The sequence below is a fragment of the Dermacentor albipictus genome, chromosome 2 (genome assembly GCF_038994185.2).
Source record: "Dermacentor albipictus isolate Rhodes 1998 colony chromosome 2, USDA_Dalb.pri_finalv2, whole genome shotgun sequence".
In the NCBI taxonomy this organism is placed as follows: Eukaryota; Metazoa; Arthropoda; class Arachnida; order Ixodida; family Ixodidae; genus Dermacentor; species Dermacentor albipictus.
This window is the reverse complement of record NC_091822.1, coordinates 60,757,226-60,985,978: the sequence shown is the minus strand read 5'-3', so window position 1 is coordinate 60,985,978 and position 228,753 is coordinate 60,757,226. Positions and strand designations below refer to the sequence as shown.

Genomic DNA, 228,753 nt, shown 5'->3' with positions numbered 1-228,753 from the left:
GGAATGTGAAGAGCCATGCCCTTCGTGGGCACACCATAAGTGAGCGATACACACTAAACGCGCAAGTCATTGAGAGACTGCCAGATTGTGCTGGTCAATAGTACCTAAGTTAATTCCGTTCCAAGGAGATTACGAACTTAACTGAAGTGATGTGTAGCTCAAACGGGACACACTAAGCGACAGAGCAATTGTCCGTCTCTGTCGTCTTAGGTGTCCCGTTTGAGCTCGCATATACACGTTTACATCGCGTAGTGTCTAAGTTTAAAGCACCCTAAGAATACTTGGGCACATTTCTTTTCGCACTCGCTTATGGTTGCAGGTACACTCAACGTTACACTCTCCCCGCACAGCATACACAAAATGCCAAGTCGCTCTTACATTGCCGCACCTGCATGCCAATGCTTAACCTTTCTCAATTTCCTACGGTGTCAAGCGATCTGCCGAGCCCCGGACTTTCGCGATGCTCTCCTGTCAGTGCTAAATGCAACTGACATACTCGGCGCTGGACAATACCAGATGAGCCATTTGTGGTTGGTGACATGCGTTAATAGCATCGCGAAACAGAAACTTGTCGACAAAGGCGAGTTGTTGGTGAAGGGCCTCAAGTGCCTTGTCATTGACCCTGAATGCAAGAATATCAAGATGAAGCTTCTTTGGCTTCCCCCACACCTCGAACAGAGACGGATTGTTGAAGCGCTAGAGCCATATGGCACAGTGCAGTCCATCACGAGAGAAATGTGGCGGTGTGACGGCATGGAGGGCTGGCAAATGACTAACCGAGACGTGGCGTTCACATTGAAAGATGGCGTTTCTGCCAGTAATCTGCCACATCTGTTGAGCATATATGGCCACCAGTGCCTTATCTTGGTACCTGGCCGACCACCACTTTGCCTCCGGTGCAACAGAGTTGGGCATATCCGGCGACAATGTCGAACACCACGCTGCAGTAACTGTCACCGCTACGGTCACCCTGCAGATGCATGCGTCGGAACCTACGCTGACAAGCTTCGTAGAAATAGACCAGCTGAGGATGATACCATCACCGATCATCTCATGGACGTGACCGAAGTTGTGGATGCAACTGGAGAAACACTCCCTGAGACTCATCGACAAGAACAGATTAAGCCGTCATCGGCTGACATTAGCCTCAGCCAGAAGCCTGCGAGCGAGGATGAGACTAAGGTGCCTGACGACGAACCATCTGTGTCATGGGCAGAATCGCCACCAGTTCAAGATCGCCCACCGTCAGTGGAATCTGGATCGATGTGCGAGGCCGCTAAGAAGCGTCCAGCGCCATCTGACAATTCATCGCCCTCGGGAAAAGAGGCTCGCGTTCCCAAGGTGTCAAAGTTGACAAAACCGCTCCGGGGAACGCCTACTCCTGCAGATGTCCCTTGTGTTAACGTGCACCATAAGGCCCATTGTGCATCACCTCATCAAGAAGGGAGTGGTGCACCTCTGGAGCAGTGTTTAGACGCTGCACCTCCATAGGTAATCATGGCGGGCGCTCTTCCCTTCCATTTTGGCACTTTAAATGTCCGTGGCTTACGCAGTAAGCGACGGCAAGTACAGCTTCTTCATTTGTTACGCAATAGAAAATTAGACATTGCTGCTATCCAAGAAACAAAGATTGAATCCGATGAAAACACAGAAGCAGCTCTATCTCCATTCCTATCTGACTATAATGTTTGTGTCAGTCATGCAGTCGGCGTTTCCGCAGGCTGTATGTTATTTGTTAGAAAACATTTACCATGTGATTTGCTACATTTGTTTACAGATAGGGAAGGGCGCCTAATCTGTTGCGATATGGATATCAGTGGTATGAGCTTTAGATTTGTGTGTGTTTATGCTCCGAACAAGTTACGTGAACGTGAGTGCTTCTTCTTATCTCTAGAACATCATTTCTGTACTGATCGCGCATTGGTCCTCTTTGGAGACTTTAATTGTGTATGTAACGCGCAAGATCGTACGTCACTGAAGCTGAGACATGATCCAAGTAGTGATGCATTGCAACGCCTGATGTGTGATTATCAGCTTGTGGACATTGGGGAAAATGAAAAGGCAGGATGTCGATATACGCACTTCCAGGGCACCTCGCATGCAAGGCTTGATCGAATTTACGTTTCACTTAGCGCACTACCTCTTATATATGGTTACACTGTGCACCCTATATTCTTTAGTGACCATTGCCTAGTCTCAGCATCGTTTGGCAGCCGTCGGTATCAAAGTCGGCGTATGTGCTGGGAGCTGTGGAAGTTTAATAACCAATTACTTTCGCGTGAGTGTTTCTTAAATCGTGTTACTGAGCTTATAGCTCATGCATCATGCTGCAAGGACTTGCCGCTATTTGCTGTGTGGGAATTATTCAAACAGGAAGTTAAAATGATAGCTATCGAAGAATCATCAATATTGGCCTTTGAAAAAAAGAATAATTACAAAACATTGTATAAACTTCTGAGTGAACTGCATGAGCTTGAATGCCTACATCCGGGTCAATATATTGATGATATTTATAAGGTCAAGGCACAGTTACAAACTTTGAACGCAGAAAAATACAGAGGTGCACTAGTGCGCGCGCGAGAGCAACGTTTCCTGAAAGAACAGCCTTGCAGTAGGGCCCTTGGCGATGAACGCCGACACCGCTGTCGAAACAAATACTACATATAGAGTATGGTGGAATCATTGTTAATGACCCTACTCTAATAACTAAAGCGTTTTTCGAGCATTATCAAAAACTATTTCGAGACCACAAGCCATTGGATACAGATGCTGCCAAAAAAATTGTATCGTTGCTGCCCCAGTTAAATCAGGATGATTACAATTACACAAATGAAAACATTGATATCAATGAGGTAACTTCATGCATCGATTCGTTAGCGAAGGGCAAGACGCCCGGCCCCGATGGCCTTACTGCCGAATTTTATCACTGTTTTCGTTCCCTCTTATCACCATTATTACTTCAGGTGTACCGTGAGGCCTTGGAAGTAGGTTACCTAACCGCCACAATGTACGAAGGACACACCGTCCTTATAGCCAAAAGCGATGATGAGACTAAATTGCAAAAAGTTGACGGATATCGGCCTAACTCCTTATGCAATGTTGATTATAAAATTTTTGCTAAGGTATTAGCTAACCGTTTGCAAGTTGTAATAAGAACTGTGGTCGGTGATCATCAAACATGTGGCATCAGGGGCCGGTCCATTCAGACGAACATTCATGTTGCGAGATCGGTGCTCGAGTGTGTAGCTGAGGGGTTCGGACAGGTGGCAATGGTACAGCTAGATCTGGCTAAGGCGTTCGACAGGGTAAATCACTCATTCCTGTTTACTGTACTAGAGCATATAAATATCGGGTCCCTGCTCCTTAGAGGCGTCAGGATATGTTATGCTAATGGTTCAACGAGGCTGATAGTGAATGGCTCTCTCTCCGATTCGATTAGGCTTGCATCATCAGTACGACAAGGATGCCCTTTGTCACCGCTCCTGTTCTGCTTGCATTTAGAACCACTTTGTATGAGCATTGTTAAAGAACAAAATTTCCAAGGGTTTAAATTACTGACTAATGAGGTTCGGGTTCTTGCGTATGCAGACGATGTGGCCTTTTTTTGTACAGATAAAGAGAGTGTGATGACTGCTCTTGCAATTACAGAAGAATATTGTGCGGCTTCTGGTGCAAGCTTTAACTTTGAAAAAAGTTCAGGTTTTTGGTTTGGATTATGGGCCACAATGCCATCACATTACGCAGGCATTCAATGGAAAGAAGATCTGCGTTATTTAGGTGTGCCTCTCTCACAGTATAGAAATAGCAACGCTCATTGGTCGGGAGAAGTTGGCAAAATTCAACGTAAAGTGAATTCATGGCGAGGGCGGAATTTGTCAATGTTCTTTCGTGCTGAAGTGTGTAACGTTTTCTTAGCTTCCCGTCTTATGTATGTGCTGCAAGTACTGCACTGCTCACGGCTTCGCCTTCAGGCACTGCATCACGTATTTGCAACATTTATTTGGAGTTCCAGTTGTGAATCGATGCGGCGCGACAATCTGTCCCTCCCTCTTGAACGTGGTGGTCTAGGATTAGTCCACCTCTTCATCAGGCAAATTGTTTCACGCCTGTTTTTCTTTCGAGACAATGACCATCCATTTTTGCGTGAAATGTTGCAACTCCGTTTAGTTCATTATATTAGTAGTAGTAATATACTACTACTAATAAGTAATATTAGTAGTAGTAGTAATATATAATATACTATATATATTAGTAGTAATATAGTAGTGTCATCAAATGCCAAAGATGTCCCACAGGCCCCTTGGGGCTTTCTTAAGGAGGTTGTTGGCACATTTCTTTTCTCGAAAGTTAGATTCAGCCTGGAGTACGTATTCAGTGCGAGTCGAAAAGCAATTTCTGCGGCACTGGTGGACTCTATTTTCCCAGATCCTTTGTATCGTGCACCTTATTTAAACCGACCTTATCAGGATGTACTTAAGCGCGTCCGAAGAATGTGTGTACCTCCTGGAGTAAAAACATTTTTCTTTAAATTACATTCGGAAACACTCCCTGTTAAAACTTGGTTGAATTCGAGGGGTTGCTTTGTGCCGTGGTCAACAAACTGTCGGCTCTGTCCACGTGCCGAAACCATAGATCACTGCTTCATAGACTGTAGGGACGCTGTATTCTTTTGGGACATTCTCCAACGGACGCTCAAAAAGGACATTGACATGACTCCGTATACAATTAGGTTTCTACCGTTTAAGGTTACGGGTGGTCCTCCCTATGACATGTTCATAGTACTTGGTTTACATAGCCTATGGAAAAGTAGACTGTGTGACCGCCATGCCGAAAGCCCGCGATCTACAAAGTCCTTCTTTCGCGAAAGTGCTGCTTATGTAAGAAGTGTCTACGCTGCGCAGGAACCTCCGCCAGACTGGATGCACTTGTTGGATGCATGTGTGTCTTTGCCTGAGTTTTAAGTGTGTAGTGGTGTCCACTTTGTAATACACCTTCAGTTTTCTTTTCCATGTAATAAAGAAAAAAAAAAGATCTGCCGTGGTGCAGTGGTAAGAGTAGCTGACTTGTGGGCGCGAGGACGTGAGTTCGAATCCTCCTTCCGGCACCTTTTTTTTTCTTTTTTTTCAGCTCAGTAATATTTTTTATTAGTGTATAAATGCCTAATTTTATTAATTCCACCTTATCGGAGCATCGGAAATAATGACCGTTACTCCCTTGAGCAAATGTTAGTCCTCGGAGGAGTAACGGCATGGGGAGTAACAGTTCATCCCCTCACACTTACCCCCTAAAGGGAGGAATGGTTGTGGCAGATCAGTTGCTCCCCTAAAGGAGTAACCTCAATACCCCATTTCCTCCTTTACTTCTTAGAGTGTAGTGAATAAGTGTTTGTAAAATTACTCATCCCGTTTTGTGATGGCCGATATTCCCACGTGCGACTCCTGTAGGTCTGTATACCTGTATGCCTGTACAGCATACCTGCAGTGAATCTGTACGACGTCCAACGTCTCGCTCGGCAGAAAATTTTGAACCAGTTTGACTGGATAAACACTTTGGTAGTCTAAAATACTTAGGCCCTGGTCGCATTCGTCGCTAGGGCCAAGAGCTATTTAATCAGTACTGCATTCTTTAAGTGAATCGGCCTGATTGACCGTTGTTTATTCATCTTTTGCAGCACAGTGGCTCTCTCAACGCTTTCGCTTTTTTCTTACCACTTTTCCTCACTCCAATACAGAAGAAAACCGGATGCTCTTCTGGTTGACGTTTCTGTCTATGTTATCCTACCTTCTTTTCACTCTCTTTCTCTATGTCTGTCTCAAAAGAGGCCTTCTGGTGGACGATATTGTGTAGAAGCGAACAGCATGCTACCGTAACCAAGACAGCAATCTTCCAGAGAGCAGCCATATGGTCCGAGAAGTGAAGTAGATGTGGAGTCCCCCTGAATCGTTTCTAACTGACTCTGAGCTTCTCAGCAAATGAGGACGTTACAGCGTTATGCTTTCGGAGTGCAGTACTATGCGTCACACTTGGTACTAAGTAGTCAAAGCTTAATAAACATCTTGTAAGCAACAGTCAATTTTAAGTCACTCTCGATGTACTCGTCAAAGGTGTGGTGTTTGCAAGAGCTTGTGACAAACAAACAAAAATTAAGTGATGCCCACCACTGCAACATTTACTAGTACAAAGCCAAGCAGTTTATTTATGTGTCTTCCTTAGGTCATTGCCTATTTTCACAACCTCCGCAACAGCCGTGGCCGAACTTGGCAAAATATTTATTTCACCATTCAGATGCCGTATCTAGGGCTCATAAGTTCGTGAGCACTATACGTTCGCAAGGAAAGTGTTTCAGTCCGATACATTTACTATCGGAATGCACCTACGAACGCGCACTGCATCTCAGCTGCGCGAGATGCGTATCTGCGGTGGAAGCCCGAACACCGACGGATGAAAGAACCAAACAAAACTATTCGCTTGAGTAGTAAAAGTTTGTAACGATTGTGGAAAGCGGGATTTTTTACTCTTTTTTTTTACTTTGTACTCGTTGTCTGCCTCATCGTAGTAAGCCGACGTCCACCTCATCCAATGAGTTAGTTTACAGGTCACAACTGTGTTACCTTCCAAAAGCATTTCTTTTTTGCTTTGGTGCATCTAAAAAGAAAGCACCGTATATACGACAGCCCAAGAATCGGGTAAGAGGGCATCAGAAAGAAATGTCAAATACCGCTGCTCTTTCGCTGTTACTACGGAAAATGAACTGATACAAACCTGCAGAGACCCACTCTGACCTTTCAGGCAATTACCATGAACGTATGAGACATTTACGTCATCGGAGCCACGGCAGCCTGTCGGTAGATGGTAAACGATTTATTTTTCTTTTCTTTTTCCCCAGCGACGATGACGCTTAATAAACGCTGACGTCATTCCCGAAATGAAAGATGAATCGATCAGTTCCTTCGCATTTGGTGCTCTGACGAAGCACACCAAGAAAGAAAGAACTTTGCTGAATAACGTCGCAAGAGGGACGCCGAGTAAAAAAAAAAAAATCAAATGAGCGACGTTCCTTTCTTCAACAAATCGCGGCAGATGTCACGCCGCTGCCGCATTTTAACACTCTCAAAGGCGGCTGAAGAGAAGCAAACAGCACGATAGACTTGAGGCTGAAAATCCCAGAACCCATCAAGTCTCGTGAAGTCTCGAGAAGAGCAACGTAGGGAGCATCAGTGCTGCTCACATTTTGCCAGTGCCGTGCAACAGCATGTCATAAGGATGGAAATACGAATGGTGGGCGAAAAAGGAAAATGTCGCAGAAAAAGAATGGCGCTTTTTCTTTTGAGCTGCCAAAAGAAAGCTTAAAAAAAAGCTTAAACAAGATATGTTGCAGAAAGGGGACCGAAAAATGAAACTAAAACTGTGCAATTCAACCAAGAAGACCCCAAGCGAAAGCTTGGGGGCTTCTTGGTTGAGCCGACACAGAATAAGTAGTGCACTAGCTGTTTGTTTTAGATGTTTGTGTTTCTAACAGGTACGGTGTGTTTGTAGAAAATTTACGTCTTAATATCACGTTAATTGACTGCGGCAGATCCACTTAATTTTGAATTTCCAGTCAAGCGAATACAATATATTGGCAGTCTGTTCATGGTTTTCGCCTGCATGGCATAGAGCACTGCACGGACCTTGCATTACCCGGAAGCCCAAGACCGGCCCGGCCTGCGAGCTGGGCCGTGTAAAGGGATTTTTACAGCGAAGCTGTATACGTAAGCTACCCTCCTTAGGTGGTCGATGTCCGCCCTTCTACGCGTCGCGTCGACAGGGAAAAACTTACGCTTTCAGTTTCTAAATGTATAGAATGCTATGTATAGCTCTCGACGTAATGCAGGTAACTTGGGAAAAATCGTGCTGAAATTTGCCGCTAAGGCGACTCTATGATCACGCTGAGTTTCAAACATGTACGTGTCGTAATTCACAGTGAACTTGTAAATGTTACAGAATTCCCGTCTGCTGTCAATACATGCCGTCTACGGAGGGAGCATGGTTACAGAAAACAGCTCTAACGCTTGTTTTGTCGAAACTATCCCGAAAGAAATTATATGACAATTAGCCGCTAAGACGACTCCAAGATCACGCCAAGTTTCATCTACTTTTCGTGATTACGTAGTTCGCAGTGAAGTTGTCAATATTGTGGAATTCCTGTCTGCCATGCGGCGGTACTTGCATACTGCACTACGTAAAATTATAAGAAATCACTCCGCAGCCAAAAGATGTATGTGCCCTTCATTATTAATAATAACCCGCCGTGGTTGCTCAGTTGCTATGGTGTTAGGCTGCTAAGCACGAGGTCGCGGGATCGGATCTCGACCACGGTGGCTGCATTTCAATGAGGGCGAAATGCGGAAACACCCCTGTACTTAGATTTACGTGCACGTTGAAGAACCCCATATGATCGAGATTTCCGGAATCCTTCACTACGGCACGCCTCATAATCAGAAAGTGGTTTTGGCACGTAAAACTCCACATTTCAATTTTTAATAATAATAATAATAATAATAATAATAATAATAATAATAATAATAATAATAATAATAATAATAATAATAATACCTGTATATGCATAGATGCGTCCATTGAGGTAAAATATATCACAGCTTCACTGCTCGTCCTTCTTGACAGAGTGGAAAATTGGCTGATGGCATTTTTTTTTTCACTAGGTCGCACTCATAGGCATAGCTTTCTCGTGGCAACGGCAACAGGGTCTTTTAGATGACTGGTGCGTAGCGTGAGCACGTGCGTGTGAGAGAGCGCGCGCTCCTGCACCGTCTTCGGGATCGACCCACACTCCCCTGTCCTTTCCTCGTAGCAGCCAACACTGAGTGGGCCAGACACAATCTAACTATGGCGTTATTCGTGCCAAAACACCAATCGGATTATGGCGCACGCCGTAGTGAGGAATTCCCGGTTAGTTTTGGCCACCTGGAGTTCTTTAATGCGCACCTACATCTAAGTACAGGAGCGGTTTTGCATCTCGCCCCATCGAAGTGCGGCCGCAGGCGCTGGGATCCAGCCCGCGACTTCGGGCTGAGGAGCGCAACGCCATATCTAACGCCACAACTGCGAGGGTATGTTTGCCAGCAGTGACCTCCTTGGATTCACCCAGCAAATACGATGACAGCATAAATGACGAAGCATCCATATCCTGTCCTACAGGCTGAGGCTCTTTGAAGGAGAAAAATACAGCAATTGAAGAAGCATTTATTGAAAAGTTGCCTGCTAACTTACCTTTCTTGTGCTTCCTTAGATCAGAATTGGACATTGTTACTGTCGAGAAAATGTTAGTGTTCAATAGGCAGAGCTAGCAACGGTGCTTTGAACACTTTTTTTATCTCGGTAATTTTCACGCAATGAAAAGAAAGATCTCTTTTAAATAAGTCAAAGGCAGCACCAACGTTATTGTTGCATGGGGCGCGTTGGTTCCCATCGTTTCAGAGGTGTGTCTTGAGTACCGCCCGTGTAGACTGATCCAAGCTTTGCAACGTGCCACCCCTTTTGTCCTAAAGCAAAACATTCATGCCGGAAGCCTCCTGCAGTGCGAGAAAGGCCTGGTCAGTCTGTTTGCTTTCGGGTTGTCGAGCTGCGCTTTCTTGCTTCGTCATTGCTTACCCCGTGAGCCAGCCACCCCGAACTCAAGAGATAGGCGGGAGCGTCCGTCTGCGCACGGTGCGTCCGCCGTGACGAGCTCCTCGAGTGCCGATACCGCACCTGGTAGTTACGAAAGGCGTACCTTAAATAGTGAGTACAAGATACTCTGAAGAGTATTTAGTCTACAGCAAAAGATACCGAGTTGTCAAACTATTTATAAGTTAGCAAGTAACCCTGGAAAGCATTTAGCGTGCAGACACCAAATTCCTGGGTGACATTTTTTTGTCTTACTCTTTTACGGAGCATCTATAGAAGACCATAACAACGGACAAAAGATGTGCGTATGCACGATCGTGTCCTCGGTAATGAAATGTCGCTCGACTTCTAGCGCGCAGTTTCTCGTTCTCACATCTGCGTCAGCAGGTGCGATTGACCTTTGAATGACGCAAATGCCGAGTGCCCGACGCTACGGAGTTCGCGTGAACCATCAGAGCGTTGACGACAGCGAACTCGTGCGTCGTCTGCTCGATTTCACAGGTGCGCCACGTGGTGCGCCCAAGTTCGTCGACGCCCGGGCCAGGTCGAAGACGCGCACTTGCGTCTCCCGCCCATGTTGCGGCAAATGCACGTGCAGCCGCTCTGAAAATGCGTCGCCACCGGCGTCTTTAACGTCACGCTATTCCGCTCTCGACAACGACGTTTTCATGGTGGCTAAAGCGACGAGTCCGGAGAAGGGAGCCGCGTTTCATTTCTACACTTTAATATTCAAATAAGCGACCTTCTGGCGGTCAATCATACTTTGTGAAAGTGTTCTTCGTAAGCATGCAAAGTTTGATATAAACAATTCAGCCAAAAAATTTGTTGGCTACACTCATTTAACATGCAGTACTTTCAGTAGATTATTTAGGTTACGCACAAGCCTAGGCTGCTGTCGTAACGCACCAGGACGTAACTTTTCTTTAATCGGTGAGCTTCTTGTGGAGGAACTGCAGCGATATTGATATCAATGTTAGATTGTGAATCTCTTTCCGGCGACCGTTTTTCGCGAACTATGAGTAATGTCGGTAATGTTCTCCTTCAGCAGAAGACGTGCCTACAAGCATCGGAGCATTTTTTGATGTTGTCGCGGATCTTGTGTAGCAGCGCTAATCTTGTCGAACTGTGGTGCACGTACATTCCGAAACGCGCTCTAGCACAAGCAATCAGGCTGGAATGTTTATATCGTCACGTAGTAGTGGCGTTTAAGAAAGCAGCAAAACTGGGCATGACGAAACTAGCGTTTTATTGGGCGCGAACCTGGGTCCTCAAAGACAGGCTGTGCACTCGAAAACACGGCGATAGCGGCGTGCACAGTCGGCGACCGTCAAATATCCGATCTACCGGTCAAACACGTCGGCTTTTATGCATAAGCCATCCAAGGTTCCAGAGTAATCGCTGGTGCCGGTGTGTCTTCCAGAAAGTTCCACAGAATTCGCGTCGCACCTGCAATCAGATTACAGAAGCTTCGGGGACAACACAGAGCAGAAAGAACAATCGATAACATTCGAGAAATTTCCGATACATGCGGGCGCGTTTGTTAAACATTTGTTAAGCGATGGAAACCAGTCACCCGAAAAACATAAACAAGTACACGTGTCAATGCCCCCCTCCCAAAAAGCATCGTCCCGAGGGTACAAACATAACAGGAGAGCGAAAAAACAAAAAGACGCTTACTGAACAGTAACAAAACAAAAAACAAAGTACAGGGTAATACAGTCCAAAAAGAAAGAAAGTCCAAAGTTCAGCTATGCAAACTCCCGAAGTTTCTTAGCGCCGGTAGAACAGCTATTTTTTAAGTCTCACAGCATGGGCTATTTCAGGTCGTGAGCGACGCCGCTATGATAACGAGATCGCGTCTCGCACGACCTCATAGTCGAGTGCGTCAATCCGTCGGATGATCTTGTAGGGTCAGAAATAGCGGCACAGAAGCTTTTCACTAACACCTCGTCGGCGCATTGGGGCCAAACCCAGAGACGGTCGCCGGGCTGGTACTCCGCGTATCGTCGTCGGAGATTGTAGTGCCAGCCGTCGGTCCTCTGCTAATTCTTGATGCGCAGGCGGGCGAGTAGTCGCGCTTCTTCGACGTGCTGCAGATTGGTGGCGACGTCGATTCTCTTCGTCGGTGACTTGCGGCAGCATGGCGTCAAGAGTAGTCGCCGGATTCCTGCCGTAAACTATCTTGAACGGCGTGATTTGTGTTGTTTCTTGCACCGCCGTGTTGTAAGCGAAGGTTACGTACGGCAGGACACCATATCCCAGGTCTTGTGTTCTTCGTCGACGGACATTGCTAGCATGTCGGCGAGGGTCTTATTCAGCTGCTCCGCAAGACCATTCATCTGCGGGTGGTGGGCAGTTGTCCTCCTGTGGCTTGTCTGGATGTATTGCAGAATGGCTTGGGTGAGCTCTGCTGTAAAGGCCATTGCTCTGTCGGTGATGAGGATTTCTGGGGCGCCATGTCGCAGTAGGATGTTCTCGACGAAGAATTTCGCGGCTTCCGCTGCGCTACCTTTCGGGAGATCTTTCGTTTCAGCGAAGTGGGGGAGGTAGTCCGCCGACACGATGCTCCACTTGTTTCCCGACGCTGACACCGGAAAGAGTCCCAACAAATCCATCCCGATCTGCTTAAACAGTCGGTAAGGAGGCTTGGTCGGCTGTAGTAATACCGCTGGCCTTGTCGGCGGAGTCTTGCGTCGTTAACAGTCTCCGCATGTCTTGACGTAACGGGCGACATCGGCGGCTAGGTGATGCCAGCAATACCTTTCCTGTATACTCGATAGCGTCCGGGAGGATCCGCAATGCCCAGCGGTCTGATCGTTATGTAGGGCGTGCACTACTTCTAGACGCAGCACTGAGGGAACAACAAGAAGGTAGTTGGCGCGGAATGGTGAGAAGTTCTTTACGATTAGGTTGTTTTGAAGCGAGAACAAAAACAATCCTTGCCTAAATGCCCTGAGGAGGCAACGTCGGTGTTCTCTTCCAAATACTCCAGGCTTTCTAGCTCCGGATCGGCTGGTTGCTGTTTAGCGAAGTCTTCTGCGCTTATTATTGCAAGGAAGGCGTCGTCATCCTCGTCATCTCACGGCGGCGGGTGAAAGGGATCGCGTAACAGGCAATCGGCATTAGAGTGCTTTCGTCCGGTCTTTTAGATTACAGTGATGCCATATTCTAGCAGTCTGAGGCTCCACCGCGCCAGGCGTCCTGAAGGGTGCTTTAAATTTGCTAGCCAACGCAACGCGTGATGGTCGCTGACGACTTTGAGCAGCCTGCCATATAGATAAGGGCGGAATTTTGGTGTAGCCCAAATGATGGAGAGGCATTCCCTTTCGGTCGCAGAATAATTGCCTTCCGCTTTTGACAGCGACCGGCTAGCGTAAGTTATCCTTTCTTCTATACGACGGCGCCCAGGCCTAGGCTACTGGCGTCAATGTGGATTTCGGTGTCGGCGTCGTCGTCGAACTGCGCAAGTACGGGCGGCGACTGCACGCGTTGTTTGAGTTCTCGAAATGCGTCGGCCTGCAGCGTTTCCCACTTGAATTCGATATCACCTGTATTTAGATGTGGCAGCAGCACAGCCGTGCGTGAAAAGCCCTTGACAAAGCGTCTGCAATAGGCACACATGCCTAGTAATCTACGCGCTCCCTTGTTGTCGATGGGCTGCTGGAACTGTGTGTTGGCAGCTGTCTTCTGCGTGTCGAGGCGGACTCCAGATTTGCTGATGACGTGGCCCAGCAACAGAAGTTCATCGTAAGCGAAAGAACGCTTTTCCGCCTTCAGAGTGAGCCCTGATGACTTGATGGCCTCTAGTACTGTCGCTAGCCGGTCGTCGGAGTTTCCTGCGGTGACGACGACGTCATCCAAGTGAACAAGACACACCTGCCACTTCAATTCTGCTAACACCGTGTCCATAACGCGCTGCAACGGTGTAAGTACCAAGCATAGGCCGAAGGGCATGACCTTGAACTCATAGAGGCCGTCTGGCGTGATGAAGGTGTTTTTTTTTTTTTCTGGATCACTCTCGTCGACTTCTATTTGCCAGCAGCCAGTCTTGAGATCCATCGACGAGATGTATGTTGTGTTGCGGAGCCGATTAGTTGCGTCGCCTATCCATGGCAGAGGGCAAAATAATTTACACCCTTAAAGTGAAAAGGGTGTAAGTATATCTATAAAACACCATTACGGTGTCGGCAATATAAATCACATCCTACAGGTGCGAGTTATAGACACATTTACACCCTTTCTCACATTTAAGGGTGTAAATTATTTTACAGTGTATACGTTCTTCTTGATCTTGTTCAGTCGGTGATAATCGACGCAGAAACATAGGGTTCTGTCCTTTTGTCTTCACCAAGAACACAGGAGATGCCCACCGCCTTTTCGACAGCTGCGTGATGTCGTCGCGCAGCATTTCGTCGACTTCTTGCCTAATAGCTTCACGTTCTCGCGTCGAAACTCGGTAAGGGATCTAGCGGAGTGGTCGAGCGCGCTCTTCGGTCATTATGCGATGCTTTGTGACTGGTGTTTGTCGAATCCTTGATGATTGTAGAAAAGCAGTCTTTGTATCGTCGAAGCCGACTTCTGAGCTATTGCTGCTTACTCAGAGTGAGACTTGGATTTAAGTCGAAGTCTGGTTCGGAAACTATGGTCGTCGGGGTAGATGCGGCAGAATCGGAGAAGACAAACGCACTGCTGGTTTCCACAATTTCTTCGAGGTATGTGGTTGTCGTGCCCTTGTTGACGTGCTTGAACTCCTGGCTGAAATTGGTCAGCATCACTTTCGCTTTTCCTCCATGCAGCCGAGGGATCCCTCTTGCGACGCAGAATTCACGATCGAGCAGTAGGCGCTGATCGCCCTCGATGACGCCTTCTACGTCTTCGGTTGTTTCGGCGCCGACGGATATGGCAATGCTGGAGCGAGGCGGGATGCTCACTTGATCTTCCAGCACACTCAAGGCGTGGTGACTACGAAGGCTATCCGGCGTTATCGCTTGTTCTTCAGATAGCCTTATCGACTTTGACTTCAGGTCGATGATTGCGCCGTGTTGGTTCAGAAAGTCAATGCCGAGAATGACGCCTCGTGAACACTGATGAAGGATACGGAAGCTGGCCGGGTAAGTCCGGTCATGAACGGTAATTCTTGCCGTGCAGATTCCAGTAAACGTTGTTAGGTGTCCTCCAGCTGCCCGAATTTGAGGGCTCCCCCATGCAGCCTTAACTTTCTTCAACTGGGCGGCGATGGGTCCACTCATACCGGAGTAGTCAAGTCCTGTATCCACTAAAGCTGTGACTTCGTGTCCGTCGAGAAGCACGTCGAGGTCGGTGGCTCTTTGTCGCGCGTTGCAATTTGGTCTTGGCGTCGGATCACGGCTGCGTCGTGTTGACCTGTGGCTGGAACGTCGCGTCATTAGGTCTTTTGTCGGCGTATTCTTTGTTTCTATAGGCTTCGTCGGGAGGTCGGCACATCGCTTCTATGTCGTTGAGATAGTCTTTTCGGCGTTATCGTGGGCGGTGGAGGATCTTCTTCAGTTCGACGAACAGCAACGACACCTCCATCGGTTGCCACTTTTAGTTTTCCCGATGAAGGCTCGCAGACCGGCCCCGTGCTGGGCCAGTGTATTGTAGCGAAGTGAAGCAGCCGTTAGATATCAGACGCATCAGCTCACCCGGGAGACGAAGATGAATGGGGATGAGCTCTGGCAGGGGCAAGTCCAAATCCGTAGGTACGACCACGAGAGGTAGCATTCCAACAACTTGCTTTATTCACTTGGTATTTCACCTTAAGTTTGCACTGTACAAAAATATATATAAACAAAACGATGTCATACCCGTCGTCGTCGGCCTGCCTGACCGGCCTGGTCTCCCGTGGTGAAGTTCCGCCGTCCGCTGCTGTCTACTTGCTCACCTCTCAAAAACTACTCGAACTATTCCTTAAATAAGTTTACACAGCATCCAAGGGACACATTTCTCCACCAATGGGCTATTTCGTTACTGCGACCAATCAGGCAAGCCGACATCATCCAATAAGCGTCAGAGTTTGGGGCCAAGAAATGGTTGCGTCAACACTTTGCGCACAAAAGCACTATAACTAATCGGCTTTTGACAGCCGAGCGTGGGAAGAGGACGCGTCATGTGCACGTGTGACGTCAGGCGCAGCGGCGGCGGCAGCACGTGCCCGCGGCACCGTCGCGGTTATTTGTGTACAAAGGTTTCCCCCCGCGTCGGAGAGCCCACAAAAATTCCCGGAAAGAAAGCAGAGGCCCGCGGTATAGTCTTTTCGCGACAGTATGATCGTCATTGCGGCTACAGGTAGCGGCCTGGTGACGGTGAACGGGACGGTCTTCGAGAATTCCACTGAGTGGCGGCGAGGTAGTCGGCAATGTCACGAAATCACTTCCCAAGCTGTGGACGCGCGCGTTGACGGTGAACCCTCGCAGTCTCAAGTCGCTGTATGGGCTTCGGCGGCACGCATGGCCGGCTTCCCTGCAATGGTAGCAGAGTGGGCGGTGGTCGAGGACGAGTCAAATATCACTCTTCGTCGCGTAGCTGCTCTGGGCGACGGGTGGGTGCACTGGCGGGCGGCGGCGGTAGACGACGGAATCGCGGCGTTACAGCGCCCTGGCGCGGTCGCGGAGGGGGACCTTGACGGCGGGCGACGGCGGCGTAGGTCATCGCTTCCGGCTGGGGCGGCGGTGATTTAGGTTGCACCTCAAGAACTCCAAGCGATGGCTGAACCTCGCTCTTCTTTGAAGATGTCGGCGATTGATACCACTTAGGCTGCGACCTTGGTAAGAGCTTCTGCAGTTCCTCGCGAACGACCGCTCTGATAGTTTCTCGCACGTTGTCACTGCCGAGTGTCCGAACATCGGTGTAGTTTCGTCTGTTATACTGCCTTGTCCGCTTATCGAGCGTCTTCTCAATGGTTGTGGCTTCAGAAACAAATTTAGCAACGGTCCTGGGCGGGTAGCGTATCAATCCGGCGAGGAGCTCTTGCTTTATCCCACGCATGAGGACCCGAATTTTCTTCTCCTCAGGCATACCCGGGTCGGCGGGGCGGAACAGGCGAGCCATCTCCTGAGTGAAGGTCGCTATATGTTCTCGTTGGGTAGTTGTACTCGGGTAGCATAGCTGCGGTCCTTTGCTTGCGTACGACGTTCGTAAGGGTCCGTAGGAAGCCGCTATGGAACAGGTCCCATGTTGTCAGGGTCGACTTCCGCTTCTGAAACCACGTTCAGGAGGCGTCTTCTAAGGCGAAGTATACATGCTGCAGCTTGTCGTCGAAGGCCCCAGTCGAGATTTGTTCATAGGTCTCAGGCCAGGTTTCTGGGTCTTCAGACGATGATCCACGGAACGTTAATGGGTCCCGAGGTTACTGCAGCAGAATGGGGGACGCCGGGGCAGCCATAGGGGTTGCTGACTTGGGCTTGCTCCCTCTGGTCTTCTCGGAAAGAGGTCCGTATTCCGGTAGCAGTCCATGCTGCCTACGGCTAACTCGCTGGTCCTTCGCAACGTTGGTGTTGTACTCGGTTTTCGGGCTTGGATCGCGGCTTTGCTGGGGCGTTCGGTACAAGAACGCACTAGCATTTCCACCAGATGTCACGTAGTAGTGAGAGTGAAGGAAGCAGCAAAACTGGGAATGACGAAACTAGCGTTTTATTGGGCGAACCTGTGACTTCAATAAACAGGCTACACTGAAAGAAAGGCGAATGCGGCAAACACAGTCGGTCATCATAGAAAATTTGATCTGCCGGTCAAGCGCCTCGGCTTTTATACATGAGCCATCGAAGGTTCCAGAGTAATCGTTAGTGCCCTAGTGTCTTCCAGAAAGTTCTACAGAATTTGCGTCGCACATGCAATGATTACACAAGCTTCGGTGACAACAAACAGCAGAAAGAACCATCGATAACATTCCAGAAACTTCCGATACATACGGGCGCGTCCCGTGCTGAGCGATAACATTAGTGTTTTTTTTTTACTTCGAGAGCATGCCCTTAGGCATAATACAAAAGATGATAAAAAATACACAAACAGATTCGACTCGTGCAAAAAAATCTAGGAGTGAAAGATGATGGGGTCCATGCATCCAACGTTCAAGGTCGGGTGGGCGGCCAGGCCGAAGGCCTGGCCGCCCACCCCAGATGGCGGAGATGGCGGAGACGGCTTAGATAATGTCCTGGGCATGTCCACAGTAGGTGTGTCACTGTCACATTTTGGATTTCTGTGTTGCAAAATGGGCACGATGAGCCGTAAGGATTATGGTACTGTTATGGCCAGCGAGCGGTCACAGACAGGGTGAGCGCGACCCCGACACGTAGCCTCCTTAACGTAACCTTTTCTCGGCGGGTTAACCCACCAGGGAGGTCTGACCCACACGGAGGTATGAGAGCTCGTGTGGTACGTCGGAGGTTTTCCTTTTCCCGGATCAGTCGTCCACAGGCGTCTTCAGGAAAAATGTAGAGGTGGGTATGTTGTAATCTGTGGGTGGGTTGCCATATCTGCTTCAAGGAGACCCGGCAGGGCTGCTCGAGGCACCCACTGGACGCGTATGAAGATATTCGTAGTGGCAGCAAGACAGTGAATGCTATCTGAGAATAGAGTGGACCGAGATACCCTAGGTATGTCGTGGATGGCTTGAGTCGAGTCTGTGCGAATGATGAATAGAGTATCGAGCATCTTGAACAGTAGGTAGCAACGCGGCCAAGCCGTCTCGTATGGCAGCAAGCTCGGCAAGGTAGGCCAGTCCATGGTGCAGGATCGGCAACATACGAGCACGTTTGGCCTGCCTCTGGTATCAATGGACACTCGAGAGCTGCGTGAATCATGGTGCCATTAACACTGGCATCAGTGTATGTTACAAGAGCCGCATCGTCTTGATTGTCATCGGCGCGATGAGATCACATTTGTTAGACGGTGAAAAGTGGTCAACCGAAACATAAAAACAAATGCACGAGTCAATATGCCCTATGTGGCCCGATTTCGACGGCCAGCGACTGTGCTTGTCGCTGTTGTGCTTTGAGTGTTCCTTGTTTTTCTGGGCACGAGTTCGCCCAATAAAAAGTTCATGGCTCACTGTCTTGATACCGTGTGATTTTTCTTCATCACAACAACGGCACAATGTGTTTTTAAACTAGCCTCATGTGCAGGTGCACCGCAGAGCGAACGTAGCAGTCGTCGGATGTTTAATGGATCAACTTTTTGATGTGGTTCTCAAAGATGATGATGCAGAATATAGTGCATACATTTATACTCGCATTAAAAAAAAAGCTTGAAAGCCTTGCTGCCGGCAATCGTTGCACTTTCACTGATATTTGTTCGCATGTGTTTGCGAGTTGGCCTCACCGCACTGCAAATATGCAAAGTGCTAGCGCGATTTGCTTGAGTGATGGGTACCAAACTATCCTGGCTGCAGCTGCTGCTCGTACATTTCACAGTTACAAGTATGCCGAAACCTAAATTGCGATCTTCCGATCCACGCATTTACTGAAACGTGAACAAACCCGAAGGGGAAAAAGCCCAACTTTTCACCAAACAGCTGATCGATCATCGCCTTCAGTTTCTCCCAGAAACAGACGTAAAACTTTCATCGCTTGCTCTGTCACTTATACACAGTTCTCTCTAGACTCTTCTGCATGACAATGTGTCACAAACTTATGTCACTAAGCAAACCATTAATAAAAATTCATTATTTGTAGTGCGTGTATGTAATATGATGTGTGGAACGTCGTGCGTCTGCGCACACTTAAAGACATATTCGGCCGTTGTTCGTAGAAACCTATACTTTGTTGCTGCTTCGCCTGCTTAAAATGATGAATACTGTAGGCAGATTCCTGCCCGATCATGAAAGAATGTATAAGTAGTAGCTCGCTTCGATGACAATCGATTCCAGCGTGGCTGAATGCTCTATTTTCTGACGAAAGAGGCACTTACATGTGACTGTAAGTATGAAATACGTTATGAATAAATGGTCAGTGTTGAAGATGCCTAGAAGGTGCAAGGCTTGGCCGCAGTGTGGGCATTCAGTAGGAAGGTCAGGATTGATCCTGCTTAGTGTTGTTGGTGTGATGTATGTGCTAGTCTGTAACTGTCTGTAAGTGACGGCCTTTGCTTTTTTGAGCTTTGGGTGAGGAGGAGGAAAAATTCTTCGTGATAACCTATGATTTGAAGTGATTTCGTGGTATGATACGAGCGGGTCTTTGTTGTCTAGGTCCCTCCAGGCTGGGTTGAAGCGAGAGGGCGGACCGCAGACGCGAAATGTGAGCTCTCGCTCCAGTTGGTGTGCCCGCTCGTTCGGATTACAGTCAGGAGGTCCGGAAATGTTGCCCATGTGGGTCGGGAACCATGCAATGTGTGGGGACGTGAGGTTGTCTCCTCCTGTTTCTTTGAAGAAGATGGTGTTGATAACCGTAGCTGCTTTCCTAGAGACGAGTGCCGACGAGATGGTTCTAATAGGTGTTCTTGAGTCCGAGTAAATGACTGACGCTCCTATGCAGCTTCGAAGGGCCACCGCGATGGCCATTTCTTCTGCTTCGTGAGTGAAGTTGGTAACGACCGTGGCTGCGTTGACGAGTGAGCCATGGGCGTCCACCGCAGAGACCGCGCAGGCGCCTCGATTCCAATATCTGGCCGCGTCAACGAAGAGGACTTGCGTTTCGTTACGTTTGATGTTGTCAAGGATTGCCTTCGCTCTCGCTTTTCTCCGCCCTTCGTTGTGGGTGGGGTGTATGTTTCGTGTGATGGGATCAACGGTTATTGATCTCTTGGCGTTTGTGCATAGTTGTGACTTCTCTGGTGGCATGAAAAGGGGCTGTATGCCTGCTTCTAGTAAGATCTCGATGCCCGCCCTTGTGAGTGACAGCCGACTAATTTGGGAGTCTCGCTGTGCCTCAAAGAGTTCGGTTGCCGTGTTGTGTAGCCCCAATTGGAGGAGTCGCTCCGTGCTAGTGTTTCTAGGGAGGCTTAGGACCTTTTTCAATCCCGTTCTGATTAGCGTATCAATTTTATTCAGTTCCGTCTTCCAGTTGAGGAAGGGGGCGGCGTAGGTTACGTGGCTGATGAGGAAGGCGTGAAATGCTTTCATGAGGTTGTCCTCTTTCAGTCCGTCCCTTTTGCTGGCGACCAGTGATATGACCCTGGTGAAGTTGAGTGTGCTCTTTGTGATGCGTTTTAGTGCCTCCGCGTTGTCATTGCTATAAGCCCCAATTACCATGCCCAGGACCTTGATTGTGTTACACCTGGGGATGTTTCCTCCGTCCCTGGTGTGTAGGTGAACGGGGAGGGAGCTAAGGGGCTGTCTCAGCCTGGGGCCTTGTTTGCACAGAAGGAGCTCCGATTTGCTGGGGGGAGCTTCAGTCCCGTGTTTGCAAGAAAAGCTTCCGTGGTGTCCAGCACTAGCTGTAGGTTCTGCTACAAAGTACCTAGCGGGCCGCTCGTGGACCACTTGGTGATGTCGTCGGCGTAAATCGTGTGCCCTACCCCCGGGACTTTCGAGTTTGTTTGCGATATCATGCATTGCGATGTTGAAAAGAAGCGGCGAAAGCACTGACCCTTGCGGGGTACCGATGTTACCTAGCATGTGCTTTCTGCTTCTGATTTGTCCGACGTTTATGGTGGCCGTTCGGTTATCCAAAAAAAGATCTTATGAAATTGTGGAAATTTACTCCGAGATCTAAAGTGGAGATTTCGTTGAGGATGTGCTCGTGCGTGACCGTGTCGAAGGCCTTGGTTAGGTTGAGCGCCAGGATGCCTTTTACATGCCTGGATTTGTTGTCTATGACGGCGTTCCTGATTAGTAGCATGGCGTCTTGTGTGGATAGTGATTTTCTGAAGCCTATGAGATTGTGGCGGAATAGGCCATTTTCTTCAATGTGCTCTCCAATTCTATTGTGGATGGCACGTTCTGCGACCTTCCCGAGGCACGACGTAAGGGAGATGGGTCTCAGATTCTCTGCATGAAGCGGTTTGCCGGATTTGAGGATGAGGACTACATTGGCAGTTCGCCATTCTTCCGGCACCCGGCCTTGAGCCCATACCTCGTTAATTTTGCTCGTAATGATTTGTATGGCTTTGTCATCTAGATTTCTGAGTAGTTTGTTTGTTAGTCCATCTGGGCCGGCGGCCGAGAGTCTGTTTAGTTCATGAAGGGCGTGCACAATATCCGAAACTTCGAAAGGACGATCCAGCGATAGTTGAGGTGTCCCCTTATACTCGCGTGTCGGGTCGTCCCACGGGACAGAGTTGCGCTCTACCGGTAGGTAGAAGTCTGCCAGGACGTCAGCAAAATCCCGCGGACTCGTGCTTTCTTTCGTGTGAAGATGAATGAGCCTTTCGATCGTTAGTCGGGCATAACTCTTGGTCGGTTTGTTGTTGTCGGCGAATAGGTTCTTAAGAAAGCTCCACTTGCTGCCCACTTCGTCCACTTCGTCCCATTGCTGCTCATTCAACTTTCTGGAGTGTTCTTCGATCTCTTTGTTGATTTTCGTTAATTTGGACCTCAGCCTCCTGTTTAGCTTCTGCTGTTTCCATATGTCTCTTAGCGCGTTCTTGGCCTCCAGGAGGTGTGCGAGCCTGGAGTCCATGGCTGGCAACTCCAGATCCACGCTTATTTCTTTAGTGGCAATGGCCACCGTAATTTTCAGATTTTCCAGGAGCTCTTCGAAGGTTTCTCCTTGTTTGTCCGCATTACCCCTCATTCTTCTGAAGAGGTCCCAGTCGATGTAGGTGTAATTCTTGGGAGAAGTGGGTATGATGCGGACGTTGATTTCTAGGATGTAATGATCACTGCCAAGGTCCTCTTGCAGGTTGTCCCACGACCCGTCAGCGTTTCTGAGGAACGTCAGGTCCGGGGTGGTGTCCCTCTAAACCGAGTTGCCTCTGCGCGACGGAAACCTTGAGTCCGTGATGAGTTGCATGCCTAGGGTGTCCGCACACTCGGCAAGGTTAATTCCTTTCCTGTCATTGGTGGCGTCATTGGTGTCAACGGCAGGCGGAGCTGTCACATGGTAATTTGCAACGTCGTTTTTGTCAGGAAGGATAAGCGCCGGCAGTCCAGTAAATAATGTTCAACTGTTTATAATGTGTTGCAGAATTGGTAAAGAGGTGAAATTGCCAGACCAGATGTGTGTGTGTGTAAATTTAGGAGTGGGACTCCGCATCGCAGCCTCGTTAATGTCACCTCTGTCTGTCTTGTTTTGCAAAATTTCCTGCTCTGAGGGAATCGTAAGTGGTGCAGTTTTGTGGATGGAGGACGTTAGATTTTATTTTGACGTCAAAAGAGTGTATCTTCGAAATCTGACTGACTCGTAAACGCGTCGTTGGAGGGAGGGTAAACACTGGGCCTGTAAATGAAGCCTTGGCCAAACTGTCTGATGCTTCATTCATAAATTGTGGGGTTTCCGGCTCTCGCAGTGGTTGTGTGGAGCCATTGCGTTGGGTTGCCGGGGGCCACGTGTCCCTCTCCTCCTTGCCTGGACGGGGTGGCAGCGGGTCATAAAACACTGTCACTCTGCTGTCATCCCGCCCACGCGAAGGTCAACAGGCTTTCGCCATTGGCTAAGATTTTGGCGGGATTCGGGCCCTGCTTGCGTGCGCTCCGGGTAAGCGCGCGCAAGACGGGACCCGGGGAGACCACATCGGGGCGTCGGAAGGTGCGTACGTGTTCCTCTCTGCCGGCGGCGGCCCCCTTTGTCCGCCGCCGGCCGATGGTTACTCCGGCTCGTCGGGGTCCCGGCCTCGGCGGGCGTGCGCGCACTGTTCCGTCGTCTCGATGTCCTGAGGCAGCGTCTGCCGATCGTGCCCCCGTCTGTTCGTCTGTCGTTTCTCTCTATTTCCCTTTTCTCCGCTGTGGGGCGCACGATGGCAGGCGCTGACCGAAGGATAGGCAAATTCTTACTGCTGGGGGTTCTTTGTTCTTTGTTCTCTCTCTGTCGCGGCGCGCCATTCTAGCGGCCACCGGCAACCATTCGGCTATGTTTTGTCTAATCAGATTCATATTCGGACGTGATGTTAAACGTGTGTTTGTCTTGACTCCCAGTGTAATAAATGTACTTTCTGTCTTCTCGAGAGCTTTGCCTAGGGTCTCCCTTGCTGCGCGCGCGCGGTCTCGCCTTCCCCTAAGCTGTGGGGCCGGCGGGGCGCGTACGCGCGCAGCTGCGCGTCGGCACACGGAGCGGGCCGGAGCAGGCGCGGGCGCGCGGTGCCCTGCACGCGTGGCTGTTCGGAGTGCTCGAACCCGCGGTGGTCGTCCGGCGCGCGCGGAATCGGAGCGTGCGCGCCGTGAGCGTTGCTAGTGAAGACTACAAAATACACGTATGTGTCCAGGTACCCATACTAACGTGAATTCCGCAAATGACTTGCAGCCAATGAGTGTAGAGTTTTGCATCGAAGCTGTATGGCTCTACCTCCCAATGGTTCTGTCGCGGCCGCAGGTGAAAACTCGGGAGGCAGGCTCCGCGTGCACCGCTGCGTTCCTTGCAACATCAACAGATGGCGCTCGCCTCCACGCATCCGCGGCCGTTCGAGGGAAATACAAAAAAGTAAGAACCAGTAGTATCGCCATCGTGCACAGCGTTCGCCACAAGCACTTCCCGGTAAAGATGTATTTGTCGGGAAGCGGCAATCTATATATAGAATACGAAGCAGGGAGTGACGTAACTACACTTTTGTATGTAAAAGAACAACCCGCCTAGCAAATGATTTGTGTTGTGGCAGTGCTATGGGAAGGCACGTGTTGCAAGGACTCCTCAAGAGCAGCGTGAAACTGTGGTCAAGTGCATTTCCCTTCCTTCTGGTGCACTCTTTGTAGGTGCACAAATTAAATAGCGGCCCAAGCCAAGTCGCAAGCCGTTGAAACGTCTTAGGCTAATAATTAGGTGAAGTGCATGTGAATGTCGCCATGTGAATAATTTCAAGCTACGTCGGAATGGGTAATCGTACTAGTTGTTTACAGCTTCGCCGTTCAACCAGCTTCTCAGCGTGGATTGGAAGCCTATTTTTTAATATGCGCAACCCACCGGGAGCGGTAAGTGAGATGCGCAACGATAAACAGCCGCCAGGAATATTGGAGCAAAGTGTGAGCCGAACAGAAAAAGTCCAATCTAATGGGGATAAAAAAATGCAAACTCCGGCCTTTTTCTCACACTGCGAAGCATCCGTTGCTTAATTTTTCTTTTATACCCCCTACGATACGCATTCCCCGGCGTTCACAAAGCTTACGGGTGCTCGGAATAGCGTATGCAAATAATTTATCGATGTACAGTTACAACTTTCCCAGATGGTACAGGACAATCAATGCGAATGTTCTGCGAATTAGCCTTCTGAAAATATATATTTACTTGGTTTATACAATTGTTTTAAACTATGGCAACCGTCTGGTGGCCCTCTCAAAGAATTCACAACTTTTGTACATACAGCTTTTGTACACAGCTTTTGTGCATACTTTTCTACGTACAGCATCATTTGCTGTTCTGGCTTGATGCAACGGCGAAATTTAAGCCACACTTTGCAGCTAGTTAGGAGAGGGAAGCTGAAAAGCGTCCGCAGAGACGAATTGCTCGTCCTCGCCGCCTTTGTCGCTGGGCGTCGTATTTCTGGTGAAGCACCACTCATCGCTGACCACCGATTGTGCCGTGAGCATCGAGAGCTCGCTCTCCGATGTTGGCTCCGGCTCCTCTTGTATCGTTCCAAGCGAAGTCTTGCGGCTGGCTTTCCCCATCAGGGCGAACCGACTCCTAAACCTCCTGATATGGTGACCGGAAGGAGCGAATCTCGGGTAGTACTCGTTAATCAGCTCAGAACTGGGGCTTCTCTTGGGAAGCCCCATCGCGTAGTCGCCAGTCGTGCCAAGCTGAGGCGGCGATCCGCGCGGAACCAGTGCCTCCTGGGATCGCGTGAAGACATTTGGCTTCGGCGTTATACCTCGGGGCAATCCGCATGCTTCAGTCGCGGTCGCCTGCTCGGTGGAAATCAAGGAGGAGCTGTCGTCGACACTTGGCGTCGACGAGCTTTTACCACCGCCGATGAATTCGACGCTTTCCTCTTGACATGTTCCGTCGCACCTCGATCTCCGAGATTTGCCTACTATGGGCAGGCAGCGGCTGCGTGGTCTTCGCGGACGGTGGTTCCGATTCTTCGGCTGCATCATAGCTGAAGAACCGTGTCGCCTAGACGAGAACCAGATGCTGCCGTCTTCGGCAAAAAGCTGCTCGCAGGATGACTCGCGCTGTTTGGAAGCGTTGGGACGCGTCTTCCCGCCGTCGCCCAGCGTGGTGTCGTGCTCGCGTGCACTGTGAAAGAACTGTGACATGACGATGACAAGCGGGAGAGCCGCCACCAGAAGGCCAATAGCTACAGCGAGGGCCAAAGCCATGCCGAGGTGATTTCGCAGAAACTCGTCGCAGAAGTGGTCCAAGGCTTTCGTCAGAGCATAGAAAAGAGGTCTGCAGTTACCGGCCGTTGGCTGGCGTCCTGCGCTCCAACTATTTACATCCGGCACTGACTTCCTCTGCGCACCATCGTCAGCCGACAGTGTTGCCTGCGACGCAATGGAAGTTGCCAAAATGTGCAGTGCAGCAATGGAAGCTCCATCACCGGCGCACTTCGTTAAGACGAGTTCTGGTGTGAGTGGTGTGAACAGCACGCCACGATCGGCCTCAGGCCATGCCATTCGGACCAACCTGTTGGGGCGCAAGAATATCGACTGCTTGTAAGGCGCGCACAGGTAGCACTCGCCCAGAGTTCCCGTCGAGGAGACGACCATCAAGACAGGCGTGGCGAGAGTGAGGAACAGCATTATAAGCGCCGCACTCGCCAACATTATTACCGTGGTGCGCCGATTTGGCCTGACGCGCTCCACCCGTAGAGTGACGCAGCTGCGAATACCGGAGGCAATGCCGAATCCGAGCAAGGCCACTGTGATGCAGAGCAAAACCATGACGACTGGAGTGGCGACCAAATCGACGATCGTTGCCCGGGACCAAAGTTTCGTGCGCTGCTCAAACGTTGTGATGCTGTCCTCCAACCGATCGATGCTTGCCAGAGTGCGATTGAGCTGGAGGTGCAAGTCGCCACGTATCAGGTCACCTACATCTGGAATCGCAGCTCCCGGCAAAAGCATCCTGGCGGGAACGTTCTTGCAGCGGCGCAGCATGGTCGCGATCGAATTGATGGCGGAGGCGGCAGCGAGGCAGTTGACGGCAGATATTCGGGCCACGGTGTCATTCGGCAGGACTTGGTAAAGGAGCTTCTTCACACTTTCCGAGACAGCGATATCGGCATCGGCGAGTTCTAGCAGCAAGTCACCGACGGTTTTGTTCGCATACCGGCGCAACTCATCCGTCGCTCTTTGGAACGCTGCCGGCAGCAGTCGCAGCGCTTCCGCCAGGGCTGTCTGCGAGGCCATCATGGCGGTCAGGTCGGCCAACGTGGAGAGGGCGATCAGGCCGAGCAGCACGCAGCAGGCGAGGCAGCAGCGCGGAGCGGTCGGTCTCCGCGGTAAGGGAACGCGGCCTCCCGTGACGCACGCGACGAGAGCGAGGGGAGCCGCGGCTCCCAACAGAGCCACGACGCCCAGAAGCATGCCGATGAGGAAGGCGCGCAGTCTCGGGTGCTGCTGGTACATGAGGTCGAGGAAACCGGCGAGCCCGCCGACGCGCGACGTGAGCTCGGTGAAGAAGATGTCGGTTGCCACGTCGTCGTCGCCTCCGGCGGGTTTGCCCAGGAAGCGAGCGGCGAGGCCGGCGATCGTGCCCCAGGCGGAGAGAACACTCGCCCAGGGACTCGGCTGCTCCAGAGCTGGAGCTGTTGAAAGAGTTGTCGCGCTCGTTGGGTCTGCATAATATTCTGTCCCGTCCGAAGGCTGCCAATAACCGAAGGGCGCAGAGTACATCGTGTAGTTTACTGTGGAAACCGCTTCTTCTTGCTTCTGCGCTTCTTCTTCTCTCAGTGGTAAGCACGAGATAATGAAGGCACGCGTGCATGCGTGCACGCCAGAGACGTTCCCGGCCGTTGTTTTAACACGCCGTATAGGTTTAGCAAATACAGGGTATCCTAACTATCGTGCACCAAGATTTAAGAGTACGCAAATGCCACGTATAGCTGGACAGAACCAAGGTAATGTTGTTGCCACCGCTTGGAGATACTCAGATTATTTTTTTGCTTTCCGCCGAAATACATAATTAGCCTAAATTAATCAATAAACTTCTCAAATATTATAATTAGATTAAAAGTGCCAATGAGAAAATTGTAGAGCAACATGAGAAACTCCCGATACAGCTTTTTGTTGCTCGATACGTGCTATATAAAAATGTCTTTCCGACAGTGAAAGAAGCTCGCGATTACACGCCACGCGCCTCGAGAGGCCAGTCACGCGACAATGGCCCTGTTCTGATTATTACACTGCCTTGCAACAAACAAACTCCTCGACCCGTATCAGTGTGGCTTTCAAGAAGGCCGATCCACATCGGATCATCTCGTAAGTATTGAGGTGCACATTCGCGAGGCTTTCGCTCACAGACAATTTTTCCTGTCCCTGTTTCCTTTAAATGGAAAAGGCATACGACACAACTTGGCGACAGAGAATTTTACGAGACCTCTCAAGAATTAATGGGTGTATACGTAGCAGTGTGCTTACGGATAGAACGTTACTTATCAAAGCGTACATTCCTGATAAGAGGTGTCAATGCCTTGTCCAGGTCATTTATCCAGGAAAATGGGGTATACCGCAGGGGGTAGTACTCAGTTTTGCCCTTTTTATCGTGAAGATGAAGTTTTTTCGTTGAATCATTCTTCAAAGTACCTTTTACTCTGTATATGTTGATGACTTACAGTTAGAGTGCAGATTATATAACCTCGCGATAGGTGAAACACAAGCGCAGCTTGGTCTCAACATGAGTTCAGCCGTCACCATGTATTATTACAGGCCGGAGCTACCTCTCTTTTATATTTCTCTTTTAGCTCCCAAATAATATATGTCACCATGTATTACAGCAGGCAGGGCGTAGTTTATTGTTTCAATTATAATATTTTATTTTAGTTATAATGCCCAACGCAATTTTTATGTCATGAAATGAATCACGGTCACTGACCAAGTCTGATGAATAATCTGACGTTTCGGAACCGCGTACGGGTTCCTTGTTCACTGAGTTGGACAGGAAATCGTCGTCACTTATATAGCCAGCACGTGACGTAATGAACGTGCGTAAACGGCAGGCATAGTCCTTGGTGTCCTGTTCATAGTAGCTGGCGTCGATTGAATGATTAGAGATTCTAGCAGCCGTCGGGATGACGCATTCTTTTCTTTGACAACAACAGTGGCATTGTCCCAGTCAATCTTGTGATTATGTTCCTGCGCATGCTCGGCAATGGCGTTCGTCGTGTGACTATTATGTCTTACGCCACGTTCATGTTCCTTGAGGCGTCTGGAGAACTTCCCTGTTTCACTAATATATACTTTGTGGCAATCAGCGCATGGTATCTTATACACAACTCCTGGGAATGATTCAACAGGTAACCTGTCTTTCACATTCATGAGCTGGTTCCGGAGGAGGAGGAGGAGGAGGAAAAACTTTATTTGCTCTAATTGGGTAGAAATTAGCGGTGGCAGATGTGGTCGGCCATCTTCACGGTCTTCTTCCCCATCTGCGCAGGGTCGACGCCCCTATTCCAGGGCACCACTGAGGGTGGCTACTCGGCGAGCGTGCCTTACTAGTCCATGCTGGACTTTCGGGTCGCTGCTGGAGAGCACCCTCTCCCACTGCTCCGCACTCGGGTCTTTTATTTGAAGGAATTGTTGATTCTGAACGCATTCCCATGTAATGTGATATAAGGTGGGCTTGGCGCCGCACCAGGGGCAAATGTCTCTATACTGGGTGGGAAACATCTTGCTTAGTGTGCTTAGGTTTGGATATGTTCCTGTTTGCAGCCTCCTCCAAGAGGTTGCTTCGTGCTGATTTAGGCTGTTGTGGGGTGGAGGGTATTTGATTCGGACCCCCTTATAGTAATTCAATATGTCTGAGTAGCTTGGGTTGACTGGTATGGGTTCCTCAGGGTCGGTGCTTGTGGCCGCTCGGTTTGTGTGCTCTCGAGCTGCCTTGTCCGCCCTTAGGTTCCCTTCTATTCCAGCGTGTCCCGGTACCCAGAAAAATTGGAGGACGTTTAAGCTTCGCCTTCAAGAGTGGAACGCGACAGCGTTCCCATCGACCCGCCAAGGGGTGTAAGACAATGCGCTACGGCGCAGGGATCACTTACGAGGCGCCCCGCATCGGACTTTGCGCCCACCTATCACACGGACAGCGTCGAGCAACGCAGCGTTCGGTGCGGCAACGAAACGTGCGCCTGAGCAAACGGAACGAACCAAAGAACTCGGTGTCTCGAAGGGGGAAAAGATCTACGCCAGCCAAACGTCGTGATCGTTAGAGACATAGATAGATAGTAATCTAAAGAAAGGAACGGTGCTTGATTCTGCAACCCGCGTGGGAGCACGGCGAAGCGTCGTCAGGGGAGAGGGTGTCGGGGGAGAGGGAACCGGACCGCGCACAGCCCCAATGCGCGTATGGCGCGCCACCTGTCGGGGCAGCGCCGTACATTGAGAGGAGGGTGTCTTCTGTGTTTGCCGCAAGATGGCTCTGCGTGTGCAGTAAGCGCAGAAGAAATGTAGCGGAAACGTACTTCGCTATCGTGTAAATGCGACTTCTGTAAGTTACAGGCTCATAATTACCGATATACACCGCAGTATAGCTTTCTACGGCACGTTTTTAAGGCAACGCCGCGTTCACTAGAGGCGCGTTTGTACCGCTTTCAAGCATCTAACTCGTGGCTGAGTGGTAGCGTCTCCGTCTCACACTCCGGAGACCCTAGTTCGATTCCCACCCAGCCCATCTTGGAAGTTGCTTTTTATTTATGAAGTGCCTGCCATGATTTATCGCTCACGGTCAACGCCGCGGACGCCAACAACACCGGCTTTTCTGCGACACGAGCTCCTTAACGCTATCGCGTTAAAATTGTATGCCTGACTTTGTTGTTAGCCCTGCAGGAGCGGAGGATGTGAAGCGCTCTGCGTCCTATTCTGCCGTTCATGTAATTCCGACACGTAGTTTGCGAGTCGGTGAGTATTGTTAAAGACCTTTCGGATCGGTAGCCCTCCACTGCCGCTAGAGCTACGGCTATTTCCTCAGCTTCCGTTACCGAGCAGTCCTTCATTGACGCGCTGCTGATCTCTTTGTAGTCCTGGCTTATTACTATCGCAGCTGTCTTTACTATGTACCTCTTTGCTTGGCGTATACTGCAGCATCTGTGTATACTGTTGTGTTTTTTTGTGGCCAGGTACTTTTCGACGTATTTCGCCCTTGCGTCCCTTCGCGCTGTGTGGAGGTTTGGGTCCATGTTTTTGGGTAGGGGGCTAACAGTGAACGTTTTCCGATATTCATCAGGAATCCCCTCCGTTCTTTGGGTTTCTTTGATTGATTCCGCGAAGCCTAGCCTTATTAGCAGTTCCCTTCCCGTTTTGGTCTGCTGGAGTCTCATGAGCTGTGCGATACATTGGGCTTCTTTTAGTTCTTCGAAGGTGTTGCTTAAACCAAGTGCCATTAGTTTCTCTGTCGATGTATTGTTCGGCAGGTGAAGTGCTGTTTTGTACGCTTTGCGTAAAATTGTGTCCGCTTCTTGTATTTCCTGTTTGGTGCAGCCACTTGCGTGGAAGAATACGTCGGGGAAAGAGGCCTTGAGTGCTCCACGGAGAAATCCGAGCTTCTGAGAATTACACGGGGCAAGAAAAGCAAAGAAAGCCTTAACATATGGCTAAAGGGGCAGCCGATACCGGAAAGCCAACAAATCAGGATCCTTGGAATGTGGGTGCAATCCAACCAGCGCTGCACCCACACGCTGAAAACACTCAAGCAGTCAACAACCCAAATAGCACGCATGATCACGCGGGTGTCACAAAAGAGATGTGGGATGAAAGAAGGAGACACACTTAAGCTGGTTGGCAACCTGGTGGTCAGCAGGGTCGCATACTCGCTGGTTCCGGAGCTTGCTGGCCGGGATCTGGGCAATGCGCAAGTCGTATTTTGAAAATACGCGCGACAGTGCCTCGCTGATTCCTTGGACGTAAGGGATGGCTGCACGTGCACAGATTGCCGTGTTGTTCTCCGAGCTTGGCTCTTATATCCGCTTCTCGGTCCTGCATATGAAACGACGAGGGTAGCCGTTGCGGGTTAGTGCACGGTGGATCGTCCGTAATTCATCTTTCAGTGCATTGTCGCCTGAGCAGACGCGTACGGCACGTGTTATCAGGGACGACACTACGGACGTCTTGTGGCTGACAGGATGACAAGAATTAAACTTGAGGTAACGACCTCAGTTTAATAAATGTCGCCCACGGCAATAGCCAAACAGGGAGGAAAATCGAAAATTGTTTGTGAAAATATTTATGGATCAACATTTCTCATTTAAAAAGGAAGTAGAGAAAATGGCGCCGGAAGTGAGAAACAATTCCGTGTGTTTTGAATGACGCTTCTACAGTTATCAGTCGAGCCGCCTGATGTATCCGCTTCTCTGCTGTGCTAATGAGGGTGTTTTAAAGCGAAAGCTTTAATGGCCGCGAACTTGTGATTTCGCCATGGCGGTGCTCCGAAGAGGCACATGACGTCACAACGCGAGCCTCGCCGCGGAATTTCTCTCTCTCTCTCTTCGCTCCCTTGTCACTACTGCGCATGCGCCACTAGTAGCACCGAGCCACAGGTGTTCTGCCGCTGCGCAGCGCCGCGCCTTTCCGGCGCCGCCGTTTGGTATGAAGTCAACCACGTTCCTCGTCGTTGCGCTCACCTCCGCTCGCTTCGCCAGCTGCGTCGTGTGCTTGATAACATGTCGGAGGATTGAAAAGGAGAGCTCGCGTGCACCTCAACCACAGTTGAGGCGGCAGTATGGACGGCGACAATTCTCATAAGCAGGAGGAGGCCTGGAATCGACATCGGAACGAGATAAAGAGGAAACTAATCGCCCAGGAAACAGACGAACAGCGCGCCGAGCGACTGGTTAAACGCCACAACATAGCTAGACAACCAGACTAACCTGGACTTGCAATCAAGCTAACCAAGGCTAACCATGCTAACCATGCTAAGGCTCACCAGCCTTAGCTTTCGCTACGTATATCCTGGCATAGCCGAGCTAAGCCACTGCCAATTTTGTCTAACCTTCTGCGGCGGGCGCAGTATGTCTAGAACCGCAGCGTCCTGCGCTCTACGCATTTGTACGGGGCTGATGACCGCGCATCGTGACGCAACTTCCCAAATAATACCGCGAGTCGGCTTTGCCACTTGGTAGAGCAGTAAACGAGGAATCCAAAAGAAGTGCAGTTGTTCCGCAAATATATATTTCTCTATAATTCTTCCAGTGCTAATTCAAAAAATGCTACTAGAAATCTCTATTTTGCACTTCCGCTTGTTAACTTGCTCTTAGTAAGGTTCTTCCTGCGCATCTTTCATGCGCGAGTCCATTTGATGTGGTTCTTTGTTTGCGAAGTAAAGTAGAGGTGTATCTCACAGGCATACCTGTGAGATACGCGTTATTTCAATCCTCTTTTGCGGGTTTACGCGTCTTCATGGCGAATGGTGCCCATTATTCACATTTGTACTAGTAGAAGTACCTCCTCCCTTTCCTCATTTGCCTAGGAAAGTTACCTTGGGTTGCCCCCCTCCCCCGAAAAAAAAATCCTGCGTACGTGCCTGGCGTGCTAGTCGGCTACCCAAAACGCCCTAAAAATGCTGGACCCTCTTCACTACCTAGGCATCCGGCTGGCCACAGGCGCCTACAGGAGAAGTCCTGTGGCAAACCCCTATGTAAAGGCGAACGAATGGCCACTCCATATGCAACGTTCATACTTAAACGTCACATATTTTCTGAAAGTGCATGCAACTCAGAAAATCCGTCTTATCCTACCGTAAACGACACGACCAGTGCCGCACTATATTTTAATCGGCCGGCAGCGAGAGAACACTTCTCACTGCGGATAAGAAAACTCAACATTGAAATGGGTGTTTCACTCCTTGAACGTAACCTGATGATACCAACAACGGGATTGCCGCCGTGGCAATGGCGTTGTTGGTGACACCCCGGTATGTGACTTAGAAGCGTCCATGTAAAACTCTGTGCACGAGCACTTGTACTGGAGTTCTAGGAAATGCCTTCTAACATACACATCTGGAGTGTGTTTTGTCACATCTGCAAGCGATGTGCTACATTCTATGAGTTGCCATTACCACGGCGGCAACGGCGTTGTTGGCGTCATCAGGTTGAATGCTGTTTAATGAGGGTAAGGGGCATCGAGGGTAATGTGCGAGCAGACCAAACGGCCTCATCAATGACATCGCAAGCTATTAATCATACCGCTGCTATCCCTGCCTCTGATCTCGAACGTTTTTGCTAAAGAAACTGCGAAACCACTGGTAACGTTCGTGGGACGCTGAAACAAATAATAACCTGAACTTGATTAAGCCACAGTAGTTTCTGGCCCTTCGCTACGAAAACACGACGAACTGTACTCACAATTTTCTGCTCATTGGTAACACACCTCCAACCTATGGTAGATGTGGTGAGAGGCTGGCCGTCCTCCACGTCTTCCTGGACTCTCGGGAAGCCGGAGCTGAGCGAACGGACCACTTTACCTCTAGCATATTCTGGTCGTATTTCTCGAATGATGTCGTATTACACGTTATTAGCCCAAAACTTCGTAGCGCGTACTCTCGTCATGGATGATGTTGCGGTAGTCGTATCCTACATAGCACATGCCTTTGGGCCTTGAGTTTCAAGGGCTCTAAGGCAGTAGTGCTTCTCGGTAATTTTCACTGCTGACATGTTCCAGCATATCATCAATCGTTTATGTACGTTTTAACACGATAGCGTTAAGGAGCTCGCGTCGCAGAAAAGCCGGTGTCGTCGGCGGCGTTGGCGGTGAGCGAAAGATGGCGGACGGCAATTCATAAATAAAAACAACTTGCAAGACCGGCTGGGTGGGACTCGAACCAGGGTCTCCGGTGTGTGAGACGGAGACGCTACCACTCAGCCATCAGTTCTTTTTTCTTTATTCGATGCTTCAAAAGGGGACGAAAGCGCCTCTAGTGAATGCGGTGTTGCCTTAGAAACGTGCCGTAGAAAGCTATACTGCAGTGTATATCGGTAATCATGAGCATGTAAATTACAGAAATCGCAGTTAAACGCGTAGCGAAGTACGTTTCCGCTACATTTCTTCTGCGCTTGGCGCGCACGCAGAGCCATCTTGCTGCAAACACAGAACACCCCCTCCTCGCAATATACGCGGCGCTGCCTTGACAGGTGGCGCGCCACTCGCCCGCGCGACGCGGCTCCTCTTTCAGTTCACAGCGCGATTCCTAGGTGCAGCGTCCGATACGGGACGCTTCTGACGTGATCGCTGCGCGGTAGCGCGTCTGGTGGGAAAGCGTCCCCTGCGATGTGTGCCGTGCTGCCTGCGATGAGTCATGCGTCTGCGTGGTGCTCCCAAGCGAGATAGAGGACGATCCCATCGAGGCGTCAGCCCCTTGATCCCGTCCGCCTTCATGGCGTGTCGAGGCCCGGCTGTCCGTGCCGATCACGACGTTTGGCTCGTGTAAATCGTTTCTCCCTCCGAGAATCCGAGTTATTTGGTTCGTTCCGCTTGCTCAGGCGCACGTTTCGTCTTCGTGACTCAAGAGCATGCCGAGCGAATGAGTGGGCGGTGCGAACGGGGTGCGAAACGCTATCGCGTTCCATTCTTGGAGGTGAAGCTTAAGCGTCCTCCAATTTTTCGTATTCGTAGCGCACTCCATTGGTCATTGCCGTAATTTTATAACACATGAATTTTACGCACTGTATAGCCACGTCCAGTGGAGTAGTCAGAAATTTATTTCGGGTGGGGGCCCTCTCCGCTGACAATTACCACTCCTCCCCGGCTTTCACCTCTCTCTCTCTCTCTCTCTCTCTCTCTCTATATATATATATATATATATATATATATATATATATATATATATATATATATATATATATATATATATATATTTCCCCAGTTAACTTTGGAACAAAACATTGTTTTACGCATTAAAGCACATAAGTAACTCGAACGCCAATGCATTTCTCTGTAAACTTCTGGAATTAAGAGTTTTAGAATAGGGCTTTGCGTTTGCGGATAGCTGGATGGATGTTATGAGCGTCCCCTTCGGAACGGGGCGGTGGGTTGCGCCACCAAGCTCTTGCTATTATACTGCCTAATGTCCTACCTAGGTTAAACAAGAAAAAACAAAAAAGCACTATGAACTCCCACAACCAAATTTTCTGATCCCCTATTGCGAACTTCGCTTTCGTACGTCTCCATTATTTGTCGTTTCCCTACTTTTTCCTACACCAATCCTCCAATCACCTCTTACTAATCTCTATTGCGAACATGTTTACGCTTCCACTGCTCCAGCTGAACCCAAGGGCTTCAAGGAGGCCAGCGGTGCCTAATTGACCGCAGGGTCGACGTCTTCACATTCTAATAAAACATGCTCCATAGTTTCCCTAGCTTTACCACAGCAAGCACATGCTTATTCTTCCTTCTTATATCTCGCTTTATAGGTGCGTGTTCCAAGGCATCCCGATCTCGCTTCGAAAAGTAACGAGCTTCCCTTTGAGTTATCATGAATTGTTTCTTTCCTCATTTCGTTTTTTCCTCTTTCCATTTCCTCTGATAGCGCCACTACGGCGTCAAAGAAAAGCTATAAGAAATAAATTGTATATACCATTTTATGATAACAATAGCAATTTAGACTTTCGTGTATTCACGTTTAATTACAAGTTAGAGGTTATCCTGCAAGCAGCAAACAATTAGTTGCTCTTAGTTTTAAGTAACCAACTTTACGTGCCTTCACCAGCCAAGCTATGCCATGTTAGGCCTAAGAGATATAAAATCCACAATCGAATTCGGTATCAGCGGCGTCTCATGAATCAATCTTCATAACACACGCTAGTTGAGAGAAAGTGATAACAGTTACTTCTCCTAGCTTGCAAACTTCATGTGTTATCACGAATCAAACCCAGTTTGGTGCTGGGTTAGAGCCGTCGCTTCGATGGGTGCCGCCATGTTTGCTGACGCAAAGCTTTTGGGGCCGTTATTTGGGCTCCCACTAAATCGGTGAAATAGCTTTCCCAACGCAAAAGCCAAACGCAGTATCCGTCTCGCACATGCGAGACGGATACTGCGTCATTGGGGCCCCAAAACGTTTGAGGACCCTATTCTAAAACTCTCCAATATATCGAAACTGGTGTCGTCCTGAGAATTCATTGCAAGTGGATCTACCTTACGAACTCCACGGCTAGAATTTGTAAATTACAATGCGGGCCATAATGTAATTAGCTCAAACATTAATTAGTGAGTTGTTTTGTTAATTAGTCAATTATACATTTCACTTTTTTCTGCAAGCAGTGTCCGCTGCTTCGAGTAGACCACCTGATGAACTAGAATTATGCTATCTGCCACAGGCAACCTTTAAGAATTTTTAGTGTTTGCTGAAGAAGCCCTGAATACCACCGTAAGCAATAAAAAAATGCAATGGCACAATGCAAAGGCCACAGTATTGTGCCACCTCTGGCTCGGGGTGGCATTTACGAAGGCCTACTCGTTCCGTATTGGAATGGGGGTACGTCCATGTGCGACTCTTGCGGAGCCACAGAAACGATTGAACATATCCTATGTATCTGTCCCCAGTACGACGTCGAGCGCGAAGTTCTCCGGGCAGCACTGAACCAGCTGGACTCTAGACCATTCTCGGTAATGAAGATACTTGGACCCTGACCGTACGCTTCGATGGCACAGAAAGCCACGAAAGCACTCTTGAAATACCTCAAGTCCACAGGTATTGGAAACCATGTGTAGACTTGGTGCGAACCTTCCACTGTGCTCTCTCTCTTCATCCCCATACACCCTTTCCCCAAGTGCAGGGTAGCAAACCGGACGTGCGTCTGGTTAACCTCCCTGCCTTTCCGGTCTTCTATTTCTCTCTCAGGAGACCAATTGCAATGCATGCTCACTGACCTGGAGAGGCAAAGCAGAAGAGTGGGTCTAAAAATTAATCTGCAGAAAACTAAAGTAATGCTTAACAGTCTCGGAAGAGAACAGCAGTTTACAATAGGCAGCGAGGCACTGGAAGTCGTAAGGGAATACATCTACTTAGGGCAGGTAGTGACTGTGGATCCGGATCATGAGACAGAAATAATCAGAAGAATAAGAATGGGCTGGGGTGCGTTTGGCAGGCATTCTCAGACCATGAACAGCAGGTTGCCATTATCCCTCAAAAGAAAAGTGTATAATAGCTGTGTCTTACCAGTACTCACCTACGGGGCAGAAACCTGGAGGCTTACGAAAAGGGTTCTACTCAAATTGAGGACGACGCAACGAGCTATGGAAAGAAGAATGATAGGTGTAACGTTAAGGGATAAGAAAAGAGCAGATTGGGTGAGGGAACAAACGCGAGTTAATGACATCTTAGTTGAAATCAAGAAAAAGAAATGGGCATGGGCAGGACATGTAATGAGGAGGGAAGATAACCAATGGTCATTAAAGGTTACGGACTGCATTCCAAGGGAAGGGAAGCGTAGCAGGGGACGGCATAAAGTTAGGTGGGCGGATGAGATTAAGAAATTTGCAGGGACGGCATGGCCACAATTAGTACATGACCGGAGTTGTTGGAGAAATATGGGAGAGGCCTTTGCCCTGCAGTGGGCGTAACCAGGCTGATGATGATGATGATTTCTCTCTCTCGCAATGGCACATACCCACGTAGCAGAGGCTACAAGTGCTTAGCAAAATGAAGCGAACAGTGCATATATTCATTGAAGTCACCCGTACAACACAGAGAACAGCGTACGTTTAAATAAAGAACAAGCTCAAAACAAGCATCCGAACCTCTAAAGCATTGCATACCCCCTACAGCAAATGTAGTGTTGGTTTCGCAACAGCTTCGCTAAATTAACCGTAATTCTCCTTAACACCAAAGATCGTGGGTTCCACTCCCACCAAAGGTCTAAGGTTCGAGTGCCTTAGCTATATCCTAATTAATTGTGGCTGATTAACTTCACCCCAAATAACATCAATGGTCGTGGGTTCGAGTGTCACAATGAACTCTATCTCAATTAAACCTGCCCTATCATGTTCGCTATCGAACAAGATAAGCGAACAACCTATGAGGATTGATAAGGGCTTATACTGGTCGAATCAAGTTCTGTAACATTGATAGAGACACCGGACTGCGTGGAGATGAGCAAATGGTACAATGCTTAAGCATACCTGGATAAGTACCAAAGAAGTTTCTGCGTGATTTTTTTTTTTCTGCAGTGTTTTTGTCACACACGGCATGCATGCCTTGCAGTCATGCCGCAACATCGACAAAACCACTGTTACGCGCCTCGTTGCCGAACAGGCTATGTTTACGCAAAGGAAGGGCCGAAGTTGTTTGGCGTCCCGAAGGATGAAAATAGGCGGGAAGAGCTATAGCACTACAGCCACAGAGGCCACACAAAATGTGGTACCCCAGAATATGGCACGGGCCCGTAGGCTTGAAACGACCACAACTAGCATGTACCTGCACTTTTTTAGCTCGGTCAAAAAGTATGCATGCACTGTTTTCTTATTAATTCACTGGTCAACTATAGGACATAACCTTGATACAAAAGCATTTTAGTCTAGGTCGACACATTAAACCGTTACTGTATATTTGGTCACCGACCCTTTAAATTCAACAAGATTAGTTTTTTTTTTTCATTAATTTTTATGACTACCCGATAATGCGGAAAATTTCAAGGTCCCTTCCGCATAAGCAAGATCCGTCATAGTACTTATTTGCATAAAAATTGTAGCGGTTAGGATAACCAGGAAATCGCCGAAGAATTGAAGGGTGCGTTTATATGCAGGGTAAATTTTCTTCTGAGAACTTTTTGAAACAGCAGAAATTGGCAATGCATCAGATAACTTACCTTTGCAGCAAAGTACACATATACTATTTGTAAACCTAACAGCATTTCTATGGCACTTCACTCTGCGTCAGAATGAGTAGACCTGTCGTCCTGGCCGCTGCCTGCTTCATCCACATCGTGGTTTCACAACAGCTTGTCCTCGCTGCCACTTCTGGCCACGTGCCGTTGTAGCAAGCATCACATTGCAGCACTGCTCTTCGGCACCTGTTGTTTCGACAAGCACGCTGTTTGCACCTCTTTTCTGACCGCCCTGCTTATTGACACGTCGAAGATAGCTCGAGAGTTTCACTTGCATGATTTTGGCATTTCTCATGTGGCATTAGGTATTTCCAACGGTGACAGGCATCAAGTGTGCTTGCTTTAAATAGACGTGTGATAGTAAAAGCTTCTAGTCTCTACGAAACACTACAGCATGGTATTTCTATCGCGGGACTGTACAGAAAAACGGCTGGGGGTGCAATTATGATGCGGGCGAAAACGAAAATCCTAATTTCCGAGAGCAAAGTTGGGGGTGCATGTATTATGCGAATATACACAGTATTTCTATCATACAAAAGCAACTAGATTATTCTTTGACATCACCAAGATCATAAGCACTGTAGCTAACTGCACAGAGTATTCAACGTAACTACTGAAAAATTGCAGGTTTTGGCAAAGAGCAGCAAAATGTGGCCTAATAAAGCAGAAGCTTGGGCGAATTGGTGATTCAATGTCAGCACGTCTGCAGAGCGCAAACGATGAGGACAGAAGATAGGACACAACACATGCAACGACTTCAACTAAGCTTTATTTGTGAAACCACCAGAACCATATGGCTAAAGTATATAGCTCTGGTGGTTTTACAAATAAAGCTTAGTCAGCTCCTGGGACGTGTCCTATTTTCTGTCCTCGTCTTTTGCGGTGTGCAGACATGTAGAAAATGTGGCCCCAAGTCTGATCAAAACAAAAGAGTAAGAAAATGTTTACGAAAGTGATAACAAAGACCTTTTATTCATTGTGCGCTTATGCCAATATCAAAAAGCACTTCCCATGCAACAGCATGCATAGGCCATGTTTGCCCGTTGCCACTTGGACAAATCAGATAAAGTGGCACTTGCAACAGCCATGTCAACAAAATAGAGTCAGACTTGTGTCAACGCCCTTTCTCATACATTTGGGTTGCACCACTTGTAACATGGTGTTATTGCTGAATGCATCTCTGTATTCAAGGCAAACACAACCCCACAAAGTACTCAGCCTTAATAACTTAAAATGCTTCACTTACAAATGTGCCATGAGATGTATATAGACCAACGACAAGCACAATAGTAACTGTCAATGTCTGTAGTCTGTACAACTGCTTGTGAAGTCAGTAACAAGTCCGAGCCTTCCGGTTCGATTTGAAAACTTAAGACCACTCGAAAGTCGTTCCAATACCTTATTTACTCTTATGTACAGTAATCACCACTTGTAGCGACATTTCAATGTACTGGAAACCAGAAAAATGGCCAGTCAATTGTTCTGCGTGTGTCCTATGCGCTTCCATGGGGTATTCTTCGTTGACAAACCGAACTTCTCCACTGCTCTCCAGTCTTTAGGCACTGCTGACAAAGTATGGCACCGTGAGGCATGTGTAAAAGCTGTGCGGTCACTGTTGCACCAACCGACTCGACATAATAGTCACAGACTCGCGTGATAACGAACCACTAGCGCAACTCAGTCCATGGCCTGGTGGTGGCGCCATGGCAGACGCTGCACCCCCCAAGACCACGTCGCTCGGAGCAGCAGGCCGACGCTGAAGCACTCCAGCACAATGAGGCAGACCGTGAAGGGGCTGTAGTCCCAAGTGTAGCCCAGGAAGAGCAGGATGCACAGGTAGCCGATGAACTGCTTGTGAGCTAGCGTCCGCAGGCAGAGCCGGGCAGGTAGCCTGTGTTGGCGGTAGTCGTGCGGCATACCGATCCCCCTCTTGACCACCTCCTTGTAGACAGTGGGTGGCTGCAGCAGCAGACGCGCCACGTGGCCCAGAAAGTCAGGGCTGTCGTACAGCGACTCCAGCTGGTGTCCATACTGCATCGAAATAAAAAATGCAGATCGAATGCAAAGCTAGAATATAAATGATATGAAGCTTGCTTGAGTTAGCAAGGTACAATTAAACCTCGATTAATTAAGTCGGTAAAATCGGCATTTCACTCCACTGAAACTTCGATATCGAAATTCGACGTTTTATGCAATAAGTACAGTAGCTGAAATATTTGTTACTTGGATTGGGGCGGTAAAAATTTCCAAATTACCAGAAAATTTTATAGAAAGCATTTGAAAAAAAAAAACAATTTTGTTAAATTTGAGCATCAGTGGCCAAAGATAGAGTTTCTTCACATCAGAGATACGAAGCGAAGCTTTCAATGCTTTCCCATCTACTTTAGTGCCATGGCTGATAGTGTTGCCTGCGGTGGGATGGTGCTATCAACGGATTGCTCTCCACAAAGTTAGACTAAAGAAGCATCAAAGCCAATCAGACGCGACAACAATATGAGAATCGGATGAAGGTGAGGTGACAGGTGACAACCTGTCGTTCATGGCGGCTATGTGTCAGACAAGATTCTGGGCAAGATCCAGTACAGCATCTCAAATTTTTTGTAGCCAATATGCACTTTTATTTATTTATTTATTTAGCAAATACTGCCGGCCTGTATTACAAGCCTTAGGCAGGAGTGGGGTACAGAAGTAACAGGAACAAAGAAATCGTACATTGCAACAAAAGAAGCAAACAACGAGACTCGGCTGGAGTGCAAAACACAGTAGAATCAAAAAAACAAAACACTCGATTCAAAACGAATTACATGTGTGCCCTATTGTTCACTCAGGGCTTGTAAAAACAAGTTAACCGTTTCGGAACTGACCACGTTTCCAGGCAGATCGTTCCATTGAACAATGGTGCGGGGAAAAAATGAGTATTTAAAAACATTTGTTTTGCACAAAATTGCGCCGACTTTTTTGGAATGATAGGAACGCGTAGGGCGGTGGGAAAAGGGCTAAACTAGAATGCCTTCCTCTAGTTTTATTGTATTATGACAATATAAGTAAAATAATTTTAGTCGTTCGCGGTGACGTCGGATGCCCAACTGTTCGAGTCCTGCGGTGTGCAGCAGGGCTGTTGGGCTTATACTCCAGCTGTAACAATTAAATATGAACCTGACTGCCTTGCGTTGGACTTTTTCTAGTTTCACTTCGTTACTTTCAGTCCAGGGATCCCATACTGCCGCAGCATATTCTAATAGCGGTCGTACATAGGTTTTATAGGCTAAGAGCTTTATTTCCTGAGTAGATTGAGCTAGTGTTCTCCTCAAGTAATGCAGTTGTCTTAGGGCTTTTTTTTCGATATACGAGATATGTGCATTCCATCGAAGATCAGAGGTTATGTGAATTCCTAAGTATTTAAAGGTATTTACGACTAAGAGAGGTTTGTTGGCTATGCGATATGTAAAACTTAAGGGATTCTTTTTCCGTGTGACAGTCATTGCTACGGTCTTTTTCAAATTCACAGTCATTTGCCACGTCGAGCACCAGTTTTCAATTGCAGATAGCGAATCGCTTAAAAGAAGTTGATCGTTAGGACTAGAAATTTCTTGATAAATTATACAATCATCAGCGAACAATCGCAGTTTAACATGTATGTTTTCAGCAATGTCGTTAATGAATACTAGAATGTTCTTAGTACACACCTCGTTATAACAAAATGGGATATAACTAAATAACAAATACAAAAGAAGTAAAGAAAATTCTCCTTGAAATCTTCATAGAGATCCATGTATATTTAAATCTTCATTTTAATGAAGCAAAATTGTCCTGCCAATAAACTGTGTGTGTATGTGTGTGGGCGCGCGCGCACACCGAGGCACCGGCCTGTGCCTGACCAATGCGCGGCCTGTGCCTGACCCACAAGATTGCACCGAGGCGCTGTGGGTCAGGCACAGGCCGCGCATTCATTTCCCCTACCCCTGCAGTGGGCCGCACGGGATGGCAGCTGGACGTCGCAGGTGAGATTGCATTGGCATTCGTGCAATCTCAGATGCCACACGCCATGTTGGCGCAATGAAGCCCGCTTGCCTCCTTGATCTTGGAGTGAAGCGCTGTGTTGTGTGCCATGTGCTGCTTAATCATGATGAGCCAAGTGGAAAGCGCATGCAAGAGACCATCACAATGTGACAGAAGGCAACTATCTAAAGGCTGTCACATCAGGCGATAAGAAGTCGTTTGTTACACACGCTGATGATTCTTTTGTTGTTTTATTCGAATTCAATCGCATGTGTGGCTGTGTAACAGTTTCGCAGGCCGCAATTGCCAGTATTTTACTTCCATGTTTACAACATTGCCCCCTATTGGGCACATATTGCAGTTAATGGTAATACTGAATATAACGAAGTAATTGATGTGACGAAGCAATTTCGGGTCACCCCTCAACTTTGCTATAGCTATGTTCAAGTGTATTCTAACAGTAAAAAAATTGCAGTTTTGTCAGAAAGGTGAAACTGATCTTGATAGCAACAACTACATAAAGGTTCATAGTTTCATTGGCCTCATAAATTGAAGTACACATTCCTTTACTATTTAAATAAACGAGAACAGTGTTACGTGAGCACAAGTAGTAAAAATGAACAGATCTCACTCCATGAGTGCCAACACTCGCTGCGACAATGCTGGCTTGGTGAAGAGCACAGGCTAAGGGGAGTGAACACTTTGTCTGCCTCTTGCTTAAACGATTCTGCACAACCTGAGATTACACGACGTCCAGCACAGAGTACATGGCATGACAGGGCACATGAAGCACAAGGGGCTCCATGGCGCGCGCAACATGTGTCACTGCGCGGGTCTCTATATCCAATATTTGAGAAATCAAACAGTAGATATTAGATTTGTGAATCTAATTATTCGAATGCTTGCTATTCAATTCGGTGATATTCGCACACCCCTAATTATAACAGATAGATTGTTACACATAGGATTGTTATAAATGGGCTCAACTGTGAGTCTGTGTGTGCGTATGCGCGCACACACACACACACGCACACACACACACACACACACACACACACACACACAGTTACAGTAAAATCTCGTTAATTCGGATTTCCTGGGATCAGAAAAAAGTGTGTGAATTAACCGAAAGTCAAATTATCAAGAGCATCAATAAAACAATAAATAAATGCTTAGTACACTAACGCACCATTATTTACAATATAAATCTGCACCACTTGCTTCTATTCAGCACAAAATCAGTGCAGAAGCCACAATTCTTATCATCTCTTGGGCGATTAGCACTTGCAGCAGCAAGGACATCACGACTTTTGCAGTGCGGCCTATTCGGCCATGACGCAACACTTGCGTATTCATTCGAGGAGACATACTTTGCACTACCGTGCACACATCCAGGTTTTTTTGTTTTTTTTGCCAATCAGATGGTCAGCAACAGGTTGTCTGCCCATCATGATATAGCTGTTGGGTATGATGTCAGCTTACAGGCCACACTAAAATTGCTTATCATCCCTGACAGCTTCCGCCATGTTCCTGACATTGGGCCTCTTCGATAATGCAGTCCCGGGCTGCCCACAAGCCGTCAGCGGCTTCCGGATTGCTTAGCCATGACAGAAGAGCATGTCACAGTCAGATGATCCAGCTGTCGGGGACTGTCCAAGACTTTATTCGAAAGCACTGTGACTGGAACTGACTTACCTGGCTGCCGTTGTATACTCTTGGCTACTCACAGATAGTCCATTACCCAGCTAATTCATTAGTGTGGCTTCCGAAATGGTGCATGAAGTCTCAGAGGCCACGTCACCAACACAACCATAAAGCTTGCATAGTGGAATATCAGCCAGTGCAGTTCATGTTGCATTCTCGCTCTTCATGTCCATAAACCGCTGTTTTTAAGCTATAGCTCATTACCTGCGAAATTTAAGCAGAATTCCCATGCCATCATGACTGGTGGCTATGCAGTTCTGAATGCATGTAGCCTACGTACACACTGAGTCAATATAAATCTACTGTTAGCTTCAACTGCTGCTGACAAAACCGTGGCCACTACTGACGCCATCCCGACTGGTAGCTACGCAGTTTTGAATGCACGTAGCTTACATATGCACTGAGTCAAAATAAACCTACTATTAGCTGCAACTGCTGCTGACAAAACAGTCGTGGTTATCTAGGCAATTATGGATGGTGACTACACAGTGCTGAAGGCATGCAGCCAATGCGGTGTCATGCACGGCTGTAAACACATAAAGAGACCAATAGGCATGAGGCATTGCGATGTTTTTGTCACTTCCGTATGGTTTTCGTTGATGATATGAGGAAGTGGACTCCGTCGCTTTGTTTCGGTCGGATGCTAGCACCATTTATGCTCATTTGCAGCGCTCCATGCTCGCTGAGCTGCAAGAGTTGTCAGAAGTAACCGACGTGTGGCCAAATACGTCGAAGTTAATGAGAGCTTCACTACAATTCTAGGACCAGAGAACACATCTGAATTATGCGACTTTACCAATTAATGAGGAGTGAATTAACAAAGTTTTATTGTGTCTGATATTCATTATAAACGTGCACACTAATATCGATGATAAAGAAATACAGGCTGCACCTATGTGAGAGAAGCGCAAGCGCGATACTGAGTGCCCTATGGTCTAACCATTAGGCCACAATGAAAACATGCCTCTTTCATGCCAAATTCATTCTTTGGAGCATCTGGCCAGTTTCTCACATTCTACAGGATTTGTATTAAAAAAAAGTGCGCAGCTTGCACTAGTGGTGCAAGGCTGGAGTCATCAGCAGAGCTTGTGACCACTTCGCTTTTACGTGGCTTGCCTAAGTCGTTTGTAGGTTTTGCGAGGTTACGCTAGGTTTCGCTAAGTTGTTGGTAGGCTTGGGTAAGTCATTTCTAGGTTTTGCAAGGTTATACTAGGGTTTGCTATGTTGTCTCGGCGGGCTTGACGCTGGACGTTTTCGAGCAGTCACAGGCCGGGATCGCTCTCTAGGCGACATCGAGCATTCAGGCAACGACTCTCGTGTTCCCCGGACAAACTCTGGATCCTTGACTCAGCGTTGCCTCTTCTCAGCCACAGCTTCGGCGCGATGTTCCGGATCAGCTCGGCGGCGACGCGTTGCTTCTTGCTCGACAGTACAGTGCTCTTCCGGTAAGCCACTTCTTCGGGCATCCAGACTTTCTTCGGTCTTCCCATGAAAGCAGCATGTACGCATGGAGTAGAGGAGGCGAGAGGTGTCACTGCGCCGGCTGTTGTGAGCTTTTACTCGCCTGTGATGTCACGACTCGGCCCTACGTGTGTGGGGTGCGAGGAGGTTACGTGGATCAGTGCTCTCGCAGGTGGTTGCTAGGCAATGCGAGGTGGCGCACAGCTGGGCTGAGTTTTCTGGTAACGCTCCACAGCAGAACTAAAAGCTTAAACAACTCCACTGTTAAAATTATCAGGAAGAACTGTTTCTCGACGTGACTTTATGTCGCAGCGCGCTCACACCGTGCATGTGCGGTGGTGGAGGATGTGGCCTTCAAGAAGCGCCAAGCACCAGTCACCTGCGAGCATCCGTTCATGCTAGATAGCGTCTTTACTGGACCTTTGTCGAGTGACTGGACACAATCGCAAAATGCAGCAAACGATTGAACAGCGGTACCCCACCAAATTTTGTGTTGGGCTGGGGAAATCACATACAAAGACGCGCAAGATTCAACAAGTGTTCAAAGATGAAAGCATGTCTCAAACTGCAACTTTTAAATGGCACAAGCTTTTCAAAAATGGCTGAGTGAGTGTAGAGAACGAGTCCCATGCTGGACGGCCGTCGACGTCAAGAACTGACGACAACATGAAATGTGTGCATGAAGTGCTGAATTTGGACTATTGTTTAAGTGTGCGAATGGCCACAGATGAAACTGGCATTGATAAGGCGACAGTGCAGAGCATTATCACTGAAAATTTGGCGATGCGCAAGATCTGCGCTAAACTCGTACCGAAGGTCTTGACGGATGAGCAAAAGCAGCGGCAAGTGTCTGCTTGCAAAGACCTTCTGCATAGCATTAGAGAAGACCCCGGCTTTTTGGACAATGTAATCACGGGAGATGAAACTCGGCTATTTGAATACGACCCGGAAAGAAAGCGGCAAAGTTTCGAATGGCATATTCCAGCATCACCTCGTCCAAAAAAAAAAAAGCCATGCTTGTTTTCTTCAACGCAAAAGGGGTGGTCCTCTACGAATTTGTATTGTACATTGTACGACATTGTATTTCACAACAACATTGCGACGATTCCTCAACCCCCTTAAAGGCACCTGCTTGGCACCTGCAGACTATTTCGTATTCCCAAAAGTTAAACGCGCCCTCAAAGGACACCACCCTAAGTGCCATCAAAGAAGCCTGCACGTGTGCCCTTAAAGACCTTTCAACATCCACTTACCGGTTGCCTTCGGAGTCATGGGAAAGCAGTTGCAAAAAGTGTTTCGGTGTTCAAGGGATGTACTTTCAAGACTTCTGAGACAATGTAGCAATATCTCTAATAAATCCATTTTTCCAAAACTTTTCCCAATTGTTTTTATACGAACCCTGCACCATGGTGACCATCAGCACTTCGAGATGCTTGGTTTGATTGCATTACCTTCAGGATTGGCCCACATTATTTGTTAGATACCTTGAGAGTAGGTGGAGTTTGCCTATTATGCTATTGCATAAAAAAATTTTGCACAATTCCCTAGTCAACTGTGCAGCACTGCTCACAAAAGCATTCGGTAGAACCAATCTCGCAATGACTGTTTATAGTAATGTGTTTAGCATTGAATATAGCGACACAACGTATTGCTAACGTCATCTAGCGGCGGCATGAAGCCTGCCCATGGTCTCCAAAATGCATGGCACGCAGGTGCGTGCGGACCCTAAGAAGCGAGTCATGTAGCAACCGGGCTCTGCCCTCGAGCTTCTACCTGGACATGCTATGCCATTGCGTGGTGCTGCTGAAAAGTCCGCATGTGGTCTCCAAGACGAGAAACATGGTATGTAGGTGCATGCAAATGCTGAGAATCGTTCCCTTGCTTGCCATACACTCAGTGGCAGCTCACAAAGCATTGGTGTGAAAGACATTCACTGAAAAGAGACACATACCCAGTGCATTTGAGGTGCAGCTTGCTGTCCTTGAGGAAACCGTGTGACGTGGGTTCAATACTGCTTAGCGTCGGACAAATTTTAAGGGGTCCTAAACTACACTTTGGGCTTGGTGAAAGAAACGGTCCGCGGATAGCATACGCTGCTCTGAACATGCCAGCCAAACGTTATCAGTCCAGTCAGCAACCAAGTCTGTGGTCATCCAACCTTTTTCATTTGCGTGCACAATCACGCCACTCGGAAATACGATTCCTTTCGGGAGCATCTTCCGTCTGAAGATAAGATACGGGAGCAGCTTGTGGCCATTCACAGTGCAACAAAGCATTGCGGTGACTTTAGTTTTTTCGTGGCCGGCAGACAAAATGCACACTTGCTTCAGCCCCTTGTTTTTGACGGTTGTGGTGGCAGGCATGTCACAGTAGACCGGCGTCTGATCGGCATTTTTAATCTGTCCAATGTGGTAGTCGTTTCTATGGCGCAACTTCAATATGTACCGCTGAAAACTGCAATTTCTCTTCATATTCTTTGGGCACTTCTTGGCATATCCCTCTCCGCCTTCGAAAAGAGAAGCCTTTTCTTTTCATAAAATTTTATAGCCAGCACCTGCTCGCTTTGAAGTCACTCCGCATCAGTCCTTTCTGTGAGGCTAACTGCATCGCCTGTACTTTGAGCAGATCGGTCGTCACAGGCCACTGTGCCGCTCGCTGCTCTTGCACGTATTCAGAGAGCAGCTCTTCTATTTCGGCGAAGTGGCCCTGCATCGGTCCACTGAAACCCTTGCTTGTCGCTTTGATGGCGAAAATATTCTCTTTCTCTTTGCGCCAGACACGCATGCAAGTTTCGGGAACTCCAAACACCCGTGATGAGGCCCGATTTCCGTATGTCTCCACGCAGGTGATAACTTTCCTATTAAATGTGACATCATGGTGGACTCTGCGTGTCTTCGCAGCCTGTGCTTCCATGCTGATTGAATAAAGGCAGAAAACAGGAAGACAGGCGGTAGACTAGGTTACACCAGTGCCTGGTTACGTGTACAACATGGAGGTATGCACATGGAGGAAGCTATGGCAGCTAGGCTAGAAGCGCGTACGAGGCGGCCATTTTTCAAATGCCAATGGCGATATGTTAACATGAATTTAGGGTCGTACCCGAATCTAATGCGCATGCAATTTTTGGACCCGTTTTACCGTAAAAAAAGGTGCGCGTTAGATTCGAGTAAATACGGTGACAGTGATGGGAAAGTCTCAGAAGTCCCAGTGTTTGAAGAGGGAAAGTCATCTGCATTGCATCTATCGTGCTAACAAAAAGGTGTGCATGACAACAGCCCTATTCAATGAGTTTATCTCGCTTCTTGAACACAGGATGGGAAGCAAAAATAGGAGAATCGTCTTCTTCCTTGATCAGTGTGCCGCACACCCGAAGCAAGTGACGCTTCAGAACATCAAGCTTGTATTTTTGCTCACCAACATGACCACGCACCTGCAACCTCTTCAGGCTGGAGTTAGTCATAAGGAATGCAGAGCATTATTTTAAAGGACTTGTCATGCGCCGCCTTCTCGCCAAAACTGATTGCAATGACGGTCACTTGTAAATAAGCGTTTATAGCCATAGCTTGGGACTGAGTCACGCCGGTTACGATAGCAAACTGCTTCAGCAAGTGCAGCTTCTTCAGGAGTCCCACAGAGGCGCTCCCAGAGACGGAAGACCCAGAAATAGAGGACTGGCACCAGCTTGATGCTGGGTGCTCCGTGCATGATTTTATCACTGCAGACGACAAACTTGCTATTTGACGTACTAGTTCTGCGGAAACCCGCAAGGTGGAGAGAAGTAATTAACCTTGCTACTTGTGGTGCACGCATGGTTGAGGGCATTCTCAATGAGGTCAGGTCCAAGGCTGCAAATTCCAGTGATGAAGGCGACAAAAATGGTGGGGGCAGGGATGAGCAGCCGCCAACTACAGCTGAAACGCTGCACTCCCTCGACATCCTGAGACATGCTGTTGCCGTGGGTGAGTTCAGCGACGATACAAGCGCGCATATTTATGGATTTGAAAAAAGTCTGCTAGGCAACCTGACGAAAAAAAAGAAACAGAAGGACATTAGGGATTTCTTCTGCCGAAAATAAAAGGTTTCTTCCTCAGTGTGCTTTTTGCTTCTCTATATAAGAAATTTGCGGGTGTGAATTTGGTTAATTTAGCTTACCAGTTTTCAAGGTATTTCGGGGTTATGAATGTCTGATAACATGTATATTTTTTGCGACGACGTGAGATTCTTACCAAGATTACACTGTACATACATACCTACACACATACATAGGCAGTTAACCCCCAGAAAAAATGTGAAGTACTCTAAGAATACTACCACATCAAAGGGACAATAAAGACGAATACTAAGTCGATGTGGACTGCTTAAATACCATTCTAAAAACCTTGCAATGCTTGTTTCGTGCGAAGACTTAGTTTACGACAAAATGGCGTATGAAGGGTCCGAACACATTTTCTTTGAGTTCAAATCTCCCGACACCTAACCGGGGGAGTGGCGATGCTGCATACACCCTCGCCACCCTTTGTGGCCGTCGGTAAGTAAAATGGTGAGTAGATGGTGGTACCAAACCAAGACAGAGTGGTGAATTGGCTGCTGCAGCTGCTTTTTCGTCAAGTGGCATAGACCGTTCGGGCATTCCGCGACATCACATGGAAGTTGAATTCTCTGCTACTTGCAGTTCGTGCGAGTTTCACAAGTCAGCAAAACCAGCGCAGCACTACGCGATCACGAAAGCGTTGAAACGCGAAAGCGCGGGCGACGCGGAGTCAAGCGAAAACGAAACCTTTTGACCAGCCACGTCGTCGTGAAAGGGTAATTTCAACAGGTTATTTTTATTAAAGATGAAATAAAATGACAAGTAGCACTTTACTTCATCTTATATTACAATACAAGAATGTTTTTTGCAACGAGTGGTTGAGTATTTTTGACAAAATTTAACTGAGGAGTGTTTTCGCCATCGGGCAAGTACTTGAATGTCCCGGGGGAGTCTCTAATGATGTGATGGATTTGCTTCAATATCTCTATCATTAACTCTTTGAGGGTCGATTTTTTTAATTGCACATTTAAATTCTTCAAAGGGAGCTATTTCGAAAAAAATTACTGTAATTTTTCTAGGGTGACCGTAAAGTGAGAAAAAAATGTTTGGCGTTGGCATATATGGACTGTTTATTCATGAAAAACAATAAAAAATAGCAAATAAAGTTATAAGAATTAACAAAAAATTGGTGCATTGTTATACACAATGCCCACACGAGAAAAATGGACAAGAAGAATGCGCACACAAAAATTTTTTGCAAGTCTCAAATGTTCCTCTTGCACTAATACTTCTTCAGCGTGCGGTAGTTCATGAAGCATGGCTCCACGCAGAGCGGTTTGTTGCACTCAGCGCACATGTACCTAGTGTGCAACGTTTTTGCTGCCGAGTGGTGTTGGCGCAGACGTGGCACCTCCTCTGGGTACTGCTTCCCTGAGCAGCCGTGAGAGGCAACTTCTGAATAAAGTGCCAAAAAAGGAAACGCATGCACGGCGGCATCCTTCGTATGCGGACCCCTGTGAGCAGCAAACGAGCGAGTAACAGGCGGTCACCCTTTCAGTGATAAGAATGAGGTAGCCATCAGTTTTGCGAGCGAAAGAAGCCAAAACCGCGTGCGGAACAAAACTGAAACTAACCGCCGCAAGCACGCCAATGCGCGAGCGGTAGCAGACGCGCCGGAGCAAAAAAAAAAAGCTATACAACGAAAACTGAAAGAGAGAGACGCGAGAAAAAAATTCCATGTATTCCCACGTAGTGGCAGCACATGCCAGGCAAGAAATAGTTAGGAAATTAGCGCACGTTTTAAACGTACAGACGGCGCCGTAAATATACGGCTTCGACCATTTCCGGACCTGTTCGCGGCGCCGTATATTTACGGCAGCGACCCTCAATGGGTTAAGGGGGGACGCAGCTTTCGCATCGCAAAATATTGCCAAAAAATACATTTTTTTGAAGATCACATTTTCAATTTTTATAACCCTTTTTCTATCTAATACCCAAATATCATCACTGTAATCACTTAGAAGTGCTCTAAAAAATTCGTTTTATCAGCCAAGGTGGCGAAAAATCTCGCGGAAATCAAGAAAGAACAGCGTTTTCCACGCCATAATATCTCCGGAACGGCGCAACCGAGCGCCACCATCTTGCTCTCGTTGGAAAGCGCATTTCTCTGCCTTCGAATCTGCCGCTTCAGCGATGTCCTCTATACAGAAAAAAGCGCACAAAAAGCAAATGATTGGAGGTCATGCCGCAGTCTGCGATTGGCCGCCCGCCACGTGACTCCATCGCGGTTCGCCATTGGTCCGGCGCTCGCGTCGTCTGCTCGGATCTTTGCAACTCGCGAGTCTGGACGCCTCCACTCGTCCTAGTCTCGATGTGTCAAAACGGGCGCTACGCGGACATTGCAGTAGCATGGCCGATCCCTACGCTAGTGGACGTTTCAGACTCACGGCTAAGCATTCCGAGCATCGGCGAAGCGGACTCCGCGACCAAGATTCACACGCGGAACCCTCGGACATGTGGCTAAGCCTTTCAGCACTCGGCGTTTCGGAATTCGTGACGAAGCACACCGCGCACGCAATCCTCGGACATGCGGCTAAACATTTCGTGCATAGGGAGTCTCCGACTCGGCGATCATGCACATCGCACGCGGACTTCTCGGACCCTCACCTAATCATTTTGTGCATCGGAGCCTCCGACGGCGCGAATAAGCGCATCGAGTGTCGACTCCTCGAACCCGCGGCGAGAAATTTCTCGCGTCGGCACGTCGGACTGCGTGAATGAGTGCATCGAGTGTCGACTCCTCGAGCCCGCGACTAGGCATTTCGCGCGTCGGCACCTCGGACTGCGCGAATAAGTGCATCGAGGGTCGACTCCTTGTATCTGCGGCTATACATCGCACATCGGCACTTCGGACTCGCAACCAAGCATATTGCGCGTTCACTCTGTTATCATATTGTCACGACAGCTCGTAACAATACGTATCTATCATACCACCCTTTCGTGAAGAGGACCTCATCATGAGCTCTGTTCACTAGGCCCCTTGGGCTGGCACCGACACCTGGCTGCAGAAGTGATCGAGGCATCATACGAAAGTAAAATTCTGGAAAGCACCTAGCAGCTGCATATCTATCACTGGCTCTCTGATGCTAAGTTCTACAGCCATTGTCAAGTAAAGAGGACTTGGGAGGCTCCTGACACTCAGAGCTTTCATTCAGCAAACTGGTCAATTCCACCAAAGAGTAAAAAGCCTCCCTGATTGTACTGGAGATAACTATCAATTGGGCAGCCTGCAGGTACAGGCTGCCTGAATGTACACTGGAACTATATTCATGCCCACACAAAGTTCTGCACCTCACTTGGTTTGAAACCTAGGCACCATGCTCTTTGTAGAGCACCAGCAGCAAAGAATGCCCTATAAAAAGAAAAAGGGGTGGGGGGGAGCACACCAGACCAGAGGCCACATGTACAAGAAGCCCCACATCACAAAACACCCCAAAGACTACAAATTTGGTGCCTTTTATAGAACTGACGAGAAGGTCAAACTTTGAGAGCCGTTTTCTCAAAACTGTTTTTCTGCCTTTCTGCTAAGTTTCTGGAGCTGATTTCTTCATTACCGTTCAACATATTTTGATTCCCTTTCTTTTGTCACATTCCTTGGGCTGCAGTGCAGGTCGTGACATTCTCGCTTTCTTATCTTGAACCTTTGTAAGTTTACAATATGGCTATTCGTCTACTCCACAAGTGTGCTTGATGCGAAGGTAACATAAAATATGGCACTTCAAAAAATTTGTGTTGCGAAAAAAAAATTGCAAGAATGTCACGACCTTCGGCATGCATTTAGCTATGCAGTCAATACTTAACAAGCCTTCTATCACGTTTTTTTAAGTTCCCCAGGCTCTCCAGAAAGTAAGAGGGAGAAAAATACTTCTCAATAAAATTCAATAAAATGTTCCCAAGATATCGCTCTGAAACTTTTACGGAAGCATTAGGGAGACATTCGAAATGTTTGTGCTAGTTTTTAACAAAATCCATGAAGGAATAAGGAAGTTGATTTTCAAAGCCACGTCCCCCCTTAAGGCTCTGTTCGCGATAATATTAATCCCTTAGAGATTGTCGAGCATCAATCTATCCCTTTAGCTCGACCTAACATTTTTCTTTAGTGTCCCTTTCACAACAGCAGCAGCCGCGTTACAGCGTGTGCAGGTAGCTTATTACACAGCCACTCGACAGTGAGGCATGCCCACCTTGTCATTGATGGCGGTGGACAGCAGGTGCAGCATGCGGACCAGAAAGACAACCTCGTAGCTACGAATGGGCTCCATGTCGGGGTTGCCCTGGTAAGTGTACGCTTTGGTGTCGTCGAGGCAATGCTCGAAGCCATTCTGCCGGAAGCCATTATGCCTCCTGACGGAGTCGGTCATATCGCGCGACGACGCAAACAACGACACCAGCTCACGGCCAGACTCTGGGGGCAAAGCAGACAGCTCTGCATCCTTGTTCAGCTGCAAGAAACAGGAGTAGTTGTGTTTATAACTTTTTTTTTTAAATTGAGAAGTTTGTACATGTCAAAACCACGATCTGATTTTAAGGTACAGCGCAGTGGAGAACTGCAGATTAATCTTGACCACCTGGCGTAATTGAACGTCCACGTAGTACACGAGTGTTCTTTGCATTTTACCCTCATTGAAATGTGGCCACTGCATCCTCAAGCTCAGCAGCACAACGCCATAGCCATCGGAACTACTTCAGCGGGTCAGCAGCCACATTTAAAACCATGTAGATCAATAGGCTTGAGCTCTTCAAACTACAGGTGTGCAAACATATCATACGAAGCCAACAAACACTGACCTCAAGGACGACATAGGGGAAATAACTTGTTCTTAATAAATGAAATAAAGAAACAATAAATTAGTGTGCAAACAGTTATTTTTGAGACCAAATCGAATACATGTTCAATATTGCCAGAAGCTAAACGAGTACCAAATAATTTTCAAATAAAAAGTAGCCGCTTCCATCATTACTGTAAAACGATGTTCACATCTTAGTATAAACAGAATGCAAGCAAACGTCTGTCATTATATTGCACACTATGAAGTGTTCTTTATTAAAGCTCAAATGGATCACTAGGAGCAAATAAGCATGAGCGTGCAAATACCAAATACAGTCAACGACCGATTTTTTGGACCCTCTAGGGGACGTAAAAACGTCCGAAAATTCAGGCAGTCCGAAAAAATGAATGCATGCAAAAAACTGCACCTTTTTTTCTTCTTTTCTCAAATTTAGAGGTAAAGGGCGAAGTGCCAATCTTCCGAAACCCTGCCAAAGCATCAATGAAGGTGCTATAAAAAGAGGCGTCCAAAAACTCTGTATGCAGCCAACTGCCACTTTATTATGTACATGTGCATCGTCAGGCAGCCAGTGTTATTGCTGCAGTGGCTTGAAGAACTTGTTGATTGTTGTTTGGACGGCATTCCGGTTGCATGCGATCCTATTTGCCTCAATCTGAGCAAGGGTCATGTCAGCACTGTACACCGATGAAAAAGTCAACAGTGCTCGCGTCAACTCGGCGCTTGTAGGCGGCGCAGGCATTGGCTCCTAATTTTCAAAACCGGAGTCTTCTGAATCCCCCCCCCAACCTGACGGACTATTCCCTCGTCAGTCAGTTCTGCGCAGAAGTTGAGCTTGTTGCCAGTGTCAACAAACTGTTCAAAAGTTATTTCCGTGGGTACGGTACTGCTTTCTGCGCTTCGATGCCATTGGCGAGGACGACGAAGACGGAGTCGGGGCCATCGAAGGCAAGCGAAATCCTTAAGTTGCGAACAGTGGAGTTCACTGACGAGCGTCGAAGCACCTAGGCCTAGCGTCACAGAGCACACTTGACACAACAGCACAACCACACACCACGCTAGCCAAAATGTGGCCTGCGCAAACCGTGGCGCAAACAAACGAAATAGCGCCACTCCGGAAACTCCGCCAGAAGTGGAAGAGCGGCCATTTGCGGCGATGAACATAGCCAGCGTGGCCAGACCAAATCGGTATGTGACGGCTAGATCCGGTTACTTGTGGTTCAAAGCAGTGATATGCTTCGGCTGCAAGTCCATTTCCTTCGCAAGGGCGCTGCGCGAGGAGCCAAAGGACCTTCTGTCGCATCAAAAAGTCCGGAAAATTGGACGGTGGGGGGTTCGAGCGTCTGAAACTTCAAATGTCCTTATACATTGATTCTATGGGGCTCGTGGCAGTGCCGCGAAGACGTCCGAAATATCAGGCATGTCCGAAAATTTGGGCGTCCGAAAATTCAGTCGTTGACTGTAGTAGATTTGGAATAGAATATCCAACCGAGTCAATAGAAGAAAGCCGAATATCGAATCAAATATCAAACATCAGGAAATTTAACACAGCCTTCTATGCTTCCAAATATTGTGAAAAAAATACAATGCTCCACATGCTCAGGAGACTAATTATGTTACTTCACAAGAGCCTTGCTAGCTACTTAGGTACGTATGAATTGAGATGCATAGTATTTTCTAGTCTTATTAAACGGAACACCAAATTAGTATGCTAGCCGATAACAATTCAGTTCGTATACGAAGATCTGGAAAATATTTTTCTATGGATGCAATGTCTGTCAAAGAGAATTATGCGCTTTTTTCCGTTTGAAGCTGAAGAAATAGCGGAGCTGTCCTAAATACTAATGGGGTTTTCAGTTTCATAGTGGGTCATAGAGTGGTTAATTAATGGCAATCTTCTATTGCTTAGAAAGTATTTCTTTCCAGTTTGTGGTTATTCCGTCTTTGTGGCAGGTGGTTTCTGTGGGTTACCGTCGGCTCGTTATGAAGCCAATCTGTGCGACAGACGAGAGCAGGGGAATGTGAATCACGTCACTCGGCACCGCTCCACGCGGTCAGTGGCGCCACATGCATTGACTGATCTCGGTGCTGATGGTAAGAGTCTTCAAATCGGGAGGGCTCACGGCAAGTTCACGCGACGTGGGCCCTCACCACTGGTTGGCCGAATTCGCTGCGGGCCAATGTGATAATGGGCCACAAACTGTCACGGAAAGCTTGTCGCTAATATTTTTCTAAGGGCGGCCCCTCAGTGCTCGGTCGCAAAATTGCGCTTACAGGTTAGATTGAAGTGGCGTTCGAGTCCACAGTAGACCAGCCAGCAACTACTATGTGCAAGCGTGTCAAGTTCATCTGTGTGCTCGTGTGTGGGTGTAGCAATCCAAACTGCGTGAATCTGTGGGTGTGAACACTGAACTTGCATATTCTATGCGATGAACGTGCCTTCCAGCGACAAATCAGGCCGATCTTTGCACATGCACTTGTGCTTTCCCTAAGTGCTGATGTTGCAATTCCCTCTGTCTGCATCACCTTAATCATCCTGATTGGTATCCTCAACCTGGATGAACCTTGTACTGATAGAGACTACGTGCCATAACACAGCTGCGTGCATCAAGGCACTGACCACAGCCAGGTCATTGATCGAAGGGACCCATATCCGAAAAATTGAATATTTCAGTATTCGCATTTTTACAAATAAGCAGTTTATTTGTTTATTCAGGGCTCTTAGGTGTGTGCAACTGATACCAATGAATGAGTGCTTTTGCCGAGCAGTTTCTTTAATAATACTTTATGGCACGCGCAAGCTGTAAGTATGATGAAGTTAAAGAAAAACGAGAAACAGTAACAACAGCCCATATTATATGTGTCTGGATCACAGTTGCCATTGTTTAAGTGGCTCGGCCGCTCATATTAAGGGAGGACGTGGCAATTGAAGTGGTCAAATTGTCCAAATTTTCGATTTTTTGATTAATTCCTTTTGCGATCCACGGACCTTCATTTACCTCGTGGTGAAATACCGTATTCACTCGCATAATGATCGCACTCGCGTAATGATCGCACCCCTGAATTTTGTCGTCAAAATTCGATTTTTTTTATTTCCCGTGTAATGATCGCACCCTGAACGTGCCGCAGCGATATGTCGTGTGCCAAGCCTAGCTAATAATGATCGCGCTTACCATCTGTCGAATGCTACGCGAACGACTCGTCTGCACGCACCAAACATGCTTAAGTAGATGCCTCATTTCATTACTTTCATCACTTTCCGCACTTCCATGGCAAAAAGAGGTACAACCAAACTTGCCTTTATTATGGGTAGGCTTTACAATGGTTGTAGTCAACAAAAACAAAAAAGGCACCTTTCGATTCTTTTAATCTGCACTCGTGAGCACGCAACAAATCGCGCGCGGCAATGATAGTAGCCACGTTTACACTGATACGTTAAAAGTGTACCCAATTCATACGCCAACGCTTGTAACACAGCTAAGATATTCGCCCACCCTTAGCGGAAACGTGCCGTGTTAGGATAGTAGTGAAAACAGATGCCGCAGTTTCCGCAGCACGCCGGCCATGGGTTTCTGTCACTGGCAGCTAAGCGCGCCCATCTGTTTCTGTCCCCTCTAAGTGCACATGGCTACGTTATTGCCGCAAACTTTGCCGATATGAACTATATTATTCATCACTGACACGGAAGAAACTCGTTCAATGCACGTAATGTACTCACGAGAAGGAAAAAAAAAAGATCGCGTTCGGCTTGCTCCGCCGGCCGCCATTTTTGTTTTGGTGTCCCGCACCCGCATCCCGCAGCAAACGCGGGACGAAAACAAAAATTTTTTTTCCGCGGGAAATTTAATTCGCGTAATGATCGCACCCCTGAATATGGGTCAATTTTTTCTGACAAAAAAGTGCGATCATTATGCGAGTAAATATGGTATAACAAAATACGCGGTAGGAACCGAAAGAACAGCACTTTCCTTGAGTGCTATCATCAAAAATTTTGAAAAAATCTGGCTTCGGAATGCCCAGTCGCACCATTGATCCTCCGGCTATCCAATGACGTAGTGACATCATTTTGGTATCACCGTAAAGAGGACAGATCGGAGCTAAAGATAGCCGGAGCGAGGCATTTCTCCACCGAAAAATAAACCAGCAAACACAAGCGAAAAAAGGCAAAAGCGGCATTGCGATTGGGTGGAGCAGTCACGTGGGGCACAGGGCGCACTCCTATCGGCTGTTGTAGATTTGGATTGCTGACGAACCTATCTCGTGCCGCTTTTAGTGTGGAGTTTGATGTTTATTTCAGATAACGGTTTCCAGCCTCTAGGTTTGGGACCTCTCCTGACTAGCCTGTAGAGGAGGAGCTCAGACTTGCTCGAGGAGCATCTAAGCCCTGTATTTTCCAGGTACATCTCTGTTTCATCTACAGCCTCCTGTAAGCCTAATTCAACAGCTCCTTCGCTTCCTCCGGTGCACCAGATTGTGATGTCATCAGCGTAGAGCGTATGATCGACTAAAAGCGGCTGTACCATCCCTAGAGTAGACACCATTCGGGTCCTTGGCATGTTCATCGAATCCAATGGCAGTAACAATACGACGCTCAACAAGCTCGCAGCCAAGACTGAGAACATGATGAGACTCATCAACAGAGCCTCGAATAGGCGTGGAGGCTTAAAGGAAGACAACCTCCTCAGGTTGTTCCACGCCTTCCTCATGAGTCATATAGTTTATGTGCCAGCCATGCACAACTGCTATAACTACGAGAAGAAACGATTAAACACGCTCATCAGAAAAAGTATTAAAAAAGTACTAGGCATTCCGCTATGGGCGAGCACGGACTTCCTTATGCAACTAGGAGTGCACAACATATTGGACGAGATAATCGAGGCCCAGGAGTCAGCCCTACTGGCCCGTCTATCCTCTACCCCGGCTGGAAAGAAGATACTGGCAGTTCTTGGGATCAACCCTATCCTCATGGAAGAGCGGAAACAAGAAATTTCAGAAAATCAAAGGAACAACATACGAGTTGCACCGTTTCCCCGTAATGCTCATCCTCAACACAACGTAGGCAGACACAGAGCAAGAGCCCTCGCCCTCCTCAAGCGTACCAAGGACGATCCCTACTCGGCATGTTTTGTCGACGCAGCCCAATATGGACAGTCGTCTAACTTCGCCATTGCCCTCGTTGATCACAACGGACAGATAGTGAATGCGGCTTCCCTGAAGTGCTCAACACCAACCAGAGCGGAGCAGGCCGCAGTTGCTATAGCACTCCTAGACAACAGCAGATCACAAATCTTCACTGATTCGAGATCGGCGGTCAGGGCTTTCGCTTCAGGATCCATCGCTGAGGAGGCTCACAAGATTCTCAAGAACACGAGAATCTCTCCGCACACCATCACGTGGTTTCCGGCTCACCTCGACCCCCAGCTTGACTCGTTTCCCAATCTGAATGACATCGCCCACTCCCAAGCGCGCGCACTAACCCACCGCGCGGGAGCAGGATCGAGTTCAGACTCCGGGGTTCTCGAGTTTCGGGACATTCTCACTACTTTCAGCGAAATTACTACGCACTATCACCTCGGTAGGAGGACTTATCCTCCCCCTCACATCAAACTGGCAACCTCTGGCGTCCACTTTACGCATGCTTCAGACGATGTGCTATCCAAACCTGGCCCTTTTTCACACGATCACTCCAGAGCCTTTCAGCTCTACTTGCCCCGACTGTAGGGCTGTTAGCAATCTCGCACACATGCTCTGGCGACGCCCCTCGTTACAGGGACCCAATCGCATCACAGAACAAGAATGGAGCTCTGCCATCCGGAGGTCAGAATATGCACGTCAAACTTGGGCTGTCCAGAGAGCCCACGATGCGGCGGTTAGGCTCGGCCTACCAGTCCCCACGTGGGAGCGGCCCGCAGCTCTGCCCTAGGGCAAAGCTTCTCAGGACCTTGTCATTAAAGTTCTTTGTCTGTCTGTCTGTCTGTCTGTCTATCTCGTGCGCATTTGCACAGCAGTGAGCTGCGCGTTCCGGTCAACGTGACTGACGATCGTGGCAGCTTGCACCCCTTTTCTGTGATAAGCCCCAAAGGAATCAAGTTCCGTATGGCCCACGTGTACGGAAGACCATGAAAGGCATGGAAAAGAGGGAGAATACTCCTCGTAGAAGCGTATGTCACTGAGCTTGTTGACGAGGCACGACCAAGGCACGTGGATGACTGGGAAAGCGCACCCGCACGCAGTGCTGACGGCATGACCACGGAACCACGAGCGATGGTGACAGTGCGTCCACATGTGGTCATGACGGTAACGCGACTCGGCGGAGCATAAGCTTTCACGTCAAATATTCAACTGCTGATTTCAGCTCTAACTCTCACTAATAAAGAGGTTGCACAACGAGAGACAAGAGCAGACATTTTGAATGCACTGCCATATACCTCTGCACAACGGACGGATGCATGACAATCAAAAAGTGAACTAAGGTGCATGAAACTGCGGCAAGAACGAAAAAAGAAAGAACGACATCAAAATGTAAAAAAATGTGTCCTCACAGGCAAAGGACTATATCCCAGGCGAGATTTAGGTGCTCAGAGTAAAGATTTAAATGTTTACAACAAATGAAACTTCGAACCCCATTTTCTCAGCTTTCACTTTTGGTAAAGTTGCTTTCAGTCATCCCAGCTCCATTTCACAACGAATGAAGACAAAATCATTCTGTCTTTTGAACTTAGATCCTGAAACATTGATGAGTGCAATAAAGCTGTCCATATTTAACTGCACCTTAAAAAAATTTATAATGTGTTTTTTGCACAAGTCGTTAGTAAGACAATATGCATAGGAAAGTTAAAACAACATTTTTATGCTCATTTCGGCATTTAAAAATTAAACCAATAGCTTTATAGCACAGAATGGGCCTTTGTGAACATGCGGATGTGAAAATCTGCGAACTTATGTGTAATTAATTAATTTGGGGATGACCATTAGAGGCTGTCAATTGTAACACGAAAATTATAATAGATAGCACAAAACTAATTTCAGTTATGATATCAACATAACAAATCACACCTGCATTGCAAATTTCACCAATGTAGTCCCATAAACAAAAACAAAAAATATGTTTTCGTTGCACCGTACCCCTTAACTCATCTCAGGGTGGAACAACGTGGCTCATATGCACAGATATGCAAGTTTTGCTATGTTTTGACATTATTTCATGCCAGCCAAGTGACATTTCAACAATATTTGAAACTACCAACGTAATCATCTGTGGCTGTAGATGCTGATGTAAAGAAATGCACTGCTTTGGCTAATCTGACGCGGAAGGCTGCGCTCGAAGTTTTCTTGAATACGAAAAATGTCCAAAGAATGCGTAAGTGGAGTACAGGAAGTTAGGTATAACTTCTCGATTTAATGAGCTTCAGTATAACGAAATTCTCGGTATGACCAAGTATTTAACTTCATTATTTTGTCCATAGAACTCCATGTAGTCGCCGACCGATTTTCCGGACTCCGAAAATTCGGACATGCCCGATTATTCGGTCAGCTTCGCGGCACCGCCATTCTCCCCATAGACCATAATGTATAACAACTGCCGAAAGTTCGGACACCTTGCAACCTCTCGTCTGATTTTTCGGACACTCCTTGAGCCAACTCGGTCGAGAGCACCATGCACCGGTTCTGACCGGTGCATGGTTCGACTTGCTGAACGCCATTTTTATTTTGAACGGAGCTTCCTTGCTGCCCCACGAAGTGGCGCTACTGGAAATCCCCGCTCATCATCATCGTTTCTGCCTTGTTACATAGAGTGGCTCTGCAGCAGTTCCGGTTTCAGCTTAGTAAGCCATGTCAAGACAATCCAGCAGCTGATTTGTTTCTTCGCGCAAGACGCTGCGAGCAGGCCGCGTGTTTCGTTTGTGCGACTTGTGTCGGCACAGTGGTGTTTGCTTTGTGTGCTGTGTCGAGGTTTCGGTGATGCAACGCGGCATACGTAAACATCGCGTCAAGGATCTAATGGCGCCGAGAGTGCCGGGAGGCCTAAGACTTGTCGCCTTCCGATGTGCTCCCTACTGACGCGGGAAATGTTCTGCCGAGACCTGCGCAGTGGTTGCCTTGCGATTCCGGACACCGTCTCATTTGACAGTTTCATAGGTGCTGACACTGCTGTATTGACATGCGCAGAACTTGACGACGGCAAGATCATTCGTCAGGTTTCTGCTGCACCGCCGGACGATGACGAGTCGGAAGATGACGCACCATGTGCTGCGCTGCCGTGGCATGCGGAGCGTGTACAAACAGGGACTGTGCTTTCAGCCGCTATTAGTGACCGTACGACCCTCTCCGAGATTCAGGCTTATCTGATAGCGCGTAAACGGAACAGCGTACAACGGCGCATTCACGATTTCTTCCAAGCCTACTGCTGAGCCCGAATAAGTGCGTGGAAATAAAGGATTTCATTTTTTTTTCTTAATCTGCTTTTTCGGACACCTGTTTATTCGGACATTTTCGCAGTCCCCGTGAGGTCCGAATAAACGGTCGGCGACTGTATTTAGAACCTCAATATAATGAATTATGCTTGTATGCAATTTCAATATAACAAAAAGAATGTCAAGAAAATAAATGTAAACATCTGTGGACGCAGATGGTCAAATGATTGAATTACAAGCGGCTGTTTGCAGATGCTCCTCTCAAATAGTGTGCCTTGCGACAAGAGCGACCACCGAAGTGGAGCCGCATCATGTACCATAGAAAGTCCAAGTGCGATAACACCCTAACGTGCCCCGCAAACTGTGTCCCTTAGGTACGAGTGAAAGTATGAAAGTATGCAAGAATGAGAGAAGAAAGATGGTGGCTTCACAATGCTGCCTTCGCACGTGAGGAAAGGGAAAGAGGGGGAGGGGAGCGAGCTGGGGGTAACGCAATCAAGCGCGCGAGGGTACAGGGGGGATGGAGTGGAGGTAAGTTGGCGCGTGCCTCGGCTATGGACGACTGCACGCCAAGTTTCATCCTAGACACCAGCGCTCGTTTCTCCCGTGGCGGAACGATTTCATCTCCAATGGGTGTAGGTTTCCGCCGCCACTTCCCTTCACGATCGCACCCGCGTTCAGTTTGCGCTGCGCGCGAAACACCTCTTGTTTGCGACGGTGCCTCTTCGGATGACCGGAAATTATTATTGTGTTGTTAACTGTCACGACAGCAATGTAAACACGAAAGGGTTCATGCCACCAGTGAAATTCTACCGATTCACAAGGAAATGGTACGAAAAAAGCAGATGACAGACATGGATTACTGCGGTGCGCCGAGCGAAGTAAACAACTGGCAAAAGAAGCGAGCTCGTTCATTGATCACCCCTGAGTGTATGACGGTTTTCATATGTAACCCACATGAATAGTTACTCGGTATATAAGCCTCTTATTCATATAAAATCTTTCAGTTGTTCGTCAAGCGCTTGTCCTGTCTTCTTTCTCGTGTTTCGTTTGTGTGTGCGCTGCCCGAGAATGGAAACCACTTCTGTTGTATGCGCTAGCAGTGGCCGAAGTTCACGCGTGCCGAGAAATTGAATATGTGCGCGATGTACTGAACATGACCGGAGTTCATTCCTGCATCACCAATGCACCGACCGATCGAGTTACTGGACGATACACGTCCGCGTCTTGGTCGCGCCGGCATCGCTAAAGCAGGAATGATTACTAATACTTTCAACTTCCGCCTCTTCAGCACTATTAAAAAATGGCCAAGCTGTCTACATTGATGCCTCTATTCCATATTGTAAGAGACGTACTAAATAAAGTTTTGTGCGCATGTCGTACTTGGGCTATGCAGCGATATATTTTTGTTTATTTCCGCACAGTGTCGATGGAAGTCCGTTGTCACCATCAGAGACAACACGGATTTGTAGCAAACATATTATGCGAAACTGCAAAAATGACTTTAGCTCGTATGTGCGGCATCGTATGTGCTGACGATTTTTCCGGTGGCACATACGATGTCGTTACCAATGACCCGCTCAGCGTCACTTCCATGGTTAAGCAGACGCTGCCCTTTCGCCACATTGCAGCCATAAAAACAATCGTCAAGCGTACCGATCATCTTAAAGGCAAATAGAAGCGTGTACAGTCTGTTTCACACTTAGGGGAAAACTCGGAACGTGTTGCATCGCGATGTGGCAAGCAATGGAGTCGTGCGGCGGCAGCAGCTCGAGCAGGCGCAGACGCTCGAGGAGCGAAGTCATGATTTGCGTCGTCTGCTAGGGCGGCGCGCGCTGGCCGCATTGTCGGGAAGCGTGCTACTGTCAGGGGCAGTGCACCGATTTCATCGGTACTGCGAGAACTGAGCTGATATTCTGAGCTGATATTCTTTACTAAACGTTGTGCGTCGCCAAACTCTGAGCCTTTATTGGCGATAATGGAGTTCCACAAACTTCTTTTGACAACATGCTTCGTTTGTTCTTTAAAAAGGTCAGGGTACTGAGTGCGTGCACGTATATTTTTTCACTGTGTGTGCTACCGTAATAAGCAGCGACAAGACGCACCAAGATGTGCGCGCAACGTGCTCAGTCTTTGTTTGACTCGAAAGGAAAACAAAGCACTCAACAATGATAACTATGGGGGTCGAACATGATGAAACAAACGGATACAAATAAAGGAATGTTTTAGGTTAAGACAATGAGCTGGAAGTGATTTTTCTCAACAATCATTCACTACACCAGACAGACCCTGCCAGCCGGCGGGGAATTGGACACGTCACGCTCGGAACTTCAGTTAGTATCTCGTCATGTCCCCAGCGGCAGCGATGACCGCGCTCATCCTGGAAGGCAGTGAAATGTAAAATGACTTGATCAGGGATGTGTTCATTCGCAGCACGCCTCAGTCGCTGACGATGGTGGATCGAAGCCTATCCTCGGGCGATTGATAGAGGGGATGGTGCGGCAGCGATACTTTCAACGAGCCCCAGACATTTTAAATGATGTTGGTGCCCGGTGAGTGAGGCGGCCACTCCAAGAGAGTGACTGTTATCTTTCAGCAGTTCTTGCACAACACGAGCAGTGTGGATCGGCGACCTATCCCGTGAGAATATATAGTCGCCTTCCAGAAACGGGCCGTCAAGAATGTATGGAATCAGTACGTCGTCTATGACTGCCCTGCAGCGATAAACTTACCTTCAAGGCGTACCAGTGGGCGTCGCACAACGCTTAGTAAAGAATACCGGCTTATTCCACGCAGTAACGATGAGATTGGCGCCCTGCAACTGACAGTAGAACGTTTCCCGACAATGTGGCCAGCGCGCGCCACCGTAGCAGACGACGCCGTTCAAGATCCCGCCCCTTGAGCACCTGCGCAAGCTGCTGCCGCCGCCTGACTCAAGCGCTCGCCGCATTGCGATGCAATGTGCTCCGAGTTTTGCCCTAAATGTGAAACAGACTGTACATCGCCTTTCGAATGAAATGCCCACGCGTGCACATGTAGGCACACACTGCGCGCGGAACGAAACGTGCCCAAATACGCACAGTGCAGGAGGCAATCAAGGCGGTGCGAACGAGTGGTGGGAGGGGGGTACCACCCGCTAATAGAATTTTGCTTCGCATGCGGCGCTCTCAACGCCGGCGCAGCAGCGCCGCTCTCGGTGCCGTTCTTGTCCATGGCTGCGCGTGACTGTAAGGGCGGCTGAATGCACACGCAGCCGCACACCCTAATTAAGAGGTAATCTGCCGCATGTGCAAAGAGTGGTCGTGCCAAGACGGCGTGTAAGCTGTCTTACCACACATTTAGTATTAGAGGTTGCATAATCTCGAGTTTCGGTGACCCGTTGGAGCAAGAGGCAGACAACGCATTCGCTCCCCGTTGTCGGTGCTTTTCCTGATAGTGTCGTCCCAGCGTAGGCGATACTATCAGCCGCGGGGGCAGAGGGCACGCGAAAGCATGGCTGGCTTTGCTTAATTCGTACCGCCGATGCGAAGATATTGTCGACGTGGCGTGACACCGTATCATTCGTCGCCGACCCCCAAATTTATCAATATGGATTGTTTTCTTATTGAAATTTGCTTTTTTTCGATTGCCCGATAATTCGCAAAATTCTGCGGCCCTTTTCCATGCAAGAAAAATCTATCGGCAACTGTACTTGCATGTATAAAAGGTCAAATTTCAATAGAATGGAATTTTGATATAAGGAAGCAAATTACCGATTTCACCGATTTCATTATATCGAGGTTTAACTGTATATTGTTTCTTGAATTGGCTTTATGAGTAAACGGATCTCAATTACACCCGAAAGGCGAAACATTGATAGTGATAGCAAAGTATAGAAAGCTACACGAAGGTTCCTAGCTTTATCAGCCGCGTAAATTGCAGTAGACATTTGCTTATGAATTAGATTAACAAGAATGGTCGCCCGTGCGCACAGGCAAACATGAATAGATCTTACTCAATAAGTATGAACCCTCGCTGTCACTATGCTGGCATGATGAAGAGCACAGGCAAAGAGGTGCAAACTCTTTTTTTTTGCTTCTCACTTCCACGAGCCTCTAAAAGTCGAGATTATGTGGCCTCCACCACAAAACGCACCTGAAGACAGCACACACAAAGCCACCAACCATCTCAGCTTGCCTGGGCTATGCCTCCACCATAGTGTGGTTGATCACGCTCACCATTTCCCCTTGCACTCGGGGTAAGATGGTGCACACCAAGCCACCATCCATCTCGGCTCACCCTCTCAGGATTTCCCTCGCACCCATAACACATGACAAGCAGCGTGCGAAAGGGTCTTATACCACTATACTTTATATGGAATATGATGGCGAGGGGTCCTGCGTTTAGCACTACTGCTACTCGTACTAATCGCTGCTGTTGCCGCACAAGCAGGGATAATTGGCCACAACAAAAACACCAAATCGGGCGCTTACCCAACAATGCAAACATGGAAAATGGCACAGCAGCTCACAGATTTTTCAGACTCCACAAACTCGGACTTGATGGATATTCCGGATTTCATAAATGCATTGTTAGGGTTCACATAGAGCTAATGGATTATCGTAACCAATTTTTCAGATGAACTTAGGGCCCAAAGTTAGATTTTCCAGACTATATTGCTCATTCTGAGCCATGCAACCTGATCTAGGATGCTGCCATGTTGAATCTTCCACTGGCTTAGCCAGGCTTGGCTTCTGGTGGCCCGCGCTATAGCCTACAAGGCACACACTGGGCTTTTTCAATTTTCCACTTCTGGTCACCCGTGGGCTGCCAGAGCCAGCCAGAGTGTCTTCGTTTTTCTTGGGTTGCTCCACCCACCACGTCGCACACTTCCGCCGGGCGTTCGTTTTGCTCGGGCTGGACGGCTCTGGCTACCCGCGGGCTGTTACATAAAAGTAACATTTCACGCACATTCCATTCAGTGTTCTTTCTCAATGCACCACTTTAGTGATGGTAGTGATGGCTTTTCCCGATGCCATTGCCCTTCGGCACTTTTTGTGTTTGTGAGTGGCCATGCGGGGCATCTCTTGACCACTCAAAAATGCAAAAAGCACCGAAAGGCTTTAGGATTGGGAAAAGGCATCGCAAAAAAATCGCACCCAAGGTCCTCCACAAGGCAAAAGGCAGAGCGCCCGGCTGCAGCTCGCCGTGCTCGCTCTGCAGCCGCTCGCTCTGCCATCTAGTGAATCGGCTGCCAGGCAAGAGCCAAAGCACATGCACAGGCTCAAAGACATTCACCACTGTCACCCGCTGCAAACAAACAGTGGCACAATGTGACAGTGGCGCACTGGTTAGGACACTCGACTATAGAGCAGTAGCAGTTGGGCAGAGGATCGAATCCTCACCATGGACACTTATTTTTTTTTTTTGGTTAGATGAAGATGACCTAATTTATGCACAGTTTTTCTGCCACGGCTTTCTCATGACAGCGGAGTGGCACAATGAGCCAAGTAATGCTCTCACATTAAGAATGGCCAGTCGTTTCTCATCTCTAGCTGGCTTCTGTTGTCGTGTCCTTGAGCTCCACATACTATGCCTGTGCTTAGTCAGTCAGCAGCAACACCTAGGCGTGTACCCACCTTGAAGGCACGGCAGAGCTCGTCAACGGAAACATGCAAGTAGTTTTGTGTCCGCTTCCACTCGGCCACTTCGTCGGGGGCCCCGGGTGAAAGGAGAGAGCTGAGGACCCGCCGGGCACCTCGCTTCAGCAGGCCCCACCACGAACTGCTGCCAGTGCTGCTGCTGGCTCTGCTGAGGTGGTCGTGCTGCTGAGTGCTGTCGCTGTCCTGGTGACCCATGGTGCCAAGTTTCTGCTCGAGCTGCCTGTTGATAGACCGGCACGCCTGGCCTGCCAGCTGCACCAGGCAGGTTACCTGCACAGCAGACAGCTTTCACCGTGAGTTTTGCTACGCCACCACTACCCCAAACAATGCCAATGCAACTGTGGCACCTTGTTACGATGAAGATGCATCTGACACAAAAATATCTTTGCTATATTTTATATTTTTTATAAGCGTACACAGCAATGCATAAACAAAGGGGGGGATCACAATCAGGTCTATGCAAAATAAACACACGCGTGATGCTTTCAGTGCGCCAGCGAAGATCTCCCACACATTCGTGCCATATTGAATTGCTCTTGCCAAGTATTTGACATTTCTGCTGCCAGAAAATATACTTCGAGCTACGAGCAAACACTGCAACTGATACTGTCTCAGGTCTTGCATTTCTGGCTTTCTTGGTTTTGTTATAGAAGTAGAATACCGTAGATACTCATGTAAGGGCTGCACTTCTTAAAAAAAATATTTGACGAGTGCAGCCCATACATGGGTAAGCCATTTGCAATCCAATTTTCAGTATACATACAGTCCATGTCTAATCCATCAACAAATTCGCATAAACATACTTTTGGATACAACAGACTATTCTTCTCATTTAGTCTGGTCTGCCAATATTATAAATGCAATCCACTCTGCTTTTAACAGACCTTGCTAAAATGGACTATTGGCTAAACAGACATATTCGGCAAATTTTGACTACATGGTCTACAGTTGCGTGCATACAAATGTGCGTTACATGCAACTATTTCCGGCTGCTTGTGAAATTTGCGACAATTTTTCTGAAGCAATAAATACACTAACGGCAAGCTTCCAGCAGTGACGTGCTACACAACGTCCCCCTGGCAGAGAGTTTTTGAGTCAACCACGCAAGCAGACCGCCGCCGCCTACTGCTGTCGGCTCAGTGCCGAGCAAGCACCGAGAGTGCCGGCGGGTTTAACCAGCTTCGAAGTGAAGCCATATTGTACGGCGCTTCAAGAACTGCCAACAATAGCTAGATGCACTGTTTTGAGGGCGCTTTATTTCTCATAGCACCAATTCGCACGAAGAAAATTATATGCTGCTATTCGGGCACCCAGAATGAGATGCGTACTGCAGTCAAGCCGTCTTGCATGCACTGGGGAGGCGGCCCGACATGGACTCGGAGTTGAACTTGCCTTGCACCGTGGCTCTCATTTGTGATACAGACTTGGACAGTGATCGTCGCTTGTTGTGAAAGGTAAAATTAACATATCAGTTGATACTATCAGCCACTCTTTTGTGTGAAGAACAAGCTGTAGCCGTCGTCTGTACCATCAGCGGCCGCGGCATGCTCGGGCTAAGTGGGCCAGCTCCCTACTGTCATGCCGGCCATTCATCTTGCCATTGTGCAAGTGTATATAAACTCTAGCACGACGAGGACAATGCCATTTGTCAGCAACCAGCATCCGGAAAACAGCGTACAGGAAGACGCCGTGCCATGCCATTGTACGATTATTGCATAAGCCTGTTTATTTAGTTATTTAATTTAGATGTTTTTGTTGTTTCTGAATTCACTTACGGGTTAGACTATGGTACATTAAAGGGTTTTGCCACACAAAATACCATGACCCTAATTTTGGACAGAATAGATTTAAGATAAAACAGACCTTTTTCGCTGGTTTATCAGTGTCGACTGTATGTAAACAAAAAAAAAGCAATTTCAGTCATAACGACATGTTATCTGGCACCTGACCACGATGGTGCTTCTTAGCAGTCTCGTTGCGGCCGGCTGCCATTTTCCCATACCCTTCGGTGCATGCAACAACTCCAAGCTTGAACGCAGCATTGTGCGCGGTTGGGTGTTTTTTTGTATCCCAGGCTGCGATGCCATAATTGCAGATAGTGCACAAGACAATGCAGATTGCGCTAAAAATGCGAGGCCCCTATTTTGATGCAGCAGCTACACTGATGGCAAATATCACGGCGCTGTTCCTGAAATGCAACTGTTTGTTTGTTAAGAGTGAAGCTGTTATTGCGACTAGAACTGCTCAAAAACATTACGGTATCTGCCAGCTTTCATGGTTTTATGAAAAAACTGACGCACTCATGAAATCTATGTTTTGAGGAAATATGGCAAATTTTGAAATGTCTGTGTCAATTAGGGGTAAAATGAAAATTGTTAAACACTTGTTTATGGCCCATACAGAACCGCTATAAGACACACCTAGAAAGTTTTCCCCTCTTCGTGGGTGAGCCATCACCAACAAAGAGCTCGTATTTTGAGGAAATAAGGGCCACTCTTCGTGCGATGTGCTCCAAACGTTTGAACTGTCTGGTATCTATGCCAGCAGCGGCTACATATGGTGGTACAAAGTGCGGCTGCACAGGCCCCATCTTGAAAGCAATCTGCGATGAGTTCAGAGTCTAGGTGCGCCGACGGCTGATAGCTTTGTGCCCACCGTGTTCTCATTACTTAGTTCACGTTGAAGCAAGACGGCATGAAGATCAATTGGCGCTGCTGCCACTCTTCTTCACGCCATTGTTTTGGGAGAAAGTGTCCGTGGTCATTGAATGTGTGTGGCACCATGCTTGTTAATTTAGCCAGTAAGCAAATGTTTACAAGCTTATACAGCCAGTAAAACTACTATCTTTACTTTGTATAGCTGTCTACTAATTTGCTATCGCAATCGATGCTTTGCCTTTTGGGCAAAACTGCGAATTTGTTTTTTGCATTTCCATGTGTTTTATTATACTTGCCTGGTGTTCTCAAACTACAGGAGGTAGCTCTTTTGTTCGGTGCTTCTGTTTATTGTGGCATTCGCTATGAATTACTTATGCAAGTGCTTTGGAGTGTTTTGAGTGCATTTCACAAGCGGCAAAAAATTTAGCACATGGCCCTGACATAACTAGAAACGCCACCAGGACCCCATAAGCAATGATGTAGAAAAAGACTGCCCAATTAGTGTACGAAGTGAAATTCCTGTGAAATAAATACAACCTTTTATGCAATATCTTTAAACATCTGCTTGAAAGTGTTGTGCGAACTTTTTTCCTGAGCTAACCCTATGCCACACAAAGTTTACATTTAGCGAAAATATGCGGCACGTTACGAGTAATGCGTATGCAAAGTTGACAGTTTCAGTTGATTACGACCTCTGCAATTAATTGTGTAATCAAGTGCTCCAGAGCATGTACCATTACCTTTTACAAGCAGTGAAGCATTCCACAAGCAGCCGTTGCATACCGCATTTTTCTGCGTATCACCTGCCACCACGCATAACCCACTACCCCCTCCCCCCCCCCCCCCCCAATTACAACAGCCCCGAAAAAAAAAATTTTTGTTTCAATCAGCACATGTTCCGCAGAAATAACTGCACCCAACAACGCACACATCTTTGCAAGAATAGTCTCCATTTGCAGATGCTCCACTCGTCCAAGTCGATCTTCAGTGAGTGGGTCAGCTCCCCCCTCTTTGGCGATGCTGATAATCTTCAGCTTCTGCTGCGTTGTAATGGACGGCCATTGAGTGCCGCAGCTCATCATGATCAGAGTTCTAGTTCACTAGTGCTGACTCCACTTCACTAACAACTAAATGCAAAATGGCGACCCGTAATGAGGAGGAGAATGAGCGACCATGAAGGGGAGAAGAGAGGTAAAGAAATGTTGAATGGCAAAGAACCTTACTTTGAGCCGAGGCATCACGGCAAAATTTGCGTATAACCCACACCCCGCCTTTACTGTTCAATTTCTTTTACTTTTTTGGCGTGCGTTATACGCACGATAATACTGTAACTACAAATGTCGCTAAGATCAACCTTAACAACAATAAGCAGACTACAATAAAAAATATGGGTGCAAAGTTAAATGCGTGTGAATCAAACGCAGCTTTTACAAAAAAATTTCTCAAGAAAGTGTTTCAAATTTCATGCTGTCATTATTTGCTTTGTTATTAGCTATGTTTCCCAATGCCTGGAAAGAACTATGTGTCACATGATTCTCACATATAGCATAAATGAGGGGCATCTTATTAGGTGCAATATATCTTGAAACTTCAATGTTATCGAGTTAATTAGGAGTGTTACAAAAATTCATGAACCCTCACTCCTACGGTATTTTCATGTTTGATACAATGTTTACCTGCTGTCCTGAGTGAACTAAAGAAGGTATTGTGTTTCCACTTGGTTAAAGTAAGGCCAAGACATATGTAATGTGTAAGCAAAGTTTAGAGTGGGTGGGTTTTTAGCGGCCTCTGCAATAAATTAATTCAAGCACTAACCGGAACACCGATGTATTTCGTCCAATACTTTGGGAAATATAATCTCAAAACAGATGTCTCTGGGAGATTCATCTCAGGCTACAATTTGTAAATTGCAATATGTCCTGTAAAGTAAATAATTAAGAAGCTGATCGGCAAATTTTTAAAATTTAGTCCTCTGTCCTGTGGGGATGCGAGACTCACGCGTCCCCTGATGTGTTGTTTTCCCGCGTGGCTCCTGTATCCTGCCGTCCGGCTTCACTGCGAGGCCTTCGTGATGCCCACGGCAGTTGGTCTGGTTAAGGCGCAGCACGTGAGATGGCACAAATGTTGCGCGTGATGACCAAGTAATGCCGCCTATCAGCGGGGTTACTTGGGCGTGGAAAGGAAGAGGCGCTTCCTCTTTGGCTTTGAGTCAGCGAGTGACGCGGACGCTCCGAGCGTGCACCTATCCATGCTTCTGTGAGACTGTCTCATGAGGCATTGTCAGAATGTCGCACCGTTCGCGTGACCGTACGCGCGAACGACCAGGTGTTGGTGTCCAGCATGGGGCGAACATATTCGCTTGCTATCCGGTCGCAGTGAGTCGGACTTCCTAGACTTGTCGCGCGCCCATCGGCATGTTTTGGGGATAGCAACTCGGCTAGCAGGCATTGATCTATGAAAGGTGCAATAAATGCCCTTGTAATTGTTTGCACTACTGTGTTGTCTTTCCTTTGTCCCAAGAGCACGGGTGTGAGAATCCCACAGTCCCTGTCTCAAGATTTCACTATTTCTCTGACCTCTTTTAGAGGTAATTTGCCCCATGTGTAAAGAGTGGCCATGCAGTGATGGTGGTGCATCGTATGCACTGCCTTTCTGCGCGTTTAGTATTGGATGTTGCATAAAATTGAGTCTTGGGGATGCGTTGAAGGGAGAGGCAAATGAAGCATTCGCTCCCCACTGCCAGTGCTGTTCATGATATCGTCGTCCCACTACGGGCAACATTATCAGCCGTGGGGGAGGAGTGGACACGAAAGCGTGACTTGTTTTACTTGCTACTGCCGATTTGAGGATATCGCTGGCACAGCATGAAGCTATCTTTCGACACCGACTCTCAAAATCAACAAAATATTTCTTTTTCTCATTCAGATTTTTTTTAACTGCCCGAGAATGCAGAACATTTTTTAGGCCCCTTCCGCGTAAGAAAAATCGAGCAGTGAGTGCACTTATTTGCATAAAAGGTGAAATTTCAATACAACAAAATTTCTATATAATGAAGCAAATTGCCAATTTTACTGACTTTACTATATCTAGGTTTAATTTTACTACTACAACTGAACTTTCCTGTGCGGTTGTTTCTGAACACAGCCACCAACAAGCAGAACGATTCTGCCAATTGTTTACTTCCTCTTCCTTTACCACCATGTTTAGTTATTTCTTCTTTCTTGAAGACACCACAGTGACAAACGAAGTCTACTATGATGAGAATTCCTTTCTTCCACTACAATGAAGATGCAGTAAAAGCCTAAGCCCATTTTCTCTCACATTTGTTTATTGAAAATACTCACAGACCTGTTTTCATGACAGATGTGCGCTTCATAATTTTGGTGGGGTCGGGCATTTCAATCTGCCATGTCTACACCTGCCAAAATAGACTATTCAAGCTTCACCCAAACATCACAGCGCTACATAGGAGAAATGCATAGCCCTTGAGGCTATACACATCTGTTTTCCGAGAGCACTTGTGATGCGGCGAAGCCGTGAATGAGTATGTGGGTGCAATGCATGCGAAAGAAAACATACCGTACTATGACAACATGCAAAACAATCACACGCTGGTTTTTTGTAGTCTACTAGGGTACATGGACTGCTTCTGATCATTTTACAGGCTGCCACAAAGAAACAGAAGCGGGCCACGATGCTCTCCTGCATGTGGACGGCGGCACCTACAGGTAGCGCTTTTTCCTCCTACACTTGTCACCCTTCAAATTTGACATTTTGTAAACGACACGTGATCAAGAACATACTTGTGATGATTTAGACATAAAGCGATCCGTTCTTTGCTTGTGCACATGAAAGGTTAAACAAGCACCTAGTAACTTACACTTGAGGGCGCAAGAGACAGGGACCAAACACGCACAACAGGGGTGCCAGCTGCCAACTAGCTCGAGTCAACACACTGCTTAAAAACAAACACAGTTCGCAACAAATTTCATCTAGTGCTTCTAACCTCTCACAACAGTGGCCCACTGTCCAGCCTTGGCGACCCACCTGCTTGCGCCTTTCGTCGCCGTTGAGTGGTCGGTACGTAAAGCCAGGTTCCTCGATGTCGGCCATGTGCTGCCTGACCAAAGTGGCCACTGGGGCACTCACCGCCTGGCGCTGCAGAGCGCTGCTTGCCGGCGAAGTTGGCCGACTAGCACTGCCCAGGCTTGCCTCCGCTGGAATAGCCGCATATGTGAGACACACGAGGGCCATCAATTTACCCACTAAACAGGACGCATAGCAAGCATCGGCACCTACTGTCCGTGTAACTGCACTGCACCACAGCGATCATTCGTGCAAAGTCAAACAAATCACTTGCCACAGATTGTCTGTTGCCTTTTCACTCGTACTGCGATCTATGACCGTCTGAAATATCCTACCATTGCACATTGCAACTGATTCTGACTGCACTAAATTTCAAGAACTGCTGTGCAGTCATGCCATGTAGCACTCAATTTAGGCTGCGTATTTAAAGTACATTTGGGAAAAGCAACTGAATCTCAAGAACTGAAACTTGAAGGGGCCCAAACATTTTTCGAATTCAATCGAGTTCTGAATAAATAAAGCCCACTGAAATGAGGACTTATGTGCAGCGCTGCATTACACAGTGCACATCCACTCAATTAACACACGTATGACGAGTTAGGGAACATTGCCGACCAAAGTTTTGGTTCTGGACGAGGCAGCAAAAATCTTAATTCGATGGCAAAATCAACTTAGTAGGTTTTTACAAGAGCAGTGCCACAAACTATCTGTTTACAGAATCTCGCTATGCGTTGTGCTTCATAAACGATACAGAAATGATGCCAGGCACAAAATTTCAAGATGGCCAAGGCAACATTTTGCATTTACAGTCGAAACCACTTATAACGATACCGGTTTTAACAATATATCAGTTATAACAATGAGAAGCTGCTGCACCGTCAACTTTTGTATGTTTTCCACGGTGAAATAACCCGCTTACTACAGTGCTCCGATGCCGCATTATCAGTTATAACGATGAAGTTTGGCTGCTGGTGTTCGAGCCGAAAGGTAGTGAAATGTGAAATCCTTGAAAACAACAACAACAAAAAAAGAATACGAGAAATTCGAGCTGCTGCACAATGGGCCACTACTCTAACAGCTGCCGCGCACTCATTTTCCAGCCATCTGCACACACCTCTCTCCGGTCGCCCTTCCAGCCCACCGAACATAAATGGGCAGCATGCAGAGCTCGGCTGCGTCCACAGCTCTACGCCACCTCACCCTCCGAAACACGAATGGGCCGTGCCAACTGCACTGTTCGAAGGTTGCTCACATGTTGCTCGCTGGCTCCTTATTCAGCACAGTTCTACAAATAGCGTAATCACTGGTGTTGGTCTTCGTTGTTTGCGTCGAAATCATTCCTGACCATGCAGTTTCTCGCCCCTGAAACGGATGATGGCTGATCCACCCGCGGATCATCGGCAATGCACGACACTGCCGTTGAAAAGAAAGCACACGGCTGTGGATTTGGAAACTAAGTGCTTCTAACCAATGAGGCGATCCTCACGACCGTGCTTGCATCAGACAGCGACGGCAGCGATGATGCGATAGGGCAGACTGCCTCAACGTTGTCCTCAGAGGAGGCCCGGCAGATGATTCTGTCCCTCCGGGGCTTCGTTTTCGCGAAAAACCTTCTGTTGCACTACATGGAGCACCTGGATGCCTTGGAGAAGGACGCCGGCAAGCTTTGTGTAAAACATGCAAGGCCAACGGACATAGTGTTTTCTCGTGCAAACCAGTGAGAAGCAGGTGACGGACGCTTGTGACGATCTCGCCTCAGCGTTTCTTCTAGATTTCTCAAGCTGACAGGTTGCCATGGCAGCCTTCTCGTAATTCTTAAACGGCCCCTTTTGGGGCCACCAAAGTGATGCCTCGGTGGTGCTTGCATATCACTTGCCACCAGTGAGCCCACTTTGCAGTTGTTACAGCAGTGCCATTCTTTAACAGCGACAGCCGTGGCTTGTTAAACGCGATCGGAGCGACCAGGAAGCAGTTAAACGAGTAAACACAATCAGCAGCCAGATGGAGGAAGGTGGTGGGGAGGGGCACTGGCCTCCCCGCCATTATAGTTTTCTCACATCTCTGTCATCCCCCTATTTTGATATTTTCATGCAACCCAGTTACGATTATCGGTTATAAGAATTGAATTTCTTTGGCACCTGAATATTGTTATAAGTGGGTTCGACTGCACTAGTCGCACATTGTCACAAAGTTAAGATATCACGAGTGCGACTGACCATGCAATGCTGCCAGTTTAAGGTGCGTTGCACAAATTCAGTGCGGAGCTTCATGCCTACCTCGTTACAATGAAACTGAAGGGGAAGCCAAAATTACTTTGTGTGTGCATCACATTGTTATATCGACCGTTGTCCTTTACTGAAGGATATGCCCAGTAGAGTGCACAATTTAATACATACAAAGAGGACTACAGCTCCATGGCCCACCGAACTGCTCTGTGGCAGCGTATATGATGCAACGTATATGCAACGTGCAGCGTATATGATGTATATGATAACGTTCAAGAAACTTCCAATACGTGTGGGCGCGTCCCGCCCTGAGCGATAACATTTGTTAGATGGTCACTCAAAAAAGATAAATAAGGACATGTGGCAATATAATGGTCTTTTCTTTCCACTTTCCCCTTGGCTCGCTTTTATAGTCATGAAACTGGCAAAAGAGTGACCCTGTCGTAAGGAACTGCAGCTATGCAAATGAAGTCTGTCGTGTTCAAGCAGCACACGACACACTACACGGTGCACCAACTCACCGCTAGGACACGTCTGGCCCATGAAAGTTAAGCTATCTAAACTGCCACTCCCTCAGGGCACTGCGGCTTGCCAAGGCTTCACTCGCTTGACTTGACCGACTCACAGCCTCCGAGACAACGGCAACACAATCTCAGTCACACCTAGCTGCGCCAGCCAGCGCAGGGAAGTGGGGGTACTGGTTTTTAGCACGCCACATGCAAGCATCATTATCGACCTGTGGCGCATGTGCAGTTGGGTGCCCTCCGAGACTGCAATCTCAGAGGGTGCGCCTGCGAGCCTAGCTTTGCCAGCTACACGCGTCAGCGAGAGAGGCGATAAAATAAAAGAGAAGTGCTGCTTGTGCGTGACCACTGTGCACATGGCTGTACGTGGCCACAGAGTTAGTATACTGACTAGTGGAAAAACTGATCGCGAAAAAATGACAATTGCAATGACGTCGCCACGTTGCTACGTCCCATTTTGGTCACAGTCAAAATATGATGCAACAACAAGCATCTACACATAGCATGTACGTGTGGACAATCCGTAAAGTTTATTCCGTATACAGTGCAGTCCACTGAGGAACTAAAAATCTGATCGTTATAACTGACTATCACTATAGGCCTCGTGCACGGCCTATAGAGGTGCCACTGATAGCCACCTAGCGGGCGCTTCCAACAATACGCGCGGGAGCAATAGCAGACGACAACGCTTTGCAGCAAGGGTGACTGAAGTTCGCGGCTGCGATTTGTCCTTTGTTCGGGCGCCAGACTGCTTCTTCTGCGGTGACAGCTGCAGGGAAGACGCAGACCTCTGTGGGAGCGGGTATGAACAAGATGTTACGGGTGTTTGGGGCAACATGGTCCAAATACGCGCTAGGTGCGTCCCGCAGACTAACGCCATGAAGACCATTTACATGAAGTGGAGCTCGTGTAAACTAGCCGACAAATTTTATTGACTAATGCAATGTCTCGACAGTGTTTTTTTTTATTATTTCTACCCTTGCCATAATGCTGCCTCTGTACCTCAATAATAAGCACCCGTTGTTAGTGCAGACTTAGATAACAAATCCGCACGGTGCGATGTCTGCATATGCAGTTGTGATTTTTCTGCCGATGAATACATGTGACGCCGCCAAATAAGTGTAGTGAAAGTCGCCTGAAGAAGAATAATTGCGAATTTATTGATAGAAACGCGTACACTATAATCAACTAAGCCACCAAACGCACAGGTTAATAAAAGCGCATGTTAGCGCTGTACCGCCGATGAACTGCCGTTCGCGCTGCAGTTTTTGCAATTTTAAATTCCCTAAGGGAGCTGCTTGGAAACGTACAAAGCTATAGTCTGACTAACTTTGCAGTACTTTTTTTAAATGTTACTAGAGAGAGGTGCCACATGATATATTTAAAGGCAGAGCAGCGCCAGTCAAATTAGATCCAGCGCTGGCGGCAAGGCCGGGTTTAGTCCTATGCGGCGTAAGCATCATAAGAAATAATTCAGTTGAGTACAAAATTCACTTGCAAGAAGCGACTACGTTGTGAAACAAACAATTCACTCGGCGTGTTAAGTCTGCTCAGACAGCATCAAGGTGTGAAGACTTACCAAACGTGACGCGAACTATTCAGTGAAAAATGGAACAAAATCAGGGTGTCTACCAAGTTGACATTTCCAAATTCCCTTAGTTTTCCAGGTTTTCCCTGAGCACCTTTGCGAAATTCCCTGAATGAGCCAGAACATTGTTTTATGTCAAGACAGGCTGACACCACGTTGCCCGATGCTGTCACTCTCTAGTAAGCATACTGAAACAAAAAAAAATGACTTAATCCAGTTTGAATAGTAAGGAGTAATATCTATTTTATTTAAAAAGAAAACAGAAGGAAGGTGATAGTAAAATGCACAGCGAAAGAAATGGTAAACCCCATTCCAAATTGAGTCAAACATTTTCAAATACGAATGAAAAGGAGATGCATACATTAGTAAATATTTTTAATATAAGCTATTTCTATCAACTGATAGCAAGCTCATCTGTATGAGGTCCTGAACTTTGTCACAACTAAGGTTCTCTCTCAGCAGCTGGGAAGTCAACCTCAACTGTCCTGACATACTCTCAGCTCGTACACATCCCAGTGTTGGGTTTCACTGCTTAAACAATTTATTTTGGTTTGGATGAGGGACACCTGTGTCTCAGCGTCAGTCAACACTTAGTTTTTTTAGCTCAAGCTCCTTCAAAAAGGTGGCGGCACCCTTCCTTTCCCGTTAATTCCTTAGTGCGTCGGTCCTTTCTGTTCTCATCCTCCTTCTACCACGCTTTCACCACATGGATCATCTGAAGCATCCTCTTGGTCAGTTGTAGAGTCAAGATTTGATTTTTCGGACTTCCGAGGGGCCGCAAAAAATTAAAAAAAAAAAGGGCAGTCTGAAAAAAATTAATGCATGTCTTTAACTGCCTTTAATGGCTAAAATTACCACAGGCACGACTGAAAAAGCTCTGAAGGCCTGCCAGTACGCTTATTAGGCATATCAGGGCTTGTACTGTGACAGGAGACGCGGTGCACGCATGTGTAATTAAGGAATACATACTGTGTCCGGTGACAATTGCCCCCTTCCCACGCTTGTTATGCTTCGCCGCCTAACACTAATGTACTGAGGCGAAGCTAAATTTCGGAGACTGGCATTACGCAACGCGCTGTGCTCTGCGAGCTTCAAAGCCAATTGCGAGGATTACAAAGGCGGAGTCGGTGCCATTGGTGATAGCGGCGAATTCTTTCAATGAAAAACACGGCACCGCACGGCAAGAAGCTTAATAGCGAACATAGAAGCAGCTAGGCCTAACGTTGCCTCGGTGGTGGTTACGGCTGCCAGCGGATCTGCCTGCGAGAGTGCCGGTTCGAGGCGGCGAGATAATCAAAATAGCGGCGGTGGCGGCTTTGATTAATGCCATTTCAGACCTGCAGTCAGGGCAATATACATTGACTATATGGAGTACGTGGTGGTGCCGCAAAACCATGCAAATTATCGGGCATGTCCGAAAATCGGGCGTCTAGAAAATCGGTCGTTAACTACTCTGGCAATACATCGTGCCGATGACACGGCGTCAATGACGATTCGTTGCGATTCTTTTGTTACTGAAGCCAGCATTAACACGACTTTCGTTCCCTTTCAATAAAGTTACAGCTAATTTTCCCTGATAGAAGCACAAATTCCCTGAGTTTTCCCTGAGTTTTTCCAGACTGTTCAAATTCCCTGAGAATTCCCGGTTTTCCCGGTTTTCCCGGTTGGTAGACACCCTGAAAATACCATATGCAGCAACTATTAGCAATTCTCGCCGTGAGCTACCTATTTTCTAAACACATTTCCCAAAAAGCCATAATATCTAAGATGCCCTCGAGAGAAATGAATAAAGCTGCTAAAGAAGCACTTGCTTGGTGTCATTCCGATAAGACACAGCGTGATTTATACCCTTTACAAACGAGGCAGGGTGAAAACCTCGCAGCTCAAAAGAATCAAGAGTTATGCATGAAGCAACTAGCAACAGTTAAACATGTGCGAAACCACACATAAAATAGATGTAAAAACATGAAGTGCGCGACAGCTTGTGCGAGGATTTCCCGGGCCACATAAAACTAACGATTTCAGTTCTTGCAAACTTCTGTAGCTTTAACATACAACACAATGCGCTCATGCAGTCGTGCTGCCTAGCTAGCCCAATGCGGTAAAGAAGCGTAAAACAATATAAGCGGCAAACGGCATTCCGAACTCTAGCGAAATGCCTTTAAACCGCATGTTGCACTGCAGACGAACTTCGTCGCTTACACGTCTAACTACAATCGAGTAAAAAAATAATAATAAAGAAAAAACACCGAAACGACAAAGGAAAGGATGAGAACAAGAAATTTCGCGCCGAAGCGACGATCCATTGCCACCGTTGCTCCTGCTGATGAGGCTTCGCGAGGAATAATTAGAACCGTATCGCCGGCACGTTTTCACCGGTATTTGAGCCCCCCACCCTGCAACAATTCTTCTTCGACATTCTTCGGAAGCTTTGGCCATCCCACACATGCGAAGGGTGTTGCCTATTTTGCGCTGAAAACACAAATAAGACAGAGAAGCACTATCAGCGACGCAACAAACTACGGCGTGCTACAGCGCACGGCTCGCTCTTCTCCTGTGCGTTCTGCGCAAGGCCGCCACCAGTGGCGCGGCCATCGGCGTGCACGCCGCGTATATATGGACTGCCATAAAGAAAGAAAAGCTGCCGTGAATACCTAAACCATGAAAGCCGTGAATACATAAAAACCGAAACTGCAGAAAGTAGGCTGTGAAAAACAAAACAGTCATTCATACCTCAAAACAGCACGTCAAGTGTTAGGTGTGCTGAAATAGTCAGAAATCTGCCCTTTCTTTAGCGTAAGTTTCAGGTTCACAAATGCGGTGTGCATCACATCCAGCTGCTGCGTGATCACTGCCGGCTATAATTTCATGAGCATTAAATAAATGAGCGACCCGATTGATGACAGTGCACAATGGGTCAACATTGGGGTTGGTGTCAAACACGAGCCATTGTCAATCTCACAGCAGCTGCCACTGCTGTTGTCGCATAATGCCGCCGTCTGTCGCGACATCACCCTGTCGGAGATCCTTTTGCAGAATGAGGCATCACTATCTGCACTCAGAAACTCCATAGAAGCACCACCTATTTCACTGTGAGTAGCAACAAGCTCCCAGAGTTCGGTAATGTCAGTGGCTTCCACCATGTTCGTTTCACCCATCGGGGATTTCGCCGTAGTCATGGCCCTGGTGCACAAAGCCCACCTTTTCCGTTGGTTGGCATGGCCGGTGATTCTAGCTTTCGTGATTGTGGTGCTCCCGGTTTTCAGAATCATCAATATCATTGACTGCATGAGCTCGTACTTCTTTGAGTCTTGCAAAATTTTTAGCTTCGTCTCAAGCGACACAGCTTAGTGCTTTGTCAGCGCACCACTGCTGCTTCCGTGGCATATTTCTGCACTCAATGAGAAAGAGAGGGATATTGTGAACAGCGCTCCCTTTCTACTTGTTTTTTCTTTAGAGCGTAGCTCTTAAACATCCATTCATGCTTGAGCATCAGTGTCCTCTCGGCATAACCAAGCGAACAAGCACAGTGAACGATGAAAGAGCGAACACAGAGTGTAGCAGGGGATGAAAGACAGCAATAGCGAAGAGAGCATGAGGAGGAGGGTGCAGCGTAACCATGAGGTGAAAAGCGGAGGAGGAGAGTATAGCGAAAGGGTGAGAAGAAAAACATGGTACAGCACAATACGTGTTCTATAGGGACCAACGCTATGAGATGGCGCCAGAGCAGCGGGCGTGGTTTGTTTACCGATTGCATAATCAACAAGGCATGCAGTGAGCGCGTCCACCGATACCACATATGGAAACTTAGTGCTGCATGAGTGGAGGTCTGTCTGCGGTGGCTACTGTGAATCGCACCCATGCGTCACTCATTGCTGCCTCTCACAATCTCCCAATCAGCGAGGCAGCCACGCCACACTTTGCTGCGTTTGCAACGTTCCACACAAGACAGCTTGTCCGCATCAGCCAATATCGCGAGATGAAAACGCGATGAAACAGATGAAATTTCGCATATGGAGTATTGTAACTTTTGTCTCTCTTCTCTGGACACTCGCATGATTGCTGGCGATGTGACACAGCTGGCGCGATATTCTGGCACTCTACTCCAGCTTACGATGCGCCTCTCCTTGGCATTCGCAATCACCGTGCAGATAGGACGTGCTGCACTGTAATTGCGGCAGATATCACCTCTCGTAGGCAAAGTTTTTACCCCCTCTCGGTTAAGGGGAACTTAGCAAAGCATATTTCCCGATTATTCTGCATAGAAGACGCCGCCCAACAGGAACAATCCCGATCATTATAACTGACATGCGGAGAATAACATATCAATACATATGGCATCTTTCCTCTTAGCCCTAATGCATAAGTTTATAACCTTAAGTCAACTCATCGTTATAGTTAAGGGTGTGAAAATATCAAAATTTTCTCATATGAAATGGATACAAATACTTTGCTTAAAATATTGCACTGAATATCATATGATGATATCCTCATACATTAATTAGCAAGTTGGGTTAACTTGTTATTTTGGAACATTGAAATTGCATTGTCAATGTTAAAAAACTAGACTAGTAACCCGTTACACTAAAACATAGTGTACAGTCGATTCCCGATAATTCGAAGCCGCTTAATTGGAATTTTCGGTTAATTAGAAGTGAAGTGCTGGTCCTGTCAGTTTTGCATGTAATCCTATAGAAGAAATCGCTCGATAATTCGAAGTCCTCATCCAGTAATATTGTTTAATTGGAACTTAATTTTCAGCCGAGATCCTCGAGGTGACCGTCATTCTTTGGTAGAATGTGCAATTTTTCAAGTGTTGCAACAGTTCCGTGCTCCACGTTGGTGTCATCGCCACCGCAGCCGCCCGCAACACCATCCTTCTTGGAGTGGCGCGATTATTCATTGCTACGGCTGGCGTGGCCTCCGCGATCAACTCCGGCGGGAGGCGAAGCGGCTCCCGCCAGAGGCCACGTGCGGCTGCCGCGCGTGGCCGGAGCTGATCACGGAGGCCACGCGGGTGCCATAGGTGCACGCAGCGCTGCATACTGGCAGTGGCGAGATTGTGCGAGATTAGTCTTGCAGTGTGCGCAGCATATGTCGAGGCGTGTGTTGGTCGAGCGCCTTTGTGCGGGTAGCTCGTAGGCTGGGTTGTTCCACTGGTGATTCGGAATTGACTGTACCTAGTCTCGCAGTTTATAGCCATGGCAAACCGTGGCTCTTATCGCATGCTCGACCTGGCAACAAAAGTCGAGGTTTTGAAGGAAGTTGAGAAGGGAGGTGCCGCCAAACAAGACATAGCGCGGAATTACGGGATCAAGCCGAACACGCTCTCAAACTACATCAAGAACAAGCGCACAATAATGGATGCATTTGAGAACGACAAGTTCAAGACTTCTCGGAAGCGAATGCGCACCGGCGCTTACCCAGAGTTGGAGAAGGCTCTGCTGGTTTGGATTAGGGAGGCCAGGAGCAACAAACTTCCTCTCAGCGGAGACATCGTTGCGATGAAAGCCCGAACGCTTGCAGCAATGTTGGGGATCGATGACTTCGTTTCGTCAGATGGATGGCTGACGCGCTTTAAAGATAGCCATGACCTGGTTTTCAAGAGCGTGTGTGGTGAAAAGGCGTCCGTTAACCAGGAAACATGCGCCACGTGGAAGGACGGAAAGCTGCGTGAATATCTCGCCGAATACAGACCAGAAGACATCTTCAATGCAGATGAGACTGCACTCTTCTATCGGCTTCTACCAGAGAAGACCCTGACATTCAAGGACGACGACTGTGCTGGGGGCAAACGCAGCAAGGAGAGAGTGTTGGTGCTGATAGCGGCAAACATGACTGGCACGGAACGATGTCAGTTACTTGTGATCGGGAAAGCCGCGAAGCCGAGATGTTTTAAAGGCGTGAAGACACTGCCTGTGGACTATGAGGCGAACAAAAAAGCGTGGATGACGGCCGAAATCTTCAAGAGCTGGATAAGCAAATTGGACCGCAAGTTTGCTGCTTCGAACCGCAAGGTGTTGTTCCTTGTCGAGCACTGCAGTACTCACGTGAATGTGCCAGCCTTGAGTGCAATACGCCTCGCATTTTTCCCTGCAAACACAACGGCTGTTTTGCAGCCAATGGACCAAGGCATCATCAAGAATGTTAAAGTCCTGTACAGGCGGCACCTCCTCGAGCGCATGATTTTGTGTGTGGATAGCTCCATAAAGTACGAGGTGAGCCTGCTTAGTGCCATCCACATGTTGGTGCGAGCATGGGATCGTGTGAAGCAAGAAACAATTGCAAACTGCTTCAGGGCTTGCATTTTTGTGGCAGCTTCTTCGGAGGATGCCTCTGAAATTTCAGCGGAGGAAGCGTCAACAAGCGAGCTTGACGGCACTGATTTTGGTGATGCTCTCGGGGACGTCAATTTTGAAGATTACGTCGCCGTAGACAAGGCATTCGAAACGTGCGGTGCGCTGACGGATAGCGAAATTGTAGAGATTATTCGGCCCCAGGAAGCGACCCAGGAAAGCGACGATGACGTTGAAGGCGAGCTGCAACCTAAGGCTGCCGATGTAGCTGCGGGCCTTGCTCTCGCGGAGCGCTTCTTTGCCGCTGAAGGTAACGCGGAAGAATCGTTCTGCCACATCTACGGCCTGCAGAACTTGCTTTCAGCAGCGCGATTCGGCAAGAAGAAGCAAAGCAAGATGACCGACTATTTTTCTTAGAGAAAATACTCGATTTCGCCACAAATAAAGTGCTGTTTTTTGTGTTTTGTGCTGAATTGGAAGTTCAATTAATTCTAAGTTTTTTGCGGTCCCCGTGAACTTTGTATTAAGGGGAGACGCGGGTCTTGAAATGTCAAAAAATCGCAAAAAAGTCGAGTTTTGAAAAAGTGCGTTTTCGCTATGTTTATACATTCAAGAATCCCTCCGCGAAATCTAGAACCTAAATTTAATCGGAAAATAATAAAAAAGAACATCTATACGGACCAGGGTGGCTGCGGAATTAGCAAAAAATCGCCAAAAATGTTCGAACTTCGCGCCGTCGCCATTTGCAAACGCGTTGGCCGGCGGGCGCCATTTTGAGCTTGTTTGGAAGCTGCTTTCTTTGTGCGTATTTTGCGCCGGTTCAATATGGCGTAGGTGAGGAGGAACCGACGCTATCGCGTCATTTCTGAAGGATGCGCCCGTGCCGCTGATTGGCCAAAGCGCGCACGCCCCCCGCGCGCCTCGCTCCTATTGGTCTGGCGCCGTTTGAGTGCCGATTCCCGCGTTCCCGACAGGCCGGTCGCTCTCGTGCGCGCTGCGTGTTTGTGTGGTTTCATCGCGCCGCTGTGAACGTTCGGCCGCTCGCTTCTCGACAACGTTCGATAAAGTGTCTTTTTCGGTGCCCGAATGGCTGGAGGACACCGTCGTATGAAGACTACTACGCGTCAAGCGTTCGGCAAGGCGCGAAGGCGGCCGTGGAATGCACGACAGTAGACGGATAAGCCTGTCGTGTACCCGGAGTTGCCGGCTGCTGGTCTGCCTGAAGATTCTGCCGGATCGAGTTCCGAGCTGCAACCCAGTACGTCTAGCATCAACACTTCGTCCACCCACGCCTCGCATGTTGGCGCAGACCGTGTAGATACCGTTTTCTTCACGACCGAAGAAAGAAGCAAGCGCGCAGCGATCGCCGATAAGGCGCCTGGCGTCGCAGTCTGCAACGGAGCGAAAGTTTGAGCTGCTGGGTGTTGACACGAAAGAGGACGTCAGCGACAGCGGAATGGAACTTGCCATCGTGTATTTATCCGTGGTGCAAGACTTTTTTGGACTTATGCCGTGTCCCGTGTGCGCCAAGAAAACGCTGATGCTTCGAAGGACCCCGGCAAGGAGTAGGGGCTCTGTGCCAAGCTTGTACTGGAGTGCTCCACGTGTGGCATGCGCGAAAGGATCGTCGGAGGCTTCACATGTCCAACAAGGATCACACAAACAGAAATGCTTTGATAAACAAGCTTGCAAAGAGGCACAAGCCACCAACAGACTCTGCCTACAGTCCTGAGCTTTTATAGGTATAGGTGTGACCTTTTGCTGAATGCACAATTGTGAGAGTGTGCAAGAGATAATTTTTTTTTTTAATTTGAGTTCTGGAATTTTACGTTCAAAAACCGTGATATGATCCTGGACCAATTTTGACCACTTGGGAAGCGCTACAACACAAGCACAGGAACTTTTTTGCATTTCAGCTCCATTGAAATATGGCGACCACCACTGGGATTTGATTCAAATTTTTTGTTGTAACCATAAACTTTGTGGAAAGGACATATTTTGTTGTGGCCATGAACTCTGCGCAGCCTTATTTGCATAGGGATGTCATTTGTGTGCCTTCTGTACAACAAGGAACTAAAATAGGAATGTGAAGCTCGTGGTGCTAGCTTTCTGGCATTGCTTTCAGTGACTATGCATGATTTTGCAACCAATATCTCAATGTTATTTTTGCAAAATGGCCATATATATGTCATGAACTTGTTGCTGAAAGACAGGGCTACATGGTGGTGCAATTTATATTGCCATATTGTTAGTCCATTAAAAGTTATAGTGAACTAAAAGTTCAAACTCGTTTTTCTCAGCTTCATTTTTTTAAACACCGCACACTGCCTTACGGGGTATCTTCATATGTTCTTTCTAAGTACCAGCAAAAAGTTTGGTATCAATATATTTGTGTCGAATCGATCTAGCCGGTGATGCTATTTATTTATTTCTAAAGTTGCCGGCTAAATTTTAATTGCCACTAAATACAAATGAAAATTAGCAAAGATATTGAAATTATGTTTACATCTGGTATTTTTGCATTTTAATTGCACTGAGAACAATAAAAATAGCATCACCGGCTAGAGCTACTCTCTGGCGTTCTGGCCATATACTTTGTTTTTCCTCTCGACAAAGTTAAGTTTTTGAAAAGTCCCGTAAGAAATTGATGAAATTTCTGTATTAAAAACTTTGTATCATTTGTTCTAATGAAGATATACAAAATCTAATTAGATATTTGCAATCAGCAGAAAAAGCCGAACAATACTGTTAAATATCATCCCGTTCACACTAAAATTAACAAAGTTGGTTTTAAGACCCACATCTCCCCTTAACGGGAGTCGACTGTATTTGCCTCGTGTTAACTTTGAAGATTTAGTAATTCACAATATAAGTCCTCGGCAGCCTATGCCTTACTATACTGCATCAAATCCTCTCGAAATCGGATGCATTTGACCCTGTACCAGCCGTCACTTATCGCACTTGCTGTCAAGCAATAAGCTCAGAATTGGGGGTGGGGCTGCAAAAAAAAAAATTACTGACGATTATGATCCTCCGTAATGCAAAATTACGTGTTTCCATTCCGCGATACATTGACTGGCATGGACAACCACCTGTCTCGTGCAGTATGTTGCAAACAGATTGAAGTAGGGCACGACTGCTTCGCTAATCTGGAGATTGCGAGAGGCAGCGCATGGGTGGCATGTGGGTGCAATTCACAGCTGCCGCCGTAGGCAGACCTCCCAGACGATGTGCCCTACTCTGGCGCCATCGTCACTACACCATGCTTTTCTTCTCACGCTTTCGCCACACCCTCTTCCTCCGTTTTCCTCCTCATGTCTTTCATCCCCCGCTGCGATGGAGAAAGGAAAAACACTATGAGCGAGCGTCACATGATTCCGCTAGCCTCGGCAAGCCAGCCCCCTCTGAAGCCCCCCCTCCTGCTCTCCGGGGCCTTGTGTACGGTGCCTTTTGAGCAGGGATAGGCCCACATTGTTGCCAGACCATTCATGTTTCTTCGATAAGTGGCAACGATTAGTGGCACTTGCTGCCAAAGGCATGGTGGCACGTAGGAAATATAATGCATGGGTTTCTGCTACCGTGGGAATCGTTCCTCACCTCAAATGCACTGCATTTAAATGTGCCATAACCATGATGACATAATTTTTAATGCCTCACTTGTGTTTACCATCGCAGCTAGTCAGTGCTCACCTCGGAACCCGTCCAGAGTATGCCAGTCCGAGCATAGTCTATTGTTTCGTCTAATCAGCTGTTGTGCACTGTAAACACTGGTGCGTATTTTCTTCCTAATTTTTCTTTTACATGTCGCATGTTTGCTCAATAAAACGTTCTGCTGTGCACCTTTTGTTGTGAAAGAAATAAATAGCATTACCCTGCACTCTAAACACCGATGTCACCGCATTTCCTTGATATTTACATGCACTCTTTTGTAAGATTGTGTGGTGCGATGTCGTTACACTGTTGAGACATGCCTATTGAGTTTTTGCTGGTCTGTTGAGAGGCAGAGGGCATTGGGCAGAAAGACAGCGCCGACTGGGACCTGTGGGGCAGAAGTTGCCCCACACGAACCGTTGGTGCGATCATCGTAGGTGCACAGGTGAGCGGCGAGCTTCATAGAACGCTTCCTTCCACCATACGCGTGTAGCGCCTTCAGTTTCTTTGGGTGCATCGTAGCCAACAGCACAACAATCGGCAGACTAAATGCAACCTTGAGGAGCGTTGCGCTTCACCCAATCTCAGCTTCGCGTCTCAGCCGCAGGAAATTTGAAAGCTGTCACGAGCCCTCCAATCATGAGTGATTTACACCTCTCCTGCGCTGCTGCCGCCGCTGGGGGCAGCGGGGGAAAAAAAATCACAAGAATACACAAACAAAACAACACCAAAATGGCGGCGCTCGGGGGAGTGGTGGAGAAATGGCGTTCGCGCCAAGTCGGGGTATTTTGAACACTTGCTCGCTGCTCGAGGGCTGCCGCGACTCGTTATAAACTTTATTTGAAATAGTTTCGCGATGAATGAGATGTTGATATTTACAGAAATGGTAGTTTACAAGACATACACCCGAATATGTGGTTTTCGAAAAATCGAATTTTCGCGATTTTTCTGTTTTCAAAGGCCGCACCTCCCTTAAAGGCGCATGAACCAGATGGTATCACTGTACCGAGGGAGGCCTGAGGTCGTGTTCATTGCACGTCACGTATGAATCGCATCTCGTCATTTGCCTCTGCGTGCCTGTACAGCGTAGCAACATGGCAGCGCCCTTGTGGTTACCAATTACAATGCATGGGTGCTATGAAGAGCTTTTCCTCTAGAGTTGAATATACATTTCAACTCTACATGTGCGGCAGTGAGGAAGACCAGCATTGCTCGACGGCGCATTCGACATGGGAATTTTAACTGGTGCGTCAAAGGAGTGCCGAACCTGGCGAAAAGCAATATGTTCGGTGCTCAACGGTCGGTATTTTGGTTTTTGAGACTAATCTAGTTTGTGCTATCTACTGGCAGAACAATTTGATGTTGTTAAAGCAAGGTTTTAAATACACAGATACCTATAGCGATTTCAAGGGCAATTGCATTTACTGCATTACATACATTGTTTTGTTATATCCAGTTTCGCTTCAGTGAGGCTCAACTGTAGTTGTATGAGTTGTGTAAAAATAGCTGGCACACTTTACCTATAAGCAGATTTTGGCAACTAACAGTTCGCCGATATTGCGCTTGCTTGTTTTTCCTTGGTACAAGTACGATAATTTTAGCTAGCATTTCTGGCTGTTCCATTCTTCACCACTGCTACAACTTGGCAATATGATGAGGCATACGCATCTTGTGGTCAGCCAATAACTGTGGCTCTATAAAGACTGGGTTGACGATTTGCCACAACTACATGTTAGTACATCTTAAACAGGCACATATTAGACATAAAAACTGTTTACAACGCAAACACATGCAACCACAAAGTAAGGGAAAAACACATGTGGTTGCATGTGTTTGCCCAGAAAGAAGTTTTAATGAGGCACATAATAACGAGGTTCTACTGTATCTCTCTCTTTCACGCATTCCTGATCTTGCAAAACTCCTGAAGTTGATAAGTCAAATGATAATTTGAAGGAGGAGGAGAGAAAGATATAATGATTAACATGGAGCTCATCTCACCTTCCGTGATCATCGTGAACAGGTTAGGCTGAAAAAAGACCTGCAAGACAAGTGAAGGAACAGTTTGCATGATGCACGGAGAGACAACATAAGAGAAAAGTGGTAAAAGACAAAGAAAACTGAACTTGAAATAACGGCATCCGTTTCAAAAGAAAAAGAAAGACATGACAGTCCATATTTTGACATTATATATATATATATATATATATTCTTTTTTTTTTCTTAGTGTAATGTCTACCCAGTCAAATCATGAATGAAGATGTGCTGAATCACTAGCATGAAATAAAGAGGCTTTCAAAAACGAGGCACTAGTTTCTGAAACTGTTGAATGTCAAGGTAACAGGAATAGCATATGCTGTCCTGAAAGCAGCAAAGAAATCTTCTCTTGAGGTTCTTGAAATGCATTGCCGTGGTTATAAACAGCAGCAGCCGATAGATTAAAAAAAAAATTATGGTGTTTTACATGCCAAAACCACAATCTGATTATGAGGCACGCTGCGATGGAGGACTCCAGATTAATTTTGACCAATTGGGGTCCTTTAACATGCACCTAAGTACACGAGTGTTTTCTCATTTTGCCTCCATCGAGATGCAGCCGCCGTGGCCGGGATTTGAACCCGCAAGCTCGTGCTTAGCAGCGTAACACCAAAGCCACTAAGCAACCATAGCGGGCAGTCAATAGATGTTACCAGCAATGTTGTGGTCCATAGAAAGCAATACAAGACTGCCTCAAGATTAACAACAGTGAATATTAAAGGTGTGCTGGCACAAAAATTCCAACTCGCAATAACTGGTAGTTTACATTGCTGCGAGCTCATAGGCATGATCTGTAAAGTACTAACAGCAAATGCCACTCAGAACAGATTTTAATTTTGAAGTTTATGTGAGCAGCAAATCAGAAAGTGCAACATCCATCAATGTAGTCATCAGCATAGGCACTATTTCTAAACAATGTTAGGTCACGCGTTTCGCCGACTGATTTCGGTGACGTGTGATGTCATTGGCTTGCCTCGCTGTTCAGAGATCTTTCAGCATGGTTTGCACTGGGCGTCCTAGACTGACAGCACACTGAACGTACGTATGTGCGTCCATGAAGCATACTTATAAACTTCATACTATTTACGGATTGCCAGATTACTGGTGCCATGGCCTGCAGTAGCAAAGGTGGTGGCAACATCATGTGACAATTTCCTCAACTACAATGCATTTGATTTTTCTTTTTTCGCGTCGGTGTTATTGTTGAAGAAAACGATCATAAAAGTATGTACAATAAGAATTACGTCATTACAAATGCTTTACATAGCAGTTAGAATATGTAAGTTGCAATATAGCAGAGTTTTGTTAATTTGATTTTATCTGAAGGTCCAAGCTGGCACCCATACCCATTCGTATGGACCCAAATATTCGTTATTTCTATCCTAAAATTGGCCTTTGCCAGATGATTCGAACTTGACCAGTCAGAATGCACGCGCCTGACCCCTACAGGGACCCTGATAGCAATCCCTTTAGTGGCAGCGTCTGTCTCGGTGGAGCTTAAGGGACAGTGAATGAGTTCAACACATGACATCTCTCGCCGAAAACGCCTATTTTAGGCCCAACCTAGGAAAATTTTCAGGAAGTAACCGTAGCTCACCATATCTGATTATGGTATTTACCTGATTTTATTGCGCACTTTGTTTATTTTCGAAGAAAATTTGTTGATAAATTGCCTGCGCGGCGCAACTGGATACAAAGGCGAAACCATCTTCATGGCATTTGTATCCTTCACCGCATAACACTACTGTACCATGGCGAAGCTCACTAACAACCATGGGGCGAAGGTGCCTTTAGGAAACCGGCTGCCGTTGTGTGACCCTTGCCCATTACTTTTTTTTTTTGCTTAGGGATAGGGTGTACATTAGTTACTGCTTTGTTAAGGAGCTTTAAGGTCATTTATACATTAGTTTTCTGCTTTGCACACATAAAAAGTGGGTACGCATTTGATTTGTGGGCATTTTAAACTCGAGCAAATACAGCCAAATGAATCGGCAGTGTTTAGGCGTCTTTCTGCATCTTGTTTAATACGAGCCACTGGATAATTTGATTAATTTTGTTGGTCCCATCAGGGCCAAATTAATCAAAGTTGACTGTACTGCTAAAGACAGTAATGTTAAAAGAGGGTTATACAGTATAACATGGTTATACAGTAGAACCTCATTTTAGGAGACCATGGAAAAATAATGCGTCATCCGGGAAAACTTAACGTCCAATAACAATTTTGCAAGGCAGATATGCAAACGGGACTGACATTTCAGAGCATAAGAGCCAGGAAAACTTAACGAACAGGAACATCCCAATGAGGTTTTACTGTAACAATTATCAGCTACAGCAATGGAATCTTCTTTGCACTTGAATATTCCTATGAGTGAATTCAATTGTGCTCTTATCTAATCTCTAATGCGGAGCCGGTAAAACCTTACACGAGAAAGAAAAATGTCTAATGGCTGGCTTAAGAAATCTGCAGCAAACAATGTGTAGCGTAGTCGAGCGCAGTGTATGCAAGGTAAGTTATAACCATTCATAACCGTGCCTAAAGGCGAAAATTCGAGACTCCTATGCAGGCTGCGCCTCTGATTAATGCAGAGCATTGTGCCACAACACGCTGACCGTCACCCTATGAAAACAGCTGTGAAACTCTCTTTAACAGTTGCGCTGCAAAAGGAGGGAGTCACGGAAACCCGTAGGAAGCAGTAGTGACTGCGTCGTACCTTGGTGACACGGTAGAGCATGTACGCACTGTGGCGGCTTGCCAGCTCCATGCGGCAGAAGCGTTGCAACAGCACGCTCAGCAGCTCCGTGTAGAAGAGCAGGTGCTCCTGCACAAATGGCTGCCTGCATTGTAAAGGGGGACGAGGTTACGACCCTTGCAGTCACAAACCTATCACTATACCATCACTGACTCACTCACTCGCCTACCAATTCACTGATGGGGTTTAATATTTCGAAGCAAGACAGAGGCTATGAAAAACACTTTACGGAAAGTTTGGGAATGCCATATTTTTCTGCATATAAATCGACTAAAAACTTAGAGTTACATGCAGGATCTCCTGTGCGAGTTAAATTATGCGCAAGCATTTGATACTACAGTTAAACCTGGATTCAATGAAATATTTTCATTCCCCAATGCCACTCCCACATAAGCTTGTGTATTTCTTACCACTACATAATGAAGGGATTGTGGCAACTGACCTTGTTGCAACGAATTTTCTACATGTATCATTTATTACTGTGAGCAGTAGCTCCACAGAAAACTAGGGTAAATACACTAAAACATCGTTTCTACACACATCATATTCAAGAAATTTTAAGGTTTATGAATTTATTTTAAATCCCTGCCAAAATAGCTATATCTTTAATGTAAAAAATCTTCAGTACTACAAATTTCAGATTACCAAATATTTTAGAATAATGTACGTAATTTAATCCAGCAATCACCAAGGTGCTTCGTTATTACGAAGTTTCGTTCAAGTGTCGGTACCAAATCCCTGAGGCTTACATTTATCATCATCGTTCGCAGCAGCAGCTATGCACTGGGAAACCCATTTGAATGGGTACTGCCCCAGCAGCATCGGTATCCACGCGAGCGTCGCATATGGTCGCGTACTGCGTCGTGGGCCTAGTGCATCTACGTTGATAGCTATCAGTAGGAGCTGCAATGTTATCGGCACTGTGATTGTGTTCTGTGTTAGCTTTGCTGACAATGAGTTCTCCTGGCCCCCACATTAAAAAGAAGCAAAGCCAGTTTTCGCTCAAAGGAAAAGTGGACGTTCTGATGCAGCTGAATGCTGGAAAAAAGCAAGTCGACCTGTGTAGGGAGCATAATATCGCACCATCAACAATGGCAAGGATGCTCAAGGATCGGGACGGGCGGACGGATGGATGAACGGACAGACGGACGGACGGACAGACAGACAGAGACAGACAGAGACTGACAGACAGAGACAGACAGACAAAAGAACTTTATTGAAGTCCTGAGAAGTGCCACCCTTAAAGCAGCACCACGGGATCGAGACAAGAACATAAAATTACATTGAGAGTAACAGCTACAGGGTGTCTACCAAGTTGAGATTTCCAAATTCCCTGAGTTTTCCAGGTTTTCCCTGAGTGCTTTTGAAAAATTCCCTGAGTGATGCAGAACTATGTTTTATGTCAAGATGCACTGAAACCATATCGCCCTATGCTGTCACTCTCTAGTAAGCATATGAAAAAAATTTGAAAAAAAAAACGACTTAATCCAATTTGAATACTAACCCTTTGAGGGTCGAATTATTTTGAAAAAAACTTTCCCGGGTGGTCAAATTATTTTATTGCGGATATTGAATGTACAAGATGTATAAAGTCGGGAATAAATAGTAAAAAAAATTAGGGAACAGTATTTTGGTGTCGGCATCACTCAGAACTGCAATATGTTCAATAGTATTTTAGAGTGTGGTACTCCTTGAAACACGAGCCTCCGCGCAGCCGCAGAGAGCGACAATACCTCATGAGCGGCGGTGATAAACGAGCTAAGAGCCGTGCCAATCAAGATAGAAATCAACTTCCGCCGCCCCTGCGATAGCGTGCCGACAAAGATAAAAATCACGTTTCGCGCGCCTCCGTTGCGGCGGAACCGAAACCGCGAAAGCGCGTTGCCGCTGAGAGCGAGAATACCTCGCGAGCGGCGGTTATAAACAAGCTAAGAGCAGCGCCAATCAAGATAGAAATCAACTTCCACAGCATTTGCAAGAGTGCCGACAAAGAGAAAAATGACGTTTCGCGCGCCTCCGTTGCGATCACGCGGCGAAACCGAAACCGCAAAAGGGGTGTGGCCGCAGTCTGCGCGACGCGCTGAAGCTTGAAGTCAGTTCTGTTTATCTCCCCAAGAAGGTAGCACACATTTCAAACGCTTCTTGTAAGACCTAAGAGGTGGCAGCACCTCCCAGTAAGCATGCATCGTCATTATGGCGCGAAATTTCAAATGGAGGGTCGAAACCGTACCCGTACGGCGAAGACCTTGCGGGACAGAAAACCGCCGCCGTACATGTACGGCAAAAACCTTCAAAGGGCTAAGGAGTAGTGTTTATGTTATTCAAAAAAATATAAGGGAGGGGTTATTAAAATGCACAGCAAATAAAATGTCTCCGAAAAATTTTTCAAATCGAGTTGGACATTCTCTAGCACAAATAAAAAGGAGATGCATACAGAAGCAAATATTTTCGAATGTGAGGTATTTCTATGAACTGATAGCATGCTCAGTGTCATGCAACTGTCCCGACATACTCTCAGTTCGCACAAGACGCCTCAGTGTTGTGTTTCACTGCTTTAAAGAGTTTATATTGGTTTGGATGAGGGACACCTGCATCTCAGCATCAGCCAACAATTTGTTTTTTGAGCGCAGGCTCCTTCAAAGAAGTGGTCGTTCATTCCTCAGTGCGTCGATCCTTTCTGTTCTCGTCCTCCTTTCGCCGCGCGTTCGCCCCACGGACCATTTGAAGAATACTCTTGGTCAATTTACAGTCAACGTCCAATTTTTCAGACCCCCTAGGGGCCGCGAAAACTTCCGAAAAATCAGGCAGTCCGAAAAAATAAATTCATGTCTTTTACTGCCCTTAAGGGCTAAAATCGACACATGTACGTCTAAAAAAGCTCTGAATGCCTGTCAGTGCACTTATTAGGCATATCGGTGCTCCTACTGTGACAGGTGAGGGCGAGTGCACATGTGTAAAATTAAGAAATACATACAGTGTCCCGCGACAATTGCCCCTTCCTACGCTTGTACGCTTCACCGCGTGACACGACTGTAATGAGGCGAAGCAGACTTTCGGGAAAGAGCATAATGCAATGCGCCGTGCTTTCCGAGCTTCGAAGACAAAATTATTGCTGTCAGCGGAGAAATGAAGAAACACGTCACCGAACGACAAGAAGCTTAACAGCGAACGTCGAAGCAGCTAGGCCTACCGTTGCCGCAGTGGTGGCCACGGCTGCCAGCGCATCTGCGTGCGAGAGCACCGGTTCAAGGCGGCGAGGTAATCAGAATAGCAGCGGTGGTGGTTTTCATTAATGCCGTCTCGGACCTGAGATCACGCAAAACGTTTAGAAAATCGGACGGCGAAGAGTTCTTGCGTCTGAATTTTCAGACGTTATGATACATTGACTCTTTGCGGTACGTGGTGGTGCCGCCAAGCCGTCCGAGTTATCGGGAATCCGGAAAGTCGGTCGTTGACTGTACACTGGCAACTCCTCCAGCCGACGACGATTCGTTACGAGTCCTGTCTGTTTCTCGAGCCAGCATTACCGCGACTTTTGACCCTCTAAAAAAATTACAGCTAATTTTCCCTGATAGAAGCACAAATTCCCTGAGTTTTCCCTGAGTTTCTCCAGACTACTCAAAATCCCTGAGAATTCCCGGTTTTCCCGGTTTTCCCGGTTGGTAGGCACCCTGAGCTAGCTCCCTCAAGAAAACACTTGCCGCTCCGCAACAACCAGAACGTTGACAAAACCGTCCTCATGTGGTTTAAGGATGCCAGACAACACAATGTGCCCTTGTCAGGCCCTATTATTCAAGAAAAGGTGCGACAATTCGTGGTCGCCTCGGACATCTCCAGTTTCGACACACGTGCCGGATGGCTCTATTGTTTCCGGCAAGAGAATGCCATTGCGTGGCAGGTTGCTTGTGGCAAAGAAAAGGCAGCAAATGCCGAGAGTGCAGTTGCCTGGCGGAACGAGTGTTTTCAAGAGATCAAGTCTTTCTCTGAAGACCTTTTCTACTCTAACGAAACGGCATGCTGATGATATCTTGCTTCCTCACTACGACGTGCCCCTCGTTTGTGATGCATTGCCCGGACGTCCTTGTCCGTTCTCTGCCCATACCACTGGGCCGTGTTTGATTCTCTGCATTCGTCGGCTCATCCTGGCATTCGTGCAACACAGCAACTCGTCACTTCTCATTATGTGCGACCCAGTATCAACGTAGATGTTCGTCGGTGGTCGCGCGTGTGCCTCAACTGACAAAAGTCTAAAGTGCATTGGAGTGATGTATGGAGTGATGTATGGAGTGACGTATGGAATGCGTACTGGAGTGATGCAGGCAGCACTTGTTCACACATGGCCCTTCCTCGTGCGACGACCTTATTGCTGGTTTGGCTACCATCTCCGACCAGTCAGCATTGCTTGCTACAATGAAAACGTTCATTCAGGAGGAAGTTGCACGCCAGCTCTCCTTCATATCCTTCGCTCAGCTGCTACATTTCTAACAGCCTGCATCAAATTTTATGCCTCCGCTCGGTTGCATGACTGAGCAGGAAATCGTTGAGGTCTTGCCATACCAGAGTCAACATCTTCTTGAGGCTGCACCACTTAGCTACCCTGATGTCGTTGCGCCGCCCCAACAGGTCCTGGTGGTTGCACCACTCAGTTACGCTGAAGTCGTCGCAAGGACCCAGCCACTCTCTTCAAGTATGGCTCTCCATTCTGCCGAAGTCGTACCTAGATTCTGACTACTCTCCACCGTGCAACCATGTCAGCAGCTGCCTCGTGCAACGCGTCCTGTGACATGGGAAGCCGGTGGCGTACACTTGACAAACGGCCACTATGCTTTGCGTGCAGCTACACCAGTCACATTGCACATTTTTGTAATCGTGTGCAGCCGCCTAGCACCGCACCACCCGTGACAAGTCAGTCCAACCGTCCATATTACGGCCCCCTCTAGGCTATGTCGCCGACCTTGCGCCCAACCACAACTACCCACCATTCACGTTCTCCAAGCCATCACTCACCGTCGCCGATGCAACCTCGCCCCATAACTTGGGATGAGGAAGGCTAATTGTCGCAGTCAAAAAGGCAAGGGCTGCGACAATGTCAAAATGTGAAAGTCCTCACCGCAGTCCCTCGAACGTAATAAAAGTATTTGTTGACGGTGTTCACCCATCTGCAGGCGTGGACACTGGAGCTGCCGTGTGTGTTATGAACGCTAAGCTTTGCTGCTTACTTCAGAAAGTCATGATGCCCCTTTCTGGACTGTCCCTTCACACAGCCAGTACTCAGCATGTTCATCCCTTGACGGCTTGCACTGCTCATGTAGTCATTGCCAACGTTCTATACACCGTAGAATTCACCATCCTTTCCTCGTGCTTTCATGGTGTTATCCTCTGCTGGGATATTCTCTCGCACCGCTGTTAAATTTGCCGCTCACTGACAATTCTTCACTTTCGAGGAAAATACTTGTCGAAGCCAACACTCGCATTCCTCCAAATACCTCAACGGTCGTGCCTACATCCTGCAGTGGAATCTCAGATGCTGTGGCACTACTGTCTCCACCTGACCGCTCTCTCACTCGAAAAGGTCTGCTGCTGCCTTTTGCGACAGTGGACATCACACAGGGCTACAGCACCATTTTCGTTTGCAACCCGTTCCCATACCCTGCGTAGCTGCTCCGAAGGGAATGTCTTGGGAATATAGAAGCGATCAAAGACGTTCAAGTTATGGACATGCCCTATGACAATTATTGTGCTGGTTACACGGCGCTCAGAACTGTTTCTGTGTGTGACCTATCGCCCAGTGATGTCTTCAGTTCTTCTATTGCCGATGCCTTTACACCAGTCCAGCGGCCTCAGCTTTTGTGCTGCCAATCAGAGAACCGCACAATACCGCCACCACTGGCTTCTCACCCTTTTTCTTATTGCACAGCCGGCCCCTGTCGCACACAATTGACACAATCCTTCTTTACAAGCTGGATGCATCTGAGTGTGCGCCTATTTCTGCCAAAGTCAGACATGCCGAAGAGCGTCGTGATCTTGTGCGGGCCTTTACATCAAATGACCAAGAGCGCCAGAAGAGCGTTCATGGTGACACCTCTTCTGCGCCCACGTTCCACCCCGGAGCGCTTGTGTGGCTCCAGTCCCTTCCACTGCACCTGGTTGCACTCGTCGAAACTACTGCTCAAGTATGGAGGACTACTGCGTCGTCAAACACACACCTCCGGTCAACTACTTGATCAAGCCCATTGAACTGTATTCAGACATGCGCCGTCATGGACGAGACATTTTCAACGTCAACCGCCTCAAGACCTACTATGACTCACTCACAGTGACAAAACAAGCTGTCAGGTCACCGGGTGGCTCCCTTTTCGTTTTCGGGGGTAACTGTATAGAAGGTTTGGAACAATACGAAGGGTCGTCCTCTCCAGCACTTTCTAGTGGGTCGCCCTCTTCAGCGCTTTTGTTTGTGAATGCCGCTCGTGCTGAGAATCCGTGCCCTGCACTAATGGTTGGTCCTATACGCTGGTGGCTAATAAACGACTCTGCAAAATAAATAAATTGCCAATTTTTCCTTAAGATGTGGCTTCACAGTAGTGTGGTGTGCGCTAATGTGAAGCTGTGCGAGTTACGGTTAGGTAGATGCCGCTTTAGCAGCTGCAGACCATGAATGACACATTTTTAAGGCGAATTTATAGTCTGATGTTCTCCACCCGTGGGCCAATGTTGCTTGCCGCCAATCACACTACACGACTTACGCTGCGCCAACCAAAATGCCATCCCTGCTATATTTCAATGTGTGCGCCGTCGGCTGCTCTTTTGGGAGCATGTGAAGACCTATCCCCCACCCACACACTGCTTTGAATTGCTGTCTAAGACCGTCAGTGGTGTGGGCACCTTTTTTCTTCGAGCAATGCATTGTGCATCAGTGCAATTGGTGCAACCAACGCGCGGGAGGAGCAAGAGCCATCTCGACGTCGGGCACGTCGGAGCACATTGGCCATGCCTGGTTAAGCTGGCTGCACCAGTGCATTGAACTATAGAAGACTATGTTCTCGCCAACGTGAGGTAGCGCTTGTGTGTGTGCTCACGCTATGTTGAACTATATACGCGACTCCACAGCTAATCAGCATAGTGTATACTTCGTTATTATGAGCTCTCCATAGGCCGCTGTGATTCCATTTGGATGGTAAGAGCTGGTTCTTACGTAGTCTAGCTCCTTCACAGCACCTAGGTGTAGTCCGCACATTTCTCTTTCGCAATGCAAACATGTGCAGAAGTGTCAAGCAAAGGTGGCGAAGTCCTGCGTGTCTGCACCCTAGACAAAATGCAACTATGTGAGAGCGATAGTGAATGTGGCACCAACGAACTAGAACTCAAATCACGATGAGCTGTGCTCAACAGCCATTCTTTCCAGCGCAGCAGAAGTTGAACATTATGAGCAAAACATAAGAGAGGGGAAAACAGAGCCGCTGGACAAAGATACGAAGTGGAAGAGTCCTGAATTTGCGAATGGAGACTGTTTTTGCAAAAATGTGTGTTGTTGTACACAGTTAGTTTTGCAAGTTAGACACGCGAATGTTTTATTTTATTTTTTTCGAGCTGTTGCAATTGTGGGTGCGGATTATGTGTGGTAGTGGCTTATATGCGGAAAATACGGTATTTGTAACTCTCTGGACTTCATTAACCCTTTGAGGGTCAATGATGTAAATATATGGCACCGCGAAGAAGTCCCAAATGGTCGATGCCACGTATTTGCAGTGCAGTCTGTATGTTGGGAAAACGGGCCAATTTTTCAACTTTATGTTGCCCAGCTAGTGCTGCCACTCTGTGTGGACCCCACAATGAGCTTCTTGTGCACCCTGCAGTCTCTTGGTTTACATTCCACGACTTTACGCTGGCATTTCACCAACTGCTGGCTCACCTACAATTGCACGGCGGTTAGTTTCGGTTTCGTATTGTGGGAAGTTTCCGTTTGTTGCACTCGTAAAAACTGATGTCTATCTGGTTTCAAATCTCTCAAAAGGTCACCACTACATGGTCGTTCAGTTATTGATCACACACAGGGGTACAATTACATCTGTTCACAGGTGGGCTCTGGTGCATACAGTCGAATCTTGATAATTAGAACTCGAAGGGGCCCAAAAGTTAGTTTGAATTAAGGGGAGACATGACTCTTTGCGGCGAAAAAATCGATTTTTTGAAAATGAAATTTTCTATATCTACGGCTAATATTCCTTTAATTCACCAAGTTTCGAATCTCGGGGAAGAGTATTTCGTCCGCAATATCAATTTATAACATCACTGTGAGCTGAATTCCGCGCAAAAACAGCCCTTTCTATCGCGGTGCGAAGCTCTTTTTCTACGCGCACGATCGCAGCCATCTTGGTCTCGTTGGAAAGAGGAGCCTTCCTTCTTTGATTTCCCGGCAAAAGTGACTCCGTCGGTACGCCAGTGACGTTGAAATCGGGGGAGGAAAAAAGCCCGAACGCGCGATCCGATTCGTTCACTAGCGCACGTGACCAAAAACGCATGCTGTGGTTGGCTGCGCGACATTCCCATCGTCTGCTCCACTCCGCAGGCGACGCGACTGCGCGTCTCGTAGGTTTGTTGGCACATGCCCAACGATGTCCGATCCCCTGGGAAAGTTCGCCATGAGGCACAAGTTCGGCAAAAAGAATAAGCGGATCAGCTTATAACGTTCAAAAGCGTACCATTCCTTCTGAAAGCATCGAGAGTAGCTCGCCGCCAACCGCAAATGATGCCGAAACCGCGGACGATGCCAAAGTAGGCCTAGCCAGCTCACAAATGAGTGAAATCGTTACGGACAGCGGCTGCGTTCGGCATGACACTGCAATGTTGCAGCGTGCGGACTTGTTGCAGAGGGAGATGAATGCTCAAAAAAACTTCGAGTTCTTGCGTCAACGCCAGCAACAAAGCGGGTGTTGGATTTGCTCACTCGCGCTGACGGCGTTGCAGCTGCGCCAGTCGACGGCGAGGCAGGCTTCGCTTTCCTCAGTAGGACTCCGGGAACGGACTGATGTCAAGTCCAAGGTGTGCGGTGGCAGCGTCGCAGTAGGCAAAAGCGAACGGTAATCTGGCCTCGCCATAAAGATCGTTATCACGTGCGCGTGTTGCGGCGATATCGCGTCGGCATGGAGCTCGACCCGCGTGAACACCCTTGCAGCGCGCGTGATGCAAGCCACTGGGAATCGGCGAACGGCGCTAAACGATGTTTTTGCCGCATTTGGGTGGCCGTAGTCAGAGCGACTACGTTCCTGGTAGCTTATAGCCACTTTCACTGCAAAATAATGCAAAATAATTTCTGTACTTTTGATTAAAAGTGAATGTATTCCTTTTTACTCGTTCTCAAAACACCGACTTTTCACTTGTACACAATGTAGGGTCAGATTTTGGAATTTATTCAAAATTTTTCAATTCTGCTTTAGATCAGACAGTAGGGTAGCCACAATTCGAACAGTAAAGATTGAATTGCTATAAAATTACTAATATTTGATATATCAAAATAGTATTCCTACCATTATGTTCCTTATGTTTTCTAGTACCCAGGCATGTGCCAATACGAATTTCGTAGCGCATTTTTTCCTCTATTGGGTCTGCAAATTATGAACAATGAATTTCATTTATCTTCAGAACTAAATGGCCTATTGGAAAAATAATTACGTATTTGAAATCAGCACATAAGTCTTAACAAGAATGGAAAGTTTCATGAATATTGATGGAAAAGATCAGGAACATTATTTGAATTACAGTGTCCCCCCTTAAAGAAGCGAAAGTTTCATTCTTGCCTGGTTGGACCCCTGTATCATCCTTGATCAATTTAGTATTCAAGCATTTGCCGTAATCACCATGAACATGTCCTGAAATGTTTTTCCTCGTTTTCTCAAAACGACATTTTTGATGGTAGTGTAGTTTTGGAGTGACGATATCTCTGGTTCTACTCATCTTATTGGAATAATTATTTTTTCGTCTGAAAGGTTGACATATTGGGAGTGCAGTGGGGCTAAAATGTGAACAAATATTATTACAGAAATTTTGAAAAAGTAATAATTTCTCCAGGGTTTCACTAATGCCTTCTGCTTAGAAAAGTTTGACATGCTGTAACTTCGGCATAAATCAGTTTAGAACAATCATTCTTGTAGCACTGCAACCTCTGATCATTCAACATCATTTTGATGTGCCAGTCTCCTTCATTAACAGCCAGCATTGTAGAGAGAACTTGCCTTCAAATCAGTCCATACAAAAAAACATGAATTGCTTATATTTTGAAAAGTACTTGTTGCATGGGAAAACCAATTGAATATTTGAAATCAGCATGTCAAAATACATAAGTGATGGAAGTTTTATCAAATTGTGGCCACAAATAAAAAATGAAAATTCAAGTGGGGTGTCCCCCCTTAAAGGAAGTTTAAATTAAAGGAAGCTAACGGAATAGAGGACTTGCCTGCAGTGGGGCATGTTCACTGAGCTAACACACGAGTGGGAAGTTGCAAAAGATTTATTCACACACACTCATAAATTACAGTGAATGCCTGATTTTTCGGACTCCCCTAGGGGCCGCGAAAATGTTCGAAAAATCAAGCGGTCCGAAAAAAATGAATACACGCCTTTTACTGCCCCCAAGGGCCCAATCGCCACAGGAATGTCCAAAATAGCTTTAAAGACCTGCCAGTACACTTATTAGGCATATTGGTGCTCATACTGTGATAGGAGATGGCGGGCGCACGCGTGTATGATTAAAGGAAACGCACGATCTCCCATGAAAATTGTCCCTCCTAACTTTTGTTATGCTTCACTGCGTCACACAGTTGGACTGGGGCAAAGTCAATTTTCGGGAACCAGCATTACGCAACGCGCCATGCTTTCCACGCTCCAAAGTCAATGGCGAGGATTACAAAGGCGGAGTCCGCGCAACTGCTAAGGGCAGTGAATTTTTTCAATGAAGCACACGGCACCAAGCTGCAGGAAGCTTGTTAGGGAAGGTCGAAGTAACTAGGCCTAGAGTTCCTGCGTTGTGGCTACGGCTGCCTGCAGATCTGCGTGCAAGAGCATCGGCTCGAGGCAGCATGATAACCAAAATGGCGGTGGCTTCGATTAATGCAGTTTCGGGCCTGCAGTCATGGCAAAAAGTCAGGAAAATCAGACAGCAAAGGTTCTTTTGCATTTGAAATTTCAGACGTTCTCAAACTTGACTCTATGGGGTACATGGTGGTGACGGGAAGGCGCCCCAAATTACAGGGCATGTCCGAAAAACGGGGGGTCCGGAAAACCAGTCACCGACTGTACAGGACACCCGTCAATAACAGAAGAAATCGGTGATGCGCACTTAAACACGCCTGTACACGAACTTCCGCCATGGTTCTTTTTTTTCTTTGCGCACCGCGTTGAGCAGTCTCTCCTAAGCTCATCCTTTATGGTGTGGTGTCACAAAAGTGCGCATAATCAGAGTGCGTGCCACATATCACCCAAATCAACTACCTCGACCTAGCGGCAGCTTCGACAGAGGGAGAGAGCGCATACGCCACAGACAGCCAATGCGATTAACGGCGACTAAAACTTCTACAAGATACTCGAAGAGAGAGGAGAGAGAGGATGCGCAACGAATCACCCTCTCAGACCTCGACACACAGCGAGCATAGTGAGAGGGGAGAGCGACAGCCCGAGCATGCACCAATGAATGAGTCACTCAAAGAGATGTCTGTGGTCGTGGCCAAAAACTCGAGAAATGTCTAGAAGATTCCCAGGCTTTGTTCATGCTATAGGAGCACGAAAGTTTAAGAAATGCTGGCAGAGGCGATAAAAGCGCCGTGCTAGAATTGGGGGGGGGGGGGGGGTCAAACTACGCCGGTGAAGAGATGCGACGCATAGACCGACCGTCTGCAGAAGAGGACTCCCTGACATACTGGCTGACGAGTTTCTCGAGCGTCTGCATTTCCAGAAGAAGTTCCTTCTTCGAGATTTGCTTCGAGCTACACCAAGGACATCTGGCTCAAGACCAACACAGGTGAATACAAGTGGACACTTGGTGCTCCTATTCATTCTGCACTGTACATGTTGAACTCTTAGTGCTTGTCGTTAATTATTTTCTAGAGTTTTGTTAATACTCATCTGAATTGCATTGCGATGTGCCTAGCCAAAGTGTGCATGTACGAATGTAACTGCCTTATTTGAAGAATATATTTTGTTGAGTTTTGACAACTCTGGGCTCTGACTGTCTTTGGACCACAACCGGCGTTCGCTGGCGCACCAGAAGACCTCTTATTACCAAAAAAACCGGACTATAGGTCGGACCGGAATATAGGTTGATCCCCCCAGCTAACGAATTCTCAAAATGAAAAAAAAATCTTTTTCAATGGCAAAAGTACCGAAAGACATGACACCCTTACCATGCAACAAATGCGACTCAGGGGGTTGCACAATGGTGACAGTATTTATTTAAATGCTGCTCGCATGTGCACCTGGCCAAGTTTTTAGCGGTATCGCGCAACCATCGACACGCGTGCTTGTCAACACCTTATTAACAGTGCTGAGCAGCGAAACAAATGAGATATGCGCATGTGTACAGTCGCCGACCGATTTTTCGGACTCCAAAAATTCGGACATGCCCGATTATTCGGTCAGCTTCACGGCACCGCCATTCTCCCCGTAGACCATAATGTATAACAACTGCCGAAAGTTCGGACACCTTGCAACCTCTCGTCTGATTTTTCGGACACTCCTTGAGCCAACTCGGTCGAGAGCACCATGCACCGACTCTGACCGGTGCATGGTTCCATACATTGTTCGACTTGCTGAACGCCATGTGTGTTTTGAACAGAGCTTCCTTGCTGCCCCACGAAGTGGCGCTACTGGAAATCCCCGCTCATCATCATCGTTTCTGCCTGGTTAGAGTGGCTCTGCAGCAGTTCCGGTTTCAGCTTAGTAAGCCATGTCAAGACAATCCAGCAGCTTATTTGTTTCTTCGCGCACGACGCTGCGAGCAGGCCACGTTTTTCGTTTGTGCGCTGTGTCGAGGTTTCGGTGATCCAACGCGGTGTACGGAAACATCGCGTCAAGTGTCTAATGGCGCCGACAGTGCCCGCACAGACTTCGCTGGGGAATGCCGGCTAGCGGGTGCCGGGAGGCCTAAGTCGCCTTCCGATGTGCGCCCCACCTGACGCGGAAAATGTTCTTCCGAGACCTACGCAGTGGTTGCATTGCGGTTCCGGACACCGTCTCATTTGACAGTTTCATAGGTGCTGACACTGCTGTATTGACATGCGCAGAACTCGACGACGGCAAGATCATTCGTCAGGTTTCTGCTGCACCGCCGGACGATGACTCAGAGTCGGAAGATTACGCACCTTGTGCTGCGCTGCCGTCGCATGTGGAGCGTGTACAAGCAGTGACTGTGCTATCAGCCGCTAATAGTGACCGTACGACCCTCTCCGAGATTCAGGCTTATCTGATTGCGCGTAAACGGAACAGCGTGCAACGGCGCATTCACGCTTTCTTCCAAGCCTACTGCCAAGCCCAAATAAGTGCGTGGAAATAAAGGATTTCATTTTTTTTTCTTAATCTGCTTTTTCGGACACCTGTTTATTCGGACATTTTCGCAGTCCCCGTGAGGTCCGAATAAACGGTCGGCGACTGTACACGTGCCCTTACTTTCGCTATTTCGCCGCTCCGTGCCGTGATGATAAGGTGCGGACAAACGCGCGGGTCGATGGTCACGCGATACTGTTATAAATTAGTCGGGTGTACAGTACACAGAAGGGCACGAAGTGCGCAAGCGCTACTCCGAATCAGAGCAATGCCTTTGATCAGAGTCGGATGACGAGTGCTTCTCGCTGCCCAGTCCATAGGCGCGTGCGATCTCTTCCACTTTCAAACGGATGCATTAGGCAGTCACAGGCAGCGATCTCACATGCAGCTCGCGGACGGACTCCGCAACCTTGCCTTCCAGTTCTGCAGTCCGCTGCGATATGGCACGAAATGACATTTTCTTTTGGTTGCTGCAAGTTGTAATACGTTGCTTTAGCCTCTGCCACTACCGAATGCTCTATTCAGATACTGCAAGTTCGCGCTGTGCCGCCAGGTTGCCGTGGGCTTCCGCGTACTCAGTCGCCTTTTTCTTGAAGGCGACGGTGAATTGTCGTCGGCTTCCGCTCCCGCTCATTTTGAAACAAAATGAAAGTGCAGCTTTTAATTAATATAACTTTGCGACAATGGAAACGCAAAATGCCGGTGCCACAGCGTCGCCACGCCGCCATAGACGCCGCGCTGCTGGTGATGGCGAAAGCGGCTGTTTACTTTATCCGCCCATTGTTGCAAGACTTCCGTAGTTTTTCCGCCAATGTCCGGTATATAAGTCGAGGGTCGACTTTTCGCGATGGTTTTTTGAAAAAAAGTTCAACCTATATTCCAATTTTTACGGTAATTGTCCGTGCTTCCGTGGGGTTATTTTCAGAAGCTGATAAGTCAGCTTTGGAATTTGGCCCGGTGTTGGCACCTCGTTCACAGGGTGTATAACACAGGGTTGGAAGAATGCTGGTCGGAGACACCGCTGCGTGATTTGGCGCGCTGCTGAGGATTGTCAGATTGCAGTATGTTGTAATTGACTGTTGCAAATGCTTGCACGTTCGAATGACCGGGCGTTTTCACCCACTTAAATACACATAACTTTGACGAAACTACAGCGTTAGTTTGAATAAACCAAAAGTTTCAATCAAGGTGTTTAAATTAACGAGATTCGACTGTACGAACGATGCTGCCATGCCTGTATTTCTTTTCTTGAGACTTGCAAAAACTGATTGCCCCTAACTGGCTATGGGACAATGTATTACTGCAAATTTCTGCCTTGTTTGGTTTTTCTGACAGGTGAACAAACAAACAGTTTTCTTGCGTGGATTTGCACGCACGGATTAATTACACTACGGGCGTGCAGGCTGTTTGCTCTGTTGAAAGTGAGTCGAGCAGTGATTCCTCCGATGCGGAGCATACCCAAGTGCCGAACGGAATACAGTCAAACCTCGATATCGAATACTTTCTATATCACCTGGAAAATAGCATGCATCTTAAATTTTGTATTTTGATCGGGGTCGGAGGTAAACTATATATATCGTACTCCACCACCCCAGACCATGTCCGCTCTGTTGGCAGGCAGTGAGCTTTTCCACAACACCCTCGCAGGCAGTCGTCGTGCGCGATGGGCGTTCCCGACTGCATTTGTCACACTGACTCTTCCTCGGTGCCGCGCTCTGCGCCTGCCGCATCTCGCGAGGACTGGTGGTTTGTATCCACAAAGACGTGCGGCAGCGCGCGCTCACTGGGGTCGCTCATAGAGGCCTTGGCAGAAGCCACTTAATACTTTGTTACTGACAGGTTTCAATATGCTTCGATTGACAGACTTGGAGATTGCAGCAGAAGTAGCAGCCAAACGAAGAAGCTGCTGAGGTTGATCCTGCAAGCGCTGATGCTGCCCCGCTCCCGACTTCGAATGAGACTGTAACTGCTTTGGCCCTTCTTTGCCGCTACTGCGGCACAATAGAAGGCACTGGCCTATCGCTTGTGGATCATTAAGACTATGTTGAGGACTCCGTGTTTAAGCACGCGGCTGCTAATAAGAAGCAAGCTACACTGCAGCAGTACTTTCAGCCAGATAAATAAATACTTTGTGTGAAGCTTCAAGTGCGCATTACCTGCGCCATGATATGGGCGCGATCAGGGATCGTATGTTCGGAACGCATGTTTGGTTGCGCTGCACGCATTTAGCCTAAGCCGCCCCAACTTCGCACGGCCTACGCCAATTGCGCGCAGCGCAAACGAACGCACACTCCATACAACAATCCCCGATCATGCCCAGGATTCATCGATTGATATGTAGAAATTTTTTTATGCGTCTTTTACACGATGTTATGTATCTACTTCTGGCTATGTCTAACTATTTCTCGATCACCGCACTGTTCGATATATCGAGGTTTGACTGTATATCTATTTGAGTGTATCTACTTTTTTTATTCCAGCATGAATGCAAGCCAATCCGCATTCATGAATAAACAATGCACTCTACTAAACAAAAATATACTGTTGTCACTTGGTCATTCTAAAAAAGTTTTAAATTTTTTTCGAAGTAGGTCAGTATAAACATTTTCAATCTGCAATAAAAAAAAATTGCAAATTGCAAAAAAATGCAACTAACAAAATAACCCTGGAGGATCACACTTGGGAAAACAAATTGACCCTCAAAGGGTTAACATGCCTAAGACGCATACTATTAAGACAGGAAGGCAGGCTGTATGCCGGCATGGGCTTGCAGCCCTTTCGTCAGCATAGCTGCAAAGTCAAAGGCAAGAAAGGGCGAGTGATAAAGGATGACTGCTGGACTAGTTTGGTGGTAATTTCGTGCTCTTCATCCGTTCTTCACAGTGTGTTCGTGCTTCCACTGGTTTGGTAATATGGCTGCAAGCGTACCAAAGCCATGGTACACAAGCATCCTTTTCTTTTCTTTTTGCTCTCTCCAAATCAAAATGCTGCCACCAGAGCAGGGAACCAACTTTGCAGCAAAGCGCCACAGTCGCTGAACCACAATGATGGATGGGCAATACGAAAGCTTTTCGTACTGACCAGTGGGCTTCGACGCCCTGGCCGTGCGACTTCTGCCGGTCACCAAGCTTGTTGTGTGAGGAGGCGTACCTCCAGGGTTGGATGAAACTCAGCCATGTCTCCAGGGGCTGCAAACATGTAGAAAAAATTAGGAATGTTACGGAGGCACGAGAAAGGCCAGAGCAGTACAAGTGTTGTTTCAAGATAGCTGAGCAATGATGAAAGCCCGCCTCCATCTCGATCAGTTAGGCCATAATCAACCATGAAAGAAAAAATGACATCCTGTGACAATCTAAACTGATCGCATATGAGCCAACAAAGAACACGGGCATCGTAGTGAAGGGCATGTTCCACGCTCCGAGGCTAGACGCTTATGTAGTCTTATTGAGTAGTGACAGTTGCACCAATTGTTGCGATGAGTGAGCTTTAGCTTACCTATACACGAGTGTTCTACTGACGGAACAACGAAGTACAGTTCAAGCTCATTCATTGAATCCACATACAACATGCTTTCAGATATAACAAACCATACTTATTATTTACTGTATTTACTCGAATCTAACGTGCACTTTTTTCCCGATAAAACGGGTCCAAAAATTGTGTGCGTGTTAGAATCAAGTACAACCCTAAATCTGTGCTACCATATTGCCATTGGCATTTCAAAATGGCCGCCTCTTACGCGCTTTGAGCCTAGCTGCCGTAGCTTTCTCCATGTGCTGTAGTATGTGTGCTTAGGCAATGCTTCCTTCGACTAAGGTTAGTGCACAGTCTGTTTTCCCGTTTTTTGCATTTGCTCTACTAGCATGGAACCGCCGACTGCAAAGACACGCCGAATTCATCATGATGCCACAATTAAAAGGAAAGTGATCACATGTGTGGAGACGGACGAAAATCGGGTCGCATCACGGGCGTTCGGAGTTCTCGAGACTTACGTGCAAGACTGGCGCAAACAGCAGAGTTGTACTACACGGAAGGCTGCTACATGCGGCGTGGCCGCATGGCCCCTATCTTGAAAGCGATCTGCAACGGAGACAAGAGTCTACACGGTCTACACATCTAGGCACACCACGCAGTGTTATCGTCGCTTCGTTCACGTTGAGGTGAGAGGCTGCACAAAGGTCAATTGCCTCGCTCCTACTAACGCACTTTCTCATTCCAGCATTTAAAGAGCTTCTGTGGTCATTGAGTGAGAGGTATTCATGTTTGATTGTGCAAACTTTACACCATGCTTGTTAATTTAGTTAGTAAGCAAATGTTTAAAAGTTTATAAAGCCGATAAAACAACTATCCTTACTTTTCACATAGCTGCCTACTAATTTGCTATCGTAATTGATCTTCGCCTTTCGGGCAAAACTGCGACTTTTTTTATTTATCTCAACTTTAGTGCATTGGGAGTAAATCTTTTGTTTTTTCCAAATGGGAGAAAGTGGAGAAATGGGAGAAATGGGAGAAATGGGAGAATACAGAAATTTTCTGTATAAAAGAATGAGGTGCACAGTACTGTAGAGGACTTTTCTTTCTTTAGGTCACGGCAAACGGGTGCGCATTACAATCAAAGGTGCGTTAGAATTGAGTAAATACGGTAGTTTCGTCTGCCCAAATTGTTCTTACAACCACTTCCCCTTTGTTGGGCTGCCAAGCACCAGGTTGTGGGATCAAATTCCGGCCACGGTGGCCACATATAAATGGGGGCAAAATGCGAAAACACTCGTGTACTTAGATTTAGGTGCACATTAAAGAACCCCAGATGGTCCAAATTATTCCAGAGTCCCCCACTACAGCATGCCTCATAATCAGATTGTGGTTTTGTCAAGTAAAACCCCATAATTTAACAACTTCCCCTTTTAACAGACCCGCCTATAAGAGAATATTTGGCTTCAATAGACAAAATATGGGTGAAATTTTGTCTAGGTAAGGCATATAGAATTGAATATGCTGCGATATCACACGCGTGCAGCAGCGTACTTTTGAACTTTTCACAGCCTCTTACAAAAATCGCGGAAATACACATTCTCTCCAGCTAAAAACATACTAGTAGCAAGCTTTCCATAACAGTATGCTACACAATGTCCTAAAAGCTGATGCCAGCTCGTCAGAATGATCACACAACTGGCTCGCCACTGCCCGCCACTGTTGGCTCAATGCCAACATCGCCGCTAAGCCTAGCTTGCTTCTTTTCGAAGCCACAGCAGACGGCGCCTTAAGCAATAGCTGAATATAGCAAAATACACACATTTGTAAACATTCTACCTTCTCATCCTGTCCAGTCCCACAAGAAAGAAGATAGGCTGCCATTCATGCTGTTTAGTCTGCAAAGCACGTGACGTTGTCAAGCAATCTCCAAGTGCAGCAGCACCAGCAGCAGCTCGATGCTGCACGTAGTTCTTCGCGCTAGAGGTTTTACAGTGGTCGTTGCTGGTCATCAAATGTTACAATTAAGACCTCAACTGGCTCAAGCAGCCTCTATATTTTGTGAAAAACTAACCGTAGCCAATGTTTGTGTCGGCAACCAAGGCAACAGGCTCTGGCCAGCCCGCACAACAACAGCTGGCTGAAAGCACAGATACATCGCTCAGGCTCCTCCTCTCACCAACAGGAAAATCTTTTGGTTAGGGAAGCTGCCACATGTTGGTAGCCGTTGCCCAGAAAACAACAAACAGCAAGGCACTGTGCCGCTACAGTAAATTCTTGTTACTACAGTAAAATCTTGTTAATTCGGATTTCCCAGGAGCAAAAAAGAATGTCCAATTTAATTTGATGGTGAATTATTGAGGGTATCAAGAAAGCAATAAACATTGCTTACTACACCACCAAGCCTTTATTTACTGAACCAACAAGCCTTTATTTATTGAATGAATCAGCAAATCCTGTTTCTAGTTAGCACAAGGTTAGTGCAGAAGCTGCAACTCTAGTCATCTTGTGACTAATTAGAGCTCACAGCGGCAAAGGCCTCGCAACTTCCTTCCCAGCTTGGTGAGAGCGTACATCTTCACCTGAGGCACACCTTTTACTACCCCGCGCACATACCGATTATTTTTTCGCCAGTGTGCTGGTCGCCATTACGATGCAGCCAGCGCTCTTCATCCTCGACAGCTTTGCTCCGAATCAAAACGATACATATTGCCACAACTGTGGCGGATGAAAGCATGGCCACTATCAACGCAATCCTGGACGGTGACCTTGCGGTTCTGAAGGCAAGCGACTGACACATGCACAGAGTCGCATCGAAACTGCAACAACTGTGGACGAATGAGATTGCTATCAAGACAATCACAGATGGTGACTACGCAGTTTGAAGGCAAACGGCTGACAAGGCATTATACGCGGCATTAAATGCAATAATAAAGGCTTTAAAGGCACAAATAGGCATGAAGTGTTCCGGCGTTGCTGTCAATCAGGTGCGATTTTCACTGATGACTATGGCGATTCACACTTTACAGCTTTGTTTTGTTGGATGCTAGTGCCATTGCTCTTATGCGTCGCTCTGCGTTAACTGAACTCCGAGAGTACTCCAAATTAGCCAATGTTCGACCAAATATGTCCAAATTAACGAGACTTTCATTCCATTAAATAATGAATACATATGCCAGGACCAGACGACAAGTCCAAATTATCCAATCTTCCAAATTAATGAGGGTCGAATAACCAAAGCCTTTACAGTACAAGCTTTATATTAATAATCTTTCAGATTAATGAACGTTAGAAAAATTTCCAGCCAAAAGCCTACTGTTTGAATTTTGATGACCATAGTGCACTTGTGCTAAAACATGGCAGCATGTGAGCACGAAGGTGTTGTTCGGGGAAGATGGGAAGCCCTGACCAGATGTGAGCTGCACGGACACACACACTCACCAGGCGAAAGGAGCTGTCCAGTGGCCAGCTGGAGAGGGCATGCTTGAGGAACATGTAGAGCCGCTTGCGGAAGAGCCGCGGCAGCACTTTCCTGTAAGCAGGGCAAAAGGCAAACAAGCAACCAGACAAAAATGTGAGAAAATCTTTTTAATATGATCAGCATTCTTAAGATACGTCATGTACTTTACAGTTCGTTCGTTCGTTCTTTCCTTCTTTATATCTGTCTGTCTGTGTCTAACCACCTTCCTGCCAAGTTGGGTCTCCGGAAGGTCCATGGTCTATTGGGTAGAGCATCGAGCCGCTGTGCTAAGGGAATTGGGTTCGAAGCTAACCACCGGACCAACTTAAGGCACTAGGTATGCGACACTGGTATGTGCCGCTCGTCAATGACAAAAGAAATCAGCAGAACCCATCCCACAATGACTGTCGACGGTAATGCATTCAGCATTGAATCAATATAGCAGCAGCAGCACACCATATTGCCCCCGTCAAAACGAGTTATGTGTAAGGCATGCACTGCATGCAGCAGGCCTCCTCTTTCGCACTTTCCTAAGAAAACTCGGTGCCATCTAGTGCTGTCGATGCAGGGCTGGCGTGTAGCCTTCAAAATGAATGGCACATTGGTGCATGCAAACGCTGAGAAACACGTAATGTGGCAACCGGGCTTCCCTCTAGCGCTTCTTTCTGAACGGGCTACACCATCTAATGGTGCTGCCGGAAAGTCTGTGCGTGGCCTCCGAGACGAGAAGCATGGTGCGCCCATGCCGGCAAACATTGAGAATTGTCCCCTTGCTGCATACCCAGCCACATTAGCGAGAGGTTCGTTGAAGAGCGGAACATACGCAGTGCATTCACGGCACACCTCACTAAAACATTGGTGTGAAGGATAAAAATTGAAAAGCGTCACATATTAAGTGCATTTGTGACACAGCCTGGTGAAGCGTTGGGCTGCTGTCCTTGAGGATCCCTCGTTACGTGGGTTTGATTCCGCTCACCACCAAAAAATTTAAAGAATCTGTTTCGTCCTAGTAGAGGCGGCACCTTCCCAGCGACGCATACATAGCCACCAAGTTGGCATCAAAGACGTTCATTGAAGAGTGGCACACAACTACTGGCACATACCCAGTGGTCCAAGTCAGCGTGAAAGAGGTTTGTTAAAGAGCGGCACGTGTGTTCACATTGCCACATACTCACTTACCCAAGCAGGTTTGACGGTTGGTTTCAAGCACAGCACTTCCCTCAGCACAGCAGCCTGATGTGCTACGCATTCAATTATGGACTACACAGCAACACGGGTAGGCGGGAAAACGGTTACAGACAAACATAGGCAGATAGTTAGCCCCAGGAAAAAATTTTAAATACCTTAAGAATGCGAGCACATTAAAATAATCCTTTAAAATGTATCCGGTGCTTGGTAAAATCTGACCCGCATCATATAGGGTAGCACCCTTACGATGCATTTTCCAAGCAAATGTGGAAAAATAATGTAACAACTGAGAAAACGTAACAGTCAGGGAGTCCGTAAGTCCCCACAGCAAGGTCAGAAATGGCTATGCAAGCGTGCATAATTGAGGGACATGTTTAATGCTCTGTGACAGTGGGCTCTTTAACTCTTGACATCCTTCACCACATAACTTGGCTGTATAGTGGCGAAGCTGACTTCGTGGAACTGACAAAGTCTACAAGCGCGTTGTTACAAGCCTATAGAGATTGACCATCACATACTACCGGCCTTTTGTACTTATGTTGCCTCTGCAACATAAGATGCATACATCACAGAATGACTATGTATCACACGGGAAACCAAATACATAGAAGTCAATGGGCTTTAGGTCGGGACCATGATACCGGCCTTTTGTACTTATGTTGCCTCTGCAACATAAGATGCATACATCACAGAATGACTATGTATCACACGGGAAACCAAATACATAGAAGTCAATGGGCTTTAGGTCGGGACCATGAGAATGCGACGTAGCTGTAAGAGAAATTCCACAGCGACGAACATATCAATGGGATTCCACTGTACAGGGTCTGTTCTGAAAGTAGTAGGACTGGTTTTTTTCCAGGGCAAACGGGTGGACAAGAGGCGGTCTGCACACGCAGGATCGGTGAAATGGGATATTGGGAACGCTGGGAAAAATCAGCAGTCGGCTCTCGACCGTCAAAGAGAGCAGGTCGCTTGTACTGTGAACCCCTGTCGAAACGCCTCGTCACGGAGAATCATGCAGCATTCATTGGATCAGTGATACACGATCAAGTATTGTGTAAAGCATGGTAAAGCGGAAAAAGAGACTCGCAACGTGATTAAGGAGGCCTAGGGTGACGTCGCCATGGATAGATCAGGTGTTTTTGAGTGGCACAAGCTGTTCCGAGAAGGTAGAGAAAGAGCGGAAGACGACGACCACTCCAGGCGCCCTTTGACTAGCAAGACCAACGAAAATGTGTTGGAGTGAAAAATATACTGAACAGTGATCGTAGGATGAGTGATTGCTGATGATTCGTAGAAGAATGATTGCTGATGACTTGAACATTCCTCAAACCCATGTTTTTGAGATCGTGACAGAAAACTTAGCCATGAGGAACGTGTGTGCAAAGTTCGTGCCGCGAGTGTTGTCAGAGGAGCAAAAAGCCAACCGGGAAGCGATCTGGCAGGATCTTCATCATGTGAATGAGGACCGCTACTTTTTGGACAATGCAGTGTCCGGTGATGAGACGTGAGTGCTTGATTACAACCCGGAGATAGCGGCAGAGCTCAGAATGGCCCACCCCTTCTTTCCCACGCCCCAAGAAAGCACGAATGAGAAAATCCAAGCAAAAGTCCATGCGCATTTGCTTTTTTTATCGACATGGAGTCATCCACAAAGAGTTCATACCACCCGGACAAACAGTTGATGGAGTTTTTTACGTGGAAGTCCTCAAAAGACTGCGAAAATGCATTGTTCGTGAACGCCCAGCCATTGGCAACAATTGGCGGCTGCACCATGACAACACGCCAAGCCACACAGCGTTCCGTGTAGTGGAGTATCTTGCCCAGCACAAGGTGGAAACGCTGCCTCAGCCCCCCTACAGCACTGAATTGGCCTCGCCAGACTTTTTTCTATTCCCGAGAATGAAATTGACGCTCAAGGGGAAGCATCACAGATCGGTAGAGGTGGTTCAACAGGCAGTGACGAGGGAGCTAAACAGCATTCCAGTCCAGGCAATCCTGGAGGCGTAAGAAAACTGGAAAACTCGTAGGCAGCAGTGTGTAGATGCAGAAGGGTGCTACTTATAAAAATTCTAATTGTTTGTACTATTCCCATGAATAAATTTTTTTTTTAAATGAGTCCTACTACTTTCAGGACAGACCCTGTATATTCAGGCAACCTTGCCAGACCATACAGTTAAGGGGGGACATGGCTCTTCAGGCGAAAAAATCTCAAGAAAAATCAATTTTTTAAATATACGTTCGATACCTACAGCTACTATTCCTTTAATTCACCATATTTCACATCTTGCAGAAGAGTACTTTGCCTGCAATATCAATTTATAACATCCCTGCGAGCTGAAGTTTGCACAAAAGTAACACTTCTTATCGCGGCGCATAGCTCTTTATCTACATGCGCGTTCGCAGCCATCTTGGTCTTGTTGGAAAGAGGAGCCTTTCTTCAATTTCCTGCCAAAAGTGACTCCACCAGCTCGCTGGCGACGTTAAAATCTAGGAAGCAAAAAAAGTCCGAATGCAGAATCTCATTCATCAACTAGAGCGCGTGACCAGAAATGTGTGTTGTGGTTGGCTGCGCGAGGTTCCTGTTGTCTTCTCGATTCCGCAGGCAATGCGACAGCACATCTCGTAGGTTTGTAACAAACGCACAACGATGTCCGATCCACGGGGGAAGTTCGCCACGAGGCACAACTTTGGCAAAAAAGAAGAAGCGATCAGCTTATAACCTTCAAAAGCATTCCATTCCTTCGAAAAACATAATTGTCCGCATCGTCCGCCGCCAACTGCAAGTGATGCCGAAGCCGCGGACGATGCTGAAGTAGGCCTAACCAGCTCACCAACAAGTGAAAGTGTTCCGGACAGCAGCCGCGTTCGGCGTGACACTGCAATGTTGCAGCGTGAGGACTTGCTGCAGAGGGAGATGAATGCTCAAAAGAACTTCCAAGTTCTTGCTTCAATGCCAGCAACAAAGTGGAAGTTGGATTTCTTCACTCGCGCCGACGGCGTTGCAGCTGCGCCAGTCGACGCCGAGGCAGGCTTCGCTATCGTCAGGACTCAGTGAACACATTGATGTCGTTTGTCAAGTGCAAGGTGTGCGGCGGTAGCGTCACAGTAGGCAAAATCGAACGGGAATTTGGCCTCGCCATAAAGATCGTTATCATGTGCGCATGCTGCGGCGAAATCGCGTCGGCATGGAGCTCGACCCGCTTGTACAGCAACCTTGCCGCGTGCGCGATGTAAGCCACCGGGAATCGGCGAATGGCGCTACACTATGTTTTTGCCATATTACGGTGGCTGTAGTCAGAGCAACTACATTCCTGGTAGCTTTTAGCTACTTTCACTGCAAAACATTGGGAAATTCTTTCTGCACTTTTGATTAAAAGTGAATTTTTTTTTCTCATTTTCTCAAAACACCAATTTTTCACTTCTTGCTGATTTGCGGCAGTAATATCTCTGCCTTCAAGGCAAGCAGAGCCATAATTTTTGTTGTGGCTCGTAGCAGAATGTGCAAAGTACACAAGAGTAGGAACAGATTTTGGAATTTAAGCTCTAAAATTTTTCAGTTCTCCTTTAGATCAGACAGTAGGGAACTCCCCTTTGGAACAGTGAATATTGAATTGCTATAGAGTTGCTAATATTAGTTATATCAAAAAAGCATTCCTACCATTGTGTTCCTTATGTTTCCTAGTACTAGGCATATGGCAATATGAATTCTTACAGCGCGGTTATTTTTCTCTTGTTTCATGAATTTCATTTAGCTTCAGAAGTAAATGGCCTATTGGAAAAAAAATACATTTGAAATGGCACAAAAACCTTAATAAGGTCAGAAAGTTTGATTAACATGATGAAAAAAGTGAGTATTATATGAATAGCAGTGTCCCGCCTGAAAAGGACTGTTGTCATGCTGTTAGTGTGGAGAGAAAGGAAAAGTCCTCAGCAGCGTTTCGAGTAGCTGCAATACCTTTCCTGCCAGTCATACCAAAACATGGGAACAGGAAAAATTGTCTAAAATATTTTTCTCATTATATAGAGAAAAACTAATTACATATTTGCATGAAGCACATTAAATTACACATTACCTACAAATTTCATTCCTCTAGCAGCAATATCAATAATGGTATTGCTCAAGGCCCAGGTCCCCCCTTAAAACTCAATACAGTCGAATCCACTTGCAGCGATACCGGTTTTAACAATACATTGGTTATAACAATGAGAACAGGGTGTCTACCAAGTTGAAATTTCCATATTCCCTGAGTTTTCCAGGTTTTCCTCGAGTGCCTTTATAAAATTCCCCAAGTGACACAGAACTTCGTTTTATGTCAAGACGGGTTGGCACCACGTCACCTGATGCTGCCACTCTCTAGTAAGTATGTTAAAAATAGAAAAATGACTTAATCCAGTTTGAACAGTAAGTACTAGTGTTTATTTTATTCAAAAAGAACACAGAAGGGCAGGGTTAGTAAAATGCCCACCAAATAAGATATACTAAAAAAAATGGTACAAAAGCCATTGCAAATTAAGTCCAAAATTCTCAAGATACGAATAAAAAGGAGATGCATACAGAAGCAAATATTTTCTAACATGTTATTTTTATCAACTCATAGCAAGCTCATTGGTATGAGGCCTGAACATCGTCACAAGTGAGAGTCTTTCTCAACAGTTGGTAAGACAACTTCAACTGTCCCGACATACCGTATAGGGCGGAATATAGGTCGAGGCTTTTTCCAAATATATTACTAAAAGGTCACCCCTCCATATACCAGCCCTTGGCATAATTCGAATAGTCGTCTGGAAACATGTAGAAGCGCAGATCTTTTGCCATCCGCATCGTTATTGCCTCCATGAATAAAGGGAAAATGAGACATCCACCTGTTCGTAGCAATTGCTACAAAGGAAACCCAAACGGGTTCCTCGAAAGAAAAGCCTCATAGTTGAAGAAAAATTCGTCCTGGTCCGGGACTCGAACCCGGGACCACCACCTTTCCGGGGCAGCCGCTCTACCATCTGAGCTAACCAGGCGGCTAGCAGATGGCAGGGCGAAGTCGAATTTGTCAACAACACGAAGCAAAGGCAAGAGTTTGACGTAGTAGTTCTGCGGAAACCCGCAAGGTGGAGAGAAGTAATGAATAAAGGGAAAATGAGACATCCACCTGTTCGTAGCAATTGCTACAAAGGAAACCCAAACGGGTTCCTCGAAAGAAAAGCCTCATAGTTGAAGAAAAATTCGTCCTGGTCCGGGACTCGAACCCAGGACCACCGCCTTTACGGGGCAGCCGCTCTACCATCTGAGCTAACCAGGCGGCTAGCAGATGGCAGGGCGAAGTCGAATTTGTCGACAACACGAAGCAAAGGCAAGAGTTTGACGTAGTAGTTCTGCGGAAACCCGCAAGGTGGAGAGAAGTAATGAGATGAGACTTCTACGTCAAACTATTGCCTCCATGGTGACCAACGCTGCCCAATGTTGACGCAGCCTACTCAGTTGGACCGACACCATCTTCCCTTTTTGTGCAGCAATCATTCCTGGCACTGCTAATTTCCTGACAACCGACAAAATTAGTACTAGTACTAGACGTCAGTCCACCGCAGCGTTTAAAAAGAAAGCGATCGAACATGCTGAAATGCATGGGAACATGTCCGCCCAGCGGCACTTTGGCGTCTCGGAAAAAAGCATCCGGTACTGGCAAACGCAGAAAGTCAAGCTGTCTGCCTGCAACGCACAGAAGACGTCCTTAAGCGGGCGCTGTGCACCCGGAGCTCGAAGACAAGGTAGCGGATTTCGTCCGCGAGCATGGTGCCAGATCCTTGCCAGTGACAGCGGAACTCATCCGTATCAAAGCTATCGTGATCGCCCGAGAATCCGAACTGTCCAAGGAACAATTCAAGAGCTCCACTTACTGGGTTTGTCGCTTCACGTGACGCAAGAGATTTGCACTTCGACAGCGCACATCAATCTGCCAGAAGATGCCAGAGCTGGTCGAATTCCAGCACTATGTTATCCATCTCCAGCAGCAGCATGGCTACATGTTGGGACAGATCGGCAACGCTGATGAAACACCGGTGTGGTTCGACATGCCGTTGTCCACCACAGTGTGCGAACACGGCGCGAAGGAAGTCAAGCTTCTTTCAACGGGGAACGAGCATTCGCGCTTCACGGTGATGCTTGCGTGTACAGCAGACAGCCGAAAGCTGCCCCCATACATAATCTAGAGGAAGATGCTGCTGAAAGAGGCTTTCCCACAGGATGTTGTCGTTCGCGTGAACAAAAAGAACTATATGGATGAAGCCCTCATGCTCAATTGGATCAAGACTGTTTGGAATCGGTGACCCGGGCACTTGACTACGGGTGTGAAGCAGCCACTCCGCGACGGGAGGACGGAGTTTGCCGTCATTCCGGGAGGCATGAGGTCAACACTTCAGCCATTGGACGTCGTGCTAAACAAACCCTTGAAAGGCCGTGTCCATGAACAGTATAATCAGTGTACGGACGGTGACAACTTGACGACCCCAACCAGCCGGCTGTGCAGGCCGCATCTCGCCACTGTGGCCACATGGGTGTCGCTGGCTTGGCGCTCGCTGCCCAACGATATGGTGGTGCGAGCATTCAGGAAGTGTTGCATTAGCAACTCCTTGGATGGCACCGAGGATGACATGTGGGACGCAGCCAGTGAGAAGCGGTTGTCTTCAGACGAGAGTTCAGACAGCTCGAACAAATAAGCAGGCCACGAGTCTGGTGGTACCAGTAAATAAAATGAAGTTCTGTGCCTTATAATTTTCATGTTGACTTCTTTGCTTCAATGTAAGGGGGTCGACCTATATTCCGCCTCAACCTATATTCCACATTATACGGTACTCTCAGCCTGCGCACAATGCCTCAGTGTTTTGTTTCCGGTGCTTTCAAGAATTTATTTTGGTTTGGATGAGGAACACCTGCATCTCGGCGTCAGCCAACACTTTGTTTTTTGAGCTCAAGCTCCCTCAAAGTTGCAGCACGCTTCCTTTTCCGTTCATTCCTCAACGCGTAGGTTCTTTCTGTTATCATCCTCCTTTCACCGCATGATCGCTCCATGGACCATTTGAAGCATCCTTTTAGTCAGTTGTACAGTCAACATCCGATTTTTCAGACTCACTAGGGGCTGCGAAAACGTCCGAAAAATCTGGCAGCTCGAAAAAAAATGAATGTATGTCTTTTACTGCCCTTAAAGGGCTCCTCGCCAGGCCACACAGAAAATTTTGGTTATACGCTGCAAGTCGTTACGTGCCCTTTAGGGAGCGTTCTGCAGAAATAATTTTTTCAAGTTGGTTCATTAATAGTCAAGGTAGAAATGTTTCAGTACTGTGAACCCATGATTTCAGGAGGCGAGGGCCACTGCCAAGAGAGAGACTCTCTCCACTTTCCCCACCTAGCCTCTGCAAGTGAAATTCCTTCTCTGCGTTCTCCCATGCCGGAGCTTGAGGATCGCGTGACGCATATGTTACGGGCTCCACCTCCATTTCTTTCCCTCGCTCTTTTTATTCCAACATGCACTTCCGCTGATGCGTTGCATGCAAGCTGTTGCGTTCGTCTCATTTGGTGCAGCACATGATTTTGCAAGCTGTGCACAAGAGCACCTGACTAGTGGTATAAGCCAGTACTACGCGAATACTGTGGCACTGTCTGATGCAGACACAAGCGGTTCGTAGCGCATGATCGCGCAATGGAACATAGTAGAAAATTACATACTTTCGTTGTCTGCATGCACGACTGCACGATGTGGGAACAAGCAGACAAAACGGAAGTACATCTCTCTTGCTGCGGTATGAAATAAAGCAAGAACACACAGACATTTGGTTTGTGTGTTTTATTATTTCTCTAAACTTTAATTCATCTTTTGAAGCAACAGATTACACAAATAACAGATGTTACTTTGAATAATTCTCAATGTCACATGTCACTACAAGTGACGTCACAGCAGTGTTATGCACATAGGCGTACTTGTGTGATATACGTTGACTCTCCGGCTGCCAGTGCAGCGCCCTCGAGGAGAAGGGCAGAAGGCGTTCATTTTGAAATTTCAGCTCTTTCCGCGACACATAGCAACGTAATACTTAGCAGACACGATTGTTAGTGAGCATAGTGTGCGAAGTACTTGTCAGCTCAAAATGGCCAGACCTGGTGAAGGGCCCTCTAAGAACTCAAATCGCTACAGACACACTGAAAAAAGTACTGAAGGCCTGCCAGTACACTTATTAGGCATATCAGTACTCATACTGTGGCAGGAGGTGGCGGGTGCACATGTGTATAATTAAGGACTACATACTGTGTCCCATGACAATTGCCCCTTCCCACTCTTGTTATGCTTCACCGCAATACTTTGGTATATGCTTCAGCAGGTAACATTGCTGTACTGAGGCGAAGCTGCCTCTCAGGATCCGGCATTAAGGGGGGAGGCTACACTTGAACTACTACTTTTTTATTTGTGGACAGATCTGAACGAAATTTTCACACTTGGTGTATTTTAATATGCAGATTCTCAAAATATAATTAATTTTACCATAGGATAAGTAGTTTCTGATATATCCTAAAAACATTGTATAAGATGGTTCTTTTGTTTAGAGGAAAATTAGCCTCTAAACAGAAAACCCCAACACAGTAATTTGAGTATAAAGACTATTTAGAATGTTCAGCGAGTGTTACAAGGTATTAATCAATGTTCTAGGCTAATCTGAGCAAGAGTTAGAGCTCATCAAAGTTGTGAGAAAAAAATGCCATCTTGACATGTCAAGCAAGTGACCCATTTCAAAACCTTTTTGAGAAGAGTACTGCTTTGAAAAGGTGCATATTGCTTACTGCATACATTTCTCTTTCTGGCAAAAAAAAAAAATTATGCTGATAGCTGAAGTAGGACAGAAGCTATTTTACCTCCAAATTGGAAGTATGTCAGAATTGTTTTGAGAAATCAAGGAAAAACATTCTGCAACATCTTTATTGAGAACATACCAATAAAATCTCAAGGAAATTCACCCGGGGCATAAACTGGATGCATCCTATCTCTATGCTGCTTTTTGGCCAGCTTCCTTGCACTCAAAGAGGCTTCTTGTTGGAGTTAGCACTTCAATGGCCATCTTTCTCCTTTGCTCGCTGAGATGCAGTGCCAGGAATGTTCATGTGTAGCTGCTGTAGAATTGCAGTGGACGCAAGCAGGTTCCCAGTGTTGAAGCGTAGGACAGGTTCCCCAACAGCAGCTTGCATGGCAAAGAAAGATGCGTGCTGTTCCTTTGAGACACTCCAAATCACTGAGTGAAGGCTCTCATTCGAATTCTGTGTCTTGCCTCGCTGGCATCTCTGGAGCGGGGTTTTTTCAAATAGCCGCGTATATACAGGCAGCATTGCTTCTGCCACATGTTCTGGCAAGTTGTAGTGGTGCCTAGGTTCAGGCTCTCCCTTTGCTCTCGCAGCATTGTGACGACAGAACATTGTTGGAACATTGCTGAGAGCCCGTACTCCTTGGCAGGGTCCTTGAAAGCATCACCACTTTCTTAGCCGCACCCGGGACACAGCAAGAGTCCAAGGAACTCTTGTACGACGGATAAATCCATGATTGCAAATTCACTTCCACTGTCGTTGACGTCCTCTCTCGTGTCAACACCCAGCAGCTTGAACCACTGCAGACTGCGACGCCAGGCACGTTTTCCGGCGCTCGCTACTTTCTTCAGTCGTAAAGGAAACGGTGCCTGCATGATCTGTGCCAACACGCATGGTGTGGGCGGACGAAGTGTTGACACTAGACGTGCCGGTTTGCAGCTCAGAACTCGATCCGGTAGAATGTCCAGGCAGACCAGCAACCGGCAACTCCGCGAGTATGACAGGCCTAGCCGCCTTCCGTCGCGCATTCCACAGCCGCTTGATGCGTAGTAGCCTTGAGACAACAATCTTTTCCAATCATCCGGCAAGCGAAATGAACACCTTATCAAACGTCGTCGTGAAGCAAGCTGCTGAACAAACACAGACAACACAGACAGCGGCGCGATGAAACCAAAGATAAACGTAGCAAAACGCGAGAGCGGTCGAGTGCACGCCAAAGAGCGCCAGACCAATAGGAGCGAGGCGCGCGGGGGGTCTGCGCGCTTTGGCCAATCGGCGGCACGGACGCATCCTTCAGAAATGACGCGATAGCGTCAGTTTCCCTTCACCGACGCCATTTTGAACTGGTGCAAAGTGCGCACAAAGAAAACAGCTTCAAAACAAGCGCAAGATGGCGGCCACTGGCCACCGCGTTCGCAAATGGCGACGGCTCTGTTTGAACATTTTTGACCAAATTTTGCTCATTTCGCGTTCACCCTGGCCTCTTTAAGCGCAATTTTTTATTATTTTCTGATTAGATTTAGCTTCTAGATTTCGCGGAGGGATTCTTGAATGTATAAACGTAGCGAAATGCACTTTCCCGAAAATCGACTTTTTTGTGATTTTTTGCCGTTTCAAGACCCGCGTCCCCCCTTAAGCAACGCGTCATGCTTCCTATGCTTCAAAGCAAATCGCGACGACCACAAAGGCGGAGTCGCTGCCATTGCTGACACCTGCGAATTCTCTCAATGAAAAACACAGCACAGAACGGCAAGAGGCTTAATAGCGAACGTCAAAGCAGCTAGGCCTAGCATTGCCATGGTGGTCGCTACGGTTGCCAGCAGATCCGTGTGCAAGAGCGCCGGTGCGAGGCAGCGAGGTAATCAAAATGGCAGCGATGATGGTGGCTTTGATTATTGCCATTTTGGACCAGTGAAGAAGTTCGGAAGATCGGACGGCGAAGGGTTCTTGTGTCCAAAATTTCAGACATTCTTACACATTGACTCTATAGGGGACGTGGTGGTGCCGCAAAGCCGTCCAAACTATCAGGCATCCGGAAAGTCCGTCGTTGACGGTACACTGGCAACTCCTCCAATGGACGACATGGCTTCAAAGAGGATTTGTTATAATTCCTCTCTGTTACTCGAGACAGTATTACCACGACTTTTGTTCCCTTTCAATAAAGCTATTGCTCATTTTCTCTCATAGAAGCAGAAATTCATAGGGTTACCCTTAGTATTTCCAGACTATTCAATATCCCTGAGAATTCCCAGTTTTCCCAGTTGGTAGGCACACTGCTTGAAGCTGCTGCACTGTCAGCTTTTGTATGTTTTCCATGGCGAAATAGCCCGCTTACTACAATACCTCGATGCCACATTATCGGTTATAATGAAGTCTGGCTGCTGCGTGTCCATGCCGAAAGGTAGCGAAATGCAAAATCTTTGAAAAAAAAATGAAAAAAAAAATGGGAAATTCGACCCGCTGCACAATGGCCCACTGCCCCCACAGCCTCCGCAACACTAATTTTCCAGCCTTCTCCACATACCTTTTTCCAGTCCTCCTTCCACCCCTCCAAACATAGATGGGCTGCGCCCATAGCTATACGTCGCGCCACCCTCCCCAAAACAGGAATGGACCATGCTAACTGCACTGCTCCCAGATTGCTAGCTGGATCCTCATTCAGCACAGTTCTGTAAACAGCTTTAATTGTTCGCGTTCGTCTTTGGTGGTTGCGTAGAAATCGTTCCTGGCCACGTGGTTTCTTAGCCTCGTTTGACCTGCTGCCGAAAGAGAAGATGGCTGATCTGCCCGCTGATCAATGGCAATGCACAACGCAGCGGGTGAAAAGAAACCGCATGGCTATAGATTTGGAAACTAAGTGCTTCTAACCGATGAGGCAATCGTCGTGATCGTGCTTGCGGCAGACGACGGCAGCAATGACGTGGTAGTGCAGACTGTCTCAAAGCTGTCCTCACAGCTGGCCCAGCAGATGATTCAGTCCCTCTGGAGCTTCATTTTTGCAAGGAAATTTCCACTGCACTACGTGGAGCACCTGGATGCCTTGGAGAAGAATGTCGGCTAGCTTCAGGCTGACGGACATGAGGTTTTCTCGTGCACGCCAGTGAGAAGTATCTAGGTGGCAAGATGCCAGTGGCGTTCTCGCCCCAGCGTTTCTTCTGGATTTCTCAAGCTGACAGGCTGCTACAGCAACCTTCTCGCTTTATTTAAAAAGCCCCCTTTGGTGGAGCTCGCGTGTTGCTTGCCACTCATGACCCTTCTTTGCAGTTGCTGTAGCTGTGCCATTCTTTAACGCCAACAGCCATGGTTTGTTACACGAGATCGGAGCGCCCAGAAAGTAGTTAAACAAGTGAACGCAATCAGCAGCCGGATGGAGGAAGGTGGTGAGGAGAAGCACTGGCCTCCCCGTCATTATAGTTTTCTCACATAAGCTCTGCCATCCCCCTATTTCGATTTTTTTCATGCAACCCAGTTATAACAATTATCAGCTATAACAATGCAATTTTCGTGGCACTTGAATACAGTCGAACCCAGCTATATTGAACTCGCAATATAAGCCTATCAGTTCGATATACGGCATAATTCGATATAAGCCTGCTAAAGAATTGGACGTCATAAAACTACATACCATTTATAATATTACTTTATCGGTGAACATTCATGATTATATTGCGCTTAGTGTTACACTGACGAATGTGAAGGACAGGGCGCAGACGTACATAGCGCCAGCTACCAACTGTTTAATACTGTTAAAGAACGCCTTTATATACAAGGAGATATGGTGCAGGGGGAGGGGGGGAGATATAAAAAGATGTGACAAGGTGACGACATGTGATCATACTTTGAGCCAGAAATACATTGTTTACTTGCACCCGTTCGCCCAGCAAACTCGACCTCAGTTTCGATAAGCGCGATGGATGGAGTGCTTAAGCACATCTCTTTTTCTTTAGCTATCGCAAGTGCCTCCCATATTTCTCGCTTTGTTTTTGTTTTTGATGTGCCAATGACTGTGGTGCTTTCTAGTAGCGGAGAGCATTTGCATTGTTTGCAGCGCGCAGCCAAGTTGCTAGGTGCTGTCAGAAGCTGGCACGTGTATTTGTGCTCCCATAACCTATCATTTAGATAGCGTCCAGTTTGCCCAATGTACACTTTCCCGCAATCTAGTGGGATTTCGTCACCCACTGAAGTAGCCCATTCCATATGCCGCATTTACACAAATGTAAGTCGACCCCCCAATATCACGTGACAAGAAAAAAAAACAGCATACCTGAGGGCACATTTGATAACGAAAATTTATTAGCAGCTGACATTGTCACTGGACTACTCGTCTTCACTAGTGCTGCCATTGTCATCATTGCTACGGTCCCACAGCGCGCCGCCGTCCAGCAAAATTTCACATTTGGCAAACAACCGCACCACGACACCTTGTGGAACAGCAGCCCCCGCCGAATGCACCGAACCACACGCAGCCATCAGGGAGGCTCTTTTGACAGGTCCGGTTGGCGTAATTATGGAGTCTTCTGCCGTCAGCCACTCGTACTCTCAGCGGAGCAGGTCCTTAAAAGGCGAAGGTCCGGGCTTGTTTCATGACCGATCACACAGGGACCGATCACGCATTTCGGTGATGTACACCGCAAGCTTAGCCTACAGCTCCGGAAAGCGTCCAGCCTTCGGCACATGGGAAATTTCTCACTTGCCGTCACAGGTGAAAATTTCGCTTCTCTGCAGTCGCCACTCTTGCACCACCCGTTCAGAAACATCGAACTTGCGGCCCGCTGCGCAGTGATTTGTTTCTTCAGCGGAAAGGATGGCAGCCCTCTTGAAAGCTGCTGTGAACGAGTGGCAAACGATTAGTGGACCTGGAGCACTCGTGACGACTGAGGAAGCATGGAAGTAGCACGTAGCCGGCAGTCAAATAGAATGCGTCAAACCAATTATAGGAGGCTTTAAACCCATGCATTTCAACAGGGAAAGAAAAACCCGCGAACGGTGTCTGCTCTTCCATGAACTACCTATACTCCCCGCAAGCGCCGCCGTTCTGAGGGTGCTGCCGCAAATGGTAATAGCGGCGCTTCTATCAACGATCGACAACCCCCGATAAGTGTTGCGTGCACTGTAAAACTTTCCAAAATGTTGAAAAACCCTTCCCAAAAGCAAACAAACATGCGGGATAGCGAAAAGCTATGGGTAGGGCCATATAGCAAACATAAAATTGTAACTACGTTGTAGCTCCCGTTGGTCTGCTTTTTTTGGCGGTGCCATGTTTTGGTTTCAATTGTAAGTCGACCCCCTCACTTCAGATTTTCAAATTTATTAAATGTGGTCGACTTACAATCGTGTAAATACGGTACTTTTTCATGTGCTTAGTCTGACAGACTGTAGCACTTGGATTGCCCTCTTTGGATCTTGCGTTCACGCTCTTGCACATGCCTTTTAGTTTTTCCGGAGCGGAGAACAATGGTTGAACATCATGGCGTTGGGCTGTCTTTTTTATTCTGTGACAACCCATGCATGTAAGGCAACACCACATGTTTTTTCAATCTTTTTTTCTTTTTCCGGTGTTATCTCCCTTTTCCTGTTGGCTCTTATTTCAGGCAACATGTTTTCACAGATTTGCACCACGATACTGTTCGGGTACCCACTGTTTCTTAAGCGGCTTACTTGCAAATCAATGCTCTCCCCCACGGCATGGCAGCATGATTTTTCAACTGCTTGACCGATGCAAGCCTTGGCGATGCCTCTTTTTATTATTTTAGAATCGCAAGAGTCATACCTCAGGATTTCTTTCTCTCCTCTAGTTTTGTAGCACCAGCACATGTGGGAGCCGCTGAGTCTAATGTTTATGCCAAGGTACTGCAATCGACCTTCGACGGGAGTCTCGTACATGATTTCTAGACCTTCATGCACTTTCTTGAACATGCTGATAACAGTGTCTACGCTAACTGGTTCACTTTGGTTTTCTTCCATGCACACCAAATAATTGTCAACATATCTAAAACAGGTAGTTATGTTAGTTTCTTCAAACAAGATGGCAAGTTTTCTGTCTCCCATACTCAAAAATAAGTCGGAAAGCACGGGAGCTATACAGGAACCAATAGCAATACCATCCTTCTGCGCATACACGCTATCACCCTATTCGATAAACGCACCCTGTAGATACAGTTTTAGCAAGTTCACAAAATTAGAAATACTGCACTTGCACACATCCTGAAATTTGGTGTAGCCAAACATGTCGATGGCTTCTTCTACAGCTTGTACCACTGCTGGCCTCGGGACACTGTAGAACAGGTCCTTCACGTCTATTGAAAAACAAGATGTCGGTGGGCTACTCTTTAGTGTTGAAATAACTTAGAGTTGCGGATCAAGAACGGGTCGTCAAAAGGCAAAGAGTTCAAACATGCCTGAAGGTAGTCCGTGATGCATCTTTGCCAGGTTCCACGGTCTTCAACGATCGTGCTAAAAGGAATTCCATATTTGTGGGTTTTTACTGTGAAAAATGGCTTCAGAGTGAGTTCTTTGCTCTCTTTCACACGCTTTGCCAATCTTGTTAAGCACATGCTTTCACATGTTTTGCCGGTTTCACTTTTCAGTTTTGCAATTGCTTTGTAGGTAGCTTTTTGCGAAATTGTTGCGGATCGCTTCTTGTGCGTATTTTTCGTATTCAGGAGCATTCACCATGACAAACACGCCGGTGTTGCCTGAGAGGTGCAGTTTTAAGTTTTCTTTCTTGAGGTACCTAGTCACTCTGCTTGTTCCTGCAGGCTTGGGTTTTTCTACTAAGCTCTTTTTCGACACTCCCGTCAAAACTTCTTTGATGCAAGTCACTTTTTCTGGCTCAGGGGTCTTTACCCCGACTGAGCGAACCATGGCCAGAAACTGTACTGCTGTTACCGGAGGTTCAATTGCGTGTTTTGGGTGCAAGTGAACAATGTATTTCTGGCCCAAAGTATGATCACATGTCGGCACCTTGTCACATCTTTTTATATCCCCCCCCCCCCTCGCGCCATATCTCCTTGTATATAAGCGCGTTCTTTAACAGTATTACACAGTTGGTAGAATGCACTACGTACATTCGCGTCCTGTCTTTCACGTTCGTCAGTGTAACACTAAGCGAAATATACCATATTTACATGACTGTAAGTTGACCCCCTCACCTCCCATATCACGTGTGACAAGGGAAAAAATAAAAAAGAGCATACCCACGGGTGCAATCCATAACGAAAATTTATTAGTAGCTGGCATGGTCACTGGACTACTCGTCCTCACTTGTGCCATCGTCCTCACTAGTCACTGCTGCTACGGTCCCATAGCACGTCGTCGTCCAGCAAAATTCCGCATTTACATCCATAAGTGCGTTTGCATGCATACATACATAAGTCCACGCCAAAAGCACACAACCACACACACAGCAGTCAGGGCAGCTCTTTTGACATGTCCGGTTGGCATAAGTTCGTAGTCTTCTGCCACCAGCCACTCGTACTCACGGCGGAGCAGGTCCTTAAAGATGAATATCTAGGCTTGCCTCATGACCGTGTCGCACGTCACTGGCAGGGACCGATCACGCATTTCAGCAACGTATGCTGCAAGCTTGGCCTCCAGCTCTGGAAAGCGTCCAGACTTCGGACCGCGGAAATCTTTTCACTTGCCGTCACAGGTGAAAATTTTGCTTCGCTGCAGTCGCCACTCTACAACCACCCATTAAGAAACATCAAACTTGTGGGCCGCTGCACAGTTATTTGTTTCTTCGGTCTGAAGGATGGCAGCCCTCTTGAACACTGCTGTGAAGAAGCGCCGAATGTTTCGTGGACTCGGAGCACACATGACGACTGAGGAAGCACGGAAGTAGCACGTGGCCGGCATTCGAGACGAATGCATAGAACTAAAGAGCTACAAAGAAAAAGAAACATGAGCGGGGTCTGCTCTTCCATGGACTATCGACACGCTCCCCCCCCCCCCCCATGAGTGCTCTGTGTGCTGTAAAACTCTAAAAAATGTTGAAAAACTTTTCCGAAAAGCGAACAAACGTGCGGAACAGCAGAATAGCGGAAAGCTACAGGTAGGGCCGTAAAGCTAACGTAAAATTGCAACTACGCTGTAGCTCCCCTGATATCCCATTGGTTTAACTACGTTGTAGCTCCCCTGATATCCCATTGGTTTCGCTTATTGCGGTGCCATGTTTTGGTTTCAACTGTAAGTCGACACCCCCCCACCCCCTTCTTCAGGTTTTCACAATTTAAAATATAGGTCGACTTACAACTGTGTAAATACAGTAATCATGAACATTCACCAACTAGCCCTGTTCATTGCTTTACTGAACTTATTGATGGAACTAGCTCAGTTTCGCACAAAATAGTCCTGTATTTTCTTTTGCTTGGACAATTTCACTGCCTGCGACACACACACTTCTCCACATTGTCTAAGGAGTCGGAGCAGCTAAGGCCGCAACCTTCCACATTCACGCAGAAGCATCAGACTAGTGCGAGCGTACCAATAACCTCGAAGGATGTGGGCAAAGGATCGTTGTTGCTTTCCTCATTATACCCACTTTCACTTGTGCTCGGTACAATGTCGGCAACACAGTCTTCGTATTCAGGCACTCCCACGGTCGTGACATCATCATCCGCACTCACAAACTCGTTGACCGTTGATTCGTCAATGGCTTCCAGATTCTAACAGCTCGCTCCCAACTTCGGCAACACTGGCAATGGCATTGTTGCACTCATCAGAATTTTCAGTCATCACATGGCATGCGGAAGCTGGCACGTGTGAAGCAATTTTGGATGAACTTCTTGTACCGTATTTACTCGCATAATGATCGAATTTTTTTGTCAGAAAAAATTGACGCAAATTCAGGGGTGCGATCATTACGCGGGTTAAATTTCCCGCGAAAGAAAAAAATTTTTTTTTGTCCCGCGTTTGCTGCGGGATGCGGGTGCGGGACACCAAAACAAAAATGGCGGCCGGCGGAGCAAGCTGAACGTGCCGAGCGCGATCTTTTTTTTTCTTGCCGTGAGTACATTACGTGCATTGAAACAGTTTCTTCCGTGTCAGTAATGAATAACATTGTTAATATCGGCAAGTTTGCGGCAATAACGTAGCCATGTCCACTTTGAGGGGACAGAAACAGATGGGCGCGCTTAGCTGCCAGTGACAGAAACCCATGGCCGGCGTGCTGCGGAAACTGCCGCATCTGTTTTCACTACTATCCTAACACGGCACGTTTCCGCTAGGGGTCGGCGAATATCTTAGCTGTGTTACAAGCGCCGGTGTATGAATAGGGTACACTTTTAACGTATCAGTGTAAACGTGGCTACTATCATTGCCGCGCGCGATTTGTTGCGTGCTCACGAGTGCAGATGAAAAGAATCAAAAGGCGCCTTTTTTGTTTTTGTTGACTACAACCATTATAAAGCCTACCCATAATAAAGGCAAGTTTGGTTGTACCTCTTTTTGCCATGGAAGTGCGGAAAGTGATGAAAGTAATGAAATGAGGCATCTACTTAAGCATGTTTGGTTCGCGTAGCATTCGACAGATAGTAAGCGTGATCATTATTAGCTACACTTGGCACACGACATATCGCTGCGGCAAGTTCAGGGTGCGATCATTACACGGGAAATTAAAAAAAATCTAATTTTGACGACAAAATTCAGGGGTGCGATCATTACGCGAGTGCGATCATTATGCGAGTAAATACGGTGCATGGCTGCCTCGACGTCTTATACACGGCCGTGCGTATGCGTCCGGTGCCACGGGCACTGGGTCAAGATTTTGTCCACTTTCGCCCTAATCTCTTCCTTATTCTTCAAGATCGTGCTGAGAGTGCTCCTCAGAATCTTGCACAATGCGGCAACATCCAACTTCTCACCACATTAAACTCAATTTATGATTTCGAGCTTCTTGGCCAAAGGGAAATTCTGCCACTTCATCTCGGCAACACTGCGGGAGAAGGCCCACAAGGTGCAAACACAGTGAACCAGAACAGCAGCGAAACAACTTGCACTTGTGCCATGTTGCACGACGAGGGCACAAGAGCCTCTGATTGGCTGTCTGAGCAAGCGCTGCAGGTGGGCCAGGATCATTTTCTACAGGAGGGTGTCATAATTGAATGTAAATGGGTTCGATATAGTCGGGTTCAACTGTATACGTGGATAATGAACTGAAACAAAGTACTCACAATTTGATGTCATCCATGGGGGTCTGGATGTTGCACGGGTAAACAGTGCTGCTGCTATTGTTCCGCCAGACACTGTACCGGAACTGGTGCAGGTGCTTCACCATCACTCGCGCTATTAGCATGTGGAACTGGCTGGGCACGCAGGAATCCTGTTACAGGGATGGTACAGCAAAAACACACGCTTTATATTACGCTTCATGCGTGGCAGTCAATACTAGGCTTATCTCACTGCTCACATTCCCGAGTAAAAATAGTGCATTAAATATGAAACAAACATACAGTAGAATCTCGATGATACGATCACGGCTAATACGACTTTCTGGATGATACGAATTTTTCTGTGGTTCCGGCCGAGCCCCATTACTTTGCAACGTGCTAGAGAACGGTTGTTACGAATCAATTTTCGACCCACGTCGGTTGATACGGAAATTACCGAAGACACTTTGGAAATTCTAAAGTGTGCTTGGCGAAAGCCAGATGCTGCTGCCGTCTGCGCTCCGCTTCCCGGGCTTTGGTGTTCGGCGGTATCGCCTGTCGCTGCTGCCGCTTTCGTTCTGCGTCTCTCCTTTTGATACCCGGAGATCTAATCAGTCGCTGTTGGCGTTTCCGTTCTGCCTCCCTTACTTTCGCATCTGGTGACATGTTCAGTCGTCTCATGCGCATTCGCACCTTGCTATTCTGGCGTTTGGTGTTGGGGGAATCCGGCGTCCGCTACCGCTTCCCCGAACCGCTTGGCGCGCAATCACTGGCCCGCTCACACCCACTTGACTGCAACGAGACGTCTGGCGAAGGAGCGGCAGTGCAGCTGCCACTGCCGACGCGCGCTCGTTCTAACGCTACTGTGCGACGTCATGGTTGCTATGCGCAGCTGCGCCCCCCCACCGGCGCGCCGGTTGCTAAGGGAGGGAGGAGGTTGCGCCGCTGCACGGAGGAGAGGCCACAGTTGGCACGTTTCCAGCGCACGGACGGACGCGACCGCGAGCATGAGCCCCACTGACGGCCGCAAAAGAGAACAGTGCGCAGTCACTCGATTTCTCCCATTCTCTTTTGGTGCAGAGGCGCGGACACGGCGCCGGACAGCGCGGAGGCCGCGACTGGGCGCGAAGAGTTTGAAGCGGTGGCGCTTTTGTTGCTTTTGTGCTTTTTCTCCTTTTCCGTGCACCATCGGACGGAGTAGCTGCTGTGCTTTGGGCCGTGTTCTTTGTTAGACAAGGGCGATGGCGAAGGACCACCACCGGCGGCTGAAACGCTGCACGCGCTCTAAGTTCTGAGGCGTGTTATTGGCGCGGTTGAAATCAGCGACGACACGTGCACGCGTTTTTATGGATTTGTACTAGGTCTGCTAAGTGACCTAACAAAGAAAAAGAAGCAGAAGGACATTAGAGACTTATTTTCAAGAAATAAATGCTTTTTACGTACGCGTGCCTGAGTGAGTTCACCTCCGACTCTTTAATTTAGCTAGTTTTAATTGTTCCGATGATACGAATTTCGGCTAATACGAATATTTTTCGTGACCCCGTGAGATTCGTATCATCGAGATTATACTGTACCAGTATGCGTCATGTAATAAAGTAAAACCCAGATGTATTGAACCCCTGAATATTGGATTATTGTCTGTATCAAACAGATGTGACATCCTCTTGGAAATCTCATGCAAAAATATAGCACTCTAAACTCGTATATCAAACTCCCATTCACCGCTACATTTTATACAGTCGAATTTCCTTATAACGATAATGGTTTTAACAATAATGGTTTTGACAATACATCGGACATAACAATGAGCACTCAATGCACCTACAACTTTTGTATGCATTCTATGGAATAAACCACTTATTACAATGCTCCCATGCCATGTAACGGTTGTAACAATTAAATCTGGCTACTGGGTGTGCACACCAAAAAGAAAAAGAATGCAAATTCCTGGCCCTGAAAAAGCACTTCCCCTAAGAAAGTGCGATTGCTTCTCACGTCACAATAAATATTCATGTTGGCGAAAAAGCACCGCGGATGGTGCCGGGCATTAAATATGAAAGGCAGTAGAGATGAGTGCCTGTACAATGAATGCCTGCCTCTACAACGAAATGACCTGTGTAACAAAAGAATAATTACGTCTCAGTTTTCAATTGAGCTGTACGCTATGCTACCTTTACCGCAGTGTGACTTGTATAAAGGATGATTACAGAGGCCCCAAGCACTTCGTTACAAAGGCATTTCACTGCACATGCCACAGAGGAAAAATGAGCCAGGTGCGTGAAAAGACAATTGCCACGCTGCTTCAACAATGCAAAAGGCCTCCCAATACAAAACACACGCCCCACAGGAAATGGATGGCACTCGGATCTTTTCACTGAGTGGCTCCGCGCATGGGATTGATAAATTCCCACTTTTCACTTTCTCCAGAGACTGCGCGATATGTGCGGAGTTTTCATTAAGCTTCACACAGGCATATTTTATACTTAGACTTATTGATTTATTGAACTACTTCATGGTCCGCTTCGAGCTGGATATATCCCGGCTGCACTTTATAATGTCACACGAAGAGGAAGCTTAAACACATGCACACGATTTTCAAGCAATGGCGACAAGTGACCGCAACAGCTGGGCTATCGCGGAGGTTGATCTACCAACATCACTTGCCAGGTCGATACTTTTCAGCCAGCAAAAAATATTTACTTGTTTCTCAGAAATCCAGGTGACGGCTTCACATGTCGGTTACCATGATTGCCTAACAACACGACAACTCGGGCAACCCACTTCAATCTGAATTCACTCTTGCTACTAGCTCTCCACTATGACAGCAATAAATAAATGATAACATTAGCACGTGCTTAGCCTCATCTCACACAGGGGACAAAGTATTGGTGACGTTTTGTCATTACTGAGATCACCCACTTGTTTTGATGCTGTTAGGCCTAGGACATCACCAAGAGCCACAAAAGCATTTCAATTCCCACTTCTTAGATGGTACCACAGCATTTAATGCTGGAGACATGAAACACTTTTTCACCGGCAACAATGGCATTTTAAAAGCTACATCTACTATCATTAAAATTGTGGCCCTGCGACACGTTTGCCACTTTCTACAGGCATAAAACTGTGTTTACTGTATTCAGACAACAATGAAACTTTGTTGCTACTTAGTTTTGCAATGTCGAGTGTGACTGCACATGTAGCTGCCCCACAGTGCGATGAAACAAAGTCTGCCCACTGCGTCACTTCTTGCTGTCACTTGGTTATTGTATGCCTGTGCGGAGTGCTTAAGTTCCCATAGTGTTATGCTGCAAAATATTATGCATATATTACATAGATGGCATCACAGATTTGAACCTATTCACCACTGAATGAGCAAAGTGGCATGTTTCTCCGACGAGCAGCCAGTGTGCTGCTAGCGCTCATGACAAAAACATAGTACAGTCGAACCTCGATATATCGAACAGCGCGGTGATCGCAAAATTGTTCGATATAGCCAGAATTCGATATATAAAATCACGTAGAAAACGCGTCAAAAACTAGCACAAATCAATCAATGAACCAATCGCGGCGCAACAGATACTCACATGAAGCTTCAAACAAAGTATTTATTTAGTTCGCTGAAAGTACTGAAGCAGCGTAGCCTGCTTCATATTGGCAACCGCGTGCTTGACCACGGCGTCAACATAGGCCAAACGGTCCACAAGAAACAGTCCAGAGCCTTCTATTGCACCGCAGTAGCGGCGTACAACCGCCAAAGCAGCTACAGCCTCAGTTGCAGTCGGCAGCGGGGCAACATCAGCGCTTGCTGGATCAGCGTCGGCAGCGTCTTCGTTTGGCCGCTCAGCAGTCGCTTCTGCCGCGATCTCCACGTCTGTCAACTCCGCCACTGTTCCGGTGCTGTCGTCACCGCCAACGAAGTCCTCAATGCACATGCTGTGTGGCTCAGCACCGACAAAGCGCTCCAACTGGCTCCACGGCCGCCCCGCCGTGCGCGCATAGGTGCGCGCGTGATCGAGGCGGCCGTGCTGGCTCCAAGCCGCCATGTGTGTACGCCGCTACGTTTGAATGGCGCCCTCGGCGCAACCGATGTGGCAGCTGTCGTACGCAGCAGTCTGGAACGCCCATCGCGCCGCCGCTATCTTCGAGAGTGTTGCGGGAAAGCTCGCCTCCTGTCAACTGAGCGCACTTGGTCTGGGGCGGCGGAGTTCGATATATATCCATTTTACATCCGGCCCCGTTCGAAATGAAGAATTAAAAATGCATGCGATTTTTCATGTGATATAGAAAGTGTTCGATATACGCAATAATTCGATATATCCGTGTTCGATATATCGAGGTTTGACTGTACAGTTAAACCTCAACATAACAAACTTGGAAATATAGCCACTTTACTTTGTTATACTGAAATTTCATTATGTCGAAAATTCACCATTTATGCATATGCACAGCCACTGACTGATTTTTCTTCCACAAAACAGTCTGTGAAAATTTTCAGGTTAATTGGAGATGAAAAAAGAATGATTTCAATGACAAAAAGAAAGTGTTACTTTCTTGAATTCGACAGCCTGTGGCCAAACATACAATTTTATGCACTGTCGACGATGTATTCACATCAGCAATGCAAAGCAAAGCCTGTGAAGCTTCCGCATCTATGCCGCTATCACAGCTGTAGTGTCACCTGCTTGTAGTGCAGCATTATCATCGACAATGTTTTGATACTTATACGAAAAATAGCATATTATTACTTTCATTCGTTTTGCTTGAGGCGCTTCTTCGAAGTTTCACATAATAATTCTCAAAAATTGTCTCAATTATTACTGATGTACATTCATTCAAAACAGCAGTGATCAGGCTATAATTTTGTGTACAGGACTATACATTGCGACAACAGTCGAACCCGACTATATCGAACCCGTTTACACTGAATTATTCCATATATCGAACAATTTCTGGACACGGTATAGTTACAATAAGTATATATAGCAAAAATTACGCTTAAATCGAACAAAACTAGTAGCGACTCGCGATATATCGAATGTCAAGTGGTGGTAAGTGCCCCCGGAAGTTGGCTTTCCCTCACGATGACGAGAAAACCCGGCGGCACGGCTCCATCCAACCGCTCTCCCTACATGACCGTGCTACCTCAGAGCCGCCGACACCCCCCTGCAAAAAATGATCCTGGCCCGCCCGCAGCGCTTGTTCAGACAGCCAATCAGAGACTCTTATGCCCTCGTCGTGCAAGATGGCGAAAGTGCGAGTTGTCTCGCTGCTTTTGTGGTTCATTGTGTGCGCCTTGTGCGCCTTCTCCCGCAGTGTTGCCGTGATGAAGCGGCAGAAGTCACCTTTCGTCGTGAAGCTCGAAATCATAAATCGGGTGGAACGCAGTGAGAAGTCGGATGTCCCCGCAACACACAAGACTCTGAGATGCACTCTCAGCACGATCTTGAAGGGGGAAATTAGGGCTAAAGCAATCTAACTCGCGACCCGGTGCACGCAGTGCCCGTGGCGCCCGACGCGTCGCACGGCCGTGTACGAGTGGTTCATCCGAAATAGCTTCAGCCGTACTGACTTCCGTGTGCTCGGTGATGACTGTAAATTCTGATTAATGCGACGAAGCTGTTGCCGGTGTTGCCAAAGTTTGGAGCGAGCTGTCAGAATTTCAGGAAGCTGTTGACGAATCAACGGTGGACGAGTTTGTGAGCGCAAATGATGGTGCCGCGACCACGGGAGAGCCCAGAAACAGACTACATTGCCGACATCATGACGAGCACAAGTGAAAGTGTGCACAATGAGAAAAGCAACAACCGTCTTTGGCCCACATCCTCCGAAGTGATTGGTGTGCTCGCACTAGTCCGGTGCTTCTGCGCGAATGTGGAATGTTGCGGCCTCAGCTGCTCCGACTCCTTAAACACAGTGGAAAAGTGCGTGCGTCGCACGCAGCGAAATTGCCCAAGCAGAAGAAAATGCAGGACTATTTCATGCGAAACTAAGCTAGTTTCATCAATAAAGTGATTTTATAAATGATATGTGCTTTTATGACATCCAATTATTTAGCAGGCTTATATCGAATTATGCTCTATATCGAACTGATAGGCGTTTTTTGGCGGTTCGATATAGCCGGGTTTGACTGTACTATGTCACGAAATAAAATGTTCAAACATAAAATTACTGAACATGAGCACATTTTAAGGCATAACAGAAGAGTTAACTCAAAGTTGTCTTGGAGTCGTCGTAGCGTGTGGATGGCCACAGTCCATGCACCCGCTGGCAAATTTTACAGGACCGTCCCGCAAAAGGCATCGGAGTGAACACCAGGATGGATATCCATTATCATTCAAACATGTCTTCATTCATGTGACTGCATTCACAAACAACTTAGGTCTTAGTGTCCAGCATAGGAGGAACAGATTCATTCAATATCCTGTCGTAGTGAGTGGACCTTCCTTGGTTGGCCAGCATGTTCAATTAGCTATTATCAGGCTAGCTGCCTTATTGTATAGGAAATGTAATAAATGCCCCTTTGGCTTCTACTATTGTGTTGTCATTTCTTTGTCTCAAGAGCATGCTTGAGATCCCACGCCGCCAACCACCGAAATTAGCGAAAGAGGCAAATAAGGCTACAGTCAACATCCAATTTTGCAGGCTCTCTAAGGGCCGTGAAAACGTCAGAACAATCGGGCAGTCCAAAAATATGAATGCATGTTTTTTACTGCCCTGAAGGGTTCAAATCGCCATAGGCATGTCCAAAATAGCTCTGAAGGCGTGCCAGTAGACTCAATAGGCAAATCGGTGCTCGTACTGTGACTGGAGACAGCAGGTGCATGCGTGTACTGTATAATTAAGAAATACTGTGTCCCGTGACAATTGCCCCTTTGCACACTTAATATGTTTCACCGCAATACTTTGTGTACCCTTCACCGCGTAACACTGCTGTGTAGGCTCCCTGAAATAAAGTTCACCTGTACATGTCGTGCCACCTAGCAGTGGCGGTGAGCAACCGCGAGTAGGCCCTCACTGCCATTTCACCATTGTCCGTGGTGTGCTCGAGCCCGCCTGAAAGCCTCCTTTCTAAATTTTTCGATGGTTTCACCGTGGCCTCTCGGCAGCTCCTCCGTGAGAAATTGCAACAAAAAGAACAAGCGCAGATACTGCTGTGCTAAAGATTGTCACAACCGCGAAGGGGATGTCGGCATCAAAATGTACCGCTACCACGGGAAGCAACCCAGCGGCTGAAGTGGATCGTTGTGGTATGTGTCGCTCTTGCAAATTTCTGTTAAATGAACTAAGACATAAATGCAAAAAGAAAAAAAAAAAGAACCAGCAGAGGCATCCATAAGAATGCACAATAAAGTGACAACTGCATAAAAATGCGTGAACTGATTCCCGCTGTTGTAAATGAGTTCAGATAGTCGTTTAGCTCGTCTCGCTCCAATACAAACGCGCAGTGTTTGTTACATGTCAAATCTAGCTTCATAAGCACTCCGTGCTGCAGCTTTGTATGCACTGTGCTTTTTGTTGTGCGTGCCAATGTGCAGCTTCTTTCTGCGCCAAGATCAGTACTTCGCTGCTTACTTTTTTGGCACAATATGCATGGTTGTAGTAGTAAATATGATGCTTTTCTAAAGCGTCGGTGGTCCAAACTGGACCTCAATGTCTTCAATTGCCTTAAAACTACAATTTAGAAGGACCAACACATTTCAAAAGAGCGCTACAAAAGCATGCCTCTGTAGCAGTGGCCGCCTCAGTATTTTGCGAAACTGACACGGTGGTGCTGATAGCTGAGCCGATCGCTGTGCCGCCTGATCATTGAAGGTATCTCATTGAGGCGAAGCTGACTTTCAAGAACTGGCATAATGCAATGCGTTGTGCTTTCCGAGCTTCGAAGCCATTGGCAAGGATTACAAAGGCGGAATTAGCACCATGTTAGCAGCGGCGAATTGTTTTAATAAAAAACAGAGCGCTGAACAGCTATGAGGCTTGGTAGCAAATTTCGAAGTAGGTAGGCGTAGCGTTGCCGTAGTGGTAGCTAACGGCTGCCAGCGGATCTGCGTGCAAGAACGCCTGCTCCAAGGCAATGAGAATCAAAATGGTGGCAGTTATGGCTTCGATTATTGCCGTTTCGGCCCTGCAGTCATGGCCAAAAAATTCCGGCGGTGAAGGATTTCTGCATCCTAAATTTCAGACGTTCTTACTGACTCTATGGGGTATGGTGGTGGTGCCGGAAAGATGTCTGAATTATCGGGCATGTCCGAAAAGTCATGCGTCTGGAAAATAGGTCGTTGACTGTATTTTTAAAAATCAGCAGAGCCTTCATAGTGTGCACCGTGTGCTTCACCACGAACAAAGAATGTGCCGCAGCTGTAAGTTGAAGTTGCACCTGTGAGTGTATGGTGCCATTAAGAGATTGACATGCATCGCAGAGGTTCCGTAGAACATGGTGAGTCCTGCAGCAGACTCACCTCAGTCACTCTGAATGTGTGATGAAATGACGTGGAAGTGGGCGTGGCACCTGGACTCCCGTACAGCATCGTCGCACCCGCTGGAGGCCTGCCGAACATGGCCGTAGCCACCTGCTGCCGGCCCAGCCAGAACTCGAGCAGGACCTCCAAGAAAGTCTCAGAGATGCGTGCGTGAGGGTTGCCGCAACCCACTGCTGCCACTGGTGACATTACAGACGTTGCAAACCCAGCGGCAGGCGTCGACGTCATCGTCGAGCCATAGTAACGCGGAGGAGTGGACGGGAAACAGCCATTACCGCTGCCAGACCCCGAGTAAATGTTTGCCAGGATGTCCTTGCGGATGAGGCACGGCTCGTTGTTGGGGTGGCGGTGTGGGACACCACCGGTGCTGTTGGGGCAGAGTCCGCCAGGAGACGTTCCGTGCCAGAGCATGGTGTCCCGGTGGTCCCGGTACAGCACACTAGGGTGTGGATGAGAGAGCTTAGAGACCTTTGTACATCATTCACAAAACAGGAAGTGAGGAAAAAGCATGAAGAGGTGTCCATTGCACCCTTTGGGCCTTATCTCGTCTCCAAAAAATCGTCATCTGTTTTGCATGCATTTCTTTTCTTTAACACTTTGCGCTCCCAACTTTCCTGTCAGGGGAGCTGTGTCACACTGGTATGTGCATGCCATTCGTGACATGAATGTACCGGACACGCAATATGGATGAAGATAACTGTTCAAAAGCAAGCTAAACCCCAAAGAGTACGAATCTTTCCTAGAGTGAAGGGCCATTTGGCCGACTCCTTGGTGCAGGCCAAAGGGAGTAATCGAAGTGTCAGCATACATTTGTGCACAACTGAAAAGAACGACTGGTTACCGCTACACACAATGCCAAAACTGGACATTTTGCGAAAGAGTGACCGTGGTGCCACGGTGGAGGCAACCGTCGCACAAGATGGCCAGAGGCCTATGGGAAGAAAGGGAATAATGGGGATGAGTCACGCATCTCACAAGCTTGGCCAGGCAGCGCTGCTGCAGCTGTTGAAAGATGCCCCCACTGTTATTTTTTTTTATTTTTTTTTTATGAGGTCGCGTCGTCACCACTGTATGTTGTCTCTACTGCATCGTGCCTGCTCCTCTTGTTGCTCACAGTGAGACTGACTGCACATGCTGCCTCGTCGCTAGTAGCGCTTGCGCTATGCACGCTCCCTTTTTCTCGTTACTCATGGCACTAACAGAACAGAAGCGCATGGACTGGTTGAGAAATCGCAATGCGTAAACTACAATGCCATTTTTCAGAAACTGTCCAACGCAGAATAACTTTTTTTTGCCAAGGGAACGCCAAGAAAGGTGAGCATTGTTGTGCCTGCCATTCTAGGGTATCAGATAAAGTGTACGCATAAAATGCAATTAAAGATGGCGAGTATGTCTTGCACATCAGCAACAAAAGCTGGAATGTCGAGCTTGAAGTATATGCCAATTCAACGTCAAAGAAGCCACGGTGGTTAGAAAGGTGTGAAACAGAAGCGAGTACAGTTTGTTTATTCCTTACCGATGTGAAGTATGCTAACAAAATTCCTGGGGTGGCACATGGTATTCATATTTTTGGCAGGTGCATCTGCATGCAAACAATAATTTTTTTGTGCCAGCCTGTCTCAAACATGAGTGCAATCTTCTGTGCAACTGATTTCAATGGCTTTGTACACAGCAGTAACATTTTCTGACAGGCCCAATCACTATAGAACTGCGCGAGAGAAATTTCTGTTGCGCAATTATAACGTCATTGCATGTAAAAAAAAAAAAGGAAACGTTAAACAGCTCGTCCTCTCAAACTTGCTTTGGTCAAAAACGATTAGCATCTCTTAGTAGGCGACGGCTACGAGCAATTATTATTAGTGCGAAGACTCACAAAACCTTGTAAATATTAAACTAAATATTAAACAGTGTGCCATTACCAATTGTGCAACAACTACAGATGTCGCTCTATCCCGCAGCCGCCTTTCAGGCTCAAAGTTAATGGGCAGAATTTCTGTAAAGCACCCATGGGATTTAACCTTTTCATCGCTGCCATAACATGCTACAGTCAAATCTCAATATAAAGAATCACACGGGACCACTGAAAAGCATTCATTATTCAGAAAGGTTGTTATATTGAAAGACCCAAAATTAACCATTCTGCCCATAAGTTCATAAGTCGTCACCAGTTGAGCTATCCGCAAAAACGTCGCTGTTCGCTCTTGGCCTACACCGTTACTATTCTCAACAGATTCCGCTACCAAGCATCACCGATGCGCCACATAATAAGAGTGACACGCACAAAGCAGACGCTGAGAAAACTACTGACAAAAAGGAAGCTCCATGTCACCTTTAAAGCACAATGTTTCTTGCTGTTAATTTGTTATTCACATTTCTTATCGTGGACACTGCAACTGTCTCACTTGAGGTGGTCACCTGATCTATTCCAAAGCGCAAACACGCGTGAACGACACCCTCCGGAAAGTGCAAAGTGCAACCGTGTGGCACCCCCCGCGTACGGAGGTTACATTTCTCCACACCCGTAGCTAGTACAGCCTCAGAAACAAGTGTGAAATAAAGAGGCATACACAGAAAGAAGGGAGAAAGAAGGAAGAGGCGCGTCTCCATTGCCAGGAGACACTTGCCTGGGTTATACCTAGGTGGAGCATGCGCTCGGAAAACCCGATACGTCATCACCTCCGTAATAGAGTTAAGAAAAAAAAAATTCTCTCCCACATTTTTTATTGAGCGTCGTCTCAGGTTTTCCGAACCCATGCAGTGCGGTGCGATTTCTGCGCCTTGTCGTCTGCTAGCCTACTGTTTCGGTTGCGGTGAAGGATACACAGATATCTAAGAATCCCCAGATTTCAGAATATTAGTTCAGTATTGAGGCATTGTAAACATGACACCGAAACTGAATAACGATCGTTATTCTGAAAATTTCGGTATTCTGAAGTTCGTAGTACTGGAATATCTTTAGATTGAAACCGTAAGAAGTCAGCAGGGAATTTCTGAAAAGTCTGTTAATCTGAATAGTCCGTTAATGTTATGTTTGTAGTAACAAGGTTTCACTCCATTGCAGACACAGCGTTTTTGCACTGTGCACTACATACCACGACAATGCTTCTCATTACCTGCTCCTGCAGCGACTTATTCTCCAAAGAGGCCCGCGTTGAACGAACACGCCCGTATGTACAAACCAAGGGCCACTCAATTTATCACACAACATGTGTGAAGAGAAGGCCTATGAACAGAACAATGTGCGACTTGACTCTGTACAGTATGACGCTCGTCTCGTCTCCAAATATTCCTGAAATAAGCAGTCCTTTGAGTTTCCAAGACTGTTTTGGTGCAGTAAACAACACAAAGAAACTGCATACTAAGCTTACGAGATGAGGAGGTCATGCTTGCCACCGTGTAAAGACAACTACGGTAAAAACCGGACTATAGGTCGGACCGGAATATAGGTCGATCCCCCAGCTAACATATTCTAAATATGAAAAAATCTTTTTCAAACGCAAAAGTACCAAAAGATGCCCTAACCTTGAAACAAATGCAACTCATGGACAATAGTGACTGTATTTATTTAAATGCTGCTCGTATGTGCACCCAGCCAATTTTTAACAGTATTGCACGACCATCGATTCGCGTGCTTGTCAGTACCTTATTAACGGCGCTGAGCGGCGAAACGAATGAGATACGTGCATGTATAGACGTGCACTTACTTCCGCTATTTCGCCGCTCCGTGCCGTGATGATAAGATGCTGACAAATATGCGGGTCGATGGCTGCACGATACTGTTAAAAATTGGCTGGGTGTACAGTACACAGAAAAGCACGAAGTGCGCAAGCGGTACTCCGATCAGCGCAACGCCTTTGATAAGAGTCGTCCGAACTAGAGTCGGATGACGAGTGCTTCTCGCTGCCCAGTCCAAAGGTGCGCGCGATCTCTACCGCTTTCAAACGGATGCATTCGGCAGTCACAGGCAGCAATCTTACACGCAGCTCCCAGACGAACTCTGTAACCTTGTCCTCGTTTCTGCGGTCCGCCCACGAAATGATGTTTGTTTTCTGTTGGTTTGCTGCTTCTGCCTCCGCCAGTTCCGAATGCTCTTTTCGGATACTCCTAATTCGTGCTATGCCACGAGGTTGCCGTGGGCTTCCGCGCACTCAATCACCTTTTTCTTGAAGGCAATGGTGAATTGCCTTCGGCTTCCCCTCATTTTGAAACAAAATTTGAGACAAAACAAAGCAGCATTTAACCAATATAACTTTGTGACAATGTAAACGCAAATTTGCGGTGCCACAATGCCGCCACGCCACGCTGCTGCTGATGGCGAAGGCAGCTCTTTACTTCATCCGCCCATTGTTGCAAGACTTCGGTAGTTTTTCTGCAAATGTCCGGTATAAAGACGAGGGTCGACTTTTCGCAGTGGTTTTTTTGAAAAAAAGTTCAACTTATATTCCGGTTTTTACGGTACCTGTAGCATGCAACCCAATGCAAACGGGCACATGGTTACTTCGACGGAAAAGGAGGCTACCTGTGACATTCGAATCTGCCCGCCAAGCGAACAATCGACACTGGTGCAATGGGTAGCACCTTGAGGTTGCCTCGTCTATAGCCAGCTTAATTAACAAGCCCATCTCATTAGCATATGCTAGAAACGAGTTCAAAACTCTTTTAAGGCAGATGGTAACCCACGTGGCTTCCACATCTTTCAACAGATCTCCTTCAAGATGCTGAATAACAGACTTGGTGCCTTCTCTTCCAGGCTTGGAACCAATCAACTGTGTAAACTTGTCCAGCTGCCATAAGAAAAGTGTGCATTTTTCTAATGCCTTTACCCTTCTTGTTTTATCACACTGAAGTTGAGGTGTAGCACTGCAAAGAAACACCTGAACATGCTGACATGACCATCTGGTTAACTGTGGTTTTGAATTGATTTACATATTCGGCTACTGTGGCAAGTTTTGATGAATTCAGTCATATCCACTTTCACGTTTTTTCTAGTGAATCTCTGAGGAAGATTTCGGCACTTCCGTCATGACCACCCGATTCTGGACTATTGGCACACTTGCTTTATGTTTGTACACTTCGCTATTTCTCATCTGCAATACCAAGTGAATTTCTAGAGCCTTGTCAAGTTTACACTTTCAGTGTTTGCCTCTCTTGGAAGGTCCAATCTTCACAGGTCAGTGGACAAAACAAACACTCTGACATTTTCAGAAAGTTAAACTAACCACTTATATTGATTCAATGTTTGCCTTTAGCCTCACTTGCAAGAAAAGCTCATGATGATCACAGACTACAGAGCACATCAAAGAGTCAGCCCACGCAGCCAGCCTACATGGCCTTTCTAAGTGTTGTGGGAACCTGCACCGTGCCTGTTTTTCATGCATGTGTGACAAAGTGTAATCAGATGCAGCTGTGAACATCACTGGAGTGCAATTCGTACAGCGTGTCTCAGGGGCATCTTTTCAGCAAGCACTGACAGAGTGAAGCAATAGTGAAGCAGACGGCCTATACTTGCCTGGGTGGCGTGCTCCCGGCAAAGAAAGGCATTTGGTGGTGCGGATGGTAGCCAGGCAGCTCTGGCGCATCATCCCGGTCATGGGGCAGGTAGTAGTGCAAATAGTCCTGAAGCAGGGCCAGGTACAGGGACTCCAAGATGGTCCCCGATGCCTTCTGGCCTTCCCCGCCCACAATGTCCAAGAGCACGGGTTGTTGAACCTGGTGCTGAGCCCCCTATCGAGACAGGCAAAGCACAGAGCTGATGGCAAAACCAACACAAGCATTGTGTTCTTTTGGGTGCTGCTGTACCTCACCATGTCACACAGGATTCCGTACGGCCGAGCACCGCAACAGCGCATGCCTGACTGACGTGGTTTAGTATCTAGTGCTACCAACTACAGCAGAACCTGGAAGATTTTTTTTTAGTGGACCACAGAAAAATAATGCATGATCCAGGGAACCGTAACACTGGATTACGCTTATGGCAGCACTACTGATGAGTCCAACAGCTATTCTTGCATGAAACATTACTTGAAGTTGAATGGAAAGCCAGCAAGCTATTGAAAACTCACTCAGTATTACGCATTATTACTGCCCAGCGGTTAGATTAAACATCAAACATTTTTTATATGATCACAGCTGTGGCTCGGAGTAAATGAAGCTTGTAATTTCTATCCAGTGCATCAGTTCTAACCTTTGATACTAACAGCTTCTTTCTGAGCACTCACAGCCCTCCTTTCTTTCTAAAATTTTGATGTTGCCTTGTATACCAAAGTACATGCACAAAGTATCAAAGGTAATGGGCTGGCATCCGCAAACGTGTCTGTAACGCACGATATAAGATATACAGTAAAGCCTCGTTAAACTGTACCCGCTTAAACAGTAGTTCCGTTTTAAAAGTAGTAAAGTCAGATCCCTGACTCAGCGGCCATTTAACATAATGTGTTTTGTATCCACATAAATCGTACCAGCTTATTGCGTACGCATCGGTTAAAACATAGCGTTTCCACTTTTCGTCGCTCAAACACGGCGGTGCGTCGTCGCCATCGGGCGGCCTGGCAGAACAACAAGCCTCAGAGATAGGAACAACGGCCTCCAAGCGCCCTGTGCGTTTGTGCATGAAGCCACATCAACATCATCATCATTTCGACACCGTGCCAGAGAGCGTTACGGTGTCGTGCAAGCGAGGACTCGCGTCATGCCGAAGCTCAGATAAAAAAAGACGCCGGGTGCTCAGCAGAGAAGAAAAAATAGACGTCGTCCGCGCTATCGAATGTGACACGAAGAAGTCAGCGCTGGCACGCGACAGGGATCCACTGTTGACTACAGTGTGTGGCATTTGGAATGCGAAGAAGTTGCTCGGCAGCGCTGCTGCGACCGCGAAGAGATGTCGGCTACGAGGTTCAACTTTTCGCCATTGTTGCCTCTGTTGTTGCCGAAGTGTCGAATAGCAACAGTGATGAGGATGACATGGAAAGCTACAGCACAGACGATTCAGGTCCGACAGTAGCAGAGGCTGCGCGTTACGTCAGCCTCATGAATGCAATCGTCGAGACGAGAACAGGGGTGCAATAACATAACTATTCCAAACGAAAAGTATTCCGAACTCCGGCACCCAGCAATGAAAAAGGCGCCCCGAGACTTCTGCAGCACTACTGCGCGCTTGCACGGAGAATACGTAAAGCCAACAAGGAATCTGCCATGCGAGTGTTTGCTGAGAAGAGGGGGCTGGCTCAAAAGCTGTCACGCAGCTTCAGTAAGTTTGAGGCCGCTTTCGTCGTGCTAGGCCACCGCGGCATAAAACGAAAATAACACTTTTGGCGCGCGAAGTGAATAAATACTGCACTGTTTTTTTCCTCTTTCATTGCACTCTCTCCGAGTTCTGTTTTCGACAGGTAAATGGTAAATAGCTCATGGTAAATAGCTCATGCTATTACGGTTTAAACACTACTACCATTTAGTACGTACTTTTTCCAAGCTTCAGCCAACTACAGTTTAACGAGGTTTCACTGTATACTGTTTAGGAGGAGACAAACACTGCACGGCTTGCTTGTGAAGCGTGGTCTAGCAGCTAATGTATCGATGGCAGGTGCCCATACGATGGCAGCAACTATGTACCGGTGGGACGAAGCAACTTCAAGATCGAAAAGGTTTTAGATCGAATTGCTATAGCAACCACCGCTCTGTGGGGAAATCCAAATAATTGAGCCACACGGCGAAAATAGGTCATTGGCATTGAGGCATAGAGAGCAAGCCCACACTGGCAATAGGAGTGCTCGTCTGTCCTTGAATTCAGATTGCTAACGAAGCGACAAGTGCTATCACAATGGGAGATATACCATTTTTGTCTTGAAGCTGCATTGCCGTGCCAAAAGATAATTGCTACCATCAGAGGACTAACGAGCCTGTGCCATTGGTACTTTATCTGTTCGATATGCCCCTGCGAGTGTCCTCAAGTTAAGAGTACTAAATATCTGACACCATGGCGTAGGGCTAACTCCCTTTGTGGAAGGTGTGCCTTTTCACACCTTCCCTTGGCCTGGGAAGAGCATTGAGATAGGTGACCAGAAGCAATCTGAACATGGCGACGGAAATCCTGCCTTGCAGAGCAGGTTCTGCAAATTTTCAGCAGCAATGTGCGGCAATGAACGCAGAAACTGTGGACACACGATGCCATGTCAGTGGTATGCCATAGCAGCTTGTGGGATGTAACAAACGGAAAGAGAAATGTCACAGACAGCAAGCGTTAACGTATGAACCTATGGAAGCTAAACAGGGCTGGTGTTCAGAGCTCAAGAGCTAGAAAAACAACAAACAAGAATGTGTCAATGAGGTTCTACTGTAAAAAGAAAAAGAGCCAAGCCTCCAAAACCTTGAAACCCAATAGGCAGTGTTCTTGACATGGTAGTCGTTACGTTTTCCCAGTGTCTGCAATTATACTTTTGGCAGTGCTAGGTCCTTATAACTCTGAGCGAGCTGTATCTGAGCACTGCAATGTGGGCACCACCTCTAAAAAATGAGGGTGGGTTATTGTGTTATTTTATCTGTGCCACACTGTTCACTCAGCACTGAATGGTATCTTCTTCTAGTGTGAAAAATGCGAAAGGTAAGCCCCAGATAGGGCTGAACGTCCCAAAATTATAGGCTAAAAAAAGAAAAAGAATAGATAGTGAAAGTAGAAAATGCTGTCCAAACTCTATAACAAAATGACAATACACTTAAGAGTAACAATGTAGAACATGTAGCAATGTAGACTGTTAAGCGCTGCTATCTATGCAAGCTATTGTGCAGTTGAGATCAGTTGCAGAGTAAAACATTCATCCTCCTGCATGTTTAGCACTGGTTAACAACTTGCTTCGTTCACTAGACACAACAGTTCTCAGAGGCACTGATAACTCCACTAAATTTGAGCTACAATTAAAAACATAGCATATTTACCATGTAAACATTATTGCGTTACAACGACGAACTGTAAAATAATTGCAGTAACAAAAAAAAAGATGTGCTGAAATGAGTAAAAGATGTAAAAATTTAACATCAGCAAGAATTCTTTTCTATGACCACTAACCGGAAAAAACATACACCTTACATTTTGCAAGAAGCTGTGCTTTGCAATGAAGAAAATCTGCTTGTCTAGGATCATTCGGAAAGTTCCAACTATGTACCAGTGTTGAAGCATGCACTGCTGTAGCAATTGCAAAACAATAGCATGTACTCAAATAGGATCATTGCCTGGAGTGAAATTTCTTTGAAAGGGCCCCAAACACTTTTTACTGAAGTCGATAAATGCATGTGACGTTAAAGTGGGCTATTTAAGAAATACCTTAGAGTAAGAACTACTTCAATGGCATCAGCTGAAGCTGAGCTATTGGCAGTCAAAGATAGCGTTTGATCCCCTTCGCAGTGCTCCTGCTCCTTCAATGCCTTGCACTGCAAAGGCTACAGCAGAGTGGGGCATGCCCACAACACCCTGCCTACAGAATGCCACTGTAGCACAAAATTTAAATTTTATTTCAGATCCTCACATAGAGACCATCACTTCCAAATTTGCGCCTACTATTACGCACCAAACTCGGAAGCTATCCCTCAACTTATGGTTGAGCATTGTAGTCCATTATTGTAGGCCATTATCGGCTGAAAGAACACAATCTAATAATATTAGCCTCTCAAATAACCACTACTTTGCACGTAACCATCCAAGGGCAGCTTTGGGCTTAAATTATGCATTTTTAGTGTTACTGCAATAAAAATATTCTTGTCTGAAGCAATCTGGGAATCCTCCTAAAGTGATCTCATTCACAGTGGCCTGGCTCATTTGATTGAATGCTAACTGTGTTTCACAGCAAATTAATATATAAATAAAGAAAAACGGAGATGTATGCTTAAGAATGGTTAGTAAAGTGCACATTACTTTGCTATAACTTCGTTGTAGAGAGATGCTGACATTTTTATAGCCAGTGCAAGATTCGCAGAGAATTTGGCACAGTAAACCCTTAATACATACCCCCTTAATAAGCAATTCCAGTTTAACCATAGTTGCGATGAATTGCCCACCCCGCCGCCATTAACCTAATGTATTGGCCGACCATTAAGCCGTAGTCTCTTAGTTAACTCATGCTAAACGGTTAGTGCGCAGTATTTCATTTTTCGGCGCATACATGCTTGGAATCGGTGAAATGCATGCGCAGACTATAGATAGCGAAATCGCAGTGCACAGACCTTTTCCAGACTGCAGCTGCCACTGATAGTGACGTCAAAACATGGTAGCTATGACATGTTTCCTGCTCCCACAGCTTATAGCGCTTCCACATTGTCATCATGGATGACGATGCAGATGACAGCCCTTCACTATCCGACACAGCTGGTGCATTGACCATCACGAGGGCGTTCGCAAAAAAGTGGGGCCTGATGGAGAAACTGGCTTGCGGACTTGCTGTGTTTGAGTATGCTGTCGTCACTGCAAGGCTACCAAGGCAACAGCTGCACATGACATTTTTTTTTTTTTCGTTACTGCCTGCTTAGCAATTGTTTTTTTGGACGGCACGTCTGTAGCGTTTCATCTGCCACTGTCAGTTAATTAGTACATCACTTATAGTGCGTGACTGATCCAGGTTTCCTGCCAACTACGTATTAACGAGGCTTTACTTTACTAATTATGCTGCACAACCATTTTAGCAGAGCTGGTGGAACACAGTGAAATAGGCACGAAAAGCCCCAAGAAAGTGGCAAAACAAATATTCTGACTGAGTGGCATACTCGACGAATGGCAGTTAGCGCGTCTTACAAGTAAAAAAAAAAAAAACCTTCCGGAGAATTACTTGCAAACCTGTGGCATCGGAGGGCGATCTATAATCAGTTCACTGCAGTCAGCGCGTTTCATTATATAAAATCGGGCCCAATTGCTCACAGCAAAGTGCTGCCATGTACATTTGAGTGTGTGCCGCCAACAACCTAACCATATTAACGTGGCAATGGTGTTGCCACCTGTAGCTCAATCTCGTGGTGAATATGCGGACTTCACCTGCTTTCGATGTACCTAACCAAAACGTATAGATGCGCTGCGTTTATGCAAGCGCGCCACGATGTGCACGGAATTGCAAATAAGCAAGAGATACGAGCCATAGAGACATCACTTTGATAAATTAAGAGTGTGCAAGGTTGCCCACGACGCATGCGCGCACATGTGCAGACACCACAATCATTACATTGCGAGTACGCTGTCGCACGCAATTGGAATTTGCCGCGCTATGTTCTGGCCTAGCTTTTTCCAGTTTCGGTACCAAAAATGTCTACTTTTGCGAGCCTGTCACGTTTCAGGCACAACACTTTGCAAAGAGGCTCCTCTATCTGAAACAAAGCTTTCTACGCAGCGCAAAATTTAGTCGCAGGTGGCCTTTAAAGCACGCCTACAAAAGCTATCACTAATTCTTGAGGTTCTGAGCTGCCGCTCTTTGTAATGCAATGAAACATCACGCAATGTATTGCTTTGTGATAATAAATTCTTAGTCATTTTTAAAAAGGCTGCAAACAAACTTGTGCTTGCAACATTTGATGCAGTCTGTCTCTGAAAAAAAAAAAAAAATAGTGAATCATTTTGCCATCATAAAAGAAGCTAGTATAATCTGAAAGCACAAGAACGCAATGCTGGTCGAGCTTGCTTGGTAGCATGGCTGAAAAAGAAATGGCAACTAAATTACGGACGTAAATTCTGGCAGTGCCTGCATTGCGTCCCATTTTTGCATCTTGTCCACAATTTTACACTGTTCTTGTTCTAATGATGCTAATTTCAACATTCTAGAGCACCGATGGAGTAATACGCACTGCTGTACGAATGATAGCACATACAGCAAACCCTTGTTACAAAGAAGTCCTTGCACAACAAATGGACTTCATTGTAAGCACTAGTTTGTTAAATGAAGAAGGGCCCTGCAAGGGCTATGGTAATGCAAGAAATGCGGTTCAACAATACGGGCGCTTGTAAATTACTTCTGAGGATTCAACTCGGGTTCATTGGTGTACAATATTTTTGGAACAATTGAGCAGTAACTTAGGAAGCATTCAAAACAAGGTGCATCCAACTACATATAATAGTAAAGGCTTACCGGCTGTGAAGGGTTGACGATGTAGTAGGCAAAATGGAACATGTAGAGCTCGAACGCATCTTGGACAGAAGCGGACACACAACAGGGTCAAGGCCAACAACAGAGCTCACCACACCTTTCAGCCGCATCATACTCTCAGAGTCCCTCACTCGCAAGCAGTAACAGGGTGTCTACCAAGTTGACATTTCCAAATTCCCCGAGTTTTCCAGGTTTTCCCTGAGCACCTTTGCGAAATTCCCTGAATGAGCCAGAACATTGTTTTATGTCAAGACAGGCTGACACCACGTTGCCCGATGCTGTCACTCTCTAGTAAGCATGCTGAAACAAAAAAATGACTTAATCCAGTTTGAATAGTAAGGAGTAATATATATTTTATTTAAAAAGAAAACAGAAGGAAGGTGATAGTAAAATGCACAGCGAAAGAAATGGTAAACCCCATTCCAAATTGAGTCAAACATTTTCAAATACGAATGAAAAGGAGATGCATACATTAGTAAATATTTTTTAATATAAGCTATTTCTATCAACTGATAGCAAGCTCATCTGTATGAGGTCCTGAACTTTGTCACAACTAAGGTTCTCTCTCAGCAGCTGGGAAGTCAACCTCAACTGTCCTGACATACTCTCAGCTCGTACACATCTCAGTGTTGGGTTTCACTGCTTAAACAATTTATTTTGGTTTGGATGAGGGACACCTGTGTCTCAGCGTCAGTCAACACTTAGTTTTTTTAGCTCAAGCTCCTTCAAAAAGGTGGCGGCACCCTTCCTTTCCCGTTAATTCCTTAGTGCGTCGGTCCTTTCTGTTCTCATCCTCCTTCTACCACGCTTTCACCACATGGATCATCTGAAGCATCCTCTTGGTCAGTTGTAGAGCCAACATTTGATTTTTCGGACTTCCGAGGGGCCGCAAAACAATTGAAAAAAAAAGGGCAGTCTGAAAAAAATTAATGCATGTCTTTAACTGCCTTTAATGGCTAAAATTACCACAGGCACGACTGAAAAAGCTCTGAAGGCCTGCCAGTACGCTTATTAGGCATATCAGGGCTTGTACTGTGACAGGAGACGCGGTGCACGCATGTGTAATTAAGGAATACATACTGTGTCCCGTGACAATTGCCCCCTTCCCACGCTTGTTATGCTTTACCGCCTAACACTAGTGTACTGAGGCGAAGCTAAATTTCGGAGACTGGCATTACGCAACGCGCTGTGCTCTGCGAGCTTCAAAGCCAATTGCGAGGATTACAAAGGCGGAGTCGGTGCCATTGGTGATAGCGGCGAATTCTTTCAATGAAAAACACGGCACCGCACGGCAAGAAGCTTAATAGCGAACATAGAAGCAGCTAGGCCTAACGTTGCCTCGGTGGTGGTTACGGCTGCCAGCGGATCTGCCTGCGAGAGTGCCGGTTCGAGGCGACGAGATAATCAAAATAGCGGCGGTGGCGGCTTTGATTAATGCCATTTCAGACCTGCAGTCAGGGCAATATACATTGACTATATGGAGTACGTGGTGGTGCCGCAAAACCATGCAAATTATCGGGCATGTCCGAAAATCGGGCGTCTAGAAAATCGGTCGTTAACTACTCTGGCAATACATCGTGCCGATGACACGGCGTCAATGACGATTCGTTGCGATTCCTCTGTTACTGAAGCCAGCATTAACACGACTTTCGTTCCCTTTCAATAAAGTTACAGCTAATTTTCCCTGATAGAAGCACAAATTCCCTGAGTTTTCCCTGAGTTTTTCCAGACTGTTCAAATTCCCTGAGAATTCCCGGTTTTCCCGGTTGGTAGACACCCTGAGTAAGAGGGCATGATCAACAACGATGTTGTAAACGCGATAGCATTTTTTTTTTTCATTTTGAAATTAACAGCTGTCTGACTGTTATGGCTGCTTTTGTGATCGGTGGTTATCGGTGATCAGATTTTGGAGCCACTACAATGGGCATGTGAACTCACGCAACCGAGTTGCATGGCACGTTCATAGCTGAACAGCAGTAAATATATCAGATTAAAAAAACTTTTCAAACCTTTCATGCAGACATAACTTTCAAAAGCTTATCAGTCATAAATATGGCACTTACAGAGCTAAAATAAATATTTAGTCAAATTTTATCAAACATCTAGGGCTACTGCTGAAGTTGTGAAGATTGGCAATAGCAACAATGCAAAGGATAAAGCTTTATTCCGCTGAAGGCATTCTTCGTAACATCGTCTAGAGTTGTGTGTGAGTAAGCAAATAGCTGAACCTGCCAACAAGTTCTGTTGTGTGGGAGCTTCAGGGCATCTGAAGGTTTCGGTGTTGTGATTGAGCACTAGGCGAACAACTCTCTCCCCCTGTGGTGACTGCAGGAGAAAGCTAGAGATGCGCTGGCTAAGTTGTTAGAAAATTGAAAAAAATTAAATAAATTAGAAAATTAAATATCTGCTCCCAGCCCTATCCGACACACAGATTAGGCTTTAACAACTCTAGCTGTTATAGATCACAAGATATTACTGTATTTACTCGCATAATGATCACACTTTTTTGTCAAAAAAATTGTCACAAATTCAGGGGTGTGATCATAACGCGGACTAAATTTTCCACGAAAAGGAAAATTTTTCTCTTTTATCCCACTTTTGCTGCGGGATGACAACAGGTCAACAAACAGGTGGCCGCCACTGTAACAGTGCGGGACACCAAAACAAAAATGGCGGCCGGCGGAGCAAGCCGAACGCACCGAACTAGATTTTTTTCTTCTCGTGAATACATTATGTGCATTGAAACAGTTTCTTCCATATTAGTAATGAATAATATAAGTAACACCAGCGAGTTGGCGGCAATAACCTAGCCATGTCCACTTTGAGGGGACAGAAACAGAGATGGGCACGCTTAGCTGCCAGTGACATTAAAACACATGGCGCGCATGCTGCGAAAACTGCAGCATTTGTCTTTACTACTATCCTAATATCATTTCCGCTAACGGTGGGCGAATGTCTTAGCCGTGTTACAAGTGTCAGCGTACGAATAGAGTACATTTCTAATGTATCAGTGTACATGTGGCTACTATCGTTGACGCTTGCAATTTGTTGCGTGACCCCGAGTGCAGACAAGAGGAATCGAAAGGCACCTTTTTTGTTGTTGTTGACCACAACCATTATAAAGCCTACAAATAATAAAACCAAGGCAAGCTTGGATGTAGCTTTCTTTCACGGAAGTGTAGAAAGTGATGAAGGGAATGAAATGTGGCATCTGCTTAATAAGAATCTTAGTGCGTGTAGACCGCTTCGTATGTCTTGAAGAGTCGTTCAGTTCACACAGCATTCGACAGATAGTAAGCACGATCACCATTAGCTAGAGTTGGCACACAACATATCGCTACGGCAACTTCGGGGTGCGATCATTACGCGGGAAAGAAAAAAAAGTAGAATTTTAACAACAAAATTCAGGGGTCCGATCATTATGCGAGTGCGATCATTACGCAAGTAAATAGAGTACTTCGAGAAACTGGTAATGTGACCAATAAGTGTTTTGAGAAAATTGAGAAAAACAAACAAAGGATATTTTAATTCACATATTTACAGCTGAAACAGCCTAGTAAATAAACACCAGGCGTGTAGTCTGGTTGACCTTTGGGACCTGCGTGCCTTTTTCAGGGATCAGTGCAAGTTTTTCGTTGATTCATGCTTCTTGGCTGATGCCACTGACCGGTTTGGATCCTTTTCTGTCATGCAGCTGTCACTAATACTCATGACACACGGGTGCCAGTAAGTCCTTTAAACAAAGCGACATCTACTGGAAAGGCGTTCACACGAGGTGACACATCACAAAGGAGTAGCTCCTTTCTAGTAAGGGTCCCTTGCGGAAAGGGGGATATCCAAGCTACTTTAGGGACATGAAAGCATAGCCTTGCGGGCAGCCCATGAACAGAAATGTTATTGAAGCACTTTGTAGTCTTGGTGATCTTATTGCTTCCAAAAAATGTTTTTTACAGTTGCAAGATGCCTGATTTGTCTTTCAGGGATCTTTTATTGCAACCATGGCTTCAAATGCATGCAACTGGCCCTGTCACAGATGTTGCCATCGTCACATCACCGTAATCTGTTCGAGCAGCTTCGTCTGCATGTTTTATGCTTTCTTCATTTTTGTTTTGTATTGACCAGAAGCACAATTTTTTAGCATTTTGTCAGTTTCAGTTTAAACAAGCAGCTGCTTTTGTTTTGCTACAGCGTTTACTGAAAACATGTAAAGGGGACTGCACCGTACCGTGTGTCACTGGCGAAACTCTTTTTCATAAGGGGTCCTTCAGTGCAAAGTAAACGACTTTAGTTCAAAGGGGTTTAGTGTGCACGTGTTGTCAGGGGTATTGGCCTGCTGGGATTTTCAATTCAAGTTTATTTGCATCTATACATGTACAGATGACAGGACTAGACAAAAAGTTAAATGAATTCGGCTTGATGGGGACTGTACCTTCTACAGAAATGGCACTGTGCACAATAAAGAGAACACAAACACTGACTGAGTTCTGATACGTACTGATACTGAGTTCTTTCAGCATGTTTTCTGAAGCCTTTACATTGTCAGCATTGAACTTCAATACTGCCTCAGCCACAGCAGACTCAACTGTGAACAAAGCCTGACCCTCCTTTGACACCAGTGCCTACATCATTGCATGCAGGCTGTCGTTGCTATTCTGCATTTTCCCATACTAACATCGTTGAAGCAGCTTTCTGTACGAGAAGTGCTCATATAAGGGAAGCAAGGCCTGAAAAACATGAGGAGGAAGCTTGTGAGGATGTTCAGGTGAAGGCTTACCCTTCGCCTTTGCAGCATTTTGCTTGCACCAGGAGCTTGGGCTTGTTGGGCAAAGAGTGTGGTTAGCCACGTTGTCAAAAGACGTAATGTGATGATATGTGGCCATCACTGCTTTCCGCGTGACATCCACGTCTCCATTGTAGGCCCATCCATAGTAGCAGCTGAGCATGGAGATCAGGTTCCCAGCCGAAGGGCCCTTTGCATTAAGGCTCTCAGGCTTCTGTGCTTTGCAACCAATTTGCATACCGCTATCCCCATGCATTTCTGCAGATGGTTCGCACAGCCTTCTCTTTCAGTTAAGACGTACCCATACACTTTGTCTTCTTGCAATGCAAGATAACTGCGGCTGTCACTGTCACAAAGCAATATGGTATTGCGCAGATAGTGTCGCTCAAGGGATCTCCTGACCATAGTAAGAGCAGCCTCTCGAACCATCTCCCCAGCCTTTTTGTGTTCTTCACACAGTGGTGGCCATCCTTCCATTCTTCACAGCAAGGGTCACTCTCCTTTGGACCCAACTCACACGCAGCACAGAAGTTGCTCGAAAAAACAAAGTCGATCCCAAGTCGCTAAAAAGCTCTATTACAGTGCCGACACCAATGCGGGATGGATGTCTGTGGGTCATTCATCACCTATGATACGGCGCCGCAATGTTCCTGGGGTGGCTCACGTTCAGCACAGCGTAATGTTCGCAAACCAAGCGCGCACAGTTGCGTGTTAGGTAGGGTATGTGCCGCACAATCAGCTGCAAACACAAACTTTTGTCTTCACACAGCTTTGCCATGTTCTTGCATGGAGATCAGCCACAATGGCTAATGTCCATCAATGAAAACACGTCCTTGAGAGCAGTCTGTCTGTTCCTGATAGCCTGCATGGCATGGGCCAACCAGAACATTCACAGTGAACGGGTTCATTTTGTTATACCTATGAACCTGCAGGGAGTTCCATGTCGACAGAGTCGTGCCATAGTTTGCACACAACAAATGCAACTTCAGAGTGAGTATTCACATTTATCCTTGCAGACTTGCAGATCAAAGTTGCAGGTTTTGTATTTGGCAAGTGATAATAAAGCATTCACTGCATCTAAATTTACGATTGCGAACGTAGTCCCATCACATGGACGAGCCATGCCATCTGGACCATTGCTAGAGCGGACAACCGCAATAGTTTCTTTTTTTAGCTTCCTTTTTTTTTATCTTCCAAGTCTGAGGGTTGCTGATAGATCGTGTCTTGACGCACGTGAACTCTACTCAAAATGTTGGCAGCTGATGGAACTTATCGCACTCTCTGTGGCAGACGACACGCTCATTAGGCCTAGCTTGGTGGTATTGAAGACTTCATCACCGAGTGCGGAGGGTGCAACATCCCGGGCGTTTTGCGATGCCACATGGCCTTCTCTGAAGTTTTCATTCAGCATTCATCATACTTCTTTTGCATCAAACTTGTGCCTTGTGAGAAATTTCTGCTGCGGTTACGACAACGCTGCGCGCTTCCTTGCTGGCACAGGGAAAAAATGGTGTATGTCCATGTGCGGCACAGAGAGCGGAGCAAACAGCAAACATGAACTTCCACCAATCGGGTGACGCCCTCAAGTCATGTGCACCCAGTAACGAATAGGAAGGCATGCTGGTACATTTTTTTGGGGCGGCACATTTTCTAAATGGCCAATGACTGAGTGGAACCCGATCTGGTGGGAATTTCGAAGGCGAAAAACTGCACTTTATAACGAGACCAAAATGTCTATGCAACCGCATGCAAGTGCGTGTCGGGAAAAAAATGCCATTTTGGTGTTAATTTAAGCTCTGATTCAGCTCATATGCAAGCACAACATGATACTGCGGCTAAATATTAATCACGTAAGTATGAAATTTGGTATAGTAGACGTCGTTAATTCCATTCCCACCCAAGCACCTGGCTTCGTAGATGTAGATGTAAATTACAGATGTCTGCCAAATTTTTTAGTGATTCTGATCATACATTTGTATGGTTGTTGTTGTTAAAAACTTTATTTAAACAGAGGTGTTCGGGCCACATAGGCCCCTGGGCCCCAGCACGACCATAGTCCACTCAGGTGTTTATGTTCCGCAGATCCATAACACTGGCAGCCCGGCTGGTCGCGATGGTCTGCGTTGCCGGGTCCTCAGAGCGGAGCACGGTCTCCCAGTCCTCCCACGATGTCAGGTGCTCCAGGCCCCGCAGGGGAGGGTCCGCCGGGCAAAGCAAGAGGATGTGGATGGCGGATGCGAACGGTTCGGGAAAGAGGGCGCAGGCGGGCGTGAGGAAAGAGGGATGGTAATGGGATAGGGTGAGAGGGGAAGGGAGTGTGTGGGTCTGGAGTCGCCTCCACAGTGTCGCATGCCTGTTGTCTAGGGATGGGGGAGGTGGGGGGTAGATCTGACGTGCTGCTCTACAAGCCTGCGTCAGATCGTTGAAAGAGTGCATGCGCTCCTTCGTGAATCCCGGATCGGAGGCCACCTTAGCCCGGTTAATAGAACCTCGGGCTAAAAGGTTGGCAGCCTCGTTTCCGGGACTCCCGGAGTGCGCAGGCACCCATATCAGCTCCACATGGCAGGGTGGAGGTGCAACGGGCGAGTCCAGTATGCAAAAAGCAGGAACGTGGACTCGGCCTCGTGCAAAATTTATTATAGCTGTTTTTGAATCTGTTATTATGTACCGGGCTTCCGTATGGGTGATAGCAATGGCAATCGCAGCTTCCTCTGCAGCTTCTGGGGAAGTGTGTGGGGGGAGGGGTAGTGTGATGAGTGGGGAGAGGGAGGAGTCCACCACGGCGGCAACCGCTTGCTCTCCCATGCATGCGGCGTCCACCCATACGGCGTCTGGTTCGGGGCCGTAATAGCGATGGAGCGCCTTAGCTCGAGCTCGGCGGCACGCCTCGTGGTGTTGTGGATGCATGTTCCTCGGGAGTGGCTTAATAAGCAGCTCCCGGTGGATGTGGCGTGGGGTGGCGAGTTGTGTAGGGCCGTTTGCCGGTATCCGGATCCCGAGGGAGTCCAGGATGTGCCGCCCAGTCGATGTTCGTGTCAGGCGAATGTATTGCGCCTGTCGGTGGGTTTCTACAAGTTCCCCGATAGTGTTGTGGAGGCCCAGGCCGAGTAGTCTGTCTGTGGGTGTATTAATGGGTAGTTTTAGTGCTACTTTGTACGCCTTGCGTATTAATGCATCTAGGGCATTAGTACCGTGTCGGGATAAGTGTAAATATGGGGTCGTGTAAAGCACACGGCTGAGGACGAAGGCATGGATGAGGCGACATAGGTCGCACTCCTTCATGCCTCTGTGGGGGGCTGAAACCCGGCGAATGAGATGCGAAATCGCACCTGCAATCTGCTTGAGTTTCTTCAGGGTGGTGGTGTTTTTACCATCACTCTGGATATGGAGTCCCAGTATTCGGAGGGTTTCAACCTCCGGCACTGGGCGTCCATCCAGCTCGATCGTGATGGGGGAGCATGGGGAGCAGCGATTACGAGGTCTGATGAGTAGTAGTTCGGACTTTTCTGGGGAGCAAGAAAGACCGATACTGGCAGCATAATTTTGGGTCAGGGTGGCTGCAGATTGGAGAGTGTCCTCTATGCCACCGTCACTGCTGTGGGTAGTCCACAGCGTGATGTCGTCGGCATAGAGGGTGTGTTTGAGATGGGGTATGATTGCCAATTGTCGGGCCAGGGGGATTAGGGTGATATTAAATAGAAAGGGGGACAGAACGGACCCTTGCGGGGTGCCAACACTCCGTAAAGTAAAAGAGAGGGGGTGAGTGGGCCAAAGTGTATCTGAGCCGTGCGGTCGGTCAGGAATGCTTGAATGTAGGTGTACGTACGTGCACCCACATTCAGTGGCGAGAGGGCAGTCATGATCGCATGGTGTTCTACGCTATCAAAGGCTTTGGAGAGGTCCAAAGCCAAGACTGCCTTTGTGTGACCCGGGATAAGGGGGTTGAAAATGTCATGCGTAAGTTGTAGCATGGCATCCTGCGCGGATAAATGGGGGCGGAAGCCCACCATGCTGTGAGGGTAAAGGTCGTTTTCCGCCATGTGTTGTGTGAGTCTCAATAATACTACATGCTCGAAAAGCTTTCCGAGGCATGAGGTTAGCGAGATCGGGCGAAGGTTTTGGAGTGTAAGTGGTCTGTTGGGTTTGGGTATGAAAATAACCTTCACATGACGCCAGGACTGGGGGAGGGTGCCCTCCCTCCAACACTGGTTGAAGTAGTCCGTAATCTATGTGATGGATTGATCATCCAGATTACGAAGCATAGATTTGGTTACCTGGTCAGCGCCAGGTGCGGAGCTGGTACGGAGAGTCAGGAGGGCCGCTCTGACTTCCGTCTCCGTTATGTCCGTGTCGAGTGTGGGGTTGGGCTGCCCGGTGTAGGGAGGTAAGCGAGTCGGTGAGCCTGGGGAGGTGTAGGTTTTTTGAAGTGTATCTATAAGGCTGTCAGGGTTGTCCATGTGTGCGTGGACGAGTCTTGTTACATGGTGTTGTGTTGCTGTTTTTGTCTGCGTCGGATCTATAAGGTGGCGGAGGAGTTGCCAGGTCCGCTTGGTGGACAGGTTCCCAGCAATGCCGTCGCATATCTGGCCCCAGTTGGACCAGCAGAGCTCCTCAGAATGTTGTTGGATTTGGGTTTGCAGCGCGGCCAGCCGCTTTTTAAGTGTCCTGTTTAGCTTATTCCTCTTCCACCGTTCTAGGAGGCTGTGATAGGCCTCCCAGAGGTGGGCCAGTCGGGTGTCTAATGTAGGGGTTTCTGTAGGGGTTTCAATGAGTTTTGTGTTGCATTGGACGTCATCCTGGAGTGATTTCACCCAGGTGTCAATATCGGAAATAGGGGTGTCAGAGCGGGCCGCCGGAGTGGTGCGGAGAGAGTCCCAGTTTATGAGTTTGTGTCATATAAGTGTGACGGGGTTGTTTGTATGGGACAGTGACCTGTATAATGTAATGATCGCTGCCTAGTGTGTATTGTGTTCTGGTCCAGGTGACGCTTCGGAGGGAGTGGGTCAGCACCAGGTCCGGGCTGGTGTCCATGCTGACGCTATTTCTGATCAGAGTGGGCGTCAGGAAGTTGTTGTGTACGGTGAGGTGGAGGTTCTGGAGGAGCAGCCAGAGCCTGCGACCTCGGTGTGTTGTTGTTTTGTATCCCCAGTCTGTATGTTGACTGTTGAAGTCTCCGCCGACTAACAGGGGGTGCTTTCCTGCCAGCCAGTGCACCGATCGAAGTAGGGACTCTAGAGACGCCATCGGGTGTGATGGGAGGTGATAAATGTTGACAATAAATATGGATGGTAACGCGTGTTTATGGTGTATGATTTCAGTGATCACGCAGGGCGTCTCTGAAGCGATATGGTGTACCCTGTGAGTGATGCTACGGTGTATGAGTGTGGACGCCCTGGGTTTGTCTGTGGCGTCCGAATGTACCGAGGTGTAGCTGGGAAGTGTTGCGCAATGTGCAGCGTCTTGGAGTAAAAGTATTTGGAGCTGAGGAGTGAGTGTGGGAAGTAAAAGCTGCAGAGGTGCACGCTTGCCCCGGAAGCCACGGCAATTCCAAGTTAGAATTTGTAGGTAATTATTTCCCCGCGCCGCCATACTGGAGCGTGGGGGGGCGGAGAGGGGGGGTTAGTTGCGTGTCCATTGGAATGTGTTGGACAAGAGGGGTGAATTGTGTAGGCTGAAGGGTGGGTTGCGAGGGTATGGAAGGACGCATTTGTGTGATGCGGTGTTCTATGTTTTCGAGCATCTTGTTAAGCATAACATCCATGCAGTGCCCTAATTTCTCCGTGAGGGTTTCTACGAGGTGAGTGAGTTTAGTCTCGAGGCGTGTTTCGAGTTCTTGTAGTTTACGATCGAATTTAGCCTCAAGCGCTGCGAGTTTGGCATCTATGTCTGTCAACTGAGGGGGTGGTATTTCCTGTGTGGTTCGCTGTTTTTTCGTGGGAGGTGTGCTGGGAGATTCCGTCTCGGGGGGTGGAGTGGAGTTAGGGAGGCCTGATTGTGTCGGGGGTTGGGTATGGACGAGGGAAGCAAGGCGACTTACCTCTTCCTTGAGGGCCTGGAGTTCCCGTTCCTGTTGCAGCGCTTCGGGAGTCTGGGTGAGCGGGGGGTTATGTCTTCCGGCGACCAGGTCGGCCCATGTGAGATGTCGAGCGTCCGAAGGGCGAGAAGCTGGGCTGCCGGAGCGTCGACGCGGGCTGGGACTGGATCGATGGTGTTGTCGATGTTCTGTCTTCTTTTGAGTGGATCGCGGCTGGCGTGTAGTAGGACTTCTTCGATTTGCTTTGCATCCACTTGTTCCAATCATGTGTCCTCCACCGCAGAGAATGCATTGTGGAGCGCAGGTTGGGGGGTCCACTCTTTCATGAGTTTCGCCACATCTTGGGCATTGGTGGGAGCGGGGCAGGGTACATACATCTGCTCGATGTCCTGGTTTTCTGCAGTTCGCACAAGCGTCGATGTGTCCCCGGTAGACTGTGTATAGGTGGACACCGCCGCCTTAGATGATTTTCCTCGGAACTGGTCCGTAGGCGAAGGTGATAAGGATTGAGCGTGTTTTCCCCATACGTCAGGCATCAATGATGGGGACTTCGGAATTTCGGGCCTGAAGGTCTGCGATGACCTCGCTGGGGGTTTCATCCCAAAATGCATTCGTGATCACTCCGCGCACCGCCCCGGCTGGAGGGGTGATGTAGGCTGTGATAGCATATTTTCGATCGTGTAGTGTAATTTCCTCGAGATTGACGAGTTTGAGGGCGGTCCCTTGGCACGTGGTGGCGATGGTGCACGTGTTGTTGGTGGGATGTACTCGGATCTGGATGTCTTGTTGGCCTTGTAGCTGCGCTGCTTGCATGATTGTGGCGAGTAGCGAGCGCGGTGGGATGTCGAGAAGCGCGAGCCCTCCCTGCGATCCGTAGACAATTTTGTAAGCGTCGGCAGGCAACGGCGCGAGTTGGCGACCTTTGAACGCTGCTGCTCTCGCAGCGCACAGCTGTTCTTGGCGAGGCTGGAACGCGGGCGGCGATGGCGTCGTGGCGTTTGCGTTCTGTGGCGTCCCCATGCTGGATCCTGGGCATGCAGGAGACGATTTGGAGGCTCCGGTCGTGTTCCGACGGGACGCGTGCATGGACAGGACATGCTTCCAGTCCCGGGGGTTGTATTCGGACGGGTTCAAGTCCTCTGCAGACACTGTGACCTGCATGCTGGAGTCTGGGAAGTGGCCGCGCAAGGCATAGTGCGGCGGCTGCGCCGCTGCCAGAAAGGAAGGCTGACGGCTCAGCCGGAGAGCATCGGATCTCCAAAAATGTGGGGTCCTCGGGAAGCTCTCACCTTGCTGCGTTGATTGAGGTAGGCAGTGGAGTTCCACAGCGGGTTCGCTGACCGCTGAACAGGTCTGTGTGCCTAATGTTGTCGTGTGCACTCGAGATAGCAGCGACCGGTAGTTTTCGCTGTCGCGGCGGCCGAGCGTCTCGCCGGAGCTGGGGAGCCGGAGTCTTGTATGGTTAGTATGTTCTTTTCTCACTTTAATCTTAAAAACATATGAACAAGGTTCTACTGAAAACATTCAGTCTACCAAACGCAAACCAGAACTGATCAGGAATTAAGTCTTACAAGTGTTTCTTGCAGAAATTTGAGTTTCTGAGCTATGGTGCCTTTGTGTTCGACAAGCAGGGTTCCAGAAACAGCATGTAGGGACGTGGGCAGCAAGACAAAGGGATGTGAATTCGTGCCCACCACTTTTAACTACGGCAGGGCCACTATGCATAGGGAGCAAGCACGATTGCAAGATTAGACAGTAGGACCCCCACAAGCTGTATCATTAGTTAAGAGTGTAAGTTTTGTCTAAAACAAACAGAAATTTGCATGCAAACAGTGGCACATACATCAAGAAATGCATTGGTAGCCATCACCAATGTAAAACTGTTGCTGGCTGACTTTTGGGGAACGGAGAAGCCCGTAAAAATTCCCAAATAATTGACCAGTAAAAAAAAAAAAGGTAAAGTTTTCAGGAGGGAATTTTTTCGTACAACTAGCATTACAGAAACCTTACTTAAAGGCTTTTCCTATGTAATGTTGCTTTCGTAAAGATATATTTACTTGGAATTTCCCTACAGCAGAGGTTACAGGCCTGTGGCCGATGTTCTGATACAAAATTGTGCGTAACTTGGCATGAGAGATGTGTGCAACAAGTGCTTTATTAAACACTTGCACACTAAAAACACCACAATTTAACGACATAAAGGATACTGATCTGCAAGGCAGTGGGTGCCTGTGGTCCACCTCCAAACGACGGTATCCGCCCAGTGCAGAAAGGGGGCACCCCACCCGTGCTCAGGGTTCGTTGGGTATCAGACTGGCGGTGGTTTTTAGACGGGGGACAGAGAAAAAAGAAAACACAGCAGTCAAGCATGCCAAAGCTGAAAAGAGTCAGCAGGTCATGAAGGTCTTCTCAAAAAACGAAAGCCCAACTACAGACATTTGCAATTCAAACAATAATGAAACACGCGGATGACATTAACTAAGCATCTAATTTAAAAATCTAAACCAAAGCTTTCATTGCGACTAACCCAGGTTTCACATCCTTCATGCTGGCCCGCCAAGTAGCACATAGCAAACAGGCTTGTATAGCATGGAATTGACACATGAAACAGCACCAGTGAGCGCAGTTGCGTTCTGCATTATAAAATATTAAATAATGACATAGAACCTGTACATATAAAGTTGGCTCATCATCATCGTCAGCATATTTCTATGTCCACTGCAGGACGAAGGCCTCTCCCCATGATTTCCAATCACTCCTTCCTGTCTTGCACTAGCCGATTCCAACTTGCTCACAAGAATCTCTATATACACAAATCAATAATGAGAATATGCTACTTGATATCTAACAGCTTTGATTTTCTTCAATTTCTTCATACCATTGGTTATGTGACACTTTGTACACAGCCAAAACCTGCAATAATTAAATCACTGGGGAACGCAAAAAATTTCGCTTTTGAAGGAATATTGTTGGTGCGAGAATCATATAGAAAAGACAGGTAAATGCCTTGCATAGCAAAAATTTATTGCCAAAAGTCAGTAAAGCTTACTTTGCCGAGCCTTCCCTTTTTAGCAACTTGACAGCTCTGCCTTCACACTGCAAAAAGTGGTCCATTGCCCCATCATCGTCGTCGTGCTCACCGAAAAACGAATGAATTGTGTCGAAGGCGTCTAACATATCCTGCGGGCTTGTCTTCTCTTGATGCTTTGGTCCTCAGTGTTGTTCGGTGTTGTCAGCTTCACACAGGTTTATTATTGATGGTCTTGTCAGTCATCTCCTCATGTGCGTCTTCATCCACGCACACGAACTCAATGGAAGCATCTCATAAAATAAGCTTGTCTCACCTGCATTGTAGATATTGGAGGGCTTGTACTGGTCCAATACTTCTTTGTTGGTCAGTAGCCACGACAACATTGTCACCGGGTCAACGGCTGCTGCCTCCAAGGAAGTGACTTTGGCCACTATGTCGTGGTGGGCTTTGAAATGGCTAAATCAGCCAGGGCTTGCTTTAAATTTATCGTGCCCGAGCGTGCACATGAAATTCAGCGCCTTCTGTTGAAGCACTCTTCCTGACAGTGGCACTCTGTTGGCAGACTGTTCACAAAACCAAGCAAACACTGCCTTTTTGACATTTGGGAACATCACAGCCGTCACCGGCTTGTTCTTGGCACTTGCACCATTTATAAGTGCGCCAAGAATGAAGGCTTTGCTTTTCAATATTGTAGGCAGTGCGCTACACGCAATTTCAAATTTGTCAGTGATTTCGATCTTCTTGCTTTTTCAACCTGGGCAATAATTGCAGCCTTGTTTCAGCGTCGAAAATGTACGCTTTTTGGCTGGAGACATCTTGGCAGGCTGGCAAAGCAGACGGTTTGATTGCCGCACACACACAGCCGACGCACCCTAACACTCTAGCACACACCGCCCACACTCCGCACACAGGATCATGTGCGTAGTACACGAAGTGCAAAACACGACAAAGCATCATCAGTGTCTCTACGTGTGGATGTGGATTTGGCTAATCAGCAATTATCGATCAGCAAGTCATGCAGGCAGTTCCGCTCCATGTTAGCTCATGCTGTGATGGCGCACAGGATATAAATGTGTCCATCGCAAGGTCGCCTCCACTTCATTTTGTCTTCTATCTGTTCCCTTCTTTATTTATAATACATTTTCGGTCAGGTTGCTGCACAGTACTCACCCACTGCAAAGAATAAACCAAGATCTTCATCATCATCGCTGTGGCCTGTTGCCAGCTGCAACTGCTCTACTGATGCTTCCAGTTTTTCACCATAATACAGAAGGGCTATCCCAACATTACGGCATGTGGGTTATCGTAAGGACAATCTGTGTGACAGACGAAAGGACTGCATGCCACGTGACTCAATCACCATTTTGCACACGGTAAAATTCTGGAGCCATTTGCGTAGTTTCATTGTCAGGTTCTGCATTGTCACCTGTCAAATTCTGAAATCTAGAGCATTACAGCAAGTTATAGAAACGCTCCTCCCACTCCTCCCATTCATCCGCCACGTGCGCAGTTGCATGCAACCTGCCACGATGCTTTCATGCCTGCCATTGCTCAAAGCTACAAAAACAGACCGACGTGTGTCAACGAACGGAATTGGGAATGAGAGGCCGCGGTACAGTCAGCCTTAAAGATGGCGACCTTGAACAACTTTGTTGTTATCTCATGCATTCGCCTTCGTTTGCGAGGTGATTTGTTGGCTTTCCGAGAGTCGTGCAACTGCTGCGAATAGATTTGTGTCGATTCAGCACCAAGTCGTAAATTTAGTCACAGATGCCCAATGAAGCAGCGCCATATGCCTAATGGGCTAGGCAGTGTGGCCATTGTGGCAATGGGCTGCAAGCCGTCACAGAATGCTTGCCACCAATATGTTCGTACGGGTGGCCCATCAGTGATTGGTCCCAAGCTCAGGCATGTGTGTAGGTTGGACTGACATCTGTTGAAGCGGTGTGAAGTTCATTGCCATATATGCAACACAACCCGTGTGCCTATTGGCGGTTAATCAGCCCAATCTTCGCACATGCTTTTGCTCTTTGCGAAATACGCGCTGCTATTGTTGCCGTTCCTACTGTCCACGATGCATTATTTTGCTTAGTCCTGTTGACCGAAGTGACAAAGTCGGCAGTGACAAAGCCAGGGTGGCCCAACCGCGGCACGCTCGGCTTTTCTTTTGTGCTGAAAACAAAATGAAACATTTTCTTGGACGGCATCGAGCACAAGAGGCTGCGCAGAGCAGGCGACATGTGGCACTGCATGGGTCTCCACATCAAATCGGTGAAACATATGAGAAATCGAGTAGAGTCGAACCGACATATAACGATACCGGTTTTAACAATATATCAGTTACAACAATGATAAGCTGCTGCACCGTCAACTTCTGTATGTTTTCTATGGTGAAATAACCCACTTACTACAATGCCCTCATGGCGCATTATCAGTAATAACGATGAAGTCCGACTACTGGGTGTCCGTGCCAAAAGGTAATAGAATGCGAAATCCTTGAAAATAAAAAATAAAAAAAGAAATTCGATCCGCTATGCAATGCTCCCTTCCCCCCACTCCCGAAAGCCGCAGTGCACTAATTTTCCAGCCTTATCTGCACGCCAGCCTCGTGCATCTCTTTTCCATTGCCATTCCACCCTTCTGAACATGAATGGGCTGTGCCCATAAGTTCTATGCCACGCCACCCTCCAAAATATAAATAGACCATGCCAACTGCGCTGCTCCAAGATTGCTCACTGGCCCCTCATGCTGAGCAGTTCTGCCAATGGACTAAGTCGCTCACGCTCATCTTTGTCAGTGGCGTCGAAGCCGTTCCTGTCCATGTGGTTTCTCAGCCTCGTTTCACTCGTCGCCGAAATGGAAGAAAGCTGATCTGCCCGCTGATCATCGGCAATGCACGACGTTGCCGGTGAAAAGAAAGCACACAGCTATAGATTTAGAAACTATGTGCTTCTAACTGATGAGGCGATCGCCACGAACTTGCTTGCATCAGATAGTGATGGCGATGACAGCAGCGATGACGCAGTAGGGCAGGCTGCCTCAACGTTGTCCTCAACGCAGGATGCCTGGCAGATCGCTCAGTCGCTCCGGGGATTAATTTTCGCAAGAGACCTTCCGCTGCACTACATCAAGCACATGGATGCCTTGGAGAAGGATGCTGGCAAGCTTCGCATAAAGCAAGCGATTCTGATGTACATGGGGTTTTCTCGTGCAAGTGAGTCGGAACTATGTGGCAAGATGCTTGTGGCGATCTTGCCCCTGCGTTTCTTCTGGATTTCTCAACCTGACAGGCTGCCGCGGCAACCTTCTTCTATTTTTTAAACAGCCCCTTTTAGGGCTACTTATACGATGCCTCAGTGGAGCTCGCATGTCACTTGCCACCCGTACCCCTCTGTGCAGTTGTTATAGTAGTGCCATTCTTGAATGGCAACAGTCGTGGCTTGTTACACACGATCAGGGTGTGCACGAAATAGAGTTACAGTTAAATGAGTCAACACAATTAGCAGCCAGATGGAGGAAGGTGGTGGGGAGGGGCACTGGCCTCTCCACCATTATAGTTTTCTCACGACAGCTCTGCCCTCCCACTATTTTGATTTTTGTCATGCAACCCGGTTATAGCAATTATCGGTTACAACAATGAAATTTTCGTGGCACTTGAATATTGTTGTAAGTGGGTTTGACTTTAATAGGTATTCTATTCACAAATCAAATTATTCGAAGGTTCACTATTTGATTCGGCAATATTCGAGTATTTGTGCACCCCTAATAAATTGCTTTGAGTTTTCACAAACAATACAATGTTTTCATTTGTCTCATTCACGAGATTTACGCTTGCAGTGCAAATATCTGCTGTTGCAACATGTCATCTACCCAGGAGCCAGATCTGCAGCCACTCAAAACCTAGTTCCTTGCTGTATGCCCACCTTCCACACATTGTCACTTAAAACTGACAATAAAACTTGCAGGATCCCTACCCTTCTCCCACAAAGATAACCGTTTCAGTTTACTTTCCAAATGGTCAATGGCAAAATCTTTCAAAGCAAGCATCCATCTAAATTGACAGGGCACAGGCAATTAAAAAGACACTCACAGGCAGGCATGACACCGGGAAGTCGTACTTGACACTTGCGTCCGACAGGAGTCGATAGACCAGCAGGAGAAGTGGGCCTTCGGGACTGAGGAAGCGACGAAGGGCCTCAAATCCCGGCTGACCAAGAGAGATGTTCTGCAGGCCCCAGCCCACGTTGGCACCAAAGCCAAACACATGCTCCAAGACTGTCGGCAGGTAATGTTGCAGTTCCTGCAAAGCACAAACAAGAAATAAAGTCAAAAGTGCTTTATCACCCCAGCAAGATGCATGCAAGAACTTCACAAATTGGCAACGCATTCATCCTTTGGAGAGGACTGGCAATATTAATGCAATTAGCAATCTATAATATGACAAGTGTGTAATTGGTGATATGTTTTATATGTTATGATTATTATTATGAAAAGTGGCACATATACTGTGGCACATATTGAATGAGTGAGCATTGAGTGACCCAAGTTGATGTCAACGGAAAATGGTTAGGTACAGATACCGAAAAGTATGTGAAGCATCCTACAAATGGTAATCAGGTTAAAACTACACAGGGCCACTGAAACAGAAGGTCGGTGCCGCCAGCAAGAGAGTGGTTTTTGCGATTACTTGTAGCTGTGGAACAGCACAGGTCTTGGCACAGGCAAAAATCTGCTATGGCACAGCAGCGAACACTTTTGGCGCAGTGTTCAACATACACCTACAGTCGAACCCGGCTATATTAAACTCGCAAAAAAACGCCGATCAGTTCAATATAGAGCATAATTTTATATAAGCCTGCTAAAGAACTGGATGTCATAAAAGCACATACCATTTATAAAATCACTTTATTGATGAAACAGCTTAGTTTCGCATGAAATAGTCCTGTATTTTCTCCTGCTTGGGCAGTTTTAACTTCCTGCGACGCATGCACTTCTCCACATTGCCTAAGCAGTCGGAGCACCTGAGGCCTCAACCTTCCACATTCGCGCAGAAGCACCGGACTAGTGCGAGTGCACCAATTACCTCGGAGGAAGTGGGCAAAGGACTGTCATTGCTTTCCTCATTGTGTCCACTTTCACTTGTGCTCGGTAAGATGTAGGGAATGTAGTCTTCGTTTTCGGGCTCTCCTGTGGTCGCAACACCATCATCTGCACTCACAAACTTGTCGACCGTCAATTCGTCAACGGCTTCCAAAATTCTGACAGCTCGGTCCAAACTTCAACAGCACCAGCAGCGGTTTTGTCGCACTCATCATAATTTACAGTCATCACCGGGCACATGGGAGCCGGCACGTCTGAAGCAATTTCAGATGAACCACTTGTACGTGGTCGTGCGTACGCGTCGATGCCACGGGCACCTGGTCGCGCGTTTGTCCACTTTAGCCCTAATCTCCCCCTTATTTTTCAAGATCGTGCCAAGAGTGCTCCTCAAAATCTTGTACCCTGCGGGGCATCCGACTCCTCACCACGTTCGACCCAATTTACAATTTCAAGCTTCATGGCGAACGGCGAATTCTGCCGCTTCATCATGGCAACAGTGTGGGAAAAGGCCCATAAAGCGCAAACACAACGAACCCAAAAAGCAGCGAGACAACTCGCACTTGTGCCATCTTGCACGACGAGGGCACAAGAGCCTCTGATTGGATGTCTGAGCAAGCACTGCGGGCGGGCCAGGATCTTTTTTTGCAGTGGGCTGTCGACGGCTCGCTCGACGCAGCGCGGTCACAGTAGGGATAGCAGTTTGATGGAGCCGCGCCGCTGGGTTTCCCCGCCACTGCGAGGAAAAGCCCACTTCTGGGGACACTTTTCCGCTGCTTGAAGTTGGATATATCGGGAGTCATTGCTATTTTTGTTCAGTGTAAGCGTAACTTTTGCTTTATGTACTTATTGCAACTGTACTGTATTCAGAAATTCTTCAATATAAAGAATATTTAAATGTAAACGGGTTCGATATAGTCGGGCTCGACTGTATATAACAGATATACACGTAGCCTCAATTTTAATTGAGACAGTCAACAAATATGGTGGAGCCGGCTTTATGCAGATCAATAAGGCCCTCGGACTAAAAATTACTGAGCCAGTTTCATTATTTTTAATAGAACAGCTTTCTATGTACTCATATATTGTGCTAAATGCCGCTTCTACAATTTAAGACTTGCTTCCGCTTTTGCCCGTTCGATGCACTTCGAACGAGAAGAAACAAAAATGGTTTGTGCAACTATAGGGCATGTCATCAAGCCCATGCTCTAGGACTTATGCAACTAAACTGTAGTTAAAGTGAAAGTGTTGACACATTTCTTGTAATGTGCAGAAACTCTCCAGCGTAGCTGTGCCACAGAATATGTGAAAGCCAATGAAATTATAATGTGTTAGGATCAACCTTTCCTAACATGTGGGCTTGCAAAGAAGGAGCAGACTCATAAGAAAATTATACATATGTCAGCAGCTGATTACAAGTACTATTACAATACAGTGGACTCATTAAGGAACCTCAGGGGATTAGGGACATTGGTTCCATTTATCAGGAGTTCCGTTTACTGAGAGACATTGCAGAGAGCATTGCGTGAATACAAAACCAACCAACCATGAGGATGGTGTTCCATTTAAGCATCAGTTCTGTTTAAGTGATTTCTGTTTATCGAGATTACACTGTGTATCTTTAAAGTGGCACCGCCAACAACTATGCTAAACAATGCGCGACCAGACATTATCCGAGGCTTCTTTTAGTTTGGCATCCTGCTTTGGTGTGCTCTATGCCACAGTGGTACGAGTACAAAAAACTGTAGCACTAACGGCACAAAGTGGCAGTACGCTGAAAGATCTGCTGGAGAGAAATGCAACAGAGGTGCAAGAAAAGCAAATGGAGGGCTACGGCCACTGCCCTGACTTCCAGGATGATGATCATGTCCAAAGATGGCATATCTACTTTAATACCAAGGTATCATCAACAGAAAGAGGCTTCCTTTGTGTCTCACTTGGTGAAGGCTTGGCGCAATTTTCTGTTAAAATGCCATCTGGGAGTAGGATGTTGTACCATATTGTACTGGGTATCCCCTTTTTGATATATAGGGCTCTCCACGTCATGCTACAAGTGCAGTCTCCTTGAGCCCAGCTAATATTCCAATGATGAGTGAACAAGTACTGACAGGGCTGAAAATTATAACTACAGATATACAGCATCGCTCTTCTCTGTGGGGCTTCAAAGCATGTCTGATTATTTACCTGAAATTTCATATGAAGTAATGATCACAAAAAAGATACACAGAGATGCAGGTTAAAGTGCTTGCCCCACGTACGCATTACAATCATTTGCTTCATGCTAGACAAAACCTATAACACGCACAAACTGGGAAATGTGGTTACTATGCTAGGGAATACGTAAACATGAGCTGCAAAACACGGGCGCTGGATGCCCCATCCTGTTCAGAATGCCAGAAACCAACTAGCACCCAACTTTTAACATCAGTAAGTACGCCAGCTAGCTTACAAGATGAGCATTTTTTTTTAAGAACTATCTTTTTTCAATAATACTGTCTAGATATTTTGTTTAATCGCCCGTGTCAAATAGAGTTATTGTAGTCCTTCAGCTGGATTACTTGAAGAGGCAGGCATTACTCGTACAAGAAATCAAAATGCATAATCAACTAATTAAAAATTACTCATTAGCTTACTACTTCATGGCACATATTGCAACTTACGAATTCTAACGGAAATTGTAACGGATGAGCTTGCAAGGCACGTCCTCTTAAAATAAATTCTAGGGACCACGCAAGTTTCGAGATATGTGCCATAATACTTGCAGTAAAAATCCACTATTGCGCCACTTACCTTTTTACCATATCACAATTTTATGCATTGAAGGACAAAAGTAACTGGAACACCCATGTATTTCCTCGCAGCCTTTAGCAATAAATACTCTGAAACTGGAATCATTCTAATAAATTGTTCCAAGAGGATACGCCCTGCAAACTCACCAGCAGTAATTCACAAATTGCAATAGGTGCGATAAACTAAATAATAGGGCATTCAATTTGTTGATTACACACTTCGATTTCTCGTGCAAGTAATGTCCGCCTCTGAGTAATCCAGCACAATAATTGGAATTATGCCACTTGCCACAGCAATCCTTTAAAATTCTGTGCGGTCTAAAGAAACATGCAGAATAGTTTCTACTTGAGCTGCTCAATCTGACCGCGAGGCCAAGTGTCAAAGCGAAAACACGAGTACAACTGCAAATGACAAGTGTCACAGCTTCAGACATAGTGTAGCACTGAGAGGCAAAGCTATCACCCGCTTTCGAGAAATTTGCGTACAGCGAAAAAATTCTACAACTGGAGAATAAATTAAAAGGGGAAAATGCCACTGGCAGCACAGAAGAGAAAGCTACGCCTCGGCTTCTGGGCAGACATGTTCTGCTCACCTTAAAGGGCAGCTCGTGGAACAGGCGGCTCAGCTCGTGGCACCGCTTGTCCAATGGGTACGTGTCCAATGCAGCCACCAGGCAACCCTGCAAGCAAACACGCAAATGTGAGCCAATCACTCTAGCGCGCAATGGGGATGCCATGTTAAAGGAAAGCTAAAGGAAATATTATATTGTATATTTGCTTGCTTCCCAAAATTCAAATCCAGATTCCCTACCCCACATTTCACAGGTTCTATGATCACATTAGTATGTTCCGAGGACTAAGAGACCGACGTGAACCTCCCTCACATTTGGTAACGTGCAAATATAAGCCAACCGTGAATAAGGTGCTGGTAATATTGATTGTAGTTTGTCCTACTGGGGCTTCACAATGCTTTTGGCCTGGTTCAGGTTTATTACATTGGCTTAACTTAGTGCAACTGCAAATGAAAGTCAACTAGAAGACCCACTCCCTTTCCCCCATACCCTGACACGCAGGCTTGACAGACAGCTTTTTTCCCGTTTCTCCTGAGCACACACAAGAGGCTGCCGTTGGAGATGCTAGCTCACAAGCAATTGTATTCTGGCTTGTAGGAATGCAGGCCTTCATGCAGCACCCTCCAAAGCTGAAGCCGTTTACGTGGCTTCGAATTCACTTTCTGGTGTGAGTCAAGGCACTATTGGTAACCATACTGCTACTTTAAGAAACAGAAATGAATGTCCCTTTTCTTTGACTTTCGTTCCCAATTTCCGTTATTAAGAGTATGTAGTTATTTGCAAACTTAACCACAATGCAAAAGTAATCACACAGATGAATAAAAAAATTTAATTGCTGCTAGGCTTTTCTTAGCTTCATACGGTTACTATATATCAACCCTCCTTTTGAGTACCTTCTTCACACTAATTGGATAACAAGGATTCCTTGAGGTAGCATAAGAGGGTTCACTGGCCAGTTGCTTGCTCCTAATTGAGATGCACTACATGATGCACGAGGTTTAATGGGTATTCCATATTTGCCACAATAGCAGCTATGGGTACACTGCCAGGCTACAAACATCCACACATAAACATATCCAAGAAAGTTGTAAGAGGGACAGCTGTCAAAGTAGCTCATTTAGCAGAGCATTGCATGTGCTTGGATGTTGCTTTCTGCCAACAGCAAGTTCTCTCCTTACATTCTGATTTATCAAAAATGTAAATTTATCACAGATTTAACCTACATCCACAATTTCCATGCTTCATTAAGAATAAAAAAAGCACATGCCATTCTTGACTTTGTAAATCGTAATCTTGACATCTTCGTAATCTTGACATCATAAATTGCCTTCATACAGGGTTTGTACAGGTTTCACAGACAAAATTTCATGGGTATTGATGGATGCGCAAGGCCTTGCCAAAGCTTTTTCAAGGGTGCACAGTAGCATCCCAAGTAGCAATTTTTCACTGTTTCCAAAATGCTAGAGATAGCTTTATTTATTAGATGTACAAAAACTATATCAGAAAGGTTCAGCTGCCTTGGCCACTTCCTAACAAGGCGCAAAGAGCCTGAACACGGGAGGGGAGCCAGCGCTGAGTGCTAGTGTCTTTCACTTTTGCTCACTGTGTTGTGCTCTCCGATTCCATGCAAGAGGTTGTACAAAACAGAATGTGTGTGCACTCGTACCCGCTTTAAATTTTTATAGATTGAAACCACTTGTAAGAATGTTTATGTTCCAAGAAAGTTCCATTGTTTTAACTGAGTTGCTCAAAAAAAGCAGAGTGGATAAACGTCACTTATAGCATTATTGGTGTCAACACTAGTCGGATGTAACAATGAGCAGCCCTGGTGCAGTGAACTTTTCTGTGTTCTATGGAAAAATAAACCGCTTATTACAATGTTTTCATGCCGCATTACTGGCTGTAACAATTACATCTGGCCACAGGCTGTCTGCGTCCAAAGGAACGCAAGATCCTGAAAAAAAAAAATGCGAACCACTGCACCCACCTTTGCGCCATGTACCCCACACGTCGCGAATTTGCCACATCACTGGCCCCACACACCTCTCCCTCCCATCTCCCTTCCTCTCCTCCAAAACAGGAGTCGACTCAACACCGCCTAGAACACGTCCATGGAACACGGGAGACAGACGTGGGAGGGTGTGACTGAGACATGCAGGGTGCAGCTAAGATGTGCATCACGCACGCGGGTCATCATCATCATCACCAGCCTGGTTACGCCCACTGCAGGGCAAAGGACTCTCCCATACTTTTCCAACTACCCCGGTTATGTCCAACTACCCCAGTTATGCACGCGGGTACAGCGCACTTATTTTGAAAAATTTTCAGGGAATTTGAATTATTTCCTTCCGGCACACACATTGTCGGGGTTGTCGGACGATCCTACCACTGTCAAGCAGATGTAGGACTCGTCGGACTACTTCGCCGCTGCCACCATTTCAAGGAGTCGGAGGTCGTAGATGAGGAACTCGGTTAACAGGATTTATTTACAGGATTAACATATTAAGACAAGATACATTGGCAGTCTAGCGCGACTCCCATATGGAGCCCGCAGTATTAACATTCAGCAAAACAGCATTCGAGCACACAGCTCACTACTACATTTTGGCATAACATCGAGCACTCAGCTCCTTACGACGAGCACGACACGAGCACGAGCACGCTCTAGCAGTCGGCAAACGCTGCTTATAAGCCTCCGCTTGACGTCATAGTTCGACGTCATCGTTCGGCGTGGACGGAGCACGAATGGTCGGGAATGTGCGTCCAATCATGGTAAACTTGCCGCCGCCCCGCAGCCCCGCCGCCCCACACACACAAAGGCTAACACGTTCGAGCCTACACACACAAAGGCTAACGCGTTCGAGGGCTTTGTAGAACTCTCGGTACAGCATAGCCCGCGGTGTCGTCGACCGAGGCCCTCGCAGAACTTTGCGCCGTCCCGGGTGGCGCAGCGGCGCACCACATTCCAGAGCTGACCGCGCGCCACGTGGCCGCCTGTCATCCGTAGTTCTCAGAAGGCGCCTCGTCTGGGGGGGTTGGAACACGCGCAGCGGGCTGAAAGCTGGCACGTCGCCACCCCCGTACGGCCATTCCTAACAACATTCACTGGCCTGAAATAATTGTTACAGCCAATAACACGACATGGGAACATTGCAGTAAGTGGTTTATTTTACCATAGAACACACACAACAGTTTACGGTACCTCGGCTGCTCATCCTTACATTCAATGTATTGTTAAAATCGATATCATTATAAGTGGGTTAGACTACCATTATTTCTAGAATGGGAAGGTTGCCAGGAATGTGCTGATCTGCCACAGAAAGCGGGTCACATAATCAATCTTAGACTGCATTGTTCAAAAAATTCAAGGGTTTTCAATGGAAAAAAAAATTCTAGTAGGTTCAAGGGCCTAGACAACAGATTTCTCAATTTCAAGGGTTTTCAAGGAAGCGTGTGCTCTTTTCACATGATTGTTACGAATAAGAAAAGGGTGCATGAAAGTGGCTTTGTGAGCAAACCACCACCAGCCCCGGAAAGGTGCTAAGCAGATTGAACTAGCTATACTTGTCAATCAGACCAAATTTGTGGCCAAACCCCCAATAAGTACCTTCCCACTTAGTCAAAAAATGTAGCTGATTCCATTTTTCAGAAAGTACCTCATGAAATTTAATCGTTTTCAAGGCCCCGATATGGGACTTTGATGTTTAGAAGTTCCAAGAACAGCTCTCCTTTTCAAGTTTACATAGAACATCAAAATCTAAACCAATTTGCTTGCAAGCAGAGCGCGTGCCTTTCTGCTGGACCGAGTCCCATACTGCTGACTAATGGTACCTGACATGTTCTGAAGGTTAAGCAAAGCGTCGAAGCAAATGTGGATTTAGACATGCCTCCAACTCAAACTGGCTACAGTTAAGGGGACTGTAGCCAAGAAAAGCCGCTCTTGTGCTACTCAGCTTCCGTGTGAAAATTAAAACAGCACAAATATTCTACTGCCATTATCTTAAAAATGAAATTATGGGGTTTTACATGCCAAAACCACTTTCTGATTATGAGGCACGCCGTAGTGGAGGACTCCAGAAATTTCAACCACCTGGGGTTCTTTAATGTGCACCTAAATCTAAGCAAACAGGTGTTTTCGCATTTCGCCCCCATGGAAATGCGGCCGCCGTGGCCGGGATTCGATCCCGCGACCTCATGCCCAGCAGCCCAACGCCATGCCATTATCTTTACTGGCAACACCAGCCACACATTTGCATGTTTGTGTTTAAGCCTGACAGCAGTGGTACAGGCTAGTTTACATACAACGTGATAAAGCCAAACAATGAACGCAATAAAAATGGAAGGAAGCAGTGCTGTGAAGAATAACAAAGACAGAGGCACAAAGCATGCACAACAATTTACACACATATCCTCCATTTCTGTGTTGCCAACATGCGGCACGAGAATTGGGCGTGTATTCAGAGCTATTATCAGAATAGTTTATATGGTAGCGACTCATTAATACCAGCTAATACAGACACTTTCGTTGCCAACTATTTTTGTGTCTAAAGCACCCCTCCCCCTTTCCTAGCCATCCATAACAATAAATCTTGATGAGAAACTATCTAAATCTGACTTAGGAGTCCTCCTATAAGGGTAAGAGTGACTTTTTCGACATTGCAAAAAGTGTAATTTACTAACACTGCTAGCTTAATTTTTTCTTTCTTTGGTGTCCCTTGAAAAGGGAAACAGCATGTGTAAGCACTCCTCTCTTTTGTTGTCCTACCACTTCAATGTCCCTTCCGAAAATAGTACACTTGTTTTGTGTAGGCGAGAATAGCAAAACAGCAGAGGAAGAGTTTAACGTCACCCGCCGTGGTTGCTCAGTGGCTATGGTGTTGGGCTGCTGAGCACAAGGTCGCGGGATTGAATCCCGGCCACGGCGGCCGCATTTCGATGGGGGCAAAATGCGAAAAAACCTGTGTGCTTAGATTTAGGTGCACGTTAAAGAACCCCAGGTGGTGAAAATTTCCGGAGTCCTCCACTACGGCGTGCCTCATAATCAGAAAGTGGTTTTGGCACGTAAAACCCCAAATATTATTATTATTATTAAGAGTTTAACGTCCTAAAGTGTCACAGAGGCAAGAGATGCAAATAATGATGGCTCTTTGATTTATGTTAACACCAGTTCTTTTTTTTTATCATGTAACTAAAGCACAGTGCATAATCATTTTTTAGTTCCAACCCCATTGTATGAGGCCACTGTGGCTGGAAATCAAGCCTGTGACTTTGTGGTTGGCTAAAGTCAATTCCCATTCCCAATGCAAGTGCAATACACGGATTAAAGGTTTTAGTTAAGACTGCTTTGAAACCTTTGGCTGTTGGGGTTACTACTAACCAATTACACAGGTATGAGTGAAAGAGGAAAAGAAAGCTGCACCGCTTTTGCAACGCCTCTACATTGCTGCAGTCTCCTTCGAGAATATTTAGAGAAGCAATATTGACCAAAACCGAAGTTCGAATGAGTTGCAAGTGGTGCTGAATACTTGAAACGAAACAAACTTCTTAAACATTGAAACAGCAATCGAGACTGCAAAGGGCTCATGCCCTGAACAACAAAAAAGTAATAATGCTAGTTGGGCCCCAATAGTGACTTTCAAAACTACATTACTTGGAACAAGAAATGTTTTTTAGATGCTAGCACTGAAAACAAAGCCAAATTTCTAAATTACATGTTAGGAACCTCGTCTGCTACAAACATCAGCAATAAGCTGTACCACTAACTTCTATAACATTTTCGAGCTTTGATGGTACTGAAATACTTCGATTAGCTGACCTATGTTATGAGAGACAGCAAAACGTGGGGTTAAATTTTAACTGCCTGTGTCCGTATCTGGCGTCGATTTTTGTCGTCTATTCCTTTCCCCTTCGCCAAAGGCTTTGGCGCCATCACTATTTCCAGCAATGGTTACTCAATGTGGCGGATGATGAGACCAAAAGAATGGAAAATTAAATGAGCTGTTACAAAATACGGCCTCACCCGAGCGTTAACGAAACGCCATAGCTCTCGGCACTGCAAGAGCGTTTTTTGCATGCTATCACCAAGGGAGTGCGACTTTCGCGGCCGGGAAACGAAACCGCGACCTCGTCATCGTAAACAATTCCATCACTGACAATACCATGAGTTTCAAGACCGATAATTGCGCATGCACACCTTGCAGGTTGTTTGAGAAATCTAGCGAGGAGGTAACGCAGTGGGAATCATTCCAGTGGATTGCATTACAGGCAGCGCCGACCCCTAAGAGCCGCATTTCTAAGGCAATCAGTCATATACCACCAACGACAACACTGCATTCCGTCACATCCTGACAAGTTGGCTTCATAAAGCAGCACAACTTCGTATAATCTGCCAATAAAGCTGAAACGATATTCACAGACGCCATCCTCATATGGCAACAAAGCTAGTTAGCCAACAACACGGACATAGAAACACACAGACATAAAAGCACCAACAGACACGTACTCAAACAAAACTTGGCTGTGCTCACCCAAGCCCGAAACTATTTGTCAACTGCTAAGTTTTGTGTCAATACATTTTTTAGAAAAGAAGAGGCGTTGCGATGCAAACCCGGAAACGCTAGGGCGCGGAACGAAACTGGCACGTCGTGTCTGTGTGTACTTTTTACAACACGTGCTGGCGGTGTCCTAAAATTTAAAGCCTGCAGGCGCAGACCCAAGACGGGACATTCCACCAATACAAAATTTGTGAGGCACGGACTGCCCAAACCATCTCAAATGCGTGGCTAGCGGAGGGCGAATGACTAGTGGAACTGCGCATTAAAGCCAACGTTCGTGGGCGCATGCGAATAGAACATGCACGACCATCACTCTACAGCTATTTCCCCCAGGCTCCACCCAAATACAAACTTTGCGCGAAACGAATCCGGAACGATGGCATGCTGAGCGTAACAAACCTGCTGCTGGTTCAACAATGGAGACGAGGGGTTGTTCATAGAGAAGATGCTCAAGGCGTTCCTCCACGCCATGGTGAGTAGCTTAAAGCACGCGAGTGTGGATAATTAGCAAAACATAACGGTAGCGTAGGCAGGACACACAAAAACAGAGCAACTTGCAGCACGCCGAAAGAGCAGGGCCAGGGCCGGAAGCCCCGTCAGAGGGAGGTGATGGCCAATGAATGTGCGGCTCGGAGCTACGTCCAAAGGTAGCCGCCTTTTACGGCAGCCAGCGGCAGGTTTGAATCGACCACGACGTCCGTCTGATCACAGAGTACCATCGCTGAGCGTTATGCGCAACGTGTGCCCGCCCGCGACGCAATTAACACGTCTATGAGGCTGCAGGAAATAACTTTTAAAAAGTCGGGGCAGCGGTTGTCTCTGCGGGCAGCACGTGATTGCTAAAATAATCCGAACTGGCAATGTGCGGGAGCAGTTCCGGCGGTGCTTCTGAGTTGGTTTCTAGCAGGTACGTTCCCAGTAATAAAAACAGGCGATTTCTTTAAGGAAGAGCGGCAAAACATGACATAAATACGCACCGAAAACTGAACCGGACCACCTGTGGTACCCGCCATTGCGACGTTTATGCTTGTTTTGGTTTTGTTGTTGGGAGCATAGTTGCCGGGCTGAGTTTGGAATGCGCTGGAACTAGCCGCGTATCATTGTTGCGTTTTGAATTCGCCGCTAAGTTCGCATACTACGTTCTGGCATTTATGGGGTACTCGCAACAATACTACGCAACCTATGCAGAATGCATCGAAATGTCTTTGAAGAGCGTTGCTTCATTCTCTGCTACAATTCTTCACTGCGGTTTTCTGTTCAGCAGTACATGAGAAGGGCAGCGCAGAAATATGCTTTGAGGCTGCGGAACGAGCGTCTGTTTAGATTGCAAGTGAGTACGCTTTGCAAAGCACGCACTAGTATCATATTGTCTGCATGAGGAGTCGCAGGATGTACGCCTGTGCATGTGAGATTACTATTTCATTGTTTCTATGTTTCCTCACAACGATCAGCTTCACCAGCTTAAACAAGACTGCACATAGCCGGTGTGAAGACGAACAACTTAATTGAATGTTGCTACTATTCTACTGCAAGTACAACTGCAACAAAACCTTATACACAGCAACGCGACAAACTACTTACGGTACACTTCGCTCTAAATTACAGCAACTTGCATCTTCCGGCATGGTCTAGTGGTTAGGATACCTGGCTCTCACCCAGGAGGCCCGGGTTCGATTCCCGGTGTCGGAACAATCTTTTTATTGACTTTTTTTTTGTGTGTGTGTGTGTGTGTGTGTGTGTGTGTGTGTGGGCGGTCAAAAGCGCTAGTTCAAATGTGACAGATATTTCACATTTACGCCTGTTGTTAAAAGACGGTGAATGGCTCCGATAGTTTGGAGGAAAACAATGACACTTGCATCGTTCATTTCGTATTCTGCTTATGTACATAATTAGCTAAGATTATTTAACCAGCTTCGCAAGTATTAACTTTAGGGCAAAGGTTCCAATGAGACAGTTGCGCAGCGTTCTAGAAAACGTAACTCTGCAGCCTCTAACTTTAATTGGTACAACCGAAGAACAGTGGCGTAGCTAGGTCGTCTGGCACCCGGGGCCCATAGGTCTTCTGTCACCTAGAGTCACTGGAAAAAAATTTTCCCAGTGACTGTACTGTCACCCCCCCCCCCCCCCCCCCCCATCTCCTGCCCCGGGTTGTAGTCAGGAAGGCGAGGATGCCGAAAATTTCCGGGGAAGGGGCGAAGCGATTGATGTTTCAGCACCAGCACGGCCGCCTTGGATACCACGCATGTCCCCCCCAATTCGCTTTCGTTCCCAGAGATCGCGAATGCAGGCATACACGCTGTTTTATTTTCTGCAAAAAATAACACAGGGTGCTGCACTAATAACTTGTGATAAGCGCATTCTGCTGTCCGACTGTGAGGTTTGGCGGCCAATACAGATGCGGAATCATGGAAAATGTGGCTCACAAGCAAAGTAAGAAAAATATTTTAATAAAGTTTTAATTAGCAATTTTAGAGGCAATATTGCATTTGCACAAATGAAGCCCCACAGCCATATGTTGCCCAACAACAGCTTCACAGAAATCGTCGTAGGTACTACGGCGCGCAGTATTTTGGTTGCGGGCTGCCCTGGACCCAAGCGAAAAATTAAATAGCGCGTCAGTGACGCTGATCCCTCTGCCCTATTAGAAAACGCCACCTGCTTCCTTGCTGCGCGGGCGCCAATGCTATGACAATTACGAGTTCTCCTCATTCTGATCCATAAAACCTTTTTTTATTTGCTGCTATTGGCAAACGTGATTATCCGAGCTGCGGTGCCGTCACAAGGTTCTGAACGGAATAGAGCACGCTTCGAGATAATTTCTGGCGTCACCAGGCAAAAACAGAGAGAGAGAAGGCTGCCATCACACCCATGCCAGCGAAAGCTTGCGCTACTGTTGGCCTGCACTCGCAATGGATAGGAAAGAGGGATCGAGGTCACTGGTGCACTATTTCATATTTCTTTCGGTACTGCCGTACTGGGCCGCCCAGTGCCAAGGTACTGCAGGCTCTAGCAACCAAGACGATTTCGTTTAGAGAAGAAGTTTTTGTTCAGTTAATATAACTTTGGGTCCTGTTAGATATGGAGCTGTTTCCTGCGATTACTTCGAGTTCCCCAGACCACATCGGATGGCAGCACAGCTAATTGAGGAATGCAGAAGCAGGAAAGTGCATTCCAGAGAAGCGGCCGAGCAAACAAGTTTAAGGCAACAAGTTCACGTGCCAACAAGTTCGTGCGTCGCCGGGATTAGAAGGGGGCCTCGTACAATGGAGCTCAATCGTCCCCCTTCGGCTTTGAAGAAGGCATCTGCTACCGCTGCGGAGCCGAGCCACCGGGTGCAGGTGGGCCCTTGTACAATGAAGCATGAGCGCCCCCCCTCCTTCTCCAGCCTAGAAGAAGTGGATTGCCAGTCTGCGAGGCAAGACCGCAGAGAGCCGCCAGGTGCGACACCGCGACACGGGCGCCTACCATTGGGTGAAAGTGGCGTCATCGGAGCGGACTCTCCCATTGGTCAAACATGACGTGATTTACAGTGCTCGAAGGGTTTATAAGAAGCCTTCCAGAGAGACCTGAGCATGCTGGGACATGCCCTGATTCCCTGATTCACCTCTCTCGAACTTCTTGCCGCGGGCCGCAGCGTCCGAGTTGCTGCTGGCCCGTAATGTCTGTACAAATGTTACTTGTCGCTCACCTCCTTTTATAATATGTAAATAATCCCTCCCAAGTTTTGGGTTTTCATTCCGCGAAGTCCGTCCCTCAACCCCTACAGTCCTCAATTCCCGAATAGCAAAGTTCCCTCTATAATGCCTAATTAAACAGTTATTTAATAAATCCTATTTTAAGATGAGCGCACCGCACATGAAACGTTCCGCTAAGGCGTGTAGTTTAACGACCACTTTTACTTTTTTTAGCCCGCACATTCGCCCATTTATTACGTAAGATTTTGATAAAGCTGCAGCCGACAATTCTGCGGCGCTGCCTCGTACATCGGGTGCATGAGCTCAGGCTGCTGGTTACCGGATTATTCTTTACCGTTTACGCCCAGTCAAGCCGGCGGAAAGAGAGAGTCTTCAGACATATATGACACCTCCCCCCCCCTCCCCCAACTGGCACCCGGGGCCCCCAGCCCCCCCTGTTGCTACGCCACTGTCTATGCCAACCGTCTCATCGCTGCGCAAAGAAACTTCGCCTGCTTACACCGAGAGGGAGCGAGGGTGATTGCCGAGAGCAAGAGCTTGGCGTTCTTTACTGCAGCCTTTCAGGAAGCACCGTCTCAGCGCCCAAGAATCCGCGCACTAACCCTATTCATTGCCTCCTTTCCCAGACGCCAGCCGCGTCTCAGCCATGAAACGCTCGGAAGCACTACACGTATCTTTGGAAGCGGCTTCATATTGCTTCCTCGCGCGAGACTAAGACAGAGCGTGCCATGGCGTCCCGGTCCTCAGAAACGGGAGGGTTCAGACAAAGCCACCTGGTTCAGACCGCCCCCCCCCCCTCCTCATCAGCCTGTGCAAATGCTTTGAGCTTTCCCACTTGAACACTTCCGAAGACTCTGGTACTACGTCTTCTTTCTTGACAGACAGCTCCGCGTCTTCAGCGCCATGTCTGCCTTCTTCGTAATAAAACCTCGACCACTGCTCGATTTAAAACGCCTCTGTTATAACCAATTATCTTTCTGTCAAAAAGAGAACGCGCAAGGCAGTGATAATGCTACGATCAGTCCAAGGCTATACATTCACCGGACGTACTGCACGCGGATGATATTGGCCCGCGTTGCTATAGAACGACTGAGTTGACCTCTATAGGTCGGTTGGATTTAGGGAACTAAACCTACGGGATATTAAATAATCTAAAACTAAGTAGTGCTATTTTTGCTGTTGTAGGCCTTTTGCGGTGCTTTCTTTAGATTGCGTCAGTTGACAATATTTTGATTAGGCGCAGTACGTACACAGCTAAAGAGGCGTTTGTATGTGCACACACAACGTGCCTATAATGTGGGTGACATTCTTACATACGCTCAAACCTCGATTTAGTGGAACCTTTGTTGCGAAGTTTTTGGTTTACCGATGTGAGCACTTTCGATTCCCCCACACACGTCTCTACATAGCTTACAGGTTGAAAACCTCGAGGCAACAAAGCGAACGATATGAGGAATCAAGAAAATGTGGGTATGGCGGCTTTTACTTCAAGCAAGTGACGGACGAAATTCAGCTGATGAGATTTGCCGCTCCAATGAATGAACACAAGGCGCACTCAACGGGCTTGCAATCTACAATTGCGATAAGTTCGTACGCAAGCAACACTTACTTATTGTCTTCTGCTAAATATAACGTTGTTCGCATGAGTATTAAATGTATTGAAATTGTCGACTTAACGAAAAGCTCAGTGCCCTTCCACTCTGTCATCGAGGATGACCAGCGAAGCTGTGTGTGTGTGGGCCCTTTAATGGCGAACTGCACCTCCACCACGGGTCAGCCCAGCGCTGCACTATCTGGGGAATCGGCCCACGTATGGGGAGTGCTTAACGCCTGCTTCACCTCCGCCGCGGGTCGGCCCGGCATTGCCCACGTATGGGGAGTTTTTGTACAACTTCGCTGTGAAAACAGATACGAGCATTTCAGAAGACTTCATAAAACTTCCAGCGCGTGCCATTATGCACACAGCTTACATTGTCTAATTCTTTCTTTGGAATAGATTATGAGGCCTCACCCAAACGGGCAAGGCCTTCCAAAAATTGGCCTGAAGGCTCATTAGAGCCCCTCCCCACGGTAACCTTTAGTAAAAGGCGAAAGGTTAGTACGAGACAACTGAGAGGGGGCTGGAGCGACAATCCCCTCCTCGTACTGCTAAATTCAAGGCATTAATGCGGACCCTGTTGATAGAACTAGCGGCGCCACAGGTTTCTGCTCAATCCTTTATTTTAAAAATTGCAGTAACTGCTTTTGGTTTGCCCTACTGACTAAATGAGTTAAAAGTATGAATTCTTTTATTTGGGTATGGTTAAGCAGTTCTCAATTATTGTAAATTTATTAATCTTTTGTTAGTATAATGCGTTCCATCAGTACCTAAGCGAGTGCGTAGGACAAGTTTCAAGCGACGTGCCACGTGCGCATGCTTCATTAAAGGGGTACTGAACAAAAATATGAAAAAATGACCAACCCTTCCCCTACCGGAAAATGGGGGTAAGCGAAGCTTGTCCTACTTGCACCTGACCTTTGTCACGGTTACGTAGCCAACAGGTAGTGGTGCCAGATTTCTTCGGCCTCCCGCTCCCTCAATTCGGGATCGTTTCGTTGCTGTCGGATTGCCTGAGCTCGGGCGGCTCTAAAGGTCTGAATATAGTCCGACGTAGCGTGAGTGCGCGTTACATCACGTTGGCGAGAACAGCGTCTATAGTTCGACCGATGGTTCGATGCACTGTCGCAGCCAACGTAACCAGACGCGGCCAACGCGCTCCGACGCGCCCGGCGTTGAGCGACGCTTGCCCGCGCGCCGATAACGTCGGACAATAAACACGCCGTAACGGCGGTATCGACGCACCGACGGCGAGGCCTTTCACGGGTGAGTTCTCGCCGCCGCTCGTCGAAGGCTACCGGTTCCTCGGGGAACGCACAACGCGTGGCCGTCCCATCCGTTTTTCGAGCTTGAACTGAACGGAAACGAAGGCCAATTCTGGCCTACGTATACAGCTAAGGAGACAGCCGAGACAGCTTCGGAGGCCATGTAATGGAACGCGTTTCTAGCCGTCTGGAAGACGTACGGAAGACGCTTTTGCAAAGTGATGCCACCTCGCGGTAACAAAAATGAGTGGAGAAAAAAAGCACACGTTATTTTTATATTTTATGTCTTTCTGCCTGCAAACCTATGAAAAGCACAATGCAGCTTACGTTAAGGGCGTAAGATAGCTTGTCCACGTTTTCTTGGGCGCAGTCTTTCTGTCGGCTTTTCAAGCGTCCTGCTCAGCCGCCATCTTGTTTGGACAGGAAAGTAGCCTGCATCGTTTCTGACTTCGGTGCTGTCTTTGCGAAGCTATCTACTTTGACGTCTTCGTGAGAATTGGAACGGGACTTAAGATGGCCGCTGTCTACTTAACTTAGCCGTCCATTTAGCCGTCTACTTTGCCGTCTACGGCGAGTATTGGAACACAGCTGAAGCTGGCGCAGCGCACGCGAAACCCTTTCCCTCCCGGGCGTAAGCGGAACGGCTCTGATTGGTTGCGTGCGTGGCGTGAGCGCGCGCCTATGCACTTGGAATCCCAGCTAATGACTCACGCTTCAGCACTGGCGCAGCTGCTGTCAACTCATTAAACCGCCCTTTCCCCTAGCTCTGGGAGCAAGTGGGTTTTTCTGCTGTTTCTGGTGCACTTTCTCTCCCTCTACTTCCATTCCCTACCCCCTGTGCAGCGCGGTTGAGGTGTCCTCTGCTGAGAGACAGTTACTGCGCTGCACTTTACCCCAACCTTTCCTTCCCATCATCAAGAATCTCCTTCTCGCAAAACCACGACAATGCCACCGAAACTTTTGAGCTAATACAAGCTTCGCCTGAAAAGTGAGGGAAGCATCGAAATTCGACTCGGAAGGCGCTGCTATTCCGATACACAGTGCATGTTATTACACATATTTTTAATGGATGGATGGATGAAAAACTTTATTACATTTTTAATGGATGGTTGTATTTTTTGGAGGATCGTGAGCGCGCGAGGCTGCGCGTCTACCGATGTGACGTCATTTGTGCCGACTTGTAGCAGCAGCAACAACAAGAGAGGTGGGCAACTGGCGCTTGCCTGACGTCCGCCTGTCAGTGTTTCGTACAGCGCGCAACCCTACAAGGTGCGAGTGAAAGCGGCTGCACGAGTGGCGAAATTAAATAAAAGTGCGAGGTGAACTTGCTCTGTAGTCGCTTTCTAACGATGGAGTAGTACGACTGCACAATTCGAATGATGCATTAAGCCGCTGGTTCGAACGCAGTTGAAGCTGGAAATGAAACAAAACGTCGTAGTTATCTCGAAATTGTTCACGCTGAAGTTTCTGAACAGTGTACAGAAACAGGGCGGCGACTTGCACGTTGTGTCGACAACATTCGCACGCCGATACAGGCAGTAGACCGTTGCGCAATAGCGAGAACGCCTGTGGCGTACGTTCGGCGTAAGCTCCAGTCCACCTTCTACTTGCGCCAGCGCTGTGGTGTGACCACTGCGGACGCTAGAAGCTCTCCCGTAGCGCTACACGTAAGTTTCAGCTGAAAAGCATTGAAGGACGCTGCTACAACGATGCCACAGCGAACGCCGCTGGAGAGAGCAGCAGTGCGAAGATGGCACGACGCCTTTGCTCATCGCCCGCCAATCTTGCCTTCGTTTCTCCGCTGTGCAATATAGAATTAGAAAGCACAACTCTTTTCGTCTTCTCTTCTCGAATGTACCTCCGCTTGCTCAGTTCCTTTCTTCTTCCGCTTTCTCGAGAAAATGGAGGGGACAGCGCCAGGTTTTAGGCACCGCCCTTCCGTTGACATGTCGCAGCTCTGCAGCAAAGCAGGGCTCGTATGATGGTGGCTGTCCTCGAAGTTTTCAGTGCACAGAAAGTCACGCTCAAAGGTACCGATCGTGGCTGCGATGACTACGCAGCGTGAGTCCATATCCTTCGGAGCGTCGGCTCTGCCGGGAAGGTATGGATGGCTTGTCTCCCCCGCGATATTTTTCCTATACCCTTGCGGTATGGGAAAAGACGATGAGAAAATTTCGCTTGATTTTAGCTTTTAATTCCATTAAATCGACGGCTGCTTGTGTTTATATACGTTGCAAACTCAGTGACCGACAGCATTAAGTACACCTGGCTTGTACTAATATTATGAGCATGTACTGCTTCATTCACCATTCACAATTTTAATCAACGCAAGTTTCCTTGTATCAAGAGTTTTTTAACAGTTAAAGCCTCTCGGTCTCCTGGCGACATAATAAAAATACCTATAGTCATGTTAGTGTACAGCACACGTGAATACCCCTACACCGACAGCGGTAACAAAACGCCCAATACCAGCGAGCGAGCAGCCGCTACCGCAGCGGCTAATTGCTCACTGCGTCATGACAATTACATTAGTTTCGCTTTGACAGCTCAATTTCGTAGTTCCATGCTTCAGTTCACGACGCCACTGCTACTCTTGCTTCCTTTGCACTGAGGAACGTCGTCGGCAAGCCCTAAGAGCTCAAGGACCATTGCCATCACTGCTTGCAGTTATTTCTTTCTTTGAATTATAGTTTTAGGCCCCACCCAAACGGGCAAGGCCTCCCAAAAATTGGCCTGAAGGCTCATTAGAGCCCCCTCCCACGGTAACCTTTAGTAAAAGGCGAAAGGTTAACACGGAATAATTGAGAAGGGACTTGAGCAATGACATAAACCAAGCACTGCTAGATTTAGGTCATCATTGCTCACCCTATTGATGGAACAAGTGGCATCGCAGGTTTTTACTCAAGCTTTCGTTTAAATAATTAAGTGATCACATTTATTTTCCATCTAATGACTGAACGAGTTCCTCGTATGAATTCTTTTATACGAGTACGGTTGCACAATTCGCAATTATTGTGCATTTGTGAGTCTTTTGTTAGTATAATGCGTTGTAAATTTCATCGCTACTTAGGCCATTGCGTACGGCAGGCTTCAAGTGATGTGCGCAAGCGCCTTTAAGTAAAGCTCGTACGTTTAAAGTGTGCTTCCAAGCAGGAAATCATTGCGTCCGATAAGGTCCATCCCTGCGCGAGCACGGAAAGGTCCCATTTTGTAACGGAGTTCGGACATGAATGAAACGTTGATTTAATGCCTTACTTCCAAGCAAGAAAACATTTCCTCAGCCGTGACCTTGCCGAGTAGGCCAACCAGTCACACGAAGTACGCGCGCCGCTGTGTACCTGCAGCACCACCAGTGGTGCTCGCAACCGTGGCAGTGGCGGCGCCGGCCGTGCGGGTGAAGGGAAAGAAATTTGGAGGCCCAATCCATTCTGTGAAGGTGGATTGCCAGCGGAGCTGTCACCACCCACTTAACCTATTCTAGTCCCACGAATGAAATGAGTACGCCGCAAAATGCAGTGTATAACCATTTATTGCGCAAATACATTCACGACGGCTTTATGATCGCTGTGGTGTACGCTGAGGCTTTCGGCTTTGGCAATTGCCACGTTCTTCGCCAACGTTAGGTCGACAAACGTGTCACGGGTGGTGGTTGGTACTTTCTTTTCTTTGTAACACTTTAGTACAAACTCTTCGAAGACAAAGTCTACGAACCACTTGTTTTCATGTTTCGAAATGTGCTTCATGTGTTTTTTTTTTTTTTGCTCTAGATCGTCGATTTTTAGAAAGCCGAGTTTTCTGTACCGCCACGAAAGAATCGCCGGTTGGTAGAGGTAAAGGAAGATATTTCGGAGCGATGACTACAATTGTGAACATGCAGAGTGTACACATTGGCATAAAATTATGCCACCCGTGCGCGCGTGCGCTACATGTGTTTTTTTGCGCTAAATCGTCGATTTCTAGAAAGACGAGTTTTCTGTGGACCGCCACGAAATAATCGCCGGTTTGTAGAGAGGTAAACAGCTTCGCTGTAAAAGAAAGAGCCAGAAAGATCGCCTTCGGGCATCCGCGGCTGCACAGTAATGATGAAGTAAAGGCTTCTTGCTGACATAATGGATTCGAATTGCGCTACGTACGTATTTGCATGCTGCCTCTGAAACCATCATGTGCTCAAGGCGTCCGTCGTACTCGCTAGAAGACAACTCCACACACCAAAAGGCTCGGTGATATAACGTGTGTGTGTGTGTGTGTGTGTATGCGTGTGTGTGTGCGCGTGTGTGTGTGTGTGTGTGTGTGTGTGTGTGTGTGTGCGTGTGTGTGTAATCGTGTTTCGACGCTTGATGCACTTACAAGAAGCGTCGCTGAATATAGATTCCAACTATTTTGATCTTTTGTTGCCGTACACCGGAAGCTCGGTATTTGAAATTTACATGCATGCAAAGCGGGTGGCCTGATGCGCCTGATGCAAGAGAGTGATTGCTGGAGACTGATTTCGCGAGACTGAGTTCGGATGAATTAAGTAGCAAGAAAGTTGGTGGTTTGTCCATACTTTAAAGGTGAGTGGCGACTTTAAAGCTATTAGCGATTTACTTTATGATTACTGCGTAATTGTTGATTGTATGTTTGACATAATGTTCGCACACATATCGAGTGACACCTACCGAGGGACTCAAGTTGGCATGAAAGGTGCTTATTGAAGAACGGCAAAACGGCAACAGGCGTTCCGTAGGTGCATCTCACAAGGCAGCCCCTTCATCAGCACCCGCCGAGATGGCGACGGGGCCCAACATAGACTGTGACGCGCAAACAAGGGACCTCATTTCGATGCGACGACAACCGCCGCCCTCCGTGAAAGTGGTAACGACGCCAAAAGCCAGTCTCCTGATCCTGATAAGCTGACCTGCACGGAGTGCTCACTAATCGATGCAAGGGGCCGATGTCGAGGACTTCCGTGGGAACTGCGTCGACTTCAGGTTGCCAAATTGCCACATGGTTGCCTCGTATGCTGGGGCGATCGCACAACATTGGAGTCGGAGTCAGGCGGGACGGTGACGCGTCAGGGGTGGTATTTTTCGAACGGTTCGACGATTATGATTGGCCGAAACACAGCCACCAGACACCCTCGTCTAGTCACATAGGGAAGACGACGGGACCTTTTCCTGAGCCCCGTTCGAGTTCACCGGACCACTTCGAATCGCCGTCACACTTAATTAAGGAGCGCAGAAGCACATCTACTACGTTCCCCAGGCGCAGCACGTCCAAACAAGTTGGCGTCCTCCACCTCATGTGCATTTATGCGGAGCTATTGTCCCACTTCTTGACTTTTCCTGAACATGAAACGCGAGCCTGGCACGGTTCCAGGTAACCTGGGTCCCTAGGAAAGAGGCTTTGCGGCTCTGAAAGGTCGCTCGAGAACAAACCGCCCGCCCCCGCTGAGCGCTTGCAGGCCGCGAGGCAACGATGGCTGTAATGCACCGTGAAGCCCCGGGAGCAACCCCCCATCCGCCTTTGTGACGGCAGTTGCAGACCAGGAAGGCAATAATGCAGACAAGTAATCCCTCGGACAAGTGGAGCCAATGGAGAGACCCTCTGAGTCGAATGTGACTTACACTCGCACGGGCGCCTACCATTGGCCGAAAATGACGACACCTGAGCGGGCTCGACGATTGGCCGAACAGGGAGTGACCTCGAGACACCGAAAGGGTTAAAAGCCAGAGACCAGGAGCAGGAAGAGAGCATTCCTACAGTCATCTCTTTCGGGCTTCTTGCCACGGGCCGCAGCGTCCGAGTTGCTCCGGCCAGCAATGACTTTATCACTGTTAATTTCTTTGTATCTTTACTGTAAATCATGTAAATAAACCTCCAGTTTTTATCTCAAAATCCTCCTCAACCTCGGCCAACTCCCGCACTCAACGGCAAGGTCCAATATCTGGGGGACAGCAATTGCGATTGTCCTCCAGATACAATAGCGGACACCTTTGGTGCAGTGAGGTGTGTCCTGACGTGTCCCGATGTGTGCTCAGACATGCAGTGAACTCAAACATTTAGAGAGATCCCACATGGAGTGTGCTTCTATATATGTTTAACTGCAAAACAATGTTCGCATATGCTAGTTGGTTTATTATGAAACCACCTGCTGAGACATTAAAAGTCGACAGAAATGATACCTTTTGCACCTTTTTTAGATATGCCTCCGTATCGGCAAATACGACCCTCGCAAAGCCTTCGTGAGCATTGTAACAACTTCACGTAGGCTGTACACTGATGTATTGCCTATTTGTCCGCTTCACATGCTCCAACAGAGACAGTGTACTGAACTGCGATATCTGTTTTTGGTGCATATGTATGGATTTGTAAGTTCCGTTATTCAGATGTTTAGTGACTTACCTATTTGTGGTTCTTTTTTCTAAAACTACGAAGACCTAAATCAACATTTTCATTCCAACAGTCAACAGAAGCCCGTCTTCTCTTCTACACTCAAAAATTTTCATTCAATACGGCTGAGCCGTTGCCCAGTAACATATCTGCATTTCACAAGTGTTTGAGGAAATTGGAGTTTGCCTCGAGCAAAACCGTTCTCCGCTATACCTAACGCTGATCAGCTGGTCCCACATGTCTGGTTCCTGGGCAAGAACCGACCCTCTACACGTACTGGGACGGCCAATGGGCCCTTTCATCCCATCTTTATATTCCGCGTGTGTAGAATTAATACCAAAATCAGATCAAATCTAAAAGGCCCTGGTTGGACGCAACTGCGCTGAAATCTACAATGCACTCTTCCGCGGGAGTTAATAGTTTCTTATGCAGGAAGGAATAATGCAAGTCCATTATGCTTGGAGAACGCGCAGGAAATGTCATGTCAGATTTCTCTTTCGGAAAATCCATGAGTTCCTTTTAGCTTTTCACCAAAAATGAGTCGTCCACGTTTGAAGTTCCGAGTGTCGTTTTTTTTTCTTTTCAGAAAGAGTACAATCGTTTTTTGCCGAGTGTCGTTCTACGAACTGATTGCCCTCACATGGAATTCCGGTTTATGTGTCTTGGCAATAAACATTATTTGAACCAGCCTTTGCCATTGTCGATTTCACCTACAGGACGACTCAGGTTTGATCCCTTGCACAGGGTTTGGCTTCTATCTTAAGACTTTTCAGGGACACGTCATGACTCTGATTAAATACAGGAGCAACAGCACTGAAGGCCTTATTATCAAATTCGTCCACTTTCAAAATAACAAAGCCTCTTTCCTTATCTGCGCGAAGAACAGACATCCAGTGCTCTTTCAAAAGCGATGTTAGACGTCTAACCGGTACTTGCGGCGCTGCAGGCCCGTTCCCCGTAACTACGTCGGCTCCCTCAGGAATGCGGCATTTCACGTCGTCTTCCGGGGCGCACGTTAAAACACGTTTCGAGGCTTCCTTGCTATCGGCGACCGTGGTTAAGTTCTTGTGGCCGCAAACTGCGCCGTCTACGCGACAGCGTTCCCCCAAAAAGGACGATCGAAATTCCGAAGTGTCAAGACCGTTGAGTGAAGTGCACCTTCCGGACGACGTCGGGCGTGTCCTAGGGCTTCGTACAAAGTTGGCCGTTGAGCCAAAGCTGGGCGCACCGGAACTCCCGAGGCTCTTGCGGCGCGTGTATCAAAGTGCACCCAACAAGGTGAAGTGAACGGATGCCTTTCCTCTCCCTATATGATCGCCCGTCACCATGCTCCCCTTATTTTCCCTTAGATCCCTGGGAAATATCCGGCCCTCGACACTAACGCGCACCGCCCACAGGCCATTTTATTCCTTTATATGCTCACCCGGCACCACCCTCCCCGTTCCTTCCTTACACGTAGGAAAGCTCCTCTTCGGGATCCGTCCTCGTGGCCCAAGTTCGCCACTTTCAGGGCCCACCACCCGACTCTTTCGAGAGAAAAGGACATAATGCAGCCTCCAATGTACAAGGGATGACCCGGATTTTGGGCATAGTTAAAGTTTCTCTATCTATCTTTCCTCTTTAAGAGCAGTCGGTGACAATTAACCTAAGAATACAGTGGCATATGTACCGCTGTCCAATTCAAATATATATATATATATATACTAGTATAAACGCGCCAACCAATTACGTTCTCTCATTCGCGTTTCGTTAAGCGCTTACTGTATTTCGGCGTGTTAGGACGGCAAAAGCCGTCCTAACACTACAGCTAGATCGATCTTTGTGTCAATATTCCAGGACGAATGCTGAACGTTCTGGCAAGTTTTATGGAAGATCGTGACATCAGTGCTTAGTCAAAGGTAACCCTTTAGCTACAGAAATAACGAGCTTTCATTTTCTATTTCGCCCAGCATTCACATTACCGAAATGACACTCAAGCCGAGAGGGGAGTATGCAGCTGGCGCGGCTGTATTTCAGAGGTCAAATTGGGGCGAACTGACTTCACCCTTCCCTGGCACAACGCTTCAGAGTGGATTTGCGAAGGGTAGGCGCATTGCGGCTTTGTAGATGGAGCGTGTACTGAATTATCAGCTTGTCACCCAGAATAAATACCTTTTGTGGGCTTCAGTAAGACCGCCAAAAGCTGTCGCCTCTTCGTTGCCTTCTTGTTTCTTCCTTATCCGCTTTGCGAAACCCTACATGACCAAAATAGGTTGGCGCTCATTTGGCAAGCACCGTATTTGACACGCCTTGCCGTTATCGCTGAAAAAAAAATTACAATGATGCTTCACTTCGTGAACGCGGGTGACGTGCCATCGTATGGGTGCTATAGCGCACACGACGCTTTATAGGCGACAGGAATGTGTGATCTGATCCCGGAGACAGTACAACATCGAGCACGCCTTCCCGGGTGAGCTTGCTTCCGTATCGCGGCACGTGAACGGGAATCCGTGGGCCGGTACCGGAGATAGTGCAATACCGGGCCGACCCGCGGCGGAGATGAAGCACGGTATTAGCCCCGAGAACGAACACGAGCGGCGCTGTGAGCGCCGCTCGCGTGACGTCAAGGCAATGACTCGCGCCTGTCGTCTGCTACAGTTCGTGCGTTGTACGGGCACTTTCTGCGGTGTTTTCGTTTGTTCGCCCTCGTTCTCTCTGCTTGTATACTTATGGTGGTCGTCTCAAATATATTTTTATGGGGTCTTCCTTTGCGAACATTTATTCAAAGAGCTAATTTCTTAGACAACAATGCAGCTCTCGAAGGCAACGCTACAGTGCCAGCCGAAGCGACGCAGACCAGCCCATTGCGGGTTTTTCATACGCGGATAGACAATCGCAAAAGCATAGCCTATAGGAATCCAGTTATGATACAATACCTGCCGTGGTGCAACAAGTATGTCACAAAGCTGGCTATATATGACTTCTACAGCAGTTACGTTGATTTTATTCCGCTAAAACAGGTTTGCTCACGACGAGTAGTTCATGGTATAATATCGAATTTTTGCATTTCCTCACAGAAACGCTCGGCAGTAGCACGGTGACTTAACTAATACTGGAGCTTAGATTCTACACGCCTTACTTGCTTCTTTAACTGCTTGTCAACATTAAGCGGTTCTTCACGTGTTTATTTTTTTTAAACGGCGGAAATTTGAAGTAAAGTTAATGAAGGCTTGAAGGCTTACAGCTATTTACAGAGTACAAATAGGAATGTACCAATATATATTCCCTTTTCCGTGCTACACGTTCAACTCACCTCTTTAGAGCGCGTTTGTTAATGATTAATAATGCATGTTATGTTCCTCTTTTTTGTCTATGTTACCAAGTGTATATCATTTATTTATTTCAATGCCGCAGTGTGTTTTGCATTGTTATCGTGGAAATATTTCACTGTGCTTTCATATATTGTATAACTGCAATGTTTTATGGCCACTATATAAATGTAATTTATATGGCGCTTGATGTGTTACCCCATGCAGCCATATTGTACCTAAGAGGGTGAGATTACCTCAAGCCGCGTCTGTGCGGCTTTTTTCCCTCATCCACCTCCATTTACCACTCCTCTGTACATGTGTGTGTGTAAATGGAAATTAATAAATCAAATCAAATCAAACTCACTTGAGAAATTTACTGGTGCTTGTTGCTTGAGGAATATACATGACGAATCTGTTTGGCAAACTGACACAGGCTGCTCGGCCCAATTTTTTTAGTGAAGTATGCCTGCTGGACCGCATAGCTGCAGCCAGAAAGCAGTCGAAGCGTCAATGACTAGTAGTATGCGACATATTGAAGATATCGAAATTCCCCCTGTGGAGGGTCAGAAATCAAGTGAAAGTATATGCAAGGCTTGTGGTGCTTTCTTTATGAATGTTTGCGATTGGATTGGAGCAAACTTAAATTAGCCTGCAAGGTTCTCTTTTAAGTACCGACGAAGCGAATAGTTATCCGTTTGTACAATTAAATAACGCTGGATCGAGACATGGTGAGACAAAAGGTGCTTGAATTTTCCTTTTGTAGGCAATCTAAGCTGCGTAGTAGTAGCTCGAGAATACTTTAGCCATTCCAGTTGGCGCTGTAAAAAAATGGTTTATGGTTTTAATTCGAAGTTGAGGTGAACTGATGGGTTTCGCGAACACAGCGTGCCTCGCCATACGGACAGTCGATTGCTACCGTTACGTGATCAGGGGTGTGCCATATTGTCGACAAAGGCTACTGAGGGCCACTATGATACATTTCATCACTTCCAATTGAGTGGCTGTCGATCTAAACAACGAAACTTTTCTCTCAGGTGATTGCTACTATGGTGTTTGTGAATTAACTATGTAAATACTCTACATGACACGCCGTCGTGTTAGCAGCCATGAGCAATTCGTTTTTTGGAGGCCTGTTTCAGAGGGGGATGAAAGTAGCAGCAAACATTTCCATAAGAAATGCGCGCCTATTTTTTTACGCATTAATGAATGGCCATATTTGAATAGAACAACAGACCAGAGTAATAGGAATCATGATGACAGCTTCGCTGGGCAGTGTCTTTCTAATATCGGATAAAATGTTGACGCCAATTACCAAATTTTTCTTCCACGTAAAATGCAATACCTCTCATAGCTAAATACTAAAGGAATGTTAAGTGTTTAGCGAAGCATCATATACAACTTCGCGCGTTGAATTTGCAGATATTCTTTTTTTAGACAAAATTTACCGATAGACACGGCGCATATATGCATTGCAAAAACTTGTTGACCCCTTTAACGCTACTTAGCTTGCGATATCCAAGTCGCAAAGTTTCTCGACTCACACACTTTTGAAGAAGAAACTGTGGTTAAGGTATTGCAGCTGAAAGAAGCCGACTTATTCTTCAATACATACGGCTCGAGCCACCTATTGGCGGCGAGGAGTTACGGAGTCGCCATCTATCCGAAGCGCCTTGCTGGCGTAGTATGAGGGATCACGTGGCACGCTCCTCATAGGTTTTGCTGTCAGCGCTCACTGAAAACAGCACGCGCGAGCTCTCCCGGACATTTCTGTAAGTACTTTAGAAACGAGAGAAGTTTCTTACTGTCTAAATAATAATCTTGGGCAAACTGAACGCACACAATCGTTTACAGACGCCATCTCTTTACCGAATACGTACAGTGAACGCCAATGCGCGCGGTCGCCGCGATGGAGTCTCCCGAACCGGCTTCTTGCGTGAAAGGTAGGTAAACGCTGAGAGCAAACTATCTGAAATATGTTCTTATAGTGTTTGTATAACTAAATGGAGCGTAATAGAATTAAGCCTCAATGCAGCGATCGCGCAGATTCGAAGCGACCGACTGCGCGGACAAACAGTGCGCGGACAAGCATGCGCGTCTGCATGCTTGTCCGCGCACTGTTTCCCTTTCACCGCGCGCGCGTTTTCGCACCGTGCCATGAGCTTTAGGCCGCAGAATATGAGCACTTGACAGTATACAAGCAACCATTGTTGCGTGGGCGCTATCACAGCTGTTCAAAAATAATTTCATTGTAGAGACTTCGACGCCTACGGAGACTGTGATGTGACGTCGCGACGATTCAATCTTTTTTTTCTTCTAAATTCTTTTACCTTTCAATACTATTTCTCGAGTTGCGTCGCACTGTATGTTTATCGGTGTTCTCAGCGTGCGATTCCCCGCTGCTCCTTTTTTGTAATCCAGTGCATTAATTCATAACACAAACATGACCATATGCCATATGCTTTTTTTAAATGTGCTTCTTACCGCTGCCTTTCCACTCCACTGAACTTGCCAGTATCTATAGCATCGACAAGTTCATAGACCAAACCGTCATGACATTAGTCGGGCAGCGGACTCGGGCGAGCGTCTCAGTGCGCGTTTTCAGAACATCGCAGACCGGGCGCCGTAAATCTTCCTCGCGTCTGTGCTTGCTGCATATATACCCGAGTTGTAGCCGATGACTGTTTGCCGGTTTTATGTTTCGCGAGCCAAGCTTCCCACAGCTTCTTGTCCTGCGGCTACGTGTGAATAAGGCTGACACTGTGCTCCGTTGCGTGCGTCCGGCATTGCGGCACCGAGCAGTAGCGTACCATGTTGTGCGCCTTCAAAGGCAGCCACTACCTATTGTAGTGCTTTCAAGCGTTGTAAAGGAGACACTCGAAGCGGGAAAATCTCGCCACTAAATGAGGACCGCAGCGTACGAGGGAATTTAAACTCTCGTTTTCAGCTCGCTTCGCCGCGCTCGAAGCAGCCGACGCGGCCGCTATGTCCACGTGATCCCTCCTAGCACGTCACGCCGACGGTGGCGCCAGCTTTTCCAGTGGTGGAGCTCGAGGCCAATACCCCATACACGAAGGGAACGAGCGCGCGCGGCAGCCGAGCGAGCCGGAGCGAGCGGCGTCCTGGCCGTGACGTCACTCGCGAGAGGGCGCCATTCCTCTTTCTCGGGGCTAATAGCTAAAGCCCCTGCATGGGCAGGGGCTTTAGGTATAGCTAGCTGGGCGAGTCGGTACTTCTTTATAACTTTTACGCATAAGGCGCACTAAAAAACACGGACGAAGAATAGAGAAACACGAGCGCTCGTGTTTGTCTATTTATTCTTCGTCCGTGTTATTTATAGCGCGCTGTGTGTAATAGTTACGGAGGTGAAGCTCGCTTTGAGCACTCCGCCAACTTGTAAAAATAAGTTTAATATCTTTGGTTCAAGTACAACCCGCATCAGATATTAAGGTGATTAGAACAAATACAACACTATAACCAGCGTCGGCCGTGTCTACGTTCGCACCGTCCTCTCTTTGTCGGCGTTCCAAGCGCTCGTGTATCTCCTTTCGCTCTCCCGTGGTGGCGGCTCCGTAAGCGTGCTGCCCGCCAGGACCGCCATGCGGAAAGAAATACCAACCGTCCATGTGGTCTCGATCCCCCAAATTTGGAACGTTTCACCGGAGCAACGGCCAGGTTTCAGAGGGAGTGTGTGGGGAATCAGTTCTGTGTAGCCGGTGTGTGACCGCTTGTGGTTTTCAAGCGACCTCAGAACCATCACTGCACTGCGGAACGTCGACCAAGGCACAATCGCCTTGGCTACGGTGAAGCAGTGTGTGCCCTCGGAGTGGAGTGAGGCGAGAGTCTGTTCTACGTGCCGGGATTCGTTAGTAAAAGGCGCCCTGCCGCGTTCGGCAACAACACATGGCTATGCAAACCCCCCGGTGCCTCATGATCGTCAAAGGCTTAGCATCGTGGAGGAACGACTACTTGCGCCTCACCTCCATTCATGTGCATACGGCCTTTGACGCGCGGATATAGACAGTTCGCCGTTGGGGGGCCCACATACACAGCTTCGTTGGCCATCGCGATCCCCCTTCACAGATTGGAATGGCAATGAAGTTTTAAAAATTCATTTCGGGAACCATTTATTTAGCCTTGTTGAAAAGCAGTTCGCATAGCAGCCATCCTTTCTTGGAAAGCTTCTTTGCAATCAGGTCGTAAAATTGTTGAGAGGCGATTCGTGCATTTTCACGCGGATAATGAGGGATCTTGTATCTAAAGTTGATCATTTTTTTTGCCTTGATACTCCGCTGCCTTTATCGCACTACATAGTCGGTACAGGCACGGTACCGAAATATATCGAAATAAATGGTCCTGCTGTTAATATAGGCTGCAGTGTTCGCTATTCGATATTCCATTCCATAACCGACACTTAATGTTTGTATTCGATTCGTATTCGAAACAATTCGTATGCGCCTCTGGTAAAGAAAAGGCTTATTAACATTATTTTACTCACGCATATAAAGCCGTGCACAACTAGACGCCTAGTCAACTGAAGATTCTGTAAATGATAAACCACAGCTTTCAGTTACGCTGCAACTTATGTACTACGACAAAGATAGTAACGAAACACGTAAACAGCATGTTCCCAGACGCACGTAGGACTGCCGTGTTCATAGAAGAGGGTAATTAAGTGCGATACGACGGTACCGCACATTGTTTTAATGCAATGGCTCTATGATGACACTGCACAGATAATAAAGTTGATTTGCCTAAATCGACAAGACAGACTCGCAGGCTACCCAAAAGCGGGACATGCTTGTTGACTGACAGGAGATTATCGAGCAGAATGCATTCAGGGGCACTCTTCACTTGCGTTCGTTCTCGCTCAAGTTTCAAATTAAGTACTCTTATTCTTTCTGTTCAATCAAGAACAAATATTCGACAATCTAAAATAGCGAATTCTCGAATCGAATACAAATCCAATAGCAAAGGTTATTCGATTCGTATTCGTAATTCCGGATATTCGCACACCCCTACTAATAAGCTCTTCATTATGCCTTTAGAAATAGCGACAAATGAAGGCCCATACCCCCCTTGGCATAATACGGGGGGGGGGGGGGAGGCATAAAACTTTGAGGAATTTCGCCAAGGCCAACTTGCTGACTATTGAGGTACCTTACGTTACCACAAGAAGCGATATACACCAAATAATTAAATAATTTTATTGGAAAATTCCAATGTTAAGATGGCCGCCTCCATGCCAGCGCAGTGTGCACTCTCCGAAAATCTCGTGATTTAGCTGCGCATGCATGCAGTTGATTTCATCGATGAACTGTCGCTCTATCAGGGCTGCTGTAGGCCAGCAAACAATCACTGTAAACGTCCTTACAATTAAAAAAGAAATGAAAAAGAAGGTTATGTTGTTAATAGGGCGACTAAAAGATGCTAGATATAGCGACATTCCCGGTAAGTTATCTACACTGACGAAGAGAGACCAATTTAGCCAAGATGCTCTAAGCACACGCTCTGCAGCGTTCACAGGATGCAAATTCGCGACGGTCAACTCTCCTCTCTTCGCTCTTCCGCGTCAATTAGGCAGCAATATAGCGAACCCGGTTGGTCGTCGCTCCGCGTAAAAAAATAAATAAAGAAAATATACGCGTGAGCTCCGACTACGAGACTGCTTTATCCCTCGCCTCCACACATGACGTCGCGGAGCGGCAGCGACACTCCAAACCTCCCTTCCACCTCATCCACCCCCTTTCCTTCCTTCCTCCGGGGACAATCTGCTCATGGCTCGTCTTGGCTATATTTACGCCGTGCGATTTGTCACCGACCTTTAGCGGCACGGAAAGCGGGTGGTTGCAGACGGAGGGAGGGGCTCTTATGCTTCCTCTCTGCCTTCCGAGCGCTACGGACGCTCGGTTGTGGCGGGTGGTTTAGTAGGAGAACGGCGGCTTGTGGGCGTCTTCATTTCAAGCGTCATTTGGCGGGCAAATTGAAAAGCTGCCTGCCTCGCAGACGACACGCCGTCGCGGCCACTAGCCGCTATCGATGGCGGGATCCACGCAGGACCGCGGCGCCCGTGTGTACGTCGTCTGCTGGCGACAACGTCGTCTGCTATAGCGCTAGATCATGTGAGTGCGCGAGGGTGGGACGGGGGGGGAAACAGCTTCGTGAAATGGCGTCCTGCGGCTCTCCGCGTTGTTCGCGGACAGACGAGGAGAAGCGCCGAATGAAGAGCAATATCACCGCTGCGCCGAGCCATTGCGGACACTCGCCCGAGGTTTTTTCGGGATGCGCGGATATCGGCGTGCTGGACAAAGTTCGTTGTCCAGGAATGGACCCCCTCCAAAAAAACACACAAGCCGCCCATGTTCTGTAAGCGATGGGAGATATGCTAGAAGGAAATAATTAGGCGGAACGAACGTTCACATCCGCGCGACGAAAAATAACGTCGAAACGGGAAACTGTGATAGCGGAGGCACTGGGTCTGTTACCTTCGGTCGTTAGGTGCAGGGGGCTCGCGGTGGTGCGCGCTTTCTGCTTCCGAGATGCTATTCAGGGCGCAAGTGGTCAGTGAAGGCCCCGTCTGCAGCGGCATCCGTGCCAGAACAGGTGCAACGGATACGAATTAATCTTAGTTACCCGAATTCGAGAGCGGGGGGAAGTGCACCGGCAAAGCATGGACGCCTTTGGTTAGTGTTCTCTTTATTACTTTCAATAAATGAGCAAAGGTGTAGCGTCTTTCTAAGTACGTTCTTCCACCAAAAATGCAGAGTTCGCCTTCTTGCGAACTGTCAAAGCATAATATTGTGGCGTAACGCGTAACTAAGAAGCATAGCGGCCTGCTATGCTACACTCTTTCTGAGCTGTGATGCAACATGGCTGTTAGCTTTCCAATTGTGCTTGTATGCTGCGGTGCTTTAAGTACAGCTAGTCTCTCAGTGAACTGCATTGACCTATTTGGGATGCTGTTTCGTTGCCCTGCCACCTTTTCCTAGGAAGATAACACTATTGACGAGGACGACTGGAAGATGTTTTAGAGGGCAAACGTAAAGACTCTGCAGTCACCTACCGATTTTATGGCATTCGCGTATTTCATGGCACGCATGGACAAATTAAAACTAAAGGCGACGTGAATGGAACGATTTGTTGCACGAAGAAATACTTTTATGTCTATAATTTTACGAGATCTGCGCGACCTTAGCGAAAAACGGTGGCATGTCAGTGCTTGCTACCATGGGAAAAAAAGAAGTACTAGACTTTACACCACCACAATGAACCTTGTTTACCATTTTAACTAGTGCAGCATTTATTTTAACTGTAAACGATCATGTAAGCAAAGTGCATTTGAGAGCGTATGTCGTGTGTTTGGCGAAGAAAAATGAAGTCTTGAGATCATCTCTGCTATGACTAAATAATGGCGAAAATAAATATTAGACGGCGTCTGATAACATATCTACTAATATCAGTACCACACGTTAAACGTTAACGTCATTAAGAGTCTAATAACTTAAGTGTGTCAGTAGCAATGTTTATGGAGTTGTTGTTGGACGCGCTTTTTTTAAATGACACGAAACGTCGCGATAACAACAACTGAAGCGAATACAATAAGTTTTACCGGTGACCACGAGGCTGCGGGCTTGATTCCCAGAAGTGGCAGGCCCTCCCGCATTCCCAATATGTGGATCAATGCAAGAATTATTGTGCCCTGACAATTCGGTGCATATATAGAATCACAAATTATCAAAGTTAGTCCAGAGTTCTCCATTACAGCGTCTCTTAAGAGGAAGCTTTAGCTCGGGGCCAACTCCGACGCGGCCTATTTAAATACATGTAAAACGCAAAAACGTTTTTCTGAGATAACCCATGGACCGATTTTGATGAAATTTGTTGCATTTGAGAGAGAAAGTTAAATTATAGTGACTGCTGGAAGCGCAATTTCTATTTAGGACTTGAATTTTGTGAAAAAAGATGCTCCAAAGTGTGGAAATTCGAAAGAAATGGAAGCACGAAGTTTACAAATTAATGGCTCTGCATCAAGAACAGATATCGCAGTTCCTTAAACGGCATCCATTAGATCATTCAAAGCGAATAAATTCTATACGTCAATTTACATCTTACGTGAGTTTGTTACGTTGCATACAAGGGTTTTGCAAAAACTGTATTTCCTTATTACAAAATTCTTTAGGATTCATGTGTAACATACAATTTTGTTCGCTTTAGATGTACTATTACATGCAATTAAAATAATTGTGATATGATTCCTTATTGCTGAGTTACAGAGTTGTAAACTTGATAGTTTCGTTTTTTGAACATTTGCGATTTTTGCCAATTTTTAATGAAAAATGTACAACGTAAATCCAAAAGTCGAGACCAGCAGTCACTAGATTTTAAGTTTGCCTTTTAAATGCAACAAATGTCGTCAAATTTGGTACAGTGGTTGCCGATAAAAACGAATTCTCCTTTTACATGTATTTAGATAGGAGCACAGGAGCTAAACCTTCCTCTTAAAGAGCGCGGGAAATCAATGATTGTAGATTGACCGGTGTTTTTATTTTAATAGCTCTTAAATAATATTTCGCACTCACCGCTGCTGTATTGCCGCTGCTCGAACATCGCTAAAGATCTGCATTTTCCCCTCCTCAGTGTTCAATATAGAACATTGCGTTTCTCTGCAAGACTTGTTGACCCCCGAATTTAAGCAACGAGTCTTGCTCCACGTATCTCTCCACCGAAAAAGCAATCTTGTACGGAGATGCAAAGTGTTCTCGCTACCCGTCAACGAGTGAAAGTTTGCAGAGACCTGGAAAACAGCGATGCAGTTGAAATTTTTTTTAGCCGCAGCAAGTTAGGCGGTAAGTTAAAGAAAAAATATTCTTTAAATTGTTTGAATAAAAAAATGGCTGTGGCTTAGGTAAGGTTAAGCCCAGGATGCGAAGCATACTAGCCTTTATTTTAGTTGTTGAACCACTGTTTAGCCTGGTGAACTGCTGTTGCTTGGCTATATTTGGTTCGGCTAGACGAAGAAACAACTCATGCATTACTTCTTCGCCTTCAAGAGTGGAACGCGACAGCGTTCCCGTCGACCCGCCAAGGGGTGTAAGACAATGGGCTACAGGGCAGCGACTACGCGCCCCGCATTGGACGCGGTGAGCGTCGAGCAAAGCAGCGTTCGGCGCGGCAACGAAATGTGCGCCTGAGCAAGAGACGCACGCCTTAGAAACAGCGCGTTTCTAAGGCAACACCGCATTCACTAGAGGCGCTTTTGTACCGCTTTGAAGCGTTGTACTCGTGGCTCAGTGGTAGCGTCTCCGTCCCACACTCCGGAGACCCTGGTTCGATTCCCACCCAGCCCGTCTTGCAAGAGTTGAGCCAAAGCCACTTCTCCTCTGTCGTGACGTCACGGTGTCACGTGATTTCATGGTCACCGCCGCGCCTGAGGAGCTGGGTTGAGCCCTCGTAATATGCTTCGCATAGAAACGCGATAGAGTAGCACCGACGGCTACTGGTCATGTCACACCTGGCGCATCAGTTCTTGCTATTTTACCGAAGCTAGTACCGTTCGGCTTTGTCAGTCCTTGAGAACAAAAAGCGATACTGGTCAATACCGTACAGGTGACTTTGCTGCACGCTTTGGAGCAATAAAAGAAGCGCGCTTGACAGGGGAAGGAGTGCCGGATATTCTGCGTCGAAGTCGCCTCCGCCACGTTCCCCGCCATGTTGCCATCAGCGTCGATCGTAGCTCCTCCAGGAGACCAAGATTAAGCTACATTTTGGTTAGGGCGGGATATCTAATGCTAAGCGAGGCAAGATTAATACGTATCTCGCTTTGAAATCCCCGTTTTCTTTAATATTTCCTTCTTTTTTTTTTGTCAATGCACGCGGAAAGCTACTTCTAATAAAGAAGCCACTCATGTTCGCTTCGAAAGAGAGCGTTGTGCGTACAAGCATGAATAGCGCGTCATTCCTCCGCTTCGTGCAGTCTTTGCCTTTCCAGGCGCTCTCAAGTGCGTTGGATTGCGGCAACCGTTCAATCCGCGCGCTCACCAGGAGCGTCTGTTCTTGTGGTTCGTCGCATGCGCGAAAGATGGCGCCACAACACCTGTCATTATCGGAATCTGTGATGGATGCAGCTGACACACGTGTTGTCGCGATCAGTGACTCACGTGCGTGGCGTTTCGACGGCTTATCGCAGGAGTGATTTAGCGTGCTGCACGAGATCTGGATTGCTTATTTGGGGGCAGGGACAGTGAATGTGTCACCTTACGCGATCGTTCTGGAGATGACACTACAGAGACGTGCACATGTCGCTGCTGTAACCCTGGCCCGAATTCACAAAGTGTTTAACGCGAAGCGTTCTTTCTGAACTTCAGGTGTGTTGAATTTATTTATTTACTTATAGATACTGTTAACCCCAAGGCCGATACAGGGTGAAGTAATCATAATATAAGCTTCAAAGATCGCTACGGACACGAGCGCTACGCAAACCAAATTAGAAAATGCAACACGTCTGCTCAAGCGATGTCAATTTTACACAATATCCACTGATATATTAAATGAGCATTACGCTACAGACTCTGGACCCTACAAGTAACAACAGCTGTACCATACAAAACAAAATATTAAACATCATACTCAGGAACTTCGTCAACATCACATTGAACCATCTCGAACCATGTCATATTATATGTGCTGCCTACATCACTGCAGAAAGAAGCTAATAATGTTGGCCACGGCTACACAGAAGAATAATATGCCAGTACTGATTTTTCAAACTGTTTTCGAGACTCAATTGTGGTAATGTTACGTGGTAGCGCATTCCAATTTTCAATTGTTTTTGGAGAGAGGGAGTACTTAAATGCGCAAACCTTTGCAGGTATGGGCATGTATTGGTCTTCGTGGCTATAGGTCTAACGCATCGTGAAATCAGTGATTTTTTTAATGTTGTATATACCTTTGAGTGTTAAAAGGGAAACAATTATGTTTCCTTAAATCAATAAATATTAGTCGAGCCCCTTTTCGGCGCAAATAATGCTCGGGCAAAATTAGTTGAATTCGCATTTTAGTCACTGAATCCATGTATCTATATTTGGACAAATTAGACCTTGCTGCACGCCTCTGTATTTCTTCATCTTTATTTACTTCGTTCTTCGTATACGGATCCCCTGTTATGCTAGCACATTCCAACGCAGTACGTACCAATGCCACATATGCAATAAGTTTAATATCTCGGTAAGCAAGTCTACGTCTTAGTGACCAAAGTTTCACATCTGCGGCGCTATATAAATTAGGAATGTGTTGTGTTTTCTTTTTCGAGATAAGTCATCTGATATCGTAACGCATAAGTACTTGTAGTGACTCGCTTGTTTTATTGCATAACTGTCTAGCTTGTAATTTAGAAGTAACACGTTTATTGGTTTTCTAGTTATTCGCGCAAAGACAGTTTATTCGTAATCTATGTTCATTTTCCATCACATGCACTAGTGGGCAATTGTTTCTTGTGCTGGTCCTAATTATAATCAGTCGTCATGACAAAAAATTTTAGAGCATATGAAGCAATCACCTGCAAATAAACGAACCGTCCAAACACAGACCCTTGAGGTACCCCTGATGATATTTAGAATTTTCGATTTCTTTCCCTTCACTTCCACATATTTGCGTCCTCTTAGTAAGATGTGATTGAAACCACTTAATTATATTTAAACGAACTCCAAGATCAAGTAGTTTACCAATCAAGTCCGAGTCAGAAACGTGGCCGAAAGCTGTTGATAAGTGTACGCAAATTTCCGTCTATCTGACCTGTTTCATTAATTGTCTGAGCAAAATCATGCACTGTTTCCGTAAGCTGGGTGATTGTGGACAATCGGCTTCTAAATGCATGCTGGTTAGAAATACACATGTTCGACTTTTCGAGATAGTTCTTTGATCGGATATGCTCGAACATTCTACAGCAAGTATATGCTATTGAATTTTGTGCTCTGTGTTTGTCGCCAGTTTTAGGAACTGGCACGATTCGCGCCATTTACCAATCGTGCGGCAAATTACGCTGTTCAGGAGACGCATGGAAAATTAATAGCAAATACTTTGTCATCCATCCGTCCGTCCGTCCGTCCGTCCGTCCATCCATCCATCCATCCATCCATCCATCCATCCATCCATCCATCCATCCATCCATCCATCCATCCATCCATCCATCCATCCATCCATCCGTCCATCCATCCTCATAAGTCATGATGCCGTCACGGTTGTTTAAACTGGCTATATCAGAATAGGCATTGTGCGGCATGACACGCATGCACACGTACCATGAATGACGTGTCACGACGTCAGTGACGTGACATAAATGTCACCACATGAATGACATACGTGTCATAAAATGAATATCATGAATTACACGGCATCAATGACGAGACATACATGAGCACGTTATCCAAGTCGTGCACGCATGTCTCGCCACACATCCTCATACATATCCAGTTAAATAAATGGCCACGACACCATGACCTTCCCTCATTGTAGTACTCGCTACCGCCGCCTGGGCGATCTCATCTGAGCTTCCGAGAGGGGGGGGAGGGCGAAGGTTGCCCTGAGGTGGGGAGGACTGCACACGTGCGCAGCGTCTACTGCTGAGGTCAGTCCACGGTACTAGCGTCTGTGATTGGGATCACGGCTCCTGCAAGGGGCGATGACGAACGGCTACGAGTAAAGCTCGGTGTGACGCTTCCTTGGGTTTTGTCGCCGCTGACACTGGTGGCACAACTTTCCCACGAAGAAGGGCCGCTCTCGTCGTTGGTGGAACGAAAGCATGAGAAGAAAAGCGTAGTGCCGCGCAAGACGGGCTGTGCGTCGACGATAGATACAATATGGCGCCAGCGCAGCGCGTGTCTGTATGGAAACAAAGCGCTGCATGAGTGGAGGTCTATCTGCGGTGGCTGCTGTGAATCGCACTGACGCGTTACCCACGCGCTATCTCTTGCGATCTCCCAATTAGCGATGCAGATGCCCCCACTTCGCTCCGTTTGGAACGTACCACGCCATACAATATATCGCGCAATGAAAACACGCACGGAGCTGCGCTCAAATGTCGCATTAGGAAGTATCGTAACTGTCGTATATTTTTTTCACAATGTCTCTTCTCTTCTCACATAGTTGCGCTTCAGTCGATAGCTGTTCTCATAACCACCCTTGCTGATGTCGGTGACAGTTTGTACTGAACCGCTTTTCGCCCCATGCTTCACGACCTAATTGGATCCACCTTGGAGATACCTCCGCTCACGCAGCGCTTTGTTTCCATGTATGGTATCGGTGGACGCGCTTGCCACATGCCTTATCGATGACGTCATCGGTGAACAGACGACGGCGCGTTACTCTGGCGCCACCTCGTAGCGGTCGTCGCCGCTGAGTCCGTCTTGTGCGGCACTACGCTTTCCTTCTCACGCTTTCGCCATACCCTCTTCACCCGTTTTCCGCCTCATGGTTTCGCTGCACCTTCCTCCTCCGCTTTCCTCCTCGCCCTCCCTTCGCTATCATAGTCTTTCATCCCGAACTGCGCTCCACGCTCGCTCTTTTATCCTTCGTTGTGCTCGTTCACTCGGTTACGCCGAGGGACGCCGCCGACGCCGAGGGTCGCCGACGCTCAATGCCGGAATAGGCGCCTAAGAACTGCGCTCTAAAATGTAGGGAGCACACAAGCGATGTCTTTCAACTGAAGGTTTTTTGAAAACTGGTGCCAGTTATATATACAAGAGCATAAAAAAAAATATCACCCTGAAGCCCTACATTGCTTCCTTTCTACTACAGTGATGTGCCCAGTGGCGTAGCCAGGTCGTCTGATACCCGGGGCAAATAGGTATTCTGTCACTCCCCCCCCCCCTCCCCTCGCGTGTAGTCGAGGAGGGCGAGGATATCGACACTTCCGGGTTTCAGCACCACTACAGCCGCCTTGGATACCGCGCGCGTCCCCCGGTTCCCCCTCTCCTTCGCTTTCTTTACAAGAGATCGCGAATGCGGCAGGTATACACGCTGTTTTTCCTGCTCCAAATATCACAGCGTGCTGCACTGATAACTTGTGATAAGCGCATGTGCACATCTTCCGTCACACTGTAAGGCTTGGCAGCCAATACAAATGCGTCATCGTGGAAAATATGGCTTACGTCACAAGGAACAATAAATATATTTATGAAGTTTTAATTACCTATTTAAGCAGCAATATTGCATTTGCAAAATTGAAGCCCGGCATTCATATCTTGCCCAACAACAACTTTACAAAAATTGTCGTAGGTACTATGGCGCGCAGTATTTTGGATGTGGGCAGCCCCAAACGAAAACGAAAATTAAATTGTGTGTCAGTGACGCTGATCTCCCCACCATATTGGAAAACGCCACCTGCCTCCCTGCGACGCGGGTGCCAATGCTATGACAATTATGAGTTCTCTTCATTCTGATCAATAAAGCCTTGTTTTCATTTGTTGCTATACGGACAAACGTGATTATCCGAGCTGCGGTACCACCACAACATTGGGAACAGAATAGAGCACGCTTCGCGTCGATTCTTGGCGTCACCCTAAAAAAAAGAAAAGGCCGTGATGAAGCCCGCGCGAGCGAAAGCTTGCACTACTGTTGGTCTGCACTCGCAATAGAGAGGATTGAGGGATCAACGTCACTGGTCCACTATTTCATATTTCTGTCGCTGCTGCCATACTGGGCGCCACCCGCAGTGCCAAAGTACTGCAGGCTGTAGCACCCAAAACGATTTTGTTTAAGGAGTTTTTCTTGAGTTAATAATATGACTTTGAGTCCTCAATTTTCGAATTGAGGACTCAAACTTCTGCAAACTCATCAATTTCAGTAGTAAAGTTGATATTATTCGCGTTCTTTTTCTATGGTCAGTATCACCAAGTTTGACAACATTTCATCACTCATGGTGGAGCGCAGAGACGTCTTGATCAGCTTTAACTTGGAAAAGTTCCTTTCGCATGATGCAACTGACACGCAGATCGTGAGGAACAAGCGAAAGATAACAGTAAGATTAGGGAGGGACTCAAAGAAGTTCCATTTGGCGATAAATTCCAGGAACTCCAGGTACCGAGTCTGAAGACGATCCAGAGAATACCATTCGCGACTTTCGACGGCCGCACTGATGCACAGTCGCCCTGAACGAACTCTTCGCCGTAAACGCGAGCGCCGGGCGCGCTGCATGGTTGAACGCCCTCTTGCTGCTGTCTTTGAAGTTCGTCTTCGCTGCGCGTTCTGAACGGAAGAGGGACCCAAGAGCCCCAACGCCTTACAACGCCTCACTGTATGTTTAGCGACTCCTGCTCCCAGCATGAACGCACAGCACGAGCGCACCCCACATTAAACGTTCCGCTAAGGCGACTAGTTTAGCGACCATTTTGCGAATTGAATTTTTTAGCCCGCACATTCGTGCAATTATTTCGTGGGGTGTTGATAGAGCTGCAGCCGACAGTTCTTCGGCGCAACGCATCGGGTATATGAGCTTGGGCTACTGGATACCGGGGCATTCTTTGCCATTTGCGCCCAGTCAAGCCGGTGGAAAGAGGGGTGTCTTCAAACGTATATCACACCTCCCCCCCACTCCCACTGGCCCCTTGCACTCGCCCCCCCCCCCCCCCCCCCCCCCTGTTGCTACGCCACTGGGAGTGCCCACTAATGACTTCGTTTCCTGCGCTCCCAATGGATAATGTGTCATTGTAGTGTAGTTGAATCACGCTTACAAGATCGTGTTACCAATTTACCTATTTTTCTTTTAGTTACCTTCTTTTTTATGGCCTTCCTTCCTTTCCGTCCCATCCCCTGCCGAGTATATAGCATGTAGACGAATGTACGCTGGCTAACCCCTTAATTTCCTTCTCAACTAGGAGTTTTCGCTCTCTCCTGCTGCCCATCATATAAGGTCATGCTGCACACTCGTAAAATGTGATCTGTACGCCCTTGCACAAGCAAAACGCTTTACTGTCGTTGGTTCACCCTGTACCGCGCATCGGCCATGCACGAACCTAAGCGGTGCACCGCACTAAAGTGAGAATGGCGGTGCGTTCACACATATTTTGCGCAGCTCGTCCATATAATGTGCCAGTGTACCCGGAACACCTTGTACATGTAGGATAGGCGCGTTGTGTCGAATGGCTGTAAGTCTGGAAGAAAAATTTAACTAATTGGTCGATGAAAGTTCGGTGTTTTACGTGCTGAAATCCCGATTTGATGATGAGGCATGCCGTAGTGAGGGACTCCAGTTTTATTTTGACCGCGCTGGGTTCTTTAACATGCGTCCGGTGCACAGTACACGGGCGTTTTTGCATTTCATCCCCTTTGAAATCTGGCCGCCGCGGCCGGGATTCGATCCCGCGACCTCGGGCTTAGTTGCACAACACCATAGCCACTAAGCCACTATACGGCAGGTAATGTAAATTTCAAACAAGGAAATTGGCTTTGGCGAATCCTTTCATAAAACGTTTCGTTGTGTAAAACGATTATTACTAATCGCAGTAAGGGGCATTTGATTGCTTAGAGACATTTTTGTCTCAAAGGCAAGCACTTTGAGTAAATATTGCGTTCTCGTCATTAAATTGCGCAATTTGAGCTCAAATAAACTGGGTCCGCAAATTGCCGAATATTTTTGCCATACCAAAGGCGCTATAATTATTGGGCCCCTTCTTCTTTATTGCTACAAGTATACGTGCACCTTGAAACAAACGCCGAACATGACGTGCAATATCTGTAAGCGATAAGCCGATAGAATTCTTGTTCTCATCGCTTACCACACGCTTCGGTTGTCGCTTTTTCGTGTCCTTGGGCCAGACAATCATGTCGACGGTGAACCGACCACGCTGCGAAGGATCCTCGTTTTTGTCGTCGTCGCATCGGCACATACCTTTTGTTGTTGTTGTTGCTGTTGTTGTTGAGCCCTTGTCGTTGTTGTCTAGTAAAAAAAAAATGCGGCTCATAGCCACTATGCGGTAAAGGCCAAGAAATTGTTCGAATATTCCTTGTTGTTGCATGGCACGTACCCGTTAGGGATATTAGCCACAAAGCGGTCAGTTCAACAGAGGGCAATGAAAAAAATGCCTAAAGGAAGAAAGACAACTGAAATTGCGGGGAAATGTTAAATGAAAATTTATGAATTATCGAACCACGGTTGTTATCAGAGATTGCGTTTAGCATGCTTTTCGAGGCAGTTATTTGTGGCGCTATGTGGCACACTGTGTTAACGGGGGGGGGGGGGGGGTGCTCCGTTTACCATAGTGCCTTATATCCGTACGCGGGAGCCAACTGGCGCAATACTTCGAGCTCCATTTCCTCAAGCACCAGTTCGGAACACCGCATGGCGGCGTCTGTGATCATAGGCGCAACGTCTCAAGCGACACTGTCCGTGTCCTTCGGCCAGAGAGAGAGATAGAAAGAAAAAAATATTGCTGACTCCCTCTTAATCGATACTAGATGTAAGCATAAAATGGCTACCGGCAAAGCAGATTGGTTGGAGGTGATACTAGTCACAATCTTGATACTAGGCACCACACCACGCCATATTGTGGACTGGTCCATTCGGACGCAACAGTTTCCAGTCACACACAGAACCTCATTGCAAGTACCATCTCGGTCAAACGGCCATTCGCGTGTGTCCGCCTCATGTGTAGCTGGCGTTGTAAAGAGCAGAGGCAACCCTGCCTCAGCGCCAAAAGATGACAATCAAATGTATAGTGCCCTGTATCTGCCTTTTGAACGTCGTTGTTGGGCATGACAAATAAAACTTCAGCGTTCTGAAGAGACAGCTTGAGTAACATCTGGAAGAACTCGGAAGCAGTATTATTGTAACTCGTTTGGAAAGTAACTAGCGCATGTAATTCGGTCTTGAATGGTTGCCAGGATGACCTCGTTCTGTTCTCGCAACTTGCCCGGATGTTCTCGTTCGAGTGCCCGGATAACGGCTTTGGCTCAAGGTCACTTGAAGGTCACCAACAAGGGCAGCTAAAAACATTTCGCGGTTAAACGCGCTTACCTTCAAAAAACAATGTCCGTGTCTAAGCTTTAGGGTGAGGTTTGAGAGTCATACTCCCTGACCTTGAGTAGATGAGGAAGAAGAGTTGTTCAGGAAGAGATCGTTTTGCCCGGGTTGGCCACCCAGGCCTCCCCACCCATGTAAAAGTATGTGGATAAAGTGAGCGACGTTGGAGGCGTGTTGGCTCTTTTCAGTACAGGTGTTGGCTAGAGCTGGTATAGAACCGCACACTTGGCAATGAGGCGCATTAACGCGAGAGCACTAAGGACCCCGTGTCACAAAAAATGCGGCGTGGAACGTCGCTTCGGCAAAAAGAACTTCGTTTCAAATCCCGAACCACGCATACCCAACCACTTCTCTACCACCAAGGTTGCTCATAGCTTGTGTTTTATTATTTAAAAAGTTATTCCTCGGAATTTTCAGAACGGCAGGCCACAAACAAATGTAATGAAAAAAAAACAACACCGAAAGTGCATATCCTTTACGTTAGCTTTTCTCAGACTGAAATATTAAAAGTGCGAAACAATAACAGCCCATCGACCCACGCAAGAGACCGCGTTTCTACCAGAACGCTGGCCTTCGTGCATAGCGTTCGCCGCCAGCGTTTCCCGGTAAAAGTTACGGTTACTTAAGCGACAGTTGCCGGGAAGCTTGAAAAGCAGTCAGGGGTCTTTGAATGCTACCGCGTTCCACTCTTAAAAGCGAAGCTTAGAGGAGCACTGACACAAAATTTCGAAGTCGAGCTAACGTGTCAGATCGATTTATGTTGGCGCACACACATCGTCTGCAAAATGTGAACGGCGAATAGAGCTCGGAACATATCTAAAATCAATCTTAAAGTACGTGCGCGCAGTCAACCGCAAAATGCAGCCCCTCGCGACATCGACATCAAGGAAGGAATGTAAACAACCGAGAAAACGCTGCGTCACGGGTTTGCGCTGCAGTAGGGGCGGGCCCTGCGACCGAGTTTCTGGCCGCTCCGATCGTCCCGGTGTCTTTCTTTTTATTCTCCCTGGTCGTGACGCTGACTTCTCTCGCCGCTGACGGCGGCACAAAAATGGGCTGAAATTTGTTTCTGCCATGAAATAACTCATAAAGTGAGCTCGAAAGTGTGCGCGATATAGCAAATCGTTGGCGTGATTTCCACTCGCAAGCGTTCAGCGCAGTGCAATCGTCTCTGCGAAGCGGCTCGCCTGGCTAACGTGTTTTCTCATCGCTACCAACGGCGACGGGAAAACTATTTGTATTGTCAGTTATGAGTGACATAAATGGGCAGACGTTGATTTTGTTGATGAATATAGATGCTTTATTACCAGCTGCGGACGGGTCGAAAGGGTCGTCAGCCTCGGATGAGACGGCCAGTGAGCTAGGTCTATGTATACCTTTCCCCAGCGATCGACAGCTCGCCTGGCTTGTCAGAGTCGATAAGCGGCAGAAGTGATCCGAGTTCGTGTGCGCCACTGGGCGCTTAGAATTGGCCCCGTTGAAGAGCCGCCAGATTTGCTCGTTTCATTTCGAGCGTGCTTGGTATAAACAAAACCGGCCGAGCTTAGAGAAGTCCGACTATCTTCCGCCAAGACTATACGTACCCCCAAGCCTGATGCTGCGCCGACTTCTACCTCACCTTGTGTGCTGCTCCGGAATATGCTTCATTCCCAAAGCGCCTGCGACGAATGGCTCCTACTACTTGCACCAGTGCGTACGCATATTGATAGCTCTCGCTAGCCGCATTTTCCGAGTCGCTGCTTTGTAGTGGATCTAGTCAAATGTGGTTGGCCACGCCTAATTCTGCGGCGACTACAGCAAGCAGGAAATAGTCGCCGTTGGACGACGAAAACGAGGACGACGGTGATAGCGAGGACATCCCAAAGCTCGCGCGCCGGTGAGCGTGGCACGTCACAATTTTGTGCGATCACGTGTCCAACTGTGTTTACATTTTTTCTTTGGCCCATTTCGTTGCTCTCTCAAACCGAAACTTGTTCTGGTCGCTACAAATAAAACTCTAAATAATTACCTATCGCGCTCTGAAGCCAATGATGTTTCGTGCCGCGGTTACTGGGTCATTAGCTGCTTATTGCAGCAGAAAAAACAAGATCGAAAATTTTTGTGTCAGTACTCCTTTAAGCGTCCTCCAAATTTTCGGGGTTTGTTGCGTTTTGTGTAGTGTCAAGTCATTTTTTAAAGACTGTGTTTGTGCCTGCCCCAAGGGGCGCAGGGCCTCAGCGACAGCGTCTCGAAAAGCTAGCTATCACGAGGTGGGCGTGCAAGAACGATACTGTTACTACCGCGCGGTACCGCATGGGTGCCACTATGCAGGTTTTACCCTTGTGTTACATTGCACTATACTCGTGATTGGCCCACAAAAATGGTTAGGCAGTCAAAATAAAATCTCGGTTAGTTTGCAAAGAAAGCTAAGCGTTTAAAAATCCTGTTTTGATTCATCGCTGACTGATTCATCGGAAAATTGAAGGTACCTAAATTGAAGGCTAAACTAAATGACGCGAAACAATAATGCATTCATAACAGCAATCAAAACAATAAAAATTCATTATTAGTTTAGTTAATAAATCTGGAACTATAGTATCTTAACATGGACGCCTACTCGTTGAGGGAGGTTAACCAAGAAGCAGGTGGTAAGACAAAAAGGGAAGTGAGATAGAAGCTCAAGGAATAGAATCAGAAAGTATAATTTGAATAATAAATAAACCTAATAATAAATACAGAACGTGTAGCTTGGAGCGAGGAGTGCCAATAAGGAAGAGAATGCAGGTGGAAATAAAATAATAAGGACCGACGCTCAAAAAAAGAAGACGTTTCGGGTATATTTGAAGTTTTGACACTATGTAGAATTGAATTATGGCGTGTTACGTTCGAAAATCGATCTCATTAGGAGGCACGCTGTAATGGGGGACCCCGGATTTTTTCTGGTCACTTCGGGTTCTTTAACGTGTACTTAAATCTAATTATACGGGTGTTTTTGCATTTCGCCCCTATGGAAGTTCGGCCGACATGGCCGAGATTTGATTCCGCGATTTCATGCTCAGCAGCGCAATACCATAGTCGCTAAGCCACCACGGCGGGTTAAAAGCAATTAAGTCCCGTAGTCGAGGAAGGAGTGGTGCATCGTTCTGGGAGCGTTGCGAAATCTACATGTTGTTGTTGGTATGTTAAACGTCTGCAGTGTTTGTCAACAATTAGGCGGCGTGAGTGGGAAACGTACTTGCAAGAACTAATGATCATTAAAGCGAGGAGAGAAATAAATGGACGGACGGACGGACGGACCGACCGACCGACCGACCGACCGACCGACCGACCGACCGACCGACCGACCGACCGACCGACCGACCGACCGACCGACCGACCGACCGACCGACCGACCGACCGACCGACCGACCGACCGACCCAACGTACTATTAGAACAGCATCCGAGGAGCTTCAGTACAACGCTAAACCGTGCTATCGCTTTTACTGCTTCTCCAATTCTTTCTTTAAATCTTTATAATGACATGTGGTACAAGAAAAGAAATTACGTTCGTGAAACGCTTGCTATCTGCAAAGTCGCCTTTATATTATCGATATAGCTGGAAATGAAGAAAATAGAGAGAAACAGAAAGAACGGGCCACTAAAACCACCATCCAGCACGAAAGGGAAGCAGAGCGCCCATCTTGCCATCTGAAGGATCAGGGTTTTGTATGCACAATCAAAGGCCGAGGGAGCGTAAATCGAAGAAACAATGAAACGATTTAGAGGGTCCTCAAATGTTTGTAGTTTTTAATAAATGAGTAGCGCACGAGGCGCATGACAAAGTAAATGTAAACAGAATTTACATTGGCTTGATCAGTGCGGAAAAAAATATCTCAGTACCGCATTAAAGACAACGCGTACTGGTCGATTGTTTGGCTTGAAAAGCGCGCTTGAAAAAATAAAGTGGCTTCCGATGTGCAAATGAGGAACATCGAGGAAGGAAGAGGACCCTGCACATACGTTGAAGCCTGCACGTTATTTTACATAGAAAGTAAAAAAAAGAAATTCGCACGTGCCGAGGTGAATATCTCCGTGTCAGTGCCCGTGCCAACGGCAGCAGTCGAAAGCAGTTGAAGAGGTAAAGGGGACGTTGTGGGAGGTTATGACAAGTGAGTTGTTGCTTGCTGGTGGTGAATGTAACGGCAAGGGGGAGGGACGAGGCGGAGGCAACTGGTACGCGTATAGCCACTCGGGCTTGAAGCGGAATGTGGAAAGCAGCGCCACCCGACGGTGCGGTGGGCGCCTCGGCGCTCACTGTGGCGGTGACAGCGTCGGGGCGGTCCTGAGCGCGCAGCGGTGCTACAGCGCCTCGCTTTCTCCTCTGTTCTGTCACTCGACATTACACGCGAGAGGACGGCAGGGAGAAGAAGAGAGCGGCGGACGCAGGAGTTGAAGCGCATTGCGTTGAAGACGAGATCGAGGGCTGCGAAAATTCAGACAAAAAAGCGAAAGTCGATTTAAACCGAGTGCGAGAGATAGGGAAAAAAAAAATAATGCACGGGAAGGCCGCGCTTAGTGTCAGCACGCATGCAACGAGAGGATTGGCTAGGGCGCGGGGCTGGGTGCTTCAGACTTCTTTTCTTTTTTTTTTCATCTTTCTTCATCTCTCTCTATTTTTCCCATTCTCTGGTATATACATTTTCTTTTTGTAACTATGTGATAGGGAGAAGGCAGGGGCAAGCGGAGTTTCGTCTGTTCCTGGCGCGCCGCACGCCTCCGAGAGCAGACGACACGTAATGACGTTATTTATATGCAGTCAGTCTTCCCGCGGCCCGCGGGAGAGGCCGAGCCGAGTGTGAGGCAGGGCGGCGCGGCTTCTTCGCAGAAGCCGGTCGCCGCCTCTTCGACCGTGCAGACCCGCGTCGCTGCGGGTCCCGGCCGATGGCTGAAGCGAGGGTGGGGGGGAGGAGGGGGCAAAACGCTAAGGAAGTGGCAGCGCCAGTGGCAAAGTCCGCCTATATAGCGAAGCCGCCCGGCCTTTGGGTCTTTGCGCCGCGGTGTTTTGATGCGCGCCGAACCGCAGCCGCAGCTATGCAGCGTGATCCACGTCGCTCGCGTTCAGGTCCACGTCGTCTCGTCCTTCTCGGCTCGTCGTCTGTCTGTAAATTCGCGGTGCGCTGAGGAAGACACCGGGACCAAGGGATGTCGGAGAGGGACGACACGTATACGTGCAGGAAGGTCCTAATGTTTCACAGCTGTTGCTGCTGTTTACGCGGAAAAAGGGAGAGTGGTGGGCAAGGAACTTCTGTTAGGGACGCAAGAAGGGCGGCATGTGAGTGCACGGTCCAATGGGTGCTGTCCCCGCGCGATAGCGGGACCGGTCTTTTGAGTGTGCTCTCTTTGATATGTAGTGTGGCAAGCGATCGAGCAGTGGTGGTGATCTAAGTGAGCTCCCGCAAAGGGCTGGAGCGTTGCAGAGGCACGGTCCTGAGTCGTCTGTGCGTATTTTCGGTGCCGTTTGGCAAGACACCGCGGTGCTTTCGTACGGCACGAGATGCTCTCCTTCCTTCATGTTCGTTCGTACCTTCGGGAGCGAACACTGACATCTGAGAGGGAGCGGTCCTTTGGTAGTGATAATAGAGCTTATTGCGCGCTAGACCTGGGAAATGCCAAGGTTTTGGGATCGTTCGCCACCTGCGGCAAGTTGTTTCTTCGTCCACTTTCATTTCCATTTTTTATCGCTTCTTTATTTCATTTCTTAAGCACAAGTAATTTTCCCTATGTTGTCTTTGGTGTCAGTGTTTGTTACCTTCGTATGATATGCTAATAAAGATTGGGCCCCTTGGTTAACCCCCTTTCTTCTTGTTTATTACATAACAAGAGTCTCGAATCCGGCAACATTGATGCCTTCAGATAGCATGTCTGGGTTTCTTGACTGGTTGCCTTCACTCAAAAAGATCACGTTCTCGTGACGCCTGCGGCAGAAAGGATGTTCCACGTCCGCCGCCAAGGTCTGTGAGTGGTGGTGTTGGCAAACACTCCCAAGGTTCTACTAGGAAGCATAAATACCCAAGAAAGTGGATGGGGAAACGGCGCCGCGGTAGCTCAATTGGTAGAGCATCGCACGCGAAATGCGAAGGTTGTGCACATGAGATCATTCCCCACCTGCGGCAAGTTATTCCTTCATCCCCTTTAATTTCCATTAATTTATACTTTCTTTATTTCATTTATTAGGCACAAATAATTTCGCCTATGTTGTCCTCGGTGTCAGTGTTTGTTGACTTCATGTGAAGGACATGCGGTATATGGCACCCTGGTGATCATCAAAGGGCCCGGACCGGCGTTATGCGGATGAGGCGTTCAACGACTGCAGAGTAGCCATGTTGAAGCCAAATATCGTCGCCAACCTCAACACGTGCAAGGAAGACCGCACTATCCAGAAACACCAGACTTTGCTTGATGAGTTCGAAGACGTGTTTTCACCAAGTTTAGGACTCTACAAAGGTCCCCCTGTGAAGTTAATACTGAAAAAAAAAAACGCCACTCCCCGATTTTGTAAACCACGTACGATGTCGTATACCTTGACCACCAAATTGTCTGAAGCTTTGGACCGATTAGTCACAGACGGCGTCATATCACCGGTCATGGCAGCAGATTGGGCTACGCTATTGGTTCCAGTTGTGAAAGCTGATGGGACGACTGGACTTGGTGGGGATTTCTGGCTGACAGTGAACGCGGCCACCGTGACCGAGCAGTACCCATTACCTCGTGTGCACGATATCTTAAAGAAGATTGAATTGTGGTAAAGTATTCAGCACTTTGGACTTGACTAAAACGTACAATCAACTGCCCCTGGATGACGAAGCCAAGAAGCTGACAGTCATAAACATCCACAAGGGCCTCTTTTGTTCCAACAGGCTCACTTTGAAGTTGGCTCAGCATCGGCTATCTTCCAGAGGTATATAGATTCGTTGTTCAAGAATCTCCCGGGGGTGGAAGCCTACTTGGACGACATCATATAGTGGCCGAAAAGCGTAATGATACTTCATTACTGAGGCAAATCCTGGAGCATTTACGTGACTACGGTCTCAGGCTGAACATCTAAAAATGCAAATTCAGACAAAAAGAAGTCACGTCCTTGGACATTGAATGGAATGTATGGACTTAAACCAAAGGATGACAACATTGAAGCAGTTCTCCAAGCACTGCCCTCGAAGTCGGTGAGCGACCTGAAATCCATCTCGGGTTTAATAAACTATTATGCCAAATTTTTACCGAACTTGTTCACAGTACTGGTTCCACTGTACAACCTACTAAAAAGGGGAGATACGTAGAAATGACATCAAAAGCAGGCGGAAGCGCTCCAGAAGGTGAAACAAGCCATACAAGCATCAAAATTTCTGACACACTTTGACCCTACCAAATCTTCGAAGTTGGAATGTAATGCTTCATCTGTAGGAGTGGGAGCTGTACTTTCACACCGCATCAATGGCACAGATTATCCTATTAGATTCCGCTCCAGGACTCTGTCCAAAACAGAACTCAACTATTCTCAGCTAGGAAACGAAGCGTTGACGCTTGTATTTGGTGTGACACGATTTAAGGACTACCTACATGACAATCAGCTTGTTTTGGTCACGGCCCATAAGCCTCTGACGGGTTTGTTCAAGCCAGGAAAACACATTCTCCCCATGGCAGCGGCTAGGGTTCAGAGGTGGGCGCTTCTCTTAGAGAACTATCAGTACACGTCGCAGTATCGAATAGGCCCATAAAATTGGAATGCTGATACTTTACGTCGCTTGCCGTTACCAAATAAGCTGCAAGATAACAGCACAGAGGATCCACCAGAGTATGCTCTTTACTCTGAGCATTCAGAAAGAAAGGCCGTTAGCGTCAGACAAGCGGAAGATTTCGCAGAAACGGTCCGACGCTGCAGCAAGAGAAACGTTATATTAAAAGAGGCTGGCCGAAGTTTCTGTCTGAAGAGCAAGTTCGATTCTGGCCGTACTTCGGCAAGAACGCTGAGCTCAAGTACTATAAAGATTTGGTATGCTGGGGACATCGCATCCTGCTTCCCACAGCTCTTACCTGTCGCATCTCGGACTTACTCCACGAGACAGACCCAGGCATGGCGGCCATTCAATGAATCAATGAATCAAATCTTTATTTCCAACGACAGTTGGGGGTCCCTTAGGCGAAAAGCGGTAGTAGCACCACTTGAAAATACCTAAAGGCCCACGTACATGACAGCGGTATCACAATTCATACGTTCAAAAACAAATTTACAATAATCAAGTAAAAAATGCAGTTAAAAAAATTAAGAAGAGGTTGTGCAAATACAACAATGGAACAATAGAACAAATAATGTCAATATATAAGTACACTCCAGAACAGTTGTACATTATAGTTGAAATATTCAATGTTCACGTGAACACACATCATAAAATGATGAAAATAAACGTGTTACAAGGAATAATGAAACATACTTGATCATGTTCGGGCAGTACAAAAGACATTAGACAAGAGTTAGAAAAAATTCACGCATTTCTTTTTTGGTAAACGTAGAAAAGTTGGCGTCTTTCTCTTCATATTTATTAAGTAGGGACGGCAGTGTGAATCTAAGAGACTGCAAAAAATAGGTCGTGCGGGAACGAGGAACAAGCCACTTGTCGGTGCTGCGGCTGCGTGAATCAGTGTAATGCATGCTTATATTAGATAAATCTTTCATAAAAACTTTGAATTGTTCGTTTGAAAAGAAATAAGCATACTATAAACGAAAATCGAACATGCGTTTTACACTGAATATTTTATAGCGGGTAAACAATGTAACTGTAGAACTATTGCGTGGGACGTTTGCAATGTACCGAAGTGCTCTTTTCTGCAATAGGTGAATTGTATT

At 47.2% G+C, this 228,753-nt stretch overlaps 1 protein-coding gene, 1 long non-coding RNA gene and 4 other non-coding genes across 8 annotated transcripts; 2 read left to right on the top strand and 4 right to left on the bottom strand.

Moving 5' to 3' along the window:
• Positions 1–28,045: 28,045 nt before the first annotated feature.
• LOC135909003 (uncharacterized) lies at positions 28,046–76,560 on the top strand. The gene is made up of 3 exons (XR_010566527.2): positions 28,046–28,129; positions 76,091–76,154; positions 76,445–76,560. It is a non-coding gene; the product is annotated as an uncharacterized lncRNA (long non-coding RNA).
• On the bottom strand, positions 40,616–218,766 carry LOC135909001 (sphingomyelin phosphodiesterase 4). 3 transcript variants are annotated; one of them, XM_065440865.2, is made up of 16 exons: positions 218,652–218,766; positions 179,134–179,220; positions 174,745–174,954; positions 169,831–169,936; positions 156,792–156,850; positions 150,209–150,423; positions 144,679–145,138; positions 136,244–136,392; positions 116,023–116,113; positions 112,192–112,298; positions 95,542–95,665; positions 92,795–92,834; positions 76,474–76,643; positions 69,746–70,039; positions 55,111–55,368; positions 40,616–41,703 (listed from the first exon to the last, which is right to left on the bottom strand). In XM_065440865.2, exons 1-16 carry the CDS (start codon positions 218,760–218,762, stop codon positions 41,350–41,352), a joined length of 2,835 nt encoding a protein of 944 aa, XP_065296937.1. In that variant the 5' UTR covers positions 218,763–218,766; the 3' UTR covers positions 40,616–41,349. The 3 variants fall into 3 exon arrangements, with proteins under 3 accessions (XP_065296937.1, XP_065296940.1, XP_065296938.1); XM_065440868.1 differs by lacking the exon at positions 218,652–218,766 and adding an exon at positions 186,644–186,790; XM_065440866.2 differs by lacking the exon at positions 218,652–218,766 and adding an exon at positions 186,066–186,519.
• On the bottom strand, positions 122,455–122,529 carry TRNAY-GUA (transfer RNA tyrosine (anticodon GUA)). Its single transcript has one exon. It is a non-coding gene; the product is annotated as a tRNA-Tyr (tRNA).
• Positions 187,284–187,355, top strand: TRNAE-CUC (transfer RNA glutamic acid (anticodon CUC)). Its single transcript has one exon. It is a non-coding gene; the product is annotated as a tRNA-Glu (tRNA).
• LOC135909061 (U5 spliceosomal RNA) lies at positions 191,367–191,490 on the bottom strand. The gene has a single exon (XR_010566548.1). It is a non-coding gene; the product is annotated as a U5 spliceosomal RNA (small nuclear RNA).
• LOC135909063 (U5 spliceosomal RNA) lies at positions 194,920–195,044 on the bottom strand. The gene has a single exon (XR_010566549.1). It is a non-coding gene; the product is annotated as a U5 spliceosomal RNA (small nuclear RNA).
• Positions 218,767–228,753: the final 9,987 nt, after the last annotated feature.

Bases quoted from the DNA above. Each gene is read 5' to 3' on its own strand.
- LOC135909001 (XM_065440865.2), bottom strand. From the start codon at position 218,762: ATGTGCCGATGCGACGACGACAAAAACGAGGATCCTTCGCAGCGTGGT. The intron at 179,221-218,651 runs GTAAGCGATGAG...GTTTGCTTGCAG, and splicing joins AGCGACAACCGAAGCGTGTG to GGTTGCCTGGTGGCTGCATT. The intron at 156,851-169,830 runs GTATCCTTTATG...CTTCTGTCCAAG, and splicing joins ACCCACTGCCTTGCAGATCA to ATGCGTTCGAGCTCTACATG.